Source organism: Vulpes vulpes, chromosome 16, assembly GCF_048418805.1.
Source record: "Vulpes vulpes isolate BD-2025 chromosome 16, VulVul3, whole genome shotgun sequence".
Lineage (NCBI taxonomy): Eukaryota > Metazoa > Chordata > Mammalia > Carnivora > Canidae > Vulpes > Vulpes vulpes.
Window position 1 is genome coordinate 71923994 of NC_132795.1, and position 280334 is coordinate 72204327.

Below are 280334 nucleotides of genomic sequence, written 5' to 3' on the forward strand. Positions count from 1 at the left end.
CTGTGCAGTGGGTGCTTAGGCTGTACATGACTATTTCTGATATTGTCATTCCTTCAGTCCCACCAGGCTGGCTGTAGAGTCCCAGCAATAGCCTTTGCTTGTCTTGCCATATGTCCTTCCTGGTTGAAGTGAAGCTTCACTTGTTACTTCCTGTCCTATAAGTCAACTCTTCATTATGTTTCCTTGTGTCCCATAGACAAATAAACAAACAAATGAATAAATCAACAAGAAGCTAAACCATCAGGATTTGTGTGCAACGCCATCATAGTAATAATTGGGATGTATATGAAGCATTGCAGGTTATAACATGTTTTCACATATGTAATTTATTTTTATCTTCAAAACAGTTGTGGGGCATCATTATCATCTCCATTTTACAGATGAGGCAAACTAAGGCTCAGAGAGGTTAAATCAGTTGCCCATGGTAATCATCCTTGGTTGTTCTTGAGGAAGGAGAGCTGTGACTGGGATTTCCAAATGGCAACATGGTGGAGGCAACCTACTCTTTAAAACCACAGACCAATGCTGGGAGGGAGGTAGATGGGGATGAGGAAGTAAAGGGGACCAAGTCAGCTTGAGATATTGACAGCACCCCAAAGGTGCTGTCCGAGGCTAGCTCAGGGTACAAGGGCAGCTTTTTCTGTGATGTGTTCTGAGGAGTCCCCAAAGGAACTGTCACCAAAACCTACTTCCTGGGCAGCCCCGGTGGCTCAGCGGTTTAGCGCCTCCTGCAGCCGAGGGGTGATCCTGGAGACCCAGGAAGGAGTCCCGTGTCCGGCTCCCTGCATGGAGCCTGCTTCTCCCTCTGTCTCTGTCTCTCCCTCTCTGTGTATTCTTGTGAATAAATAAATAAAATCTTTAAAAAAAAAAACTACTTCCTTGGGCATGCACAGTGTTTCAGATTCCAACATCATTCCTCTCCTTCTATTGTTAGGACAGTACTTCTTAAACTTTTCCACTGAACCTCTCTCTATGGCAGAGACACATAAAGGCTACCCTGGGTAGGTGGTGGTTTGGAACAGAGTTCCAAGTGGGAGTTGAAAGAGAGACCTTTCTGAATTTAGTGTTTTATCTTAAAAATTAATGCAGATTTCACATTTTTCCTCACAATAAAGGTGTGTATCTTAAAAATGCATGTATTTTATTATGAAAATAATGATCCTTTTGCAAAGAGAGACATGTGTGTGTGTGATGGCTGCCCTCTGGTTTCTGTATCCCCTTGGAAGACTGACTCATTTCTTACTCTGAAAAAACAAGACCTCAAGTATTTAAAACCCTGGTTAAAATTTAAAATTAGATTGCACCTGAAAATGATATTCCTTTAAGTTTCTGTTATTAATTAATACAACTCTGTTATCAGATTAACTTAAGGGGGAGCAGGATATTGGCTTAGGAAGTAGAGAGACAGTAAAAAGATTAAAAATCCTGTGGAATTGTTGGAGGATTTGACTCTTGTCTTGGGCCTCAATGTCACAGTGATAGGCATTGTGACAGGAATAATGATTCCCCAGACTGTGATTCTCGCCCAGCTCAAACTATGAGCAACAGCAATCAGAGCCTAGATCTAAGAGTCTCTTGACGATTATGACAAAAAGAATCTTGATTTTTCAATTTACTATACTTTTCAATCATTACATCATTTTGGGCAATTTTGAGGCTACTCTTGACATATGTAAAGTTAAAACTTTCATTAGCTTTGCTCATATCCTCTGCAACTCACCCAGCCTGACAGGGAAATCTGTAACTGTGGCTGAGAGTAGCAAGCAAGCAAGCAAACAAACAACACCTCTTTCTTACTGCTCTTAATATGAATATGGTTGATGATCAGGATCCTGAACTTGATTTCTGGACCTTCATATGATAAAGTTCTACTATATGTCAGTTGCAAGATTGAGAAAAAAATTTACTTTGAAAGTCACCCTAAGACACAGAATGACTTGCAGGGCACTTGTGATTTTGATGAGACCTAATGTGATGCCTGAATGGCTCAGAGGTTGAGCATCTGCCTTGGGTTCATGGTGTGATCCCGAGGACCTGGGGACCAAGTACCGCACTGGGCTCCCCGCGGGGAGCCTGCTTCTCCCTCTACCTGTGTCTCTGCCTCTCTCCCTCTCTGTGTCTCTATAAATAAATAAATTAAATTAAATTAAAAAAAGAACTAAAATGCAGTCTAAGTTTCTCTGAAAACCAGTAAAAAGTGTAATATAGACATAATTCATATTTAAGCCACTCTGCCTGACCTCCCACATTTATTCCCTCTTCTGGATCCAGTAGATTGTTGGAGCCAGAGAAGGGCTTGGAGATCATCTGCTGTCTTCAAGGTTTTTTTACTCTATAAATGGGAAAATGATGTCTAGGTTGGTGACCTACCAAATGATTCTCAGCTTTTGGGAGGCATATCTGAGACTGCAAGCTGGATCTCTAGACTTCCTGGCCAGAGCTCTTCCTGCCACAACGTACTTTGATGGAAACCAGTTGTTTTTGTGGAAACTACATACATTTTGGTTTAAAGTCTCTTGCTGAGGTCATTTCCATGTTCGGGTTGATTGGAGCCCTCACCCCTAAGGCTAGGAACCACAAATATATTACCAGAATATTGCTATATTGAAAAGTCTTAAAGGTAGACAACCGGGAGGTTGCAGGAGGTCAGGGGAATGGTCACAGGGTTCCACATTAAAAAAAAAAAAACCTATTTATTTATTTATTTTGAAAGAAAGAGCAGGAGGGGCAAAGGGAGAGGGAGAGAGAATCTCAAGCAGACTCCCAGCTGAGTGCAGAGCCTGATGTGAGTCTTGATCTCTCTACCCTGAGATCATGACATGAGCTGAAACCAAGAGTGATGCTTAACCGACTCCACCCAGGTGCCCCAAGGACATTTTAAAATAAGATTTTATTTATTCATTTAGAGAGAGAGAGACTATGAGAGGGGTGGTGAGGGGAAGAGAGAGAGAGAGAGAGAGACTCCCAAGCAGACTTCATGTGGAGTGCAGAGTCAAATGCTGGGCTTGGTCCCATGACCTGAGATCATAACCAGAATCAAAATTAAGAGTCAGACACTCAACAGACTGAGCCACCCAGGTGGCCCTAGCAAGGACAGCAAAGACATTTTTTGTAAATGGATGATATTTTTACTTTGGGAAACCGGGGGGCTGGTGGAGATTATAGCAGGTGACTGGTCCCCTCAAGCTCCTCCTGGCATCATTACTACAACTCACATGCATAGTCACTGTTGGCACCCTTGGGAAGAGATGGGGAATCACTTAGTAAATTACTTTTTAATGTCAAAATTTTTTTCAGATAGCACCCATACTTAACCATCTACTGGGTTGTAGATTAAAGTAGTTAAAATCTAGGCCTTAGGGGGCAACAAACCTGAGTGCAGCCCTAGGCCACGCCCCTTACTACTGCTCTGCCAGGACTGCTATAGAGACTCAATGCATGCTATTGGTGGAGAAGATACAAAGAGACAAAAAGTCACTGTGGATTCAGTTGACTCATATTTGTATCTAAAACTTACAACAGCATAGGGGCACCTGGTGGCTCAGTTGGTGAAGCATTCAGCTCTTGATTTTGGCTCAGAGCATGACTTTAGGGTTGAGAGATCAAGCCCTGCCTGGGGTTCTGCTCTGAGGGTGGAGCCTGCTTAAAATTATCTCTCTCTTTCTCTCGCCCTCAGCCCTCCTCACCCTTCCCTTCTCTCTCTTAAAAAAAAAAAAAACAGGGATCCCTGGGTGGCGCAGCGGTTTGGCGCCTGCCTTTGGCCCAGGGCGTGATCCTGGAGATCCGGGATTGAGTCCCACGTCGGGCTCCCAGTGCGTGGAGCCTGCTTCTCCCTCTGCCTGTGTCTCTGCCTCTCTCTCTCTCTCTCTGTATGACTATCATAAATAAATAAAAATTTAAAAAATAAAAAATAAAAAATAAATAAATAAATAAATAAAAAACAAAAACAAAACACCCAAAATTACAACAGCATCTACAAATGACTGCTAAATATCTGCAACTGGAATGATTTATTCAGACCACAGACAATGCTTCGTGTGCCAATTGATTGATTTGAAACTGTTGTAATAATTATTCTGCAGGGTCATTGCTCTACAGCACTAGTACTTCAAACATAGTAGAAGAGTATGGATTTTGTAATCTTATAGATCCGGGCTCAAATCCCAGCTTTGCCATGTCCTGACTATGCCAGTGTTGGCAAGTTGCTTAACTTCTCTGAGTCTCAGTTTCCTCATCCCTAAAATAGGGATAATACCTATCTTACAGGTATTATCATACCTTATAGGTATATTATCCAAACCTTGGAGGATTGGATGATATAATGTACATAGGAACCTAAAGTATCATGGCTGTCAAATAAATGTTTATTTGTATTTTCACACTTTGAGCAAAACTTAATAATCCACCTCAGTTTGAAAGCATTTACTTAAATTTCCAAGGGCCTAGACATTGAGAGTTTCATACCTAGAAGGACTTAAAGCTCCACAATAGGAAAACAGAGAGAGGAATAAAATAGGCTTCACATTTAACTGTACTTTCAATGTATTGTTTTTACTTTTGTTTTCTGGGGGCATCTAGAGACAGCTTCAGCCTCTACCTAGAATCTTTTACCTAACTTTTAATTCTTCCTCCACTTGTTCTTCTTCCTTTCTTCTTTCTTCCACCTTACCCTGCATTGGTGATAGCCCATATGTCCATAAGGGCCATGCTAGAGAAGCTGGACCCATGCAAAACCCCTTATTAAAGAGTAGCCCTGACTGCAAGCATTGATGGTGCTAGTAAAGCTGGTGCCTGCCATGAATCATTTTCATGATAGCCAAGGCAGGAATCATCATTGGTTCAGAATATCCCCGCCCTTCTTCCCTGGAATGGGAGGCTGGAAGCCACTTAAATGGAAGTCTCTTCTACAAACAGGAAGGCAGGGCAGAAGTGAATGCAATGAGGTAGTGCAGAGATCAGCTCTGTGAGGGCATGATCTCCTAAAAGTTGTAGTTTATTCATTGCCAGGGAGCCTGACAAGTTGTTTGACTTGGGGTATTAGCCTTCCCCATCTCCTGTTCAGTCTCCCTCACACCTGTGTTCACCTGGTGGCTTTATGGAAGGATTGTATACAGTCTTAGAAACTTCTCACACTTGGGGAAGATACCTGTGTCAGACTTGCTCCTCTTTGGAAATTGAGCTTTGCCCATTTCAAGAATGTCCCTAACACTTCCTATTCCCGGGGCTGCACAAGTGCTTTATCTCTTCCTTTGGACATAAGTGTGAAGAAAGATACTCTATCCTCAAAAAAATTTTCATTCCTGGCCAAATCTTTTTTTTTTTTTTCCTATTTCCTCATATAGTTTGGAAAATGAACACCCAGGTTGCTACTCTGGTTTTGTACTGATCTCAGAGCAGGTAGCTATTCTTGGCTCTTTTGGTCAGAGAATTGGAGCAAGGAGCCATGTGACATATTGGTATGCAGATCACGTGACAATGGAATGAGGAACAAAGAGCAGGAGGCTCAACCTTCAGGCAAATGACCAATCCAGGAATGAGACCTGCTAGTATCTCTTGTTTATTTATCTTTTTAATGCTAATTATCTGTTTCTTGTTCTCAGATTTAGAAGCTGTTGACCTAGGTCAATTTTAGATACCCAGAAACTATCCACCAAATATATGCCTCCAATATAACTTGGGGGTTCATTAGATTAATTAATTAATAGTGGTTAATAAATGCTTTGAAATCTTTTTATTAAAAGGGCCACCTAAGTCCAAAGTATTATTATAATCAGGTCTAAGGAGGTCAGTGATTTAAAGAGAGGGTTTTAAACCATATATAAAGCTCCCCCAACTATCAGTGGTACAGGATGAAGGTAAGAAGAGACAGGTGAGTCTACATGCTGGCGTTTAGGACCTCCTCCACAGTGGCAGAGTCACAATGAAGTCTACTTGGATTGAAGCCAGGTAATCATATATCTATCAACTAAAGGATTCTAAAATTGTTTAACCTGTCTTTTAGGACAAGGGCCACTGCTTTGTTAAATCCTGGCATACAGGGTAGTGCTGAGGACGGGGGACCTTCCCAAACCAAGAGGAGAGACTTTCTCTGCAAGGTCACAAACCAGGTTAGTGCCTGTCTTCTTGTATCTTGTAGAATACTTAAGCTGTCTTTTGAATGAAACCAAAAATAGAGTTGATGGAGGAAGGTAGGGAGCATAGCAAACCTATTCTGAGTCATGATCTCTAATGCTCCTCTCAGTGGCTTCTTTTGGTTTTCTAAGGAGACTATAATAGAAGAATGGGAACAAAATTATAATATGAGCAAACTTGGAGACGAAATGGGAGTGTTTTGGCGTAACATATTTAAGATATTTGTAGGATCATGTCAAAATGAAATTGGATTAAAATGAGTTGGGGGGATACCTGAGTGGCTCAGAGGTTGAACGCCTGCCTTTGGCTCAGATCGTGATCCTGCATTCCCGGGTTCAAATCCCACATCGGGCTCCTTGCATGGAGCCTGCTTCTTCCTCTGCCTATGTCTCTGTCTCTCTCTCTGTGTCTCTCATGAATAAATAAATAAAATCTTTTTAAAAAATGAGTTGGGAAGTTATACTCATGAAGGGGAGTGATCCAATGACCCATAATACTAAGCCTATGAGAATAATATCTTGGAAGTGGCAAAAAAGTATTATACTGGAAATGATTCTAAACTTGCTTTTAATTAAAACAAATTTCCTTAAGGAAACTTTCAAGTTTTAAAGTTAACCAGTTTCTCTTTCAATCATAATAGGTGTTGTAGGATAAGATTCACCACCATGTTATCCTCTATCCTGCTTTGGGGACTTATTGCCCTCATTGGTAAGTCATTGATTGACATGTAGCATTGTTTGCAGGGTGTCCACAAAAACATTTAGCATAGTTGTGAATCAAAAAAAGCAATGATCACATGTAATGGAGGGGTGGGCTCTTCTTTTAATCAGCTTGGCTGTCAATTAACTGCTTACAACTCTTAATTAAGTGTATTCTGCTTGCCAAGCATGTGAAGTCACTATCAGTGGGAATTCATGGAACAGTACCTTGGGAGGCAAGACATATAAAGATAAAATTATCAATACCAGGTAGTAAATAAGAGTTAAAGGAGTATAGTCAGAAAAAGGACACTAGTCTAGGAGAGGTTTAGAATAGAGTTCACATCTAGTCAGGATGTTGAGACCAGAAAGGTTTTCTTGGAGGATGTGATACTTGAAGAATGTTTGTGTTTTGATAAGAGAAGAAAAGAGTCTATGCCGGATGAGTTGAATGCCTTTAGTATATATAGCAAGGCAGAAATGCATGGAAAGTATTGAGGGTACAGTAAACAGATCAGTGTGACCAGAACAGAAGTGAGGATTTGTGAGGGGACGCCTAGAAAGGTAGGCTGGTGAGATGGTGAGGGACTTTGAATAAGAAAAGATAGAAAATTTGGCTTAGGAAAAATGTAAAGCCCTTGTAAACCATGTTCGAGTTGTCTTTAAGAATAGAGTGAAGTGGGATGCCAGGGTGGCTCAGTGGTTGAACCTTGGTTCAGGGTGTGATTCCGCAGTCTCAGGATGGAGTCCCACATTGCTCTCTGCATGGAGTCTGCTTCTTCCTCTGCCTCTCTCTCATAAATAAATAAATAAATAAAATCTTTAAAAAAAAAAAAAAAAAGAATAGAGTGAAGATTGAGAATTGAGAAAAAAAAGTGTTTCTAAAATGTTTAATTCTAAATGTGAAAAGCGAAGCTACAGAAAAGTGATAATTTCCAATTATTTATATGGTCAAAGGTAGGGGAACATAGTTTTAAATTTTTATTCCTTCTTTAATGTCCAGGTTTAATGTCCAGGAGCAGAGTTCTATAGCCAGTAGACTAATTATGAGCTACTCTACTAGCTATGTTTGACTGAAAGGTGACTATAATTAAGAAGGACCTATATGTTTATGATGTCAAACACAAGTAGTGTTAAGTTTTGGTCATATTCTAATCCTCTTAAAGCAATTTTAGGGATGCATGAGCTTGCTGGGAATCCTGGTTAAAGTGCAGATTCTTTGACCTTAGACCTAAAGACTCAATAGAGTCATACTAGGTTCAATAGACCTAGTATGAGAAGCCCAGAAATAAGCATTTTTTAAAAAAATATTTTATTTCATTATTTATTCATGAGAGACAGAGAGAAAGAGAGAGAGAGAGAGAAAGGCAGAGACACAGGTAGAGGGAGAAGCAGGCTCCATGCTGGGAGCCCGATGTGGGACTCGATCCCAGGACTCCAGGATCAGGCCCTGGGCTGAAGGAGACGCTAAACCGCTGAGCCACCCGGACTGCCCAGAAATATGCATTTTTAATAGGCATCCAGATCGCTTTGATACCTGTGGTCTGTGGGCCACACATCAAGCATAGCAAAGGCTGGCTCTCCAGTCCGAAGAAATTGAAATTTTTGACATATGGACACTTGATCCAGATAATTTAGATAATTCCTTTACTTTTCATTTATTCACTCATTCATCCATTCACCCATCCATTCATGTATCCGTTCACAAATATTTACTGACTGTCCACTTTTGTGCCAGGAATTGTTCTAGGTGCTGAGGAGGATATAGCAGAGGGAAAAAAATGTTCTATGAGAGGAATAGACAGAAAAAAGGAGAGGAAGAAATAAAATAAGGAAAGAAGGAAGACATGTTAGGTGGTGATAACTGATATAAATAAAATAATGTAAGGTAATGGATGATAAGGAATGAGGCATGACTGTGTTGCCTTTTTAATATAAGTAGGAAAAAAAGACTCTTTACTAAGGTAATTTTTAAAAATTTGTTGTAGAATGTTCCAAACACATAAAATGGGGGAGGGAATAATGTAAGTAACTCCCATGTACCCTTCATCAAGCATCTATATGGTTTTCAACACTTTACTATTCTTATTTTATCTATCCCTCATCTTTGCATTTTTTGGGTAGAGGGGGAGGCTAAAATATTGTAAAGCAACCCAAAACATCAAACCATTTTACCTGTAAATGTCTTAGTATGCATTTAAAATGTATAAGGACCAGCTCTGGCAAAATGTTCCTAGCTCACCTTAAACATTTCCTGCCCCAGACCAGGAATGAGCCCTTTTTCTGAGAAGCACTGGTTCCTCTGAGTGGAAAATAGTGTTTGGAGATCACAAGATGAGTAACCAGGGGTTCTCCATCGCTATTAGGCCATTATTCCTTCCAGTTCTTTTCAGTGGAGAGAACTTAGAAAGTATTTTTTTTAAGAGAAAAATAATTATGCATTCATACTGATATTTCATATTAGTATTTATGAATACAAAGTATTTATTAAAAATCCTGGTTCCCGGGATCCCTGGGTGGCCCAGCGGTTTGGCACCTGCCTTTGGCCTAGAGCGCGATCCTGGAGACCCTGGATCAAATCCCACGTTAGGCTCCCTGCATGGAGCCTGCTTCTCCCTCTGCCTGTGTCTCTGCCTCTCTCTCTCTCTGTGACTATCATTAAAAAAAAAAAAAAAAAAATCCTGGTTCCTAAAAACATTAACATGATTACTTATTTATATATAATAGTTTCAAAATAACTATGGCAGTATTACCAAACAACAACAATCCTGTGCATATAGATTAAGATTTTCTTATGATTCTTTATGTTCATAGGCTGTATTTCACTAGTTGTATTTACATACATTGACCTGTTTTTAAGTCACTAGAAATAATTCTTTTCTATGTGTTAATTAAATTTTTAATTTGACATAAAGTTAGATTTATTTGTCTTTCACTTTTAAGGATTTTTTTTTCTATTTGATTTATTTATTTTTAATTGTAGAAACATTTACATGGCTCCAAAATAAAAACTATAAAAAAGGTACATTTAGAGAAGTCTAGCCTCTATCCCTGTCCCTTTTACCTCTCCTTACCTTCCCTGATAACTAACAATTTTTATTAGCTTTTGGTTCATCCTTGTATTGTTTTTTATGATTATATAAGGAAATCACACACACACACAAACACAAAATCATATTTTCTCCCTTTTTCAAACAAAGAATACAATTCTATAAATACTATTCTTTACCTGGAGGTAATGTTATAGAATCATATAGAGTTCTTCCTCTTTCCTTTTTTATAGCTACATAGTAATCTGTTGTGTGGAAATGGCTTAGCTTATTCAATCTCTATATGAATGACACTTGCATTGTTCCCAGATCTTTGCTGTTAAACAACAGCCTATTACAAAATTTCCTTCCACAGCAATGTATAAAACTGCTTATTCCCTCACAGCCTCATCATCAGAATACATTGTCAAGCTTTTGGATTCTTGCCAATTAAATATGTAAAAAATAGTGTCTCAGTGATGTTTTAGTATGGCATTCTCTTTTGAGTGTGTTTGAGCACTTTTTTAATACATTTAAGTATTCTTTTCTTTGTTTATAAACTATTTATTCATATCTTTTGCTGATAAGGTGGTATTTGAACAGTCCTGAAGGCAGTGAAGCAGCAAATCATGTAGATACCTGGAGAAGAGGCATTCTAGGCAAAAGGATCTATATATATAAAGGTCTTTTTTTTTTTTTTTAATATAAAGGTCTTGAGGCAGGAACCTGCCTGGCATGTTGGAGGATAAGCGAGGAGAAGAATGTGACTATAGAAGAGGGAAGGAAGGGAAAGAGAAGTCAGAAAGTGAGCAAAGGCCAGATCAGGTAGGGCTTGAAGGTCACAATCAAATGATTGGAAAGGCACTGGAAGATTAAGAGAAAAGACTGATATGATCCCATGCATGTTTCCACAAACCACTCTGGCTGCTGGGGAATAGACTGCAAGGGCAGAGAAGGGAGGTCAGTTAGGAGGCTCTTAAAATAATCTAGATGAGCACTAGTGGTGGTTTGGACCTGGTGGTGAAGAGTGGTCAGATATGGTATATGTTGTTGGTCTGCACCCTCAGTCACTGCTTCTACACCTCTATCTCACATATGATCTGTGTCATGAAAATTCATCCATTCATTCACTTGTGTTTATTTCCTACACATATTGTAGGCACAAAATTCTATACTGAGGGCCATGGAGAGTGCCAATACCATGCCCTTTGCATCACATGAAAATGCACCACTGCTTAGAGAAGCTTAATGGCTTTACTGGTTTCTACTGGTTTTTATTATCTAAATAGGCTTTCTATGTATTCTGAGTTTACTTGATAGTTTCACTGTCTGACTTTTTGGTACATTTATAATACCTTTTTTTTTTTGTGGCCTGTTTGTAGTTGGGAGAGAGTACATTATGCCTGTATTTTATTTGTTTTGATGAGTATTTGCTTTTTAAAAAGTTAATATTTAGAGCTGCTTTGTTTTCCTTTTAAAATAAATATTTATAAGGAATAGTTCCATTGGTAGTGTGCCTAATTCTAAGAGTCTCTTTATATTATCAAGTTAATCAGAACTAGATCTATAGTGAATGGGTAAAATCCATGTCTCTATTAAAAAACTCCATTTACAACACTAGTGAAACAACAAATATAATTTCTTAGAACAAGTATTCGTAGTCTTAAAATATAAGCCAACAGTCCTAGGAACTATTAAAACAAACTTTTCAACTTAGAGAAAAGCTCTTTATCTCCTTTAGTAAATAGACTTGGACAGGAAGTCACTTCATAATGACAAAATAAAAAAGTATAGGAATAGGATATAACTTAAGTTTCTATGGAAAGTTTAATTTTATTTCCAATTTTACTAATTATACTTAGAAATGCCACAGGAACATGATAGAAAATGAATATTTTAAGTTAATGGTACCCTTCCTTTTTATCTTAAGTGGTATTGGTACCCTTCTTTCTTGTTTTCTTAAACAAAGGTAATTGTTAATCCAGATATTTACATCCCCAGAAGTATTTGTGTCAGAAGTATCTGAAAATTTCTCTCAAAGTTCCTGCTTAAAACTCTAGTGGCAATTTTAATTCTTTTTTTTTTTTTTTTGGCAATTTTAATTCTGATCAAGATTGTAGCAAATATTTTTGAGACCTATAAAAACTGATTTTCATAATACTTTGTACATGTTTAGAATTAAGTACTTCATTAAAATTTGGTAGGGTGGCAGGGAGCACCTGGCTGGCGCAGTTAGTAGAACATGTGATTTTTTATCTCTAGGTTGTGAGTTTAAGCCTCACGTTGGGTATGGACAAAAATTTTTTTAAGGTTAGAGTAAAGTGGAAAGGGGGAATCTTCTGTTTTGTCTGATGAGCCATTCTAGGGGTCTTGGGGAGAGAATTGGGAAAAAGTAAGTCTATGGCTTCCTCTTTGGTTTAGTATGCTCATTATAGTAACTTGAGCAATATTTCTCACAGGTTTCATGAGAATTATCATTCTGTCCCCCAGGCACTTCTAGGGGCTCATACCCTTTCACTCACTCAATGAAGCCCCACCTGCATCCCCGCCTATACCATGGCTGCTATGGTGACATCATGACCATGGAGACCTCTGGTGCTGCCTGTGATATAACCAGGTTGATGAACTGTGGTAAGTGGGAAGCAAGGTAAACATTTGGCTTTCCCCCTTTGGCATTTTCATATTCTTTTTTAGGAAGTAGCTTAATTTTGAAAAAGCATAATCAATGTTATAGCAATAAGATCAAAATTAAAAATTAGAAGAAAGCAGAATCCCAACCAACCTAATAAACTGCTTCTTTTCATTTTCCCCCTATTCCTTCCAAACCTTATCCACATGTTTTTTTCTACATAATGCAATGATTGCTTACATAAAATATTAAATTCTATCTTTGTTTTTTTTGTTATGTGTTTACTTTATATTACAGCATGAGCATTTTAAGCAAGGCTCTTGCTCTTTGTACATCCTCTCTTTTGTAATCCTGTTCCAAAGCCTTCTTCATGTTATCCCAGTATTAGAACACCAGTGCTGGATGTAACTACAAAGTCAATCTAATCCTGCCTCCCCAATTTGTAGATCTGAAAACTGAGGCTCAGCAAGAAGAGACTTCTCATGGGCCTAGAGCTAGGTAGTGGCAGAACCAGACTCAAATTTAGGTTGGCTGACTTCTAGTCCAAGAGTCTTCCCATTGCACCAATGTGGCAGGTAACAGAAGACCAAGAAAGACAGCAGAAGTGGTATCTGCCTGGGCTTGTGGACATTTCAGGGTTTATGCAATTAGAGATTTAAAACAAAAGTCCTAGAATAGTTATTCCTGGGCTGCAGGTTGTGGTCAGGGGCTGTGATTAACTTATTAAACTTGGAAAAGGGTTCTCTTTTGAAGTAAACAGTTTATTTTCTATTGACATAGGGATCCGTGGTTCTGAAATGTTTGCTGAGATGGATTTGAGAGCCTTAAAGACTTACCAGATTCTGATCAAAGAAGTTGGGCTGAGGCATTGTGTAGACCCTGCACTCATTGCTGCCATCATCTCCAGAGAAAGCCATGGTGGAGCCGTCCTGAAAGATGGTTGGGACCACAGGGGACTTAAATTTGGCTTGATGCAGGTACTTGGCAAGATGCTTTCAGTTTTCCTCACTGTATCTTTCTTTATGGAAGCTCGATCCAAACTGGATGGCCATTTGCAGTACTTCTAGGCTTCAACACACCTTGGTATTTCAGCATAATTTGGACTTAGGTATTTCTGTAACACACCTTTGGTATTTCATTCCAGATTTATCAGTTTTGGGGTATCTTTAGAAAAAGGATTTTATGAGTTTTATAACTACAATTTGTAATTAATAATGGGCAATGCACTTCACTTGAGAAAATCTTATAAAGGGCACTATTAGAGGTACCCATTTGGGATTCATAAAGTAGTGAATTTTATCCATGTAGTTCAAAACACTAGGATTAAGCTCTACTTGACCTAAATTGTTCTTTGGGCAAATTGGAGGAAGGGGACCCAAATTATCTGAATGTTTGTATCCAATCTTTATTTTAAATTCTCTATAGAAATCCAAGCTTCAAACTGTCCCAGTTAGAAACAATTTTTTTTTACTGTAAATGTCTAGACATTGAGTACTAATTATTTATTTTGAAACAACTTTTTCATATGTTTATTAATATTTGAGATCTTAACTAAAACTATGCCACATCCACATCTCTCAAATCATACTTTATTTCTCTGACTCTCTTTTCTGTGAGAGAAGGTAGAATGGATTCTGTGGGGATAAAGTAAGTGGGCTGATGGCAGCAGCTGTGTCCTTGAACACAAGGAAGAGATACTGGGAATAGCTGAAAAATGTGTTGCTTCATCCAGATGCTGACATGATTATCTGATTTTTCTAGCTTGATAAAAAAATTCATCACCCTGTTGGTACCTGGGATAGCAAAGAACACCTTCTGCAGGCTGTTGGGATTCTCACAGACAAAATTAAGGCAATCCAGAAAAAATTCCCCACGTGGAATGTGGCTCAACACCTCAAAGGTAGGCCATATTTGTGGAGCTTGTTTAAAAGAGCAGTGAGTGAGACCTCTGAAGGCCATATGTGCCCTGGACCTCTCTGGGAGCATTCTCTTGGAGTCAGCAGTGGGCCTGGGAGGATCTGCCAGAAGGTTTCACTAGTGCTCTCTGAACCACTGAGTTACTTTGAGTAGTCTTTCTTCCCAACTTCCTTTTCCTCTTCTGCCATATGTTGGTGTTCATATTACATGTCTTATTGGTAACTGAGCCATTGAGTGATGCCATAAGGATTAATGCAATAGTTTAAAAGAATATGTTTGCCTTCTTCTGATAGGCTTTTTCTTAATGCAAGAAACTTAACCATTTTCTTTGTTTGAACAAATGTTTACTCTGAGCATTCTCAGTGACATTAGGGCTTAGATACTATATTTAAGTGGAGATCTCTGCTTAGCTGATCCCAGATCTCCTTAAGTTCAGCATCTTCTAGGCTGAATTAAATAACTAGCCTCCCACCAAAAATTTGCTCTTTCTTCTGTTTTTCTGTCTCTCCTCTTTTTTTCTGTCTTCATGAAAGGCCCCATAATATGTCTAGTCATTCCAGCCAGAACATCAGATTGTTTTCTTAGGTTCTCTGGTCCCTTCTGTTTTCACATCCAACCACATCAAGTCCTATTGAGTCTACCTTTTATAGACCTATGGTGTGCATATACCTTTCTCCTCCCATTTTAATGTCCTTATTTTAGAATAAACAATTTCTGTTTTCTATTTCAGGGTCCCTGAAGTCAGGGATCAGGACTGGGGTCTTTTTCTCTACATATCAGAGCAGAGCACAGTTATGTTAAACACATAAATAACTCCTGAAGATTAAAATTCTTGGGTAAAATACCATACACACACATGCATACACACACATATCCCTACAAAGAAATAATTATGTCTTGGGTATCACTGTGCATCCAGCATTCAGTATGGCACCCATCCTGGCACATAGCAGGTGTGTAAAAACATTTATTGAATGACTGAATGAGGGAGTGAATAAATAAGTAAACTTTTAAAAAAATGAATAAGTTAGTGACTGGGAGAATGCTATAAATATTGCCAGACTGAAGATTTGCTGGGGATCAAGTTTTGGACTATGTAGTCCTGGGCTACATAAGAAGCAAATATGGCTTTTGCAACAACAAAAAAAACCAAAGTTTTTTAAAGGACGAGAGAAGGAAAGCAATCTGGAATTTTTCCAGAGATTCTTAGGGTAATTGTTCCTTTCAGGAGGGGAGGAAGGGGGAAAGAGAATCTGGGACTGCCTGCTTTGGAACATTTGCCTAGAGGGCTTACATCCTGGGAATGCTCATATCTTATTTCTGCTGAAAGTTAATATTTCAATCTGAACCTCTGTTTCGTTTCAGGTGGTCTCTCGGCCTATAAGTCAGGAATCGATGCCATTGTCACCCCAGTGGATATAGACAATGACTTGGTCAATGATCTTCTCGCTCGAGCTAAATTCTATAAAAGACATGGCTTCTAGGCAAAGCTCTGTGGGTGGGCTGGGTTGGCAGGTGTTCAGATGGCCCCTCATAGAGAGTTTGATATGGATGTGTTGTACTCAACACAAAGAAATGGTTGCAATTATGACAGAAAATTCATTTCTCAGTTTTCTTAATGCAAATAAGCATTACAAAAGAAAAAGAAAAGGAAACCCACCCAGTTCATAATATAATTCCCATGAAATATGGGAACACAAAGAAATGGTTGCAATTATGACAGAAAATTCATTTCTCAGTTTTCTTAATGCAAATAAGCATTACAAAAGAAAAAGAAAAGGAAACCCACCCAGTTCATAATATAATTCCCATGAAATGTTCACAGACATATATGCATAATTATTTCATAGTAAACTTGATTATCATGGTAAGTGACATCTACATATTTCAGTGAGGCCTTATTTTATTCCATGATTTCAAAGCCCACTGACCCTCTGTTTTACCAGAATTGTTAACAAGAGAGCCTGATCTGAACCTTTCTCCCTTTCCAAGTATCTGTCCAAGCCACTAAGGCTTTGATTGTGAGATATGCTTAACTCAAAAGCCAGTCAACCTGTGGGACAATGGAGAAGCTAGAGATGGAATTCTAGTTTCACAAGTAACTGAGAGCTGACTGTGGTGAAGCTGATCTTCTAAAAGTGATGTATACTATGTCCCTGGCTCACACCAACCTTCTGTGTATTCTTCCTTTTGTTTGCTGAAGATCCAGGGACTGGCTTCTACTTTCAGTAATTCCTGCCACATATATGTTCAAAGAGTCCACTCTCCACAAAACATGGCAGAAGATAAGCATATAGGACCTGAATGAGTTATGGTTCTTCAGTTGCGAGCAAAAGTAACCAATTCTGGAAAAATTTAAGGAACAAAAGCAATTATGAGAAGAAGGCTGTCAAAAGGCTCATAGAAACAACAAGGTCAAGGACATAAAGAGAAACCAGGCAGCTCTGTGCAGCAGGAACCAGTTGACCATTCTTGATAGCATCCCCACTGCATGAATGAATTAGCACTCTCCTTGCATAAATGTACTCCAGATATTTTTTATCCATCCTTTTATCATTCTGCTTCACTTTCATAGTTCCATAAGAGATATTCTGATGAGCTTATCTTGGGTTATATACATTCTTACTCCTTGGCTACTTTGCTCTTTGGTCTGGTTCAGACAACCCATAATGGAAAAGAGATCCCTAGAATGAAAAAACATGGTACAGTTTGTAGCTTTACTGTCATCCTCAGGAGAGAACACAAATAATAATGTCAGAGTATAAAGCCCTCAAAGTCCCTACTGACATGGCTCCTGCTGGGCCTTTAGCTTTTGAGGGGAATATTTGATAAAAGTTTCTACCCATTACTTCTCTTTATGAGAAGGAATCAAAATTAAACACATCTGTCTCTGAGTGCCCCTGGAGAAAGCCAGGTAAACCCTTCTCAGCCCAACAACCCCTTACCCTAGCCTGAAGATTTGACCCAGGCAAAGATTTGACCCTGTGTGGAGCCAATGGTCAGCTATGATGGCAGCCCAGCAGCATACAGTCCAGCATCCTTTATAATTGGTTGAAAACCATACTGTACCAGTTGTTAAATATTTTGATTATCATCCCTGTATGTGGGCAATCCAGAATGTTCTTTAGATGTTTACTTAAGAATGATTTCTTCCGGGCCTTCCCCCAAAAGCATGTACTCCACTTAATTGCCAGCCCCTTCAATGTCACTACATGAAGCAATAAAGTATGTCAGTTAAGATAATTTTCAAGTAATTTGAAAAACAACAAATAGTTTGCTGACTTAGATTCTGAATTGATTCCCCCAGTAGTCTCCTTATGACTGGGATACCAAAGGTGATGTTCTATAGGAAAGTCCATACTTAAGGTGTCTTAGTTTGGTTCCCATAGAAACAGACCCTGAGACAAGGAGTTATTTGAGAGGTACAAGGAACACTGGTATGAACTGGCTTGGTGATACCAGGAAAGGAAGAAAGCCAGCAAAATGTGTGTCATTAAACCAGCTAACATGATGGGCACTGGAGCTCACCCCCGCCCCCCAAGCAAACATTAAGGAATGGTACAAAATGCACAGGTCAGAATTATCTACACATGGGATAAGGAGCTGGGGCATTTATACATCTACTTTAAGAGCCATTAATTGAGGGATCTTCCTGTTGGGGGCTGGGGAGGGCCTATTACTTCTGTGCTCCTCTGCTCTGCCATGCAAATAGGCAGCACACTTTTCTGCAGTTCCAAGGAAAGGAGATTGTAGGCACAGATGCAGATACTGGCAGCTGGAAATCACTTGAGAATCCTGGAATGTCTAGGGATATGGGAAGGGCACTGACAGCATCACTTCACAAAGGTTAGATATACCTGGAGGTTGAGGAAATCTCTCCAATACTGTTTGCTTTCCTCCATGACCCAACAACACAGTAAGAATATGGAAATAAATACAAGCCTCATTATGCCTCATGATTTCCATGCCAAGTTCTTCCATAATCTATTAGAATTACTAATTAGAAATGATAGAACTGTCTCACTCTATTTTTCCAGTTGATATTGAGAACAATGTTAAAGATGTTAGACTCAAATGTGACTCCATTATTCTTTCAATAATCTTCAATTTTCTTTTTCTTTCTTTCTTTCTTTCTTTTTCTTTCTTTCTTTCTTTTTCTTTCTTTCTTTCTTTCTTTCTTTCTTTCTTTCTTTCTCTCTCTCTCTTTCTTCTTTCTTTCTTTCTTTCTTTCTTTCTTTCTTTCTTTCTTTCTTTCTTTCTTTCTTTCTTTCTTTCTTTCTCTTTCTTTTTTTTCTTTGCCTGTGTCCTCTTCAGGGATAATGAATGGCTCCATGTTTACACCCTAGTGTGTACAATGTCACCTCTTTTTGTTGTCTAAAAACTAAGCTCTCTTTGGAAAATGAAGAAAGTTTGTCTTATAAACAGTTTTGAAAGCAACAACAATAAAAAAATCTAAAACTATTTCCCCAGCTGGACTTGTTCATAGCTACATTCTCATCCTTTCTCTTTCTTGGCAATCAATACCTCACAGGACTTTCAGCATCAGTGCTGAGAACATTGTTAGAGGTCACAGATATGGAAGCACTTCATTCCCTTACTTCCTCTGCATAATGCTAAAGAACTACAATGAGAAGACCAATCTTGGGTATTGTAGAGACTAAAGGAAAATGTACTTGAGAAATTACTAAGCAATCATTGGTGGTGGTGTGGTGGCAGGATCTCCAGAGTGAGAGACTGCAAATCTGGGGGCTCACAAGGACACAGGATTCCTGGGAGAGTGAGAGCTCTGAAAGCTAAAAGACTCTAAAGGTAAAGTGACTGAAATACACCTCCTTGCCTGCCCCATTGGGTGCAGCCTTTGAAGCAGCCCTTAGTTTGTCTTCCTGGTGAATACAAAAGGGAGTGGAGTTACCTCTTAGCTTCTTTTTAGTTGCCATCTCAATATTTATTTGCATTGAATTTAAAATACACTGTTTATTTTTTTAAAGATTTATTTATTTTAGAGAGAGCGAGCATAGACACAAGTGGGAGGGGCAGAAGGAGAGGGAGAGAATCTCAAGCAGACTCCACGCTGGGCATAGTGCCCAACACTTGAGCTCAATCTCACAAACCTGAGATCATGACCTGAGCTAAAACCAAGAGTCAAACACTAAACTGTATTATCCAGGTGCCCCTAAAATACCCTCTTTAAATAAGCTTTTTTAAATTGTGAAACAAAACACATACAGAAAAGTACACGTAGTAAGAGAACTGTTTAGCAAAATAAACTATTAACAATGTCAAAAAAGACTAGTCACAGAACAGGAAAAGACATTTCAACAAATAAGTACATATTGTGGTCTAATGCTTTGATCTATTCCCTTTCTTGGGGACCTAACGAGGTATTTTAATTAATTTTTATAAAGTTTTTAATGAAGTTTTATTAATATTTTATTCCAAGTATTATGAAGAAAAAAACCCCCTACAATTTATATTGCTAAGTTATGCATTTATTGTGCTGCATAATTTTTTCCTCGAATTTTTCTTCAATTTTTAAATTTTGGTAAAATACATAACACAAAATTCATCATTGTAACCATTTTTAAGTTTTTAAAAATTTAAATTTAAAAATTTAAATTTTGGTAAAATACATAACACAAAATTTATCATTGTAACCATTTTTAAGTGTACAGCTCAGTGGTATTAATAACATTCATAATGTTGTGCATTCGTTACCACCATCCAATTCCATAATTAATTTCATCTTATAAAATCTATACTCATTAAGTAATAACCCTATTCCTCCCTCCGACCTGCCCAGCCCCTGGCAACTACCATTCTGTTTTCTGTCTCTATAATTTTGACTAATCTAAGTACCTTCTGTAAATATTACCTTATTCTTAATGTTTCTCATGCCTCATTTAAGGAATATTTTCCTTTAAAAAATTTTTTTTTATTGGAGTTCAATTTGCCAACATATACCATAACACCCAGTGCTCATCCCGCCATGTACTCCCCTCAGTGCCCATCACCCAGTTACCCCAACCCCCCGCCCACCTCCCCTTCCACTACCCCTTGTTCATTTCCCAGAGTTAGGTGTCTCTCATGTTTTGTCACCCTCACTGATATATTCACTCATTTTATCTCCTTTCCCTTTATTCCCTTTCACTACTTTTTATATTCCCCAAATGAATGAGATAAGGAATATTTTCCATCATCAGATTATGAAGATATTCTCCTACATTACTTCCAAATGTCTTATTGTTTTGTATTTCACATGTGGGTTGATAAAACACTGGATTTTTGGTGTGGCGTGGTATAGAGATCCAATTAAATGTTTTTCTGTATGGATACCTAAAATTGTCTCAAAAACATTTATTGTAAAGATCATCTTTCCCTCACTGCCCTGCAGTGTCATCTCTATTTCTGATCTCTCTTCTGCTCATTGTTTACTTATTTCTACCAAACCAAACTATCTGATTTAGTATAGCTTTATTGTGAGTCTTCATTCCGGGGAAAGCAAATCCTACAACCTTGTTTTTCTCCTTGCATTTTTTATATAAACTTTCAATTAGTTTGTCAAGTTCCACAAAAAATAGCAGTTAGGATTTTTTTAATTAAAATACTTCAGCTTTCAGAGAACTTTTAGATTCACAACAAAATTGAGCAGAAAAAGTACCAAGAGTTCCCATATACTCCCTATCTCCACATATTCACAGCCTACCCCAGTATCGATATCCAATACCACAGTGGTATATTTGTTATAATCAATGAACCTACATTGACACATCATTTTCATCTGAAGCCCATAGTTTATATTAGGGTTCATTCTTGGTGTTGTACATTTTATGGGTTTTGACAAATGTATAATGACATATATCCATCATTAGAGTATCATACAAAATAGTTTCACTATCCTAAAAACCTTCTGAGCTCAGCCTACTCATCCCTTCCCTCTTCCCCCAGCCACTGATCATTTCACTTTTTCAATAGCTTTGCATTTTCCTGAATGTCACATACTTAGAATCATATAGTGTGTAGTCTTTTCAGATTGGCTTCTTTCACTTAGTAGTATGCATTTAAGTTTCCTCCATACCTTTTCAAGGCTTTATAACTCATTTCTTTTCAGCACTGAATAATACTGCATTATCTGAAAACACCACAATTCATTTTTCAATCAACTGCTGAAGACATCTTGGTGGCTTTCAATTTTTGGCAATTATGAATAGCGCTGTTATAAACATCTGTGTGCAGGTTTTCATGTGGACGTAGTTTTCAATTTATCTGGGTAAATACCAGGAACATGATTGCTGGATCACATAGAAAGAAATGTAAGTTTTGTAAGAAACCACCACACTATCTTCTAAAGTGGCTGTACCATTTTCTCCCCATCAGCAATAAATGAGATTTTTTTGTTGTTGTTGCTCTTTGTCAGCATTTGGAATTGTTAGTGTTCTGGATTTAAGCCATTCTAATATGTATACAGAGACCTTGTCATTTTAACTTGTAATTCCATAATGACACATAATGTTAGATATCTTTTCAGATGTTTACTTGCCATCGTATATCTCCTTTGATCTAGCTTTTAATCAGGTTGTTTATTTTCCTGTTGTTGAGTTTTAAGAATTATTTGTGTATTTTGGATAATAGTTCTTTATCTGACGTGTATCTTGCAAATATTTTCTCCCAGACTGTGCTTTGTCCTCTCATTCTCTTGACACTATCTTTCACAGAGCAGAAGTTTTTAGTTTTAATGAAATCTTTCTTACCATTTGTTTATTTCATGGATTGTGTCTTTGATGTTGTATCTAAAAAGTCACCAACATACCTAAGGTCATGTAGTCTTTTCCTATGTTATTTCTGGGAGTTTTAGTTTTGCACTTTGAATTTAGGTATAGATTCATTTGGACTTAATTTTTATGAAGAGTATAAGGTCTGTGTCTAGATTTATTTATTTATTTATTTATTTATTTATTTATTTATTTTTGGTTGTGGATATCCAGTTGTTCAGCACCAGTTGAAGACGTGATCTTTGCTCCATTGTATTGTCTATGTTTCTTTGTCAAAGATCTAATGACTATTTTTGTATGTGTGAATTTCTGGGCTATTTATACTGTTCCATTGATCTGTTTGTCCATTCTTTCTCAAATACCACACTGTCTTGAGTATCATAGCCAGGTAATACCAGTCCCTCCAACTTTGTTCTTGGTAGTTTGGCCTTTGTTCTTTGTTCAGTTGACCATTCTGTCTGTTTGCCTCTTCATTTAAACTTTAGAATCAATTTGTTGATATCCAATAAATCATTTGCTGGGATTTTGATTGGAATTGCTTTGAATCTATAAATCAAATTGAGAAGAACTGACATCTTGACAAACTGAGTCTTCCCATTGATAGACATGAAATATCTCTTTTCTAATTTAGTTCCTCTCTGTTTTAACCAGATTTTTGTAGTTTTTCTCATAAATATATTATACATATTTTGTTGGATTTAACATTAAGCATGTAGGTTTTTTTTTTTAAGCATGTAGGTTTTTTCGTGGATGTTCTTTATCAAATTGAGAAAGTTTCCCTCTATTCCTAGTTTGCTGAGAATCTTTTTTTTTTTTTTAGGAATAAAATATTTTATTTTATTTTATTTTATTTATTTTTTTTTTTACTGGATCAATTTTATTTTATTTATTTATTTTTTTAATTAATTTTTATTGGTGTTCAATTTACCAACATACAGAAAAACACCCAGTGCTCATCCCGTCATGATGAGTGTTAGATTTTATTGGATGGTTTTTTGTTGTTGTTGTTGTTGGATTTTGTTGCATCTATCAATATGATTGTGTGGTTTTTCTTCTTTAACTTGTGATGTGATGAATTACATCAATCAGTTTTGAAATGTTGAACCAGCCTTGTGTACCTGGATAATCCTACCTGGTTATGGTATACAATTCTTTTTATACATTGTTGGATTTTACTTGCTAATATTTATCATTCTGAAAATCTGAAGTTCTTAAGGGCCCTTAAGAATTATGCTAAATCTACTCTTCCTATGCTCTATAAATGGAGCCACAAAGCCTGAATGAGAGTGCATCTGTTTACAGTACAGTTTACTGAATATACTAAGCCCACTATTGAGACCTACTGGTTGGGAAAAAAAGATTCCTTTCAAAATCTAACTACTGGGGATGCTTCAGTATCCTGCTTCAGTCTGTAGAGCATGCGACTCTTTATCTTGGGGTTGTGAGTTTGAGCCCCACATTGGCTGTAGAGATTATTTAAAAATAAAATCTTTTAAAAATCCCACAAAATATCACTACTCATTGACAATGCACCTTATTACTCAAGAAATGGGAATGTAAATTGTTCAACTACTATGGAAAATGATATGGATGGTCCTAAAAAAGTTAAAAATAAAACTACCATAAATCCCACTTCTGAATATGTATCCAGAGGAACTGGAAGCAGGATATCAAAGATATATGCACTCTTCTGTTTAGTGTAGCATGAATCACAGTAGTCAAGATATGTAAACAACCTAAATGTTTATCAACAGATGAGTGGATAAAGAATTTGTGGTGTGTATATGTGATGGAATATTATTCAGCCATGAGGGGAAAAAAAGGAAATCCTGCCATTTACAACAACAAGGATGGACCCTGAGGGCATTATACTAAGTGAGATAAGTCAGGCAGGAAAGACAAATACTATCTTTTATATGTGAAACCTAAAAAAGCCAAACTCATAAGAACAGAGGGTAGCATGATGGTTACCAGAGACTGGGGGTGGTGGAGGAGTTGGGAATATATTATGTAAGCATACAAACTGGAAACAGATAAGTAAATTCTGAAGAACAAATGCACAGCCTAGGGAATTAGAGTCAACAATATTGTGTTATAAACTTCAAAGTTGCTTAGAGTTCTAGATCTTTATTGTTCTCACCACACACACAAAATGGGGAGCCTGCGTGGCTCAGTGGTTTGGCCCAGGGCATGATCCTGGTGACCTAGGATCGAATCCCATGTTGGGCTCCCTGCATGGAGTCAGCTTCTCCCTCTGCCTGTGTCTCTACCTCTCTGTCTCTCTGTCTCTCATGAATAAATAGATAAAATCTTTTAAAAAAAATGATACTTATGTGACTGACATAGGTGTTAGCTAAGGCTACAGTGGTAATCATATGACAATATATAAATGTATCAAATCAACACATTATACACCTTAAAATTATACAATGTTATATGTTAATTATACTTCAATTTAAAAATATTTAAAAACCTCAAGACAATCAACAAAAATTTTATTCCTTACTCCACAGTAGTACCTAATCCAAATATCCTGTCATCACTTCTGGCTGAAGCTACTTTTTTACAATACTGGATCTTACTCTGCCTCTTTCAGTGTGCCTCTAGATCAGAAAAGCCAGTACGTTCTTGCCTTGACTTGCAGAGATCAACAATATACCTGGACAGTCATGTCCCAGGGGTTCACTGAAACCCCTTCACTTTCTTCAGAGAACAAGGAAGCTTACAAAAAAGATTCCCTTTACTTCCTCTCAGAATTAACAGGAAGGAGGCATAAATTTTCAAAAGATAATTTACATTTTTGTGAAACCACAGTATGTGTGGGGCATGACCTATTAAGGGGAAAAAAAAGTTCTCTCCTGATTCACTAAAGACCATCTAAATGTACCTAGACCACTTACAAAATGACAGTTGAAAGGATTTCTAGCTTTAACTTGGTATTGCCAACAATGGATGCCAAAATTCTCTTATAAGAGGACTCTTCTCTCCCTCTTCCCTACCTATCCCCAACTACAAAAAGTTCTTTTGTTTATATGTGTGTTAGTTATCTGAACAACCCCATGAGATTTTAATTTAGTTTCATGGAAACTATCACATCATCTCTTATTAAAGTCTCACTCTTAGTTTCGAAGGTTTATTTTCTTTATCTTACGGCAATAGCTGTCACTGAAAAACTTGGTGTTTTGCTGAACTAATTCTAAATTGCTTGCTTAAGCTCATGGTTTGCTTGCAGTATAATTACATCTGGCTGAGAAAACACAACACATTCCAGCCAGTTGATCAACTTCTATTGAGATTGTTACTTTCTCCCTCTCACATTACTATTTAGCACTACAACCCCTCTAATGCTGCCACTTTTTTGCCCCAATCAGAAGAGGAATCTCAGATAGTCCTTTTCCAGTTAGGAAACTTCCTGTATCTTACTCCCATTGAGAACATTGACCCATTATGATTTGTTGATTGATCTCACCTCAACCAACAATGGAAGTCATTAAACAAGGTATGTTACAACTAATGTAAGCTCTCCTTCAGAAAATAATCCCTCATCAGGCAAAATCAGCAAAACTTATTATACCAATGAGTGTATCAACTATCCAAAGACAAGGGAGTAAACATATATACAGATAGCAAGTGTGCTTTTAGAGTAGTACATAGCTTTGGAATGCTGTGGAGACAAAGAGTGTTTCTTACCTCTGCTGAAATTTCCATCCAAAATAGACAAGAAGCAGGAAACCTGGGTGGCCTGGCTTTTGGCTCAGGGCATGATCCTGGAGTTCTGGGATCTAGTCCCACATTGGGCTTCCTGCATGGAGCCTGCTTCTCCTTCTGCCTATGTCTCTACCTCTCTCTGTGTCTCTCATAAATGAATAAATAAAATGTTTTTAAAAAATGAACAAGTTATAGAACTTCAAGGAACTCCTACTTCCTAGAGAAGTGGCTATTATAAAGCTTGAGAACCATCCAAAAAGAGGTAATACTAAAGGAAGAAGAGGTTGAGGAAGAAAGGAAGTAAGACTAAAGGAAATGGTCAAACAGGTTATTTTGCTAAACAAGCAACTCCAAGTTGGGGGATGGATCAGAAGGAAAAGAACTGAGGAAAGGAAGAAAAGAAAGATTAAACAGGGGATAAAGTAGAAAAAAACATGCTCTTTTCTCCCCCTTCTCTCTACTCATACTTCAAAACTCAGATTAAGAGCTGCCCTACCAGGACGCCTGGGTGGCTCAGCAGTTGGGCGTCTGCCTTTGGCTCAGGGCGTGATCTTGGAGCCCTGGGATAGAGTCCCACATCAGGCTCCCTGTGAGGAGCCTGCATCTCCCTCTGCTTGTGTCTCTGCCTCTCTCCCTCTGTGTCTCTCATGAATAAATAAATAAAATCTTAAAAAAAAAAAAAAAGAGCTGCTCTACCTTTGAAATCTTCATGGACCTCTTAAGCAGAATTAGTCATTTTTAATGCTGGACTTCACCAACACCAAACAAGGCCTCTGAATGTGGAGTCAGACTGATGTAGGTTAAAATCTTACTTTATCATTAAACAGATCTTTGGTCTTGGGCAAGTTTCTTCTTCACTCTGAACATTAGCTTGCTTTTCTATAAAAAAATGGATAAAATAGTTTATATTAAATCGTAATGTCATGAGAATTAAGTGAGATTTTGAGTGCTATATAAGTAGCACAATGAGATGATGGATGTAATGTACTCAGCAAAGGTACTGAAAGACATTGACTTATAGACTGTAGAAGGTCAATGGACCCCAAATAGCAAAAATATAAAGAAAACCAAAACAGGCATAGAAAAACCTGCTGAAATCCAGAGATACAGCAGATATCAAAGGAACAAGAGAAAAATGAAACATCAGATACAGGAGAACTACTTAAAGATTGTGAACTTTGCACTTCTGGAGGCCAGAAGACAAATTATATGATACCTTTAAAGTGCTTTAGAGGTGACTGGTGGCTCAGTTGGTTGGGCATCTGCATTTGGCTTGGAAGCCCACATCAGGCTCCTTGTTCAGTGGGGACCCTGCTTCTCCTTCCCCTTGGGCCCCCAACTTGTGCTTGCTCTGTCTCTCTATTGCTCTCTCTTTCTCAAATAAATAAATAAATAAATAAGTAAATAAATAAATAAATAAAATATATTTTTAAAAAGTGCTGAAATTTAAAAACCACAAAAAACAATTTAAGATGCTATGTCCAGGAAACTAACTTCCAAAAAATAAGATAAGATAAAATACTAAATAAAAATTATTTTAAGATACACAAAACCTGAGAAAATTGACCTGTACTCAAGAAATCCTAAAGGAACTTCTTCAGGCTGAAGGGAAATGACACTCAGTACTCAAATTTACAGGAAAAAAAATATTATCAGAAATTGTGAATATATGACTATATTTTTTCTTTTAGTTCTTTAAAAGATATATGAATGGTCAAAGCAATATTTATAATAATGTATTGTGGAGTTTACCAGGTATGTTTATTATACATGGCAATAATATCAGAATGAATGTGGGGTGTGAATGGAATTATACTATTGCAATGTTTCTATATTCATTATGAAGTATTAACTCCAAGCAGTTTGGAATAAGTTAAAATGCATTATAATCCTAAGACACCCATTTAAAAATAATGTAAGAAATACAGTCAATAGAAAAATAAAAAACAAAATGCTAAAAAAATTAACCAAAAAAGAAGGCATAAAAAAACTAGAGTTTTAAAAAATTAAACACAGACAAGAAAAATATAAAAGATACATAAAATAGCAGATCTAAATCCAACCACATTAGCAATTATACTAAATGTAAGTGGACAGAACACTATAATTAGAAGACAGAATTATTAGATTGGATTTTTAAAAGCAAGACTCAAATACCAATAATTACTAGTGGTCCTAGCCAAAATAAATTAAAATCTCCAAGGCCCCTCTAGAACAAACAGCTCAGCTGCTTCAGGGTCCAGCTAGCACACAGGATTCTCTGTAAAAGTCTGACACATCCTGTGCCTGGAGTCAGACTTGTTTGAGGTGCCTTGGAGATGTTCCTCTCTGGGCTCTGTCGCTCTGAGTCCCTACTTAGACGCAGGATGCAGAATTTCATTTCTCTCAACCCTCCAAAATATGTCTCTCCCCTCCTTTTAGTCTAATGCCCCTTAATAACTTCACGTTTTCAAAAACAGATGCCTGGAATAGAGGGTGACCTCAATCAAAGGAACACAAAGTCCTGGCCAATAAGGGACAAAACAGAGATTAAAGTCTTAAACAAATTATCATGCCACATGAACATCCATGTTGTTTGGGTTCATTTAATATGTTCCTCAAAAAAGCTAAGTTGTTTACTTTTAAGAAGATAAAAGACTAAAACATGAATGAAGCTTTGAAAAAAGTGAAATAAAAAAAGGGATGAGAGAGGATGTGGTTACTAATTGTGCCTTTGATGGCAGAGAGTTTGAATACTTTATAAGGACCTGCAAGCTCCAGCATCCTAAGAAGAGCTGCACACACACAGAGTTATTGAAATCTGGATAATGATGTATTTGCTCCTCATTTCTCTTCCACTTGTTTTTCTTTCTTTCTTGGTTTTCTGGGAATGAACTCGAATATCCACAAAGAATAACCACCCCAACTAGGGCTTAGCTTTGCCAAATCTACTCCAAATAGCTTTTCTAATTTTTAAAGAATGAAATAAGTCACTGTAGGCTATTTGCTGTAATTTGAAACTAGCAAAATGTATGGAATGTTCTAAGAGTCATGACTGTGAGCATCACATTTTAGCTGTTTGATCATCCCAAGTCAATGCCATGAAAGCTGTGTTTGGCTTCCTCAGTTCTCTGTATATACGCATCCTCTCCTCTCCTGCATAATTCTCTTTCCCACCATGTCCTTCACTCCATATCTCACACACATGGCCTTCCCTCTCCAGGATCTATGCTCTACCATCTGTTCCCCACATCATTGTCCCCTCCTGAATCCTTGGATCTGCACGAACCTCCTCCCTTTGCTAAGGGTCTGTCATGGGTTTGGCATCCCCTTTCCTCCATTTCCCAGCTCTTCTGTCCCTACTTCCTGCTTCTTCCCTGAACTGTAAAACAAAGACTTTTACAAAGTGAACTCAGTGGAGGTATTTTTATCACGTGTTATTTCAAACTTAAGGAATTGGAGTCAGAGAGTCTGGATTAGCACATCTTAGTAAAGAACACATTAATTCTATATCATTTATATCTCTGAGGATTTTTTGGAGTTTTTTTTAAATAAAGAGTTCTATGCTCAGCTGTACTTTGAGCTTTGTGCCCATGTCAAAACAATCAGATAAGAAATTTGTTCCAATATGTGACTTTATACTTTATTAAAAGTCCTAAAAACATAAAAATTAAAGTTATATTTTATGTACACACATTTTTACTTTGATTTTTTGGTAAGAGTATAATTAACTGAACTTGAGATTGTTGTGGATTCTAGAATGTTGGTCAGAGTACCTTAAGGGAAGATACAACTTAAACTCAATACAGTTTGAATGTTGTGTTGTTTATAAGGTGGGGAAATACTACTTTCCTCATAGCTGTTCAATACCATGCTTGCAAACATTTGCTCTATGTGCAGTGCTTATATACTTATAGAATGGTGCTAAGAGATAGGTCCTATTCTCATTTTGTCTCATATTCTCACCATCCTGAGGCTGTGGCTTCTCTGATGTTTCTGGGTCTTGGTGGTTTTCAGCTGAGTCTTCATTGTCCTTACCAGTGAAACCCTCCGTAAGTCCCTGAGGCCAGGTCCCATACCTATAGTGACAGTGGAGCTGGGGCGGGGGGGGAGGTATCTTCAGAATATGGTGGATGGTCTGAGAGAAGTATTCTTATAAAAGAAGACAAAAAAGGTGAAGGTATACCTAAGAGTGAGTGCTCTATGGGAGGTTGCACAGTACTAGAGGGGAAGGTGGTCAGAAGGACATGGATTGAATCAGAGTATGGAGTTCATTATAGAGAATAAGATTAATTTGCCAACATTGATGAAGAGTCAATAAATAGATCTGAGTACCTTTACTAATAAGATCCTTTTGCATACAAAGCTGTTTATTGAAGGGAGAATGATGGAAGATTTCCATAATGTCAAAGTATATTCAATTATTAGAACTCAAGATAATGAAGAAAACTGATCCATAGTCATCGTAGATACAATATGGACCATTTCCCTTAGAAGCTCTTTGTTTCATATGTTGCTTTTTCCTTTTCCAGGCCAGGCCTTAACAGCAGATTTTGCTCATTCCCTCTGGTACAATGTGGGAATGAGCAACTGGGTAGATATGTCCACATGACCACTTTGCCAGAATTTCCAAAAGGCAAGTTCAGCCCTTTGATAATAGCAACTCTGTCCTGGCCAACATTCTCATTTCTCTGCCCTCATACAAACCTCATTTTCAGATCATGTTTTAAGAAGGAGAAAACTGCATGGGTGTTTTGTTGATCTACCTACATTCAAGACTAAGCTTTACTGATAACCTCCCAGAGGCACTGATGATCCCAGGTAAGCATAGTAACTACCATGTCTAAAAAGGGCATACATATTTTAGACACTGGACATCCTCACATCAGCACATAAATATGAATTTACTTTTCAAAAATTTCAAACCAATTCTGTCCTATGAACTCAAATTCTTATGGACATGGCAGGGTTATGGAACTCAATCACATAAACACTTAGGAAATGACCCCTACTCTGGAGACAAGTGCAGTGCTAGCAGGTTCTAATTATCTGGAGAATGAAAAGGCTGACATCCTAAGCTAGAACTTCAAGGAACCTCAAAATTTACCTCCTTCCTTCAAAACTTTGGCCAAAGTAGGGGCCTAAGATTCTCTCTGGTAGGCTGGTGTTCTTGATAGCCTTAGGCCTTAGTATGTTGGGGGACAGAGGTGAAATGATATAAAAAGGATAATGATCATGCTTCTTTCTGAAGGAAACATACTACTACCATACTACTAATAAAAGCAATGATAGTTACTGTGTTCTAGGCACTAGATCAGTTACTTTAGATTTATTTTCTTATTCAATTCCTATGATAAAGGTGCTACTTATCATCATTGTATGGATGAGAAAACTGAAACCCAGAGAGGTTAAATTATTTGCCAAAGTCCCATAGCTAGTAACAGGGCTAGGATTTAGAGCATGTGCCCCTAATCTCTATAATGCCCTGTGTGTGCAATAGTAACATTCTGTCTGCATCTTGAATCTGCCACTTCCTACCTTTTCCCTTGGAATTTCTAGTTGACCTCATAAGGTATATAGTTGATTAAAGGGTCTGCAGCAAGGCAAGGTATCAATCAAATGTTAATTGGAAATTATCTCCTTCTCTGAAGTTTCCCTCCCTTATATGCCCCATACTTTGTATGTTAAAACAAACAAAAAACCCCTACTCATTTTCACACATGTACAATGTTGTAGCTAATTTTGAAATGCAAAATACAACAGCTTAACCAGGTGATGTATGGAATAATTGAATCACTATATGGTACATCTGAAACTAATATAACACTGTATGTTAACTAACTATAATAAAAATTAAAACTTAAAAAACTAGTTTCTATACCTCCAAAAACCTTGTCCTCCAACTTCATTCTGCTACCTTGGAAATTCCCAGCATAATTTAAAACATTCTTCTTTTGGGGTTGTCTGATTAAGTTTGGTAGACAAAAATGTTTATAATTATTTTGAATTAATGTTTGGAGAATTTTTAGACAATCAATCATTCCCATTCCTATGCTTTTATGTGGTGAATAGCAAATCTTTGTTATCTGATAGTCATTTTAGAAAACGCATAGATTAAGAATAAAATATAAATAATTTTACTCTTTCAAATTTGGGTATGATCTTGAGAAAGGCAGTTAAAAATAGTTTTTAGAGAAGACAAGATATGTGATAAGTATGTAACATAGGAAATGAGTCTCTAGGTAAGAATACCTTGGTCTATTCAAATTCTATTTTTACCTTTATTTTACATTACTGATGCACAGATTGTGGTAATTTATTAATATGCCTTTGTATGTATTTAGGCATGATCTATACTTAATGAACTTAAAGCTTATATTCTATAGCACTAAAATAGAATTTATCAGTATATTAGAAGATGTATATATCGTACTAAATTTACCATCTCAATAATCAAAAATCATATTCATTATGCTGTATACATTTTTGTTTCTCTGAAATTATGATATCTGGTTTAAATTGTTAATATATAAATAATGTTAACAGTTAGTAGAACAGTATATAACATTGTGGGGGGGGTTAAAGAATTTATTTATTTATTCATGAGAGACACACAGAGAGAGGCAGAGACGTAGGAAGAGGGAGAAGCAGGCTCCATGCAGAGAGCCTGATGCAGTACTCGATCCCAGGACTCCGGGATCATGCCCTGAGCCAAAGGCAGATGCTCAACTGCTGAGCCATACAGGCGTCCCTGGGTTTGTTTTTTGTTTTAGTTTCAAGTTTTTGCTTAAATCGCAGTTAGTTAATATATAGTGTAATATTAGTACAGTGTAGAATTTAGTGATTTATTGCATACATACCACACCCGGTGCTCATCACAAATGCCCTCCTTAATACCCATCACCCATTTATCCCATTCCCCTGCTCACCTCCCCTTCAGCAACCTTCAGTTTGTTTTCCATAGAGTCTATTTTCTGGTTTGCCTGTCTCTCCTTGCCCCCGCTCCCATGTTCATCTATTTTGTTTCTTAAATACCACATACGAGTGAAACACCATAGTATTTGTCTTCCTCTGATTGACTTATTTTGTTTTGCACAATACTCTCTCGCTCTATCCATGTCATTGCAAATGGGAAGATTTCATACTTCTTTATGGCTGAGTAATATTCCTTTAAATATATATACTACTTATTTTCCTTTCATCTGCCAATGGGTATTTGGGTTCTTCCCATAATTTGGCTTTTGTTGATGATGTTCCTATAAACATTGGGGTCCACATATGCCTTTGAATCAATATTTTTGTATCCTCCAGGTAAATCTAGTAGTACAATTGCTAGATCAGAGGGTAGTTCTATTTTTAATTTTTTGGAGGAACCTCAACACTTTTTCAGAGTGACTGTTCCAGTTTGCATTCTCATCAACAATGCACGAGTGTTCCCCATTCTTTGGATCTTTGCCAACATCTGTTTACTGTATTGTTAATTTTAGCCTTTCTGACTGGTGTGAGGTGATATCTCATTGCAGTTTTGATTTATATTCCCCTGATGATGAGTGATGTTGAGTATCTCTTCATGTGTCTATTAACCATCTGGATGTCATCTTCAGAAAAATGTTTACTCGTGTCTTCTGCCCATTTTTTAACTGGATTATTTATTTTTTGGGGATGTTGAATTTGGTTAAGTTCTTTATACATTTTGGATACCCACCCTCTACCAGATATGTCACTTGCAAATATCTTCTTCTATTCTGAGTGTTGCCTTTCAGTTTTGTTGATTGTTTCCTTCACTGTGGAGAAGCTTTTGACCTTTATCTTCATTTTTGCTTTTGTTTCCCTTGCCTCAGAGGACTTAGTAAGAAGTTGCTATGGCTGATGTCAAAGAGATTATTGCCTGTGTTCTCTTCTAGGATTTTAATGTTTTTTTATGTCACATTTAGGTCTTTCATTCATTTTGAACTTATTTTTGTATATGGTATAAAAAAATGGTCCAGTTTCATTTTTTTTTTGCAGTTGTCCAGTTTTCCCAACACCATTTGTTGAGGAGACTGTCTTTTTTCCGTTGGATATTCTTTCCTACTTTGTCAAAGATTAGCTGATTTTTTTTTTAAGATTGGCTGATTGTATAGTTGTGTGTCTACTTCTGTGTTTTCTATTCTGTTCCATTGATCTATGTGTCTGTTTTTGTGCTGATACCATTCTGTCTTGATAACTGTAGCTTTGTAATATAACTTGAAGTCCAGAACTGTGATGCTTGCAGCTTTGCTTTTCCTTTCTCTGCTGGCTTTAGGCTTCATTTGTTCATTGTTCATTCTTTTTCTAGCTCCTTTAGGTGTAAGGTTGATTACGTATATGAGATTTTTCTTGTTTCTGGAGCTAGGCCTGTATTGCTATATACTCCCTCTTAGGACTGTGTTTGCTGCATCCCAAAGGTTTTGGATTATTGTGTCTCATTCATTTGATTCCATGTATTTTTAAAAATTTCTTCTTTAATTTCCTGGTTGACTCATTTATTTTTTAGTAGGATGTTCTTTAGCCTTCATGTATTTGTGGTCTTTCCAAACTTTTTCTTGCAGTTAACTTCAAGATTCAGTGTTGTGGTTTGGAAAATGCATGGTATGATCTTATATTTTTGTACTTGTTGAGACCTGATTTGTGACCTAATATGTGATCTATTCTGGAGAATGTCCCATGTGCACTTGAAAAGAATGTGTATTCTACTGCTTTAGGATGAAATGATCTGAACAAATCTGTTAAGTCCATCTGGTCTAGTGTGTCATTCAAATCCATTGTTTCCTTGTTGATTTTCTGCTTAGATGATCTGTTCATTGATGTAAATGGGGTGTTAACATCCCCTATTATTGTATCATTATCAATGAATTCCTTTATGTTTGTTCTTGTTTTATATACTTGGCTGCTCCCAAGTTGGGGGCATATTTACAATTATTAGATTTTCTTGTTGGATAGACCCCTTTATTATGATATAGTGCCCTTCTTCATCTCTTGTTACAGTCTTTTTTTTTCCCCCTCAAGTTTCAGATATTTATTATTCAGTGTAAACTCCAACACATACACCAACATGATTTTGTGCATTTAGAGGGTAAATATTTCCTGGATAAGTGGAAAATTGTGCAGATGGCTTCTGGAAGACCTTCATTCTAAGCAGCTTTATAGTGAAACATTTCATTTAGAAGTCTGGACCTTCCTTCTTCAGTTTGCTGTAATCTACATTAACTGAGTAGAACTTGTATTGATCATTGGGACCCAGTTTGTTCCAAGGTTCTGGGTTATTCTTCCTATCCCAATTAACATCTGGATTGAACAATGCCAAGTGCAACACATACAGCGCTGCTCCAGTACCTCCTGCCCCAATAAATATGAAGAGGGGGATCAAGCTTGGATGCTTCTTGGCCTGATGATCTGGCGTAACATGGTTGCGGCAGAGGTCTCCCGTGCAGAAGGAAAAACCGAGTTGCTGCAAGGCCCTGAACTAAGTAATGCCTCTTGTTAGTCTTTGGTTTAAAATCTTGTTTGTCTGATAACAAGTATTCATATCTGGATTTCTTTTGACATCCATCACCATGAAAGATATTTCTCCTTCTCCTCACTTCCAATGTAGAAGTGTCTTTAGGTCTAAGATGAGTCTGTTATAGGCAGCATATAGATGGCTCTTGTTTTTTAATCCATTTCACTCCTTAAGTTTTTTGATCAGAGTATTAGGCCATTTACATTCAGGGTAATTATTAATAGATATGAATTTACTACCATTTTATTGCTTATTTTGTCATTTTTTTCTGTAGATTTTGTTTCTTTCTAGTCTTTTTCCCCTTAATATTTCCTGCAGGGCTTCTTTAGTGCACAAAAACTCCTTTAGTTTTAGTTTGAGAAACTCTTTATCTCTCCCTCAATCGTGAATGACAGCTTCCTGGATAGAGTATTCTTGGCTGTAGATTTTTCCTATACAGCATGTCGAACATATCATGCCACTCCTCTCTGGCCTGCCAAGTTTCTGTGGAGAAATCTGCTGCTACCTTTATTTTTCTTTTTTTAAAAAAACTTTATTTATTCATAGAGAAAGAGACAGAGAGAGGCAGAGACACAGGCAGAGGGAGAAGCAGGCTCCATGCATGGAGCCCAACATGGGACTCGAGCCTGAGGCTCCAGAATCACACCCGGGGCTGAAGGCGGTGCTAAACCACTGGGCCACCAGGGATGCTCTGCTGCTACCTTCGTCCTCCCTTGTAGTGAGGGATTTGTTTTGTCTTGCATCTTTTAGGATTTTTTATCTCTACATTTTGCAAATTGAACTATAATATGTCTTGGCATTGGCTTACTTTTGTTGATTTTGATGGGAGTTCTCTGTGCTTCCTGGATTTGGAAGTCTGTCTCCCTTCTCCTTGCCTCCCCCTCCCTCACACACACACACACACATTAGGGGAAGTTTTCAGCTATAATTTCCCCAAATAAACATTCTGTCCCCTGTTCTCTATTTTCTTTTTCTGGGTCTCCTATGATAGGAATGTTATTATGTTTCATGGAATCATGGAGTTCCCTAATTCTACTTTCTGATCTGAGATTTTTCTTACCGTCTTTTGATCAGCTTCATTATTTTCCATAATTCTATCTTCTATATCATTTATTCATTCTTCTGCTTCTTCCATCCTTGTGATGATTGCATCCAGTCAGTTTTGAATCAAAGATATTGCATTTTTAATTTTGGTCTGATTGGTCTTCAGTTTTTTTTTTTAAATCTTTGTAAGGGACACCTTGATCTTTTGAGGTCTTCTATGCTTTTCTCAAGCTAAGCTAGTATCCTTATGATTGTTGTTTTAGGTTCTGGATCAGGCATATTACTTTTATGTTTCCATTAGATCTCTGGCCATGACCTATTCTTGTTCTTTCTTTTGGGATGAATTCCTCCATCTTGGCATTTTGTCTAGGTCTCTGTCTTCTTTCACCTCTTAACAAGAGGTGTTAGGAAACCTTTTGTTTCCTGCTCCTGGAAGTAATGGTTTTATCAATGAGGTCATATACTGTCCAGGATGTGGTGCTTCAGGAAATGTCTCTGGTATATGCTGTGTGCACTCTGCTGCTGTGTTATGGCTCCTCTCTTCCTCAGGTCAGTCCTCTGCAGGGTTTCTCCTTGCCTGCAGTGGGAGTGTTTAGACTTTGGCCAGAGTGTGGCAAGTTTTAATTAGGTATGCTCTGGTCTGCTTGTTAGAATAGACTTGAAGCAATTTCCACTAGAGCTGAAGCTCTGCAGCACTCTATGGCCGGTAGACTTGGTTATGTGGAGGTTTGTGCTGGTCTTCAGAGGGAGGGGACCACTGTGTTGGTTCTCAGGCACACTTGCTCAAGGAAAGCTGTGCCAGCAGAGCACAGCACAGCAGGTGTTGGTGTAAGCAATTTAAACAGCCAGTGTTGGTGCTGTGTTGTTTACTTAGGAGCAGGGAAGAAAGATGGTACTGGCCAGCTCTTTTGTCCCTGGAGAGGGGAGTTCATGCTTGCTACTGTCAGGGAAGCCCTCATTGAGCAAATAATTTATCCTTATGGGTCATAGGTGTTTTTCAGATTGCTATTTTCACTGTGTCTGAGTTGCTTGCCCACCTGAGTAGGACAGTGCACTTTGGGCTCTATCCCAGCCAGGATGACTGAGTGCTTTAAAACTCCTAACTTTAGGGACCTGGCATGGTGGGGACCCATGCTGATCCTCTGGGGAAGGGTCTCCCTGCACTGGGATGGATACAGGCTTGACTCTGTATGGCAGTTGTACTAGAGTGCAGGAGGGTGGGGTCTGGAGCAAAAAGCACTAAAGAGCCAGTGTCCAGGTTAGCTGTCCTCAGCAGGGATCTGTACCAATGCTGAGGGGTGGGGGAAGATAATGGTGCCCATCAGCTCCTTTGTCCCCAGAGAGGCAATGCTGCTGGTCTCAGATTCGCTCCTGTCTTTCCCAGTGTGTCCCAGGAGAATCCTCAGATTGCCCCATCTACCCCTAGGCCTTTGCCCTCCTTCTCAATAGGAACACTGAAGTACCCTCAGGTCTCCACAGCTGCCATGCTGCAGACATCTAAAACTTCAGTCCTGCTAGTTGTCCCTTGAGTTTTCTCAGCCAGTGGCTTTGGGGAAAGTGTTTTCCTTTTGCCATCTTGACTCCTCCCCTTCAAAGCACCCACAATCCTCTTTTTCCCCAAACCACATCTCTGCACCACCTACCTTCCACAATGTGGCCACCTTTCTCCTAGTTGTGCAGTTTGTTCTGTCAGTCCTTATACTGATTTCCTGGGTATTCAAAATGATTTGGTATCTATCTAGCTGTGTTCAATGGATGAGGCAAGCCTACAGTCCTCCTACTACTCTGTCATCCTAGCTCCTCTATTATGTAACATTGTTAACACTGTTTATATTAGCTTTAACTTTAGTGATCAAAGGAATTTTCTTTTCTCCACACAATAAAGAAAATTAGAGAACAGAAAATGAAATGTTTAGCTATTTTTTCTCCATGAACACTTATTTCATATCATTTCTCTAATTTTGAGGCAAAAATAAACAAGGTAGTGTTTGTTAACTGATTGACATTTTAAGAAATAAAAGTAAAAATTTTAGTGACTAACGCCTTGTATCTGTTTATTTAGAAACTGTCTAGATTTCCAAAGATTCTTTATTAACTTACTTATATAAGATCAAGTTAATTGAGAGAAAAATTTAAATGTAGTTAACAAATTTTGACATGTATACACTTATAAAGAAGGACAGATGATTTAGACAGTAACTTGGAGGCTTTAAAATTTTATCAAGCTATCTAATCAAAAAGCCCATACTTGGGGATCCCTGGGTGGCTCAGCGGTTTGGCGCCTGCCTTTGGCCCAGGGCGCGATCCTGGAGTCCCGGGATCGAGTCCCATGTCAGGCTCCCGGCATGGAGCCTGCTTCTCCCTCCTCCTGTGTCTCTGCCTCTCTCTCTCTCTCTATCATAAATAAATAAATCTTTAAAAAAAAAAAAAAAAAAAGCCCATACTTGCTATTCTTTGAAGTATGGGAAGGAACAACAGGATACCACCTATATTAAGATATTTCTTTTTTAGAAAAACAAGACAAAGAATCTCATAAGATTTCTTCACTTTTTGTTTTAGGTTCTTCCTAAATGCACAACTTTGTTCACGTTAAAAGCCCCCCCCAAAAGGTCAGTGCAATTCCAAATTGTTCTTGGTGAAACTGTGCCAGTTACAGTATTTGTATTGTAGAGAAAAGATACTCCTGGAAAAAGCACAGTTTTAGATTGAGATCTTGTGAGAACTGGTAGGGTCTTTTTTTATTGTATTTTATTTTATCTATCTATCTATCTATCTATCTATCTATCTATCTATCTATTCATGAAGGACACAGAGGGAGAGGCAGAGACATAGGCAGAGGGAGAAGCAGGCTCCATGCAAGGAGCCTGATGTGGCACTTACCCCAGGATTTGATCATGACCTGAGCCAAAGGCAGATGCTCAACCACCAAGCCACCCAGATGCCCCAGAACTGGTATGGTCCTCAAAAGTAGTGGTAGGGGCACCTGGGTAACTCAGTTGGTTGAGTGTCTAGCTCAGGTCATGAGCTCAGAGTCCTAAGATCAAGCCCCATGTCGGGTTCCATGTTCAGCGAGTAGTCTGTTTAAGGATTTTTTCTCTCTGTCTGCTCCTCTCCCAGCCACTGTTCTCTCAAGTAAATACATTAAAAAAAAAAAAGAAGAAGAAGAAGAAGAAGAAGGTAGTGCTAGTGTTTGGGTAACTTCATCTGCCTGAGCCTAATCAAATGCTAATGGTCACCAATGAGAGGTCAGACAAAATCTCCTGAAACAAGGCAGATGAAATTAAACAGCAATTTTCAGAGGCCTAAAGACAAGACTAGGCAAGAAGTCCTTAAAAGGTTTTGAAATGAAATGAGGCAAAGGAATGCCAATATGGGGAACTATTTGGGTCCAGCTTGGGGTGAACTTACCATGCTTGGCAGGTAAACTTTAAGCTCCCAAGATCTTGCCTCCTGACAGTCATAGGTTTGCGTAATTCCCTTCTTTCTTGCGTTTAGCCAGACTTATGACTTGCTTCTAACCAATGGAATACAATAAAGGTGATGGAATATATGTGACTGCATTTGCATGATTATTTAAGAGTGTAGCACCCATCTTGCTAGTTTCTCTCAATACTGGGTTTAAAAAACAACTTGCCATTCATCCTGCAACCATACAACCACAAAGAAATGAACTCTGCCAACAATCTGAGAGCTCTGAAGCAGATCCTTTCCCAGTCAAGGCTCTGACGAAAACTCAGCCTTGTGAGACCCCAGGCTGACTAAGCCCTGCTAAGCCCAAACTTCTTTTTTGTAATTTATTTAGATTTTAGTTAGTTAACTAACATGCAGTGCAATACTGGTTTCTGGAGTAGAATTCAGTGATTTCATCAATTACATACCACACCCAGTGCTCATCACAAGTGCCCCCTTTAATACCCATCACCCATCTAGCCCATCCCCCACCCACACCCCTCCATCAACCCTCAGTTTGTTCTTTGTCATTAAGAATCTCTTAAGGTTTGTTTCCCTCTTTCCTTTTTCTCTTTTCTTCCTTCCCATATGTTCATATTTTCTTTCTTAAATTCCACATATGGAGGAGATCATATGGTATTTGTTTTTCTCTGACTTTTTTCCACTTGGCATAATATACTCTAGCTCCGTCCATGTCACTGCAAACATAAGCCCAAACTTTTGACCCACAGAAACAATGAGGTGGTAAGTGTTTGTTGCTTTATGCAACACAAGTTTGTTGTAATTTGTTACACAGCAATAAAAACCAGTGCACTAGCCTATGCCCATGTTCTAGACAATTTCACTTCTAAATTCAACTTAACATTTAGGTCCTTTTTTCTAGTCATGGGATGCTGAGATTAAAGTTACTTACCAAACTTTATTAGATTCTTTGGGTAAAAATTAACCAATGTTCTTTTCCCCATTTAAACAGCATTAATATCAGCATAGTGAAAGATATGGCAATAAATTACCAGGAACCAGCTTTCATTTACACAGCTATCCTCAACTACAGCAAGGACACATTTTGTTGGAGCACAGGTCTCTCTCTAATTAGAATGAGCTTTCTCAAGTTAGTGTCCTTTGGCTTTACATTCCCTCCAGGACTTACATATTGGATATTCAATAACAGTTGGATTAAAACTGTAATTGCATTTAAGCTTAATAATTAATGTTATCTGGGGTACCTGGGTAGCATAGTTGGTTGAACATCCAACTCTTGATTTTGGCTAGTGTTGTGATCTCAGGGTCCTGGGACTGAGCCCTATATTGGGCTTTGTGCTCAGTAGGAAGTCTGCTTGAGATTCTCTCTCTCCCTCTTCCTCTCTCTCTCTGCTCTCCTCCCTGTTCTATCTCACTCTCTAAAATAAATAAATAAATAAATCTTTAAAAAAAATTAATGATTTCTAGCTCATTTCAGGTGGTACTTCTGCCCCAAAACATCAAGATCTATGACAGGATGAATACTAGGACCAAAATTATACATAGTAAGCCAATGTTATTGCTGCCCAAACTAAATCTCACAAGAGACAAAGGAAAATAACTGGTAACTAGAATTCAGAGATTTTTCACCATCATCTTTAATTAGCTGCCATAAAATTTCCCAGTATTGAATCTCTCCTAAAATCCTTACTTCTCTCAATCCCTCCAGGTATCTCAAATAGGAAAAGAAAGAAATAAAACAATTCTCTCTAAAAGAGTTCTCCCTTCTTTTTCATCTTTCAAATAGCAATCTCAATTGTTGGCAGTTTCTTAGGAATTCAAAGAACATCAATAAAATTTAGGCCACATTAATAATTAGAATACAGATCCCATTTTTGGCACTAAGTTTAAGAATAAAATGCCACCAACTCTATGTATATAGTTATAGACACTAAAGCACAAGGCAGCCAATCTAGCTACATCCAATGCTTGATGACTGTGGCTGAGTCTCTGTTTTCTCTTTTTTTTCTTTTTTAAAAAATATTTTATTTATTCATGAGAGACACACAGAGAGAGAGGCAGAGACACGGGCAGAGGGAGAAGCAGGCTCCATGCAGGGAGCCCGACGTGGGACTTGATCCTGGGTCTCCTGGATCAGGCCCTGGGCCAAAGGCAAGTACTAAATCACTGAGCCACCCAGAGAGCCCCAGCTGTGCATTTCTCTACACATAACAGGCTGCTCACTCAAAAAGACAGTCACAGAATTTGTTGAATTCAATTAAAAGAGAAAACAGTATTTTTAAAAAGTCAATAGTTATTGCTAGGTGACATCTGAACCCAGATGTTCAAATAACACCATCCTTGACCATTTGCAATGAAACTATCAGAGGGAAAAAAGAGAAAGAGAGACCAAATAATAGCACTGAAACCTCCAAGGCTATTTAAGGAAGAATCACACCATGTTTAGACAGTGAAAATGACTACTATTTAAAATATATTTTAATGAGAACACTTTCTCACTACCTTTAAATGATTCATATTTTTTAATATGAAATTGCTCTGCAATTAGGACTTAACAGCTTCCTGATCTACAGGGTTTAGATGCCACCGCACTATTAATTCCCCAGTGCTCTTGAGGCACGTGTTAGACATGTCTTCCTCTGTTGGAAGTCCCTGTGGCAGCTTCAGGGGCTTGATCCTGTGACATAAGAATATGCTTTTAGAATCATACTAGGCAACAAACTGTTAAAAAATAGCTGAAGTAATGAACAACAAACCTTATCAAATGCTTAACCACTTTCAGTTTTGCATTCACTGAGGGGATATTCTTGTGAACTTGAGGAGTATGTGCCTATAAAGAAAGGAAGAAATGTAATGGATCAGTTTCAAAGCAGATGATCCCATGTTGTCTGCAAAATGTTAAGATGAAGGTTTATTCTGTCTAAATCAAAGTTTCAAATAATTACACTTAAATAATACATTTAAACAAAAGAAATAATAAAAATATACCTTTAAGTTTAAAAATTATGAAGTTTAAAGCAAATTTAGGCAACACTTAAGAGGACTTAAATAGTTGCATACTTTTTCTAATCCAAGCATCTTTATTATATCTTTTTCCCAATATGGACGTCTCTTTGTACTTTTTATTCTGGTAACGATATGCAGTTTATGAGGGTGCTGTGGATCCCCACCATATTTTTCATGATCTGCAGGTGAAGGTTGAAATACCTAAGAAAGAAAAATTATAAACAGTAAACTTTCAACTTACACAGTTTCTGCATCTTTTTTCTTAAAAAAAAAAAAAAAAAAAAAAAAACCAAAAAACCAACCAAACAAAAACCCAAACAACTACATTATGATCTCATCTCAAATCTTTCTGTGATCCTCATCCTCAAATTGAACATTTATACCAGTCTGATTACTTAGGCAAACTCTAAAATTCTTACTCTGAAAAATTCTGTACTCTGAAAAAAGTATCACATAGGCAACAGATTGTTTTATTTAAGAGTGAAGCAGGAGCAACCAGAGGACACTAAAGACTTCAAATGCCAGCACAATGTATTAGCACTATATAAGCTGGGTGTGGCTGTATCCCTCCCCTCCACTCAAGCAGGGGAACAAAAATTAGCGTAAAATGAAAATAACACATGAGTATCATAAGAAAATAAGTACAGAGTACTTGAAGAGTACAGACAAATGACTGCCTATGAAGGATTAGAAGCAGCTCCACAGAGCTGCCATTTGAACTGATTCTCTAAGAATCAAAATGTTCTAGTTAGCTATCCCAAGAAAAACTTCCCTAAGAACATAAAATGTACTGAATAAGAATGTACATGGTAACACTATCTGTAATATTGAAAAAACTAAAGGCCACATCCATGTTCCTCATGGAATAACTAAAAGAATTACAATGCATACATTCTAAATACAACGAACAAACTAATGATAACAAATCCAAATAAAATATGATACAACTAATAAATTATGATGTATCCCACGGGATACAATGCTGCCATTAGAACAAAAGGGTATTCTATTTTAGCAGCTACTAATGTTGAAGGATGGTCATAATACATTCTTGAGGAGAAAAAAATTCCACACAACCATGTGTAGTAGGATCTTGTATTTGTTTTATCTGTACCAAAATACATGGGTGTGTATATGTGATACATTACATAAATACCAATTCTAAGAAATCATGTTATACACACACACACATATGTATGTATAAACATCTCAAAGACATTAGATCAATAGTCATACCTCTGGGGAATCAGAACAAGGAAACCCATACAAAATACGGTACTTTAGTCAAAAAGGGTATAATTTAATCATAAAAATAATATTGTAGAAACTTATCCACTGAGAGGGTCCCATTATATTGCTAAATGAAGAAAACAACTAGAGAAGCATTATACATGAGATGATTCACATCTTTAGAAACCTACAACAAATTAGGATGTGGAGGGTAGGGTGTTGACAGTCTCCAGGTAGGTAAGATTAAGGGTGCATTTCAGTTCTTTTTGTTCATTTGTATTTTCTAGGGGTTTTGAAGAGATGCAGGGTGAGAAGAATGGTGGCAGACAGAGAACGGGGCAGGCACACCAAAGAAAAGAAGATACAAAGAACCAGTGATCAAGAAACAGTGTAAAAAGCATCAAATATTTGGGAAAACTAAGTGATTCTGTGTAGCTGGAGTAGGAAAAAACCATGAAAAGGAATGTAGGGGATGAGGTTAAATTATTCAATTGTGCTGAGCCTGGCAGAGATTTTCAGAAGCTACTTAAGCCATTACAGATTTGAAGAAAACATGACTAAAGTTTTGAGAGACTCAGAAAGAATATACTCAGAAGAGGATAAAATGGAGTGGGAGTGGGAGTCTGGTACTAGGAAGCACTTGTAGCCGTGGTTTAAGAGCCTGAACTACAGCAGCTCCAACAGAAAAGGGACTCATCTGGGGACTCTGAGCAATAAAATTATAGATGGGTTTGTACTAGATGAAGGAATAGGAGGGGCTGAGATGGACTCAGGGGTCTCTGGTCTGGGAAATCAGGCAGAGGATGGTAGCATTAATTGGTATAACTAAGATAGACCAAGCATCCTTTTTTGTTTGGTTGTTTAGAGATAAAGTAAGAAGATAAGTTTCATTTTAGATAGGTTTAACCTGAAATACCCGAGTTATCAAAGAACTGGGTCTAGGGATCATTTGAGAATATAGGAATAGATTCAGAATACAGGCAAGTACTAGAGGTACACATCTCAAGAGTCATTTCCATGAAGTTTGAGTTTTCACATTTGCTACAGATGGCAATCAAAATCACTGCTTTGCACATTTTAAAGGAATGGTAATATTTGTATCTATGCTTTTATTCCAGAACTTTACAGACTAAGAAACAGGAAAAGATTTAGGACAATACAGTTATGGGAAGGATAGCAGCTGAAAGGCCATACCTGAAAAACAAAGAGGTTTCTGATAAGAGATCAAGCATATTAAGGGTGTCGAAACAGTCAAAGTAACAGTCAACAGATCAATATTATTTGATCTTTAAGAAAAAGATCGGGGCACTTGGGTGCCTCAGTTGGTTAAGCATCTGCCTTTGGCTCAGGACATGATCCCGGGGTCCTGGGATTGAGTCCCGAGTCTGGCTCCCTGCTCAGTGGGGAACTTGCTTCTCCCTCTGCCTCTTCCCCTGACTCATGTTCTCTCTCTAGCTTGTACTCTCTCTCAAGTAAATAAATAAAATCTTAAAAAAAGAAAAGTTAAATCAATGGAGAATGGTGGTTGTCAGGGGCTGGGGGAAGGAGGGAGTGGGTAGCTATTATTTAATGAGTACAGCGTTTCAGTGTTGTAAGATGATGAATTCTGGAGATGGATGGTGGTGATGGCTCTGCAAGACAATATGACTATATTTAATACCACTGAAACATATACTTACAATGGTTAAGAAAGTACATTTTATATATATTTTGCTGCAGCACAAAAAATTAGGGGGAAAAAACACAAAAAAACCCAAACTTTAAAAACTAAATGTTGTCTTTTCCATATATTCCATCAACTGCATAATTACATTCTTAGGTATTTACCTCAAATGAGTTAAAAACTTATGCCCACACAAAAACCCACATGCAAATGTTTACAGCAGTTTTATTCACTACTGCCAAAAATTGGAAGCAATTAAGATGTCCTTCAGTAGGTGAATGGCTAAACAAACTATGGTATATCCATACAACCAAATGTTATTTGTAGTAAAAAGAAAGGAGCTGCACAGGCATAAAACTCAGGTTATAAAAATATAGTTTTCATTATTTCTATAACCTTGTTTGATTTCTGAGTCTCCAGTCACTTTAATGGAAAATAACTTGATCTAATTCACGTTTTTCCTTAATTCTATCCAGCATTTTTTAGTTAACTCATGATTTATCATTCTTTTGATTAAATATAGTTAACAAATACATAAAAAGCTATCAATCATGGTGGTAAGACATTAAGACATCACATGGCATACTGCTATGTGAACATAGCCAATGTGGAAGAGCTACATACTGTAGGATTCCAACTATATGATATTCTGGGAAACGCAAAACTATAAAGACAGTCATTAAAAATATCAGTAGTTGCTAGGAGTTGAGAGATGAGAGGGAGGGATGAACAGGTGAAGCACAGAGGATTTTTAGGGCAGTGAAACCATTTGTATGATACCCTAATGACACAGGATACTGTGCATTTGTCAAAAGGCATAAAATGTATAGCACTGACAGTAAACTCTGACACAATCTAAGTACTTTGGTTAATAATAATCTGTTAAAAAATAATCTGTTAATACTGGTCCATAAATTCTAATAAATGTACTAGAATGTTAATTATATTAACAATTAAAACATTAATTATAGGGTAAACTATATATGTTGGGGGAAGAAGTACACAGGAATTCTCTGTACTTTCTGTTCAGTTTTTCTAAGAAATAAAAGCTGCTCTAAGAAACTAAGAAATAAAGTCATTTAAAGAAATGAAACAAAATAAAAATCAATAGAATGCTTAGCTAGTGTTTTCTGAAAGAATGATATGTACACATAAATCTAGCAGGAAAAATCAAAGATCCCAAGTTGCAATAGTCAATACAGAAAGTGAACACAGAGCTACAATGACAGTGTCTGAGCAGGAAGAAGGCTCATTGTTTTCTGAGGACAATGGTGATTAAAAACACAAAGTATTAAGGCAAAAAAACCCAAGCAGGAATAAACAAATTCTAAGATGATAAAAACCTACTACTACAAAGGCCAGTGGCACATTTTTTTTAAAAAAGTCATTATTGGCACATTTTTTTAAAAAGTCATTATTTAGATGAATTCTACCGCCAACATCCAGAAATAATTTAACATAAAAGTTTTCAGTATTACAAAAGTAGGTACCTTTTAAACCATCGCATGCTTAAAAAAATAGTAATACTAAAAAAAACCACCCCAAACCCTTCTTACTTTATCCGGAATTCTTGACTTTGTAAATTTGTGACGAATCCAGTCTGTACAAATAAGAGGCTCCACACCTTTTGTCACGGTCTAAAGCATGAAATAAAACAATTTTTTAAGAACTCTGGTTAATGCAGAAATCCATACCCATCAATTTGTAGGTGACAAAAGTCACATTAGAAAGCAAAAAGCATGTAAATACATACTTTTCCATGTTTTTATTTAAATTCCAGTTTCTTTACATACAGTGCAATATTAGTTTCAGATGTGGAATTTAGTGAATTCACCACTTAACACACAACAGTTGGTGCTCATCACAAGTGCCCTCCTTAATCCCCATCACCCATTCAGCCCATGTTTTTCCCTGGCAGCAACCCATATTTTGTTCTCTATAGAGTCTGTTTTCTGGTTTGCCCTCTCTTTTTTCTTTTTGCCCCTATGTTCATCTGTCTTGTTTCTTAAACTCCACATATGAATGAAATACAGACTTACTGAACAGGAGTTTGGAATATTTTTCTGTATAGGGCCAGACAGGAAATATTTCCAGCTTTGGGCTGTCCAGTTTCCATTGCTGACTTTCAACTCTGCCTTGGTAGGGCAAAAGGGGCCCCTGAACAACAAGGATGGGGGTGGCTACATTCCGATGAAACTTGATTTACAAGAAAACAGGTGGTGGACTGAATCGGACCTGCAGATGCTGTTTGCCAACCCCTGCTCTACACATTGTGCAATAAATCACCTTCAACAATACAATGTAAAAGGAAATGAGTTTCTGGTTTTCTTTCTAGTCCCTACAATGCCATCACTCCTTGTTCCTATCTCTTGTACCCTTTCTATAATCTTCCAGTCCCCTTGCTCTCAGTCTGCTACAGAAAAAGGAAATAATACTGACCAACAGAATTAATCTAAGGTTAAGGTAATGCATGTAAAGCATCCATAGCCAGCAGGAGGTCTGTATCTAGACTCTGCCCCTCTGAACAGATTAGGCTGAGCTGCTGCAATTTGTGTAAGAAAGATTAGAAGGAAATATATGAAAACACAAGCATTAATGGTCTCTGGGAGAATGCTTTTCTTCTTTCTGCTCTTTCATAGTGTTTTATTTTTCTATAATTGAAAATATACTTTTTTCAGAATTAAAGACAAAAAAAACCTTAAAACTTTAAAAAATTAAGGGGAATCAACACTGGCCATTTTTACTAGCATGTTCTCTGGGAAAAGATCTTTTGTGATTTCAAATCTTTAGTGATAAAAGAGCAGATAAATCATAAAAGTTGGCTCTTAACATTAAATAAAAACTTAATACACACACAAAAAAGAACTTATGCAGTTTAACTTGCCTGTTTTGTTAATCACAAGAGAAAAAAATAGTTATTAAGGAATTAAAATAAGATAATATTTGAAAAGAAACACTTACTTGGAGTCGGCCTGGGGGCCTCCGAACTATTGAGCGCAAAATCCCTGCCATGATTGTGCTGACCTTTCTCTTCAGGGGCTATGACAAGCAGAAATAGATCTGTGGGTCAAATGTGTCTTGGAAATGGACAGGTGCCCACTTCTGTATTATTAAAAAACTAAACAAGTTAATTATAAAACACAGTTTAACAGTAAAATCTTATTATTTTAATACAATAAAGGTAAGAATTAAGTTATAATAAATGTCTTATTTGGAGTTCAGCAAAACCATAGGTAGTAATCATATATTAACCACAACTTATTTTTGCTAAATGAGTTAGAAGCTAGGTTGACTCAACAAAAATGGGCAAAGGAGGTTACTATTGTTTAAAATTTTTTCTTCAACAATGAGCACAAAGAATGCTTTGTTATAGAATCACAAAAAATGAAAGGGCTAGAAGGACTGAAGAAATCCAGACCCCTCAAACTAGATTTAACAACCTTCTTATCTCATGTATGTGGAGAATGAAAATTCAATCATTTACCTAAGGGCATCCAAGGAATATAGTCTGGAACCCAATTCTCCTAATTCCCAATCCAGCGTATTTTCACTAAATCATAACACCTTTGTCTTAAAAAGTAAGCTGTAACTTTCTTTTTTTGCATGTTTGTATTTTTAAACTATTCTTAACAAATATGCATTGCTTCTAGGATGTAAAAAAATTATGTTTTTTGAGCCGCACAACTACAACCTACTATACTGATGTATACTGAAAACAGAAAGATTAGGTTTATGAACTACATGTTTGTTTTGGGTAGGTCACTTAATTTGTGTGCTTCAGTTTTTTTCCCAAAAGAATGAAAATAATATCTATCTTGCAAATGGGTTATTCTGAAAACACCTAAGACAGTATTTAGCACATAGGAAGCCCTCAATAAATGGTACTTATACTATGATAAAATTATTAAATTATTACAAAGCTATAATAAGAATATCCTAATGCACCAAAATAGGATATAATGCTGTATTTCAGTGAATCCACCAGATTCTGGCTCACTCAAGCTCTTCAAGCCTTTTCTGTGATATGGACAAAGTGATGAAGTTGTCGGAATCAAAGGAGGATATTTCATTAAAAGAGCCAGACTTTAGAAAAATTTTCAGCAACTGAACCACTCTCTCAAAATTAACTATGTATCAGTTTTAGAAGAGTTAACTATTAAATCCTTAGTGCCATGAAAGCCAGAATCTTGTCTTGTTCATTTTTTACTCTCAGCATCTAGCATAGTATCTGATGAATAGTAGGCAACCAGTGTTTGTTTATGAATGTCTGAATTAATTAATGGATTAGATCTATGGTCTGCTCAACTCAGAATTCAGAAGTACATCAAAATTTCACAACTCTCATTCAGACTTCAGACTTCAAACATTACCATACAATTTAACAACTTCTAGTTCAAATCAACATCTAGTCAAATCATCAGCCATTGCTTGGCTGGTTGTTTAAATACATTTTGTATTAAGGCTTCCTTAGAAGAGACACTTATTTAATCCTCTGGCCTCCAATCAAATAGGTAATGATAAAGTATTTTCTCTACCATATTTCTTCCTCCAAGCTAAACATAATAGACTAACACAACTCATTTGGCTTCTCACTTTGTTAGTCTTTTTCTTACCACTTAAATTTCAACAAAAGCCTCCTCATGGCCTTCTGGCTTCCATTCCAACTTCCCTAGAGTCTCTTTTCCGTGACAGCAATCATCTCATTAAAATCCTAAATCTGATCATGTCAACTCTTCTCAAAACCTCCAACTGCTGGAGTGAGAAGTAACATACAAACCAAGAGGAGAAAGCAAGAATAACCCATGTGACCCAATGGCACAGGATTCGAGTTCAAGTTCATGGTTAGCTAAATAGAGAGACTGATGGATGTAGAAAATAATCACAGACACACATGTATACATCGGTTAGCTCTGTTAACTAACAAGAGCAAAAAGCAATGGCGTCCTAATAGCAATGAGCACATCCAACACCTGATCTTAGTATTCTCTAATAAAAGAAACCAGGCCTCTGTGGAGAAATGGCTGATTGTAGGGCTACAGCAGGGAATATACAAAGATGAACTTGGAGCATCTTGTAACACTTGAAAGGAACTACTCAAAAGTCAAAATGATGGGAGAATGTCAAAGGGACATAGGACCATGTCAAAGAGCTCCTAATGGCTAAGGCTAGACCAATATAAGCAACAAAGTAAGTAATAAAGTATTGGCTTATAGTCCAAACCATAAAATACATGATTCCATAGTCATATAAATAAATGAAGAAGTAAATTAATGGTAGAGAAGAAACAAATCTCTCTTACACAAGAATTCCAAATAACTTAGGCAGATACTTCCCTTTCAAAGAGGTGGAGCAAAACCATTCATCTCTCTCTCTCTCTTTTAAGATTTTATTTATTCATGAGAAGCTGAGAGAGAGAGAGAGAGAGAGAGAGAAAGGCAGAGACATAGGCAGAGGGAGAAGCAGGCTCTATGCAAGAAGCCCGATGTGGGACTCGATGTGGGGACTCTGGGATCACGCCCTTGGCCAAAGGCAGACGCTCAATCGCTGAGCCACCTAGGTGTCCCTAAAACCATTCATCTCTTAAGTATGGGCTATGCTTAATAACTTGCTCCCAGAGAACAGCATAGAAAGGAGAAAAAAATAACTGTGTACTAGAGAAACCTCACACTGTGTCAGCCAGATGATTATGGTTTATATCAACTGAGATAAAAGTCAAGTTGATAGCACGTGCCCTTGATATGATGGAATGAGAATGGCACTTCGTGTCTGTGTTCTTTCCCATAACCCCGAACACCAGGCTGAGAGAAAAACATCAAACTCCATTTGATGGACATTGTGGAAAATATCTGACCAGTATCTCTTCAAATAATTGAGTGTCTTTAAACTGTCAAGGTCACCAAAAACAGGGAAAGTGAGAAACTGCCATAGTCAAGAGAAGCCTAAGGAGACATGATGGCTAAATGGGATTCTGAAAGAGTAAAAGGACATTTAGTAAATACTAAGAAATTCAAATGAAGTATGTTAGTTAACAATGTATCAATACTGGTTCATCAATTATAACATATGTACCATACTAATGTAAGATGTTAATAAAAGGGGAAATCAGGTGTGGGGTATATATAGGAACTCTGTACTATCTTCACAACTTTTCTATAAAATCTATATTATTCTGGGCAGCCCCGGTGCAAAAAAGTTTATTGATTAAAATAACTAAAAGCTCTAATGCATTGGAGCGACAGCCAGTCCTCAGCCTCCACTTCTAGGACCTCACCTCCAATCACTCTTAATACACATACTGGTCCCCCTTCCAGGCCCTCCTTTGGACTGGCAGTTCTTTCTCCTGGAATGCTCTTGATATTCACAAAGTTAATTTCTCTTACCTCTTTCAATTTTTGGCTCAAATCTTTTCTCAGTAGGGTCTATCCTTATTCCATTACTTAACAGTTTGACCCACCCCAAAATTGTCAAGACTCCTTCTTACACCACCTGATTTTCTTTCCATAGCACTTAACAGTTTGTTAGGTTTTTGTTTACTGTTTCCACCCCAGTAACTTGTTCATTCTGCAAGAACAATGATTTTTAAATTCTGTTTTTGGTTTGCCCCATCTATTCAGATGTATCCCAAGCATATACCTGTCATGTACTAGGCACTCAATCAGTTTTCATTGAATTTAGTTTAATTTACAGACTTGAGAAGGTGTAACACTCGCTGTGCCTGGGTGGCTCAGTGGTTGAGCGTCTGCCTTTGGCTCAGGTCATGATCCAGGGTCCTGGGATCGAGTCCTGCAACAGGCTCCCCACAAGAAGCCTGCTTCTCCCTGTCTATGTCTCTGCCTCTCTCATGAATAAATAAATAAAATCTTAAAAAAAAAAAAAAAAGAGGTGACAGTCAAAAATTCTAAGTTTAATAAAAAGTAAAGGTTATTGTTAATAAGGCACAAAACTCTTGGATCTTGAAATAACCATACTGTCTCCTACTGTACAACAACTTTTCTTGTACAGGTGCAAAAGAAGGAAAAAAATGCATCATGAGAAGTATGATCTCTTTTCCATTAAAAAAATGTCTGTGGGGGCAGCCCCGGTGGCTCGGGGTTTTAGCACCGCCTTCAGCCCAGGGTGTGATTCTGGAGTCCCGGGATGGAGGATCGAGTCCCACATCGAGCTCCCTGCATGGAGCCTGCTTCTCCCTCTGCCTATGTCTCTGCCTCTCTCTCTCGCTCTGTCTCTCTCATGAATAAATAAATAAAATCTTAAAAAAAAAAAAAAAAAAAGAAACTTGAAATAAAAAGAAAAAAAAAGTCTGTGAATGAATGGTGGCAAGTATTCCATTTTTGCCAGAAGTTTGTCGCTGGGAACGCTGTGGTCTCAGACGTGGGCTGATTTTCCTACTGGATTCTGAGTTTGCGGGTCGCAGTCTCCTAGGTGGTCCTGCGCCCGGGTACCGTCCAGGGGTCGAGGAGATCCTACTTCCCAGCTCCGGAGCCACGCGGCTGATGGAGCCCGACTCTGGGACCCCGAGAGCGGAGCCGCCCAGGCAGGACCCCCCTAGTGGGAGAGGAATGTGTGTGCAAACACAGACAAACTCTGGAAGGCTATTAGTAAAATGCTAACGTACCCCTGGGGGGTAAGGCTATCAAGGTGATTTTCCGCTTTTGGCTCCCAGTTGTCCGAACAGTTTCGTGTATCTATTTAATGACAAAAGGAGGGAAAACATTACTGGAAATGCACAACACAGAATTTCTCTTTCAATAAACCGGTATCTCTGAAGGCAGTAAGTATCTCTTCTTTTAATTCCTAATTTCTAACAAGCCATAGGCAGCCCTCATCCTCATCAGCACGTCTTGGGAAAAATACAAAGCAGAACAGACAGCTTTGGGTAGGTGGCGATCAAGAAACACGGTTGCAAAATTACAGCTTTTGGTGAAACGGTAAATATTTTAACTGCCAACCTCGGAAGATTTTTGCCTTCTAAAATGCAATTAGGAAAGCTTTTATCTTCATTAACCAAAAATTCAGCTTACGCCGATCCGCAGCGGAAAAACGAAAATAATAAAACAGAAGCACAGAAACTAATAGGAACGCGACTTCCCTCTCCCACTGGGGGGTCCTGCCTGGGCGGCTCGGCCCTCGGGCTCCCAGAGTCGGGGCCCACCAGCCGCGTGGCTCGGGAGCTGGGAAGTAGGATCCGCGAGACCCCGGGCTTCTCGCGAGACCCCGGGACGGTACCCGGGCGCAGGCCCACGTAGGAGACTGCGACCCGCAAACTCAGAATCCAGTAGGAAAATCAGCCCGGATCTGAGACCACAGCGTTCCCAGGGACATACTCCTGGCAAAAATGCAATACTTGCCACCATTCGTTCCCCTCTCACCAGCTACGGCTAAAGGTGGCTCAGCCTGAACTTGACTCACCGAGGGAAAGGAGAACAGAGGAAGGACCACCTGGGGCTACCCGCGAACCCAGCCGTCCGTCCCACCGCGCGCCGGCAGCAAAACCGCGCACTTCCGTTCCGGCTACGTCCCGCCCACTCAAGAGGCACCGAAAGAGAGCGCAGGCGCACTGGTATCACGTGATCGCTCCCGGAAGCGCTGCCGGCTGGCTCGGTTCTGGGCGGGCTCCCGGCCGGTGGGATTTCGGAACTATGGCCAAGTACGGGAAGGAGCAGGATGCCCAGAGCGTGGCTGCGTTCACGGTGTTAAAGCGGGCGATGGAACTGGACTCGGATTCCCGGTACCAGCAGGCCCTGGTGTGTTACCAGGAGGGGATTGACCTGCTCATGCAGGTCCTGAGAGGTGAGCAGGGAGCCGTGGAGAGAGGACTAGATGAAAGGAACTGGATCTCGCTGTGCCTGGGGCGGAGTGAAAGTTAAGAATCCTTGTGCACAACGAGAAAGCAAATACGAATACAGAAGGCGGATATTCTACAGAACAAGTGGACTGGTTTCGTTTATACCTTTGATAGGTTGATGTCATCAAAAAAGAGGAACTACTCTAGATTTTTAAGAGACAGAGTAAAATGTAACATATAAGCCTTGATAGGACTAGTTTTGAACGTAAATGTAAAAGACGTTTCTGGATCAGTTTGGAACGTTTGAATAGAGATTGGGTAACACTCAAATTATTGACTTTGTTAAGCGGTATGTTTTTTTCGAAAACTGCCTTTGATTTTTTGAGATGTAGACTTGAGCGTCTTGGAAAGAGTTTGTCACGGTATCTGAGTTTAATTTTAAGGAAGAGAAACAATTGGAGCAAATGTGGCAGAATGCTAACAATCCTTTAATCAATGTGATGAGTAATAAGGGTGTTCGTTACACAATTATCTTTACTTCTCCGTATAGACGTTTTCGTTAGAAGTAAACAATAAAAGCACGTAGCGGTAAAATAAAAATTGGGAGAAAATTCAGTGTGTACTGAAATTCGGTGTGAGAAATCATAGTATTGTGAATGGGGCAGCCAGACTTTATCTGTTGTGTAATTATTCAATGTTGAGAAGTACCCAAATAACCACTAACAAACAGTACAATCCTTGGCACATAGTAGACACTCAGTAATTATATATTATATGTTAAATATATACGTTACATATGTATTATATAAAACTGGTTTAAGACTAGCCCCTGCTCCCCAACCCCTGGAGCTCCCAGTCTGGCCTAAGATCTCTGTGTGCCTTTAACAGAAGCCTTGAAAGGACAGCAGAGGGCGCTCTTCAAGGGTGAGTGCTTTCGTCAGAACTATAAAAACTACCGGGGTGACTGCCTGGGTGGCTCAGGTCATGATCTTGGGGTTCAAGGATAGAGCCATGCATTGGGTTTCACGCTTGCGGGGAGTCTGCTTCTCCCTCCTCACCCCCACTCATGCTCCAGCGCCCACTCTCTCAAATAAAATAAAATCTTAAAAAAAAAGAAAGAACTATAAAACTATCTTGGGAGAGCCCGTTTGGTGATGATAGTGATGATGGTGATAGGAGTAATTAATTATGAGTGCTGAGTGCTGGCACTGTGCAGAGTACATCAAAGTCATAATCTTGGGGTGCCTGGGTGGCCCAGGGGTGAGCATCTGTCTTTGGCTCAGGGCATGATCCTGGGGTCCTGGGATCGAGCCCCACGTCGGGCTCCCCACAGGGAGCTTGCTTCTCCCTCTGCCTATGTCTCTCTCTGCGTGGCTCATGAATAAATAAATACAATCTTTATAAAAAAAACATAATCTTGTTTCACCCCTACAATTGCCCTATGAAGTAGGAGGTAATGTTACCCTCATTTGCAGCATAAAATTAAACTTTTAAGTCTCACTACAATTAGTAGAGTCACAATTGGAACCCAGGGCTTTAAAGACTCTGGTATACTGACTGCCAAAATGAGATAGTGTAAGTGTTGGTCAGATGGAGCATTGTTAAAATTCTGGTGCTCTAGGGTTGTCAAGTGGAGCGCTGCTCAAGTTCTGGCACTCTGGGAATCTGAATCAGGAGAATCCGGTTTTGCTCCAGTGTGCTCCCTGATTCCACAGAGGTTATAGAGACAGTGACATAATCTTACAGATTAAGGTACAAATGCAAATAACGCCATATAGGGAATAAGTGCCAGGAGAGGGTTATAGACAAGTGCAATGAAGATTTAGACAGTTATGGGATCCCTGGGTGGCGCAGCGGTTTGGCGCCTGTCTTTGGCCCAGGGTGCGATCCTGGAGACCCGGGATCGAATCCCACGTCGGGCTCCCGGTGCATGGAGCCTGCTTCTTCCTCTGCCTGTGTCTCTGCCTCTCTCTCTCTCTGTGTGACTATCATAAATAAATAAAAATTAAAAAAATATTAAAGATTTAGACAGTTAAAGGTCATTTGGGGGAGGAAAAGTGGAGGTAGCTTTTGACAGGGGCTTTGGAGGAGTAAGTAGCATTTCAGCAATGAAATTCAGCTAAGTGTTTAAATTCTGTCTGTGCTGTTTTATTAAATAAGTGGTTCAGTTTGGTTCCAGCATGTGTCTATAGAGAAAGAGTGAGAAGTTAAGTTTAAAGATAGAGTGAGTCTTGGAACACAGAGTGGATGGCCTTGACCGCCAGATTTTAACTCATTCCATAGATGAGAAACCATTTAAAGTTTTTACAAAAGATTGGTGTAATTAAAGTTGCATGTCAGGGCTTGTCTCTATAAGGAATATGCTCTTCTCTCAAGTATTTGTATTTGTATAGCATACTCCCTCTTTATACAAATATTACTTTCTCTGTGAGGCCTTCCCTGACCTCCTATGTAAAATTGCAGCCTCCTCCTAGGACTCCCTTATCCTTCTTCCTTGTTTTATTTTATTTAATAACACTTACCACAATCTAACATACATACTTATCCGATTTACTTTTCTTGTTGTCTGTCCTCCAACTTGAATAAGAGAGGACAATTGTGTCTGTACTAGGCTTGAACAAGCCAGTACATATACTGTGGTTAATAAAAGAAGTTACACATAAGGAGAGCAGAAGGGCTAGAATGAAACCTATGGGATCAAAGATACCATCATGAACTCGTGGTTTAAAAAAAAAAAAAAAAAATATATATATATATATATACACACACACACACAGTTGAATAGACAGAAATAAATGCAGATGTATATATATGTTAGTAACCCTACATATATTTTTTAGCCATGTTGATTGAAAGAGTCTAGAAGTAGTGACAGGACTTTCCTAGTGGCGACAAGTACACTTGGCACCCAGAATTGGATTTCTTCATACCATTCTCCAACAAAGGAACCAGGGGTTCTTGGAAACGGTTGATTCCAGGGCTGGGGCAGGGAAAACACAAGATGAGTTGAAAACATTTTGCACCAGAAAGCAAGGAAGTGATCAAAATTTGAGGAGTCTGTTGAAAGGACAGGGGCCAGGGATCCCTGGGTGGCACAGCGGTTTAGCGCCTGCCTTTGGCCCAGGGCATGATCCTGGAGACCCAGGATCGAATCCCACGTCGGGCTCCCGGTGCATGAAGACTGCTTCTCCCTCTGCCTGTGTCTCTGCCTCTCTCTCTCTCTCTCTGTGTGACTATCCTAAATAAATTTTTAAAAATTAAAAAAATAAAGAAAGGACAGGGGCCAACATGAAGGAGCTGTCAAAGCCAAAGCTAATAAAATTAGAACAAGAAAATAATAGTATTGCCATTTGCAATGACATCGATGGTGCTAGAGAGTATTATGCTAAGTGAAATAAGTCAGAGAAATACCATATGATTTCACTCATATGTAGAATTTAAGAAGCAAATGAGCAAAGAGAAAAAGAGAGGCAAACCAAGAAATAGATTCATAACTACAGGGAACAAACTGATGGTTACCAGAGGGGAGGTGGTGGAGGGATGGGTGAAATAGGTGATGGGGAATAAGAAGCGCACTTGTGATGAGTAGTGGGTGATGTATGGAAGTTTTGAATTACTATATTATAACCAGAAAGTAATATTACAATGTATGTTAACTAACTGGAATTTAAATAAAAAATAAATAAATAAATAAATAAATAAATAAATAAACAAACAATAGTATTGGATTACAACCCACAGACTAAAATAAATATGCATGAGTCCATATTGATATAAATTGATCATCGAATAAATAAGTAGATGGGAGGAAGGATAGCTCTTCTTTACAGTAGCATTCCAAGTTTGTTTGTTTGTTTGTTTATTTATTTATTTTTAAGATTTTATTTATTCATGAGAGACACAGAGAGAAGGCAGAGACATAGGTAGAGGGAGAAGCAGGCTCCATGCAGAGAGCCTGATGTGAGACTTGATCCTGGATCTCTGGGATCACGCCCTGAACCAAAGGCAGACACTCAACTGCTGAGCCACTCACGCGTCCCGCATTCCAAATTTATAAATTAAATGATAGAATAGGAAATCTCTGTTTGACAGACACTCTAGTGATAGTTGTTCCAGGCAAGGACCATCAATGGGTGCTAAAATTAGTGGATAAAAGTGATGAGAAACAGGGTATCTTCCCACAAGATACTTATTTAGAAGGGACAAAATAGTGATTTTACAGTGGAGAAATCTTAGATTACCACATGATCAAAGTTAATGTCACCAGTAGTAACACATATTGACATCATGTACCCACTGAGAAGGGCCTGCTTGGATGATGATTTTTGTGCTAAAAATGTGTAACCTCAATCTAATCATGAGAAAACATCAATAGCTCCAAATGAGAGACATCCTACAAAATAACTGAGCACTGTTTTCCTCAAATGTCAAAATCATAAAAGGTGGAGAGAGGCCAAGAACCTATACAGATTGGAGGAGAGGACACTAAGAAGACATGATAAGTATATGCTGTGTAAGATCCTGGACCAGAAAACAAACTTTCTTTAGTGGGACAATTGGTGGAATACAAGGTTTGTAGATAAGTTAGTAGTGTTGTATCAGTGTTAATTTCCTAACTCTGATAATTGTACTATATTTATATATTAGTACTAGGGGAGTCTGGGTGAAAGGATGCTGTACCATTATTGCAATTTTTCTATAAATACAAAATTCTAAATAAAATATATTTTAATGGAGTTTAAAAGTGAAATTATTATGAAAAATATAAGCAATATCAAAAGGGAGGAATGAAGAAACCAGAAGTGATTTGGTGACCAATTGGGTTTGGGGGTTAGGGCATAGGTAAGATTTTACTGATAATGTATATTAAAAAAAATACCTTACATTTTTGAGATGGCTGGGAAAATAATTGAACATAAACTATAACCAGGAAGTCTAGAAGAGAAACTGGTTTTGTGTAAGAAAGATAAGTGTTGGGACAGCCCTGGTGGCTCAGTGGTTTAGCACTGCCTTCGGCCCAGGGCCTGATCCTGGAGACCCGGGATCGAGTCCCACGTCAGGCTTTTTGCATGGAGCCTGCTTCTCCCTCTGCCTGTGTCTCTGCCTGTGTGTGTGTGTGTGTGTGTGTGTGTGTGTGTCATGAATAAATAAATAAAATCTTAAAAAAAATGTAAGTGTTGTTTGCTATGTTTTGATTATGCTAAGATTTCAGATTTGTGGTTGATTACGACAAAACAATTCTTAGACTCAGGTTTGACATGTAATAAGCCACCTTTGTCACCTCACCAAATTTGATGTCCCCAGCTGTGAGACACAGTGGCAGAGTCTTCTCTCAATAAAGCTGTTCCAGATGCTTAGTGTAAAAATGAAGGTCTTGCATGATCAAGCCAAATATGAGCACATTAGTGTATTTTAGGACTGAGGCAAACCATGCTTAAGGATAGGAAATTTGTGGAAAACTTGAGAAACTAGAAATAATGCCTGTACTAAATAGAAAAACTATTTGGAAATTTGAGAATGTATTTTTTAATTTGTAGGTACCAAAGATGATACAAAGAAACGTGATCTCCGAAAACAAATTTCTGGCTACATGGATAAAGCAGAAATAGTAAAGAAATACTTGGACCAAGAAAAAGAAGGTAAAGAGGCTAATTTACAGAATGTGTCCCTAAGCTATTGTGACAAAGCTCATTTCATCCAATGTTTCTGGCTCTGCCTTTTGGAACTCTGTGGTCTGGACCATTTATCCCTGGGAGCCTACTGGTTTATTCTGCATTTCCACTTCCCTATACATAAGTTATTCTTAACCTTTTTGGGGGGGACCCTGCAGTGGGGAGGTGGTTTTCACATATCCTCTTGAGAATCTGATGAAAGCTATACATACTGCAGAACTCTGCATGCTGTTTTAAGTTCACAGATCCCCATGAAGGTAATGTGTGAACTAAAGTTGAGATAATACTGCACAGAAATAGGGAATGTAAATCTTGTATTTTATTTCTATTTTCCTTTAGAAAATGAACACAATGTTGAAGTAGCTAAAGAAACTCCTGGGACTTCTTTAGGATTTTGCTGTGAATCAAAACATTCCAGGAGTTAAGTATTCCTAATGACTGGAGATGCCATAGGTGTCCTTCCCTACTTATTATTAGTTTCTACTCATGAGTATGCAGTTTACAAACATCTATCTATAAATGATCATCACCACTTTTCCCTGGCATACCTGCTTTTGTTAGCCAGAGTTACTACTGCCCTCAAAAAGCCAGTGCCTCCAGGGGCACCTGGGTGGCTCAGTCAGGTAAGTGTCTGACTCTTGGTTTCAGCTCAGGCCATGATCTCATGGATCATGAGATCGAACCTGTATTGGGCTCTGCTCACAGGCAGCACAGTCTGCTTAAGATTGTCTCTCTTCCTCTGCCCCTCCCCACCCCCTACTCTCTTTAAATAAATAAATAAATAAATAAATAATAAAATCTTAAAAAAAAAAAAAAAAATATATATATATAAAACCCCACCAGTGCTTCCAGCCCTCAGCTGCTCTTCCTCACTGTTCTTATATGGCCCTCCCCCACCTCTTCCTAGTATTCTGTATGAGCCCATACCCTGGGTACTCCCCTGCCGGAGCTCCTCTGTTGGGTGGGAATAAAAAGTATTTACTTTACCCTAAATTTAAATGTACAATGAAATTTCCTTTTAAAACCTTGATTAAAAAAAAAAAGAGCCTTGATAAAATATAGTACCATCAGCATTGTGGCTTGAATACATTGGGTTAAATTAACCTATGTGGCTAGCTTGGCTTGAAAACTGATACATAGTTGCTAACATATTTGGGGAAATATTAGGAACAGAATCAAACTACTGGTCTTTAAACAAACTTTAAATATATAACAATCATGTAAATTAGGAACTACCATTAGAGGTCATATTTTTAAAAAACTTAAAGGTCTTTGATAACTAATTCAATAATTATTCATTTCGAATGAACAAAAGCAATGGAACTATCTTACTGATCCTGTGGGATCCTAGTCTTTGGCTTGGGTTGTTAAGAAGTGCTATAAATTTCTGCTTAAAATATTCTATAAGTTCTTCCCTAGAGACTTCAAAATTCCACATAGTACTGAATTTATATGTTTAATACTTTAGCTATTAAATTGCAGGAACATAAAAAGGACTAAAATCTGAAGGGAAGGACAAGGAAGCCCTGGAGTTCTAGCTTATTGTTTTACTCACGGTGACAGAGTATCAGCTATCATTATACATATGGGCTTCTCTTAGATAAACTGCCTGGTCTGTAGGATTTGATCCAAGAACCTGTTCCGAGAAATCTCTGGACTTTCCCACTTGGCCTCCATGAAGATAAAAATCACTTATGGGATTGTTTGCCTTATTTATCTCTGTATGTGTAGCATCTTGCTTTGTGCCTCATATATATGTAGTAGGTATTCAGAAATATTTGCTGAGTGGAGGAGTTAAATTAACTTGTATCAGATCCTGGTTAATCACTGTATGTAAATATGTGTAAAAGGAATATAAATGGTCATTGGTTATATTATTGAAATTGTGTTTTGTAGATGGAAAATATCATAAGCAGATTAAAATAGAAGAGAATGCAACTGGTTTCAGTTATGAGTCACTTTTTCAACAATACCTTAATGAAACAGTTACAGAAGTTTGGATACAAGATCCTTACATCAGACAGATTCATCAGGTAGGTGAAATGTACAAAAATATGATGAAATGTTATTTAAAATGTATTGAGTTAGTAATAACCTATCCTGATGTCTTTCAGCTATATAACTTTCTTCGATTTTGTGAGATGCTTATTAAGAAACCATGTAAAGTAAAAACTATTCATCTTCTCACATCTCTGGATGAAGTAGGTATCTGAAAGCATTTACTGTTTCTGCATTTACTCTTTCTTCATTCACTTTATTCAGATACAAGATGTAGTTTGAGCAAGGAAAATGTGGACACTGCTTCAGCTAGAACTATTTCTTCAGGATTATCTAACTACAGGACTAAAATACCTTCCTTCCAAACAATGCTGTTGATTTTTTTTTTTTTTTTACCTCGCATTGGGCCACTTTGCTAAGCTCTTTGATTCAAATAGTTTGTCAGTTTAGTCTCTTGGATGTTCCAGGATATGATCACATGTTTGCACTATTGACAGTTTTGTCTCTTCTTTACCAATGATTATATAGTATTGGCCTTCTGGTGGATCATAGCATAATAGCATCTCTATCTTGATTTTGACTTAAATAGGAATGCTCCTAAATAAACCAGATTTCTAGGACTAACTTGAAAAGAAAGCAGTTCCATCTGAATAACTAAGTAGCATTACTAGGGGTACCTGGGTGGCTCGGTCATTGAGCATCTGCCTTCTGCTCGGGTCGTGATCCAGGCTTCTGGGATGGAGTCCCGCATCGGGCTCCCCAGAGGGAGCCTGCTTCTCCCTCTGCCTATGTCTCTGCCTCTTTCTGTGTGTCTCTCATGAATAAATAAATGAAATCTTAAAAATAAAAAGCATTACTAAAATACATTTTAGGAGATGGGACAGAGTTGTGTTATGTACACGTTAGAAAAAAATTTTGAGGGATCCCTGGGTGGCACAGCGGTTTGGCACCTGCCTTTGGCCCAGGGCGCGATCCTGGAGACCCGGGATCGAATCCCACATTGGGCTCCCAGTGCATGGAGCCTGCTTCTCCCTCTGCCTATGTCTCTGCCTCTCTCTCTCTCTCTCTCTCTGTGACTATCATAAATAAAAAAAAAATAAAAAATAAAAAAAAATAAAAGTAAGAAAAAAAGAAAAAATTTTGATAAAAACAATTGCTGTTAAACTGCTTTATGCTCTGGTTGCTTCTTTGAGATAATAGACTTTGAAACTAGTATAGAATCTTTTCCATTTTAATTCATTCTATGATATACATTGCATAGCTTAATGATAATTTAAAATATTAGTAACTGAACAGAAAATTGTATCTTTCCTATTTACAGGGTAGTGGGAAACAGCAGCAAAGTAGTGGCCTGCAAGAAATAAAAGAGTCACTCCAAGATCATGGAGTGCTGTTGGAATTAGAATATTCTTCTTCAGTACATGACCGAGAAATTAGGTTAGTGTGTAGCAATATTTTAATTTTTATGCAGTTGAAAATATTTTTCTTTTAATAAGTTTTACATAATTACATATAAATATTCAATTTATTAAAATTTTAAATAAAGATTAATTTTAGTGTCTTTTCACTTTCGAGAAAAAAAATCTGGCTTATTATGTCTGAGTTTCCTAATGGATTAGAGTTTACGTGTTCTGTTGCTTTTCTGTTCAATTATACATATAGTGTTATGGTATTGGGATAATTTTTCTGGTAATAATATTTAATATTTTGATGATTTTAGTTTTTCTTGTTTATTAAATAATCACATAGGTGTGACAATATGCTATAGTGTCTACAAGGAAATAGTATATGCAGGTATCTTAGTAATATGTTTGTGGCTTTTATATGTTTAGAGTACTGCACCCTTAGTTTTAATGAAAACTTAAGCATAACCTAAATGCAGTGCTATTGTTGAAGCAGAGGTTGGGATCCAGAGCTCTTCTTCCTTATGTCCTCCATCTCTAGGTAGGGGAACCACTGCAATACTCCGTAGTCTGCCTGAATACACTTCGTAGAACAGGAAAGTTTTATCAGAAATCTGAAATTCAAGAATAAGATTTATTTTTTTTATTTTATTTATTTATTTTTTATTTTTTTTAAGAATAAGATTTAATTTAATTGTTAAACTTGTTACCAGCTAATCAAATCAACTAATGGTTTCTTTAGATGTTTCATTTCATTGGAAACATAGCCCATGAGTAACCCTCGGTTTGGTTCAACTCGTGCTGCTGCAGAAGGTGATTTTCTTTGTTATGAGGAAATGTTGCTGATACTTGCACTATATCTTTGATAATTGTCTGATTCAACTGTCTAGAATATAATACTGTATACTATTTCAATAGGTTTAACAATGGATGGATGATTAAGATTGGAAGGGGACTCGATTATTTTAAGAAACCACAGGTAGGATATAGTCTTAAGAGTGAGTATGTTGCACTCTTTTTGTATCATTTTAATAAACTGGCTTTGGGTTTTTTTGTTGTTAAAAAAAAAAAAAAAACCTCTTTTCTTCTCTTCTTAGAGTCGATTTTCCCTTGGATATTGTGATTTTGACTTAAGACCATGTCATGAAACCACAGTGGACATTTTTCATAATAAGCACACAAAAAAAATATGATGGGTAGTCACCTAATTTGTATTATATATTTCTATTTTAAGTTAATATTGATTTTGTTGTTTTTACTTTGGACAGATCATTCCTATAATTATGAATTTAACAATAAATTTTTATATTTCTAACTTATGGATCCATTGTTCAGTTATGTAACCAAACCTAAATATTTTTATAAATACATTATTTAGTAGATTTAGGTGTTTCTAGTCACAAGGTTAATTTAAACATTTTACTAGCTTTTCTCTTATTTGACTGTTGGAGAATGGATCAATAAATAATAAGCACCTATTATGAAGATGAATTCAATGTTAATTTTGCCCCTGGGAATTTAGAGTCCAGGAAGAAAAATCATGGATTAGAATATTCTTTTAAGAGACAGATGGGCTTGTGCTTCTAATAACCAGGAGAAAAAAAATGTTAATTTTATAACAAGTGTCCCTGGTAGAAATTTACCAACATTCATTTATCCAGTATTACCTAACTCCATAAAGGTAAACCAACCTGCTTAGTTACACAGGTACATTTTACAGCTTATTCAGTCTTGGTTGGCACATTTGTAAAGCCTTGCAGTTTAAAATCAACTGTTTTGGCATCCATCCAGATGCCAGTTGAGTGGTTGGAGATGAAGACTAGGTTCCATGGAGATAGGTTGGGGTTGGGGATAAAGGTAGAGGTAAGGAGCAGTCTGGAAGCTTAAAGAATAAGCTAAGTCAGTCTGTGGAGGGAAAGAGAAGTATTAGTGTTAGGGAGTACACATAAAACATCACATCTGGAGAAGACTGAAGATTACATTCAAGATTAAATAGTATGAAAGGACCAAAGCCAGGTAGAAGCCATGGGAATAAGATTGGGCAGAGTGGTCCTGGGTGACTTGAACACCAGCTTTATGTTCTACCTCTGGGAGCCAGCAGTCACCTGACTGAATTGGCATAAAAGACCAAGAAGGGATTCCAGAAAAGTTCCTAATGTTTTTCTTTAATGTTTTCAGGTTCAGGTGCTGGTAATGCTGAACCTGAAAAGACTCAAACCAGTGTGCCAAGCTTTATTATATGGAAATTCAGGGTCTCAGGAGAGCAAGTATTGGACCTAATCAGAAGTTAATTTTCTGCAAAGTATTGTAGCTTATTTTGCCAGGTACCTATCAGCATGTGGAAGTAGAGAGGCTTTTCATTCAGGTGATAACATGTATTAGACCTCCATATTTTCATTGTAAAATAACCACTCTGATTTCTTCTAGAGCATATGTATCTATCACTGTAGAGATTCAGCAGTCCACAACCCTGTGAAATTAACTTTTATCCAACCCATATAGGAATCCTGCCTAAGATACATTGATATTTAAGAAAGAGTGCCTATCCATTATTTATAATAATGGATAAAGCAATAATGCTATCCATTATTCTGTATATTTGAAATCTATCCCCAGATCCAATTAGAACATCAGAAGACTACTAGATGAAAGTTATTTATTAAATACATCAAGAAATGTGCAAGAACTCTGTGAATAAACTAAACTTTATGGAGGATTGTAAAAGGAAAGTAGGGAAAGACAAATTATATTCTTGGATGGGAAAGCTTAATAAAATATCATTTCTCCCTAAGTTAATTTTATAAATTAATTGACAGAGACTAATGCTAGGAAACTTGCCTGACCAGCTATAAAGACATAAAGTTACTATATATATATATATATATATATATATATATACACACACACACACACACTATATACTATAGTACTTTATATATATATAGTATATAGTTATACTTGTATATAAATATATTTAGATTTATAGAAATATATATATACAGTATATATAAAAATTTATATAAATATATAGTATATAAATATATACTATAAATATATAGTATAAAGTACTTTTATATATAAAGTTACTATATATACTATATATATAGTAATTTTATATATACACATTTTTTAAATGTATGGGCATAAGAATGGACAGTAGAGTGGGATAGAATAAGGAGTCTGAAAATATCTGAGAGAGTAAGTGAATGTGTGTATGGGTCCTTTTTTTTTTTTTTTTTTTTTTGTATGGGTCCTTAATGCACTACAAAGGTGTGGTTCATATTAGTGGGGAAAGAGTAGATTATTCAATAAATGTTTGGAAAAAACATTAGATTTCTACCCCACATAGTTATTCTGTTAAAGAGCTAATTAAATGAAAAAAAAAATTTTAACTCCACTAAATGTACTGAGTATAACACAAAACCCAGGAATTATCAAGGAAAAGGCAAAAGATCTGATAATGTAAGTATTGAAAATTTGATTAAAAATGATAAAAAGTTCACACGAGATCAAATTTATAGTATATAGAGAAGGGTTAATAGTACTAATATATAAGGAAGATAGCCAAACTTTCAGGAAGTGAACTCAATCTTACTTCTGTTAGCCTCACTCCCTCACCAAGGAATTTGTCCTTTTAGCCATGACTCCCTTTGATGCATTGTTTCTGCCAGTATAGACATTCCTAGCCAGATACCACCCACCCTATTTCTTTGTTTTTCATGAACAAACTAATTGAAGTTCTTTTTTTTTTTTTTGAAGTTCTTTATACAATTTTTTCCAATTACCTCATCTCCCTAATTCATATTTCAACTCACTTCAATCAGACTACCCAGTCACTCCACTGAAATTGCTCTTATCAAAGTCAACAATGACTTCCATCAGTGCGTGCTTCTTACCCTTCATATTACCTGACCTTTCAGAAGTATTTGACCAAGAGGGCCACTCCCTTCTTGAAATTCTCAAATATCATGAAACATATTTTCCTTTTCTTCCATCCTGTCTCTTAAATATTGGTGTTAAGTCATATACTAAGTAGTAACTTTTTTTTTGATTTGCACTCTCCCCCAAGTGATTAGTAATTTCTTAGTGAAAAGCAACAGGAACTGCTCTTACTTGATATAAGCAAAAAAGAGATTATAAAGATAGTGGGTAGTTCAGGCCATCACCACCGAGGTATAGACTTGGCCTTGGAAGTTATGCAGCAAAAAAACCCACATCTAGATCACAACACAGAACTAATCAGATGGTACCACTGCTGATCCCAAGGCAAGACCTGGACTCAGTAGTCTTATTACCACCTCTGTCACTTAAATTATCAGACAGTACACTGCCACTCTCAGTGCCTTGCTACTCCCAGAAATTCAGGCTCCTGGTACTACTGCCAGAGAAGGGTTTTCACCATCCCATGTTCTCTGTCATGATGCATTCAGATTCTGAAGCAAGTACATCTGATTGGCAGAACCTAAGACATATGCCCTTACCCTAGATTCAAGAGAGGCTAGGAAAAGAGTACAGTGGAAATTTCAATTTCCACAGAGGAGAGTGTTGTTGGTTTGCAACCTCTGGAGTTCCCCAGGTGAAATTCAAAACTGGCCTTCATAAACTCAGTGCAAGGAAAGAATGAAAAAAGAGGCAAACCATTCCAGATTGGAGGGTGGGGTTTAATAACCAAGGGAACTTACATATAAGGCTTTTCTTGGGTGACTACAAGATTCTGCACATGCTTGCAGAATCTCAAGAGTTCATAGAGGCTTTGATGGAATTCAAGTCACATGTACAATCCAGATAGTCTCAGGAACATATTAGTCTCTCAAGGCTGAATCTTTGAAGTGGCCCCTAATGTTGGAGCAGTGGGTACACATTCCAAGGGCAGGGGAGGGTGTAAAGAGCCTCCAGTTGCCCATATTCAGTTCAGGGGTCAACTGGCATCACATCCTCTTGATGACCTCTCCAACAAACCAGGTTTGACCTCGCAGCAAAGTTTATAAGGTGGAGGTGACTCAGGTGCTAAACACTTTAAGCTTTAAATGAATTATAAAAGTTCACAGTTATCCATTTTCATGACTTAAAATTCTATGTATATGCTGTCAACTCCTAAATATATAAAATAAGCCAAAACTTTTCCTTGGAGCTGTGATCTCATATATTTAGCTGCCTATTTGGCATTTCCTGTGGCATCTCAGAAGCACACAGGCATTTCAAATATAGGATGCTGCAACTGAACTTTGGAAACACACTCCCCCACTCCTTGTACTTACTCCCATCCATCCAGTTGCTCAAATAAGAAATCTAGGATTCATTTTTGATTCCTCATTCTCCTTGAACCCCATATGGAAACAATCAGAAAATTCTGCGGGCTCCAGCTGCAAAACATACCTTTTCTATTCAGGTGATGCTTGTTAAATTGCCCTTTTGGAACCCAAAGCTCTTAACACCTTTCACCTGATGGTATCCTCGCTCTTGAGAAACAAATGGTATCAGAAAATCAGGAGTGCTTTATTGCCCCAAAGCATATCCTATCAGGATAACTTTCTTGGAAAGTAACTTTCACACAGCAAATGTAATACTTAAAAAATATGTCCATGAGAAATCTCTTCAAATTGTTTATTTGCCATTTAATATTGCTGTAGAAGAACAGAAGGACCTGCCTGTGAATCCTGCCTCAAATGAAGAACAGTTAGACTGTCATTTGTGTTTGTCTCAGGAGTCACTTGAAAAGCAAAATCCCAGGGCGCTTGGGTGGCTCAGTGATTGAGCATCTGCCTTTGGCTCAGGGCATGATCCCGGGTCCTGGGATCCAGTCCTTTATCAGGCTCCCCAGAGGGAACCTGCTTCTCCCTCTGCCTATGTCTCTGCCTGTCTCTGTGTGTCTCTCATGAATAAAGAAATAAAATCTTAAAAAAAAAAAAAAAAAGGTAAAATCCCCTCCACTTACTCCACTTCTGCTTTGAGAAAACCAGTTGCAGGTGAAATCCTGTTTGTCCACTCCTGCCCCTCCCCTTCTTCACAAAAAAAAAGGGGGGGGGATGAGATCTGGATCTACTCAGGTACAAGAAAAGAACTCATAAGAGCTAAATTCACATGTTAAAATCCTAACCTATAGTACCTCAGAATGTAACTGTATTTGGAGACAAGGTCTTCAAAGAGTTATAAAGTTAAAATGATGTCTTTAGAGTGGACCCTAATCCAGTAAGATTGATGTCCTTATAAGAAGTGGACATTTTGAGCAGCCTGGGTGGCTCATCCATTTAGTGCTGCCTTCAGCCCAGGGCGTGATCCTCAAGACCCAGGATCGAGTCCCACGTCAGGTTCCCTGCATGGAGCCTGCTTCTCTCTCACCTGTGTCTCTGCCTCTCTGTTTCTCATGAATAAATAAAATATTTTTTTAAAAAGTGGACATTTTGACACATATGCACACTCAGAGGAAATGTAACAGTACCCTAATTGGTCTTAAGGGTTAACGTGCTTCCAACTTAGGTACTCCTTGCTTGCTGACCTAAATCTCAGTTTATAACAGTACTAACCTACTTCCCTTGAGATTCTGTGAAGTGCTGGCCTTCAGGAACAAAGAACCGGACTTTCCAGAAGATAAGGCCTGATCACACTCAAACAGCCACCACTGGTCATGGCATCCTTGATAAGAGACATCTGGGAGCCTTGATTCCTGGTACAGGGGCACGGGTCCAGACTGCTTTGCCAGGACATGGCTTGTTGGGCTGCAGGGGCATGCTTTACTGAGAGACACCTAGGAGCCTTGATTGTTGGTAGAGCAGAGGATTCTGGAAGATTTTTCGAGAACAGATGATTAATTTCTGAGCACCAAGTTCCGCACATAGACCACTCACCATTCCCTGCGCCTTCCCTTTTAAAAATCTGCTTCCCCTGGACAGGGAAGATGGTCTTTGAGACATTAATCTGCCATTTTCCCAAGTTGCTAACTTCCTGAATAAAGCAACATTTAATTTGCAACCAACACTTGTCTCTTGAATATTGTCTTTCGAGTGGCGAGTTTGGAACTAGTCCTCTTCCCAATAACAAAAAGACCATGTGAGGACACAGGTAGAAGGCAGCTATCTGCATGCCAAGGTGAGAGGCCCCAGGAGACACTAAACACACCAGGCTTGGGTTTGATCTTGGACTTCCTGGCCTCCAGGACTGAGAAAATATATTTTTATTATTTAAGCCACCTAACCTGTGGTATTTTGTTATGACAGCTCTAATAAATTAATACACTGCTTTGTTCCAATAAATCAGAATTGAACGTTGCCCCGAAAATGGAAGTCGTCCTTAATTTTTGACAAGTGCTTAGCATGATGTCAGCATCTTTCCATGGCTACTGCCAGCATTACCTCTGCTGGGGTTCCTGCAGTTATCTCCCAAATGGCTTTCTGCTTCCTGTCTTCTCTCACTCCAATCCATTCTCCACAGAGCAGACAATAGTCTTTATAACAACTGCAGTGGGGCACCTGGGTGGCTCAGTGGTTGAGCGTCTGTCTTTCGCTCAGGTCATGATCCTGGTGTCCTGGGATTGAGTCCCACATCGGGTTTCTTGTGAGGAGCCTGTATCTCCCTCTGCCTATGTCTCTGCCTCTCTCTCATGAATAAATAAAATCTTTAAAAGACAAACTAAAAATGAAAACTGCAGTATCACTGCACTTAAAATAAGATCTTGGGCTATCTGTCCCTACATGATCTGGTCTCTTCATCCTCATCTTGCTCCATTCTCCCCTTGTCCCCACACTTCAGTTTGCCTATACTTCCTTTGACACCATCCATAACCTAGCTTTTACCCACTTGAGAGCTTCCTGTATGCTGTTGTGTGGTAGATTATACTTTACAGAAATGGCTTCAATAAGATCCCCCAGACCCAGTAGTAATTTTTATAATGACTTTGACATACTTCCCATGGAGAGAGGTGCTATCGATGTTCTCTCTTCGATTTGGATGCATGTGTGACTATACAAGTTGTTTCCAAGATAAGGTTTTAAGAGGACATGGTTTCTGTTGGGCTTTCTTGAGTCACTTTTTCTGGGAATCCAGCTACCATACTGTGAGGAAGTTCAGGCAGCCTTGATTAGGCCCAAGTGGAAAGGAATTGAAGCCCTCAACCCATAGTTCCAGCTGAGCTTCCAGCCAACTGCCAGCACGTTTGCCAGCCATGTGAGCCATCCTGTAGCAAGTTATTTCCAGCCCTTTAAGCTGCCCTCGCTAATGCCACTGGATCATATGCGCTATCCCCATCAAAGCTCAAATTGCAGATTTGTGAATAAATGTTGTTTTAAGCCACTAAGTTTTGGAGTGGTTTGTTAAGTGGCAATAGATAACTAATAAAACTGGAAATACTCCCCACTTCGCTCTGCTTGGCTGCTTTCTTCTCGTTCTTCAGGTCTCCATTTCAGTATTGTCTGATAGCTCTAGCTAGGTAGCCCATATTATTGTCTATTATAACTACCTAGGCTTTCCTTGCTTTATAATTACATACTAATTTGTCTACATTTCCTATTAGGCAACTCCAGTCTTGACCTATTAGTGACTGATAATTTTTAAAAGATGAAGTAAAAATCAAGTATGTCAACTAAGTGAATAGTATATGGTAAGTATTCCTTTTAGGTATAGATGATATCTATGCTAGTACACAATATATATATATATATTTTTTTTTACTCTAGTTTTTAAGTTTAAAAGCCAGTAGACCAAACTGTCAGTTCCTGAGGTCAGTAATCATGTCTCACTCACCATGAACATCCGACAATTGCAAAGTACCTGGCACATAGTAGGCACTCATAAAACACACAGTAAATACTGTAGAAATCAGAGGAGTATATGAATGAACTGTGGAGACACAAACTGGTTCCTGTGATGTTACTCTTTGAAGAAGTTTGGCAATTTCTTCTATAAGAGATGTAGAGACACAGCAAAACCTTCAGCAGGGGTTTTGGGGAAAGAAGAGACATGAGCATGTTTGTTCACACTATGCATAAGGATCCATTGAGAGAGAAAAATGTAAGATAAAAAGATATTTATTTTTTTAAGATTTTATTTATTTATTCATGAGAGACACACAGAGGCAGAGACATAGGCAGAGGGAGAAGCAGGCTCCCTGTGGGGAGACTGATGCAGTACTCCATCCCACGACCCCAGGATCATGACCTGAGCCTAAGGCAGATGCTCAACCAGAGCCACCTGGGTGCCCCAAAAAGATAAATATTTAATAGCACAAGGCCCAAACAGGTTGGAAAGGACACAGATACAGGTACAACAAGAGGAGTTAACCTTAAGGAAAAAGTGTTAGAGAATGAGATCTGTTGAGAGGAAATAGGGTGCTGAAGGAGCTCATTTATGAAAGCCTACACTGTCAAATTGAGTCAAGGTTTGTGACAAAAGTGGTGTTCCAAGTTTAAGTGGAAACATTTATGAACAAGGCCCCTGAAGGATGAGGGAGTCAATGGAGAGGGGTTGAATCTAACATCAATAGAGAATAAATATAAATTGAAAACTATAAATATGAAATTGGGTTCATCTGCATGATTATATGAATTTTCTTCCAGCTTTGCCTGTCATCTGGGTATGATAGGAATGATAAATCAATTGATGGAATCATAACAATAAAATATTGGCCATTGTAGGTCAAGAGAGAAAAGCAAATGAGAATGTGGTAAGAAAGAATACTTGAAATAATTCAGGGTTGGGTAGGAAGAGAGGTGCAGCAAGAGATCTGGAGAGTTAAGGGCTTAGAAAAGTGCCATGGGCTTAATTTAACGGGAGAGGATGGAAGTACAGCTGACACCTGAATAACGGGGTCAGAGATGCTAGCCATGGCACAGTTGAAAATCTACATATAACTTTTGACTTCCCAAAAACTTAATTGGTAGCCTACTGACCAGAAGCCTTACTAATAACCGTCAAGACATATTTCGTATGTATTACTGTATTCTTACAATAAAGCTAGAAAAAATGTTATTTAAAAATTTTAAGAGAAAATACATTTATAGCACTATAAAACATCTACATATAATTGAAACAATGCAGTTGAAACCCACTATTCAAGGGTCTACTGTATAATTAAAAGGAAGAACTTTAGAGTTTAAGGTATCAGGGGTGACAAGAAGCCTGGGTTATATTCCTTAGAAGTAAAAAAACAAAAGCAGAAACAAAACTCAGAGATCACAGTGTTGAATATGGTATACATACATACCCACAATGGAAACAGAGAAAGGAGCAGATATATGTGTGCTAGATTTAAAAAAAAAAAAAATCAATGAAGAAAGAAGTAGAGTATCCTGCAGGCCAGTAGAAAATATGGACTAGGTGACAATTTCTAATAGGGAATAGTTACTGAAAGAGACTAGGTCTTTTTTAAGAGATATACAATGAGGGTGCCTAGCTGGCTCAGTTGGTAGAGCATGTGACTCTTGATCTCAGGGTTGTGAGTTCAAGCCCCATGTTGGGTATATAGATTATTAAAGAAAAAAGAAAAGACATACAATGTATATTAAACATTTTATTATAAAATTTGTTATTAAGAAATTTATTTGAAATCACATTATTCCCTTAATTTTTTCACAGAGGATATTCCATTTACTGTGTAGTTCATTATCTCCTGGACAGGTTCTAAGTAACAGATTTGTGAGCATAGTAGTTTCAATTGGGCAAAACTTACTGCCAATAAAACTTGAATTTAATTTGTCACATATTTCCAGTGGCAACCAATGATTAGGTGCTTCAATATTACAGGTTTCAATCCTTCCATTCTTTATGTCTATGAATATTTTAATTTCCAAATGTGACTGTTCATATAATACATTAAATGAAGTGTTTATACTAAACTTTGGAGTTTTGCCATATATCCACTCCCAGGTCTGTAGTTCTTTGGCTTTGTTATTTATTCCAGGAAACAGGGTCTCATCTGTTGGGTTTATTAGGTTAATATGATTATCAATTTGATGGTAAGCAGCATACTCTGCAGCAACAGCATTCATGAGTACTTCACAGGTCAGAGTGGGATCTTTTTCCAAAAGATTTTTTACCATGGAAGGTATGCTAGTAGTGGCATTGCTCCTGATTCCTTGGTAAGGGCTCTTCAGCGAAGATGACAAGAAAGTCCTATTGGTGCTACATAATAAAGTGCAGTGGTGATAAGCAGTAGTCCGGCCAATCTTGGAAGCTGTTCCTGAGATTTTAAATTGCCCGTCAAGTAAAATGTCACATCTTTTGGTGGCCTGTACATCCAGCTGGGGTTGGACAGCATTCAGAGCCCTCACAACTAATTTTAGATTCTGCATTCTATCATACTTTTTTTTGGTTGTAAAAAAAGTCAAATTGATATTACCCATATCATGGTAGACAGCTCCCCCTCCACTTCTTCTCCGAGCTAGTTTTATACCTTCTTCTCTCATAAGATTCAGGTTGCATTCCTGCCAAGGATTCTGATGCCGACCTATTACAACAGAGGGAGAATTTCTCCACAAGAAAAGAACTGGCTTGCCCTCTAGATTCATATGGTCATGGATCCAGTCTTCTACAGCCAGATTTTGATAAACATCATTGGAAATTGATTGTAAAATAAACCCACTTTTTACTTGGTTTTTAAAGCCAGATGTTGGGACCTTGAGGTTACAAAGTAACTGGAAGCAGTTCTTCATTGAAAATGGGATCAGCATGCTTTGAAAAATGGAAGACAAACAAATTAATTGGGAAAAAGAAAATCAAATTGTATTTTATAGCTATTGATTCTTGGTTATTTAATCTAAAATTTTTTAAGTATCCAGTTGTTTTTCTTGTCTTTTAGCTTTATCCTTAGTCTTTAGCAACTCTGTAACAGAGTACTCAATGGAAATAAATGAAGACAAACCTCAGATAATTTCAGTTGAAACGGAACAAGGGCACAGATTTTTCAAGCAATAAATCTCCAAATTCGTATTTAATATGTCTCAAAGCCAAGTAGATTATCTTGAATTCACAGGTAATACATGTTCATTGAGAAAAATGAGAAAATACATATAAGTAAATGAGCAAAATGAAAGAATCCATAATACTACCCCCTGGAGATAACCACAATTAAAATTTTGGTGTTTACCCTTTTTTTTTTTCTGTGCACATGTAACTACACACATCCCTCTCCACCTCCAAATTGGAACCACACTGTCATTTCATTCAATGTTAAATCTATCTTTACATCAGCTTTAATGTGTAATATTCCATTGTCTGATACACTACCATTTACTACCTAATCAGTCTCTTAGTTTGTAACTTTAGGTGGTTTCTAGTTTTTCAGTATTATCAACAATGTATTCGTGAACATCTCTGTGGAAAGCTTTAATTATGACCTTACTATACGTTAAAAATGATTCCTATTTGACTTTGAAACTTCATTTATTATCAATATAATTATTTTATTTATATCAATATTTAATTAGGATAGACCCCCTGAGGTTAGGGGAAGAGGTAATCAGAGTAGTGGGGTTAAATGGAAAGGCTATGAACAATTTCATTATGTTTGAACACTTTACACATTTTTGTTAGCGGTGCTGATGGCAACAGGCTAAAAATATTTGCTATAATAATCAACTATTTTGATTAGTTATGTTTGTAAAGAAACCATTCTGTTCCAATTCTATTTCTTAGGATGCTCATAGTTTTCCTTTAGGTTAAAAGAACTGGGATAAAATGGCTATTAAAGGCCAAAACTAGGACAGAATCTTTTGTAGTGAAGTAATGTCCAACAAGCACAAATAAAGAGGCTTCATCTTTTCATCACTCTTGATACATTTTGATAAATTACATACAGTATAGAAAAGTTAAGCCAATTTATGTTTTCTCTGTCTAGAAAGGTCAGGAGAGGTTTAATAGACGATACTTATATTGAGTCTTGAAATAATGATGGTGTTTACCAAATTGATGGGAGTAGCATATTCCAGAAGACAGTCATCTAATAGGAAAGCCTGTTTTGGAGACTCCCTCCTCAAGGATGGAGTTATATTATTGGTTTTCTAGCTCCATTGAAACCTATGGCTATGCTGTTCTAGGAAGCCTCTGCAGCCTGCCTGGATTTCTTTATACTCTGTTCTTGGTTCTGTTTGACTGACTTTGATGTAGTTCTTTATTCATTGGACAAATATGTATGGAATGCCTACTATGCACAAGATAGCCAGGGAATAGATAAGGGGAAGGAGGCAAATTCATATAATTCTAAGACATTTGCACTTTTTCTAAAAGCAGCTGGGATCTACTGAAGAGTTTAAGCAGACAAGAGTTAAGTCAGCCATTATACAGAACTGCCTCTGTGGGCAGTGTTCAGCATGAACTAAAGAAAAGATAGACTAGGGTCAGGGAGACTGGTTAACAGACTAATGCAGTTGTCCAAGCTGGAGACAATGAGGGCCTGAACTAGGGTAGCAGACATTAATGCAAGAGAACTAAGCACATTCAGATCCTGCTAGTAGTGGGGTGGGGAGGGCAACACCAGTGAAAGGAGGTCTCTGATAAAGTCCTGGTTCTGGGATCCAATTCAGGTAGGGAAGCAGCCTTGACAGCAAATGGGAACCTCTCCCATTGTGGTCTAAGGGAGAAACAATAAGGAATAGAGGTGGTGGGATCCTGATATATGATGTCTGTGGATCTGGAGATTCTCAAAGACCTTGTGATCTATCCTTCCCTAATGTTAGGGCTCTGACCCATCTGCATTTGCAGAGTATGGCAGGATACAAAGTGATTAAGATCTTACAGTTTTCCCCCCCTCATTTTACTGAGAAATAATTGACACATAACATTGTATTAAAGTATACAACACAATGATCTATGTTGCTGAAAAATGATTATCACAGTAACTTTAATTAACATCCATCACTTTGGGCTGTCTGGGTGGCTCAGGTCATGATCCCAGGGTTCTGGGATGGAGCCCTGCATCAGGCTCCGTGCTAAGCCAGGAGGCTGCTTCTCTCTCTGCCTCTCCCAGTCTTCCTGCTTGTGCTGTCTCCCTCTCAAATATTTAATTCTTTAAAAAAATAAATCCAAAAACAAACAAAAACTATCCATCACCTCACAGTTACATTTTTTCCCTTGTGATGAGAATTTTTAAGATCTACTTTCTTAGCAATTTTCAAATATGCAATACAGTATTTTTAATTGCAGTCACTTACAGAACTTAACTATTAATCCTGGCTCTGCCACTTACTAACTGAATAACCTAAGGCAGCTGCTTCAATTGCCTCATTTATAAAATGTTCCTACCTCACAGAATGGTTGAGAGAATTAAATAAGTTAACATTCATAAAGTACTCATGCCTGGCAAACAGAAATGTTCTACATTGTTAACTGTTATAGAGTTCCTATCTTTCCCTCTTTATTCTTCTCATATTTGTCATATGACATGTATTCCCAACAGGAGCTTAAATAGGAAAGTGTACAAATATACCCAACCAAGACACATCAAAGTGCCATTTATCTCGATAAATTAACAATGAAAGATACTGGCTTTGATCAAAAACGCAAATTATTAGACTACCAGAATTGATGGGAGTTTGTCTATTAGTCCACAAAATATAAATATCTTCATTCGTCCAGGCATTGTGTATGCAGTATGAATGTAATACAGCAAAAGTATAAATTCAACAAATCTTGCATCTATTGCATGAGAGGCATTATTCTAGGCACTTAGGATTGATTTATCAATGAGGACTATGTGAAAAAGTAAAGCTAGTTAAGAGGGAATTGGAAATTTTAGTGTGAAAGGAACTACGCTGTGATTCTAAATAGGGTTGTCAGGCTAGGCTTCATTTAAAAGGTGACATCTGAGTAAAAACCAAGAGAGCTCAGTGAGTTACGCTAAGCACCTACTATGTGCTAGAAATTGTTCCAGACACAAACAAAAAAGTCCCTGTGAGGATGTAACATTTCAACTGAGCCCTGAAGAATGAAAAAGAATCGCAAAAAGTGCCAATTTATTAATTTTACAAAGAGAACGGAGGGCTATCAACTGCACGTTCACAGCAGCCTGTCCAAACACTGTGGAGGATACTGATAAGCCAGCATCATAAGTCTGCTTGAATAGAGAACCCGAACAAAAGGACTGAGTTGTAGGATTTCAATATCTGATGGGATGAGCCTTGAAGAAACCACCTACTCAACTTCTGGGCTCTGGAAAGATCCTGTTAAAGCCAGGATACCCTCTCTCTCCTGGAGGAGGCTTGGATCCAGGGGCAGGCGCACCTCTCTTTTATTCAATGCTTCAGTACCAGGTGAGACCTCCAGCTGAATGAGTCTTTCCATAATTGTCAGGATAGAGTCCAGCCTTGACGGCCTGGTGAAATGCTGTGTCTTTAAATCAACTCTGCATGTAACTACTCTCTCATTTCATTTCATTTCATTTCATTTATTTATTTATTTATTTATTTTAATTTTTATTTATTTACGACAGTCACACACAGAGAGAGAGAGAGAGAGAGAGAGAGAGGCAGAGTCACAGGCAGAGGGAGAAGCAGGCTCCATGCACCGGGAGCCTGATGTGGGATTCGATCCGGGGTCTCCAGGACCGCGCCCTGGGCCAAAGGCAGGCGCCAAACCGCTGCGCCACCCAGGGATCCCGACCTTTTATTTTTTATTTTTATTTTTATTTTTTTTACTCTCACCTTTTAATGACTGATTTTATAGTTTTTCCCCAGAGAACAATCCGCGTTCTAGGGGGGAACACTCTGCTACCACCATTCTGCAATGCCAAGCGTGTTTCTTCAACACAGAAAAGAAAGCAAAAAGAAAATAATAACAACAATCCTACCTATCCTCCTAGGCCCCGCAGCTTAAAAGCACCTAAATTATTCGGCCACAACTCTGACAGTGACTTACCCCGAGTCCCACGACGGTCACGCCCATGTTTTATTTCGCCTTCTCGGCTCCCTGTGGGGAACGCACCAGCTGGCACGCAACACCTGTTAGTCTGTCACCCTCCCGTGTTGGGTGGGGCCACGCCGTACCCTAACCGCGGAGAGACGACCGCCCACGTGCTGAGCAAACACGGGCCGCGGCGGCCTGAGGCGCAGCACGCGCGGGGCCCGGCTTCGGGGTCCCAGCTCCCCTCGCCCGTCTCGCGGGGCCGCCCGCCTCAGCGTCCCCCCCCGCCCCGAGCCCCACCTCCAGCTTCGCCCACCTGCCGCCTCCAGTCGCGTCCAGGGCCGCGCGCGGACTCGGGCGGGGGAAGGCCGCGCCAGGCCCCAAGGCCTACGGCTGTGCGCGCGCTTAGCCCCGCCCCCGCGCCGCCTCGGCCGGCCGGAAGCACCAGAGGAGGCGGGGCCGTGCCGGGGCGGGGGGGCGGGGCGGCGCTCCGGCCTCGCTCTGCGCAGCCGCGGGCCCGCGCTGGGTCTGGCCCTGCCCGCGGACCTCCCGAGGGCCTTTGGGAGCCGCCCCCCCTACGCCCAGCCGGAGTGGAGGCGGGGACAGTCCTGGCGCCCTCGGTTCGGACGGAGGTCCCCGCGCGCCAGCGCAGAGCTAGCGGTCACCCGGGGCGGCTCGGCTGTGTCAGGTTGGACGGGGCAGGCACGGAGCGAGGCTGGCGGGAGGGCGCCCGGAAGCCGGAGCAGCGAGCAGCGAGCAGCCAGGCCAGGCCGGAGCGCCAGCAAGCACCTGCTGAACTTGAGACAGGGCGCCAGGTCTTTATGTAGCTCCTCACAGTCCACAGGGCACCCAAGTCCGCTTGGAAGCTGAGAAAACTAGAATCAGTGTTAGAAGACAAATTGCATTTAAAGGAATAAGCTGGTATTCCTCGTAGAGAGATGGTAACTGGTAGGAAGGGGTGGGTCAGAAAATACACACTTAGGCCAATACCCATCTGTGATGTCCTTCATTGGCCCTGGCAAGAAAATCCTTGTGGCTCAGCCAGAAGGGGGCAATTCCTCAGGCAAGTCAAAGTTTCAGTTAACTACTGCTGCGTAATAGACTGCCTCAAATATCAGCGGCTTCAAATGATTTATTTCTAACATTTATAAAATGGTTTCGCCTGGGCTTTCTTCAACCGGGGTTGGCTAAGCTGGAGGGAGGGTCCGGGATGGTCTTAGGCACACCCTTGACAATTGGTGCTTAGGGGCCGCTGGGGCACCTCGGTTTAGGTCTAGCCTTGGAAGAGGCACTGCAGCCACATTCTATTGGCCAAAGCAGCAGCAAAGGCAGGCAAGAGATAAAAGGAGCAATGGGCCCCCACCTCTTGATGAGAGGAGCCCAAATAATTTGAATTGAAATTAATTTTCAGTTTCAGTTTCAGAAATGAAACTTTTCAGTTAGAATAGAAACTGGTGAAATGCTTGGAATAAGAAGCAGCCAGTGATCACAACTTGGTGATGCTGAGCAGGGCTCCAAAGTTACAATTAAAACGCTACAATAGGGCAGCCCGGGTGGCTCAGCGGTTTAGCGCCGCCTTCAGCCCAAGGCATGATCTGAAGACCCGGGATCGAGTCCCACCTTGGGCTTCCTGCATGGAGCCTGCTTCTCCCTCTTGCCTCTCTCTGTTTCTTGAATAAGTAAAATCTTAAAAAAAAAAAAAAAAAAAAAAAAGTTACGATAAAGAGACAATGGCTCATGTATCATTGCTCTTTTGATTGACATCACCTGAGTTCCTTTCTTGTATTATGCAGATGGAATTAATTCTGTATAGGGCTAGCCCCAGTAGGAATTTTCCTAGTTATTAAAGATAGCCACACAAATCTGTTTCCCTTTGTTTATATTCCATCTTCCTAAATTTCATTTCTCTGAAATCTGAGATGGTAGTTTCTTCCCTCTCATTTTCTACTGAGGTTTTTAAAAAATATTTTATTTATTTATTCATGAGAGACACACACACACAGAGGCAGAGACATAAGCAGAGGGAGAAGCAAGTCCCCTGCAGGGAGCCCGATGCAGGACTCGATCCTGGGACCCCTGGATCACGACCTGAGCCAAAGGCACTCAACCACTAAACCATCCAGGTGCCCCTACTGAGGTGGTTTTCAAGAATCCCACTCCTTCCTTCCTGCTCTGAGACTTCTGTCCTCTGGTTATTCAACTCTCTCTTACTTCACCTTCTTTTTTTTTTTTTTCTTTTTTTTAATTTTTATTTATTTATGATAGTCACACAGAGAGAGAGAGAGAGAGAGAGGCAGAGACACAGGCAGAGGGAGAAGCAGGCTCCATGCAGCGGGAGCCTGACGTGGGATTTGATCCCGGGTCTCCAGGATCGCGCCCTGGGCCAAAGGCAGGCGCCAAACCGCTGCGCCACCCAGGGATCCCTCTTACTTCACCTTCACCACTGACACTCAGATATGAACTCTGCCTCATCCTAACAACCATCCAGTGACCTCACTTTTTCCACCTTTCATACCGTCTACTTCCCTCTAAAACAGAGCTCTTTAAGGACTTGCTACACATCCAGTATGTACTTCCTTACTTCCCATTCATAATCCGTCTACTCCAACATTCCATTCCACCAGTTGTGCTTTTTGGTGGGCTGGGGACAAAATGGGTCAAGGTGGTCAATGGAATAAACTTCCTTTTTTTTAAAAAATTTATTTATGATAGTCACACACACACACACACACACACACACACACACACAGAGGCAGAGACACAGGCAGAGGGAGAAGCAGGCTCCATACACCGGGAGCCCGACGTGGGATTCAATCCCAGGTCTCCAAGATCGCGCCCTGGGCTAAAGGCAGGTGCCAAACCGCTGCGCCACCCAGGGTTCCCTAAACTTCCAGTTTTAAGACAGTCCTGGGAGGGCGGCCCCGGTGGTGCAGTGGTTTGGCGCCGCCTGCAGCCTGGGGTGTGATCCTGGAGACCCGGGATCGAGTCCCACATTGGGCTCCCTGCGTGGAGCCTGCATCTCCCTCTGCCTGTGTCTCTGCCTCTCTGTGTGTCTATGAATAAGTAAATAAAAATTAAGAAAAAAAAGACAGTCCTGGGATATAAGTCTTGGGGACCTAATGTACAGCATGGTATATATACCTAACAATATTGTATTATGTATTTAACTTATTTAAATATATTGAATATTTAATTATATATTTAGAAGCTGCTGAGAGTAGATCTTATTTTTTTTAAATATTTCTTTTTTTTAATTTATTTATGATAGTCACAGAGAGAGAGAGAGAGAGAGAGAGGCAGAGACATAGGCAGAGACAGAAGCAGGCTCGATGCACCAGGAGCCCGACGTGGGATTCGATCCTGGGTCTCCAGGATCGCGCCCTGGGCCAAAGGCAGGCGCCAAACCGCTGCGCCACCCAGGGATCCCGAGAGTAGATCTTAAAAGTTCTTATCACAGAAAAAATTTGTAACTGTGTGGTGATGGATGTTAACTTGTGTTATTTTGCAATGTATCCATATATAAAATCATTATGTTGGGCAGCCCGGGTGGCTCAACAGTTTAGCACGGCCTTCAGCCCGGGGCATGATCCTGGAGACCCGGGATCGAGTCCCCTGTCGGGCTCCCTGCATGGAGCCTGCTTCTCCCTCTGCCTGTGTCTCTCCTCTCTCTCTCTCTCTCATGAATAAATAAATAAAATCTTTAAAAAAAATTATGTTGTACACCTGAACCTAATACAATGTCATGTCAATTATATTTCCATTAAAAATAGAAATAAAGAATAAATAAAATTCTTTAAATCATTAAAGTATTCAGAGCTGATGAAGAATGAGATCAGCTACTTATTCTCAAATGGTTGTGGGGAGAGGGGAAGGCCTTTGTTCTAGCAACTTTTCTGTAAATTTGAGATTGTTTCAAAATAAAAGGAAAATAGTAATATGTAATGACACTGTAATGAAGACTGCTAGTGCTCCAGCTGGACAATCCCCTTTATCTTAGTCCATGCATCCATTCTTTAGCTGCTGTGAGTGTAGGAGCTGTCGTGCCCAGAGACACCTGAGTGAGTCATGCCACCTCTCTGCTCCTCTAGCCTCCCTCTTTGGCTTGTGGTGGCAACTAAGGCCTGACTGGTATGGGGTATAGTAGCTGTACCCTTTGCCTCAATGTGAATAATAGGACAACTATGCTGTATGATCCTTCCAGAGCACCCTGTGGATCAGGCCGAAATTTATCTGAGCTTTCATCCTTAGCTGACTCCTCTTATTTCCTTATCTTGCTTCTTTCACTCGCTTATAAGTTTTTCCTAAAGAGCACTCTCTCAAAAGTCATGTGCACCTGAATCCCTCTCAGGCAACTTCTAGGAAGTCCTAATTAAGACAGTCACACATTAGCTTAATAAAATGAAAGCTTTTATTATTAGCATCCATGACAACACCATTGATGTAAAACCAATGCATGTATTATAGGTTTAGATAACTTATTTTATGGATCTGTTGGATTTAAAATCTCCTAACATCCTTATTTCTGTTGAACTGTATACTTTTTTTAATATGGAGAATTTATTAGAAACAACAGAAAAAAAAAGAACAGAACTCTGAAAAGTGCTCACTTTAAGATACCACTCATAGAATTCTCCCAAAACATCTAATTGAGTTGTCCTTATTAAGCTTGTTCCATTGCACCTCTTCCAGGAAGCTCTTTGTGGATTTCCCTTCTGAAGTGTGCTGCTAAAACTATGGCTTAGATTGGATTTGGGGATTACAATTTTCTGTTGCCTTAGCAGCAATGGTTCTCAATGAGGATAATTAATGTTTGCATTTTTTATTGTCTCAATGACTAGAGTGTGCTACCATGTTTGACACCCTGCAGTGCAGGAGGCATCATGCACAATCAAAGATCATCCCAAATTCAGTATCCAACATGACTATCAAAAGTCATGAAGATGAAAAACAAGGCTGTAAATATCTGAGCCAAGCCCCTGTTAAAAAGGGCAGTGGGTTGATAAGCTTACTATGACATCTCATATTGCTAAATCCAATGGACCTTTCCATACTTTCAATTAACACTTACACCTTAACAACTACTGTAGGCAATCTTGACATTACCTTGTATTAGTTTTCTATCATCTTACTAAGAACTCCTCAGTTCCCTTAGCCAGTTCCCCCCATGCTGACCAGCTCCTAAATGTTAAGAGTTCATCAGGACTTAGCTCACACTATACATTCACCTTGAGCAATCTCACTCATTCCCAAGGCTTTAAATACCACTTCTGCATACAACTTCAAAATTTCTATTTTTAGTTCCACACATAAAACTGTCTACTTGCCTTGGAAACTGGGTTAGGTGCCAAAACTGTACTCATGAGCTCAGTTTTTTTCCCCAGGGAACTTCCATGCATAGTCTCTTTAGGAAGAAATCCTTTCTTTTCCTCACTTCTCACTTTCAAACCATCATTCTGTCCTGCTAACCTTCACCTGAACTCTATCCCCTTCTCAAGACCCTGATCATTATCATCATCTTAGACAACTTTGTCACTGCAAAAGCTATAAATGACATGACCTTAGAGAAACCTTCCTAGTTCCAATTAGAAATTAAGTTTATATGTTACATCTCCTGTCCCTCTGAACATTTTACTTTTTCTCCATGGCACATCATAATTTGTATCTTTTTTTTAACATGATCTTACATTCCTTTATTATATATATATATATGTAAATGTTTTATGTACAATAATTAGTTCTATCAAATAATCATACCAAGGCCTTCTACTGGTAATCTTCCTCAAGATAGATTCAGGTGAGATTAGGTATTTGCGCACTTTGTGGACTAAATACACTTGAGACTTCGTGATTGATTTCAGTTTTGAGGCCATGCACACAATTCAAAATATACACAAACTGGATTAAGGCGATAAAGTGGGCTGAAAGAAAGCACAGGACTTGGATCGAATAAACTGTGTATTTTGCTTGCATTGGAGCCACCATGTGACCAGCAAATGCTTTGTTTGTCTCAGAGCTGTTTTACTGTAGTGTGAGGGGCTTCTGAACGCCTACAGTGATCGCTTGGAGGGTGGACAGACACTGCTGGACACTTCATTGAGGGCTCATTTCTTCTCTGCCTCTTCTTTCTTAGGTTCTTGTTTCAGTTTGTAATCAGCAAGGGCAGCCTTGATTGCATCTTTGGCCAGCATAGGGCAGTGCAGTTTCTCACAGAGGGAGGGCAGAGCTCCTTGGTGATGTCGGTGTTCTTGATGGTCAAGGCTTCCTCCACCGTCTTGCCTTTTACCCAGTCAGTGGCTAAGGAGCTGGAGGCAATTGCAGACCCACAGCCAAATGTTTTAAACCTGGCATCCACAATCTTCTCCTTTTCATCCACTTGAATCTGCAATTTCATTAGTCACCACATGCTGGAGCCCCCACCAATCCAGTTCCAACATTTTTTGATGTCTTGTCCAGGGACCCCCATGTTTCTAGGATTTTCATAATGATCAACAACATTCTTGTGATAGAGCCGAGCCGGAGCCGACAGTTCTCGGGCAGGCAGGTGCGGGCTCCGGAGCAGCAAGGCCGACGCTGCTGGCCTCAGACCGCCAGCTCCAGCTGACACCATTTTCCGGGCTTGCGCCTGTGCAGGCCGAGTGCGAGACCCATAATTTGTATCTTATATAATTCTTCTCTACTGTCTGATGTTCTATCTTCCCTGGTAGACAGACAGTAAGCACTATGATGGCAGTGGCTATTTTATTCACCACTGTATCCCCAGCAACAAGCACAGTGCCAGGTTAGGTGAACAAATGAAACATTTGAGGTTTTTTCTCTCACAAAGAATTATGTTCTGTAAATGATAAAAACCATCCTCTTATTGGCTTATGTCCCATTCCACAATTTTATTTAGCTCTAAGCTCAATATTCCCTACAGATATATTTATATTTTTCTTATTTATAAAATATTGCTTCTCCTAAAAGAAGATGCATTTTCCTCTGTTTTTATGAATATTATGCAAACTACTCACAATTGGGCATTAGAGATAACCAATATTAAAGTACAAGAAAATGTTCAAAACATAAATATAATTACAGGTTACTATAGGTCCAGACACAAAATGGTTTTAATTTTATCTCACAATCCTGGGCCAAAATACTGCTGTCTCCAACGGTAAGATTGGCAAACTAATATATAGAAAACAAGAACTTTTTTTAATACTAGGCTGTTTTCTTATATTAAATATTGGTAGCATAAAATGGTAGTATCTAGGGCAGCCCTGGTGGCACAGCGGTTTGGCGCCACCTGCAGCCTGGGGTGTGATCCTGGGGACCCGGGATAGAGTCTCATGTCAGGCTCCCTGCATGGAGCCTGCTTCTCCCTCTGCCTGTGTCTCTGCCTCTCAGTCTCTCTCTGAATAAAATAAATAAATCTTTAAAAAAAATTAAAAATAAAATAAAATAAAATGGTAGTATCTATAAGATAAACTACTATATTTGGAATTAACTATTTAGTAATCCTGAAATAGATTCAATGTGGGGGGAAAACAGTTTTAAAAGGATGATTTAAAATATGAAATGCTTTTCCAGGTATGTAATTTACTGGCCTTTTGCAGAGTTTACCTGAAGTGATCTTTTACAGAACAGAAATGCAAAAATGCTGGAAGAAAAAGTACCCTAAAGCAAAATCCCAAATTGGAAATATTACAAAATCAGTACATCACACATAGTGTGAAATACAGATGTCAAATTGGGCACTGTTTTTTGATCACTTGTTAAAGAAATACATAATTAAAATATTTTGGTACCATTTAAATACTGTTCTTCAAAAATTCTAATTTTTGTGAGAAGGATAGAATACCAGAGAATTTTGCTTTGAATTTTGGAAAGCTTTTCCCCCAAAACAACATTTTTGAGTATGTATTTAAAAAGTCCAGTCTAAGGTGATTCATAAATAGTGAAAAATATGCAATTGTCTTTCTTCATGTTGTTAGGTTTTTCCTAATAAGGTTAAGTTCTCATTCAACATGTTCTCTTAGTCAAAAGCAAATTCTCATTTCTTTGGCAGTAGGTACAAATATTTCATTCCACATCTGTCATTTCTATTCCATCACTTTCTTTAACATATACCACAGAACCCAAGGTTTTCTCTGAAAGACATCCTGAAATCTCTTTGTTTCTTGTAAAGTTTTCTTGGTTTGTGTCTTCTAATCTTATTTTCTTGGTGTTTTGAAATAACACTGGTTCCAACTTGCTTTTCTCAGTTCGTCGCATCAAATGATCATCCACTTTTGAATCCATACACATAGCAGATACCTGAGTAGCAGGTTTACCAAGGGAAAATCCCATTGGGATGGTTGAATAAATATAGTTTGCAGGTACCTTTATAAGTAGCAGAAACGTTTCTTCAACTTGATTGCTTGGAAAAGAAATGATAACAAGTGAATACAGTGGGAATTTCAACTAACCTCATGGCAGTGCTTGTTTTCATGAAATATCATGGTGGTGATGCCAAAAACGAAAGTAAAATTGCCTTCCACCTCTCAATGTTTACATTTCCTTTGTGGGAGGGTGTGCAGGTTCTGCAGATTCTCTGAAAGTGGTTTTAAAAAGGAATTTACCAGATTTTATGCTTTATGACCGTTCAGAAAATAACAGAACTTCTCTAATCTGTTATATCATTTTTGCTATCAAAATCTTTTAACAAATTAATAGATTAAAGAAATAATTATTGAAGGCCAAACACTCTGCTGGGTGTTTGCCAAAAATAAAAGATGCCCAAACAATTGTAAACATTTGCCCACCTACTAACACACCATCAAAATATACAAAGCAGATAGGGAATTGAAGAGAGAAATAGGCAGTTAGTTCTATAATGATAGTTGGAGACTTCAATACTCCACTCTCAATAGTGGATAGAACTAGATAGAAGATAAGGAAAGAGAGGACTTAACAGATTAAACCAAACAGATTTAACAAACATTTCTAAGAACACTCAACAATAGCATACACATTCTCCTGTGCACTTGGGATATTTTCCAGGACAGACTATATGTTAGGACACAAATTAAGTCTCAATTTCTTTTACAGATTTTTTTTTGAGACACACATCCGTGCACACACACACAGAATGTGCAAGGGGAGGGGCAGGAGGAGAGGGAGAGAGAGAGTCCTCAAGCAGACTCCCCACTGAGTGTGGAGCCCTCTGTGGGGCTTGATCCCAGGACCCTGAGATCATGTCCTAATCTGAAATCAAGAGCCAGCTGCTTAATCAACTGAGCCACCCAGGCACCCCAAGTCTCAACTGATTTTAAAAGATAGATATCATACAAGGTATCCTCTCTGACTGCAACAGATTGAAGGTAGAAATCACTAACAGAAGTAAAACATGAAAATTTACACATCTGTGGAAATTAACACACTCTTTAACAACCACTGGACCAGAAGAAATCACAAGGGGAATTAGAAAATACTTAGGGATGAATTTGAACAAAATTACAACTTATCAAAACTTATGGGATGCAGCTAAATCGATGCTAAAGGGGGTAATTCATAGCTTATAAACACATTAAAAAAAAACAAGACATCTTAAATCATCAACCTAACTTTGTAACTTAAGGAACTAGAAAAAGAATAAAAAACTGTACTCATAGCAAAAGGAAGGGAATAATAAAGATTAGAGCAGATGAATAAAAAACAGGAAAACAACAAAACACAATGAAACCAAAGGTGGTTCTTTAAAAGATCAACAAAATTGGCAAAACTTTAACTAGATGGACTAGGGAAAAAAGAGAGAAGATTAAAATTATTAAAATTAGAAATGAAAAGTGGGGCATTACTACTGATTCTACAGAAATAAAAAGAATTATAAGAGAGTGTTCTGAAAAGTTGTATGCCAACAAATTGAATATTCTAGCTGAAATGGACAAATTCCTAGAAACAAAACCTACCAAGATTGTCATGAAGAAACAGAAAATCTGAAAAGACCTACGACTATTAAGGAGATTGAATCGGTAATCAAAAAACTCTTGGCAAAGAAAAGCCCAGGACCAGATGGCATCACTGGCGAATTCTACCAGACATTTAAAGAATTAATACCAAGATTTTTCAAACTTTTCCAAACATTGAAGAGGAGGGAATACTTTCTAACTCATTCTGTGTTACCCTGATATAAAAGCCAGGCAAGGCACTACAAAAAAACAAACCTAGAGACCAACATTCCTAGTGTGCATTAATACAAAAAGTCTCAACAAAATACTAACAAACCCTGACCAAGTGGGTTTATTCCTACAATGCAAGAAAGGCTCAATATATGAAAATTGATCAACGTATCACATTACAGAATGAAGGAAAAGAATCACACAATCATTTCAATTGCAGAAAAATATTTGATAAAAATTCAACAAACTTTCATGATAAAACCAACAAACCAGAAAAAGGAAAATACCTCAACATAATACATGCCATAATATGAAAAACCTACAGCAAATAGCATACTCAATAGTGAAAGCTTTCCTTTTAAAATCAGGAATAAGGCAAGAATGCCCACTTTCACCACTTCTATATAATATAGTACTAGAAGTTCTAGCCAGAGCAAAATGAAATAAAAGGCACACAAATTGGAAAAGAAGAAGTAAAATTACTTCTATTCACAGATGATATGTTTTTATATGATAGAAAACTCTGAAGACTCCACAAAAAAACTGTTGGAGCTAATAAATGAATTTGGCAAAGTTGTAGGATGCAGTCAGCACACAAAAGTCAGCTGCATTTCTAGCCAAGAATGCTTTATCCAGCAAGGCTGTCATTCAGAATAGAGGATAAAGAATTTCCAAGACAAAAACAAAACAAACAACTAAGGGAATTTGTGAACACTAAACCAGCTCTGCAAGAAATATTAAAGAGGACCCTTTGAGCAGAGAGAGAGACCAAAAGTAACAAAGACCAAAAGGAACAGAGGCAATCGGCAGGAATAGAAACTTTACAGGTAACACCATGACACTAAATTCATATCTTTCAATAATCACTCTGAATACTAATGAACTGCTCCAATCAAAAGACATAAACATCAGAATGAGTAAAAGAACAAGACCCATTGACATGGTGCCCCCAGAAGATTCATTTTAGACCCAAAGACACCTCCAGTTGGAAAGTGAGGGGATAGAGAACCATTTATCACGCTACTGAACATCAAAAGAAAGCTGGAGTGGCCATCAGACAAACTAGATTTTAAACCAAAGACTGTAATAAGACATGAAGAGGGACACAAAGAGATCTAACAATTGTAAATATGTAGGCCACAAACTAGGGAGCAACCAAATGTATAAATCAGTCACAAAATTAAACACATTGATAATAATACATAGTAGCAGGGGACTTTTACACCCCACTTAACAGCAAGGGACAGATCATCTGAGGACATCAATAAGGAACAAAGGCTTTTAATGACACTGGACCAGATGGACTTAACAGATATACCCAGAACATTTCATCCTAAAGCAGCAGAATACATACTCATTTTGAGTGCACACGGAACTTTCTCCAGAACAAATCATATACTGGGTCACAAATCAGGACTCCAACAGTACAAAAAGACTGAGATCATACCACGCATATTTTCAGACCACAAATGCTCAATATCACTCGGTTATCAGGGAAATACACATCAAAACCATAATGAGATATCACCTCACACCAGTCAGAATGCTAAAACGAACAATTCAGGAAACAATATATGTTGGTGAGAATGTGGAGAAAGGGGAACCCTTGTGCACTGTTGGTAGGAATGCAAACTGGAGCAGCCAATCTGGGAACAGTGTGGAGGTTCCTCAAAAAGTTTAAAATAGAACTACCCTACAACCCAGCACGTGCATTACTAGGTTTTATCCGAAGGATAAAAAAATAGTAATTGTTAAATTTCTGTATGTTTAAAACTGTGTCAAAATACAAAGTTGAAAAAAGTTAAAAATAATATACAATTAACCCTTGAATAACACAGGTTTGAACTGCATGCAATTTTTTTTTTCAATAAATATGGCATAGTAATGTAAATGTATTTCTTATGATTTTCTTAATAACCTTTTCTCTAGCTTACTTATAAGAATACAGGAGAGAATATATATATATATATATATATATATATATATATATATATATATATATATAACAAACAAAATATGAGTTTTTTTGTATTATTGGTAAGGCTTCCAGTCAGCAGTAGGCTATTAGTAATTCAGTTTTTGGGGAATTGATAGATATATGCAGATTTTTGACTGCATGGGCAGGGAGTTGGTGCCCCTAGCCTCTGCACTGTTGAAGGTTCAACAATAGTAACAAAACTCTGCAAAGCAAAGTACTGAATTTGTATTCAATAGTGGTAAAATAATGGTAACATATAGAGTTCTCAACTGGCAAGTTAAATTTCAGTTTAATAGACGAGCTGAAGAGGAACCAGATACAATAGGGTAGATTTGGCCCTTTGAGTCTCACCTTGTCTGGAATATTGAGGACATGAAGGGAGAACAAGTGTATTTAGGGCCTTTCGGGCCTAGCATTTGGGTTGCCATTCAAGAAGAAATCTTGAATGCATAAGGAAGAATAAAGTTCCATTAGAAATTAATTAAATATGGACATACACAACAGACAGTCTTGCCTTACCATTAAGATATACTACAAAGTCAAAGTAAAAACAAAAAACAATAAACAATAGTTTAGCACAGGTGCAGGAATAAATAAAGGACCAAGAGAACATGACAGAGTTCTAATATGGACCTAGTTATGTGCCAGAAGTTTACATATGGTAAAAGCACCATACAACAAAAGGGATAGAACAGATGAACTTAAGTAGGATAGTACTGTGAATGCTGGCTCATGATGTGGATGAAAATAAAGCAGGATCCCTATCTTACACACAAAAGTGGGCTCCAAATGCAGTAAAGACCCAAATGTGAGTCACAGAACTATAAATGCAATTTTTAAAATGTAGGACAATATATTTGTCAACTTGGGTGGAAAAAGATTTCTTGAAGAAAACATATGGACCAGAGTACCCACAATTAAGAAATTTACTGAAAAAAGAAAATATAAACAAAGTTAAAATGATGGAGAATGGAGGATGTGCGATACAAAGTGGACAAGGGATTTACAACTAGAATATAAAAATAACTACAAATCAACAAGAAAAAAGGAAATCCAATAGAAAAATGGCAAAGGATATAAAGATATAATTCACAGATTGGAGAATCTCAGATAAAGAGTACATAAAGAGATGTTCAAACTTACTAAGAATCACAGAAATGCAAGTTTACTACCATCAGAATGGTACACTAGAAAGGTGGAAACATGGAACATGAAGGAGAATACAGGGTGATGGGAAATCTTGTGCATTGCTGGTGGAATAATTCTTAGCTCCTATTTCATATTCCATATCCCATCCTCCAATGAATTCCGTTTCTGTTTCTATTCTTGCCCAACCCTTTCCATTGCATGTTCTTCAAACTGTATCTGGCATGAGCCTTTTAAACATAAGTCAGATCTCATCAATCCTCTGCTCACCACTCTGCTCTAGGTACTTTCCATGTCAGAGTGAAAGTCAAATTCTCTACATATTGAGTCTCCAATGGTAGGCAGAATAAGGGTATCCAAAGATGTCCACATCATAATTCCCAGAACCTGTGACTATGTTACATGGCAGCAGAAATCAAGGATGCAGATGAGTAATGGTTGCCAGTCAACTGATTTTGAGGTGGGAAGATTATCCTGGACTCATCAGTGATTATCAGTGTAATCACAAAGGTCTTCATAAGTGAAAGAGAGAATGATGCAGTGTGGGAAGGACCTGACTGGCCATTGCTGGCTCTGAATATAGGACACCATGAGCCAAACAGGCATCCTGCAGAAGCTGGAAAGACAAGAAAATGGGTTCTTCCTGAGAGCCTTCAGAAGGAATACACCCCAGCTGACATCCTGATTTTACTCCAGTGAGATCCATCTTGGACTTTTAGCCTCTTAGAACTATAAGATATTAAATTTATGTTGCATAAAGCCACCAAGTTTCTGGTAAATTGTTACAGCAGCAATAGGAGACTAATACAACAGCTAACATTGTGTCATCTAAGCTCCTATCTCTCTCACTCATTCAACCCCATGACCTCATTGTTGTTCCTAAGCATATGCTATGCCAACCCCTTTTCTGCTTTAGGGCTCATGCATTTACAGTTCCCTCAGCCTGAAGCAATTTTTAAATTACAAGTCACTATTAAAAAACAGACAAAACACATGGTTTTTAGGTAATGGGCAAAAGGCAGTGAAGGAGAATGGAAATAAACAAGGTGAGCCCTATAAGCGCTGCCTGGAAATTTCAGGCTGCCACATGAGGATGGGGAACTCAAAGTATGTTTGGTTATTTCAGTGAGTGGAGAAGACAGGCGTTCAGAGCCTGCAGAAGCCAAGTCACTATAACTTGTAGAGAGAGGTTCAGTGAGGGAAAGAGCTCCAGAGATCTGCAGAGGATTCCCCACAATTCTTTGGCTGAATACTAATCAGAAAACACATGCTTAAGGAAAACTACTGAGGCCTGGGAAAGAACCCACCAAAGAGGAAAAGGCCAAATAGTTTGTAGAGCTTCCACAGAGCCAAGAATAGAGTTCCCACAGCCCGAGTATAAAGAACTCCAACACAGGACACTGAACAGAGTCTCCAGAAAGGTACTGGCCTCAGAAAAGGGCCAGATTAGCCCTAAAGAGTATTTGGACCTAATAAAGCTTAAAAGCAAGGTTCTAAAGCAGCGCTGTCCAACAGAACTTTCCTCAATGATAAAAATATTCTCTATTGTCCACTATATTAGCCACTAGCCATATGTGGCTTAAGATTTTGAAATGTACATAGCGCACATGAACTAAATTTTGTTTTATCTAATTTTATTAATATAAATTTAAAAATGCCACATGTAGTTAATGGTTATTACTTTTGAAAGGGCAGATCTAAAGGATACAACTGTTTCCAAGTAACATTACTATACCTCAAAACAAAGCCTAAATATATTTAAAGAAAACAAAAACCTCCAGCACCCAACAATATAAAATCTGCAATGTCTGGCAGCCAATAAAATTAACCAGGCATGAAAACAAGAAGAAAAATATGACCCAAAAGCAGAAGGAAAAGAAAATTAGTTAATAGAAACAAACCCAGAAATGACACAGGTGATATAATTAGCAAACAAGGACTTTAATAGCTATTTTAAATACCTTACAGATTTTCAAGAAGGTAGAGCAAAGCATGAGCATGATAAGATTAGAAATGGAAGATATTAAAGAGATTTAAACTTCCAGAGATGAAAAAACAATCCTGACATTAAAAAAAAAAAAAAAAAAATACTGGGGATGGGATTAGCGCCGCCAAAGGAAAGAAGAGTGAATTTGAAGATGTATCAAAAGATATATTAAAATGAACAGAGTACCAATTAGCTGTGGAACAACATCAAGCAACTTAACATATGTTCAATTGGGGCCCCAATTTTTTTCCTAGGGAACAAAGGAGGTATAGGAAAAAAGAAGATGAAATAGGGACTTTCGGGCAGCCTGGGTGGCTCAGCGGTTTAGCGCCGCCTTCAGCCCAGGGCCTGATCCTGGAGACCCGGGATCAAGTCCCACTTCGGGCTCCCTGCATGGGGCCTGCTTCTCCCTCTGCCTGTGTCTCTGCCTCTCTCTATGTGTCTCTCATGAATAAATCAATAAGATCTTAAAAAAAAAAAAATAGGGGCTTTCATAGTGAAGCTTGTAAAATGAAGGGGAACTAAGGGAATAGAAAACACACACCTTAGAATTACAAAGCAGTGTCTGTCACAGGGAAGAGAGCACAGGTACTATAAAAGGATTAGTTGGGGCAGGAAGGAGCACTTACCATTCTTTGGATTTCCATAGAGGGAAGAAAATGTTCAATTTCTTGGGTTGGGGGATGAAGTCAACAGTCCTTGATAGGGAAAGAAAAGAAAATCTTCATGCCCTGGTTTGACCTTAAAATGTCCTTTTCCTTACAGGGTTTGCAAATAGTCTTCAGTAACATCTAGAGGTGCACGTAAATGCTTAAGCTTTTCTTATTTTTTCCCTAGGGGAAGTAATTTCCTACTTTCCATATTAGTAATCTCCTTCTTTCTCCTAAATCTTTAACTCTGAGAGTTTTGAGGTTCATACATCTTTTATTCACAATCTTAGTATCTGGAGACGAAATGAGATTACATAATGTTCTTCCTAAAATAATTTTTTAGGGTGGTCTTTGAGAGTTCATGCTTCATTTTTTTTTAATTAAAAAATTTTTAAAAAAATATTTTATTTATTTGAGAGAGCAAGAGAGGATGGGGTGGGGGAGGGCAGAAGGAGAGGGATAAGCAGGCTCCTCCTGAGCAGGATCCCAGGACCCTGAGATCATGACCTGAGCCAAAGGCAAATGCTTAACCAACTGAGCCACCCAGGTGCCCCTAATTTTAAAACTTTTAAAATTTTAAATTAAAAATGATTTTTAAAAGTAAGCTCTGTACACAACATGGGGCTTAAACTCACGACCCCAAAAGCAAGTCACACGCTCTACTAGCCAGGCACTCCAGTTCATGTTTGTTTGTAACTTATTTTATCAGGCATAATTATATTTCAGAGGAAATATAGTTATGGCACCTCTGACTTCAGAGGAAATATAATTATGGCACCTCTGACTTCCTTGTTTAAAAGAACACAGACACTCAGATTAATTATTTAGTGACTAGCTATACTTAGCTGAAAGTATATGATAGCTGAAAATAAATGCTACAAACTAGAAGATGTAACGACATAAATAATGAAGAAATCGGAGGTGGGGAAAAATAACGGCACTCATAATTAAACGTACTTTTACAAAGAAGTTTGTTCTAACATGTATTTATGACTGCCAATAACATACTGTGGAGGGAGAGAGAAATGAGTACTCACCTGGCAAAAACAGGAATTGCTAATCTCTTCAAATGTGAAATTACTTTTGAAATACAGAGGTGCAAACTTTATCAAGATCATCAGAGAACAGCTATAAAAATCTAGTTAACTATTTCACCTGTAGGGAAAGATACGGCGATAAAGCCATTAGAATTTAGAAGCCTTTGGGTTAGGACAGGTTAATATCAAGAAATGTTAAAAATAGGATTTCTTTTCAAGCCGGGCTCCAAAAATTTGGCAGAGGAATGCAATCCTCATTCTTTTTCACTAAACAGCCCATTCCTCTACTTTTAGGTAAGGTGATGGATTTTAACATAGTTGGATGGCCGATAATGTTACACTTGGTTAAATTAAAAGAGTGTTCCAAAACTGAAGGCTCCTGCTCGGGAGAAGACAAATGCAGATGGTGTTAAACAGGCAAACGATCGATACAATATTAAATATCAAGTGAGATAGTATATCCTTTCCCCTTTTGTTAACCATCACCAGTTTTTCTGGAAAGAGGTCTTTGGGGAACTGGCACGTGGAGAAGAACACCGGTCAGGGATGTGCGCCTCTTCGCTACGAGTTGTGCCACCTCCCGATTCAGCCATGGCTGACTGGTGCAGGGCTGACCGGGTCGTGGGTCTGCTGGCTCCCCCGGCTGCAGGCGCTTACCCGGACAGAACTGCTCTCTCCGGAGAGGCTGCAGTAGCAGGACCCGACCTAGGAGACTCCCCGAAAACCGGCTCCTGGTTACGGCAGGAGAGCTCAGCAACCTTCCAGCGCCTAAAAGGGAGTAACGACTTCACTGAATGTGGGTCCAGAACGACACCGTATCCCGAGGGGGAAAAAAATGCCACAAAACTGCAACAGCAAAGCAACAGGTGTTCCAAGAGCGGAGGGAAGAAGGCAGGCGGAGATACAGCCCTGCGCATGCGCGTTCCATCCAGGTGCGGCAGCCACAGGCAGGGAGTAAGAATTAAGCTGTGGAGAAGCGGACAGCGGCTGGTTACTAGGAGACGGGACGCTCGGGTGGGACGTCTAGGCCCTGCGTGGTCGTACGCCTGCGCGGCGCGGATGGACCAGGAAGAGGCGTCTGCTCCGCGCCCTGTACGGTGGGGCAGGTGGACATACGCGTCGCTACGTGCGTGGCTGCGCACGCACGGCTGTAGTCCCCGCGAGAGAGAGAGGCGAGCCAGGTACGCGTGCGCACGGGAACTGGGGGCGCGCGGGACGGAAGCGGAGCGAAGGCGCCGGGGAGGTGGAGGACGAGCCCCCCTCAGGTACAGAGCGTGAGGGCGGGGCCGACGGCGGCGCCGACCGGCGCTAACCGCCCCCGCCTCCTTCCCTCCGGGTCCCGCCTTCCTCTGCCTCCGCCGGGGCGGGGCCAGGCCGCAATAGGGGTGGGAAGGGAGGGGAAAGGGGCGGAGGATGGAGACGGGGAGGGACCTGGATCCCTGGCGCCGGCGGTGGCCTGCCAGTCGTCGCGATGAGCTCCGGGGAGGCTGTCGGGCGGAGGAGTCCGGGGAGGGACTCGGAGCTCCAGGTAGAGGCAGCAGGGATGCGCCGGGTTGGGGTAAAGCAGCTCCTGGGTCGGAAGGCCCCGCATCCGGGCGCGTGTGACGGGGATTAGAGGCCGTGGGTGACCTCCGAAGCGGGAGTTCGCTGCTTGACTGGCTGCGAGGGACGGTAGCGGGCAGAGCTGTGGTCCCGGGAAGCCCACTAGGAGCAAACTTTGCCCCTGTTGTTGTCGTTTCTTGGGCGCTTCGGGTTGAGCCCAGTTCCTATGGTGACCGCTTCGCTTCCTGCCGCAGCTCTCCGCCTGGTTGTTGGGGGCACTGTTCTGTTTAGAAACGCTTGGACTGGAGGTGAGGAATTTGGAAGTCAGAGATTTGGGAGTTCAACCTGCTATTCCCGACCCCCAGCCTCTCACTTCTAAGCCTCTTTATAGACTTTGGGAGGTGAAGGGCCGAGATTACGTAGGTGTTTGCATGAAAATCTCATGTAGTTTTCGGTAGAGATTATACACAGGAAAGGCAGGGTAAACTGGGTTTTGTTTGAAAAAAATATTTGAGATTAAAGTTGAATAACTGCGGTGATTATGGACCGGACATCTAATTACACAAAGGAATACATTGTTATTGTTTGTTTGTTTTTTAAAATAAAGTCAAGGATGGAGGCTTCAAGAAAAATGTGCTTAGGTAACATACCCCGTGTTTTCCTTTTTACAGCACAGGGCCTTATATCGCAGGATATTCGTTGTTTTAAGTTTCCTCTACTGGTTTTCAGCATTTAAACTACACTTTTCTTTTTAACCTGTAAGAAAATAAGATAATAATTGGTTTACGAATAGAAGAAACCAGGTTAGAAACCAGAAACTAGAAACATAAATGGAAAGTGACACATTCCAATCTGCCTTCAGGATAAAACTGATTCTTGTTTTTATCTTAATTGCTCAAGGGACTAAACCATTCAATTTTATTTTTATTTTTTTTAATTTTTATTTATTTATGATAGTCACAGAGAGAGAGAGAGAGAGGCAGACACACAGGCAGAGGGAGAAGCAGGCTCCATGCACCAGGAGCCTGATGTGGGATTCGATCCCGGGTCTCCAGGATCGCGCCCTGGGCCAAAGGCAGGCGCCAAACCGCTGCGCCACCCAGGGATCCCCAACCATTCAATTTTAATTAGTGAGAAGTGACTAGGAAGGCGCTATTAATGAAATATTTACTGTAAAATAAACTTTGGTGTGATTTAATGGCAGCTTCCAAAATATACTTTATTTTGTTGACTGGAAAAAAAAATCATTGCTTACAGTCTGGCATATATTGAGATGTAGAGATTCTGTTGGCTCTTTTCCTGTCTTCTTTTTAAGTTGCTTAGATCAGTTTTAGGGTAATTTGTTTTTAGAGTATTACATATACAGAGGCAATTAGAGCAGGTGTTACTATTCATTTTTTTTCCTCATCACATGCTCTCTCTTCTCCCCAGATGTAGCCACCATCCTTACTTCTTATGATAACCAACCACTACCATGATTTTCTTTAGAGTTTCACTGTCTTTGTATAGGAACCCGCATATTCTAGTTTGGCTTGTTTTTTAACTTTATATAAATGGAATTGTAGTAAGTATTCCTTTTCAGTTTGCTTTTTTACTCAATGTGAGGGGTTTTTTTTTTAAGATTTTTTATTTATTTATTCATGACAGAGAGAGAGAGAGAGAGAGAGAGAGAGAGAGAGGTAGAGGGAGAAGCAGGCTCCATGCAAGGAGCCCCATGTGGGACTTGATCCCAGGTCTCCAGGATCACACCCTGGGCTGAAGGCGGCGCTAAACCGCTGAGCCACCCAGGCTGCCCTCAATGTGAGGTTTTTAAGTTTTATCCTTAAAACTGCCGCAGCTCTCCGCCTTGTAATTAGTTTGTTGTTGCTTGTAATTAGTTTGTTGTTTAATGTTTACCTACTCCACTATTAATGTTTTTACAGTTTTTGGTAAACATGAACCATTGGTGTGAACTTTCTCATATATGTGCCTCGTAAGAATCTTTTTAATTGAGCTAGTTAGTAAGGTAGTTCTATTTGTCTTAGTTATGGGATTAACATGTTTATTATTAATATTTTTTAGTTTATGAAAGCCCCTTGAAAACAACTCTTTAACTCCTATGTTTCTTAGAGGTCTTGGTAAATGATACTTCTCCTAAGGCCATTGCTTTATTTTCCTTTAAAAAGACAAGTTATTCCTTTACAGAATAGTCTGGATTAGAAGTAAGGAGCTTAAGTTTGAATGGATAATTAGATTATTTCTTTTTCATAAGAAAGGTTAAACATTATGGCTTTACTGTTTTGTTTGAAGGGAATTCCCAAAATGTTTTTTGACTTATTTTTATAGTACAAAAACCTGTCTCAAAATTACTCAAAGAACTGTGTGATTTTTTTACATTTTTCTTTTAGTGAGGCTATTTCTTCCTACTTCAGTGTCTATCACTGTAAACTTTTGGAGACAGCTTTACAAAAAGAAAACAAGTAGACTTTTTGTGGAACCAGATTTCAGAATTCCATATAAAGTACTCCAGTATTTTTAATTATTCTATCAAAATATTTGATGACATTTGTTGAGCATGTATTATATGCATGATATTTTGCTCAAGATTGATGATTTTTTTTTATTTTTAGCACATGATCTTACCTCCTATTTCATAAAAAATGAAACTTCTACTAGGCAGGCCTTTAAATTTCTACCCCTTCTTCTTCTTTTTTTTTTTTTTTTTTTTTTAAGATTTTATTTATTTATTCATGAGAGACACAGAGAGAGAGAGGCAGAGACATAGGCAGAAGCAGGCTCCAAGCAGGGAGCCTGCTGTTGGACTTGATTCCGGGACTCCAGGATCATGCCCGAGCCTAAGGCAGAAGCCCAACTGCAGAGCCATCCAGGTGTCCCAAATTTCTACCCCTTCTTATCTAAATCTTCACCTGACCTTGCTTTCCTCTTATCTCAAAGGACAGTGCACATACCGTTTATTTGGGTTTCCTTTTATTGGCTCTGTGGCCTTTCTCCATTAGTTAACATTAACCCATTCTTAGGAATCTTCGATGTGTTTATACTGTAGGGCTTCTTAACCTAGTGGACAAGAACTTTAGAGAGTTCTTGAATCCCCTGAAATTGTTTGTAAGTTTTGTGTGTGTTTTTATTTTCTTGAGGAAAGGACTCAGCTTTTGTCTAATTCTGAAGGGAGTCCTTGATAGAAAAGGTTTTCTCCTTTCTAACAACCATTCAACAACTGTAGTCATCTTCTGCCTTTCACTCTACCTCTCATGATCATGCTTCCTAAAAGAACTCTACGTTTTCTGTTTTCTTTTGTTCATTACTCATTTATTAGTCCTCTTCAAATATGCTTCTACCTCATCTGTACCATTGAAACTACCTTTTTGAGTCATCAAAATTTTGTTATTATGAAAATATTCTGTTGACTACCAACTTTGTGCTGAGCACTTCAGTAGCCATTAGAGATATAATAGTGAGCAGACAAAAGCCTAGATCTCTTGGAGTTTACATTCTAGTAGTGGGGAGACAGACAAAAACAAATTAAAAAATAAATGATATAATTTCAAATATCATTAAGTGCAAATAACCTGATGAGAGAGTATTTAGGGGATCCTTGGGTGGCCCAGCAGTTTGGCGCCTGCCTTTGGCCCAGGGTGCGATCCTGGAGACCCGGGATCGAATCCCACGTCGGGCTCCCGGTGCATGGAGCCTGCTTCTCCCTCTGCCTGTGTCTCTGCCTCTCTCTCTCTCTCTCTCTGTGTGACTATCATAAATAAATAAAAATTAAAAAAAAAAAGAGAGAGAGAGAGAGAGTATTTAGGAGAGAGGCTACTGTAGGTAAGAAGGCAGGGAAGACCTGCTCACGTCTGAGCCAGAGAAGGAATCAGCCATGTACAGGGTTGGGAGAGAGAGTGTTCTTAAGAGAGGGAAATCGGGATCCCTGGGTGGCGCAGCGGTTTGGCGCCTGCCTTTGGCCCAGGGCGCGATCCTGGAGACCCGGGATCGAATCCCACGTCAGGCTCCCGATGCATGGAGCCTGCTTCTCCCTCTGCCTGTGTCTCTGCCTCTCTCTCTCTCTCTCTCTGTATGACTCTCATAAATAAATAATAATAAAAAAAATTAAAAAAAAATTTATAAAAAAAAAAAAAAAAGAGAGGGAAATCAAGAACAGAGACCTTGAAGTGGAATGAGATGGGCACAGTGGAGGAACAGAAAGAAAACCAATAAAGCTGATGGGTGAAAAAGAGTACTGGGTCTACTTAGGGAAGTGAAGGCAGGGGCCAAATCATGTAGCATCTTAAAAAGTGTGAATTTTATTCTAATTGCACTGTGAAGCCATTGGAGTGTTTTTGAGCAGGATCTCATTATTTTAATTAAAGTGATTGTTTTGATTTCAGTTCAGAAAAAAAGTTGTAGGGAGCAACAATAGAAGCATGAAGACCATTTAGGGAACTGTTACAGTAATTATGTGGGAGATGAATATGGAGGTAGTAATAAGTATGTTGAGAATGGATTTGGGAAATAATTTTAGAGGTAGAACTAACACAGTTTGTTGTTGGGGGTCAGGGAAAGAGGAAACAAAGACAATCCCTTGGTTTTTGACTTTGGGCATTACACAAATGGTGGTGCATTTAACATGGGAAAAACTGGGAAGGAACATAGTGGAGGCAGGGTTGAGAGCAGGAGTGCAAGTGGGAGACCTAAGAGGTCTGTTTTATGGGCACCTGGGTGGCTCAGTGGTTGAGTGTCTGGCTTTGGCTCGGGGTGTGATCCCATGATCCATGGGTCCTGGGACGGAGTCCTGTATCAGGTTTTTCCCACAAGGAGCCTGCTTCTCTCTCTGCCTATGTCTCTGCCTCTCTTTTTGTCTCTCATGAATGAATAAATAAAATCTTAAAAAAAAAAAAAGTCTGTTTTAGACATGTTAAAGTTATGATGGTTCTGGACATTCAGTAGACACAATACAATGTGTTAAGTGCTCCAATAGGAGTATAGTCATGGTTTTGGAGGAATATGGAAAATATGTCCTAAATCTTTTCTGGGGAAGTTCAAGTCAAAAATACTTTTTTGTAGTCTTTTTCTTTAAATTCCTTAGCATACATGTGCATTCCTCTGATATGGCATTAATCCTATTATACTGTAAATTCTGATTTGTTTGTTCAGGACTTCCCTAGACCCATTGAGGGATGAGGTTGTAGGTTTTTATTTGTTTTCCTTGTTTTTTTTTTTTTTTTGGTTTCCTTTTTAAAGGAGGGGTGGTGCAGAAGGAGAGGGAAAGAAAGAATCTTAAGCAGGCTTCACGCCCCACACAGGGCTCGATCACACAACCCTGAGACCTGACCTGACCCAGAATTAAGAGTTGGATGCTTAAATGACTGAGCCACCCAGGCACCCTACAAATTATTTCCCTAAATCACACAATTTCTGAGCTACATTGTCATGTAAAAAAGCATAGTGTGGAGTAGTATGCATAGTATGCTAAAGTGAAAAATATTTTAACATGTCATTTTGCACATGTGCAAATACATTATGTACCAAAAATTCCTAAAAGTGGAATTATTTATATAGAAGCTATATGTATTTGTAATGTTAGATTTTGTGTAATTGTTCTTCAGAAATATTGTATCAATTTATACTGTCCCCAGTGATGTATAAGAATGGTAAATTATATATACACCTTTCTGATCTTTGCCAATGTGAGGTTAAAAGTGGTATCTTGGTATTTTAATTTGTGAGATTGAATGTTTTTAAATCTGTTTAAAAGGCATTTCTGTGAAATATCCATATTCTTGCTAGTTTTTCTATTAGGGTATTTCTTTTCCTTTTTTATTTACAGAAATTATTCCAATATTAGGGAAGTTAGCCCTTTGCAATATGGGTAGCAAACTTTTTTGTTAATATACAAAAGAAGCAATAAATAGGTAGCTAGTACCTAGTATATTGGACAACACAGGCCTAGAAGTAGTCTACATAATTTGCCTATGATCCATATTTTCTTAGAACAATGATTACCAAAGGGATAGGGTGGGCTATGTCTTTTTTGAAAAGCATGTTTAATATTGTAGTTTTCTGTTGGGAAAACAAAAAGTTTCATAATGTGAGGTTTTTAAAAAGTAAAGCTTGGTGAAAATTCTTTTAGCTGGTGAGGCAAAGTTAAAAATAATTGAAAATGTACCTAAGAATATTGTTAATTTTCAAATGTCATTGATTGTTTTGAAGAATCACAAAACTGTTTTAAACTGAATGTCTTGGTATCATTCCCATTTTTTCTACTAGGTTACCACCAAAGAACATGATTTTGGTCTAGGGGCTCCAGTTTCTGAAGCTGAAAAATACCAGAATACTCTCCAGCTAGAACAAGAAGTGAGAAATCAAGATAAATTCATCTCTGCACTGAAATTACAGGTTACATTTAATTTCTGTATTCCTTTTATTTTGGAATGGGCCTATTTTAAAAAAGAAGATGGAGAATAAATACTAATTCAGTGCTCACTGAAATCTTATGGGTCTAAAATCATTCCATTTTTATCTTACCCATTTTGATACATGCAGATTCAGATACATATGAGTGCAAACTGCATGGCAAGTGTTGTATCCAGTGCTTTTAAGTACGTAATCTTTCTTGATTCCAACCTCGTGAAGTAGTGATGTGATTTTATCTTTTAGACATGGGAGCTGAAGTTCCAAGAGGCTATAGAATTATAATATTTGACTAACAAGTGACAGAGCTAAGTTGGATTTGTCTGAACTCCCAAGTTAGCTAGAATTTGAACCCAGTTGTCTGAACTCCAAGTTCAGTATTGTCTATTCTCCTAGTGGCTGACCTGTGGTAAGGCTCTTAAAAGGAACTTCCTCTTCTCTATGAAGATAGAGTAGACTCCCTTTATGCATCCCACTAAGCACAACTAAAAATGCTGAACGTTTTGTTATAAAACAAACATAAGGACATTCTGAAAGGTGGGCAGAAGAAGGAAGACTGGCTGGGGACCTCAGTATATAGTAAGTGACGTGTTAGTGAATTCCTGGGTTTTCCTTTTGCTTCGTGTATCTCAGACAGTGCTGGAAAAACTGACATCTAGAAACAATGGATGCATGCAAGAAAAGTTCTCAGAGGAGGCATTCCTACAGCTAAAGGACTAGGAAGGGGGCAGCCTAGCAATGTAGACCACTTTTTTTCTTTTTCTGCTTTACGTTTTTATAATTTATATACATTTTTAATTTGGAAACAATCTCAAATTTATCTAAAAGTTGCAATTATGGAAGAAAGAATATCCCCTCACCCTACCATTTGAGAGTAAGTTATAGACCTAATGTCCTGATATCCCTAACATTTGAGTGGCTATTTCTATAAATAAGTACACTCTCCTATAAGATCACAATACAATCTGGTAAAATCAGGAAATGAACTTTAGTACATTGCTGCCAGCTAGTCCTCTGACCCTATTCAAGTTTTTGCCAGTTGTCCCATAATGTCCTCAATCACAAAAAGATCTAGTCCAGCATCACACGTTGTGTTTAGTTATTGTGTCCCTTTATCTCCTTCATTCCGGAACATTCTTCTTTGATTTTTATGACCATGACACTTTGAAGAATACAGGCCAATTATTTTGTAGAATGACCACTGATTTGGGTTTGCTATGATTATCTTTATGTTACAAACCTTTGGCTCATAACATATGTGATAGCCGGCCTTCAAATTGGCGCCACCCTCTTTACTCCCACTTTAATACAGTCTCCCTGCACATGGTACCAAAATTGATCTTTATGACCAAGAGCATAGAGCAGAAGTGATTAAGTGGGAAACAAGCTTCCATGTTGTGAGCAGCTCTGTGGATAATAGGCCCACGTGAAAAGGAACTCAAGTAGTCAGTAACCAGTGAGAAACTGAGGCCTGCCAACTGTGATGATGAGCTTGGAAGTGGATTTGCCAGCCCCACTTAAACCTTGCCAGAATGACTGTCACCCTAACTGACTCCTTTCACCTAGTGAAAGACCTTAAACCAGAATCACCAAATTAAGCCACTCCCAGATCCCTAATCCCATGACACTGTGACATAATAAGTGTTGGCTTAAGGTACAAAATGAATACAGACAGGAATATCACAAAAGTGATGATGGATTCTTTTCATTGCATCCTATCAAGTAGCACACAATTTCATTTTGTCCCATTACAAATGATCTTTATTTGGATCCCTTGATTAAAGAGTTAACTTCTGGGCTTTTCCCTGGTGAAGTTCCTCTTGTTCTTTTTTAATTATTTTTTATTTTTTATTTTTTATATTGAAGTATACTTGACGCACAGTGTTACATTAGTTTCAGGTGTACAGCATAGTGATTTGACAAGTCTATATGTTACACTGTGCTCACCACAAGTATAACTGCCATCTGTTACCATACAGTGCTAATATGATATCATTGAGTATATTCCCTATCTTTTAGCCTTCATCTTCATGATTTACTCATTCTGTAACTGGAAGGCTGTACCTCTCACTCCTCCTCACCCTTTTTTCCCATCCTCCTACCCTCTGGCAACCACCATTTTGTTCTCTGTATTTATGGGTCTGTTTCTAATGCAGACGATTTTTGGACAGTAACTGGCTATTCAGACACCATGAAAAAAGCTATAGCCCCACTCCTGCTGGCAAAGGCTGAGTAAAAAGCCTAGACTTCCACCCTTTTCAGGCTGTGACAGAGAATCCCAACCATACCTCATGCCCCATCCTCTAAGCCCCCTATCCCATCAAGGTTGTATCAAAGAGAAATGCTGGGTGGGAAGTCAAGACCTTAATGCTCACCAGGCAATAAGTATCCCCCAATCCCATAGTGTTGGCAAAGACCACGTGGGGATCCTAGATAACCACCCTCACCCAGAATAAGGAGGTGTCCCCTTTCCTTTTTGTTGAGCTGGTGTCAGAGGGGACCTATTACAGAGTCAGGACTTTTACCACCTCCTAGCAATAACAAGTCCACCCACCCACAGTAGTGGTGAAAGATACATGGGAGCAGAAACAAGGTATCTGTATTCTATCTCCGTGTGGTAGTATTAGCAGAAGCCTGGTGGGGACCTGAACTCCCATCCCTGCCTAGCAGTAACAACGAAACCAGCCCTCCCCAGGTATCAACAGAGGCCTAAGAGAGAAATTGGACTTCCACCTACACCTAGCAATAAGAAGATAGCATCTCCCATTTTTAGTTTGAACTAAAGTCACAGGAAGTGTGACAAGAAGCCTACTAAAACTCAAGAGCATATCTCAATGAAAAAAATCACTTCTTATCTCAAGAAGCAGGAATATCTCCACCTTGATGAGCAAAGACAACCAAGAGATGCCAACACAGAGATGTCTCACAGGATTAGAGATTGTCTCACAAGGATTTTAAATCAGTTACCATATAAATGCTTCAAGCAATTCTGAGTGTGTTTGAAACAAACACAAAACTAGAAAATCTCATCAAAGAAATAAAAGATATAAGGAACCAAGTGAAAATTTGGAAGCAACGAAGTTGTTCTTCAGTAGATGAATAGATAAGCAAATTGTGTTATATCTGTACAATGGAATATTATTTGTTGGTAAAAAGAAATGAGCTATCAGGCCACAAAAAAGATATAAAGGAAACTTGAAAGCAAATTGCTAGGTGAAAAAAAAAATCTGAGGTTACATACTCTGTGATTCCAACTATATGACCTGGAAAAGGCAAAACAAAGACATTAGTAAGATCACTTATTGCCAGGGATTTGGAGGAAGGAAGGGTGAGCCGAGTGAATGGAGAACAGGTTTTTTAGGGCAATGAAACTATTCTATATTGTGTATGTTACAGTAATGGTAGATACATGTTACTATGCATTTGTCAAAACCCACAGAATCTACCACCCAAAGAGTAAACCCTAATATAAACTCCAGACTTAAATTAATGTGTCAGTGATCATTAATGGTAGCGAATGTACTAAAGTAATACCATTCATAACTTAAGATGGGAAACTGTGTGTTGGGTGGGGAAAAAGGGTATTGGGAACTCTGTACTTCCTGATCAATTTTTTTGTAAACTTAAAACTGCTCTAAAATAAAGTCTAGGGGTGCCTGGTGGCTCAATCAGTTAAGCATCTCCCTTCAGTTCAGACTATAATCCCAGGGTCCTAAGATTGAGCCCCACATCTGGCTCCCTGCTCAGCAGGGAGTCTGCTTCTCCCTCTCCCTGCTCATGTGCACATACATGCTCTCTCTCCCTCAAACAAATAAAATCCTTTTAAAAAAGTCAAATCTATTAAAAATGTATGGGAGAAAATATTTCCAAATCATATATCTGATAAGGGATTAATATTGAGAACATATATAAAGAACTTTACAACTCAGCATTCAAAAAGCAAAACAACCCAATTCAAAAGTGGACAAAGGACTTGAATAGGTATTTTTTCAAAGATACACAAATGGAAAATAAGCACATGAAAAGATGGTCAGCATCATCATCCATTGAGGAAATGCAAATCAAAACCACAATGAGGTATCACTTCGTACCTATTAGGATGTCTGTTATCAAAGTAACAAGTCCAGGTGAGGTGGTCTAGAAACTGGAGCCTTTGTGACTTGCTAGTGGGAGTGTAAAATGGTGTAGCCATGGTGAAATAAAGTTTGTCAGTTCCTGTAAAAGTTAAATATAGAATTACCCTATGATCCAGGTATTCCACTCCTAGATATATCTCCAAAAGATTAAAAATAGGAACTTGATACTGACGTTCTAGCAGCATGATTTTTAATGGCCAAAAAAGGTGGAAGCAACCCAAATGTCCATCAATAGGTGCTTAATAAGATGTGGTGGGTACATATGATGGAATATTATTCAGCCTTAAAAAAAGACTAAAATTCTGATATAAACTACAACATGGATGAGACTTGGAAATATTATCCTAAGTGAAATAGGCCAGGAACAGGGACAAATTTTATGTGATTCTGCTTATATTAGGTACCTAGACTAGGCAAATTCATAGAGAGTTATTGTTTCATGGGTACAGACTTTGGGATGATAAAGTTCTGGAAATGGATGTGGGATGGTTGTACAACATTGTGGATGTAGTGGATGTACTTAATGCCACCAAATCGTGTACTTAAAAATGGTTAGAATGATAAATTGTGTTTCACCACAATGAAAAAAAACTTTAAAAATACAATAACTGAAATTAAAAACTCAGTGTTCTCAAACAACAGGTTGGAAAGAAGAGAGAAATGAATTGGTTAACATGAGAATAGGGAAATAGAAATAATGTAAACTGAAAAAGTATAATAAAATGGGAAGAGTCATTCTCTTTGAGTTCAAAGCTTAATGTATAACTACAGTAGTTAAGACTGTATGATATTACTAGAGGGATAGATATAGGTCGGTGATAGAGAATAGAAAATCCAAAAATAGCCTTCTACAAGTACACCCGAAGGTTATTGACAGAAGTGGAAATGAGTTTGATGCAGGAAAGATAGTCTTTTCAACAAATGGTACTGAAACAATTGGATATCTTTTAGGGAAGAGAAATGAACCTAGACCTAAACCTCACACCTTGGGCAGCCCTGGTGGCTCCGCGGTTTGGCGCCGCCTTCAGCCCGGGGCATGATCCTGGAGACCCTGAATCGAGTCCCACGTCGGGCTCCCTGCATAGAGTCTGCTTCTCCCTCTGCCTCTCTCTCTCTCTCTCTCTGTCTCTCATGAATGAATAAATAAAATCTTAAAAAAAAAAAAGGAAAGAAAATAAACCTCACACCTTATACAAAATTTACAAAAATTAATTCAAAATGGATCATAGGTTTAAAATGTAAAACAGAAAACTATGGAACTTTTATAGGGTAACAGAAAATCTTCAGGACTTTGGGCTTGGTGAAGCGTTGTTAGATGTGACACCAAAAGCATGATTCATAAAAGAAAAATTGATAATTTGGACTTCATTAAAATTTAAATCTTTTGCTTTGTGAAAGACTCTATTAACAGGATGAAAAGAATAAGCTATAAACCTTATTTTTGCCAGAAGAATTATGTGTATCATATGTAGGATATATGAAGAAGTCTTAAAACTCAGTAGTAAAAATCAACAACCCAATTAGAAAATGAACAAAAGACATAAGGAAATATTTCATAGAAGGATATATGTTGATAAGCACATAAAAAGATGTTCATTTTTTCTAAACGTTAGGGAAATATAAATTAAGATCAAGATGAAATAACAATGCACACTTATAAGAACAGTTAAGATTAAAAATAGTGACAATATCCATTGCTGGCAAGGATAAGGAGAAACCACATCACTCATACGTTCATGGTAGGAATGGGAAATGGTGCACCGCTCCAGAAAATAGTTCTTATAAACTAAACATACCATACAACCCAGCAATTGCACTCCCAGGTATTTATTCCAGAGAAATGAAAACTTATGTCCACTCAAAACCCTGTATATGATTGTTCATAGGAGCTTTATTTGTCATAAAGAATGGAAACAGGGCAGCCCCGGTGGCCCAGCGGTTTAGTGCCTGCCTTTGGCCCAGGGCCTGATCCTGGAGACCCGGGATTGAGTCCTGTGTTGGGCTCCCTGCATGGAGACTGCTTCTCCCTCTGCCTGTGTCTCTCATGAATAAATAAATAAAATCTTTAAAAAAAAATAAAGAATGGAAACACCTACAATTTCCCTTAATTGGTGAGTGACTAAACAAACTGGTAATCTGTACCATGGAATGTTAACAACAACAAAAAATGAACTATAGATCTGTGTAACTTGGATAGATCTCGTGGCATTATGCTGAGTGAAAAAGCCAATGTCAGAAGATCACATACCCTGATCTTTATCACGTGATTTTATTTATATAATATTCCTGAGAAGACAAAATTATAGAGATTAGTGGTTGCTAAGAGTTAAGGATGGGGAGGGCAGAGGATGTGACTATAAAAGGGTAATAAGAGTGCAATCTTTGTGGTGATAAAATAATTCTGTATCTTAGTTCTACAGCAGTCTATACATGGGATCACATTGTAACAATGCCAAATCTCTGAGTTTGATATTGTACTATAATTATTTAAGATATAACTATTGGGGAAAGTGGGTTAAGGGCCCAGGGGACCTTTTTGTATACTTTGCAACTTCCTGTGAATCTTCTGGTTATTTCAAAATAAATTTTTTTAAAAGCTATTTTTTGAGGACCTGTCATTTGCCAGAAATTTTACTTGAACTTTTTTTATGTGACTACAACCCTGCAAGTTGTAGGTATTCTGTCTACTTAACAGATGAAGGTCAAGAGGCTTCCATTTATTTTTTCTGAAGTTAGAGGCATCTCTTAGGATCAAGAAAATATGGTAAATTGTCCAGGGTTAAGTAATTGGCGAAGAACTACAACAGAATTTGAACCTATCTGCCTAATTCCAAAGCTTACGTCCTTTCTACCACTTGAAACTGCCTCTTCTAAAGTACTTGTGTTTTGGAATTTTGGAGTTCAGTAGAAGTAGGGCTTGCTTGATGTTAGAAGTGAGGAGAGTGTTTCTTTGTTTTATTTATTCATTTAAAAATAATTTGAGCTTTATATGCTAGATACATAGTAAATGATACAGAAATGAGAGGTGTGGGTCGCCTGGGTGGCTCAGTGGTTGGGCGCCTGCCTTCGGCTCAGGTTGCAATCCCTGAGTGCGGGATCAAGTCCTGTATCAGGCTCCCTCTGGGGAGCCTGCTTCTGCCTCTGCCTGTGTCTTTGCCTCTCTCAGTCTGTGTCTCTCATGAATAAATAAATAAAATATTAAAAAAAAATTAGAGGTATGTTAATACTGAAGTTGGAGACAATCCCTTTAAAGCTTAGAATTTAGTGGAAGGGACAGGGAGTTAAATAATATATGTTATAAAATACCAAGATTAAACTGTGTAAGAGGCTTAATGGGACTACAAAGGGGAGGAGCATTTAGCCTCTCCTGGTACAATGGAAGGTTAGCAAACATTTTTAGTATGCTCTTATTGCTCAGAAATGTGGCACTATAGATGCCATAAATAAAGATAAAAAGACATATAGATAGATAAGTTGAAGTTTATGTTTATCCCACATCCTATAGTTTTAAAAAAGATACAAGTAATAAAAATAACTTAGGTAATAAGAATAGGGGAAGATAAACTTTGTGAAAGCATGGGATAAGAATAGCAGACAGGAGATCATTGCACACAGGTTCTGTGCTAGTTGCTAGAGGTAGGTTACAGATAGGCTTTAAAATTCCCTGAGACCAGGGCAAAAAAGGAAATTTTAGTTAATTCACCACAGGGATGCCTGGGTGGCTCAGCAGTTAAGTGACTGCCTTCAGCTCAGGGCGTGATGCTGGAGTTCCCGGATCAAGTCCCACATCGGGCTCCCTGCAAGGAGCCTGCTTCTCCCTCTGTTTGTGTCTGTGTGTCTCTCATGAATGAATAAACAAAATCTTTAAAAAAAGTAATTTATCATAAGTCCTGACACATAATTATGTTCAATGAGTCTAATATATTTTTTTTCCTTTAAAGGCATTTGGATACCTCCATGATAGAAAAGGCCCCTTTCTTCATCCGTTGATGGTTTGATAGTGGGCTGGGAAGGAAAGCTGTGGTCCTCCAATTTAGTCAGCAAATACTTGATTGATTTGGTATTTAGCTTAGTCAAGTAAGTTACTGATATGTTCAAAAGAACTTTTTTTTAAAGAGTTAACATATTTTGGTAACAATTAGAAATTTAATTCTAAAGAACATCTAATTGATATAAATTATTAAAATTAGTAATTTCAAAACTGGTTTATCTTGTGAAGATATAAATATTTGGCTATTTTTCTAATAGTTTTAGTTGAAAATCACAACTTAATAGTAATTAAGTTTATTATAAATTGTCTTAGAAGATGTAGCTATAAACCTTTAAATTTTCTTTTAATATATTTTTTCAGATAGGTATTACATTCACATGGTGCAAATTTTGGAAAGTGAAAAAATGTATATACTTAGGTTTCCTTTCAAGGAAATAAATCTCCCTTCCTGATTCCAGTTATCTAATTGTTCTCCTCAGAGGAAATCAAGGGAAATATTTTAATATGATTTTTTTTTTCTAATTACAACAGATTGAAGATCTCAAACAGACAAATCATGGCTTGGAAGAATATGTTAGGAAACTCTTGGATAGTAAGGAGGTGGTAAGCAGTCAAGTAGATGATTTAACCAGCCACAATGAGCATCTTTGTAAAGAATTGATTAAAATTGACCAACTAGCAGAGCAACTAGAAAAAGAGAAAAATTTTGTGGTGGATACTGCTGACAAAGAACTTGAAGAAGCAAAGGTATTACATATTCCACTAATAGGAATTTTTATTGTTGTAACTGACATAGAGCATTATATTAGCTCGAGGTGTACAACATGATTATTTCTATATATTGTGAAATGATCACTGCAGTAATTCTAGTTAGCATTGGACTACTGATCAGGATTTTAATTCTACTTTAAACATCATGTAAGTGCAAAGGAAAAAGTGACATTCTCGTATCATTTCAGTTTTTGAGGTTTGACATTACATTTAAATGTCTACCTAAGGATTAAAATATATTGTACTGCACATTTTATTTCTTTTAAAAGTTTTTGCTCAAAAAATTTCTTAAGTAAGATGTAGTCATGGTAAAAATTTCAGGCAATAGGAATGTTCTGTAGATGTGGTATATATGTATACAATGGAATATGTTTGATTGCTCAACCATCGAACAGAATGAAATCTAGCCATTTACAAGGACGTGGATAGGGCTCAGAAATGTGGCATTGTGTATTATGCTAAGCAAAATAAGTCAGAGACATATACCATATGATTTCACTAATACATGGAATTTAGGAAATAAAACAAATGAACATATGGGAAGGGTGGGGGGAAAGTAAACCATAAGACGTTCTTAACAATAGAGAATAAACAGGGTTGTTGAGAGATGTGGGTGGGGCATAGGCTAAACGGGTGATGGATGTCAAGGAGGGCACTTGTTATGATGAGCCCTGGGTGTTACATGTGAGTGATGAATCACTAAATTCTAATCCTGAAACCAATAATACACTATATATTAGTTAGCTAACTAGAATTTAATAAAAATTTGGAAGAAAAACAGGAATGTTCTGTATATAGGACATATCTCTCCCTTCCTAATTCTCTCTCTTGCATAGATACCTACCAACAGATAGATAATACATACATTTCCATCCTTTTTTTCTATTTTCACAACACACAGTTTATTTCACATTATATTTTTTATTTAAAAATTTTTTTTTAGATATTATGTATTTATTCATGAAAGAGAGAGAGAGAGGCAGAGACATAGGCAGAGGGAGAAGCAGACTCCCTACAGGGATCCCAATGCAGGACTTCATCCTTGGACCCTGGGATCATACCCTGAGCCAAAGGCAGATGCTCAACCACTGAGCCACCCAGGCATCCCTATTTCACACTTTAAAAGGTTTTTTTTTTTTTTTAAAGGTTTTTTAATCAAAGTTTTACGTTTCTGTGTATTAAAATGTGTTAGTCTCCACTGCCTCTGAGTTTTATTTCTTTTTTTTTATTTTTTTTTATTTATTTATGATAGTCACACACAGAGAGAGAGAGAGGCAGAGGGAGAAGCAGGCTCCATGCACCAGGAGCCCGACGTGGGACTCGATCCCGGGTCTCCAGGATCGCGCCCCGGGCCAAAGGCAGGCGCCTAACCGCTGCGCTACCCAGGGATCCCTGAGTTTTATTTCTTTGAGGTTCTCCCCCTTTTAAAAAATCTGAATAGACTTTAATTTTAGAGCAGTTTTGGCAACATTTTAGCAAAATTAAGCAGTAGGTAAAGAGATTTCCCATTTGCCTCCTGTCCCTGAATATGGACAGCCTTCCTATTAACAAAGTTACAGACCATCACATCCTGTTCACTAGAAGTGAGTACTAAGTCTGTACCACACTTAAGGGGAAGGAAATTAAACTCCATCTTTTGAAGTAAGGGATATCAAATCTTATGGACATATTTTATAACCACCAGAATTATATACCTTCTATTATCTGCTCATCGTAATTTTTTTTATCATGTATATCTTACTAATACAGTATTTCTCAGCTAACTGAACATAAATTTTTGAAAGAAACAGAATTGCTATTTGGCCATTACTAGTTTCTTCATACAATTTATATTTTGAGTAATATAAGGGCTATTATTGGACTGGATCTTTGGTAATTCTTGTCGTTACTGTTACATTTACGTATGATTCATCAATCAAAATATTTCAAAATTTAGCATGTGGAAGATGAAGTGTAAAGGCTATTTAAGTTTTTCATCCTCTCCCACCCCATGCTTATCCCTTTGTCTCCCTTGCTTTATTTTTTCTGTAGCACTTTCCAACTACTGCCTCCTTACTATTTTTTGGAATTTAGCAGAAATTCCTTTGCTTTAGAACATTTGCTATAGCTATATCTTCTGCCTGGAATGTTCTTCCAGATTTTTATATGGTTGACCCCTTTCTCTGTGCCCACAGGTCTCCTTTTAATGAGGACTTATCTGATAACCCTATTTGAAATTCCAGTCTGTTCCTTCATAAACACTTCCAATATCTTAACTCTGTTCTTTTTCCCCCCAATGTACTATAGAATTTGTTAGGTTTTTATTTTTTTAAGATTTTATTTATTGATTCATGAGAGACAGAAAGAGAGCAGAGACATAGGCAGTGGGAAGAGAAGGAGGCTTCATGCCCGATGTGGGACTTGATCCTGGACTCCGAGATCTTGCCCTGAGCTGAAGGGAAGATGCTCAACCACTGAACTACCCAGGCATCCCTGTTAGCTTTATTTTTTACTGTCTGCCCAGCTGGAATGTAAGGTCCCCAAAGGCAGAGATATTTGGTGTTGTTTTTTTTTTTTTTCACTTTTTTATCTCAGTTGCCTAGAACAGATGTGAATGTTCATTATGTATTTTTTTGAATAATGTAGTAACTGTCAGATATATATTTTACCTATTTTATTTTTCTCTTTTCAACTAGAATGTAAATTCTACGAGGTCAGAGGTTTTCTTTTTTTTTTTTTTAAATTTAAATTCATTTAGTTAACATCTATTACTGGTTTCAGAGGTAGAGGTCAGTGATTCATCAGTTTTATATAACACCCAGTGCTTGTTACATCGCATGCCCTCCTTAATGCCCATCACCCTGTTATCCCATCCCCCTACCCCCGTCCCCTCCAGCAACCCTCAGTTTGTTTCCTATGGATAAGAGGGTTAAGAGTCTCTTACAGTTTTTCTCCCTTTCTGATTACATCTTGTTTTATTTTTCCCTCCCTTCCATTATGCTCCTCTGTTTTGTTTCTTAAATTCCACACAAGTGAAATCAAAAGACAGTTGTCTTTCTGATTGACTTATTTCGCTTAGCATAATATCCTCTAGTTCTATCCATGTTGTTGGAAATGGCAAGATTTCATTTTTTGATGGCTTAGTAGTACTCCATTGTGTGTGTATATATGTATACACACACACATTACATCTTTATCCATTCATCTGGACATCTGAGCTCTTTCCGTAGTTTGACTGTTGTGGACATTGCTGCTATAAACATTGGGGTGCAGATGGAGGGCATAGGTTTTTTGTCTGTTTTATTCCCTGCTATCCCCAGCACAATGTCAGGCACACAGTAGGTTCTCATTAATCATTTGTCAAATAAATGAAAACACTGAGTTAGCATCTTTTTATTTGGACCAGTTGTAATTTTGTTTTTCAGAATGAAATTAGCAATGTTTTTTATGTCTGCAAAAGTAATATATGTTTATTTTAAAAATTTCCATGTGGAAGCGTGAAATGAAGAAAATAACATTTATTGTAATCACATCTTGCTATAATTAGGCATAATCTTATCTTCCTCAGTTTACATATTACTGCTTATGTTCCATCTGTATCTAGGATATGTGTGTATAAATTTATTTTTCATAGCAATGTGTCAGATAAAATTTTTGACAGTGTGAGTTTTTATACTATGGGCATCTCTATACATAACTTAATATAGATCCATTTCTTTTTGATGTCTACATAATAGTATAAATTAAAGCATTGAAAATTGTCTGTTGGAAACTGCATTAGCTTTTCCAAAGTGTACATAGGTTTTGTTTCATACCATTAACCCTTAATATTTTATAAACTACAAAAAAATATGACTGCCAGAGAAATCTTAAAAAAGAACTTGGGTCTAAAGAACAAATGAGCAATAATTCCAGAAAAGTCAAATTTAAAATATATCAGGAAACAGTTTAGAATAATGAGGGGAAGGTTTATGAATTAAGAAATAAATTTATTAAACTAATATGCCAACTTATAGATTATATCAAATAGATCTTTGTGTAAAAATATAGTTACTGTCCTCTAGAAATATGCAATCTAGTCATATACTAGATATATGATTATGACTACAGGTAGCTATATTATAAGACTGGGTATGTTTGATTTCCTAAAACTGATACAAAAAATATTTTATGAATTTGGTTGATCTAGAGTTCAGAGGAGAAAGCAAACACTTCTGACTTTGGTGATTGAGGAAAACTTTTATCCTATCCATTCTTTTATCTCTTCCCTATTATCATCTTTAGAATTATAATTAGTATTAACATTTTGTTGCAGTTTGTAGGGAGTAATTTGGTAAAATATAACCAATTACTATTTGGTAATAAACATGGGTTAATTGAAAGGAAATGCTGTATTTCATCCTATGTTCTTTTACCACCCAAAGGTAGGTGAACAGAAAGAATAGATTATCTTTTCTTTTGTAAATTATCCACCACATGTTTTTATTTTTAAGTGACTTCCTTTTTTAAGTTTTTATTTTATTTATTTTTCCTCACTTGGGTGTACTCTTTAATCCCCATCCCATCTTTTACCTATCCCACCCACACCCCACTCTGATAACTCTCAGTTTGTTCTCTGTGGTTAAGAGGCTGTTTCTTGGTTTGTCACTCTCTCTTTTTTTCCTTTGCTCGTTTGTTTTGTTTCTCAAATTCCACCTATGAGTGAAATCACATGGTATTTGTCTTTCTCTGACTTATTTCCCTTAGCATTAGCTTTCTAGCTTCATCTATGTTGCAAATGGCAAGATTTCATTCCTTTTATGACTGAATAATATTCTATTTTGTGTGTGTGTGTATACAACCACATATATATCTATTCATTTTTCAATGGCCACTTTGGCTGTTTCCATAATTTGGCTATTGTAAATAATACTGCAATAGATATAGGGATGCATATATCCCTTTGAATTAGTGTTTTTGTATTTTTTGGGTAAATACCCAATAGTGCAATTATTGGATTGTAAGGTAGTTACAGTTTTAATTTTTGGGGAACCTTCTTATTGTTTTTCAGTTTCTGCACTAGTTTGCATTCCCAACGGTGCATGAAGTTTCCTTTTGCTTCACATCCTTGCCAATACCTGTTGTTTCAAGTGGCTTCCTTCTTTGATGTTCTCTTTTTAGTTCAATTTGTTTAAATATTTTTAATCTAAATAACAATTTTCTAAATAACAATTTAAGTATTTTTAATCTAAATGACAATTTTCAAACTTATTTTTCAGATTGAACTCATTTGCCAGCAAAATAATATAATAGTATTGGAAGATACAATTAAAAGGCTTAGATCTGTAAGTATGTTTTTCATAAATGTAGGTTGAGGAATCATTTTTATTCTGTTAGACTACAAAAAAATGATGTATGTGTTTTAGCTCTCATGCATTTTGTGAACAATGAAAAACGTTTTCTAAAATCAGCACTCTGGTGTACAAGGGCACTTCCTATCTGTAAGAGCCTTGCCGTTCTTGCTCTATTTCATCGTTACACCTTTCTTTCCTAGAGGTGGAAAGAACTTTTGGTTGGTTCTATTGGTGTCCTTAGCTACTACTTGATTGAATGATGACTGTGAATAAGTTAATTCTGAAAATATAAGATGCATTTGTTTACACATTAACTTTTATTCCTCCTAGTAATCAATATTAAGTCAGATGTTGTATGTTAATTCCGAATAATGTGTTTTTTGTTTTTGTTTTATCTAACAATGTAAAAATGAAAAAGTTCTCTGTTCAGATAATTTAATGCTATCATTTAAAATATTTGGAACACCCTCTCTGAAAGCATATCTGTAATTTTCTCCCAATAAAGTATTGGTAAAATAAAGATTGTAAAAGAAAAAATGCTTCTGAGGTGAATGAGAATGTACTTGAAAGTATATACAAGTATAGAATATCCAGCATTCATTTAATTTATTCATTTGTTGAACAATTATTGAATAAAACTTAGATGCAATGAAAGAAGTTTTAATATTAGCATTCTTGTTTTCTAAGTAAATTTATTCAATTTCTAGGACTTGTAACTAGATCTGTGGACATTTCTGGCCTCTCTGAAATTTCTTTACCATTTTTTCTTAAAATTATTGAGTAAATTTGAGGTGCTTTCAGTTAAATAAAAATATAGTACATTCAGAAATGCTAGAAAAAGAAGACATCTAGCTGCTTTCTAAGGAGTATAGATGAATTATTTTTATAATACCAAATTTATTATTTTTTAAGGACCCTGTTTATTCAATTTTCATTTAGAAGATGATACTGTGGTTTAACGTGAAATAATGACCCAATTTTTTCCTTCTTGGCAAGATAATTTTAGAGACTGAAAAAGCACAAAATAAATCTCCTTCCAGACTTGATTCCTTTGTCAAGACTTTAGAAGCAGACAGAGATTACTACAAGAGTGAAGCTCAAAATTTGAGAAAGATGATCAGAAGTAGATCTAAAAGTCCAAGACGCCCATCTCCATCTTCCCGGGTAGGTTTTGGAAACTTACAAATATTTTGGAGTTTGTTCCTTAAACACAAACTTTTGTTCTTTGATTTACGTAATGTGTAAATAATTCATTTTGATTTGGCATGAATTAGTATATCCAAGAATTGGGGAAACAGATCTCTTTGATGGCACAGTGGTCCATTGAATTTGATTCTTTATCACTAGTATTGGTAGTGGTTGGGGGGTAATCAGATAAATGTGGACCAATTTGGGATGAAACTTTTTAAAAGAGAAGTGATTTTTTTAACTTTTTTTTTCATCATTTCCTTTCATTATATAGTCATGTTTGCTTGAGTAGAGATTGTGTACTGCTATTAGTAGCACTGATTTTTAGAACCACATGTCAAAGAAGAATTTCAAATTTCTTATGTAATAACTGTAGGGTACAAACTGTGATGTCGAGCTTTTGAAGACAACAAGAGACCGTGAAGAACTTAAATGCATGCTGGAAAAATATGAGCGTCATTTGGCAGAAATTCAGGGTAATGTCAAGGTTCTTACATCTGAAAGAGACAAGACCTTTCTTCTTTATGAACAGGTAAACTTATTTATAAATGAAATATCTAATTAATAATAATTAATTCCAGAGATAAATAATTTTTTAAGTTCTCTAAGAATGCTTAAATCTCCCAATCAGGGCAGCCTGGGTGGCTCAGCGGTTTAGCGCCACCTTTGGCTCAGGTTGTGATCCTGGAGTCCCAGGATCGAGTCCCGCGTTGGGCTCGCTGCTTGGAGCCTGCTTCTCCCTCTGCCTGTGTCTCTGCTTTTCTCGCTCTCTCATGAGTAAATAAATAAAATCTTTTAAAAAATAAATAAATAAATCTCCCAATCAAATTAACATAACATTTGGGAATTACTTTATTCTTAAGATATTCTTAATGAAACCTATCTTCTTAGAGGTGAGTTTATGGCCTTCAGAGGAGATGAGGTCTCAGAATGAGAAAGCTATAAAGGAATGGAGAAGTCAAGATGTAGTGTTGGGATTTTTTTTTTTTCGATTGGCAGAGGAACCTTTAAAAGAGATAAAGAAGATCAGAAACTAAGGTAGAACAATATTAAGCCCAAGGAAGGAAAGAATCTAAAACCTGGTGTTGGAGACAATGTCAAATGTTACCAAATACCAAAAATGGGAACTGAGAAAAGGCTATATAGTGAGGTCATTTTTTGAAATTCTGCAAAAATGTAGGTATAGGAATCAGGCAGTTTACATTCGGGTGGGAGGGTAGGTGTGAGGAGCAGGCAATGGGTACAAACCATGGTGCTTAAAGAAAAAATTATGTCAAATGCAAAAGAGATATGGGATTGTAAATGGGGCAACAAGGTCAAATGACATTTTTCAAGATAGAGGAGGCATGTATTAGTAGAAAGCAGGGAAGAAAGAGCCAGTGGAGAGGGAGCTATTCAGAGTGAGAGGAAATAATTATACAGTTGAGTCTTGAACAAAGTGGGACTATGGGTGCCAACCCTCTTGCTCAGTTGGAAAATCTATGGATAACTTTCAACTCCCCCCCCCCCCAAAAAAAAAAACTTTTGACTCCCCAGAATTTAATTGTAACTAGTCCATTGACCAGAAACTTTAGCAATAATGTAGTCAATTAACATCTTTCTTATATAGGTATTATACACTTCTCTTCCAATAAAATAAGCTAGAGGACATGTTAGTAAAAAAATCATAAGGAGGAGAAAATACATTTATAGTAATATATTGTATTTATTGAAGACATCTATGTATAAGTGGATCTTATATAAGTTCAAACTCATGTTGTTCAAGGATCAACTGTAATTGAGTCAGGAGTATCCTAGAAGACATTTCAGGAGATGAGGTCCAGGATTCTGGTAAAGGCTTTGCTATGGAAATTGAGAGGTAATATATCTTCCTCTGAGACTTGGAGACCAGCTGAATAGTTAGTGATCAAAATCAAGAGAAAGAAAGATTAGGGACTTTAAAATAGCACAGTAGCATATGAAATCATCTGTAGGTGTCCAGTAGGTTTGGGACTTGAGGGTGGTTTGAACAAGTATGAGAGAGTATATTGGGTTGTCAGTAAGGATTGATAGGCCTTCTGTCAGAGTAAAAGTAGCCAGGACACGGAAATGGCATATATATTTATGTAGAGAAGGATGGGAACAGTATAATATTTATTAAAATAGAATTTTGTTGAACCCAAATTTATATAACAAAATGGGTGGAGTGTATTACATGCATATTTCTTAGTAAGACATTCTCTCTTGCATTGATTGCCTCCAAATTTTAAAAAATTTTTAGCAAAGATATAATAGATCAAACTTTTATTTTTTACACATTCACTTGCATTTTTGGATATCATTTGCATTTATTTATAGAAGCTCACTTAAAAATGTTGCATGCATTTATATATATGGGTTGTATTTAATTGGCTGGATATAAGATAGCTGTATTTATGTCTGTTCTAAAGTTTATTAAATAGAAGTCTATATATTTAAATAATAGGCACAAGAAGAAATTGCCCGACTTCGACGAGAAATGATGAAAAACTGTAAATCTCCTAAATCAACAACAGCACATGCCATCCTCCGGCGGGTGGAGACTGAAAGAGATGTGGCCTTCACTGATTTACGAAGAATGACCACAGAACGAGATAGCCTGAGGGAAAGGCTAAAGGTTTGGGTAAATTTTATCTGTATGACCATTTCTGAAACACAATAGAGTGACATTGAAAACATTTTTTTTTTTTTTTTAAACAGATTGCCCAAGAGACAGCATTTAATGAGAAGGCCCATTTGGAACAAAGGATAGAAGAGCTGGAGTGTACAGTTCATAACGTAAAGAAAAATCACTTTTGTGCTTTCGGCTATAAACTGTCAGTAGCTTCCCCCTTTCCCTTGTTTTCCATGTTCAGAGAAGCTCTTTTATTTTTCTAAGATAGTGTTAATAATCCTAAAATATTTAAGATGGTGTGCATGGTATAAATTATCACTTTTTCATTATTTATTTCCTTCCAAAAAAATATAAGTAAAGTCTTTTTTTCTGTTGGGTTGCAAGTGTGTTCTTTTAAAAAAACCCATTAGGGATACATCTGTAGGATTTTAGCAACTTTCTCATCTCTCTATTTTATTAAAGATAGCATTGTCAGATACAGAGAAACTGGTTTATTCTATCTAAAGGGTAGCTAAAGTAGAAGAAAGTATTATGAAATGAAAATTAATGAGAAGAATGTATTTAAGCTGAATTTAAAAGTGAAGCATCACTTTTTACTAATCAAGAATTTTAGATGCTATGAATATGTATTTTAGATGTTATGACTATATAAACAAAATTAGGGGAATTTGACTTTCTATTACCAAATTTAATTGAATATATTTATAAATTCATCTGTATTACATTATAATGAGAAAAAAAGCATTACTCAGGAGAGAGAAACATTTTTTTCATAATTCTTTTTTATATGTATAATTTGTTAATGTTTAACAACAAATAAATCCTTTTGCAAATAAGTTACATATGCTGCAGTCAAAATGAACCAGATTGAAAAATGTAGATGCATATACTGTGATAGGCTTTATGCATAGGTTGTGCAGTGGCTTGTTCTTGTTCGTCTTCCACAGTACTTTGTCCATACAGCCTCCCACAACATTCAAGTCTAATCTGATCATCTCTTAGTGTAAATCTCGTCATATGCCACAGTTTGCACAAAGAAAGGATGTCTCTTAGGAAGATTTTGTTAGTGGTGGCAATAACCTTGTCATTCTACTTGTGTAGCTTGATGATGAACGTATGGAGCAAATGTCAAATATGACTTTGATGAAGGAAACCATAACTACTGTGGAAAAAGAAATGAAATCACTAGCAAGAAAGGCAATGGACACTGAAAGTGAACTTGGCAGACAAAAGGCAGAGAATAATTCTTTGAGGTAAACTAAATTACCTTTAAACAACTAGTTTACTATAACTACTAGATCTGCTTTTTGTATTTTATAATGATAATATTTGTTGACTTTAATTTCTTAGAGGGTTATTATGAAGCATTTGTAGAAATCTCAGCACACATTAAATGATTTCCCCAAATTCCCTTATGGACTGGTAATGTCATACTTTTTCTTTTTTTTAACGATTTTATTTATTTATTCATGAGAGACACACACAGAGAGAGAAGCAGAGACATAAGCAGAGGGAGAAGCAGGCTCCATCCAGGGAGCCTGATGTGGGACTCTAACCAGGCATTCTGGGATCACGCTTTGAGCCAAAGGCAGACACTCAACCATTGAGCCACCCAGGCGTCCCTAGTAGTGCCATAGTTAACTAGGAATTAAACTTCTGGTAACCTTCATCTTACATTTGCAGAAAGCCTAATGTTTAACTGAAGTAGCTTTTACAAAGTCTGTCTGGGTACCAAGCATATTTCACTTTGGCGTTTGAACACGTAGGACTGTAAAATGGAACCTCTGTTAATTGAATGCCAAGTTGGTACTTAACCCTTCCTACATACTGGTATGGTAGTCAGAGAAATTCCAAATAAAGCAACCTACAGGCAATAAGTATAGGGGAATAAGTTTTTGAAGACCTCCATGTTAGCAGTTTTAGTGTCTGTTGAGGGGAAAGATAGCATTCTACATATTCAGTTATGTTGAATTGCAGTGTATCTGAACATTTGAAAAATAGTAGTTCATATGAGTGTGAAATATATTATTAAGTCTACAGGTAATACTTGGTTCATATGCTCATATGAACTCCCATAGTCCTCTCTTTGATCTTTCAAGGGTCTGTGATACATATGTTGGAATAACTTGTTAGGACAGATAATCACTCAAATATTTTTCCTTCATTTAGTTTTAAATTTCCTGTTTAAAAGGATAATTAAGCTCAGGTAAAATAAAAATAATAATAAAATGCCACAAAAACAACAACAAAGAAAACCCTGGAGAATAGAAAAAAGTGAAGATAATTTAAATCATCCATGATTCCCTAACTCACTGAAAACTATTATTAATATAGATCTCTTTCTAACCAGGAATATTTCTGTCCATGTTACATGAGCTTTCTATGTAATTGACGTCTTTCTATATTAGCTTACATATTTGGCCAGCCTCAGTTAATTGTATATCATAAGCATTGCCAGTGTTATTAGAAGTTCCTTGAAAGCATTTTAGTAGTTTATTAAAATATTCTATCAGATAGTTATATGATACTTGGAAGGTTTTTGCATATATTTGTTTTCTTTTAACAGTATTATTAGAGTCTAATTGACATACATTCAGTAAACTGCACATGTTTAAAGTGTTCAGTTTGGTAAGTATGTGTATATACCTGTAAAACTGTTGGCACAATTATAGTGGCCCTATCCATCATTCCTGAAAGTTTCTTCATTTCTCTCTGTAACCTCTCACCTATCCTGCCAATCCCTAAACAACCACTGATTTGCCTTCTGTCCTGGAGATTTGTTTGGATTTTCTAAAATGTTATATAAATGAAATCATGTATACTATATTTTCTCTCGGCATAATTATTTTGAAATTTATCCATATACTATCATCAATAGTTTATTCTTTTCTATTGCTGAAGTATTCCATTTTATGAATATATGGACATTTCAGTTGTTTCCAGTTTGGAGCTGTAACAAATAAAACATTCTTGTGTCTTCTTACGTGAATCTTTGTTTGGACATAGCTTTTATTTTTCTTGGATGAAGTACATAAGAGTACAGTAACTGAATCATGTGATGGATAAATGTTTAACTTTTGAAGAATATATTAAACTATTTTCCAAGGTGGCTGTACTATTTTATTTTACATTTACACCAGTAGTGTATGAGTATTGCAGGTGTTCTGTAGCCTCATCTCAACACTTGGTATGCCTTATCTTTTAATCTTAACCATTATAATAGGTATGTATTATGGTTTTAATTTGCCTTCCCTAATGACTAATGATTTTGAGCATCTGTGCATGTGGTTATGTACCATACATTTATCTTCTGTAGTGTCAATTCAAATCTTTTGCACACTTCTATTGAATTGTTTATATTGTTATCAAATTGTAAAAGTCCTTTCTATACTCTAAGTCCTATGTCAGGTATATTTTGCAGGTTTTCCCCACTATGTGGCTTACCTTTTTATTAAGTGTGTTTTAAAAAGCAAATGCTTTCCATTTTGATTAAGTGAAATTTATTGATTTTTTAAAAAAAAATTATATTCAGCTTTTTGTATTCTTTTAAAGAAATTGTTGTCAAGCATAAGGTCACTTAATTTTTCTTTTGTGTTTTCTTCTAGCAGTGCTATAGTTCTTTTTTTTTTTTTTAAGATTTTATTTATTTATTCATGAGAAACACAGAGAGGAGAGAGAGGGAGAGAGGCAGAGATGCAGGCAGAGGGAGAAGCAGGCTCCATGCAGGGAGCCTGACATGGAACTCATTCCTGGGTCCCCAGGATCACGCCCTGGGCTGAAGGCGGTGCTAAACCGCTGAGCCACTCGGGCTGCCCTACATTATAATTCTTAACGTTTAAGTCTGCTATCCATTTCAAAGTTTGTATATAGTACAAGATATAGATTATAGTTCACTTTTTTTTTTTGCATAAAGATATCCAGTTCCAATATTTGTTGAAAAACTATCCTTTCTATGCTATATTGTTTTTGTATTTTGTAGAAGGTCAATTGTCCATATATGTATAAGTCTTTTCTTGATGATCTATTTTGTTTGATTGTTTTATGTATATATCTTGATCCCAATATAGCCCAGCCAATTACTTTGTGTGTGTGTGTTTTTAAGGTCTTCAGATTAGATAATGTTAGTCCTCCCAACTTTGTTCTTTCTCAAAGTAGTTTTGGCTATTCTGTTGTATTTTATTTTAATTTTAGAATCAGTTTCACAGTGTATACAAAAAAAAAAAACCTGCTTGAGAATTTGATTGGAATTGGAAAAAGTGACATCTAAGGAATATGAAGAGATCCCACTCGCAGAGTAATATTGCTCCATTGTTTAGATCTTTAATTTTCCTCAAGCAGTGTTTTGTAGTTTTTAGTGTATAGGTCCTGTACTTCTTTTGTCAAATTTATCTCTATTTCCTATTTTTTGATGCTATTGGAAGTGGAATTTTTAAATTTCACTTTCTGATTGCTTATATATGAAAATACAATTGTTTTTAAAAATAAACAATAGGGGATCCCCAGGTGGTGCAGCGGTTTGGCGCCTGCCTTTGGCCCAGGGTGCGATCCTGGAGACCCGGGATTGAATCCCACGTCGGGCTCCCGGTGCATGGAGCCTGCTTCTCCTTCTGCCTGTGTCTCTGCCTCTCTCTCTCTCTCTCTTTCTCTGTGACTATCATAAATTTAAAAAAAATAATAATAATAAATATTTTTCAAAAGTTTTAGATTAACAGAGCAATTGTGAAGATGGTAGAGTTCCTACAATCCTCATACCAATTTCCTCTGTTAACATCTTACACTAGTACATTACATTTGTTACAATTAATGAATCAGTTATCTGATACATTACTAACTGAAGTCCATACTATATTCAGATTTCCTTAGTTTTCCTCTAATGTCCTTTTTCTGTTCAGGATCCTATCCAGGACACAAAATTACATTTAGTTGTCATGTCTCCTTAGGCTTCTCTTGGCTATAACAGCCTCATACTTTCCTTGTTTTTGATGACCTTGACAGTTTTGAGGAATACTGATCAGGTATTTTGTAGAATGTCTCTCAGTTGGGGTTTGTCTGCTGTTTTTGTCATGATTAGACTGGATAATTTCTTTTTGAGAGCGGTCACAGAGGTAAAATGCCATTTTAGGATATATATATATATTTATGTATATATATATATATGGTATTATGAGTACATAATGTTCATAAATTTATTATCATTGATTTTGACCTTGATCACCTGGCTGAGGAAATGTTTGCCTTTTCCAGAACGTCATATAATTGAGATCATACGGTGTACAACCTTTTCAGACTAGCTTCTTTCACTTAGTAATGTGCATTTTAGGTTCATTCATGTTTTTTCATACCTGGATAGCTTATTTCTTTTTATCATTGAATAATAATCTATCATCTGTATGTACTACAGTGTGTTTATCCATGCACATATTAAAGGACGTCTTGGTTGCTTCCACTTTTGGCAATTATGAATAAAGCTGCTGTAAACTTTCTTTTTTTTTCTTTCTTTTTTTCAAGATTTTATTTATTTATTTTGTTAGAGAGACAGAACATAAGCAGGGGAAGCAGCAGGCAGAGGGAGAGGAAGAAGCAGGCTTCCCGTTGAGCAGGGAGCCCAATGTGGGGCTCCATCCCAGGACCCTGGGATCATGACCGGAGACAAAAGCAGACACTTAACCAAATGAGCCACCCAGGTGGCCCATGCTGCAAACTTTCATATGCAGGCTTTTGTATGGACAGAGGTTTTCAGATCAGTTCAGTAAATACCTAGGGGCACAATTGGTGAATCATAGAGTAAAACTGTATTAAGCCTTATAAGAAACTGTTCAACTCTGTCAAAGTGACTATACCATTTTGCATTCCCACCAGCAATGAGTGAGAGTTTCCGTTGCTCCATATCCTTATTAGCATTTGGTATTGTCACATTTTTGTATTTAACCATTATAATAGGTGTATAGCAATATCTCATTGTTTTAATTTGCTAATGACAATTTATGTGCAGTATCTTTTCATATTGTTACTTGCCATCTGTATATTTCCTTTGGTGAGGCATCTGTTTAGATATTTTGCCCATTTTCCAATTTTTTGTTTACTTATTGAGTTTTAAGAATTCTTTGAATATTTTGGATACATGTTGTTATCAAATATGTGGTTTGCAAATATATACTTCCCATCTATGTCTTATCTTTTCAGTCTTTTAATGGTGCCTTTTGCAGAGCAGAAATTTTAAATTTTTTTTTTTAAAGAATTTTTATTTTATTTATGATAGTCACAGAGAGAGAGAGAGAGGCAGAGGGAGGAGAAGCAGGCTCCATGCACCGGGAGCCCGACATGGGATTCGATTCCGGGTCTCCAGGATCGTGCCCTGGGCCAAAGGAAGGCGCCAAACCGCTGCACCACCCAGGGATCCCTTGATGAAGTTCAACTTTACCTTATACTTTCATGGATTGTATTTTTGGTGTTGTATTTAAAAACTCATTACCAAAACCAAGGGTGCATATTTTTCTCCTATGTTTTCTCCTAGAAGTTGTATAGTTTTGCATCTTATGCTTAAGTTCAATGATCTATGTTAATTCTGTGAAAGATGTAAGTTCAGTTCACTTAATTTGCATATGGGTGTCTTGAAATTGTTCTAGCATCATTTGTTGAAATACTAGCCTTTCTGTATTGTCTTTGCTCCTTTATCAAAGATCAATTGCTTATATTTGTGTGGGATCTCTATTTTGTTCCATTGATCTATTTTGAGCATTCTTTTGCCAAACAATGCTGTCTTGATTACTATACCATATAGTAAGTCTTGAAACTAGGTAGTGTGAATCCTCCAACTTTCTCTTCATTGGAAGTGTATTGGCTATTTTCAGTCTTTTGCCTTTCCATATAAAATTTAGAATCCATACCTCTCTAAAATAAATACCTATAAAATAGCTTTCTGAGATTTTAACTGGATTTGCACTGAATCTGTAGATCAGGTTGGGGAGAACGAGTATCTTAATACAGAATGCTTCAATCCATCAACATGGAATATTTCTCCATTTATTCAGATCTTTAATTTCTTTCATCATTGTTTTATAGTTTCCTTCCTGTAGATACTGTGCATTAATTTTGGGAAGTTCTAGGCCATTATTACTTAAAACATTTTTTTAAATTGAAGTATAGTTGATTTATATTTAATTGTAAACATAGTGATTTGACACTATATACCTTATGAAATGTTCACCACAATGAGTGTAGTTACCATAGATCACTGTATAGTTGTTATAATATTGACTATATTCCCTATATTGTACTTTTCATCCTCATGAATTTATTTTATAATTACTTCAAATATTTCTTAGGCTCTTGTTCTCTTCTTTTTTCTCCTTTTGGTATTTCAGTTAATACTCACAGTTCTTGGATGTTCTGTTCTGTTTTTGTTTTTGTTTTTGTTTTTCTTTTTGCGTTTCAGTTTGGGAAATTTTTATTGACCTGTTTTTAAGCTCAATGATTTATGCTTGGCTGTGTCCAAACTACTGACAAGACCATCAAAAGCATTCTTCGTTTTTGTCACATCTTTTGCTTTCTAGCATTTCCTTTTCTTTCAGAGTTTCCATCTCTGTTTATTGTTACCTACCTGTTACTGCATATTGTCTACTTTTTCCATTAGTGCCCTTAACAATTAGTCATAGTTATTTAAAGTTTCCTGTCTGATAATTCCCATGTTTGTACTATATTTGAGTCTGGTTTTATCCTTCAGGTTGTGTTTTTGACTTTTGGCATGGCTCCTAATTTTTTTGTTGAAGCCACACATATTGTATTGGGTGTTAACTGAAGTAAGTAAGCTTTTAGTGTGAATGTTTATGTTAATTTGGCTGGCGATTGAGCTGTGTTCAATGTTTGTGGTAGATGTAGGTGCCAGGGACTTCAAATTCCTCTCTTGTCCTGATTGTTGTTTCTCCTTTTGACTTTAAGCTTCCTTGAGTACCCTTCCTCAGTGTGCATCTTGCAGCTCTGTGGTTGTAATTCACTGTTATTATCATGGAGCCCTGTTAGTGTGGTGTTAAGGTGAGAGGGGGCAACATGTTCTCTAGTCTTACACTTACATTTAAGTCTTTTAGTGGACCTGTGTCTCTGGGCTATGATGTTTACAAGTGTTTTTCCACTGTTGTAACTTTTATTTTATTTTATTTTATTTTTTTATCCACTTATGTAAAACAGGAAGGCTAGAGAGGGTAAGGTGGGAGAAATGTCCTTTTATAGCTTGGATAAGGCTTGGTTAAGTCTTTTTACTTGAAGAGTAAACTCCTATTTATAGAGAATGCTCTGGGCATATTTCGTAATAATTACTTTCCCCCTGTCAGAGCCAGAGGGGATCTTTCTCAGATCCCTACTGTGAGAACCTAGTGGAACTCCTTTAGGTAAACACTGAAGCTATCAGGGACCCCTAAAAAACTGTGACCTCTAGGAGCTTCTCATTCTCATGTTAGTGCAAACTCAGCCTCTAGGAATCTGTCAAAATTGTTATTGAAGTGTTCTTAACCATTTGTGATTCCAGTGGCTACTGCTCCAGATGAACAGATCTTATTCTTTTAAGATTTTGAATAGGCAGTTTACTCTGTAATTCACTATTCTAATGTGCCACAGAAAGTCTGTGATTTTCATTTTGTTCATCTTTTTGTTATAACAATGGAAATGACAGTTTCTAAGCTTTTTACTTGTCAGGGTTAAAACCAGAAGTCCTACAATTGATTTTTATATATTTATTTGGTATTTTACAACTTTGCTAGATTTACCTTTCAGTTCTAAAAGCCTCTTTGTACAATCCATTTAATTTTCTATGTTGATAGTTAAGTCATCTGCAAACAAAGACAGTTTTACATGTTCAGTCTGCATGCTTGTTTTTGTTTTTGTTTTTTCTATTTCTTACTTCACTGCCTGGAACATCCAGTACAACATTGAATAGAAATGGTAAAGTGGACATCCTTGTCCTGTTCCACATCAAAGGTGGAAACATTCAGATTCTCAACAGTTAGTATATAATGCTAGCTGTATGTTTTTCATAGATTTCTTCTTTCAGGTTGAAAAAGTTAAAAGTTTTTATTCCTTTAAAAGATTACTGAGAGGATTTATTTATCCCTAGGGATAGATGTGTTTTGTCAAATCAGTGAGGATAAATTATACTTTTTATAGATTTCTGGTGTCAGTTTATGCTTTAAGATATTTACATGTATTTATATAATTGAGATTGGCCAGTAACTTGCCTTTCTTGGGGCTTCTTAAAATCAGATTTTGGTATCAATATCATGTAAACTTTATAATAATCTCAATTCATTTTTTTCCTTTCATTACCTGGAAGAATTTGCATAATATTAGAGTTTTAGTACTTAACCAATGAAGCCTTTTGGGTCTTACTTTTTTTTTTTTGAAGGAAATTTTTATTTTATTTGTTTAATGGATAAAGGAACAATTAGAAATCTCTTCTTGTGCCATTCAACATATATTCAAAGGCATTTGTATGTTTTCTCTAAATTTTAAAACTTTTTAAAAATAGTGTTTATAATATCCTATGAACATTTTAATGTCTAGAGAATCTGTAATGATTTCCCCTTTTTTAGTATATTATTAGTCTTTTCAAAGGACCAACATTTTGCTTTGGTGATCCTCATTAAGTTTTGTTCTTTATTATTTCCATTTTCTTTAGATTTTAAATTTTTTTCCTAATTTCTTCGCATAAATACTTATGTCATTACTTTTCAGGCCTATTTTCCCCCCCTCATATAAACATTTAAGGTCTTAAATTTTCCTCAAAATACCTATTTAAATGTATCCTACAAGTTTTGTTATGTAGTTACTTCTTATAAAATATTTTCTTGGGCAGCCCAGGTGGCTCAGCAGTTCAGCATCGCCTTCAGCCCAGGGCGTGATCCTGGAGACCCGGGATTGAGTCCCACGTCAGGCTCCCTGCATGGAGCCTGCTTCTCCCTCTGCCTGCGTCTCTGCCTCTCTCTCTCTCTCTCTCTCTCTCTCATGAATAAATCATGAATAATCTGATTTTTGATTTTAAGAAATCAATTTTAAGATTGATTTTTAATCTGAATTTAAAATCTGATTTTAAGAAATAATCATGTTATTCAGATACATTACGTATTTGTACTAAATTTTGTGTCTTATTTACAGAGATTTTATTGAAAGAGTTGTCTAAATTTCTGGCTCCAGCGTCTTGCATTTTGTTCTTTTTTTTTTTTTTTCGGATGTTCTTTTAAACCTACTATAATCTCCCTTTTTCTCTCATCATTCTATGAAAACTTTTTTTTTTTTTTTAAGACTTCATTCATAGAGACACACAGAGAGAGAGAGAGAGGCAGAGACACAGGCAGAGAGAGAAGCAGGCACCATGCAGAGAGCCTGACATGGGACTCCATAGAGGGTCTCCAGTATCACACCCTGGGCTGCAGGCGGCGCTAAACCACTGCGCCACCGGGGCTGCCCCTATGAAAACTTTTTTTCAAGGTAATATTTACTTTCATGTTGCTCAATTCAGTGTCAGACCCCAGTCTTCATTTTATTTAACCTATCAGCAACATTTGACAAAGATGATCAGTTGCATCTTTGCTCTACTCCTTTAAATGCTTTCTTCATTTGGCTTCTGAGGTACCATGCTCATTTGATTTTCTTTTCATCTCGTTGACTGTCCTTTTTCAGTTTCTTTTGCTAGTTCCTTCTCATCTCCATGACCTGCAAATGTTGGGAGTGTCCCTGAGCTCAGTCCTTAAACTATTTCTCTTCTTATATTTATATTCATCCCCCAGTGAACTCATCCAGTCTCATGTATTTACTTTGGATTCTCAAATATATACCTGTAGCATGGTGTTCTCTCTTGAAGTCCAGACTTCAATGTCCAACCACCTCCTTTTTATTTTCACTGGGATGTGTAATAGACACCTCAAGCTTAACATTTTCAAACCTGAGTTGTGCTATACACTACCCTTTACCCTCTGACATTCATAAATCTGCTCTTTCAGTCTTCCCATCTTAGTAAATAGAAAGTCTCTTCATGTAATTCTTGCCCTGAAACCTTGAGTGATCCGTGATTTCATAAATCCATATCCAATCCAATTTGTTTTGTCTTTAAAATATACCCAAAAGCAGAACATTTCTCACCACCTCTGTTGTAACCTTGGTGATATTGAAGGATATTTTCACTAGGTAGAGAATTATAAAGATTGGGAATTATTCTTGTTTTAACACCTTAATAGTATCTTTGCACTCTCTTATAACTTATTTCTGCTGAGACATCAGCTGTCAGTTTAATTTTTATAGGTCAATATCATCCTACTTTTGTAATATATTCACATTATAGGTTTCAAGTTTACATGTACAAAAGGCAAGGAATCACAATCTACTCAGAAGCAATGTAATCCAACTACATTCAATATAGTTAAAATATTGTTGTTCCTGTTTTCTGTTTTGTCAGTTGATGAGAAAATTACAAGTTTTGTCCTGTGTGTGAACACTAACTAGAAATTGAGTCCTGAGCATAGTTGAGCATATGTCTGGATTTCTGTATCTCTAAACTGAGGTTCCGTAGTGTTCCAAGCCAAATCAGCCAAAAAGAAATGAATCAATTTCTATTTGGGGTTCACTGTCGGTGAAGAAGAAAATCCCCAGTGTTTCAGAACCAGTATTCATTATCTATGTATCTATGCTGCTTAAATGAACTTTTCTTTCTAAACCAGTATATTTTAGTAGCAGAAGTTCTTCTGTTTGAGTTTCTATGTCAGACAATAATAGTAAAGAGCTGGAGTATTCTCAGAATATTTCCTAGAAGTAGATTTTTTTTTTCTTAAATCTGTGTGTCTGCATTAGTGTATCAAGTATCTCTAGGCCCAAGAAGATTTTTCCATATAGTTGAATGTTTGATAGAGCTGTTAATAAAAAGTTAGTTTTGGGTCTTTGTGTCCAGTGATTCCAAGACTGATTCAATTTGGGTCTGGGTATTTGAGACTAGTAAGATTTCAGTCTTAAAATCTATTGTAGATGACATGATATTCTATGTAGAAAATCCAACAGTATCAATAAAAATAGTCTAGAATGAGTAAGCAGTAACAATAAGGTTGTAGGAGATGAGGTTAATATATAAAATCAATTGCTTTTTTTTATACTAGCAATGAAGAAGTGGAATTTAAAATGGAAAACATGGTACCATTTGTATTAGTACCAAATAAAATACTGAAGTATAAATCTATCAAATTATGTGTAAGATCTATATGAGAAAAGGTACAAAATTGATGAAAGAAATCAAAGAGGAACTAAATAAACTGAAAAATATTCTAGGGGTGCCAGGGTTATTAGCTCAGTCAGTTACACATCTGACTCTTGATTTTTGTCTCAGGTCCCGGCTCAGGTTATGATCTCAGGGTCACAGATTGGGCCCTGCATTGAGCTCTGCATTCAGCAGGGAGTCTTTTTTAGGATTCCCTCTCTCCTCTGCCCCTCCTCCCCACTCATACACACTCTCTCTCTCGAATAAATCTATCTTTAAAAAAAAAATTCTATGTTCATGGATAGGAAAACTTAATATTTTCAAGATGTCCGTTTTTCCCAGCTTGATCTATAGATTCAGTAAGTTCTAATCAAAATCACAGCAAGTTATTTGTGGGTATCAACAAACATTTTATATGGAGAGGCAAAAGAATAAGCAAGAGAATATTGAAGAAAGACTAAGTTGGAGTACTGATAGTACTTGATTTCAAGACTTACTATAAAGCTACAATGATGAAGACAGTGTTGTATTGGTAAAAGAGTAGACAAATAGGTCAATGGAACAGAATAGAGAGCCCAGAAATAAACCTGCATAAATATAGTCAATTGATCTTTGACAAAGGAGCAAAGGCAATATAATAGAGCAGAGATAGTCTTTTCCACAAACAGTACTGGATCTACTAGATATCCACATGCAAAAAAAAAAAAAATTGCAACACAGATATCACACCCTTCAAATTAACTCAAAATGGGTCATATTCCTAAATGTAGAATGCAAAACTGTAAAACTTCTAGAAGATGACAGAGAAAACTTAAGTGACCTTGAGTATGTTGATGACTTTTTAGATACACCAGCAAAGACATGATCCTCGCAAGAAATAATTGATTAACTATACTTAAATAAATTAAAGACTTATGCTCTGCAAAAGACAATGTCAAGAAAATGAGAAGCCACGCCACAGACCGTGAGAAAATATTTGCCAAAGACACAGCTGATAACTGTTATCCAAAACATACAAACAACCTTTTAAAAACTCTAACAAACAATCCAATTAAAAAATGGGCTGAAGACCTTAGCAGACCTCCACAAAGAAGATATACAAATGGTAAATAAGCATATGAAAAGATACTCCACATCATAGGTCATCAGGGAAATGCAAATTAAAACAATAGTGAGATACCATTACATACTTATTAGAATGGACAAAATCTGGGTCACTGACAACAAATGTTGGTGAGGATGTGGGTCAGCAGGAACTCTTATTGCTGGTGGGAATTCAAAATGGTACAGCCACTTTATTAGACAGTTTGGCAGTTTCTACAAAGCTAAACATACTCTTACCGTACAGCACTCTGTGGCATTTACTCAAAGCAGTTGAAATCTTTTTTTTTTTTTTTTTTTTTGATATTTTCTTTCTTTATTCAGGAGACAAACACAGAGGCAGAGACATAGGCAGAGGGAGAAGCAGGCTCCCTATAGGGAGCCTGATGTGGGACACGATCCCAGGACCCCAGGATCATGACTTGAGCCAAAGACAGACACTCAACCACTGAGCCACCCAGGTGCCCCAAAGTAGTTGAAATCTTTGTGTGCCACAAAAACCTACACAAGATTACAGCAGCTTTAATCATGATTGCCCAAGCTTGGAAGCAACCAAAATCTATTCTGAGACTCTGGGCATTTGGGGAAAAAAAATGTAGGTTGCTTAAGGTTCTAAATATACCTTGGAGTTGTAAAAGTCTTTTTTTTTTTTTTTAAGATTTTATTTATTTATTCATGAGAGACACAGAGAGGGAGAGAGGCAGAGACACACAGGCAGAGGGAGAAGCAGGCTCCATGCAAGGAGCCTGCCATGTGACTTGATCCCTGGTCTCCAGGATCAGGCCCTGAGCTGAAGATGGTGCTAAACCACTGAGCCACCCAGGCTGCCCTGTAAAAGTTTTTTTCTGATACTAGCATTACAAGAGTCTGCCAAAGGTTACCAGCTTTATTTCTGAAGTTTCTATTGCTTAAATGTCTATCTTAGGTGTGAGTTTATTGGTCAGTGATTTAAAGGTTTGATTTGAGAACTTCTGATTATGCATATAGTTTTCCCTTCTGTTTTTCTTAATAGATGGATCCCTGTATTGTACAGGGGAAATGGCTATTTTGGAAAGTATATGGCTGCAGTGTAATTTAATAGCAGAAGAGTAGCTGTGGTGTACACTGGAAGGTTTTGCCACAGTCCGTTTGTTTTTCAGGAGCCATCATTATATAAATTGATAGGCTTGTTACATGTATGCTTCTGATTCTTAACATGCATTTTTTAAAGATTTTTTAAAATTTAATCACTATACCCAATGTGGGACTTGAACCCACAACCTTGATCAAGGGTTGCACGATCCACCGACTGAGCCAGCCAGGCACCCGTTTGCTTGCATTTTTAAATGCTGCTTTACAAGAAAAAAGTTTAGAAGATAATTTGTCAAGGCATTTGAAAAGATTCTTCACTTGGACTACAGTGGAATTTCACTGTATTTTCAAAGTTTTTCTTTTTGTTGATTTACTATACCATCCTGTAGACAGTGTTTTTGCTTTGTTTTTTTTTCCCAGATGCATGTTGAATAAAGGTAATTAGGTAGAATTTCATAATAGGAATTGTGCAGAGAATGTTTTGTCTCCATTGTCCACTGTAGTTAGTTCTTCACTAAAAGCTAAGTAAGCTTTTGTAATAGCACCACTGAAACCCCTTGCTACCTTCTTCCATGAGCCAAGGATACAGTGGTAGCTCCCCTGATGTCTTCCTGGGCAGCCAGAGTGCCCAGGGACAGAGCAGCATAGTAACTCTACCTGTATCAGTTTATTTTTGATCTGATGAGTACAATTTATCTTTTCCCCTCTACTTGTAATATATTCTTTTTATGTTTGCTTTTTATCTACTAAATGTTCCTAGGTGTGGTTTTCTTTTTATTTATCCTTAGGTTTTTAAGATATTTTGACTTTGTTGTTTGATAGCCTTCAATAGTTTTAGAAACTCTCCACTGTTTTCATTTCAGATGGTACTTTTGCCCCTTCATCTTTTAATCCTTTTTCCTGACCTTTCTTCTAGTTCACCCATTTCCTCTTCAATTGTGTTAAACCTGCTGTTAAAGCTATCGGTTGAATTAATTTTGGTTTTTGCATTTTTCATTTCTGGAATTTACATCTGACATTTTTAAAATATATTTTTTCAAGCCCCTCTAGAGATCTTCTATCTTGGGGACACCTGGGTAGCTCAGAGTTTGAGGATCTGCCTTAAGCTCAGGGCACAATCCCAGAGTCCTGGGATCAAGTCCCACATCGGACTCCCTGCATAGAGCCTGCTTTTCCCTCTGCCTGTGTCTCTGCTTTTCTCTCTGTCTCTCATGAATAAATAAAATCTTAAAAAAAAAACCTTCTATCTTGCCTTTTATCTCCTTAGATATATTAAGTATAGTTTTTCTTTTAAATTCTGTTTTTTTTTAAAGATTTTATTTATTCATTCATAGAGACACATAGAGAGAGAGGCAGAGACACAGGCAGAGGGAGAAGCAGGCATCATGCAGCCTGACGTGGGCCTCGATCCAGGGTCCCCAGGATCACGTCCTGGGCTGCAGGTGGCACTAAACCGCTGCGCCACTGGGGCCACCCTAAGTTCTGTTTTTGATAACTCCATTATCTTGATTCCGTATGGCTCTATTTTTATTGGGTCTATTTTTGTTATCTTTTGTTTTTCTTAACTTTTTCCCATTCATATGTATTTTGTGTGTCTGGTTTTTTTTTTTTTTAATATTTTATTTATTTATTTATGAGAAACAGAGAAAGGCAGAGAAAGGGAGCCCGATGTGGGACTCGATCCTGGGACTCCAGGATCATGTCCTGGGCCGAAGGCAGGCATACAACTACCGAGCCACCCAGGCATCCTGTGTCTGGTTATTTTTGATTGAGTGTAGAATACTGAATATGAAAACGTATAGAAATCATTTGAATCTAGGATGTTATTTTCCTCCAGAGAGGATATATATTTGTTTTTGTCTGAACTGAGATAAATTGAAGCTATCCTTAAATATTTTGGTTTAACTATTCAGCATTCCAAACAAATTTGTATGTGTGGGGGAAAGGTGGTTACTCAAGCTTTCACCCTTTGTGAAAGGACTCCTGTTTTTGTACCACCCTTCGTGACTGGACTCCTGTTTTTGTACCCTAACTTCTTGAGATTGTCACAGTTGTTACTCAGCTTTTCAGTCTCTACCTTTAGTTGCCTCAAAGATTTCTTTAAGATTGGAAAACAACTTTCATATTCCAGACCTACCTATTTTTCTTTCTTCTCAAATCTTGATCAAATAATTCTTCACTGCCCACTTACCTCCATGCTGCCACTGCTCCCCAGATTTTCTAGTTTGTTCTCATTGAAAGCATTGGTCTGAACAGTTGAACTGTTACTAAGTGAAGCAGACATTTTAACAGTATTTGTTCTTCCAGTCCATGAGCATGGAACATTTTTCCATTTCTTTTCAATTCCTTTCATGAGTGTTCTATAGTTTTCTGAGTACAGATATTTTGCCTCTTTGGTTAGGTTTATTCCTAGGTATCTTATGTCTTTGGGTGCAATTGTAAATAGGGCTGACTCCTTAATTTCTCTTTTTTCGGTCTCATTGTTAGTGTATAGAAATGCAACTGATTTCTGTGCATTGATTTTATATCCTGCCACTTTGCTGAATTCCTGTATGAGTTCTAGCAATTTTGGAATCATGTCTTTTCAGTTTTCCATATAGACTACCATGTCATCTGCAAAGAGTGATAGTTTGACTACTTCTTTGCTGATTCAGATGCCTTTTATTTCTTTTTGTTGTCTGATTGCTGAGGCTAGGACTTCTAGTACTATTTTGAACAACAGTGGTGAGAGTGGATATCCCAGCTGTGTTCCTGACCTTAGGGAAAAGCTCTCAGTTTTTTCCCATTGAGAATGATATTTGCTGTGGGCTTTTATGATATTGACATATATTCCCTCTGTCCCTGCAAGGTGAAGAGTTTTAATCAAGAAAGAATGCTGTACTTTGTCAAATGCTTTTTCTGAAGCTATTGAGAGGATCATTTGAGTCTTGTCCTTTCTTTTATTAATGTAGTGTATTACATTGATTGATTTGTAGATGTTGAACCACTCTTGCAGCCCTGGAATAAACCCCACTTGGTCATGGTGAATAATCCTTTTTTTTTTTTTAAGATTTTATTTATTTATTAATGGGAGACACAGAGAGGGAGGCAGAGGGAGAAGCAGAGTCCCTGCAGTGAGCCGGATGGAAGACTCCATCCCAGGACCCCAGGATCATGACCTGAGCCAAAGGCAGGCGCTCAAGCACTGAGCCACTCAAGTGTCTGTGAATAATCCTTTTATCATTATTTTTTAAATATTTAATTTATTTATTCATGAGAGACACAGGGGGGATGCACAGACACAGGCAGAGGGAGAAACAGGCTCCATTCTGTGCAGGGAGCCTGATGTGGGACTTGATCCCAGGTCTCCAGGACCACACCCTGGGCCAAAGGCAGCGCTTAACCTCTGAGCCACCTGGGCTGCCCAAATAATTCTTTTGATGTACTGTTTGATTAGCTAGTATTTTGGTGAGAATTTTGGTGTGCATGTTCGTCAGGGATAGTGGTCTGTAATTCTCCTTTTTGGAGGGATCTTTGTCTAGTTTTGGGATCAAGGTGATGCTGACCTCATAGAAAAAGTTTGAAAGTTTTCCTTCCATTTCTGTTTTCTGAAACAGCTTCAGAAGAATAGGTATTAATTATTCTTTAAATGTTTGGTAGAATTCCCCTGGGAAGCTATCTGGCCCTGGACTATTGTTTATTGGGAGGCTTTGATTACTGCTTCAATTTTCTTGCTGGCTGTGGGTCTTTTCAGATTTTTATTTCTTCATGTTTCAGTTTTGGTAGTTTATATATCTCTAGGAATGTGTCTATTTCCAGATTGCCTAATTTGTTGGCATAAATTTGCTCATAATATGTTCTTATTTGTTTGTGTTTCTTCAGTATTGGTTGTGATCTCTCCCCTTTCATTCATGATTTTATTTATTTAGGTCATTTCTCTTTTCTTTTTGATAAGTCTAGCCAGGGGATTATCATTCTTATTAATTCTTTCAAAGAACCAGCTCTTAGTTTTGTTGATCCATTCTACTGTTCATTTGGTTTCTATTTCATTGATTTCTTCTCTACTCTTCTCGTGCTGAGTTTAGGTTTTATTTGCTGTTCTTTCTCCAGCTCCATTAGGTATAAGTTTAGGTCTAGTGTTTGAGACTTTTGTTTTTTGAGAAAGGCCTGTGTTGCTATATACTTCCCTTTTAGGACTGCCTTTGCTGCATCCCAAAGGTTTTGAACAGTTGTGCTTTCGTTTTCATTTGTTTCCATGAATTTTAAAAATTCTTCTTTTATTTCCTGGTTGACCCATTTATTTTTTAGTAGGATGCTTTTTAACCTCCATGTATTTGAGTTGAAGACAGTCTCTTCAACAAATATTGTTGGAAAAATTGGACAGCTACATGCAGAAGAATAAAACTGGATCACTTCTTCACATCATATATAAAAACAGACTCAAAATGGATGAAAAACCTAAATGTGAGGCATCTCACATCAAAATCCTAGAGGAATTCATCAAAATCCTAGAGGAGAACACAGGCAGCAACCTCTTTGACTTCGGTAGAAGCAACTTCTTGCTCAACATGTCTCCAAAAGCAAGGGAAACAAAGGCAAAAATGAACTATTGGGACTTCATCAAGATAAAAAGCTTCTGCACAGTAAACAGTCAATGAAACCAAAAGGTAACCTACAGAATGAGAGAAGATATTTGCAAATGGTACATCAGATAAAGGGCCAGTATCCAAAATCTATAAAGAACTTATCAAGCTCAACAACTCAGAGAGTAATCCAATCAAGAAATGGGCAGAAGACCTGAACAGACATTTCTCCAAAAAAGGCATACAGATGGCCACCAGACACATGAAAAAATGCTCATTATCACTTAGCATCAGGGAAATACAAATCAAAACCACAATAAGATACTAAATAACTAAAATTACAAGTCAGGAAATGACAGATGTTGGTGAGGATGTGGAGAAAGGGGAAGCCTCTTACAGTGCTGGTGGGAATGCAAGCTGGTGCAGCCACTCTAGAAAACAGTATAGAGGTTCCTCAAAAAGTTGAAAATAGAGTTACCCAATGACCCAGCAATTGCACTACTGGGTATATACCCCAAAGATACAAATGTAGTGATCTGAAGGAGTCCCTACACACCCCATGTTTATAGCAGCAGTGTCCATAATAGACTATGGAAAGAGCCCAGATATCCGTCGGCAGATGAGTGGATAAAAGATGTGTTATATATGTATATACAGTAGACTCTACTATTCATCTATCAAAAAAAAAATTAAATCTTGCCATTTGCAATGAGGTGGATGGAACTAGAGGATGTTACACCAAGTGAAATAAGTCAATCATAGAAAGACAATTATCTCACTCATATGTGGTATTTGAGAAATAAAACAGAGGGGATGCCTTGGTGGCTCAGCAGTTGAGTGACTGTCTGCCTTCAGCCCAGGGCGTGATCCCACAGTCCTGGGATCGAGTCCCACATCAGGCTTCCTGCATGGAGTCTGCTTCTCTCTCTGCCTCTGTTTATGCCTCTTTCTGTGTCTCTCATGAGTAAGTAAATAAAATCTTAAAAAAAAAAAACAAAACAGTATAGTAGGGGAGGAGAGTAAAACATAAAACAAGACATAGAGGAAGACAAAGCATAAAAGACTCTTAAGCATAGGAATCAAACTGAGAGTCACTGGAGGGGATTGGGTAGGGGGACAGGGTAACTGGGTGATGTACATTAAGAAGGGCACATGATGTAATGAGCACTGGGTATTATATGAGACTGATGAGTCACTGACCTCTGTCTCTGAAACCAATAATACATTATATGTTAATTGAATTTAAATAAAATTTTAAAAATACAAAAAAGAAAAACTAAGTGAAACAAATCTTCTAATTTTAATAATCTTAACATTCACTTTAATGTGTTAAATTGGAGCTTTTTATGATTTATCTTCTGTGTACTTCATCAGTATGAGTACTTTAATCTTTTTTTAATTCAAATCCAGTCTTTCAATATGTCAGTCTCCCTATTTTTGCATTATTTGGGGATACATATTATCGAGATAATAGCATTTCTACTTATACACACACTTCTACCTTTTAGCTTTATTGCTTTTTTTCAATTTTATTATACTATAATTGACATACAATATGTGAGTTAACCTGCGCATACTTAAGAGTTACAATTTAATAAACTTTGACATATATATATACATGTATTAAATTATCCTCATACTCAATATAATGAATATATCTCTCATCCTCAAAAGTTTCCTTGTATTTCTTTTTCTTCCCTGATGCTTCTTCCCACCTGCCATTCCCTCCTCAAGGAACTATTGATCCTTCTGTCATTATTCTATTAGTTCAAGTGTGGGGATCCCTGGGTGGCTCAGCAGTTTGGCGCCTGCCTTTGGCCCGGGGCGTGATGCTAGAGTCCCGGGATTGAGTCCCACATCAGGCTTCTTGCATGAACCTGCTTCTCCCTCTGCTTATGTCCCTGCCCCTCTCTGTCTCTCTGTCTCTCATGAATAAATGAATAAAATCTTTAAAAAAATTAATTCAAGTGTTCTAGAATTTTATCTAAATGGAATATACTATGTACTCTTCATTGAGCTGCTTTCACTGGACATAATTACTTTGAGATTTATATTATATCTGAAGTTAATTTGTTTTTATTGTTGAATAGTATTCTGTTATATTGATATGTCAAATAGATATTTGATTTGTTTCCACTTTTTGGCTCTAACAAGTACAGCTACAAATACAAGTCTGTGTGTGTGTATGAATATATGTATGTGTGTGTGTATATATGTATGTATATAGTAAATACCAAGGATTAAGATGGTTGAATCATATGATAGATATGTTTAACTCTGGAGAAATTTTCAAACAGTTTTCCAATATGGTTTTAACATTTTGTATTCCCACTAGCGGTGCTTTATATCTTCCAGTTGCTTTATATCTTTGCCCACACTTTTTCTGTCTTTTTAATTTTAGTAATATGGGTAGATGTATAGTATCTTACTGTGGTTTTAACTACTTTTCCCTAATGATTAGTGATGTTGATCATCTGGTCATTTACTTATTTGCCATTCTTCTATCCTCTTTAGTGAAATGTCTCTTCAAATATTTGCCCATATTTAATTGGTTGTTTATCTTTTTATTATTAGCTTATGAAAGTCCTTTATATGGTCTAGCTACAAATTCTTTTGGCTCAGTAGTTAAGTGTCTGCCTTTGGCTCGGGTTGTGATCCCAGGCTCTGGGGATTGAGTCCTGCATGGGCCCACTGTGGGGAGCCTGCTTTTCCCTCTGCCTATGTCTCTCCCTCTCTCTGTGTGTCTCGAATGAATGAATGAATAAATAAATAAAATCTTAAAAAATTTTTTTAAATAAAAAAAAAAGAATTCTCAAGAAAGACTTTTAGTTGTTATTGTTACAATGGTTAATGAGCTGATTTTCTCTAGTTTGACATTTCTATTAGTGGAAATGATATAGCTTTCCATTATTTCTACTAATGGTATAGGTTTCACTGGCTTTCATTGGAGGATCATAGTTCTCATTCTTGTGGGGTTTTTTAAAGGTTTTATTTATTTATTGGAGATAGTGGGAGAGTGAGAGAGAAGGACAGAGAGAGGGACAGAAGGAGAGGGAGAAGCAGGCTCTTCACTGAGCAGTGAGCCCAATGTGGGGCTTGATCCTAGGACTCCAGGACTTGACCTGACCTGAAGGCAGATGTTTAACCAACTGAGCCACCCAGGTACCTGAGGTCTCATGCTTGTATTGCAGACATCTCTATGTCCTCATCTTCTGTTTCTGAGTTAAAACACAAGACCTTAGGCTACTGAGACAGGGAAATCTCAGCCACGTATGATACTAGTTCATAGTCTTACGGCTCTGATTTCTCTTACAAATTCTTATAAGTTTTCTATACATTTAAAATGATGCTTCATGGGCGCCTAGGTGGCTCAGTGGTTGAGTGTCTGCTTTCTGCTCAGGTCATGATTGCGGGGTCCTGGGATTGAGCCCTGCATCGGTTCCCTGCAGGGAGGGAGCCTGCTTCTCCCTCTGCCTGTGTCTCTGCCTCTCTGTCCCTCTCATGAATAAATAAAATCTTTAAAAAAAATGATGCTTTATACATCTTATTTAGTGTGTCTAAGCGTTTTTGCAGACGACTTTCTGATTATCTTATTTCCATATTGCCAGAAATTACAGTCTGTTAAATTGTTTATTGACTATGCCTACCTACTTCACCATAGCTTCCTCAGCACCCAGTGCCTGGTACATACTAGGCACCTAACAAATGTTTGTGGAATGAAGTTCTGTTCATTAGAAATTTGTTAATAATAGCAAAAAAACAAAATGAACTTAAATGTCCAATAATAGGGGAGGACTTAAATAAATGATTGTATTTACTTAAAGTAATAGCTATTGCTCATATAATACTTCTCAGCCAGAAAATGGTGATTTGGAGGGCTGTATTATAGGACTGAAAAATATTAAAGATTAAGTATAAATGATAAAAAATAATAAAAATAAAAAAATTGATTAAAAATGATAAAGGATTCAATTTTGAATTTATAGTATAGTAACTTTAAAATACATATTGTGAGAAAAAAATACTGAATAGTGAACACCAAAATGCTAATAGTAGCTTTTTATGGAGTGGTGGATTAAGGATCCCTTTTTACTCTTGATTCTCCAAACTTTCTATAATTTACTTTTATAAAGAAAATATTAGAAAAAATGTATATTACTGTTATTACCAGTTTTTAGATTTAAATACCCTAAAAAGTTGATAAAGCATAAAAATTTCAGAATTAGTATTATTATTAAAATGTTTACAGACTTTTATATGAAAATACAGAAAAAGATCTCTCTGATACTCAGCGACATCTTGCTAAGAAAAAGTATGAGCTACAGCTTACTCAGGAGAAAATTATGTGCTTGGATGAAAAAATTGGTGAGTTTTTTCCCCTGAAATACCTATATCTATATATGTATATATTTTAAAGTCTGGTAGAAAAATATGTTTTCTTCTCTTCAGTTGTTATATAGATAAACTTGGAAATAGGTCCATAAATTAAAAGTTTATCAACCACAAATCATGGAAAAATGGTTTTAAGTAAAATTTTTTACTTAGATAAAATAAATACTTAGACCATAAATACTTAGACATGGCTTCCTATTTTTCAGTGAAGAAATAGCTTAACAAAGCAGTGACACTTTGTGAATTTATCATGATCCCTTGTAAATATACATTTTCATGCTACATTGTAGTTTGTCCATAGTGTTGTAATGAAACATGGTACATATCTGTATATTACTTTTCATGGAAAGTATACATGTATTTGACTATATCCATGCTATCACTTAGATTCATAGAGAAAATTGTTTTTATGTCCTATTTATGTTTCTTACCAGTGATCTCTGAAAACGCGGCCATAGCTTAATCTTTATAGCTAGAAAGAAAATTTTGGCCAGGACTATTAAAAAGCCCATTTTAAAATGGGGAATTTTTTTTTTAACATTTTCTATTTTGTAATTCAAAATCTCTGGCATAAACAATTAGCTGAGTAGAGGTGCTTTTTATTAAGATAGGAAATACTGCAAGAGAACTATAGAAGGGGAATATTAACTCATTTTTGGATTTTTTAAGTTAAGTAAAAATATAAGGTAAGCAGTAAAATAGATAAGGTCTTATCTCAGAAGAGAAATCTCTAAGCTAAAGATATACATTTGAGACACATTAGCGTGTAAATGGTATTTTAAAACCATGAGATTACCTAGGGAAAATAATAGAAAATGAGGAGAAAAGGATCCAGGACTGAGTAAGAAGAAGCCAAAGAAGTAGAAAGAAAACCCAGAAGTAAGTGTTATTTTGGGAGGCAAGAGAGCAAAATACGTTAAAAGGAGGGTATGATCAATTGTCAGATCCTTTTGAGAGGCAAAATAACATGAGGATGAAAAAATACTGATTGAATCTGACATACTGGAAGTTTTGGTAACATTGACCAAAAAAGTGTGAATGGAGTGTTGGATGTGGAAGATGGAGGAGGTTGAGGAGTGATTGGGAATTGAGGAAGTAGGGACAGGAGGAATAGAAGTCTTAAACTTAGTTATTAACAGAAGCAGAAATATGGTGTGGTAGCTTGAGTGAGCTATGAGGTTGAGGATGTTTTTTTAAGCTAGGAAATACTACAGCTGTTGTAGAGTGTTAAAATTTATTTATTTTATGCCAATGGAAATGAACTCAAATTCAGAATACCTAAAAGGGGTGGTTTGCCTTAAAGACAGTACTCTCTGTAAAAGGGACATGATGTATTTTTAAGTACTATATAGATTTCCTCTTAGCATATGGTGTTACCTTTCTTAACACTTCTCTGGACGACTGTTGACAAGGATATACCTAGAGGTCTGGTCTAACAGAGCTTCCCATGTAGTTTTAGACCAGGGGTTCTCAAACTTTAGTGTGTATCTGAATCACTTGGAGAGCTAATAAACATCACTGGAGCTAGGCTCCTTGAAGTAAGATATGGCCAAGGCTTTTTGTATCTTTACTAATTTCCTCAGGTGGTTCTCAAACTTTGTCATGCATTAGAATCACACGGGTGGGTGGGGTGCTTGTGAAAACCTAAATTGCTCTGCCTACTCAGAATTTCTGATTCAGTAGGTGTGGTATGGGACCTAAAAATTTAAAATTTATATTTCTGACAAGTTCCCAGATGATGCTGATGGTGCTGGATGAAAAACCACAATTTGAAAACCACTATTCTATACCAGTCAGTCAGACCTTCAACATTGACATTGGCATGCCAGTGTTATCACAAATTAGACTTCCTGGAATGTTTAATTTTTTCCCCTAGGAATTTTTATAACCCTGCTTTAGCAAAATCAGAATATCAGGAGATATTTGACTCTGAAAATGACCTAAAAAATATTTTATCACGATCCTTTAATTACCAACTTAAATGCAGTGGTGATTCTAGGCTAGAGGGTGGGGAAATTAGAAGAAGAAAGATCACAGGTTGTTTTAATATTCCACTCAGTTTGACCACTCACCCTCTCCTCCCCTACCACACATGTAAATCGACTTTGAGAACTTGTCATACGGGGTTTTCCTTTGCTTTTCTAATTTAAACGTATTAATTGTGCTTTTATGTTTACGAGTCATTTAGAACTTTGTGATTCATCTTAGTTTTTAATCACTAACAACAAAAGCCATTTTTTATTTAGGATACAGTACTTACTTTTAGTCATTGGACACAATATAGGAGAAAAGTATTTTAGTCTGCTTGAATTGGAAAAAAATTATCTTGATTAAAATAATGCATTTATGATTACATATTTAGATAATTTTACCAGGCAAAGTATTGCCCAGAGAGAAGAAATCAGCATTCTTGGTGCAACCCTCAACGATCTGGCTAAAGAAAAGGAATGCCTGCAAGCATGTTTGGATAAAAAATCTGAGAATATTGCATCCCTTGGAGAGAGTTTGGCAATGAAAGTATGTTCTGAGAACTGTGGTTTAAAAGAAATGTTTGAACTTGAATCTGAATAAAATGATAGGATTTTCTCCATTTTTTTTCTAGAGAGTTAAAACTATAAAATCTGATTTTGAAATATTTCAAGATAATGTTAGGAACTGTGTGCTCAATTCCACCAGCTAATATTTTAAAATTTATTTTCTCAAAGTTGTGATTAATATTCACTGACCATAACTAATTCAAATATCAAAATTATAAAGCAGTGAGACTGATTTCTTTTTAAAAGAACACCAGAACTTATATCTTCAGATAGTCACCTTAGGAAGCAATATGTTCATTAAAACTACCGTTGCATTTGTGCTCAAAACTAGGAACATATTTTTATATCATCCTCAGCCTTTGAGAGTAAATCATATGTAACTGGTAAATAAAGCTGGATGATAGTCTCTATCTCACATTTTTTATTGTTCAATAATAACAACAGTGTTGCCAAAAAGGCAGGGAAATATTGATACCCTTTTCTATTTCATAAGCCAATTCTAAAGACAATTCCCAAACTGTTTTCCACAAATAATTTAAGCAAAGGCAGCATCATTGGAATAAGGTCTTTTTCCTCTCAAAGGATCTAATTCATTCATTTTTTCCATCCATCCATTCATTCAACATTTATTGACATGTACCTTATATAATGTTAGAAACTGAGAATGAGTAAGTACATCTTCCAGAAGCCTATAGTATAATTGGAAGGAAGATAAATTAAGATGCTATCATGATGGAATGTGCTAAGTGCCATAGCAATGTGGCACAATGTGCGAATGGAGTTAGGCAGAAACACATCTAATTCAGCCTAGGGATTGGATTAGGGGAGGAGAAAGATCTAGAGAGACTTCCAGGATGTGACGATGCCTGGACTGCCTTGTGATCACTAGGAATAGACAGGGCAAGACTTAGAGGAAGACGGCAGTGAGAGAAAGGGTGATCCAGACAGGTAAAGCAGCTTCTATGATAGTCCAGAGGCTTTCATAAGAGAATTTCAGGAGACATCAGTATAGGAACAGGGCTGGGGAACAAAAGATGAGATGAGAGGGTTAAGCAACAAATCATGGAAATATGTATGATATTGAGTTTAGACTTTATCATTGTGGATATGGAGGATCATTGAAATAGTGCAAATGAAGCGACACAATTAGATCTTTATTTTGAAAGAAATATTCTGGCACTTCTTAGTCCATGTAAAGGATGGATTATAAGGAAATGAGAATACCATAATACCAGCTACAAGTAAAATGATAGGAATTGTATTAGAGTAGTGACAGTATTTGCAAGAGAAATAGTTCTTTTAAGGAAGATTGATTGACAAGATATGTTTTCTGGCTAAGGAACTACATGAATAGTTTCCATGCATTAATCAGGAAACAAATAGAATAGGCTTGGGAAGATTATTAACATGTCTTTGGCACATAGTTGAAATATTCATAGGCTCTTGGATTTTTAAGTTCGGAGAGAAAGTTGAAGTGAAGTTAATTTGGGAATCATGAACACAACTGAAATCTTGCTATCCAAGTCCATGAGATAGTAAATTTTGGCTTATTTTTTGAAAAAGCCCACTCATTACTTAACATGGGTTAAGTTACTTAACATGGGTTACTTAACACGGGTTTTGTGAGGAGTAGAGTTTTGCCTCTCATTTTATTCAGAACACTTTTTGAATAACCCAACACAATTTTCTTTAAAAACACTAATATTTAGAAACAAATATTTAGAATATTCTGAATCATTTTCCTCTGCTATATCTAATATTTCAGTTTCTTCAATTCTGCTAACTTTACTGACATTTTTTTCTTCCCAAGGAATATTGAGTTGTAAGTCCATTTTAAAAAACAAGAGCTTTATATAAGATCATGAATGTAAATACATCCATCCTCTGAAGGGGAAATAGCATTTTAAAACAGTGTTAGACATTCAAAAGAGGAAATGTTCTCACAATATTTCAGAGCTGAATTTACAAATAAAAAAGCAGTACTTTTAGAGTCTAATCTGGTGATTACAGAAATAAATTACTGTGGGAAAAGTACATTTTAGTGAATAAGGGGAAATTTTTTTCTGGTAATCCTAGTTTTATTTTATTTTATTTTTTATTTTTATTTTTTTTTGTAATCCTAGTTTTTTTTTTGTAATCCTAGTTTTATTTTTTTTATTTTTTATTTTTTGTAATCCTAATTTTAAAAGAAGTTTTACTACTTGCTACCAATTAAAGTTAGAAAACTTGATAACAAGTTTACATATTTTTGAATAATAAAACAACTATTTGTATAACATTTTAGTTTGTTCCTTTTTTCTAAGTAGATTTATGACTATCCTTTACACATTGAATTTTTTTTTAAAGATTTTATTTATTTATTCATGAGAGACGCAGAGAGAGAGGCAGAGACATAGGCAGAGAGAGAGAGAAGTAGGCTCCATGCAGGGAGCCTGATGTGGGACTCGATCCCGGGACTCTAGGATCAGGCCCTGGGCCAAAGGCAGGCATTAAACCACTGAGCCATCCAGGGATCCCATACACGTTGAATTTTTAATAATTAACTTGAGCCTCTGTCTCTGGACAAGCCTATTGAGGTTGTACAAGGAATATTAAATTGATAATGATGGAATAGATTTCAACAGTTTGGAAAGTGGTAATTTTAGGGTCATATTAAGAGAAAAATAGGCTGAGGATATGTTATTAGATTCTACCCAGTAATTTTGTTATCCTGGATGCTTTACAATGTTCGCAGAAAATTTTACTTTCAATATAAATTTCTATTGATACAGTAAAGTCCTGTATATACTTATAAATCGTATTTAAAGCTTAGCCAAGTAATGGCTTTCAGAAACCCTAGAAGTCCAGTTAGTTTTTATAATTTATTTATGAATGTATTGTTATATTTCAAAACCTTGTATAAATATTTCATTTTAAGCAGTATTTTCTTTTTATTGGCTTGTGCTTTTTAAAGGGGTTTAACTGCTTTGCTAATAGTATTTTAATGGATATGCTCTCATATGCATTATTGCCTAATGTGGACTCTGCACCATTCTACCACAAAGCAACTGGAAGCTAAAAATACCCTGGAGAGGAGTACATGAATAAAGGCAGATAACACACATACACGAATAAAGGAAAATAACACACACTCACACACATGCAACTAACTGTCTCTCGAAAGAAGAGAAACAGAGCTGGTTGAAAATATAGGTTTAGTTTTTCATCTTGCTGTTTTGTTACTAAGGATTTGAAAATTCAAAAGGCAAAACGAATTGTAGTTATTTAGTGAAACAATAATTTTCCTACTTTTTTTAGGTCTAATGTTAGCCCTAAGTATCTATGTACAGTTATCTGTAACTAGTTCAGGATCATTGAGATGTTTTTTTTTATTATTTTAAAAAAAACTCTTTTTAAAGCTTTATTTTATTTATTTATTCATGAGAGAGAGAGAGGGGCAGAGACACAGGAGGAGGGAGAAGCAGGCTCTATGCTGGGACCCCAACGTGGGACTTGATTCTGGGACTCCAGGATCGCGCCCTGGGCCAAAGGCAGGCGCTAAACCTGAGCCACCCAGGGATTCCCTTATTGAGAGTTTTAAAGGCAGGTATAGGGATGATATTGATGGCATTAAGATATTCACACCCACTTCAATCTTAAATGACCCCATTAATTCTACTCCCTCACCACACCCTTGTAAAGGGAGAATGTCAGTAGTTGATTTTTTTATACCTTTGCTGTAGGCTTAATGCTTACCTTTTTATTAGTTACACCTAAAATTAATAGTATTTTTTTAATAAATAATTCAGTTGGAATGGCTTTTTGAAGGTGTTGTTGATGACTAATATAAATAACTTAATTGATCAAAGTTATTCCTCAGAACTAAAATTAGTGTTATATGATTCACTTCCCTTGGTTTTACAACTTGGAGAAGTGAGGAGGTGAATCAGTCTTGTTCCCAGTATACAACACTCCGATGCCAAACCACTGGTTTGCCAACAAAAACAGGGTCCTTATGGGGTCCTTGTGTTGCTGGGTGACTACACAAAACATTTTAACCAAGTATTTGCTACATTGATCTCATATCAGTGCACCAAAATGTAGTCTTTAATAAGCACAATCTTGTTTTTATCCATTACAAATACACCAGTACATCAGGCTTTAGTTTTAAAGTGTAAAAAAGAAGAATAGAATGTAAATGTTTAAAACCAAATGGGAATCAAAAAGGGAGAGGAGCATTTCTCTTTGTTCATTCAATTTTAAAAGAAATAGTTTAAAATAATTTTTTATTTAATACTTATATTACTTTTCAAGGAAAAGACCATTTCAGGCATGAAGAATATCATTGCTGAGATGGAACAGGCATCAAGGTAAGTCATCACTCAACAAAAATTTGAGCACTTATTTGTGGCAAAGTACTATGTTAGGTACAGATAGTAGGAGACAAGGGGCTTTGTGATACATATAAGGTTATAACTTTCTAATGTTGAAAGGAGGCATAGTCTGTGTAGCGAAATAAAGAAAATATGGTGTTAACAACAACAAAAAAAGAATAGAAAAGAACCACAGATAATGTTTAAGAGCCTCTTGAATGACAAGTAGGTGAGTGTGTTAGAACCCAAAGTATAAGTGAGTGATGGAAGGAAAGGCTAAATGTCAGAGGCCAGTGGTATAGACAAATGAGTCTTGATTGTATCTTTTGGACAGTAAGAAATCATTAAAGAACATTGGGGAGATTTTTGTGTTAGAAAGATTACCTAGGCAGAAGAGATGATAGATTGGGGTGGATGAGTTGGGAGACAGGAGTAACGTGCTTGTGAGGGGGAGAATCTAGGAGAATGCCAATTTTTTGACTGGGGATGAATACTGAACATTATGAAAGTATGTGGAAACATCTGATTTTCCTCTGAATTTGAAGAGCCTTTGAGAATTTCTTGTAGATATGTCTAATAATCAGTTAAATATGAGTTTGGAGTGAAAGAGGCTGAGATTGGAGATAAGATTTCAGAGTCATCTGAAGATGGAGCTGGGAGCCATGGCTATGAATAGGATTTTCTGAGAGAAGGGGTAGAGTGAGAAGAATTAGGAGGCTGAGAGTTAAGCCCTGAGAACCATTAATTTTTAAGAGGCGAGAGGACAAGGAAACTGCAAAGAAGACTAAGCTATAGCAGCTACAGGTAGGGTGAAGGCTTTCTTATAGTTGAACATCAGAAGTTTTCTAAATACTTAGCAAATCATTGACATGTATATTTAGCATCCCCCCCTTTCTTTAAAGATTTATTTTTTATTTATTTTTTATTTTTTTATTTATTCTTGAGAGACAGAGAGAGAGAAGGAGAGAGAGAGAGGCAGAGACACAAGCAGGCTCCATGCAGGGAGCCCAACATGGAGCCCGACATGGGACTCGATCCCAGGTCTCCAGGATCAGGCCCTGGGCTGAAGGCGGCGCTAAACCGCTGAGCCACCCGGGCTGCCCTCTTTTAAAGATTTTATTTATTCATGAGAGGCAGAGACAAAGGCAGAGGGAGAAGCAGGCTCCACACAGGGAGCCCGATGCAGGACTCAATCCCAGGATTCTGGGATCACGCCCTGAGCTGACGTCAGACAACCACCCAGGCGTCCCTAGCATCCCTTTTTATAGTGAAATGTGGGTAACATAGAGAAATTCCAATCAACTACATTTAAATTTTAAATGTGTTTACAATGTCAAATGTTCTCATGCGAACTGTCCATCTTCTTTCTTACGAGAATTAGTTATTCTGTTTTTGGTAAAATGTTTCTTCTTATGTACTATCTGATTTGTGGAATAGACAGTCTACTGAAGCCCTAATTATGTGTGAACAAGACATTTCCAGAATGCGTCGGCAATTGGATGAAACAAATGATGAGCTGGCTCAGATTGCCAGGGAAAGAGATATCTTGGCTCATGAGAATGATAATCTCCAAGAACAGTTTTCTAAAGCTAAACAAGAAAACCAGGTACACTTTTTCCTAGAATCTTGTTTTGTTCTGAGACACAGTCCTCATTTCATTTCGTAGAAAAGTTCAGCTTTGGAATCAGCCACTTTTTAAACCTTTATTACATAGAATATACCACATAATTTCTAAATGAAATTCTCAGACATAAAGTATTAAAGGAGAGAGAGGGAGTGATGATAAAATAGATTTATATTAAACTTTAGGAAGTACTTCTTTTTTTGTATATTTTTTATTGGAGTTTGATTTGCCAACATATAACACCCAGTGCTCATCACCCAGTGACCCCATCACCCCGTCCCAACTCCCCTTCCACTACCCCCTATTCATTTTCCAGAGTTAGGTGTCTCTCATACTTTGTCACCCTCTCTGATTTTTCCCACTCATTTTCTCTCCTTTCCCCTATAATCCCTTTCACTATTTCTTATATTCCCCGTATAAGTGAAACCATATAATGATTGTCCTTCTCCGATTGATTTACTTCACTCAGCATAATACCCCCCCAGTTCCATCCACATTGAAGCAAATGGTGGGTATTCGTTGTTTCTAATGGCTGAGTAATATTCCATTATATATATATATATATATAAAATATCTACTTTATCCATTCATCTTTCTATGGACACTGAGGCTCCTTCCACAGTTTGGTCACCGTGGACATTGCTGCTATAAACATTGGGGTGCAGGTGTCCTGGCGTTTCACTGCATTTGTATCTTTGGGGTAAATACCCAGTAGTGCAATTGCTGCACTACTTTTTATTTTTAAAAAATTAATGAATAGCAGTAATAACAAAGGTATGAATTTATAGGACTTACTTATAGCTAGAGCAAATAGGCTAAAGGTAAATATATTTATGAAAAACTAGATTAAACACTCTTTTTGCCACCCAGAAATAGTCACCATTAACATATATTTTTACTGTTTTCAATGTACTTTAAAAAATTTTTTTACTTTTATTTACATGAACTTTTTCATGTAACTGGTATAAAACCTCATTCCACTTTATATCATGCTTTTTTCTACATGATAAGATAGTCAAGCAGCATATTTGCCTTTCCTGTTTTTATGAGCATTTAAAAATGTTTCTTGAAAGAAAAAAGTTTCTTGAAATAGATTATAGATAGTAGATAGTAGATCACAGATTTACTTTTTACAAATTTAAGTTTACTCCAAGATACATGGAAATGCTCATTCTTTGCTATAATGGAATAAGTTTAATTCTTTGCTGATTTGGAGGGCAAAATAGTATTTAAAAATTATTTAAATTTAGAATTAAAATGTAAACATTTAAAAGTTTAAAAAATTAAAAATTTTTTGATTAACTTTTTTCAAGTATTACCTACTTGTGCTTCATTTTTGTGAATTGTCTGTTTGAGTTATTTGCTCATTTACTATTTTGATTCTTGTATTTTCCGTTTTGTTTTTTCCCTAGTGGGATGATAGGCCTCATGTCTCCTATTATCCCACAACCTCATCCAGATTTATTCACATGGTAATGGTTGTAGTATTCCCAAAAGCAGCAACAGAAAGTCCCAATAAATAAAAATTTTTCAAGCCTGTATTTGTGTCCTGTTGTTTATTGCCCCATTAGCCAAACAAATTGTGAAGGCAAGTTTAGATAGAGGTTTGGTTAAATGAACTTCGACTCACTGGAAGGAGTTTGCAAGGTTTTAAGGCAAGGAATGTGGTATTAAAAGGCAGGAAGATTTGAAGTGTTTTTGGTTTTTATGAGTTTTATATATGAGATATTTTTATCATTATTATAAATATTTAAGATTTATGGTGGTTTTGACATAAAGCAATTGTTATTACTTTTTTTGTAGTCAAATCTAGCTATCTTTTTCTTATAGGCCCTGTCTAAAAAATTGAATGATACGCACAATGAACTAAATGACATAAAACAGAAGGTCCAAGATACTAATTTGGAGGTTAACAAGCTGAAGAATATATTAAAGTCTGAAGTATGTATATAGTTTTTTCCTCTTTGCTCATGATTTCTAAGAGATTTTGCTGAAGTTATTGATCATAGGGATAGCTGAACCAAGTCTTTCTTTAATATATAGAATATTTTTGTATTGACAATGATGGATTTAGTATATATTTAGAATATCACCAATGTCCAGAAAGGTAACTCAAGAATATGTCACTTTTAGTATGCCATTTAGCCATTCTAGATAAGTGGATTCCTCCTAACTGAATGAAGGACAAGGGACCAGAATCAACTTGGGCTCACTTATATTTGAGACATGATAGTTTTAAGTTTACAGACCTTTGACAAAAGAGGCTCCACCTGATTGTGTAGTAGATCAGAATTGATCACCTTGTTGTAGGGCCATCTGTTTCTTAGGATCAGAGAGTAGATGGCTCTGCTCTGTACTTCTCTGTTAGTAACCATATGACCAGGCACCTGTATTAGCAACAGCTAATACCAAATAAATCTGGATATAGGTGTGCCAACTCTGGAATAAACAGACAGCTTGACCAAGGATGTTAGGTATGTGCATTTGGTAAAATATTATCTAAATACTGTAGCTGGATTGATTACTATAATATAGTGTTCCTTATATACCACTCAAACCATTAATAGGAACTTTCTACCCCCAAACTGTTTTCCTTGTTCTATTTAACATCTCATTTAATATTAGTCTACGAATATTTCTTGAGCATTTTTGGTGTATATAAGATTGTTTAAGACCTTGAGAGAGAAGAGATTCTGAGGACTCCGTAAGCAAGTAAGGCAGTAAGGCAGCAGCCTTATGTTGGCAAAGCAGATGGTTTTCTACATGTCTCGATTTTAAGGTGCCAGCAACATAATACCATAAACACATGGAAGTTTCAAAGTCAGAGGTCTGACCCCTCTTCTCACTATTAACATGGACTTATGTGGGCTGTTCAACCTCTCTGAGTCCCAGTGGCCCATTTGCAATTGGGAAGAAGGCCCAAGTAAGATAGACCTAGGACAGTGAACCATTAGGTATATATAAGGTAGAATGTAAATCAATGAGTATCTGAACATTTGATGTACTAAGCTTTCATTCAGTGTTAGACACTTCCCTTTTTCTCCCTAGCTTGTCAGATTTCCTGAAATTCCACTATTAGTGACTGGGGCTTTTAGATTGTGGAATTGTATTTTCAGACATCACACATCAAGGTTCTCTCAGCTGGTAGCATCCTAGTATGAGATTTTTGATTTGTTTTTAACAGATTTCATTTTACAACAAAGCTAGATGGATCTAGGCAGTTCCTTGAGAGAATAAACCATGGGTCCATTAAAAATTGTTGAATACTTGATTCATTCAGCATTGTAGTATGCTAGTTGCTGAGGTGCCAGAGATGAAAAACAGGAAACAGAATGGCACCCCAAGCAGTGGAGACAAAATGAGCAAAGGTGTAAGGGGAAAAAAAAGTAGGTTCTATAGCTAGAGGGGAGTGTATAAGTGGGTGATAATAGGGAGATCATTTAGGAGAGGCTGTACCCATAATTCAGTCAAGTAGCACAAAGGATTTTAGTCAGAAAGCTAATATTTTAAAAATGGTTTCTATCTTCAAGGAATTCAGAATATTATTGGGGAGACTGGACATCCACACCTAATAGTGTAAAGCTATAAAGTAGTGTTAAGAGAATGGTGTAGACAGTGAGTGCTATAGAAAGGTAGAGGGTGAAGATTGATGGGGTAAAATTCAATTTATGTATACTATTACTATGTACTCCCAGGTACACACTGTGTACACAACTGTTATTTTTAGTGTAATAGTGGAAAACACATCAGATTTCTAGTGGCATATTCTGAATATCTGAATCTTGAAAGCCAGTGCAGTAGTTTAGTATGTTAACTTATTAGTAACTAACAGACTTGGCAAAAATCTTTCACGTTAGTCATAAATAACCAAACCACAAGGTGGCGATATTAACTGAATTTCAGTTCATCAGTCTCATAATTAATCATACTGGTGAGAACTTAAATCTGATTTGAAAGCCTTATTACAGTGAGGCATTGCTTATTGCAATTTGGTCACTTTATGGTTCTGAGAGAGATATTCACTGCATATTAACAGGAGAGAAAGAGATCTAATGCCTTTTAATTAATTCCCAAAATTATAAATGACATTTTAAGAATGAGTTGACCAAACCATTATTATTAAAATATGCTTTTTAAAAATAGCCTCATAATGATTACTCAATATAGTATATCATTTGTGGAGCTGATTGTTTTCCTTCAGAAATAAGATCCCCTGGGGGCACTTAGTTGGCTCAATCAGTTAAATGACTGACTGACTGTTTCTGCTCAGGTAGGTCATGATCTCAGGATCATGAGATACAGCCCAGAGTCAGGCTTAAGATTTTCTCTTTCCCTATCCCTCTGCTGCTGCCCTCACTTGTGCACTCTCTCTCTCTCTCAAATTAATAAATAAAAATTAAAAAAAAATAACATCCCTTTAAGGTTTTAAAAATTAGTTCTATATCATATTCCCATTATGACTATGTATTTATGAATATTGTTTATTGGCATAGATTTGATATTTTACTTCTTAGTAATATTAAGCAAGGTACTAGAACAGTGAGCAGAAGTGAATCATAGTATAGTCCATGATGGAGAAAATTAAGGTTGGGGTTATGAATGAATGGCAGGAGCTAGCCAGGAAATGTGCCCAACCAACAGAATTATCAGAAGTTGATGTTTGGGATATGCAAACAGTTAGAAGTTCTGTAGCTAGTACAACCTAGAAAAGCGATCAAGAACAAGGGAATACACAGATACAAAAGGTTAGGCTAAGGCAGAAACTCAAAGTAAGTAGTAAGTAGTAAGTAACCAGCAAGTAGTAAGTAAACAGATACATAGGGAAAGAAGGCAATGAAGACAATGAAGGATTTTGGTTGAACAAAAGCAATAAAACAACATACTCATCCAGATTCTGAAGGTAGGAGTAAACAGCTTAACTTTACTAGATCAGTGAGTGTGACTCAGGAGCCAGGGCAGATTCTGGTCCCACTCCCTTTTGTTAATTACAGAATGACCAATTTTCTAAATTGAGTGTAGATGTGATTCCTCGAGTTTATGTTACAAATGATCCTGTAGCAAATAAATTTCCAATGACCTGACAAATAATGTTTACATTGCATTGTATGTTGACCATTGTATATCTTTTAAAGTAATACCTAAGATTTGCTTTCTAGGAATCTGAGAACCGGCAAATGATGGACCAACTCCGAAAAGCCAATGAAGATGCTGAAAACTGGGAAAATAAGGCCCGTCAAGCAGAGGCAGATAACAATACCCTCAAATTAGAACTCATCACTGCTGAGGCAGAGGGTAACAGATTGAAAGAAAAAGTAGATTCTCTCAACAGAGAGGTTGAGCAGGTAAGTTTGGAAAAATATACTTGTAGGGCATCCTGCATCATCCTTGAAAGAGTTTTGTTTGGCATTCCATAAATTAAATGTATAAACATTTAAATTATTTAAATATATTGTGAATTGTAGCCTAATTGTCCTCCTATATCTGATCTGGTTCTGCTTTAACCTATTACCTGCCCTACAACCAGGGCATTTTAATCTTCAGCATTTTAATCTTCAGCATTTTAAAAAATTAGGAATTGTTTCATATATACCAAAAAAGTGCAAAAAAACAAGTAATATAAATAACACACATGTGCCAATCTCCCCAGTTGAAGGATGCTAACATTTTTCATATTGTGTCAAGATTCTCTTTTTATAAAGAAACAAATTATTACAGATACAACTCTTCATCCTTCCCGCTCCTCCCTCCCTAATGGTTGGCATGGATAACTTTCATGTCAGTTATGTAACTATTTTGCATATGTTTATACTTTTTCTATATATCTATCACCCATACATTATGTATAATATTGTTTTGTGGCTTTTTTAAGTGATACTCTAGATATCCATTTGCAGTTTGCCTTTTTTGCTCCATATCATAATTTTGAAATTCATCTATTTTGATACATACAGTATACATCCAAACAGTTGCATCTGTAGTCATTGTATAAATATTTTATTTTAAAAATTCATTCCCATATTAAAGGAAATTTAATTGTCTTCACTTTTTCTATAATAAAATGCTACAATGAACATTCTTTTAGTATTCTCCTTGGGTATGTATTTCTCTGATTTTATGCCCGAAAGTGGAATAACTGGATAGATTTGAGCAGTTTTAACTCTTCGAAGTATTGTCAAAGTGCTCTCTACAGTTTTACCCTTTAACCAGGAATTATGGATTTTTATTTTCTCAGGTACTAATCAGTACTTGATATGGTCAGACTTTTACATTTTTCTATACTTTTTTGTTTTCTATTTCCTTGATTACAGTGAAATTGAGGATCTTTTCATGTTTCCTGGCCATTCCTGTGTTCTTCTCTAAGATTTTTATGGTTTTAGGTCTCATATTTAGATCTTTAATCCATTTTTAATTTATTTTTGTGTTTGGTGTAAGAGTGTGCCCCGGTTTCATTCTTTTGCATGCTGCTGTCCACTTTTCCCAACACCGTTTGTTGAAGAGACTGTTTTTTTTTCCCTTCAGATATTCTTTCCTGCTTTGATGAGTATTAATTGATCATAAAGGTATGCTTCATTTCTAGGTGTTCTGTTCTATTGATTTATGACTCTGTTTTTGTGCCAGTGCCATCTTGTTTTGTTCACTAGACCTTTGTAGTATAACTTGAAATCTGGAATTGTGATGCCTCCAGCTTTGCTTTTCTTTTTCAAGGTTACTTTGGCTATTCAGGGTCTTTTGTGGTTCCATACAAATTTTAGGATTGTTCTAGTTCTGTGAAAAATGCTGGTGGTATTTTGATAGGGATTGCATTAAATGTGTAGATTGCTTTGGGTAGTATAGATATTTTAACAATATTTATTCTTCTAATCCATGAGGATGAAGTATCTTTCTATTTCTTTGTGTCATCTTCAATTTCTTTCATTAGTGTTTTATACTTTTCAGAGTACAGGTCTTTCACCTCTTTGGTTAGGTGCATTTCCTAGGTATCTTATGGTTTTTGGTGCAATTATAACCAGGATTGATTGCTTCATTTCTCTTTCTGCTGCTTCATTTTGTTGAGATATGGAAATATAACGGAGTTCTGTAGGTTGGTTTTGTGTCCTGTGACCTTACTGAATTTGTGTATCAGTTCTAGCAGTCTTTTGGTGGACTTTTTCAAGTTTTCTTTTTTTTTTTTAAGATTGTATTTATTTATTTGACAGAGCAAGAGTACAAGCAGGGAAAGCAGCAGGCAGAGGGAGAGGGAGAAGCACACAGTGCTCTGTCTGAGGACCCTGAGATCATGACCGGAGCTGAAGGCTGACGCTTAACCGACTGAGCCACCCAGGCACTCCTATATAGAGTATCATGTCATCTGCAAATAGTGAAAGTTTGACTTCTTCCTTGCCAATTTGGATGCTTTTTATTTCTTTTTGTTGCTGTGGTTAGGACTTCTGTTATGTTAAATGACAGTGGTGTGAGTGGACATCCTTATCTTTTTCTCTGACCATAGAGGAAAAGCTCTCAGTTTTTCCCCATTGAGGACATTAGCTGTGGATTTTTTGTATATGGCTTTTATTATATTGAGATATGTTCTGTCTAAACCTACTTTGTTGAGTTTTTTTTTAAGATTTTATTTATTTATTCATAAGAGACACAGAGAGAGAGGCAAAAAGTAGGCTCTCTGCAAGGAGCCTAATGAGGGACTCGATCCCAGGATCTCAGGATCATGACCTGAACCGAAGGCAGATGCTCAACCACTGAGCAACCCAAGTGCCCCTGTTGAGGGTTTTTATCATGATTGAATGCTGTACCTTGTCAATGTTTTTTTTCTGCATCTACTAAATGATCATACGGTTCTTATGCCTTCTTTTATTATTGTGGTATATAATAGCACATTGATAGATTTGCAAATATTGAACCACCTTGGCAACCCAGGAATAAATCCCATTTGATTGTGGTGAATGATTTTTTAAAATATATTATTGGATTCAGTTTGCTGTTTTGTTTTTTTTTTTTGAGAATTTTTGCATCCATGTTCATCAGGGATATTGGCCTGTAGGTCTCTCTTTTTCTAAGTTTTTAATTTATTTTTTAGTAATCTCTATACCCAATTCAGGACTTGAATTCATGACCCTGATCAAGAGTCTCACACTCCCCTGACTGAGCCAGATGCCCCTGTATTTCTCTTTTTTTAGTCTTTATCTGATTTTGGTATCAGGGTAATGCTGGCCTTATAGAATGAATTTGGAAGCTTTTTCCCTTTTCTTTCTTTCTTTTTTTGTTTTGGAATAGTTTGAGAATAGGTATTAACTCTTCTTTAAATGTTTGGTAGAGGGATGCCTGGGTGGTGCAGCAGTTAGATGTCTGCCTTTGGCTCAGGTCGTGACCCTGGAGTCCTGGGATTGAGTCCCACATCGGGCTCCCTGTATGGAGCTTGCTTCTCCCTCTGCCTGTCTCTGCCTGTGTCTCTGTCTCTCTCTCTCTGTGTGTGTCTCTAATGAATAAATAAATAAAATCTTTAAAAAAATGTTTGGTAGATTTCTGTGAAGCCATTTGGCCCTAGACCTTGTTGGAAGTTTTTTGATTACTGATCCAATTTTTTTGTGGGGTTTTTTTTTTTTTTTTTGGTTTGTCCAAGTTTTCTATTTCTTCCTGTTTGAGTTTTGTTAGTTTATATATTTCTAGGAATTTATCCATTTCTTCTAGGTTGTCCAATTTGTTTGCATATAGTTTTTATATTCTCTTATAATTGTATTTCTGTGATATTGGCTATTATTTCTTCTCTCTCCTTGTGATTTTATTTATTTGGATCCTTTGTCTTTTTTTGTTGTTGTTTTTTGGCTTTTTTTTTTTTTTTGTAAGTCTGGCCAAAGATTTATCAATTTTATCAATTTTTTCAAAGAACAAGCTCCTGATTTCATTGATCTGTTCTATTGTTGTTGACGTTTTTAGTTTCTACATCATTAACTTCTGCTGTAATCTTTATTATTTCCTTCCTTCTGTTGCTTCTGCTTCATTTGTTGTTCTTTTTCTAGGTCCTTTAGGTGTAAGGTTTGGTTGTATATTTGAGATTTTTCTTGCTTCTTGAGGTAGGCCTGTATTGCCATATACTTCCCTCTTAGGACCACTTTTGCTGCATCCCAAAGGTTTTGGACTTTTGTGTTTTCATTTTCATTTGTTTGCATGTATTTTAAAAATTTTCTTTGCTTTGATGGTTGACTCATTAATTGTTTAGTAGCATGTTGTTTAACATTAATGTATTTGTGGGTTTTCCAAATGGTTTCTTGTGGTTGACTTCTAGTTTCATAGTGCTGTGGTCAGAAAAGATGCATGGTATGATTTCAATTTCGTATTTGTTGAGGCCTGTTTTATGCACTAATATGTAATCGGTTCTAGAGAATGTTCCATTTGCACTTGAAAAGAATGTGTATTCTGCTGCTTTAGGATGAAATGCTCTCAATATTTCTGTTAAGTCCATCTGCCAGTGTATTTTTCAAAGCTGTTCTTTTCTTATTTATTTTCTGTTTAAATTATCTGTCCATTGATGTAAGTGAGGTGTTAAAGTCCCCTATTATTATTGTTATTATCAATTAGATCCTTTATGTTTGTTATTAATTGTTTTACATATTTGGGTGCTCTCATGTTGAGTGTATAAATATTTTACATTGTTATATCTTCATGTTGGATTGTCCCCTTTATGATAACATAATGGTCTTCTATGTCTCTTTTTATAGTCTTTGTTTTAAAGTCTAGTTTGTCTAATATAAGTATTGCTACTCCAGCTTTCTTTTGACATCCATTTATGTGATAAATGTTTCTCCACTTCCTCACTTTCATTCTGCAGGTATCTTTAGGTCTAAAATGAGTCTCTTATAGGCAGCACATTGATGGATCTTGATGTTTTTTCCATTTTGACACCCTGTCTTTTGACTGGGGTGTTTAGTGTGTTTAGTCCATTTATTTATTTATTTATTTATTTATTTATTTATTTATTTTTAATTTTTTAAAAGATTTATTTATTTATGAGAGAGAGAGAGAGAGAGAGGCAGAGACACAGGAGGAAGGAGAAGCAGGCTCCATGCCGGGAGCCCAACGTGGGACTCGATCCCGGGACTCCAGGATCGCGCCCTGGGCCAAAGGCAGGCGCCAAACCACTGAGCCACCCAGGGATCCCCTGTTTAGTCCATTTACATTCAAAATAATTATGTTCACTGAAGTTATTTTAAAAATTGCCAATGCACAGGGAACTTAAGGTTATTTTATTTTGTTTCTAGTTTTGTTGTACCTTATGATGAAATAAAATGGTTTATATGATATTCATTCTTTGGTATTTGTTAAGACTTGCTTAGTGCCAGAGTACACAATTAATATTTGATAATATTCTAAATAAGCTTGAAAAGCTTGTGTATGAACTTATTTTGGGGAGATGCATATTGTATGAATTTGTATATAGTATATTTATATGCATATGTGATTAGATTTGTTAATAGTATCATTCGATTCTTACAAATCCTTACCAAATTTGTATTCTTGATCTTCCAGTTACTGAAAGAAATGTATTAAGATCCTCCTCTATAATTGTGGATTTGTTTGCCTTTCTTTGAATGATACTCTCAGTTTTCACTTTATTTTTAAGACTGCTATTTGTTCAGCATTTTTTATATTTATGATGAAAATGTAAATGTGTTGTGAGTCACCAGAATAACACTCTCTGCTTAAAAGTCTGTTTTATATATTAATGTAACTATCTAGTTTGTTTATTGTTCACAAACTGCTGGATATCTAAATTTTAATCAGCTATGTTGAAGTTGGGGTGCCTGAGTGGCTCAGTTGGTTTAGTGTCTGCCTTTAGTTTGGATCATGATCCCAGGGTTCTGGGATTCATCCCACATTGGGCTTCCTTCTCAGCATGATCCCAGGGTTCTGGGATTCATCCCACATTGGGCTTCCTTTCTCTCCCTCCACCCCTCCCTACCATTTGTGCTGTCTCTCAGATAAATAAATTTTTTTAAAAATTGAAGTATAATTTACATGCAATAAAGAGCACTCAGTGTGATCTGATGATTTTTGACAAATGAATACATTTTCACAATCATCACAATAATCATGTTATAGAACATTTCATTACCTCCCTAATGTTCCTTCAAGCCCTTTTGCAGTCAATCCATCCTAACCCCTAGGCAATTACTGATTTGCTTTCTGTCACTATTACTGATTTACTGTCTCTAGAATTTTATATAAATGGAATCAGACAGTATTCATTTGCATCTTGACTTTTTTCATTCAGCATAATGATTTTTGAAGTTCATGTATGTTGTATGTTAGTTCATTTTAGTTCATATTGGTGAGTAGTATTCCATAATATAGCTATATCACAATTTGTTTATTCATCTGTTGATGGACATTTAATTTGTGCATTAGTCTGCTAGGGCTGCCATAACAAAATACCACAAATTGGGTGGCTTAAACAATGCAAATTTATATTCTCCTAGCTCTGGAGTCTGAAAGTCCAAGAACTTTTAGCAAAAATAAATTGATTCTATATGAATGGATCTGTTTCTGAACTCTTCTGTCTCATGGATATACATATCCATTCTTAGCCAGTATCATAGAATCTTCTTTAATGTAGCTTTATACTAAGTCTTGAAATGAGTTAGTATGAGTCCTCCAAATGTGTTCTTTTTCAGAATATTGGTTGTTATGAGTCTTCATTTTCATGTAAATTTTAGAATGAGTTATTTTCTGTAGAAAAAACTTACTTTGGACTTGAATAGCATGGTATTGAATGTACAAATCAACATGGGGAGAGTCGAGATCTTAACAATACTGAGTCTTCCAGTACATAAATATAGTGTATCCACATGCTTTATACTTTTAAGTTATAGATATTATGTATATTTTGTTATCATCCTTTATTATCTCGTGAGTCTTTAAAGTATCATTGTAAATTATATTTTATTCCTTAATTTTGTATTGCAGTTTTTGATTGCCTATACATAGAAATAGAGAATTTTGTTATCTTTTATTCTGTAGTATTGCTTAAATTTAATTTTTTAGTTTGTAGGTTTTTTAGGTAGATTTTAAAGGATTTTCTACATCAGCAATCATGACCTTTGCATATAAAGATAGCTTTACTTCTTCTTTTCCAATCTGAAAGCTTTTTATTTCTCTGGCATTGAATAAAAGTGGTGAGAGTGGACATCTTTGTGTCATTCATCATCTTAAGGGAAAAGGATTCAGTGTTTCTTTTTTAAATATGATATTAGCTGTATATTCTTGTAGAAACATTTGATCAGTTTGAAGACCTTCTAAGTGTACATAGAGTTTTTATCATGAATGGGTGTAGAATTTCATCAAATGCCTTTTCGCAGCTGTTGAGATGGTCATATCTTTTTATTTTTATTTTTTGGCTTGTTAAGATGGTTAATACATTGATTGATATTTAAACATGTATTCCTGGGGCAGCCCGGGTGGCTCAGTGGCTTAGAACTGCCTACAACCCAGGGTGTGATCCTGGAGACCTGGGATCGGGTCCCATGTCAGGCTCCCTGCATTGGAGCCTGCTTCTCCCATGCCTGTGTTTCTGCCTCTCTCTCTCTCTGTCTCTCATGAATGAGTAAATAAAATCTAAAAAAAAAAATTAAAAATATATTCCTGGAATAAATCCCAGTTGATCATGATATATTATCTTTTTAGACAAATTGTTAGATTGCTAATATTTTAAATAAATTGTTAAATTGTAATATTTTGTTGTGGATCTTTGCATTGGTTTCATGAAGATATTTGCCTGTAATTGTGATGTCATTTTCAGATTTTGCTTAATCTGCCTTATAAACTAATGAGGTATATTAACCAGGTTAATACTGTCTCACAGAATGAATATGGATATATTCCCTTGTCTCTATTCTAGTTTGTATATTGATATTATTTCCTCTTTAATTGTTGGTGGAATTCACAAGTAAAACCATATAGGCCTGGAAATTATGCCAGGAAGATTTTAAATTATTATTTTAATTTTTTAATTGGTTGAAAACTATTCAGAATTTCTGTTTCTCCTTAAATCAATTTTGGCAATCTGTGTTTTTCTAAGATTTGTCCATTTCATCAAAGTTGCCAAATTTGTTGTCAAAAGTTTATTTATAATTTTTAGTGGCATCCTTTATGCATTCTTGTTATTGGTAATTCATGACTTTTCTCTATTTTCATCAGTTTAGTTGGAAATTTGTTATTTATGTTGATCTTTTCAAAGTAGCAGTGTTAATTTCATTCATTTTTTATTCATTGTTGGTTTTATATTTTATTGATTTTTTTCTCTTTATTATTCCTTTACTTCTACATAATTTGTGTTTAATTTACTCTCATTTTTAAAATTTTAAGATGGACACTTACATGATTAGTTTTAGACCATTTTTCTTTTTCATATAATAACTTAAAGTTTTACATTTTCCTCTATACATTGTTTTAGTGCATCCTACACATTTTTGTTACTTTTTAGCAGCTTTACTCAGATACAGTTTGCATGCCATAAAACTCATCCATTGAAAGTATACAGGTCAAATGTATTTAGTATATTCACAGAGTTGTGCAGCCTTCACCACAGTTTTAGATTTTTATGACTACAAAAAGCAACCTTTTAGCTATAGGCTCCTAGTCCCCCGTTTTAGGTCTTTGATTCGTTTTGAGTTAATTTTTTGTGTATGGTGTGAAGTAAGGATCCAACTTCATTCTTTTGCATCTGGCTATCTAGTTGTCTAACCAGCATCTGCTCTTAACACCTTTATTGCAAATCAATAGACTATAGGCACATGGCTTTATTTCTGGTTCTATTCCATTGATCTGTGTATCTATCTTTATGCCAGTACCACACTGTATTAATTACTGTTGCTTTGTAGTAAGTTTTGAAGTGAGAAAGTGTGAGGCTTCCTGTTTTTGTTTTTGTTTTTTTTAAATTCAAGATTGTTTTGGCTATTTCGAGCCCTTTGAATATCCATATGAATTTTAGGATCAACCTGGCAATTTCTACAGAGAAGCCACCTGGGATTCTGATAGGGATTATGTTGAATCTGTAAATAATGTGGGAAATACAGCCATCCTAATAATATTAAGTCTTGTGATGAGTGAACATTGGCTGTAGTTTCACTGTTAAATCTTCTTTAATTTATTTCAATAATATTTTTGTTTCAGAGTATAAGTTATGCCTCCCTTTGTTAAATTTTTATTCCTAAGTATTTTATTCTTTTGTGTGTTATTGTAAATGGAAGTGTTATTTTCATTTTTGAATTATTCATTGTAAATGAACAAAAATGCAGTTGATTTTTACGTATTGATCTTTTATCCTACAACCTGGCTGACTTTGTTTATTAATTCTCATCATTTTTTAGTGGATTCATTAGGATTTTCTGCATCCAAGACCGTGTCATTTGCAAATAGAGATAGTTTGTACTTTCTTTCCAAATTGAATGCCTTTTTTTTTTGTTTTGCCTAACTGCACTAGCTAGAACTTCTGATGCAATGTTGAATAGAGGTGGCAAGAGGAGAGGGACATCCTTGTGTTTTTCCTGATTTTAGGAGGAAAACATTTGGTGTTTCACCATTAGGTGTGATGCTAGCTGAGGGTTTTTTCTCAGATGCTTTTTCTATGTCTGTTGAGATGATCATGTGGGTTTTTTGTTGTTGTTTTACAAATAGTGTATTACATTGATTTTCAGATGTTAAACCAACTTTGCATTCCTAAGTAAAATCCTGCTTGGTAATGGTATATAATTATTTTTTGTGCTGCTGGATTTTGTTTTCTGGTATGTTGTTGAGGATTTTTTGTCTATATTTCTAAGAGACAATGGTCTATACTTTTATTGTGACGTCTGGTTTTGGTATCAGAATAATTCTGGCATCATAGAATGAGTTGGGAAGTGTTTATACTTAAATATAAATCTAGCTATAGATCTTGTACATATTTATATATATATATATGGAAAACTATAAATATTTGATGAAGGAAGTCAAAGATCTAAATGAAGAACTAGGGATACCTGGGTGGCTCAGCGGTTGGCTGTCTGCCTTTGGCTCAGAGTATGATCCTGGAGTTTCGGGATCGAGTCCCATATCGGCCCCACTTGGAGCCTGCTTCTCCCTCTGCCTATGTCTTTGCCTCTCTCTGTGTGTCTCTCATGAGTAAATAAATAAAATCTTAAAAAAAAAAAAAAGGAGAAATATCCCATGTTCATGGATTGGAAGGTTTCTTATTGTCAAGATGTTAGTTTTTCCTAAACAGACGTATAGATTCAATTCAGTCTCAGCCAAAATTCTAGCAAGTTGTTTTGTGGATATTAACAAACTGATTGTAAAGTTTATATGGAAAGGGAAAAGATTCGGAATACCAATTTCAATAAGGAGAATACCAGCTGACTTGAAGATTGACTGTAATGCTACAATATTCAAGACAGCACAGGATTGGTGAAAGAATAGACAAATAGATCAATGAAGTAGAACAGAGAGCCCAGAAATCAACTCACACAAAGTCAAGACAGAAGAACAAAGGAAATTCAGTTGAGAAAAGAGCTTTCTTAACAAATGGTTCTAGAACAACTGGATATCTATATGCAAGGAAAAAAATAGCATGTAGATCAAGATCTTACTACTTTCACAAAAATTAACTCAAAATGGACCTTAGACCAAAATGTAAAATGCCAAACTATAGAACTTCTAGAAGATAACATGGGGAAAAATCTGGGTGACCTTGAGTTTAATGGTGACTTTTTATATATAATAACAAAGGCATTATCTATGAAAGAAAAAATTGATAACGTGGATTTCATTAAACTTAAAAACTTCTCTGTGAAAGACATTGTTAAGAGAATGAAAAGATAAGCCAAAAATTGCAGAAAATATTTATAAAATACATATCTGATAAAGCTCTTATATCCAGAACATATAAATAAGCAAATAACAACCCCTAGAGGGCAGAGAAAACCGTAGCCAGAGTTACTGCAATATATTATCTGACAGTAATAGCAGCAACAACAACAAAAATGAGACACATAAAGAAAACAAGAGAGTATTACCAATACACTGGAAGGGGAAGTGGAGGATGGAGGTAACAGGCAAACAAAAATTACTATGAGAGCCACCAGATGCCAAATTTTAACAGGCAAAATTTCAAAGTATCCATTATAAATATGTTTAAAGAACTAAATGAGACATGTTTAATTAAGTGAAGAAAGGTATGATGACAGTATCTTTTTAAACAAAGAATATCAATATATTCTTATGGAGAATATGAGAAATTATTTTTTAAAAAATAAAAATATGGAGAAATTATTTTTAAAAAAGAACAAAATGGAATGACTGGGAGTGAAAATTATAGTAACCAGAATGAAAAATGAGAGGGGCTCAGCAGTAGATTTGAACTGGCTGAGGCAGGAATTGGTGGTTTAGAGATAGATTGAAATAGATTATGCAATCCAAGGAACAAAGAAGATAGTGAAGAAAAATGAACAGAGCCTCAGAGAAATGTAGGACACCATTAAGCACACCAACATACATGTAATGAGAGTAACAGAAGGAGAAGAGAGAAAGGAGCAGAGGAAATATTTGAAGAAATAATAGCTGAAGATATTGCAAATTTAAAAAATTAATCTTAACATTTAGGATGCTCAACAAAAACCAGACATATTATAATAAAATTGCTAAAGGCCAGGGCCACCTTGGTGGTTCAGTTGGTTAAGCATCTGACTCTTGATTTCAGCTCAGGTCATGATAACAGGGTTGTGAGATCAAGCCCTAAGTGGGGTTCCATACTCTCTCAGAGTCTGCTTGAGATTCCTTCTCTCCCTCTTCCTCTACTATTCCTTCTTCTCCTGTCTTTCTCTTTTAAATAAATAAAATCTTTTTAAAAATGCTAAAGGCCGTGGACAAGGAGAAACTCTTAGAAGCAGCAAGAGAAAAATGAGTTGTTACTTGCAAGCGAACCCCAGTAAGATTAACAGTTGACTTCTCAGCACAAACTAGAATTCAGAAGGCAGTGGAATTACATATTCACAGTTATTAAAGGAAAAAAAAAAAACAAACCAGCCTGCCAGCCATGAGTCTTATATCCAGCAAAACTGTATTAAAAAAAAAAGACAATAGAGATATTACCAGATAAATAAAACATTGTTAGCAGATCCACTTCACAAAAACATTAAATGAAATTCTCCAGTCTGAAAGTAATTGACACCAGATGGTAATTCAAATCAACACACACAGAAAGGATGACTATAAAGGTAATTATGTAATTATGAAAACCATTATAAATGCATACTTTCCATTTTGAACTGATTTAAAAGTCAGTTGTATAAAACAGTATTATATAATTATATATATATCCGATATATTCACCAATAACAGCACAAAGAAGTTGGGTGGAATCAAAACTATATTGAGCTAAGGAAATGAGTACAGATGGTAACTAAAAGCCAGGTAATAATAGAGGACTCCTAGAAATGGGGGGAAATAGAGCTAATATAACAAAAAGCTATAACTATGTACACTTCCTGATTATATGGTAGTTCAATTATTAATTGTTGAAGAAACCTTCATATTATTTTCCATGGTGGCTGTACCAACTTATATTCCCACCAACAGTGAACAAGGGTTACCTTTTCTTTACATTTTTGCAACACTTTTTATCTCTTGTCTTTTTTATAACACCAGTCTAACAGGTATGAGGTGATATCTCACTGTGGTTTTGATATGCACGTCCCTGATGATTAGTCATGTTGAGCATTGTTTCATTTACCTATTGGCCATTTGTATGTCTTCTTAAAAAAAAAATCTATTCGGGTCCTCTGTCCAGTTTTAAAAATTGGATTTTTTTCTTGCTATTGAATTTTATGAGTTCCTTATATATTTTGGATTTTAACTCCTTATCTGATAGATGGTTTGCAAATATTTTCTTTCATTTTGTCGTATACTGCTTTTGCTGTGCAGAGAGGCTTTTTAGTTTGATATAGTCTCTCTTATTTTTGCTTTTATTCCTTCTACTTTTGATGTCATATTAAAAAAAAAAAAACCTGCCTTTTTCATTGGATATTCTTTTCTGCCTTGTCAAAGATTGGCCATAGAGTTAAGGGTCCATTTCTGGGTTCTTTATTCTGTTCCACTCACCTACATGTCTGTTTTTGTGTCAGTACCATACTGTCTTGATGATTACAGCTTTGTAATAGAGCTTGAAGTCAGGCATTGTGATTCCACCAGCTTTGGTTTTCTTTTTCAACATTCCTTTGGCTATTCAGGGTCTTTACATAGCCAACATTCCTTTGGCTATTCAGGGTTTCCATAGAAATTTTACGATTATTTGTTCCAGCTCCGTGAAAAATATCGATAGGATTGCATTGAGTATGTTGATTGCTCTGGGTAGCATAGACATTTTCACAATATTTTTTTTCCAATCATGAGCATGGAGTGTTTTTCCATTTCTTTGTGTTCCTCAATTTCTTTTGTAAATATTCTGTAGTTTTTTGAGTACAGGTCCTTTACCTCTTTGGTTAGGTTTATTCCTAGATATCATATGGGGTTTGGTGCAATTGTAGATGGGATTGATTCCTTAATTTCTCTTTCTTCAGTCTCATTGTTAGTATATAGAAATGCAGCTGATTTTTGTGCATTGATTTTGCACTGGGTATTATACACAACTGATAAATTGTTGAACACTACATCTGAAACTAATGATGTACTGTATGATGGCTAATTGAATTTAAATAACTACCAAGAGCAATGTCAAGGAGCATTTTTCCTGTTGGTTTTTTTTTATGGATTTAAGTTTATATTTAAGTCTTTAACCCATTTAGATTTTTGTGAGTGGTATATGATACCACTTTGCATGTGATTATCTAGTTTTCCAAGCACCATTTGTTAAAGAGATTCTCCTTTCCTCATTGAGTGTTCCTGGTTTCCTTGTCAAATATTAGTTGGCTATATATGTGAGGGTTTGGGGGCTCTTAATCCTGTTCCATTGTTTTATGTCTATCAATTCTTTAACAAATTATTTCAGCTATAGTTGTTTTAATAATCTTGTCCTTTAATCTTTATACTAGAGTTAAGTGGCTAACAGATTACTATAATGCAGTATTAGAGTATTCTGAATCTGATTATGTATTTATCTTTACCGCAATATTGTATATTTTCATATATTTTTACATTACTTGGTATCCTTTCATTTTAGTTTGAAGAACTCCTTTCAGTGTTTCTTTTAAGGCAGATCTAATGGTGATGAAATTCTTCAGCTTTTGTTTGGGAAAGTCTTACCTCTCCTTCATTTCTGCAGAACTTTTGTTGGGTAGCGTATTTTTAGTTGACATTTTCTTCAGCACTTTGAATATTGACCATACCACTCTTTCCTGGCTTATAAGGTTTCTTCTGAGAAATCTGCTGATATCCTTATGTCCCTTGTGTTACAAGCTTCTTTTTTACTTAGTTTTAAGATTTTATTTTTCTTTTATTTTTAGCCATTTTATTTTAATGAGTCTTGGAGTTTATTTGGAGACCTGTGAGTTTCATGAAATTAAATGTCCAAACCCTCCCTTAATTGGGAATTTCTTAGACTTTTTTGTTTTTTTTTTTTTGTATATTTTTTTATTGGAGTTCGATTTGCCAACACATAGCGTAACACCCAGTGCTCATCCCGTCAAGTGCCCCTCTCACTGCCTGTCACCCAGTCACCCAATAGACTTTATTTTTTTAAATAAACTTTCTGTCCCTTTCTCCCTCTCCTCCTTTTCCGTGACTCTCATAATTTGCAGATTGTTCCTTTTGATGATATCTCTGTATCATGTAGGCTTTTTCATTCTTTTTTCCCTCTGGATCATTTCATAGGTCTTTTCTTTTAAAACACAAATTCTCTCATCTGTTTCATATATTCAGCTATTGATGCTCTCTATTGCAGCTTTCATTATATTCATCATATTCTTTAGCTCCCGAATTTCTTTTTCCTTTAATGATTTCTTTTTGTTAACACTCCTCATTTTGTTTATGTATTGTTTTCATGATTTACCTGATTTGTATTTCTATGTTTGCTTGTATATTACTGAGCTTCCATAAAACAACTATTTTGATTTTTTATGGGGTGAATCTTCATGTCCTTGTTGTCAGTTACTGGAGGATTATTGTGATCATTCTGTAATGTCATGTTTTCTTTATTTTTTGTGTCCTTTGAACTCTTGCACTGCTTTCTTTGCATGTGAGGTAGCAGTTTCCTCCTTTAGTCTTTACTGACCCACTTTAGGTGAGAAATGCCTTCTATCAGCCCTGCTAGGGATTCTGAGGCTTTCTCAGACCTTCTACAGATATACTTACTCCATACCTCTCTTATGGCAGAAGTCTTCAGTTTATAAGCCTTCTCTTGATCTTGCAAAGTCAGGTTATGTTCCACCAATATCCCTTTTGCTTTCCCAAGGACATTCTCTCCCAGAGCTGGAAATTTGGACTGACTTTCTGCACTTCTTACTAGCAATCTTTGAAAATTCACTCTTGCTATTGTTGGGAGCCAGTATAGGGAGTCAACTATGGAGTAGGGGATGAATGTGGGTAACACATGGAATACTGGGGATGCCCTTGGGCCAGCTGAGGGACCCAAGTAGAAGTTCACTAGTGGCTTTTGAACAGTTTCCCAATGGAGTACCTAATGTTAGTTAGTATGATTTACATCTCCTTAATACATTCAGTTCCAGGCCCTGGACTTTGCTTTCCCAGCTGCTTAATGCAAGTAATGCAGCTCAAGCCTCAATACACTGGATGAGGTGAGAGAGAAATGGGTTTTTTGGGGCAGCATACCATACAGTTAGGGAAGCCAGTTGCTCACTCACACACTTTTACATTTCTTCTGTGGGAGAAAAAGCCAAGAATAGTTCTCCTGACTGTGAGCTGTGTTGCTTTGGGGGTAGGGTGATGCAGATAAAGTTAAACTTTTCCTCTTACTCTCTCCAATGTGTCCAATCTTGCATTTTTCTTTTCTTTTTAGTCAAATATAATTAACAGAGTGGTTTTTTTTTTTTTTTAGTTTCAAGTGTACAATATGATGATTCAACAATTCCATATATTACTCAGTGCTCATCTTGGAAAATGTGCTCTTAATCCCTTTCACCTGTTTCACCCATTTCCCTACCGTACCTCTCTTCTGGAAACCATTGGTTTGTTCTCTGTATTTGAGTCTTTTTTGTTGTCTCTTTTTTCCTTTGTTCATTTGTTTTGTTTCTTAAATTCCACATATGAGTGAAATTATACAGTATTTGTCTTTCTCTGACTGGCTTATGTCACTTAGCATTATACTTTATAGCCCCATGTTGTTGCAAATGGCAAGATTTCATTCTTTTTTAAGGCTAATATTCTATTGTGTTTATACATATACACACCACATCTTCTTTATCCATTTATCTATGGATGGATACTTGGGTTGCTTCCATAATTTGGCTGTTGTAAATAATGCTACAGTAAACATAGTGGTGCATGTATTTTTTTGAATTAGTATTTTCATTTTCTTTGGGTAAATACCCAGTGGTGGAATTATGGGATTGTATGATAATTCTATTTTTTATTTTTTGAGGAGCCTACATATTATTTTCCACAGTGGCTGTACCAATTTCATTCCCACCAATAGTTGCAGGAGGGCTCCTTTTTCCTCCACATCATCACTAACACTTGTTATTTCTTATTGTTTTGATTTTAGCCATTCTGACATATGATGTAATATCTCACTGTGTTTTTTTATTTTAATTGCAGTGTAATTAACATATAGTAATATTAGTTTCAGGTGTATAGTATAGTGCTTTGACAATTCCATATATTACTCAGTACTCATCATAAGTGTACTTTTAATCCCTTCGTGTATTTCACCTGTCCTCTCACTCACCTTCCCTCTGGTAACCATCACTTTGTTCTCTATAGTTATGTCTATTTTTTTGGTTTGTCTCTTTTTTTATTCTTTTGCTCATTTATTGTGTTTCATAAACTCCACATATGAATGAATTATATGGTATTTGTCTTTCTCTGACTGATTTTGCTTAACATTATATGGCACTAGGTCTATCCATGTTGTTGCAAATAGCAAGATCTCAGTCTTTTTTATTGCTGAATAATATTCCATTGTGTATATATATATATATATATATATATATATACACACACACACACACACACACATCCATACACACACACACACACACACACACACACCCCACATCTTTATCCATTTATCTATTAGTGGACACTTGGATTGTGTCCATAATTTGGCTATTGTCAGTAATGCCGCAATAAATACAGAGGTGTGTATATCCCTTTGAATTAGTGTTTTTTGTATTCTTAGGGTAAATATCCAGTAGTGTGATTACTGGATCATAGGGTAGTTCTATTTTTAATTTATGAGGAACCTCCATACTGTCTTCCACCATGGTTATACTAGTTTGCATTCCCACCAACAGTGTATGAAGATTTCTTTTTCTTTACATCCTTGTCAACCCTTGTTTCCTGAGTTTTTTATTTTAGCCATTCTGACAGGTGTCAGGGGATAACTCATTGTGGTTTTGATGTGCATTTCCCTGTTGACTAGTGATGTTGAGCATCTTTCATGTGTGTCTTGGCCAGAAGTATGTCTTCTTTGGAAAAATACCTATTCATATCCTCTGCCCACTTTCAATTGGATTATTTGGTTTTTTGGTGTTGAGTTGTGTAAGTTCTCTATATATTTTGGATATTAATCCGTTATCAGATATATTATTTGCAAATATCTTCTCCTATTCAGTAGGCTGCCTTTTCATTTTGTTGATGGTTTCCTTTGCCATACAAAAGCTTTTCACTTTGGTGTAGTCCCAATACTTTAATTTTGCTTTTGTTTTCGTTGCTAGAGGAGACATATCTAAAAAATGTTTCTATGATTGAGGTCAAAGAAATTACTGCCTATGTTTTCTTCTGGAAATTTTTATGGTATGCGGTCTCACATTTAAGTTTTCTATGTATACTATTATGTGATCTGCAAATAGTAAAAGTTTTACCTCCTCCTTACCAATTCGATTGCCTCTTTTTTTCCTTGTCTGATCTCTGTAGCTAGGACAATCAATACTATGTTGAGTAAAATTGGTGAAACTGGATATCCTTGTCTTGTTCCTGATGGTAGAGGAAAAGCTCAGTTTTCCACCATTGGTTATGATGCTAGCTATGCATTTCTTATATATAGCCTTTATTATGTTGAAGTATGCTCCCTCTAAACCTACCTTGTTGAGGGTTTTTTTTTAATGATGAATGAATGTTGTACTTTGTCAGATGCCTTTTCTGTATTTCTTAAGATCATATGGTTTTTATCCTTTCCTTTATTAATACACTATTTCATAGTGATTTAGGAATATGAACCACCTTTGCATCACTGGGATAAATCCCACATGATTGTAATGAGTGATTTTTTAAAATGTACTATTGGATGGAGTTGGTTTGTTAATATTTTGCTGAGGACTTTTACATGTATGCTCATCAGAGATATTGGCCTAGACTTCTTTTTTCATATGTCTGCTTTTGGTGTGAAAATAATGCTGGCCTCATAGAATGAATTTGGAAGTGTTTCTTTCTTTTCTGTTTTATGGAATAGCTTGAGGAGAATAGGTAATAACCCTTCTTTAAATGTTTGGTAGAATTTACCTGTGAAGCCATCTGGTCCTGGACCTTTGTTTGTTGGGACATTCTTGATTACTGTTTTAATTTCATGGCTATTAATTAGTGTGTTCAAATTTTCTTTTTCTTTTGAATTCTGTTTTGGCAGCTTGTATGTTTCTGGGAATGTACCTATTTCTTCTAGGTGGTCCAATTTGTCATATAATTTTTCATAATATTTTCTCATAATCCGTTCTTATTTTTGTGGTGGTGGTTCTTATTTCTCCTCTTTCATTTTTGGGTTTATTTATTTGAGTTCTCTATCTCTCTCTTTCATTTTCTCTGATGGGTCTGGTGAAACCCAGGGTTAGCAATTTTGTTGGTGAAAGGGTTAGCAGTTTTGTTGATCTTTTCAAAGAACATCTCCTGGTTTCATTGGTATATTCTATTATTATTTTTTTTTAGTCTCTATTTCATTGATTTTTGCTCTAATCTTTATTATTTGCTTTTATCTACTGGTGTTGGGTTTATTCTTTTTCTAGCTCCTTTATGTGTAGGATTCAGTTGTATATTTGAGATTTTTCTTGCTTCTTGAGGTAGGCCTGTATTGCTGTAATCTTCTCTCTTATAGTGTTTGCTGCAATCAAAAATTGGGGGGGGGGGGCTGTTGTGTTTTCATTTTCATATGTCTGAATGTGTTTTTTAGTTTCCTCTTTGATTTCTTGGTTGACCCATTCATTATTTTGTATCACGTTATACTTGTGTTCTTTCCAGTTTTTTTCTCATGTTTGATTTCTAATTTAATACCATTGTGGTTGGAAAAGATACAGGATATGATTTCAGTCTTTTTAAATTTATTGAGATTTGTTTTGTGGCCTAATGTGATCAATTCTGGAGAATATTCCATGTGCACTTGAAAAGTGTATTCTGCTGTTTTCGGATGGAGTGTTCTGAATAAATCTGTTAGATCCATATGGTCCAATGTATCATTCAAAGTGACTGTTTCCTTGTTGATTTTCTGGCTGATATATCCATTGATATAAGTGGGATATTAAAGTCTCCTATTGTTCTATTACTGTCAATTTCTTCCTTTTGTGTCTGTTAACAGTTGCTTTGTGTATGCACTGAAGTCCCTTTTTGGGTGCATAAATATTTATAATTGTTATATCTTCATGTTGGATTGTTCCCTTTATGATTATGTAGTGTCCTTCTTTGTCTCCTTTTTACAGTCTTTGTTTGAAAAAGTCTTTTTTTTTTTTTTTATAAGTATTGCTATACCAGCTTTCTTTTCACTTACATTTAAATGGAAATGTTTTCCCATCCTTTTGCTTCCAATCTGCATGTGTTTTTACATCTGAAGTGAGTCTCTTGAAGGCATCATATAAGCGGGTCTTGCTTTTTTAATCTATTCAATCACCTTGTATATTTTGATTGAAGTGTTTAGTCCATTTGCAATGAAAGTAATTATTGGGGATCCCTGGGTGGTTTAGCGCCTGCCTTTGGCCCAGGGCGCGATCCTGGAGACCTGGGATCAAATCCCACGTTGGGCTCCCGGTGCATGGAGCCTGCTTCTCCCTCTGCCTCTCTCTCTCTCTCTCTCTCTCTCTCTCTCTGACTATCATAAATAAATAAAAATTTTTAAAAAAGAAAGTAATTATTGAATAAGTATGTACTTCTTGCCATGTTGTTTCTTGTTTTATAGTTATTTTTCGCTTGTTTTCTTTTTTCTTTCTTTCTTTTCTTTTCTTTTCTTTTCTTTTCTTTTCTTTTCTTTTCTTTTCTTTTCTTTTCTGGTTCTTTCTTCTTTTCCTCTATCCACTTGTGGTTTGATGGTTTTCTTTAATGATATGCTTGGATTTCTCTCTTTTTATTTTTTGCATATCTTTACAGGTTTTGATTTATGGTTACCATTAGGTTCATATGTAACATCTTAGGCATATAGCAGTTTATATTAAATTGATGATTGCGGGATCCCTGGGTGGCGCAGCGGTTTAGTGCTTGCCTTTGGCCCGGGGCGTGATCCTGGAGACCCGGGATCGAGTCCCACATCAGGCTCCCGGTGTATGGAGCCTGCTTCTCCCTCTGCCTGTGTCTCTGCCTCTCTCTCTCTCTGTGTGTCTCTCATGAATAAATAAATAAAAATTCTTTAAAAAAAATAAAAAAAATAAATTGATGGTTGCTTAAGTTTGAACCGATTCCAGAAACACTAAATTTTTACTCTCCTCCCATATTTTATGTATATGTTGTCATACTTTACATCCTTTTATTTTGTGACTCCCTTGACCAATTTTTACAGATATTTGATTTTACTGCTTTTGTGCTTTTTCCTTCATACGGGTTTTATAAGTGATCAATTTACTTTTATTATGATTGGCCCTTTTCTACATTTTCTATCTTTTTAAAAAATCTCACTAAGATCCTTCATTCTTTTCTAAAGTACAGTGACTCTGTGAACATTACTTTGAAGTTTTTACCAGGCACATTGATAATCTCTGTTTCATTTAGTTCTTTTGCTTTGATTTTGTCCTATTCTTTCATTTGAAGATGTTTTCTATCTTTTTATTTTATCTAACTCCCTGTTTGCTTCCGTGGGAAGGGAAAGTCAATTACATCTCCAGCTCTTGAAAGTAGTGGCCTTATGAAGAAGAGGTCCTATGGTGCCTTGTAGCACAGTGTTCCCTGATCACTAGAACCATGTGCTTCAGGGTGTCTCCTTTATGGGTTCTGTATGCTCTACTCTTGTGGCTGAACCACATTTGTCTTCAGTATATTCAATTGCAATGGCCTACTTTGTCTCTTGTGGGCAGAGTTTGGTCTCTGTGCTATCAGGGGGCCAGTCTGGCACCTCTTTGGTCTTGTAGTTAGGCAGTGTGTCACGTTTATCAGTCAAACCAGATGCCTGCCCTCAGCCCATTTACCGGGGCTGCAGTTGCACCAGACTGCAGAGTGGTCTCCCTGTGTTGTCTCCTGAGAGTTGGTGGGTGTGGCCTACACTCAAACTGTATGTTTGCCCCCAGTCTATCTTCTGCGGCTGCAGTGGGACTGGTGTGTGTGGTTATTTTCCTTTTTCCTCAAGGCAGGAGTCCCTTTGGAGTGGTGCCAATCCCTGCACGGGCTGCTTGTATGATATGCAGCAGGAGCTGGTTTGGAAAGGACTCCTGTTCAAGGTAGGTTGGATAGGACCATCCACAGGACAGCTGGGGGAGGGGGATTGGGGGCGAGGAGTGGCACCCACCAGTTTTTTTGCTCTTAGAGAAGTCTGAAGAGATCCCTTCCCCTCCGGCACATGGAATAATCCTCTTTTAGGTATACTCTAGATGCTTTTCAAACTGCTTCTTCAATGTTGTATTTCTGTGGGATTGTTTGTTATGCTCTTTTTTTAAGGGTGGGGACTCTGTTTCCTATTGCCCTCTGGCTCTTCCAGTCCCACTGATTTTTAAAGTACCCAGAGTTAAGACCTTTTGATTGTAAAAACTTGCAAAGTTAAGCCTGACTGACCTTCAAAGCCAAATGTTATCAGGATTTTTTTAGAGATTTATTTATTTAGTTACTTCCAAGAGACAGTGCAAGTGGGGGGAAGGGACAGAGGGAGAGGGAATGAGAAACTCAAGCAGACTCCATGCTGAGCACAGAGTCCAATGTGGGGCAACCGGTTGAGCCCATTGATTTCAATCCTGAAATCAGACCTGAGCCAAAACCAAGAGTTGAACACTTTAACCAACTGCATCGCCCAGGTGCCCTGATTCCATCTAGTGTATTTTTGTTTAAATATTTTTAAAATTTATTTATGAGAGGCACAGAGTGAACTAGGCAGAAACATAGGGAGAGGGAAAAGCAGGCTCCTTGTGGTGAGCCCGATGCCAGACCCTATCCTGGGATCCCGGATCATGCCCTGAGTGGAAGGCAGACACTCAACCACTGAGCCACCCAGGCATCCCCATCTGGTGTATTTTTTAATTTTAGTTATTGAGTTCTTAATCTCTACTTGGTTCTTTTTGTTGAGGGTCTCACTGAGCTCCTCCATTCTTTTCTCAAATCTAGGAAGTATCTTTATAACTATTGATTTTAATTTTCAATCAGGCATATTACTTATCTGTTTTGCTTAGGTATCTTGCTGTGATTTTGTCCTGTTTCATTTTTCTCTGTCTCCTCACTGTGGCTAACTCTTTGTGTCTGTTTCTTTGTGTTAGTAAAGTCAGCTATGTCTCTTGCCCCTGAAAGTAGTGGCCTTATGAAGAAGAGGTTCTGTAGTGCCTTACAGTGTACACTGTTCACCAGAACCTAATGCTCCAAGGGTGTCTCCAATGTGTGTTGCATTTGGTCTGCTATTGTGGCTGAGCCATTTTTGCCTTCAGTCCTATTATCTGCAATGGCCTACTTTGTGTACTGTGGGTGGAGGATAACCCTTGGGTTGTTAGTGGGCCAGTTGAGCCACCTTAGATTTATATTGAGTCAGAGTAGGCATTTGACAGAAACGTAGTAGAACCAAACTGCAGGATGCTTTCCCTATCTTGTCCCCTGAGAAACTTTTGTTGGTGGGTGGGGCCTGCATTCAGACTAGTCTGTCTCTAGCCTACTGCTGGGGCCACAGTCAGACTGGTGTGTTTGGTTATCTTCCCCTCTCTCCTGGACAGCAGTCACTTTGGAGTGGTGCTGACCCATCAGGGCTGGTTGCATACTGCCAGGCTTGTGGCACTGCTTTGGATTGGCTCCAGCCCAGAGCATATCAGAGTTGTCAGGACCATAGGAGGACAAGAGTCAGGGCAGGTGGTATTAGCTAGGTTCAGATTGGAGGGGGTGGACTCAGAAGTGCTGAGGGTCGGGAGCATGGTATGGTGTTATTAGCAAGGTTTGCACCGGTCTGCTATGGGTGAGGACTTGGAGCCAAGTCCTGGCTGGAGGGGGCTTGTCCATAGACTGTGGGAGCAGGGGCACTGTTAGCAAACTAGGTAGTGAGTGTTGGTGCAGCACTGGCTTCCACAGATGTCTGTGTGTCTAGGTGAAGGGCAGGGGAGGGATAGGATGCCTACCAGCTTCTTTGTTCCTAGAGAAGTCTCCCACGGATCCCGATCCCTAATCCTCCATCACATACTCTGAGCAAATCACCCTTCCATATACTCCAGGTGTTTTTCAAATTGCTGCTTCAATGCTGTATCTCTAATGGGCTGTTGCACTATGTCTTTAAGGGTGGGAACTCAGTTTTTTAATTGCCTTCCCAGCTTTCCCAGAGCCAAGCCTGTTGATTTTTAAAGTTTCAGATGCTAAGCCCCACTGATTGTAAGAACTTGCAAAACTCAGCCCCTCTGGTTTTCAAAGCCAAATGTTATGGGGATTCCTCTCTTCCGTATAGGTTCCTCATTTTGAGAGTCTGTTTCTCTCTCCTCTCTGCACCCACAGCATTCCTCCTTCCCACAGAAAGTCCCACAGGTCTGTTTAGCTTCCAATCACATCTCTGCCCTTCCTACCTTCTTCCTTGCAGCCTTTTCTCTACCTTTAGCTGTGAGGAGAGTCTGTTCTGCCAATCTTCGGGTCATTTTCTGGATTATTTAAATTGAAGTATGTGTCACCTAGTTGTATCCATGGGATAAGGTGTGCTTAGGGTCCTCCTACTCCTTTATCTTTCATGGAAGTTACAGGTTGTTATGCGTTGGTAAATTAAGTTTTATAGTTCTATAATGTTTCCATTTTATCCCTGATAAATTTTCTTTCTCTGAAATATCTTTGTTTGAAATTTATATAGTTCTTCTAGCCTTCCTTTGATTTGTGTTTCATATTTATATTAAAGTGAGTTTCTTATAAATATATATAGTTGGGCCTTTTCCTCCCCATCGCTCTGACATTCTGTATTTTAATTGTATATAACTTCATTTACATGTAGAGGGTGTTATGCTAAGTGAAATAAGTCCAAGAAAGACAAGTACTGTATGATTTCACTCATAGGTGGAATTTAAGAAACAAAAGATGTAGGGAAAGGAAAGGAAAAATAAGATGAAAACAGGGCAGCCCCCGTGGTGCAGCGGTTTGGCGCCACCTGCAGCCTGGGGTATGATCCTAGAGACCCGGGATCGAGTCCCACATTGGGCTCTCTGCATGGAGCCTGCTTCTCCCTCTCCCCCTCCTTCTCCCTCTGCCTGTCTCTGCCTCTCTCTGTGTGTCTATGAATAAATAAATAAAATCTTTTTTTTTTTAAAGATGAAAACAGAGAGGAAGGAAAACCATAAGAGACTCTTAACTATAGGGGATAAACTGAGGGTTGTTGGAAGGGGTGTGTATAGAGGGGGATGGGGTAACTGGGTGATAGCATTAAGGAGGGCACTTGATGTAATGAGCACTGGGTATTATATGCAACTGATGAATCACTGATTCTATCCCTGAAATTGGTAATACACTATATGTTAATTTATTTGAACTTAAATAAAACATTAAAAAAATTTTTTTAAATAAAATGATTATTGATAGGGGTACCTGGGTGGCTCAGTCAGTGGGATAGCTGACTCTTGATTTTGGCTCAGGTCATGAACTTGAAGTCATGAGATCAAACCCCATGTTGGGCTCTATGCTGAGCATGGAGCCTACTTAGGACTTTCTCTCTCTCCCCCTCCCCTGCACACGTGCACAGGCACTTTCTCTCTCTCTTTCTCAAATAAATAAGTGATTATCAATATAGTTGGATTAATATTTACCATATCTGTAACTATTTTCTATTCATTGTCCTCTTCTTTGTTTCTTTTTTTTTTGTATTCCACTCATTTATTGCTTTTTCTGGTTTTAGTATTTTATATGATTCTGTTATATCTCATGTTAGCATATCAGTATACTCCTTTAAAAAAACTTTTTAGTGGTTGCCATAGAATTTTCAATATACACTTTCAACTAAGTCCACATTTAAACAACACTATACAACAGCAGGAATGGTGCAGATATCTTATAATAGTGTTTTCCCTCTTATCCTTGATAACATTGCTGTCAATCATTTTATTTATCCATAAGGTATAATCATCTAATATATTGTTATTATTATGTTGAACAAACTGTTTCTGCTGGGTCAGTTAAAAGTAAGAAAGATAAAAGATTTTATTTTACCTTTACTTATTTTTTTCTATCTTCCTTTATTGACATAGATCTGAGTTTCTGACATATATCCTTTTCTTTCTCTGTGAAGAATTTGACATTTCTTCTAAGGCAGATCTACTGGCAACAAATTTGTTTAGTTTTTGTTTGTCTGAAAAGGTCTCTTTCTTCTTCACTTTAGAAGCATATTTTCTCCAGATATAGAATTCTAGTTTGGAGGGTTTTTTTCCTTCTATACTTTGAATATTTTAGTCTATTCTCTTCTTGTGTGCATGATTTCTGAAGAGAAGTCTTATATAATTCTTATCCGTACTCCTCTATAGGTGATGTGAATTTTTCCCTTTGGCTTCTTCAGGATTTTATCTTTGTACTTTATTTTCAGCAATGTGAATGCTATATGCTTACATGTAGTTTTCTGTCACTTGGTGTTCTCCGTGTTTCCTGAATTGTTGGGTTGGTCTCACTAATTTTGGCAATTTCTTATTATTATTACTTCAAATATTTCTTTTCTTCATTTTTGTCTTTTTATATTTCTGATAGTTATATTATGCATATGTTACATCTTTTTAAATTGTCTTACAATTTTTGGATGTTTTGTTTCCATTTTTCCATTATATTTTCTCTTTGCATTTCAGTTTGGGAAGTTGTATTGAATTTTAAAGTTTACCAATATATTTATAGGTTGTGTCTGATCTGATGATGATCCCATCAAAGGCCTTCTTTATTTCTGTCACATGCTTTTGATTACTAGCATTTCCAACTCTCTGCTTACTTTACCTATCTGTTCTTGTATGTTGTCCAGTTTTTCTGTTGGAGCCCATAGAATACTAATAATAGTTATCTCATATCTAGACAATATCTTTATTGTCTAATAAAGTCCGAATCTCTGTATATACAAGTCTGGTTCTCTTGCTTTCTTTACCTCTTTAGACTGTACTTTTTGCCTTTTGGTATGTCCTGAAACTTTTTTTTAAAATTTTTTTAAATTATTATTTATTTATGATAGTCATACAGAGAGAGAGAGAGAGAGGCAGAGACACAGGCAGAGGGAGAAGCAGGCTCCATGCACCGGGAGCCCGACGTGGGATTCGATCCCGGGTCTCCAGGATCGCGCCCTGGGCCAAAGGCAGGGGCCAAACCGCTGCGCCACCCAGGGATCCCTGAAACTTTTTTTTTAATCCGAATGTGTTTTGTTGGGTAAAATTCATTGAAGTAAATATAGGCCTTTAGTGTGAAGTTATGTGTTTATCTATGAGTAAGGTTTGATTGCTTTTTGCTGTAGCTCTATATTGCAAAGGCTAAAATTTTTTCTATTCTTTTTCTCTTTTGTCTTTGAGTTCACTTAGGGAGTCCTCCTTAATAGAGCCTGAGCCTTGTAGTTCTTTCAACTGTAATCCCTTGTTAATACATGGTAGCCTTGTTGATGTAGTAGTAAGTTGTGGCAGAGAGAAGCTGTCTATTATCCTTGATTAGGTCTTAGTCTTTTAGTGAGCTTGTGCCTCTGAAATGTGACCATCACAAGTGTTTCTCAGATTTTTTTTTTCCTCCTTAGATGAGACAGGAAGAATGGAGAGTATCTGAATTAGGGATTCCATTCTTCCATGTTGATTAGTCTTTGTTCAAATCATGGTTATGCTCCATCAAAATTGTCTCCCTTGAGGGCAGACCTTTGTCAAGGAGAGCAAGATGCTCTAGGATTATTTCAAAATAGTTACTTTTCTCCTCACTTGGCGGAAAGCATGAGAGGACTTTTCTCTGAAAAACTGCTGTGTTCTTGGAGGGGAAAATAATGATAATGTGGGGGCCTTCCTAAGGCTGGGACCCCAGGAATTTTTTTTCTCTCAAGCTAGTTCATGTTCATTCTCCCAACAAATAGTCAGTAGTGTTACTGCACATGGCTGGTTTCAATGATAGTTTCTGTTCCTGGTAAGTGTGATTCTCTGTATTTACCTTTATTGATATTTTGGGGGGGTAGAGGTTTGTTCTATGTTCTTAATTCTCTGATGGAGAGTTTTTTATTGTCAGATTTACAGTTGTTTTATGTTGTGAGGTTGGAAATAATGATTTACAAGCTCTATACATGCTGGAACAGAAACCAAAAGTCTATTTGTTTGTATCTTTAGTGACTGGTTGGATTATTTTAGTGAAGTCTTTCTTCCCCTTCCCCCTTCCAATGTGAAGATGTTTCTCAAAGTGTGCGGACTTGAATATGTTCACAGTTACCCTGGAATGACAGTGGTTTTGGCAGGGCCATGTTGTACATTATGTCCCTAGTACTTATTTATAACTAGAAGTTTGTACCTTTTGACCACCTTCCTTCAGTTTCCTTTCTCCCTCTCCTCTGCGTCTGGTAACTACAACTCTAATTGTTTTTCTGTGAGTTTGTTTTTGTTGTTGTTGTTTATTTGTGTTTAGGTTCCATATATAAGTGAGTATTTGTCTTTATCTGTCTGACTTAATTCACTTAGCATAATTCCTACAAGTTTCATCCATGTAGTTAGTTGCAAATGATAAGATTTTCTCATTTTATTATGGCTGAACAATATTCCTCTGTGTGTGTGTGTGTGTGTGTGTGTGTGTATACCACATTTGAACATAGGAGTATAGACATCTCTTCAGGATAGTGATTTCATTTCCTTCATATATATGCCCAGAAGTGGGATTGCTGCATGGTATGGTAGTTCTGATTTTCTGAAGAACCTCCAATTGTTTTCCATGGTGGCTGCACCAATTTTCATTCCTACTAACAGTGCATAAGGGTTCCCTATATGTATATCACAACTTGTTTTCCATTTATCCACTAATGAACATGTGTTAGGTGTAGTAAATACTACTATAAACATGGAGGTACAGGTATCTTTTTTAGTTAGTGTTTTCATTTCCTTTGGATATATTTTCAGAAGTGGTATTTCTGGATCATATGGTAGTTTTATTTTTAATTCTCCATTTAAAAAATTGAAGTATAGTTGACACACAATGTTACATTAGTTTTAGGTGTACAACATAGTGATTTGACAACTCTGTATGTTTTGCTATGCTCACCACAAATGTAGCTACCCCCTGTCACCATCCAATGGTTATTACAATTCCATTGACTATATTCCCTATGTTTTACTTGTGCATTCCATAACTGGAAACTTGTATCTTGCAGTCTCCTTCTTCCATTTGCCCATCCCTCCATCTCCTCCCCCACCATGACATATTTAAGGGACTGTTTCTGCTTTGTTCCATTTGTTTTGTTTTTTCTAGATTCCACATATGAGTAAAATCATATGCTGTTTGTCTTTTTCTGTCTGACTTATTCCACTTAGCATAATACCTTCTAGGTCCATCCATGTTGTTGCAAATGTCAAGATCATATTCCATTGTATTTATCTACTATATCTTCTTTATCCATTCATCTTTTGGTGGATTTATGGATTGCATCTGTATTTTGTCTATTGTGAGTAATGCTGCAGTAAACATAGGAGTGCATATATCTTTCCAAATTAGTGTTTTTCTTTTATTTGGGTAAATACCTAGTAGTGGAATTACTGGATCATATGGTATTTCTATTTTTAATTTTTTTGAGAAAACTTCATACTGTTTTCCTTAGTGGCTGTACCAATTTACATTCCTACTAGCAGTGCAGTTCCTTTTTCCTCTCATCCTCAGCAACATTTTGTTGTTTTATGAGTTTTTGATTTTACCCATTATGACTGGTGTGAGGTGATATATCATTATGGTTTTGGTTTGTATTTCCCTGATGATTAGTGATGTGCATATTTTCATGTGTTTGTTGGCCATCGATACGTCTTTGGAAAAATACCTTCAAATCCTCTGGCAATTTATTTTTCTTTTTTTATATTTTTAAAAATTTAATTTCAATTAGCTAACATATAGTACATCATTAGTTTCAGATGTAGTTTTCAATAATTCATCAGTTGCATATAACACCCAGTGCTCATCACATCACATGCTCTCCTTAACGTCCATCACTTAGTTACCCCAACTCCTGACCCACGTCCCCTTCAGCAACCTTCAGTTTGTTTTCCAGAGTTAAGAATCTCTTATGGTTTTTCTCCCTTTCTGATGACTTCCCATTTAGTTTTCCCTCCCTTCCCTTATGGTCCTCCAAACTATTTCTTATATTCCACATATGAGTGCAACCATATAATTCTCTTTTTCTGATAGACTTATTTCATTTAGCATAATACCCTCCAGTTTCATCACGTTGATCTAAATTGCAGGTATTCATCTTTTCTGATGACTGAGTGTGTGTGTGTGTGTGTGTGTGTGTGTGTGTGTGTGTGTGTGTAAATCACATCTTCTTTATCCATTCACCTGTCAATGAACTCTTGGTCTTTCCACAGTTTGGCTATTGTGGACATTGCTGCTATGAACATTCGGGTGCAGGTGCCCGTTTGTTTCACTATATCTGTATCTTTGGGGTAAATAGTAGTGCAATTGCTAGGTCATAGGGTAGCTCTATTTTTAACTTCTTGAGGAACCTCCATACTGTTTTCCAGCATGGCAGTACCAGCTTGTATTCTTACCAACAGTCTAAGAGTGTTCCCCTTTCTCTACATCCTCGTCAACATTTGTTGTTTCCTATCTTGTTAATTTTACCCATTCTAATTGGTGTAAAGTAGTATCTCATTGTGGTTGTGATTTTTATTTCCCTGATTAAAAGTGATGTTGAGCATTTTTTCATATGTATGTTGGCCATTTGTATGTCTTTTTTAGAGAAATATCTGCCCATTTTTAAATTGGATTACTTGGGGGTTTTGTTGTTGTTACTGTTGAATTGTATAGGTTCTTTATATATTTTGGACATTAATCCGTTATTGTATATATCATTTTTAACTATCTTCATAGACAGGTTGCCTTTTTAGTTTGTTGATGATTCCTTCACTGTGCAAAACCTTTTTATTTTACTGTAGCATCAATAGTTTATTATTGCTTTTGTTTCTTTTGCCTAGGGAAACAAATATAGAAAATATTGCTAAGGCCAATATCAAAGAAATCACTGCCTGTTTTCTTCTTGCAGTTGTATGGTTTCAGGTCTCTCATTTGGCTTTTTAATCCATTCTGGGTTTGTGTGTGTCTATATGGTGTAAGAAAGTGGTCCAGCTTCATTCTTTTGCATGTAGTTTTTTAGGTTTTCCTTATACCATTTACTGAAGATGTTGTCTTTTCCCCATTGTATTTTCTGGCCCCTTTTCAATGATTAATTATATTATTAATATATTAATTATTATTAATTACATTATCGTTCTTCCTCAAGATTACTTTGTCTACTTGGGTCTTTTGTTATTCTCTACAAACTTTAGGATTATGTGCTCCAGTTCTGTGAAAAATGCTGTTAGTAAAAAAAAAAATGCTGTTAGTATTTTGATAGTAATTGCATTGAATCTGAGATAGCTCTGGTTAGGATGGACATTTTAACAATATTAATTCTTCAGTTCTTCCAGTGAGCATGGTATATCTTTTCATGTTTTTGTCCTCTTCAATTTCTTTCATCTGTGTTTCATAGTTTTCAGAGTACAGGTCTTTCACCTCCCGGTGAAAAGTAGGTTTTTTTATTCTTTTTGGTGCAGTTGTAAATGGAATTGTTTTTTAATTTCTCTTTTTGTCGCTTCATTATCAGTGTACAGAAATACAGCAGATTTCCATATATTAATTTTGTGTCTTTCATCTTTACTGAATTCATCTATTACTTCTAAGGCTTCTTTTAGTTTTCTATGTATAGTGTCATGCTATCTGCAAATAGTGAAAGTTTTTCTTCTTCCTTACCAGTTTGCTTGCTTTTATTTCCTCTCCTTGTCTGATTACTGTTTCCAGTACTATGTTCAATAACGTGGTGAGAGTGAAATCCTTTTCTTGTTACTGATCTTAGAGGAAAAGCTCTCAACCATTTGCCATTGAATATGATAATAGCTGGGGTTTGTCATATATGGCTTTATTATGTTGAGATATGTTCCCTCTTGATCCACTTTGTTGGGAGTTTTTATCATGAACAGATGTTGAATTTGTCAAATGCTTTTTCTGTATCTATTGAGACGATCATGTGGTTTTTATCCTTCATTTTGTTAACATTGTATGTTAAATTTATTGATTGCTAAATATTGAACCATTCTGACATCCTCAGAGTAAGTCATAATTGATCATTGTGAATGAGCCTTTTTAATCTTAAATGTGTTTTGCTAATGTTTTGTTGAGGATTTTGGATCTATGTTTATCAGGATGTTGACCTTTAGTTTTATTTTGTTTTGTAGTATCTTTGTCTGGTTTTCATATGAGAGTAATGCTGGCTTTGTAAAATGTATTTGGAAGTTTTCCTTTCTCTTCTATTTTTTTCAATAGTTGGAAGAGAATAGGTATTAACTGTCCATTAAATATTTGGTAAGTTTCACTTGTGAAGTCCTCTGGTCCTGGAATTTTGTTTGTTGGAGTATTCTGATTACCAGTTCAATTTTGTCACTAGTAATTGGTCTGTTTAGATTTTCTACTTTCTGATTCAATTTTGGAAAATTGTGTATTTCTAGGAATTTATACATTTCTTCTAGGTAGTCTAATTTGTTGACATAAAATTTTTCATAACTGACTCATAATCCTTTGTATTTCTGAGGTGTCAGTTATTACTTTTCCCTTTCATTTCTCATCATATTTACTTGGGTCTTCTTTATTTCTTGATGAATCTGACTAAAGGCTTATCAATTTTACCTTTTCAAAATATCAGCTCTTAGTTTTATTGATCTTTTTATTGTTTTTTAGTTTTTATTTAATTCATTTTTGCTTTGATCTTTATTATTTCCTTCCTTCTAGTAACTTTGGCTTTGTTCTTTTTCTAGTGACTGTGGATAAAAGATTAGGTTGTTTATGTAGATTTTTCTTGTTTCTTGAGGTAGGCCTGTATTGCTATAAATTTTCCTCTTAGAGCTGATTTTCTTGTGTCCCAAAGATTTTGAAGTGTTATTTTTTGTCTTGGGGTGTTTTAAAATTTCCTCTTTGATTTTTTTTTGTTGTTATTGACTCATTTGTTGTTTAATAGGATGTTGGTTAGGATTCGTATGTTTGTGGTTTTTTGTTTTGTTTCTTTGTTTTGTATTTTTAGGGGTTTTGTTGTTTTCTTCTTGTAGTTCTAGTTTCTTACCACTGTCATCAGAAAAGATATGTTTTCAATCTTCTCAAATTCATGTGTTTTGTAGCCTAACATATGATCTGTCCTCAAGAATGTTCCATGTACACTTGAATGTGTATTCTATCGTTTTTGGATGGAATATTCTCTATATATGTTGAGTCCATCTAGTCTAATATGTCGTTCAAAGACAGTTTCCTTAATGATTTTCTGTCTGGATGATCTACCCATTGTTCTAAGTGAAATGTTCAAGTCCCTTCCAATTATTGTCAGTCACTACCTTTATATGTTAAAATTTGCTAGGTGGGGATCCCTGGGTGGCGCAGCGGTTTGGCGCCTGCCTTTGGCCCAGGGCGCGATCCTGGAGATCCGGGATCGAATCCCACGTCGGGCTCCCAGTGCATGGAGCCTGCTTCTCCCTCTGCCTATGTCTCTGCCTCTTTCTCTCTCTCTCTGTGTGTGACTATCATAAATAAATAAAAATTAAAAAAAATTTGCTATGTGTTTCAATATTGGGTGCATAGATATTTGTAATTGTTATATCCTCTTGTTGGATTGATCCCTTTATAGTTATGTAATGCACCTCTTTGTTTCACATCACAGTCTTTGTTTAAAAGTCTATTTTGGGGCAGCCCGCATGGCTCAGCGGTTTAACACTGCCTTGGCCCACGGCCTGATCCTGGAGACCTGGGATCAAGTCCCACATTGGTCTCCCTGCATGGAGCCTGCTTCTCCCTCTGCCTGTGTCTCTGCTCTTCTCTCTATGTATCTCTCATGAATAAATAAACAAAATAAAAAAAATAAAAGTCTATTTTGTCTGATATAAGTATTGCTAGTCCAGCTTTTTTTTTCCACTTAATTTTCATGGAACATATTTTTCCAGCCCTTCACTTTCAGTCTGTATGTGTGTTTATGTTTGAATTGAGTCTCTTATAGGCAGCATATAGGTGGGTCTTATTTATTTTTTCCGTTCTATCACCCTATGTCTTGATTGGAGCATTCAGACCATTTATCTTTAGAGTAATTATTGGTAGGTATGTACTTATTGCCATTTAGTGGATTGTTTTCTTGTTGTTTTATAGTTCCTGTCTGTTTCTCCTCTTGTTCTCTTTCCTTGTAACTGGTGTTATTCTTGTCTTTCCTTTTCTTTATTTTTTTGTGTATCTATTATGGGTTTTTGGTTTTGGGTTAAGGTTCATATATAACATCAGAAGTATTTAGCAGTTTATATTAAGTTGATGGTCACTTAAGCTCTAATGCATTCTAGTCACTCCTTCCCTCCATAGTCATATTTTATGAATAAGTTGTCATGTTTTACATATTTTTATTTTGTGAATTTCCCTCTAACTTTTTAGTTATATCTAACTATAACTAAATAAATAACTAGATATAAACTAAAAGCTAGTTTATATATATAAACTAAAAGCTAGTTTATATCTAAATTTCTTAGATATAATTGATTTTATTTCTTTGCCTTTTAACTTTCATACTAGTTTTATAAGTGGCTGCTCTATTAACTTTACTGTATATTTGCTTTTCTGCATGACATTTTTCCCTTTCATAATTTTCTCATAATTATGGACTTTTCTACTTAACAAAGTCCCTTTAACATTTCTCACAAGGCTAATTTAGTGGTGACAAACTACCTTACCTTTTGTATGTCTCAGAAGTTCTTTATCCGTCCTTCAATTCTGAATAATAACCTTGCTGGGTAGAGAATTTTTGGTTTTTCTTTTTGGCACTTTATATCATGCCACTCTCTTCTGCCCTGAAAAGTTTCTGCTGAAAAATCAGCTGATAACCTTATGGAGTTTGCCTTTTATATAACTAGTTGCTTCTTTCTTGCTGCTTTTAAAATTCTCTATCTTTAAACTCTTTGGGTTCATCTCATTTGGAACTCTCTGTGATTGGAGCATTCAGATCATTTATCTTTAAAGTAATTATTGATAGTTATGTACTTATTGCCATTTTCTATGCTTTTCTTTTTCTCTTTCCCACTGGAATCCCTATAATAGGAATATTTGTTCACTTGATGTTGTCTAAGAGATCCTTTGACCTATCCTCATTTTTGTTTTTATTTTATTTTTTGCTGTTTTGCTTGGGTGCTGTCCATTACTCTGTCTTCCACGTTGCTGATTCATTCTTCTGTGTCCTCCAATCTATTGTTGATTCCCATTAGAAGGAATCAACTAACAACTAAATAATATTTTTTTTGTATTGGTTACTGTATTTTTCAACTCTGATTGTTTTTTTGTTTTGTTTTGTTTTTTTGTATTTTCTGTTTCTTTGCTGAAGTTCTCACTGAGTTCATCCAGTCTTCTCTCCATTCCAGTGAGCATGTTTGTGGTCTTACTTTGATCCTTTTTATCAGAGAGATTAGTTACCTCCCATTTCATTTCATTCTTTTTCTAAAGTTTTGTCTTTTTATTTTATTTGGAGCATATTCCTCTGTCTTAATTTTTCTTGCCTTTCTGTGTTTGTTTCTATGAGTTAGGAAGAAGAGCTAATTTTCATAAACTTGAAGGAATATTCCTGTATGTTATCATTCTCTGTATAGACTGTGCCTGGTAAATTTTGCTAGCTGGCTGAAAATGTGGCTGAATGGGCTGGGGGATCTGGGACATTCAGTGCTGAGGCTGTCTTGGTGGGATGGCTGGAGCTAAAGTGGCCATGGATTGGGGCTGTCCTGGGATTCTGTGCACAGAAGGCATCTTGGTTGGACCCAACTTTCCCTTGGGTGGAAGGTTGAGCTGTCCTGGGACTCCTTGCACAGAGGACACTCTAACAGGACAACTGAAGCTGAAGTGGCTTCAAGTCTGAAGGAGGCTCAGAGCTCTCTGCATAAGAGGCAGTGTGATATGATGGATCAACCTGAAATGGTGCAAGTTGGAGCATTCTTGGGCACTCCACAGGTGGGGCACTTTGGCAATGTTAATGGAAAAGGTGTGGCCCTGGAGTGTTCTAGCATGCTTTGTGCCTGAATCACCTTGCCTGCCTTTTTTTTTAAATTTTTATTTATTTATGGTAGTCACAGAGAGAGAGAGAGAGAGGCAGAGACATAGGCAGAGGGAGAAGCAGGCTCCATGCACCGGGAGCCTGATGTGGGATTCGATCCCGGGTCTCCAGGATCGCGCCCTGGGCCAAAGGCAAGCGCCAAACCACTGCGCCACCCAGGGATCCCACCTTGCCTGCCTTTTATAGAGAGCTTTAAATATTCCATTCTATCTCTATTATGGTCATATAAGCTGTACACCATTTTGGATTTACTTTTCACTCTAAGAGTATATACTTTGCACTTTTAATTGTCATAGTCTACCTTCAAATAATATATTACTACATAGTACACTTTAATTTCTTCCTTCTCACCATTTATCCTAATGTTCTTACATTTTACTTCTTCATGTATTGTGTACCTCATAGTGCATTATTATTATTTTCACTTTAAAGAAATTAAAATAATGTGGTAAATGAAAGGCTTTTTTTAATTCACCCACATATTTACTATTTCTTATGCTCTTCATTCCTTTGGTTGGATCCAAGTTTTAATCTACTGTCATTTTCTTTTTGCTAGAAGAATTTCCTTTAAATATTTCTTGCAGTCTGTTGGCATCAAACTCAGGTTTTGTTTGTGTTAAAATATGTTTATTTTACCTTCATTCTTGAAGAACATATTTGTTGGATAGAAAATTCTAAGTTGGTAGGCATTTTTTTAGCATTGTTCTTTCTTCTTAAGGTTTTCATTAAATTCCAGTTAGTTAACATACTGTGCAATGTTAGTTTCAGGTGTATGGTATAGTGATTCAGTTCTATACACCTGATGCTCATCATAAGTACACTCCTTAATCCTCATTTAACCCATCTATTTAACCCATATCCCCCACCTCTCTTCTGGTAACCTTTAGTTTTCTATAGGTAAATTCCTCTCTTTTTTGGTTTGCCCCTCTCTTTTTCCTTCCCTTTTATTCTGTGTTATCTGCCTTATGTAGTCTCTGGAGAGAAAGCTGAAGTCAAGTTTATCTTTATTTCTCTACACATGTTTTGTTTTATTTGTTTTTTTTACTCTGGCTGTTTTTATTTTTTTAAGATTTTATTTATTTGTTAGAGAGCATACAAGCAAGGGAGAGAAGCAGAGCAGAGAGGAAGAAGAAAGGGGAAAGAACCTCAAGCAGACTCCACACTGAGTGTGAAGCTGTATGCAGGGCTCAATCTCATGACCCGGAGATCATGACCTGAGTTACTTGGGCTATATTAATTTTTTTTCTCTTTATCACTGATTTTCAGAATACAACTTTCCACAGTTGGAATTATGTTGTTTTCCTTGTGTTTGTAACACTCCATTATAAGTTTCATCAAATTCAGAAAATATTTGGCCATTATTTTTTTTTCATTATTTCTTCAAATATTTTTTGTTTCTCTCTCTCTCTCTCTCTCTCTCTCTCTCTCTCTCAACACACACACACACACACACACACACACACATTTTCCTGAAACTCCAATTCAGAGTACATTAGATATTTGATATTGTTCCACAGATCATTAACACTCTACATTTTTCCTGATTTTTTCTCGTTTTGCTTCATTTTATATTGTTGTCATTCTTTTGTCTTCAAATTTAGTGACCTTTTCTTCTTACATGTCTAATATGTTAATTCCATTCAATGAAAATTTTATTTCAGAGATTATATTTTCATCTTCAAGAAGTCCATTTGGTTCTTTTGAATGTATTTTACTTTTTTCCTCATTATTTTTTCCCTTTAAATCCTTGAGCCTATTGGGTGCATTTATAAGAGCTGTTTCAATGTCCTTGTTTGCTAATTTCATTATGTCTGCCACATTTGCTTCTATATTGATTAACTGACTTTTCTCTTGATTATGGATCTCATCTTCCTACTTCTGGCCCCATTTAGTAAATTCTGATTGTATTCTGGATATTGTTAATTTTACATCGTTGAGAACTAGATTTTAAAATTGTTAGATTTATCTTGCCAAACTAAGTTATTTGACATTTACCTGTATTTTTTCAAGGATTATTTATATGTTCTTCAGAATAGCTCTAGAATAGACTTTATTCTAGGTGTAACTTATCCCCACTATTAAGGTGTGACCTTCTTGCATTTTCTATTGAGTTCCTAGTTTCTGTTGAATACCTTGTATAGTCAGTGATGTATCAATGTCTCCTGTCTGGATGATGAGATTTTTTTTTGTTTTTGTTATTAAAGATTTTATTTATATATTCATTAGAGACACACAGAGAGAGGCAGAGACATGGGCAGAGGGAGAAGCAGGCTTCCTTGTGGAGAGGCTGATGTGGGACTCTATCTAGGACCCCGGGATCATGCCCTGAGCCAAAGGCAGACGCTCAACCATTGAGCTACCCAGGCATCCCTGGATAATGAGATTTTGAATGCTCAGTGGTCCTATATCAGATGTGGGAATTGCCTGACTCAGTTTTCCTGGTGATTGTTATTTCCTAGAAAGTTCTTTGCCTAGCTGCGCAGTATCACCTATGTGCAGATTAAAATTATAAAAAAAATTATATCACCTCCCTCTTTTTTCAGTGGGTATAGAGCTAAATTGTAACCCAGCTTATCAGGCTTCGTCTTGTGAGGTTTTTTTAAAATACCTTTTCAAATGTATGTCCTATCACTCTTCCCTGTGGTCTCTGAACTACAACTATACTAGTCTTCTCTCTGTTGTTGGAGCATGTCATTTTCCCTCCCTCGACACACTTCCTTTGGGGCCTTTGCAACTAGCATTCCTTCAATTTGAAAAGCCACCTTCTACAACAAACACTGTTTATCTACATACAATTCAGATCTCAGGTCATGTGTCATTTTTACTCAGGGAAATCTTTCCTGACTTCTCTGACCCTCTTAGTCTAGATCACTTTACTTTGTTATATGCTTTTTTTCCTCTAGAAATATTTGCTTAATATGTATTTATATAGTTATTTGTGTGATTATTTGATTGATGTTTGGCTCTCCCATAGTCTGGAAGTGTCGTGAGAACACAGACTATTTTGCTTGTCATGGGATAGACATCTAGGCACATTGACTGAATATACTAAAAAAATATGGAATGGATGGATAGTGGATGGGTAGATGGATGAGTAGAAAGTTGTTTGAAGAATGAGTGAGAAACTGAGGAAGGAAGGGAAGGAAAATTGTGGCCAAATAACTTATTCTAGGAGCAATTTTTTTGTGCTTTGTACTTCTAAAAGCAGAAAAATTTCTTTATTTGTCTCTCAGTTCTGTCAGCTTCACATAATACCAAAAACTTCTCTGTAGGTGGCAGTGCACTTACATAAGATATTTCTCTGAAACAAAAAAAGGGGGTGGCATTATCTTGAACTTTTAAAAGCATTTATATAACTTGAGTCTCATCTTGCAGTTTTTAAAACATGCCCTTATTTCCTATAAATGTGGATTTATCCTGAATTTATACTTGCTTAGTGTCTTTTCCCCTCAGACTTACTAGTAAGTGCTAGAGAACTAACAGTCCTCATTTTATGATACGGTTATGTAGATCAGCATGCCACTTAAGAATTGGAAAATGGGTATTGTGAGTGAAACAGTGGTAGCTATTGTTTTGCCTTTACAACAATAATATTTATCTTCTAGAATAATTGAAACTGGCAAAAATAGAAGTATAGACCAAACATATATGTATCGTAACTAGCGTTGGGTTTGATACTTTTAAGTCAGAAAAGTTGTTTTCTAAACACATTAAAAATAATAACCAGTTCATCATCTTACTCGTGGATTTTATGTATAGTCATTTAAAGGCTGAATCCATATTCCCCAGTGTGTTTTGTACATATTTTTACCACTTTTATTGTAAAAATTATTTATAATCTAAGTATACTGTCAAAAGATTTTCCCCACTTTGTTGTCCATGTTGTAGCCTTTTCAAATTAAAAAATATGTGTATATATAATAATAATTTTGTCTTTGCAGCACTTAAATGCAGAAAGGTCTTACAAGTCCCAGATTTCTACCTTACACAAGTCAGTTGTAAAGATGGAAGAAGAACTTCAGAAGGTTCAGTTTGAAAAAGTGTCTGCCCTTGCAGATTTATCTTCCACAAGGGAACTTTGTATTAAACTTGACTCAAGCAAAGAACTTCTTAATCGACAGCTGATTGCCAAAGATCAAGAAATAGAAATGGTATGTGATCATTTTTAAATGGTTATTTTAATATTATTGTTACTATAAAATTACTACAATTTTAGAACAAATTCTTTTTTATAAAATATTATGTCAAGCCATATCTATCACCTTCAGATTTCTAAAGTCCAAGAGATATTAAAAAAACTAAAGTCCAAGAGATAAATTTATGACACCTGTATCCCAACAATTCAAGAAGGTAACAAAAACTTTCCTTTTGAGTATGTAATTTGCATTTACTTTTAGCCAGAAGAATTATAAAACACATAGCAATCAGCAAAGAACTATGAAGTTGGGGTTTACTCAGCTAAATTATAACTTTAATGATATTCTTTTAAGCTATATTTATTTAATGGTTGGGTTCTTTTAAGCTGTAATTCATTTGATTGTACCTACTGACATTGCACTTGCCACCATGAAATGAGTTTCAAAACATGAATGGACCTAGAGGATATTATGCTAAGTGAAATACATCAGAGAAAGACAAATACCACATGATTTCACTTATATATTCTACTATATGTAGAATCTATAAAACAAATGAATATTACAACCCATAGGTACAGAGAACAAAATGATGTTTACACAGGTGGGCAAAATGGGTGAAGGAGAGTGGGAGATACAGGTTTCCAGTTATGGAATGAATAAGTCATTACCTATACTATTAAAGATATAGTGTAGGGAATATAGCTGATGGTATTGTAATAGCATTGGATGATGACAGATGGTAGCTACACTTGTGGTAAGCATAGCCTAACATACGGATTTGTTGAACCATTATGTTGTACACCTGAAACTAATGGAACATCATGCACCATTTATACTCAAAAGAAGTAGAAGGAGAAGAAGGAGAAGGAGGAGGAGAAGAAAAGAAGAAGAAGAAAGAAATAAGAAAAGAAGAAGAAAAAGAAGAAGGAGGAGGAGGAGGAGAGGAGGAGGAGGAGGAGGAAAGAAAAAGAAAAAGAAGGAAGAAGAAGAAGAAGAAAAAGAAGAAGAAGAAGGAAGAAGAAGAAGAAGAAGAAGAAGAAGAAGAAAGAAAAAGAAAGAAAGAAAGAAAGAAAGAAAGAAAGAAAGAAAGAAGAAAGAGAGAGATAGGTCCTTGCCCTCAAGGACCTCACTGTATTGAGATGAGTGTTATACTAATAAAAAATAGTCAAGGCTTTAGAGAGGGAATTCCTAATTGGCCTGTGGGTGTCAGGGAGGGGTCCACATTGATGTGGTACTGAGCTCAAAAGGGAGAAGGCATCCTATTCAGAGAGAACAAGTAGACAATGATATGGAATTATAAATGAATTCTCGAGTGAATAGTAAGTGATTTACAATGGCCATTGTAGCATGCACAAGTGAAAGTGGCTGGAGATATTTGGAGAGATAATTGGAGCCTGGATCCTAAAGGGATACACACACACACACACACACACACACACACACAGTATAATTGAATTTACCCAAAGAATACAAAAATATTAATTCAAAGGGATATATAACACCCCCATGTTTGTAGCAGAATTACCTACAGTAGCCAAATTATGAAAACATCTCAAGTGTCCATTGATGGATGAATGGATAAAGAAGATGTAGAATAAATGAATATTACTCAGCCATTAAAAAGGAATGAAATCTTGCCATTGTAATGACATGGATGGAGCTAGAGAGTATTATACTAAATGAAATAAATTAGAAAAAGACAAATACAATATGATTTCACTCATGTGAAATTTAAGAAACAAAACAGTTGAGAAAAAGGAAAAAAAAGAGAGAGAAAGGCAAACTAAGAAACAGACAGACTTGTATAGAAAACAAACTGATGGCTACCCAAAGGAAGGTGGGTAGGGGGATGGATTAAATAAATAATGGGGATTAAGGAGTGCATTTATTGTGATGAGCACCGGGTGTTATATGGAAGTGTTGAATCACTATATCACACACCTGAAACTAATATTACACTATATCTTAACTAACTGGAATTTAAATAAAAACTGTGTAAAAAGTCAATAAATTTTGGTCATCTTTACAGTTCCAGTTTTTTTATTTTGTTAGTCTGTTGTTTTTTAGGAGGATATGATGCATTTGAGAATCATGTGTCTATTGGTTTCTGTAAGAATCCACTGTTAATATTTTATTAATGAAGTGTTATATGCAAGAATTTTCTGACTCTTCCTTAAAATTTTATTTTATTTCAGCAGGAACTTTTTAATGATGGAAGTAACCCATGAATAGATCCTCACTGTAGAAATTTTTTTTAAAGTCCTTAATTTTTTCCTTTTTTTTTTTTTTTAAATAAGACTATTTGAGAGAAAGAACGAGTAGGGAGGAGGGGCAGAGGGAGAGAGAGAAGCAGACTCCCCACTGAGCAGGGATCATGATGCAGGGCTCCATCTCAGGACCCAGAGATCATGACCTGAGCTGAAGGCAGATACTTAACTGACTAAGCCACCCAGGCAACCCCTTCAATTTTTCTTTAAAAATGTTTTTTATGTGATGAGCACATGCACTTGATGGGATGAGCACTGGGTGTTATTCTATATGTTGGCAAATTGAACACCAATAAAAAATAAATTTATAAAAAATATTTTTTACGTTTTTTCAAATTGGAAAAGTAATAAATGCCATTGTAAATGAAATATTATTAAAAGGAAATGCTAGAAAATATTATCCCAAAGCTTATTAAAATAATAATACACCATGACCAAGTTGGGTATATTCCAGTAAATTTTTTTAAGCTTTAAAATCATTACCCTTAAAAGTACAATATAAAAAGTTAAAAGTGATTTATATTAATTTTTAAACATTTTAAGGATGTTTACTTCAAGTTTTGTAGCTTCTTCACTATTCTCATAGTATTTTTTCTATTTTTTCTTTTATGTTAAAATACACATAATATAACCTTTTCTATCTTAACCATTTTTAAGTGTACGGTTCAGTAATAATAAATACATTCACATTGCTGTGCAGGCATCATCACCACCACCTGTGCCCAAAACTCTTCATCTTGTAAATCTGAAACTCTATACCTATTAACAGTAACTCCTTATTATCCCCTTTCTCCAGCCCATGGCACCCATCATTATACTTTCTCTCTTTATGATTTTTACTACTGTAAGTACCTCATGTAAGTGGATTCATATAGTATTTGTCTTTTTGTGGCTGGCTTATTTCACTTAGCATAATGCCTGCAAGGTTCATGGGTGTTGTAGCATATTACAGAATTTCTATCATTTTTAAGGCTAAATAATATTCCATCATATGAATATACTGCATTTTGCTTATCCATCATTCATTAGATGCTTGGGTTGCTTCCATATTTTAGTTATTGTGAATAATGCTGCTGTGAACATAAGTGTACACCTATCTCTTCAAGACTTTTCTTTCAATTCTTTTGGATTTATACCCAGAGGCTGAATTTCTGGATCATGTGACAATTCTACTTTTGATTTTTTGAGGGAATTTTGTACTGTTTTCTACAGTGACTGTACTATTTTTCATTCCCAGCAACAGTGCACACAGGTTCCAGTTTCTCTACACCCTTGTCAGAGGGTTGATGTGTTTCAGCTTTGTTTTTTTCTCTTCTTGATAATAGTGATCCTAGTGATAGTGAAGTGGTCCAGGCTAAGTATAAATGTATTTTAAAATACTCCTGACATAATTTTTTGTCTTTCTATATATATATGTATAATTAATTAATTAATTAATTAATGTTTATCCCCATAATAAACTGTAATTTCAAGTGCAAGGGCTGTCTTATTTACATTTGTATTTCTTCAGCTATACTGTGCATATAGGGTACACTCAAATAATTTTGTCTAAATTAAATTTTGATTTTGAGATAATTGTAGATTCACATGCAATTGTAAGAAATAATACAAAGTATCATTTACCTGTGTTCCCCCAGTGGTAACCTCCTGCAAAACTATTGTTTAATATCACAGCCAGGATGTTGACATTTAATCAGGCAAGGTATGAAACATTTCCATCACAGGATCCATCATGTTGCCCTTCTATAGCCCTGTTTACTTCCCTCCTATCTCCACCTGCTGTTTAACCCATAGCAACCACTAATCTAGTCTCCATTTCTGTAATATTATTACTTCAAAAAATTATATAAATGGAATCATATGGTATGTAACTTCTGGAGATTGGATTTTTTGACTCAGCATAATTCTCTGGAGAGTCATCTATGTTGTTGCATGTATTAATAGTTCATTCCTTTTCATTGTTAAGCAGTATTCTATGCTTTGGGTGTAACACAGTTTGTTTAACCATTCATGGATTGAAGATCACCTAGGTTATTTCCAGTTTTAAGATCTTAAATATAAAACTATTGTAAATTATATGTTTTTGTGTGAAACTAAGTCTTCATTTCTATAAATGCCCAGGAATGCAGCTTTTGGATCAAATGGTAGTTGCATAATTATTTTTTAAGAAAGTGCCAAACTATTTTCCCAAGAATCTATACCATAGTGCATTCCCACCAACAATGTGTGAGTGATCAGTTTTTCCACCTCTTTGTCCACACTTAATGGTGTCACTATTTTTTATTTTAACCATTCTGATATGTGTATAGTGTGATATCAGTGTCTAGTTGCATTTCCCTAAATTAATGAAATAGAACATATTTTTATATGATTATTTGCCATATATATTTCTTTGGTGAAACATGTCCTTGTATCTTTTGCCCATGTTCTCATTGAATTGTTTTCTTTTTTAATCTTGAGTATTATGCATTCTTTATGTATCTTAGATACTGGTCCTTTATCAGATATGTGGTTTGCAGGTATTTTCTCCCACTATGTAATTTGTGTTTTCATCTTCTTATCAGGATCTTTCTCAGAGCAAAAGTTTAAGTTTAGATGATTTGCAGTTTCTCAGTTTCTTTTATGGCTTGTGTTTTTGGCTTTAAGTCTAAAAATTCTTTGCATAACTCTCAGTCCCAAAGATTTTCCTAGGTTTTATTCTAAAAATATTATAGTTTTATGTTTCACATTTAATGCCATGATCCATTTTGAATCAGTTGCTACATAAGGTATGACGTTTACATCAAGCTTCATTTTTTTGCCTATGGGTCTCCAATTGTTTCAGTACCATTTGTTGAAAAAGTGCTCCCATCTCCTTCAAATTGATTCTTTACATTTGTGAAAAATCATTTGGACATATATGAGAGGGTCCGTTTCTTGGTTTTATATTCTTTTACATTTGTTTATATGTCTATCTTTGCCCTCATACCACACAGTTTTTATTACCATAGCCATATATAATAAGTCTTTAACTCAGACTGATTTTATTCACTTTAGCCTGCCTTTTCAAAATTGTCTTACCTATTTAGTCTCCGTGCCTTTCCATATACATTTTAGAATAGTCTACTTATTTTCACAAAAAGTTTTGCTGGGGTTTTGATAGGAATGACATTAAACCTGGGAAGAATTGACATCCTTACTATATTGAGGCTTCCAATCCATGAATATGGTATGTCTTATTTAGATCTTCTTTGATTTCTTTTATCAGCATTTTGTAGTTTTCAGCATGTAGGTTCTGTACCTGTTTTATCAGATTTACAACTGCAAAATACAAAATATTTCCCCTTCTTTTTTTTAGTTACTGTAAATGATTTTGTAGTTTTAATTTTGCCATAAATATGTTCATTGCAAGTATATAGAATTATTGATTTTTGAATGTTTATCATATCTGTGACCTTGCCGAACTCACTTACCAGTTCTAGAAGTTTTTCTGCAGATTCCATGAAATTTTCTATGTAGACAAACATGTTATTTGAAGATAAGGATTGACAAGCATGTTATTTGAAGATAAGGATTTTATTTCTTCATGATCGATCTGTATGCCATTTCTTGCCTTATTACACCAGTTAGTACTTCAGTGTTATGTTGAATAAGAATGGTGAAAGTTCTTTCTTTATTCCAATCTTAGGGGAAAAGCAGTCAATCTACCACCATTTAGCATACTGTTATCTGTAGAATTTTTTGGATGCTTTTTATCAAGTTGGGGAAGTTTCTCTCTCTTCTTATATTTCTGAGAGTTTTTATGATGAATGAAAATTAAATTTTTGTCAAATGCTTTTTCTGCATCAATTAATGTAAAGGTTCTTTTTCCTTTAGCCTGTTATTATGATTGATTATACTGATTGATTTTTTAATATGACCCAGCCTTGCATTCCTGGAATCACTCAGATAATTTTAAATGAGAAAGTAGAGGTTAAGGGGTAAGATCTATATTTCCATTTTCATTCTCCAGTGAAATTATTTAAAGCACTACAATAAGGAATTTTAGAATCTTTTACAGCCTTAGTTTTCTTCATTAAAAAATTTTTGCTTACTGAATGTTGGTTCACAATCCTCCTGGGAGCTACCTGGGTGTAATTTGAAATAGTCCTTGTACTCAGAGGGCAAGAAGAGACAAAAAAGAAAGATAAGCCACTCCAAGTTGGTAAGTGGAGGTTTTATTAGGCAAAGGGAACTTACATATGAGACTTGTCTTGGACAGCAGCAATATAAGCCACTCCAAGTTGGTAAGTGGAGGTTACTGGAGTGCAAAGGCTAAAAGATAAAATTCCACTAGGATCAGTCCAATGAGGCATATAAAAGTGTGTAGCACAGATTCACATGGATTCCATGAAGGAGCAAGAGGATGGCTGTTGTATTATCCAATTTATCCTAAATATTTCAACAATTAGTTATGCAATACATTTTTTTTAAAAAAGGAAACTAGTAACTTCATGATAAAAAGAAGCAAAACAATAGGCTACTTAGATGTTTAATAAAGAACCATGGAAAGTGATAGTTAAGAGGCCCCTTCTGGAGTCAGAGAAAGCCTTAAAGACATCCCAAATGCCTTGCAAAGGAGTCCAAATTTAATTCGATCAGACTGTAATAAAATTTATAACCCTAGGCCATTGTCAAATCAATAGAGGAGTTAGCAAATAATGGAGGCTAACATGTAGATGATGCCAACAGAGACAGACCAACTAGAAACTTAACAAGAAGATCAGGGACAGAGACAGTTAAAGATAGCCTGGCTAAATCCATTGTCATCCCAAGAGAATGATTTAGAGAGATTATGAACATGCTGATGGTAAATGAGTCAGTGTAATCATGCATATACCCTGAGGAATAATATCAGAGGCTATACACTGCAAGGGAAATAGATTTCATGGAAACTGTCCAGAGGAAGGAAGGGAGGAAGGAAAGATGGAAGAAGACAAGGAAGGAAGAATGAAAAAGAGAGAAAGAGAAGGGAAGGGAAGGGGAAGGAAAAGGAAAGGAAGACCACAATAAGCCCTAATGTGGGGAGGATCAGTATTATGAGTTGTTATAATATAGTATCTTAAATGTCCAGTTTTCAACAACAAGAATTTGACTCTCAAAGAAATAAGAAAGTGTGACTCATCTGTAGGTAAATATAGCAAGCAAAAGAAGCCTTTAAGAACAGTTTATAATTTCTCTATTCTTATTATTAATCTCTATTGATGAGACATTGTCATTATACATTCCTTTACTTCTTTAGACATAGTTTCCTTTAGAGTTAAGATGGTAGAGGAGTAGAGGGACCTTATGCTTGCCTCATCTCTTGAACACAGCTAGATAAATATCAAATCATTCTGATCACCCAAGAAATTGATCTGAGGACTGGGAGAACAAACTGCATATCTAGAGGTAGAAAAACGGCCACATTGTGGCAGGTAGGAGTTGCAGAGAATTGATTTGGGGAGAAAAAACTGCAGGTGCTGCAGAAGGGTGGGAGCCCTAATCATGGAGAAAGGAGTAAGAGAGAAAGAGTGAAAGCAGCACACAGGGAATTGCACAAGAAAAACTATTCCTCAAAATTATTGACTAGGAAAAGGAGAGGGGCTGCCTACCACAAGTTTTTGTCAAGCAGTGGAGCTCAAAGTCTGAAGTTTTAGAAGTCCATGCCATTGCCACAGTCATGACTGGTGGGCTTAGTGGTGCTCCAGTGAGGAAGGAGGGCAGAGGCCTGGGAGCAGGCAGTGTGGTCTGAGGATCCCCTGGGTCCCACAGGGAGAAACAGTTCCTCTTCTTGGAATGCATTTGGGAGTGGTGGCATGGCCTCTCCAGGAACAAAAGGGCTGGCAGGCACCAACGTGCTGCCCTGTTTACTAGCAAAGAAACTGGCTTAGGACAGCAAACGTTGGTGCTAGCTTTTTTTTTTTTTTAAAGATTTTATTTATTTATTCATGAGAGAGAGAGAGAGAGAGAGGCAGAGACAGAGAGAGAGAGAGAGAGAGAGAGAGGCAGAGACATAGGCAGAGGGAGATCCCAGGACCTCGGGATCATGACCTGAGCCAAAGGCAGATGCTCAACCACTGAGCCACCCAGGTGCCCTGGTGCTAGCTTTTTGCTCTGATTTACCATAAACTCCAAACCACTGCATGGTCATGCTACTGTGTAGTCATGTGAATCTTTTCTGTGGCAAACCAGCACCAGCCACAGCATGACAAGACCCTCCCCCAGAGGATCAGTGAGGGGCCATGCCACAGGGGTCCCTAAAATTTGGAGTTTTGATACCCAGCTGTTCTTCTGAGATAAAACACAGGAGTACTGTGTTGCTTGGAAGGCAGATACATTGGACACAGGCTGAAGGCAGTGATCTGATGAAAGCTGGGGACACAAGAGGGGAGATTGTTTGCTCTTCTGTAAGAGCTTCCTGAAAGAATGATAGGTGCAAACTACCCCCTCCAGGGAGAAGAGTGGGTGAGCCATGCCACTTTGCCCCCCCCTCCCCCCCCCCTCCGCCATCAGCACTGACCAGCTTCAGTGAGCAACACAGTACTCCCCAGTGGAGGCTGGAGACGCTTACACCAAGCCCCACCCCTCTGTGCCCTGCAGGTGCATCTCCACCAGGGGAATCAGCAGAGCAGGCCTCTCCTCCAAAAGACCAGCACAAACTCCTTGCACATACCAAGTCTACTGATGATAGAGTGCTGAAAAGCGGGATCCCTGGGTGGCGCAGCGGTTTAGTGCCTGCCTTAGGCCCAGGGCGCGATTCTGGAGACCCGGGATTGAATCCCACGTCGGGCTTCTGGTGCATGGAGCCTGCTTCTCCCTCTGCCTATGTCTCTGCCTCTCTCTCTGTGTGTGTGTGTGACTATCATGAATAAATAAAAATTTTTTTAAAAGGGGTGCTGAAAAGCATCAGTTCTAGGGAAAATAGTATCTAGCGTTTTTTAACAAAAAGACCAAAACACACCCAGTTAAAACTTCCCACATAGTGGACAAGGTCCGAACACCCTCCACTGTAGGCAAGAAGAAACTGCAGAGGACTTACCTGAGAGAAAGAATAGCCAACATGCACCAGTCCTAAGACATATAGGACCTCTTCTTAATATAGCCGTATTCTCAGGAGCAGGAATATAGCAGTCTTTCCTAACAAACACACATGCAAAAAAAACAGTGATCTAGACAAAATGACAGGATGGAGGAATTCACCCCCAAAAGAAAGAACAAGAAGTAATGTCCAGGGATTTAATCAAAACAGATATAAGATGCCTGAACCAGGATTTAAAACAACAATCATAAGGGTATTAGCTTGGCTTGAGAAAAGCATAGAAGACACTAGAGAATCCCTTACTGTGGAGATAAAAGAATTAAAAACTATTCAAGCCAAAGTTTTAAAAAATTCTATAATTGGGATACAAAACCAACTGGATACAGTGACAATGAGGATTGAAGCAGAGGAATGAATCAGTGATATAGAAGATAAAATTACAGAAAATAATAAAGCTGAAAAGAAGAGGGAAAGAATCGTGAATGTAGACTTAGAGAACTCAGTGACTCCTTAAAGCATAATATTTGTGTCATAGGAATCTCAGAAAAAGAAGAAAGGGAAAAGGGGGCAGAAAGTTTGTGAGTAAATTATAGCTGATCTGGGGAAGTAAACAGACATCAAAATCCAGGAGGCACGGAGAACTCGCATCAAATTCAACAAAAGCTGGCCCACATATCATAGTCAAATTCACAAAATACACAAACAAGGAAAGAATCTTGGAGGCAGCAAGGTGGGGCGGGGGGAAGTTCTTAATTTACAAGGGAAGACAGATTAGCTTTGTAGCAGATCTGACCACAGAAACTTGGCGCACCAGAAGAGAGTGCATGATATATATTCAACATGCTAATGGGAAAAATATGTAGCCAAAAATATTTTATCCAGCAAGCTATCATTCAGAACAGAAGGGGAGATAAAGAGTTTCCCAGACAAATAAAAGGTAAAGGAGTTTGTGACCATTAAACCAGCCCTGCAAGAAATATTAAAGGGGCCTCTTTGAGTGGAAAAGAAAGCCAAAACAACAAAGACTAGAAAGGAACAGAGAATTTTCACCAGAAACATTAACTTTACAGAATTTAAGTAAAAATTTGATGGGAACCAAACTAAACCCCCCAAAAGTGGATTTCTTTACTTCTTTGAACTAAAATATGTACTTATATTTTTTAAAATATGTACCATAAATACTTGAACTAAAATGTTTAGAATAGCTCCTTTAATTCCTTTATCTGCTATGTTGGTCTATATATACTTGCTGGGTTTTTTCCTATCATATTATTTAAAAGATAATTAAAAGGTGATAATTATAACAATATATAATTGTACTTGTGATGTATAGATGTAACATGTAAAATGCTTATAGCACTAAAGAGAGAAGGAAATAGAACTATATAGGAATAATATTTCTGTATTTATCTGGAAATAAGCAGTTCAACAATAGTAGTTGGAAACTTTGATACATCACTCTCAATAAGGAAGAAAGCAAATAGAACATCAACAAAGAAATAGAAAACTCCAACAAAACAAAAATCAAACTAAGGTTAACAGGTATCTATAAAGCACTCTACCAAACAACAGTAGAATACATAGTTTTCTCAATTGTACATGAATTATCCTCTAGGATAGACCATATGTTAGGCCATAAAACAAGTCTTAATACATTTAAAAGGATTCAAATCACACAGAGTATATTCTCCCACCAGAATGCAATTGTTAGGAATCAATAAAAGAAGAAAATTTGGGAAATTCACAAGTATATGGAAAATGAACAACACACTCCCCAATACCAGTGCGTCAAAGAAGAAGAGAATACTCTGAGGTTAAGGAAAATGAAAACACAATGTGCCAAAATTTATAAGATGCCAGTTCAATCAGTAGTTACATGGAAATAATAGCTGTAAATGTCTATATATATATTTTTTAAAAAGATCTTAAATCACTAACCTAATCTTTCACTTATGACACTGAAAAAAGAGAAGCAAACTAAACCTAAAGTAAGAGGAAAGAAAGAAATTACAAAGCTTAGTACAGGAATTAATAAAAACAAAATGGGAAAACAATAGAGAACATCCAAAAAAAAAAAACCCCCAAAAGGTTGGTCTTTCACAATATCAACAAAATCGGTAAAACTTTAGCTACTCAGAGAGAGAAAGAGAAGTCAAATTACTAAAAACAGGAATGAAAGGGGGGATGCTACTACCAATCTTACAAAAAATAAAAGATTCTGAAGGAATATTATGAGAAACTAAATGTCAAAAATTATATAACTTGGGTAAAGTCAGTAAATTCCCAGAAAGAAAATAGTGAAACTAACAAGGAAAAATAGAAAATATATCTTTAATGAGTAAAGAGATTGAGTTAGTGATTTTAAAACTCTCATACAGATAAGTTGAGGCCCAGGTGGCTTTAGTTGTAAATATTTCCAATGTTTAAAGATAAATTGATACACATTTTCACAAGCTCTTTCAAAAACAAAAGAGAATGTTCCCCAGTGAAACCAGATTACCCTGATGCCCAAAGATAGCATGAGAAAACTGTAGATCAATATCTCTTATGTATTTAGATGAAAAATCCTCAAGGAAATATTAGAAAAGTGAATCTAACAATATAAAATGAATTTTTACCATGATCAAGTGGATGTATCCCCAGAATGCAAGGTTGTTCTAATGCCTGAAATCCAATTATGAAATATATCGTATCATTAGAATAAGGAATAAAAACCAATGATCACCTCAATAGATGCAGAAAAAGGATTTGACAAAATCCAGCACCATTTTGTGATAAAAACAATATAAACTAGGAATAGACGGGAACTTTACTGGGACTCCTGGGTGGCTCAGTGGTTGAGCGTTTACCTTCGGCTCAGGGAGTGATCCCAGGTCCAGGGATTGAGTACCACATCGGGCATTCTGTAGGGAGCCTGCTCTCCCTCTGCCTCTCTCTGTGTGTCTCTCATGGATAAATAAGTAAAGTCTTAAAAAAAAAAAAGATGGGAACTTTACCATCTATGAAAATCCCTGAGTTAACATCATACTTAATGTTGAAATACTGATTGAATGTTTTCCCCCTTTCTTATCAGTAACAAGATAAAAATGCCCTCCTCCTCTCTTCTGTTCAACATTTTTACTAGAGGTTCTCACCTGAGCAATTTAAAGTAAAAAAGAAATAAAAGACATTCAGATCGATAAAGAAGAAAAACTATCTTTATTCATAGATGACATTATCTTGGATATGGAAAATCCTAAGGGATATGCTAAAAAAAAACCCCTAAATTAATACATAAGTTCATTAAGGTTACAGCACAAGATCAATATACAATAATTAGTTATATCTCTATGTATTAGCAATGAACAATCCAAAGATGAAAATAAAACAATTCCATCAAATGGGATTGCATCCAAAGGGATTGCACCAAGAGGAGGTAAAATACTTAGGTATAAATTTAACAAAAGAAGTGCGCTCGGTGTTATACTATATGTTGGCAAATTGAATTTAAATAAAATAAATAAAAAATATTCATTGTTTCTAATGCTTGAGTAATATTCTATTGTATGTATATATATATATACATACACCACATCTTCTTTATCCATTCATCTTTCAATGGACACCAAAGCTCCTTCCACAGTTTGGCCACTGTGGACATTGCTGCTATAAACATGGGGGTGCAGGTGTCTTGGTCTTTCAAGCATCTGTATCTTTGGGGTAACTCCCCAGGAGTGCAATTGCTGGGTCATAGGGTAGCTCTAATTTTTATTTATTTTTATTTTTATTTTTTGTATATTTTTTTATTGGAGTTCAAATTTGCCAACATAGAGTATAACACCCAGTGCTCATCCCATCAAGTGCCCCCCTCAGTGCCCGTCACCAAGTCACCCCATCCCCCCACGCACCTCTCCTTCCACTACCCCTTGTTCATTTTACAGAGTTAGGAGTCTCTCATGTTCTGTCACCCTTTCTGATATTTCCTACTCATTTTCTCTCCTTTCCCTGTATGGATGTAATAATAATAATAATAATAATAATAAAATATGAAATAAGGAAAAATTAAATAAATAAAAAGGAAGTGCAAAACTAGTGCTTTACAAAACTAGAAAACATTGTTAAAAAAATTTTTAAAAGACCTAAGTAAATAGAAAGACATCCTGTATTCATGGATTAGAAGACTGAACATTGTTAAAGGGCAACACAACCCCAAATTGATCTATAGATCCAATACAATGCCTATCAGAAGTTGGTTTCTTTGTGGAAATTGCCAAGATGATGTAAAATTAATATGCAAGCTCAAGTGACCTAGAGTAGCCAAAACAATCTTGAAAAAGAACAAAATCAGAACTAACAACACTTCCCAATTTCAAAACTGGCTATAGAAGTACAGTAATCCATATAGTGTAATATCAGCATGAAAAAAAGACATACAAGCCAGTGGAACATAATTGAGAATCCAGAAATAAACTCTTAAATTTGTAGTCAAATGGTTTTCAAAAAATCGATGCCAATACAATACATCTACATGGAAAAGAATGAAGTTGGATTCTTATCACATACCATATGCAGTAATTAAAGTGGGTTATAGGCCTGTATATAAGAGCTAAAATGACAAAACTCTTAATGAGAAAACATAGAAGTAAATCTTTGTGACCTTGGGTTAGATAATGCTTTCTTTTTTTGTTTTAAAGATTTTATTTATTTATTCATGAAAGAGAGGCAGAGACACAGGCAGAGGGAGAAGCAGGCTCCATGCAGGGAGCCTGACGTGGGACTCGATCCTGGGTCTCCAGGATCATGCCCTGGGCTGAAGGCAGCGCTAAACCACTGAGCCACCCAGGCTGCCCAGGTAATGCTTTCTTAGATCTACATCAAAAGCATAAGCCACAGAAGAAAAAATAGATTAAGAAGATTTCCTCAATTTTTCCAACACCATTTGTTGAAGAGACTTTTTTCCATTGGGTAGTCTTTCCTGCTTTGTCAACGATTAGTTAACCATGTAGTTGTGGATCCATTTCTGGGTTTCCTATCCTGTTCCATTGATCTATGGGTCTTTGTGCCAGTACCATTCTGTCTTGATGACCACAGCTTTGTAATATAGCTTAAAGTCTAGAACTGTGATGGCTCTAGCTTTACTTTTCTTTTTCAAGATTGCTTTGCTCTTCGGGATATTTTGTGGTTTCATGCAAATTTTAGGATTGTTAGCTCTAGCTCTGTGAAAAATGCTGGTGGTATTTTGATAGAGATTGCATGAAATGTGTAGATTGTTTTGGATAGTTAGACATTTTAACAAAATTTGCTCTTCCAATCCATGAGCATGGGATGTTCTTCTATTTCTTTGTGTCGTCTTCAATTTTTTTCATAAGTTTTCTATAGTTTTCAGAGTACAGATCTTTTACTTTTGGTTAGGTTTATTCCTAGGTATCTTATGGCTTTGGGTGCAGTGGTAAATGGGATCGCTTCCTTGATTTCTCTTCCTGATGCTTTGTTGTTGATTTATAGAAATGCAACAGATTTTTATATCCTATGACTTTAGTGAATTCCTGTATTAGTTATAGCAATTTTTTGGTGGAGTCTTTTGGGTTTTCTATATAGATATCATGTCTTCTGCAAAGAGCAAAAGTTTGACTTCCTCTTTGCTGATTTGGATGCCTTTTATTTCTTTGTTGTCTGATTGCTGAGGCAAGGATTTCCAGTACTATATTGAACAACAGTGGTGAGCGTGGACATCCCTGTCGTGTTCCTGACCTTAGGGGGAAAGCTCTGTTTTTCCCCATGGAGGATGATATTAGCTGTGGGTCTTTCATATATGGCCTTTATGGTGTTGAGGTATGTTTCCTCTATCCCTGCTTTGTGGAGGGTGTTTATCAAGAAAGGATGTTGTGTTTTGTCAAATACTTTTTCTGCATCATTATTTCTCAGCCATAAAAGAGAACAAAATCTTGCCATTTGTAATGATGTGGATGGAGCTAGAGTGTATTATGCTAAGCTAAATATAAGTCAATTTGAAAAGAACAAATATGATATGATTTTACTCCTATGTGGAATTTAAGAAACAAAACAGATGAACAAGGGAAAAGAAAAAGAAGAGAGGGAGTAAACCATAGAAGAGACTCTTAACTACAGAGAACAAACTAAGGGTTGCTGGAGAGCAGGTGGACAGGAGATGGTATAAATGAGTGCTGGGTATTAAGGAGGGCACTTGTGATGAGTACTGGGTGTTGTATGTAAGTGATGTATCACTAAATTCTACTCTTGAAACTAATATTCACTATGTGTTAACTAACTGGAATTTAAATAAAAAGAAACAAAAAAAACAGTTGAATTGTACCTTTAAGTGGGTGAGTTGTGTGGTATGTAAATTATAATCCAATAAAGCTATTGCCAAAAAAAGTGATGCTCCATTTTGTATTCCTGCTGGCAGAGTGTATGAAATTACTTTGCTTATTTTAATGTTAATATGCCCTAAGAAATTTGCCAATCTGATAAACTATAACCATGGTTCAGGTGAAAGAGATTTTGCTTCCATGTGGCCATTTAGCAATGCCTAGAGACTTGTTTTTTAGAAGATTATTTATTTATTTGAGAGAGAGAGAGCATGCATAAGTGGGGGGAGGGGCAGAAGAGAGAGAGAGAGAGAGAAGCTGACTCCCTGCTGAGCACGGAGCATGACACAGGGCTCTGATCCCAGAACCCTAAAATGGTGACCTGAGATGAAATCAGACACTTAACCGACTAAGCCACCAAGGCACCCTGGAGACATTTTTGATTGTCCCAAATGGGGTAGGAGGATGCTGTTGATCTCTAATGAGTAGAGCATATATCCTATAATGCATAAGACACATCCCTTGACCAAATAATTATCCAACCCAAAAGGTCAGTAGTGTCAAGATAAAGAAATCCTGGACTAAAAGAACATCTTGTTTCATTTATATTCATTTAAGTATTAGTAGGGGTAATTTTTTTCCCTGTATGTTTACTAATGAGTTGTATTTTGTAAATCTTCTGTTTGTACCATTAGTTCATATTTCTCATCAATTCATATGAGTTCCTTTTGATAGCAAGATTTAACCATTGTATTTATTGAGTTTCTTTAAAAATTTATTTTTAGGGCAGCATGGGTGGCTGAGCAGTTTAGCACCGCCAAGGTGTGATCCTGAAGACCCGGGATTGATGTTGGGCTCCCTGCATAAAGCCTGCTTCTCCCTCTGCCTTTGTCTCTGCCATTCTCTCTCTGTGTGTCTCTCATGAATAAATAAATAAAATCTTTAAGAATAAATAAATAATTTTTAAAAACTTGAGTATGGTTTACACACAATGTTGCATTAGTTTCAAGTGTACAATGTATTGATTCAACAAGGTTCTACATGAGGCTGTGCTCACCACAAGTGTAATTACTACTTGTCATCATACAAACTGAGTTTATATTCTTTCAGTTGTTTCCTTGTAAGTTTAGGTTTACATTGACTATTGATAAGTTTATTTGGTTATATATCATTTTTAACTATCTAGTCTAGACAGTTCTTCCCCTATGTGCTCACTCCTACCCCAGTAATTTCATTTTTATTAAATTCTCTTTTCTTAGAATTTTATTTTTTTCATGTCTAACTTTTTAAATACATGTAGAACTTATTATAATGTGTAATTATGATATAAAGAATACTTTTTTTTCCTAAATAGCAATATCCTCCTTTTGAAAAAACATTTGGCTTAGAGAGCATTTTTGAGGCTAAGATAACTTTCAAAAAATTAAGCTTACCACAGGTTTATGCAAGAGGGGGAATATGATTTTATTCCTTATCTTCCTTAACTATGAAGTACAATAATATTCTATAAGGTAGTTAGGTGTTTGTAACTCACCTAACTCAGGACAAAGCAGAAGTCATGTCAGTCTTGCAGAAATATATAAAGAAATATTAATGATAGAAATGGAAGTTGTTTGCAGTTTGGAATTATTAATAAATTATGAATTTTTGATATGATTAGAGAGTTGGAGAAAGTGATACTGTGTGTATATGTGTGTTTGGTAAGAAGGACATAATTTCTAATTAAGAAATTAAAAGAGGTTGTTGGTTTATAACATAATACAGAAATTCATGAGTCTCTGATAATAGATCAGTTAAATAAATGGGAATAAATATAGATATCTTCCTATTATCGTACAGATGGAGAATGAGTTAGATTCTGCTCGCTCTGAAATAGAACTCCTCAGGAGTCAGATGACAAATGAGAGAATCTCCATGCAGAATCTAGAAGCTTTGCTGGTGGCCAATCGAGACAAAGAATATCAGTCTCAGATAGCGCTTCAAGAAAAAGAATCTGAAATTCAGCTTCTTAAAGAACACCTTTGTTTGGCAGAAAATAAAATGTGAGTTGATTAGCAATATAATAGCATAAAGTCATATTTTTAAAATTGTTGATAGGTTAGTAGAATTTTATAGGTTAGTAGAATTTTAAAGCTGGAATTTAGACAATTTAGTGCCCATCTTTTGCCATTCATTAAACTGAGGACCAGAAATATTGGGATTTGCCCAAGATATAGTACTCATTTCTATTATATGTTTATCTAAATTTACCTAAACTTAAATTTAACCATCAACAAAGATGATAGTTAAATTTAAGTTAACCAAAAAAAAATTTTTTAAGTTAACCATCTTTGTTGATGGTTAAATTTAACCATCAGAGCTTTGGATATAATAGAATATCTGACCTTAAATATTACCTTTTAGAAATATTACAGCAAGTTTTTGGAAAAAAAATAAGCACTTCCGAAACCAGAATAATTTTTGTTTATGGACCCACCTGGTATTGCTGCCTAGACTTTAGACTTGTCTCAGTATTTCCTTATATACCTGTTAAGTATATATTGGGTACCTGGAAGAACTCCCATAGAATACTAAAGACCCTTAGGACACTGATTTTGGTTTTGTTTTTTTAAAGCATCCCTAGCACCATTAGCATCTTACTATAAGACCATTGGCTAGAAGGTTGGGCAGAAATGCCTGCCTGGATAGTGAATGTTTTATTATTAAATTTGGTGACCTCTCACAAAAACTGATGGGGACTATTAGTCTCTGTTGTTATGTGTCCCATCTATAACACCAGCTTCAACTCTGCCCTCCCATCTGATCACGGGACCTGGGGAAGGATAGGAATCATGGTCTCAGGAATTAGTCATTCCTGGGAGCACCTGACTGAGCAAAGGCTACAAAGCCAAGGCCAGTTTCCTTGAGAAACTGTTTTCAGGTTATGGCAGCTGTGAGTCATTCTTTTTAGTCACTGTAGCTGGGATTTTGTAATATTTTCAACTGGTTTTGCAGGATCACTTGCTCAAGCTGTTAGGTGGAAATCTACCCTAATGAGATATGCCCAACCTCCCCGCCCCCCACCTTTAGGGGTACATTGTGTTTTAGACTGGTTGGTAAGTACAATCATTTAGAACTGGTAAGCATAATAAACTTTTGTGTTCTTAATCTCTATAAAGTTTAGATTTCAGCAGTCAACAGTACTGTCCTGAAGGCAAGCAAAGAGGATAGAATGTTCTGTGCAAGCAGCATTCATTGCTTTCATCATCCTCCTTATGATAATGTGCCTTATCACAGGATTTTTGAGGCATTGTTTGTCCCTAAGGAGGATCCTGTTAAATTGAAGACATATTACATTTTTAACAGTTTGTATATCAAATTTCATTATAAATTGCATGAATCAAATTTCATTATAAGTATATACAAAACACTTGGTTTGGGACGCCTGGGTGGCTCAGCGATTGAGTGTTTGCCTTCAGCCCAGCTCATGATCCTGGAGTCCCGGGATCGAGTCCTGTGTCAGGCTCCCTGCATAGAGCCTGCTTCTCCTTCTGTCTGCCTATGTCTCTACCTCTCTCTCTCTGTGTCTCTCATGAATAAAACACACACACACACACACACACACTTGGTTGATTTCATAAATATATATAATAGGACTAATCATAATGTTGATTATTTGGTTATAATACTACTTTGCATATAATACCTTAGAGTACTTTAAAAATAGATAATATAGATAGATAATAGGTAATATTATCCCATCTAAACATAGGGAAACAGATAAGGTTTAACTAATTGGATGGGACTGGGACAGCTTAGTCTTTTCAAGCAGACTACTTTCATATTTACTACACCTAAAATTGGCATATTTTAGATGTACTAATACAACCATAAAAATCACAGTTTGGCTTTGTTCCAGCTGAGGAACCATGGCCAACATGGTTTAATGTACTCTAGAAGTCCTAGCCATATTTTAAATTTAATCAACTGTCACACTTTTTTATACAGGGCCATCCAGAGTAGAGACGTGGCCCAGTTCAGAAATGTTGTAACACAATTGGAAGCCGATTTAGACATTACCAAACGACAGCTAGGGACGGAACGCTTTGAAAGGTAAATTTGTCTTTATGCAATGTTTGGAAATCTGGAAGACATTGTTTTTTAGATAACAACAACAGATTCTGGTAATTTCATGATGCTTAGCTTTTAAAGTATGAACCGAACTACAGTTTTATGACAGTATTAATAATATCACTGGATATAAAGTTTAAAAGCCTCACTATTTTGCTTCAGAGAGAGGGCTGTACAAGAACTTCGCCGCCAGAATTACTCAAGTACTGCTTATCATATGAGTTCTACAATAAAGCCAAATACAAAATGTCATTCACCAGAACGTACTCACCATCGATCTCCTGACCGAGGCCTAGATCGATCATTAGAAGAGTAAGTAGTTCAAAGATCCATTCTCTGGGGACCATATAGCAATGTACATATTTGAGGGAGTAAGTTCAAATTAATTTATCATTAATAGTGCTATTTAAACACAATTACATGGTAAGGTACGTAGACATAAAAATATTTTAATCATTGGTTTTATATAAATTTTCTAAAATGAAAGATCTTTATTCTATCTAATATTTATATAAATTATATTTTTAAAATCTGACTTTATTCTAAAACTTAAATTATCCATATGCTTTCATTAGTAAAATATTAATTATTATAGTACCATAATATGCTTTAGGGACATAGTTTATTTTTCAGAGGAAAATATTTTAGATGTAGTCCTATATGTCACAAATTTTGTAAAAGCATTTATATTTGGAAATAAATTCAAACTTAAAAGAAGTTATAAAAATAAACTAATGCAGAAAACGACTGTATACCTTTTACCCATACTCACTGTTGTTAAAGTTTTACCCCATTTGTTTTCTCTCTGTTAGAGACAACTGCTGTCTTATGTACTCACATTTTTGCATATGTTCCCTCTCTCTCCTTGCACACAGGTGCATTCACACACATGCATATACACATTTTAAAAACATAACCAGTATCTCCAGTTCCTAACTATCCTCCCAGATTTGCTCCTTCCCTTTTTCCATTTTGTATTTGTGTGTTCTTTCTTCTACAGTTGAGAACCCTGGTTCAACATCAACATGTTTATCAACAGTATGCACATAGTTACCCAGAATACATTTAAAATAGCTTCAAAATTTCTCCACCTATGTCACTACATTAAACAGACCACTTAAAAGTTCATGATCCATTTGTAATTCCTGTGCACTACTTTGCCCAAATCTTGAGGGTATATAGTCAAATACTAAGTTTATAAATTACTTGGATTAATTTCTTTTTTCCCCTTTTGCTGTGATTATGATATGCATTTAAAATAACATTGGATTCCTTTACTTCAATTTGCTTTCATTTTTATTTTCCCCCTTCCTAGTTTTTTCCTTGATTTAGTTGTATTTTTGAATATGTAGATTCATATACTTTTAAAGTCAAAACTCTGCAAAAAGTAATAGACAATTGTTACTTTCTCCTGAATGCCTTCCATCTCATGTCCCCCATATTCCTTTACATTACAAAGGCTCCATATTTTTTATTTTTTAGGACTATTCTGATGGCTGGTTAACTGGCTCTTCAAAGAAGGGGAGGGAAAAGCCCTTATTTGTAGCATTTATCAATTTCATTGGTGTAAACTGTCCACTGTGGCCAGTTTCCTGGCCAGTTAGTTTACTTGTTCCTTTCTTCTTTATTGAAGTGTAGTTGACATACATTGTTATCCTAGTCTCAGGTATATAATACAGTGATTACACGATTCTATAATTCTATACATACATTGCACAGTTTCAAAGTACCATGCAGGTTTAACCACCAGGTCACAAAATTCCTGAATATTTACAATCAGCTGTGAGCCAGTTCCAGCATACCAATAGACTAGTGCCTATAAGAGCTCTTACTTTTAAGTATTTGCTTAATTTCATGTGAGTTTATTTTCCACATAAAATTTAGGTTCAGCTTGTCTAGCTCCATCTTAAAAAGCCTGTTGGAATTTTTATTAGCATCACATTCAATTTATAAATTAACTTGGGGATAACTGACATCTTAGTAATGTTGAGCTGTCCTAACCCAAAAAAGAGAGATGTCTTTCCATTTTTTCAGTCACTTTGTGTCATTCAAGAATGAGTTGTAGTTTTCTTTTTATCAGTTTTGAACATTCTTAAGTTTATTCCTAAATATTTTATCTTTAGGTTATTCTCCCCATTTTATCTTAAAAAATACTCTTTTTGCATGTTAATTTATCATCATGTTATCTTGCTAAAATTTTTTTTTAAGATTTTATTTATTTATTCATGAGAGACAGAGAGAGAGAGAGAGAGGCAGAGACATAGGCAGAGGGAGAAGCAGGCTACATGCAGGGAGCCCGATGTGGGACTCCATCCCGGTCTCCAGGATCACGCCCTGGACTGAAGGTGGCGCTAAACCGCTGAGCCACCAGGGCTGCCCTTGCTAAAAATTTTTTATTCTTTCATTAAGTTTTGGCATAGATTCTTTAGGGGAGTCCAGATATATTATCATGTCACCTGCAAAAAAGAGATCATTTTATTTCTTCTTCTCCTTTTTTTTTATCTCTCAAATTGCATTGTCTAGTTAATTGCAATAGCTGATATCTTCAGAATAATGATAAATAGTAGTGGAGAAAATAGGCATCCTTGTTTTGATTCTGACCTTAAGTGGAATGCCTCTAGGGTTTGTCAAATAAAAGTAAGATGCTGGCTTTAGGACTGAGATATAAATGTTTTATTATATCTATCCATTTTTATACTATCAAGATTTATTAGGAATGAGTGTTTAATTTTTTTCAAGGGCTTTTTCAGCATCTATAGAGATAAGGTTTTTCCCTTTAGAACTATTAATCTAAAAAAAGAACTATTAATATGTGAATTATATGAAAAGGTTTTCAGATATTGAACCATCTTTGAATTTATGGTATAAACCTTGGTCTTAGTGTATTCTATTCTTAATGTTCACTTATATTTTATTTTAGATTTGTGTATCAATATTCACAATGATATTGGCCTATAATTTTTTTCTTTGTACTCTCTTAGCAAGTTTAGATATCAATGTTATATATGCTGCAAAAAAAGGAATTTGAGAGTTTTTAATATACTGTGCTTTGAAACAATTTATGTAGTTTGTGATTATCTAATCTCTAAGGGTTTGGTTGGGTTCACCTGTGAAGCCACACAGCCTTGGTTCTTCTTTTTTGTGAGGTATACTTCCTTGTTAAATTTTTCTGGTTTTTTAAAAATTGTTTTAGGCTTTCTATCTCTATTTGTCTAAAAATTATTTCTTTTAGAGTTTTTTTAAAAAGATTTTATTTATTTATTTGAGAAAGAGAGAAAGCATGTACTAGCAGGGGAGAGGAAGAGGGAGAAGCAGACTCCTTGTTGAGCAGGGAGCCCAGTGTGGGGCTCTATCCCAGGACCCTGGAATCTTGACCTGAGCCGAAGGCAGACACTTAACCAACTAAGCCACAAGACACTTAACCGCCTCTTTCTAAGTTTTTAAATTTCTTTGCACAGAAGTAACCAACGCTCTATCTTATGAATTTTTAAATTTCCTCTACATCAATAGTCATATCCCGTAGTCATTTTTAAATTGTGTATATGTGCTTTCCTCTTCTGTTTCTTGGTTACCTTAGCCAGTGAATTGTTTACTTTGTTCATTGCTACAAAGAACAAGCATTTTGACTTATTGATTTATTTTTCTTTATCTTATTAGTTTCTGGTTTTGTTTATATTATTTCCTTCCTATGCTTTATTTACTTTGTTATTTTTCCCCTTAGTATATTAAGTTAGGAATTTAACTCATTTATTGCCATTCTTTAATTTTTATTGATGTAAGTATTTATTTCTATGAATTTTCCAGTGATCATTGCTCTAAATGTATCCCACATATTCTGATATGTAGTGTTTTCATTATCATGATTTTTTAGAAATTCTGTAATTTCTATTTATGTTTTCACTTTTACCTAAGAGTTATTTGATGTAAAAGTCTTATAATTTTCAGTAAGAAGAACTTTTTGTGTTTCCATTTCATTTTTAAATTTATAGTGTTATTGCATTGTGTTTAGAGAGTATTGTTTATAATATTTTTTGTGGAAAATACCTATGTTTTCTTTGTACTTCAACACATGTTCAGTTTTTGTGGATAGTTTATGTGCATCAGAGAAGATATATTCTCTCTTATCAGAAATATATGTATAAAAAAAGAAATATATGTATAGATTTCTAAAAGATTTACCTTTTTGCTTTCATTTAGTTTTTTATGTCATTGCTTAATTTTTAAAAAAATGTTTTATTTGTTTATTCATGAGAGATACACAGAGAGAGGCAGAGACATAGGAAGAGGGAGAAGTAGGCTCCCCCTAGGGAGCCCTATATGGGACTCAATACAGGAACTGCAGAATCATGCCCTGAGCCAAAGGCAGAAGCTCAACCACTGAGCCATCCAGGGGTCCTTGTCGTTGCTTAAGTTTTGTTCACTTGACCTGATTTACTAAGAATGATGCTTAAAAATCTCCTATTATTATTTTTTTATTTCTTTTTATATCTCCTATAAATTTTATGTAGGTGGTTTAGTGTTTTATTTGTTGCATGGATATTCTGAACTGTTGTATTTTCATTGTGGGATGTGGATTTTATGAAGTGTGCTTTACTGATGCATTTAATTTTTTGAAGGTGGGAAGGGCTGGGTGTCTATGTCTACTTTGTTTAGTATTAGAGTTGCATGTACTTATTGTCTCCATCTGCCTTGCAAATCTTTGTCCATCTGTTTATCTTTAGCTTTTCTGAGTCACTGCATTTTAAGTATCTTTCTCATTTATAGTATGGATTTAAGTTTTGCTTTATGAGCCATTTTGAAATAATGAATGATTCAAATTTTTTCACATTATTGATATGACTGTGAAATTTGGTTTCAACTCTGTTATATTATGTTAACTGTGTTTATCATGTGACATTGTATCTCTCAGTTTGGCTATTTGCTTTTGGTCATTTCTTTTGATATTCAGGAAGGTCTGCATTTATTATACTAGTCACATTTCTATTAATAATTTTAATAGTGCCATTAATTCCCTTTTTCTTACTTAACCTTTTGCTGTTAGTTTTAAATGGTATATTTTGATTGCCACCTATTATCTAGACAATAATCAATGTACTTTAATTTATTTTCCCTAACTACTGATCTGTTCACTGCCCCTATAGTTTTACCTTTTCAAGGTTGCTATATAAATGGAATCATGCATATAGCCTCTAGTGGCTGACTCTCATGCAGCACAATATATTTGAGATATATCCAGGTTGTTGTATGGATCAGATGTTGCATGTTCCTTTTAACTGCTGAGCAGTATTTCCTTGTATGTCTGTACCACGGTTTTGTTTGCTTTGTTATACTTTTTATTTTGGGATTACTACAGTCTCATAGGTGGTTGCAAAAATAGTACAGACAATCCCAGATATCCTTACCCCAACTTCCCAATGGCAATATCTTACAAACCAGGAAATTGATATCACTACAATATGATTAACTAGGCCATAGGCCTTATTCAGATTTCATTCATTTTTATATGCACCCATATGTATGTGTGTGCAGTTTTCTACACAACACACATATACCACAATTACAAGAAAGATGCTATACTATATTGTTCATCAGCACCAAGAAACTTCTCCCCTCATATGATACCTTTTTATAGTTACAGCCCTCCCTTCCCTCCTTCTCCCTAGCAAACACTAATTTGTTCTCCATATCTTTAATTCTGTCATTTTAGAATGTTATAAAAATGGAATCACACATAGCATGTAACATTTTGAGACTGGCTTTTTAAATTTAGCACAATGCCCATGAGATCCATCCAAGTTGTTGTATGTATCAATCATAAGGGACTCTTAACTATAGGGAACAAACTGAGGGTTGCTGGAGGGGCAGTGCATGGGGGGATGGGGTCACTGGGTAGTGGGCATTAAGAAGGGCTTGATAGAATGAGCACTGGGTGTTATATGCAGCTGATCAATCACTAAATTGCACCCCTGAAACTAATACTACACTATATGTTAACTAAATTGAATTTAAATAAAAATTTTTAAAGAAAAAAATAATTCATTCATTTTTATTGTTGAATATTATTTCATGTTATGGGTGTATCAAATTTTGCGAAAGCTGAATGAAAAAGATATATTGTATATATTTTCCTTCACAGAGGCTGGGAAAAAATTTTAAGTATTGCCAAAGTAATGTTAAAATACATTTTTTAATATTGGTGAAATCTTTGCATTAAATATATTAATCTGCAGTTTTTTTCTCTCTCATAGGAATCTTTGCTATAGAGATTTCTGACACATGAAAAGATTCTTCACATCCTTGGGAAAGGTCAAAGTTACAAACTGATTTTTTTTTTTGCTATATGATTGCATTTATCTTTTGAATGCTTGACAATGTTAAATGTATTTATTAACTTTGTGCCTCTGAATCTCTGTTCTCATGTGCCATATCGCAGTGATCTGAGATGACTTATAGAAACAAAATGCATATGGCTCTTTCTACCCATGCAGTAATAGTGAGTGTAAAATCTGCTTACTTCACTATTGAACACTGTTATGTTAACTATCCCGAGTAAATAAAGAAGCTTATAAAAAGAGGGAAAAGTGTTTTTACAAAACTGATTTCCTTTCCTTTCTTGATATCTCAAATAATTGGTTGGTTAAATTTTTTCTTTGTGATTTATGCTTTCATTGCTGGAGAAGTTGTGCCAAAATAGGCACAGTTTACCATTACTGGCCTGGGACCCAATATTCCATTTTGGAACCAACCTGACATAATTTCCAGGCCATAATCCGATTTTAAACAGCAGATAGTAGGAGTCTGTCAGAGTTTTTAAACCCATAGTATTGTACCACTAATTAATATACATTTTCTGCAATTGTGTTTACCCCTACCATATTTAGAAAGGTAGGTGATGCTATATTTGTTAAGAATGTAAGATTTTTTTAAAAAAAAATCTGTATTTTAATAAGTTTTCTTTAAAATATTAAAGTACTGCAATCAACTTAATTGCCATTTTATTTTTTTTGCCCGTGACAGGTGTCTGTAATGTAGAGTAACAAGTTTAGTGATGTTTTCTTATTCCTCCTAAAATTTCCTAAATCTTTTACCTTTTCTTTCCATAGGCTTTGATTTAATGTTGATATTAAAGCCTGTACACTACTGTATTTTACTGATTGATATGAGGTATTTGTATTCTTGCCATTTTAATTAAAAAGAAAGTCCTGTCATTAATAATATTCATATGAAGTTTAGACAGTTTCTCATCTTATATAGTTACTATGCAGTATCACTACAGTAGGAGAGTCCTCTGTTTGAAGTCTTGTGTAATCATTAGCACTCTGATATTGTATAATGAATTCATGCTATATATTCACTTTAGTTTGATTTTTAAAAACCTTGAGGTTTACTCAACTAGTTCAAGACAGTTATTATAGATTCATTTTAAAAATAGAATAATTTAGTTTTTTAATATTTTTTTAAGATTTTATTTATTCATAGAGACAGAGAGAGAGAGAGAGAGAGAGGCAGAAACACAGGCAGAGAGAGAAGCAGGCATCATACAGAGAGCCTGACATGGGACTTGATCCAGGGTCTCCAGGATCACGCCCTGGGCTGCAGGCAGCGCTAAACCGCTGCGCCACCGGGGCTGCCCTAAAAATAGAATAATTTAAAATAAGATGTCCTTTTATAAACATTTTAGAGAATAGTATACAAAAAAGTTGTTCTTGCTAACACTAAGTAATATACTGATAAATATGCAAAATTACCCTTTGGTAGGTAATGCAATGACCTAAGCACTAGGTCACCACAGCATTCCATTTTAGTCTATGTACCTCCTAGAAGAGCTGACAAAGAGCTGAGTGTCACCTGTCATTTGCATTTAACATACGTTGTATGTGGAGGGCTGTATGTGGGGGAGAGGAGCATGAGAGAATAGGAATGAAGTATGCGAGAAAATATTTCCATACTTGATTACAAGTATACTGTGCTTGACTTGTGCTGTTAATTATAGAATATTTAAAGGAAAATTATATGCAAAAGTATGAATGGGTCAACATTATCCAAAGGCTGGGAAACTGCAACTGTATTCTATGTTAAGACTCAAAGAAAGGATTTTTTTCTTATGGTAATATTTAAGAACACATATCCTTTTAAGTGAGATTCTAATCACTTGAGATAAATATATAATAGCCTATTGATATGGTAGAAACTGCCTGAAGCAATAAAATATACAATGCAAAAACTATACAAACATATTATTTTCTTGATGACAAAAAAAATCTGAAAAGGGGCTCTCAGCTTTGAAATGTCATATTTAATACAGCATCCACTCTTGCGGAAGTAAGGGTGTTTTAAAAGAAGATTGTTAACTCTCCAAGTTAAATATCTCATAGGTGCTGGGTCTCATTCAATACACCTAAACTAAATTCCACAATGTCTGCCCCTTGCATTCTCTGCCTCTGTTCTCTATGGTAGTGTCACCGGCTACCATGTTTGATGCCTGAGCCCTGTGCCCACATGCGATCTCAGGTCACTTCCTTCCCCTCTCACTTCATACATTAAGTCAACATAAGTGTCATTTCCTACCATGCAATATTGCTGAAATAAATTAAAGAAAACCTAAATAAGTAAAAATATTTCCCACATTCATGGATTAGAAAGCTTAATATTGTTAAGATGGCAATATTCCCCCACACCATCTTCAGTTTAAATATAATTCTTATCAAAATCCAATGGTGGGGTTTTTTTTCCTTTTTCAGAAATGGAAAAGGCAATCTTAAAATTTATATCGAATTGCAAGGGACTCAGAATAGCCTAAACAATCTTGAACAAGAACAAAGTTGGAGGATCCACATTTCCCAATTTCAAAAGTTACTGCAAAGCTGCAGTAATCAAAATAGTGTAGTACTGCCATAAGGATAGACATATGGATGAATGGAATAGAAGTGAAAGTCCAGAAATAAACTCATACATCTATAGTCAATTGATTTTTGACAAAGGTGCCAAGACCACTCAATGGAGAAAGAACACTCTCTTCAGCAGTGATGCTGAGACACTTGGATAACCATAGGCAAAAGAGTGTAGCTGGACCCTTACACACCACATACAAAAATTAACTCAAAAGGGATCATATACCCAAATTTAAGTGCTAACTTATAAAATTCTTTGAAGAAAACATAGAGACAAATCTTCATAATCTTGGATTTTTACAATGATTTCTTACATATGAAATAACAAATAGCAACACAAATAGATAAATTGGACTTCAGAATTAATATCTTTGCACATTAAAAGACACAAATAATAGGAGAAAGTGAAAGATAACCCAAATAATAGGAGAAAATATTTGCAAATCATGTATCTGATGAGTGTTAGTATCTAGAAAAATAAAGAATTTTCAGAACCTGACAACAAAAAACAACTCAGTTTAAAAATGGGCACTTGAATTGGCATTTCTCCAAAGAAGGTATACCAGTGGTCAATAAGGACATGAAAAGATACTCATCCTCAGTTATTAGGGAAATGGAAACAAAAACTATAATAGCAATCACTTCACATGCACTAGGATTGCTATCATAGAAAAGATAGACAATAATAAATACCAATGAAAACATGGAGAAATTGAAACCCATTGCTGGTGGAAATATAGAATGGTACAGCCACTGTGGGAAACAGTTTGGTGGTTCCTCAATAAATTAAACATAGAACTACCATATGACCCAGCAATTTGACCCCTAGATATAATCCAAAGAACTGAAAAAGTATTAATAAAAATATTTGGGCATGAATATTCATAGCAGCTCTAATTCAAAATAAGCAAAAGATAGAAAGAACCCAAATGTCCAACAACTGATGAATGAATAAACAGAATGTGATATAACCCTACAATGGAATATTACTCAGTTATATTCATATAAAATGAATGAATTACTGATATATGAATACCCCTTGAAAACTAAATAAAAGAATCCAAGCATAAAACACATATTTTAAGATTCCATTCGTATGAAATATCCACAACAGGCAAATCCAGACTGAAAGCAGATTAGTGGCTGCCAGAAGGTGATGGGGAAGGACTGCTCAGTGGGGACAGGATTTCTGTTTAGGGTGATAAACAAGCTTTAGAACAAGATAATGGTAATGATTATACAACATTACAAATGCACTTAATGCCACTGAATTGTATAATTTTAAGTGGTTAAAATTGTAAATGTTATGTGTATTTACCACAATAAAAAAGTCATTTCCTCAAGATTTCTATGATTCCTAACATTGGTCAAACTGGATCATATTCTCCTGTAAAAGCACTCAGTATTTCTCCTTTAAAAGACAGTTGTAATAATTATTTGTGTAATTATTTTTCTCATATCTGTCTTTCCTTCTGTACTGTAAGATATATCAAGGCAAGGGATGATATCTACATCATTGTATCTGCTAGAATTTAGCACAATACTTGACACATACTAGGTATTTTATAAATTCTTCTGGAATAAATGAATAAATATCCCCAATTCCTGGCAAGTCTATCTCATAAATATCTTTGGGACGAATTTACTTTTCTTTCTTCTCACTGTAATCCAGACCATAATAACCTTTAATCTAGAATAATGCAACAGCCTCCTATTTATCTTCTTTCAGTCATACTTCCATTTAATCCATTCTTTACACTATAATCAAAGAAGTAGTTTTAAAACACAAATACAGTCATATCCCTGTCCACATACATACTCTGTGAGTACCAAACTTGCCATTATACGAAAGTCCAAGCTCTTTAACATTGCCATCTCAGGCCTTTCTGATTTGTTTCTTTTTTTTTATGTCTTGAGTGTCATAACTCATCCCTCCTACATTTCAATTATATATTATAGTTATTTTTAATTACTTCCAGCACTTGGAACAGTTTACGCTCTTTTATCTCTTGGCCTTTGCACATGCTCTTTCCTCTGCCTGGATCACTTGTTTTTGTTTCTCCTATTCTCCCTCCTAGCCTGGAAAATTCTTGTTTGGCTTAACATTGTATCCTCAGTTCCTGTCATAGTGCCTGGCACATAGTATGTGCTCAACAAATATTTCCTTTAAAAAATGAAAGTCTAACTAGATTTCTTGTCTAAGTTCTATGTATTCTTCTATTATTGAGTTTACTTATCTTTTGTGCTTCATTGGATTCTAATTGTATGATCTTGTTTGCATGTCATACCTGCTAGACTGTTGTCTCCATGAAGACAGAGAATAGTCTGATTTACTTATCATGGTACAAACTATAATAGACTTACAGTGGTTTCCAGTTGATGCATATTCATTGAAAGAATAAAGAATATAGGTGATTAAGATTATAGGTTCTAGAGTCCCACTGTTTGACTTTAAATCATGTCTCTACACTTAGTAGCTGTGTACTTGATTAAGTTAAACTTTCTAAACTTTTTTTTCCTTATTTGTAAACGTTGTATCTATAATAGTACCCAACTCCAAATAGTATCATGTAGATTGACAGAGATAATATATCTAGAGTGTTTAATTTCAGTACAATGTCAGACTATACTAGGTGGTCAATAGATGTTTTTATTATTTGTTGAATTAATAAATATATAGGTTTGAGACTCGAGAGAAAACTTGGCTGAGAAAAAGATTTGGTAGTCCTCAGCAGGTATGGGATAGGAGATAAAAAAAAAAAAAAGGAAAAACAAGATAGGGAAAATAAAAGGTAGTTCAGGAAGAGAAAGATTAACTGTGGTTTACCAGATGGCTTCAGTCATAAATAGTACTTCATAGTCATAATAATGTGAACACAATATAAACCTAAGCAAAATTATAAAATTAATTAATGAGAAGATGAAGGAAGGGGAAAGAAGCAATGTGTGATAAAAGCCCAAGAAGGCACAAAAGCTAAATTTTCTTTCATACATGGAAGTCAATAGGTAATGTCTAAAACTGAAAAATCAAGAAATAACAATATAAGTATGTTAAGTACAAGGATACCTAGACAATCAGCAAAAGAGGTAAAAATGGTTGCCTTTGGGAGAAGGTAATGAAAAGCGGAGAATGAGGCTGGCTGAAGACTGTTGTCTTAATAACCTTGAAGAACTATTTGAATGTTTCATAATATTGGTTAAAGTCAAAACAAAAATGCATAAATATTAAGTTTTTATATTCTTTTAAGAGAAGATGAGAGATAGGTCATTAGCTAGAAGGCTTTTGAAGTCTAACTCCATCATTTCTAAATTATTTTACCCTTCTCTGACTTCCCATTAAAATGCTTAACCTTGTAAGGGGTATATCATGTAAATGCCTTATATTACACCTATTTATCTTCATGTTTTCATTTTCTAATAGACTTTGGATATTTTGAGGTGAAAGAATATATTTTTACTTATTTATATCTTTATCCCCAGCCTTCTCCTACTCAAAGTGGTGCTTTGTACATGACAGGTAGTCTTTAAAAGTATGTTGAATGGGTGAAAGTATATTTAACTATGTCCCCACTTCATTTGTTTTTGCTTTGTTTTATCAGATATACTTGGACCCATTGTTTAAGTTTTTCCATCTCTCACCATGCTGAAAATGTAAGTAGTTTAATAAATGTTAGGATGATTAACAGATGCAATATCAGATCTCTAAATTATGAACTAGATAATGAAATTTATCAACATGGCAAAACTAGTTTTCTAAAACAACATACACTGTTTTAATTTCTAGAGAAATAAAGTACAATACATTTATACCTTTTATGTCTCTACCGTACTCTATCTTCATTGACTTAATAAGTGTTCTGTTATTTGTATACATCAGGGCTTATTTATGACATTCCCTGGTACTGGGAATATATAGACTTTGTTTCTGTTCCTCAAAACATTTCCTTTGAGTCAGAACTCATTCTTCCCTCTCCCACTGTTCTTCCTTTTAATGACTTTATTGAGATATAATTCATATACCATATAATTTACCTGTTTAAAGTATATAACTCAGTTGTTTTTAGCATATTCAGAGTTTTGCAACCTTCACTACGATCTAATTTTGGAATATTTTCTGTCATCCCAAAAGAAACACCATACCCATTAGCCATCACTCACTCCTTATTCCCTTCCACACACTCAACCCCCTAGACAACCACTAAGCATCTTATAGTTTCTCTTATTTGCCTATTCTGGACATTTCACATTAAAGGAAACATATGACATGTGGTGTTTTGTGACTGGCTTCTGTCATAAAGCATAATGTTTTCAAGGGTTTTCTATATTATAACAGGTATTGGTACTTCATTTTTATTGCCAAATTGTATTGTATTGCATTATATGGATATACTGTATCTTATTTATTCGTTTAGTTACTGATGAACATTTGTACTGTTTATACCTTTTGGCTGTTACAAATAGCGGTTCATGTACAAGTCTTTGTATGGGCTTATGTTTTCTAAATGTACCTAGGAGTGAACTTTCTGGGTCATATAGTAATATTTTTAGGAATCTCCAATCTGTTTTTCAAAAAAGTTGTACTATTTTACATACCCATCAGCAATGTTTTGGGGTCCAATTTCTGCACATCCTCACCAGTATTTGTTATTATTTGTCTTTTTAAAAAAGTAGCCATTTTAGTGGGTATAAAGTGGTATTATTTTGATTTATATATTTCCCTAATAGCTATTGGTAATTAATATCTTGTCATGTGCTTATTTGTCATATATATATTATCTTTGGAGAAATGTCTATTTAGATTCACTGCCTATTTATTAATTGGGTTATTTTTATTGTTGAGTTGTAGGTTTTTGTTATATATTCTGGATACTAGACTCTTATCAGATACAGAACTACAGATTTTAATCCCATTTGGTTGGTTATCTTTTTACTTTTTCAGTGGTATCACTTACAATACATAGATTTTAATTATTAAAGACTCTTATCAGATACAGAACTACAGATTTTAATCCCATTTGGTTGGTTATCTTTTTACTTTTTCAGTGGTATCACTTACAATACATAGATTTTAATTATTAAAGTTCAATATGTATTTTTTTCTTTTATTGTACTTTTGGTGTTGTATCTAAGAAACCATTGCCTAACTCAAAATTATGAATACAGATTTCTTATGTGTTCTTTTTTGGTATAGTCCCAATAGTTTATTTTTACTTTTGTTTCCCTTGCCTGAGGAAACATATCCATAAATATGTTACTAAGGCCAGTATCCAAATGATTACTGCCTATGTTTTCTTTTAGGAGTTTTATGGTGTCAGGTCTCACATTTTGGTATTTAAACCTCTTTGAGTTTGTTTTTGTGTACAGTATAAGAAAGTGGTTCATTTTCATTCTTTTGCATATAGTTGTCCAATTTCCCCAACACCATTTACTTAATTGATTTTTTATTTTTTTAATTATTTTGGGTTTTATTTAAATTCAAGTTAGTTAACATATGTTATTAATTTTGGGGTAGAATTTAGTGATTCATCAGTTGCGTATTACACCTAGTGCTCATTATGTCAAGTGCCCTCCTTAATGCCCACTACCTAATTACCCCATCCTCCCACCCAGCTTCTTTCCAGGAATCCTCAGTTTTTTCTCTATGGTTTGTCTCCCTCTGTTTTTGTCTTTTATTTTTCCTTCCCTTCCCATATGTTCAATCTGTTTAGTTTTAAATCCCACATATGAGCAAAATCATATAGTAATTGTCTTTCTCTGACTGAATTCACTTAACATATATCTTCTAGTTCCATCCATGTTGTTGCAAATGACAAGATTTCATTCTTTTGATGGCTGACTAATCTTCCATTATACACAGACACACACACACACACATGCCACATCTTCTTTATCCATTCATTCATCAATGGACATCTAAGCTCTTTCTGTAGTTTGGCTGTTGTGGACATTGCTGCTATAAACATTGGGGTGCAGTGCCCCTTTGAATCACTATGTTTGTATCCTTTGGATAAATACCTAGTAGTGCAATTGCTGGGTGGTAGGGTAGCTCTATTTTTAACTTTCTGAAGAGCCTCCATACTGTTTTACAGAGTGGCTACATCAGTTTGCATTCCCATCAACAGAGTGAGAGGATTCCCCTTTCTCTGCATCCTCACCACATCTGTTGTTTCCTGAGTTGTTTATTTTAGCCATTCTGACTGGTGTGAGGTGCATCTTATTGTGGTGTTGATTTATATTTTCCTGATGGTAAGTGTTGATGAGCAATATTTCATGTGTCTGTTAACTATTTGTATGTCTTCTCTGGAGAAATGTCTGTTCATGTCTTCTGCCCATTTCTTGACTGGATTTTTTTGGGGGTTGGGTGTTGAGTTAGGTGAGTTCTTTGTAGATTTTAGATACTGGCCCTTTATCTGATATGTCATTTGTGAATGTCTTCTCCCATTCTGTGAGTTGCCATTCAATTTTGTTGATTGCTTCCTTTGCTGTGCAAAAGTTTTTTAATCCTTATGAAGTCCCAGTAGTTCATTTTCACTTTGTTTCCCCTTGGCTTTGGAGATGTGTCTAGCAAGAAGTTGTTCCAGCCGAGGTCAAAGAGCCTTGCAGCCTGTGTTCCCTAGGATTTTGATGGATTCCTTTCTCACATTTAGGTCTTTCATCCCCTTTGAATTTATTTTTGTGTACGGTGTAAGAAAGTGGACCAGTTTCATTCTTCTGCATGTGGCTATCTAATTTTCCCAATGCCATTTGTTGAAGAGGCTATCCCTTTTCCATTGGATATTCTTTCCTGCTTTGTCAAAGATTAGTTGACCATAGAGTTGAGAGTTTATTTCTGGATTCTCTATTCTATTCCATTGAGATATGTGTCTGTTTTTATGTCAGTACCATACTTTTTTTTTTTCACGTTCTAGTTTTTTATTTATTTGTTTATTTATTTATATTTTTATTGGAATTCAATTTGCCAACATATAGCATAACACCCAGTGCTCATCCCATCTAGTGCCCCCTCGGTGCCCGTCACCCAGTCACCCCCACCCCCCGGCCACCGCCCTTTCCACCACCCCTTGTTCGTTTCCTAGAGTTAGGAGTCTTTCATGTTCTGTCTCCCTTTCTGATATTTCCCACTCATTTTTTCTCCTTTCCCCTTTATTCCCTTTCACTATTTTTTATATTCCCCAAATGAATGAGACCATATAATGTTTGTCCAACTCCGACTGACTTATTTCACTCAGCATAATACCCTCCAGTTCCATCCATGTCGAAGCAAATGGTGGGTATTTGTCGTTTCTAATGGCTGAGTAATATTCCATTGTATACATAGACCACATCTTCTTTATCCATTCATCTTTCGATGGACACTGAGGCTCCTTCCACAGTTTGGCTATTGTGGACATTGCTGCTATAAACATCGGGGTGCAGGTGTCCCGGCGTTTCACTGCATCTGTCTGTTTGGGGTAAATCCCCAGCAGTGCAATTGCTGGGTCGTAGGGCAGATCTATTTTTAACTCTTTGGGGAACCTCCACTCAGTTCTCCAGAGTGGCTGCACCAGTTCACATTCACACCACCAGTGCAAGATGGTTCCCCTTTCTTCACATCCTCTCCAACATTTGTTGTTTCCTGCCTTGTTAATTTTCCCCATTCTCACTGGTGTGAGGTGGTATCTTATTGTGGTTTTGATTTGTATTTCCCTGATGGCAAGTGATGCGGAACATTTTCTCATGTGCTTGTTGGCCATGTCTATGTCTTCCTCTGTGAGATTTCTGTTCATGTCTTTTGCCCATTTCATGATTGGATTGTTTGTTTCTTTGCAGTTGAGCTTAATAAGTTCTTTATAGATCTCGGATACTAGTCCTTTATCTGATAGGTCATTTGCAAATATCCTCTCCCATTCTGTAGGTTGTCTTTTAGTTTTGTTGACTGTTTCTTTTGCTGTGCAAAAGCTTCTTATCTTGATGAAGTCCCAATAGTTCATTTTTGCTTTTGTTTCTCTTGCCTTCATGGATGTATCTTGCAAGAAGTTACTGTGGCCAAGTTCAAAAAGGGTGTTGCCTGTGTTCTCCTCTAGGATTTTGATGGAATCTTGTCTCACATTTAGATATTTCATCCATTTTGAGTTTATCTTTGTGTATGGTGTAAGAGAATGGTCCAGTTTCATTCTTCTGCATGTGGATGTCCAATTTTCCCAACACCATTTATTGAAGAGACTTTTTTTCAGTGGATAGTCTTTCCTGCTTTGTTGAATATTAGTTGACCATAAAGTTGAGGGTCCACTTCTGGATTCTCTATTCTGTTCCATTGATCTATGTGTCTGTTTTTGTGCCAGTACCACACTGTCTTGATGACACAGCTTTGTAGTATAACCTGAAATCTGGCAGTGTGATGCCCCCAGATACGGTTTTCTTTTTTAATATTCCCCTGGCTATTCGGGGTCTTTTCTTATTCCACACAAATCTTAAAATGTTTTCTTCCAACTCTCTGAAGAAAGTCCATGGTATTTTGATAGAGATTGCATTAAATGTGTAAATTGCCCTGGGTAGCATTGACATTTTCACAATATTAATTCTTCCAATTATGAGCATGGAATATCTATCTCTTTATGTCTTCTTTATCTCTTTATGTCTTCCTCAATTTCTTCCAGAAGTGTTCTGTAGTTTTTAGGGTATAGATCCTTTACCTCTTTGGTTAGGTTTATTCCTAGGTATCTTATGCTTTCGGGTGCAATTGTAAATGGGATTGATTCCTTAATTTCTCTTTCTTCAGTCTCATTGTTAGTGTATAGAAATGCCACTGACTTCTGGGCATTAATTTTGTATCCTGCCACACTGCCAATTGCTGTATGAATTCTAGTAATCTTGGGGTGGAGGCTTTTGGGTTTTCTATGTAGAGTATCATGTCATCTGTGAAGAGGGAGAATTTGACTTCTTCTTTGCCCATTTGAAAGCCTTTTATTTCTTTTTGTTGCCTGATTGCTGAGGCTAGGACTTCTAGTACTATGTTGAATAGCAGTGGTGAGAGTGGACGTCCCTGTCTCGTTCTTGATCTTAGGGGAAAGGCTCCCAGTATTTCCCCATTGAGAATTATATTTGCTGTGGGCTTTTTGTAGATGGCTTTTAAGATGCTGAGGAATGTTCCCTCTATCCCTACACTCTGAAGAGTTTTGATCAGGAATGGATGCTGTATTTTGTCGAATGCTTTCTCTGCATCTATTGAGAGGATCATATGGTTCTTGTTTTTCCTCTTGCTGATATGATCAATCACATTGATTGCTTTACAGAGTGTTGAACCAGCCTTGCATCCCGGGGATAAATCCCACTTGGTCATGGTGAATAATCTTTTTAATGTATTGTTGGATCCTATTGGCTAGTATCTTGTTGAGAATTTTTGCATCCATGTTCATCAGGGATATTGGTCTGTAATTCTCCTTTTTGGTGGGGTCTTTGTCTAGTTTTGGAATTAAGGTGATGCTGGCCTCATAGAACGAGTTTGGAAGTATTCCATCTCTTTCTATCTTTCTGAACAGCTTTAGTAGAATAGGTATGGTTTCTTCTTTAAATGTTTGATAGAATTCCCCTGGGAAGCCATCTGACCCTGGACTTTTGTGTCTTGGGAGGTTTTTGATGACTGCTTCAATTTCCTCCCTGGTTATTGGCCTGTTCAGGTTTTCTATTTCTTCCTGTTCCAGTTTTGGTAGTTTGTGTTTTTCCAGAAATGCATCCATTTCTTCTAGTTTGCCTAATTTATTGGCATAGAGCTGCTTATAATATGTTTTTAAAATCGTTTGTATTTCCTTGGTGTTGGTGGTGATCTTTCTTATTCATGATTTTATTAATTTGAGTCTTCTTTCTCTTCTTTTTAATAAGGCTGGTTAATGGTTTATCTATCTTATTAATTCTTTCAAAGAATCAACTCCTGGTTTTGTTAATCTGTTCCACAGTTCTTCTGGTCTCTATTTCATTGAGTTCTGCTCGAATCTTTATTAACTCTCTTCTTCTGCTGGGTGTAGGATCTATTTGCTGTTTTTTCTCCAGCTCCTTTAGGTGTAAGGTTAGCTTTTGTATTTGAGTCCTTTCCAGTTTTTGGATGGATGCTTGTATTGCGATGTATTTCCCCCTCAGGACTGCTTTTGCTGTATCCCAAAGATTTTGAACGGTTTTATCTTCATTCTCATTAGTTTCCTGAATCTTTTTAATTCTTCTCTAATTTCCTGGTTGACCCTTTCATCTTTTAGCAAGATGGTCCTTAATCTCCATGTGTTTGAAATCCTTCCAAACTTCTTGTGATTTAGTTCTAATTTCAAAGCATTATGGTCTGAGAATATGCAGGGGACGATCCCAATCTTTTGCTATCGGTTAAGTCCTGATTTGTGAGCCAGTATGTGGTCTATTCTGGAGAAAGTTCCATGTGCACTTGAGAAGAATGTGTATTCAGTTGCATTTGGATGCAAAGTTCTGAATACATCTGTGAAATCCATCTGGTCCAGTGTATCATTTAAAGCTCTTGTTTCTTGGAGATGTTGTGCTTAGAAGATCTGTCAATTGTAGAAAGCGCTACATTCAAGTCACCAAGTATAAGTGTATTATTATCTATGTCTTAACTTTGGTTATTAATTGATATACTTGGCAGCTCCCACATTCGGAGCATAAATATTGATGATTGTTAGGTCCTCTTATTGGATAGATCCTTTAACTGATACAGTGTCCCTCTTCATCTCTTACTACAGTCTTTGGGATAAACTTTAGTTTATCTGATATAAGGATGGCTACCCCTGCTTTCTTTTGAGGACCATTTGAATGGTAAATGGTTCTCCACCCTTTTATTTTCAGGCTGTTAGGTGTCCTTATGTCTAAAATGAGTCTCTTGTAAACAGCAAATAGATGGGTCTTGCTTTTTTATCCAGTCTGAAACCCTGCGCCTTTTGATGGGGTCATTAAGCCCATTCACGTTCAGAGTTACTATTGAAAGATATGAATTTAGTGTCATCATGATACCTATTCAGTCCCTGTTTTTGTGGGTTGTTCCCTTGGACTTCCTCTTTCTATTACAGAATCCAACTTAGTATTTCTTGCAGAGCTGGTTTGGAGGTCACATATTCTTTCAGTTTCTGCCTATCTTGGAAGCTTTTTATCTCTCCTTCTATTCTGAATGAGAGCCTTGCTGGATAAAGTTTTCTTTGCTGCATGTTCTTCTCATTTAGGACCCTGAATATATCCCTTCCAGCCCTTTCTGGCCTGCCAGGTCTCTATGGAGAGGTCTGCTGTTAATCTAATATTTCTCCCCATAAAAGTTAGAGATTTCTTGTCTCTTGCTGCTTTAAGGATCTTCTCTTTATCTTTGGAATTTGCAAGCTTCAGTATTAAATGTCGAGGTGTTGAGCGGTTTTTATTGATTTTAGTGGGGGAATCTCTCTATTTCCTGGATCTGAATGCCTGTTTCCCTTCCCAGGTTAGGAAAGTTCTCAGCTATGATTTGTTCAAATACATATTCTGGCCCTCTGTCCCTTTCGGCGCCCTCGGGAACCCCAATTAAACGTAGGTTTTTCTTCCTCAGGCTGTCGTTAATTTCCCTTAATCTGTCTTCATGGTCTCTTAATTGTCTGTCTCTTTTTTCCTCAGTTTCCCTCCTTGCCATCAACTTGTCTTCTATGTTACTCATTCGTTCTTCTACCTCGGTAACCCTCATCATTAGGACCTCCAATTTGGATTGCATCTCATTTAATTGATTTTTAATTTCTGCCTGATTAAATCTAAATTCTGCAGTCATGAAGTCTCTTGAATCCTTTATGCTTTTTTCTAGAGCCACCAGTAGCTTTATAATTGTGCTTTTGAATTGGCTTTCTGACATTGAATTGTAATCCAAATTTTGTAACTCTGTGGGAGAGAGGATTGTTTCTGATTCTTTCTTTTGAGGTGAGTTTTTCCTTCTAGTCATTTTGCTCAGTGCAGAGTGGCCAAAAACAAGTTGTACTGGGAAAAGGTGAAAAAGAGAAAAGAGAAAAAAGAAAAAAGAAAGAAAGAAAGAAAGAAAGAAAGAAAGAAAGAAAGAAAGAAAAGGGGGGGGGAAGCAAACAAAAAAAAATCAGAGGAGTATCCTCTGATTCTATATACTGTAAATCCCTCGATTTCCCCTGGAACTTTCCAGTGCTGCTTGGTCAATAATTTGCTTTTCCCCTGTCCGTCTAGCTCGTCTTCTGGGGGAGGGGCCTGCTGTGCTGATTCTCAGGTGTGAGCACCTGGGGGAGCTACTCAGCTCCCTGCCTGGTGCTCGGCTCAGTGGGAGCTGTTTATCCTGCTTATCCTGTGAGGCCACTGTTAGGCTCAGTGGAGGTTGTTTATCCTGTGAGGCCCCAGGAGAAACAACAACAGTGGCGTTGGCCAGCTCTCCAGCCCTGGAGTTAGCTCCCACAGTAACGACCGCAGCTCCCAGTGCAGCTCTCAGTCCGCAAGGGCCTGGATGCTCCAGGGGTGGGGGCCCGGATCTGCACAGCTTGGGGCCGCCCAGCGGCAGGAGTGTCCTTGCTCTCCTGGGCCCTCCTGGCCTCCACCTGTCCCAGGGGGAGCACCGGATCTTGGGCTGCGTCCCCCGGCGCCCTGGCGGCAGTGTGTGGCGCGCTTTCCCCTGGGGCGGAGGTCCTCTGTTAGTGTCCCCGGGATCCTGAGGGCATCCCGGCTCCTCCTGGGTTCCTGCTCCAACTGGGAAGATTGGTGAAGCTCCTGCTTCTCCGGATGGGGTTTTCCTGTCCTGGGGGCACCTTAGCCCGGCTCCTCGTGGGGCCCCTCCCCCTTGGATGCTTTTTATTTCTTTATTTTTTTTTTCCATCTTCCTACCTTGATAGAAGCCCGAACTCTTCTCACTGTAGCATTCCAGCAGTTCTCTCTTTAAATCTCAGGCCGAATTCGTAGGTTTCCAGGATGATTTGAAAGTTATCTAGGTAATTTGGTGGGGACAGGTGACTTGGGGACCCTACTCTTCCGCCATCTTGCCCCGTCCCCTCAGTACTATACTGTCTTGATGATTACAGCTTTGTAATACAGTTTGAAGTCTGTAATTGTGATGCTTCCGACTTTGGTTTTCTTTTTCAACATTATTTTGGCTATTCAGGATCTTTTCTGGTTCCATAGGAATTTTAGAATTATTTGTTCTAGCTCTTTGAAAAATGCTGGTGGTATTTTGATGGGGATTCCATTAAGTATATAGATTGCTTTGGGCAGTAAAAATATTTTAACAATATTTTCTCTCCTGATTCATGAGCATAACATATTCCCCTATTTGTGTCTTCCTCAATTTCTTTCATAAGTGTTTTATAAGTTTTCAGAGTACAGATACTTTACTTCTTTGGTTAGGTTTATTCCTAGGCATCTTATGGGTTTTGGTGTGATTGTAAATGAGACTGATTCCTTGATTTCTCTTTCTGCTGCTTTGTTGTTGGTGTATAGAAATGCAGCAGGTTTCTGTGTGTTGATTTTATATCCTATGGCTTTGCTGAATTCCTGTATTAGCTCTAGCAATTTTTTGGTGGAGTCTTTTGGGTTTTCTAAACTATCATGTCTTCTGCGAAAAGTGAAAATTTAACTACTTCTTTGCCAATTTGATTGCCTTTTATTTATTTTTGGTGTCTAATTGCTGAGGCTAGGACTTCCAGTACTGTGTTGAACAACAGTGATGTGAGCAGATATCCTTGTCATGTTCTTGACTTTAGGGGAAAAGCTGTTTTTCCCCATGTGGGATGATGCTAGCTGTGGGTCTTTCATTTATGGCCTTTATGATGGTGAGGTATGTTTCCTTTATCCCTATTTTGTGGAGAGTTTTTATCAAGAAAGGATGCTGAATTTTGTCAAATGCTTTTTCTGCATCTATTGAGAAGATCATATGGTTATCTTCTCTTTTATTAATGTTGGTATAATCATGTTGATTGATTTGCAGATGTTGAACCGCCCCTGCAGTTCAAGAATAAATCCCACTTGGTTGTGGTGAATAACCTTTTTAATGTACTGTTGGATCTGATTAGCTAGAATCTTGTTGATAATTTTTGCATCCATATTTATCAGAGATATTGGTCTGTAATTCTCCTTTTTAGTGGGATCTTTGTCTGGTTTTGCAATCAAGATAATTGTGGCCTCTTAGAATCCGAGTTTAGAAATTTTCTTTCCATTTTTATTTTTTGGAATAGTTTCAAAAGAATTGGTATTAATTCTTCTTTAAATGTTTGGTAGAATTCCCTTGGGAAGCTGTTCGGCCCTGGATTCTGATTTGTTGGGAGATTTTTGGTTATTGATTTTAATTTCTTTGCTGGTAATGGGTCTGTTCAGGTTTTTTGTTTCTTCCTATTTCACTTTTGGTAATTTATATGTTTCTAGGAATTCATCCATTTCTTCCAGATTGCCTAATTTGTTGACATATAATTTCTCATGCTATTCTCTTATACTTGTTGATATTTCTTCAGTATTGGTTGTGGTCTCTCCTCTTTCATTCATGATTTTATTTATTTGAGTCCTTTCTCTTTTCCTTTTGATAGGTCTGACTAGGAGCTTATCAATCTTGTGAATTCTTTCAAAGAACCAGCTCCTTATTTCCTTGATTTGTTCTACTGTTTCTTTGATTTCTATATCATTGTTATTTCCCTTCTCCTGCTAGGTATAGACTTTATTTGCTGTCCTTTTCTAGCTCCTTTAGGTGTAAGGTTTTGTTGCATATTTGAGACTTTCTTGCTTCTTGAGGAAGGCCTGTATTGCTGTGTACTTCCCTTTTAGGATGCCTTTGCTACTTCCCAAAGGTTTTGAACTGTCATGTTTTCATTTTCATTTGCTTCCATGTATTTTTTAAATATTTCTTTAATTTCCTAGTTAACTCATTGATTCCTTAGCAGGATGTTCTTTAACCTCTATGTATTTGTAATTCTCCCAAATTTTTCTTGTGGTTGACTTTAGGTTTCATAACATTGTGGTCTCAAACTATGCATGGTTTGATCTGTCTTTTTGTATCAGTTGAGATCTGACTTGTGACCCAATATGTGATCTGTTCCAGAGAATGTTCCATGTATACTTGAAAAGAATGTATATTCTGCTGCTTTAGGTTTAAATGCTCTAGATATCCCTTTTGAGTCCATCTGGTCCAGTGTGTCATTCAAAGCTCTTGTTTCCTTGTTAATTTTCTGCTTAGATGATGTATACATAGCTGTGAGTGGAGTGTTAAAGTCCCCTACTATTATTGTATTATTATCAGTAAGTTTGTTTAAGTTTGTTATTAATTGATTTATATATTTGGCAGGTCCCAAGTTAGCGGTCTAAATTTTTGCAATTGTTAGATCTTCTTGTTGGATAAATGCCTTTTTATGATATAGTGTCCTTTATCCCTTATTGCAGTCTTTGGTTTAAATTCTAGTTTCTCTGCTATAAGGATGGCTATTCCAGCTTTCTTTTCATGTTCAGTAGTATGATAAATGGTTCTCTACCCCCTCACTTTCCATCTGAAGGTGTCTTTGGGTCTAAAATGAGTCTTATATAGGCAACATATCAATGGCTATTGTTTTTTTTTTTTATCCATTCTGATACCCTGTGTCTTCTAATTGGAGTTTTTGGTCCATTTATATTCTGATTAATTATTGAAAGATATGAATTTAGTGCCATTGAATTACCTATAAAGTTGAGGTCCTGCAGATTGTCTCTGTCCCTTATTAGTCTTTGTTACTTTTGGTCTCTCTTTCCCACTCAAAGGTCCCCTTTAATATTTCTTGTGGGGCTAGTTTAGTGTTTACAAACTCCCTTAATTTTTGTTTATCTTGGAAACTTTATCTCTTCTTCTAGTTCTGAACTACAGCCTTGCTGGATAAAGTATTCTTGGCTGCATATTTTTCCCTTTTAGCATGTTTAATATATCATGCCAAGCTATAATATCTTGCTTGACCTTTCTTTTCCTCTGTCTTGTCATATTAGCTAAGCTTCTGTCTTTTGTGTGTTATGAAAGCTTGTTGTGTTTCCTGCACCTTTGAGTAATGCTATTAAAAAGAGGTCATACGGGGATCCCTGGGTGGCGCAGTGGTTTGGCGCTTGCCTTTGGCCCAGGGCGCGATCCTGGAGACCCAGGATCGAATCCCACATCGGGCTCCCGGTGCATGGAGCCTGCTTCTCCCTCTGCCTGTGTCTCTGCCTCTCTCTCTCTCTCTCTCTCTCTCTCTGTGACTATAATAAATAAAAAATTAAAAAAAAAAAAGAGGTCATACAGTGTCCAGGGCCTGGCACTTAAGGAAGTGTTTTTGGTGTATGCTGTGTGCACTCTGCTGTTGCATTTTGGCTGCTCTTTCCTATGGCCCATCCTCTGCAGAGTTCCTCCTTGCTTGTAGTAGGGAGTATTTAGAACTTTAACTTTCTGTGCTTTGATTTGTTTGTTAAGATAAGCCTGGGGGGAAAAAACCTGTCCAAGACAAGAGAAAAGGAAAAGGAACAAAAAAGCAAACAAACAAGAAACCATAAGCCTGATTCCAAAGAATAAGAAAGAAAGAAGGAAAAAAGAGTAAGGAAAGAAGAAAGGAAAAAAAAGAAGCCTGATCCAAAAAATAAGAGAAGGAAACAAATGAACAAAAAATTATAAGGCTGATACTAAAAAATATGAAGAAAAAATATATATAATGAAAGATTAAAAATAAATTTAAAAAATTAAAAGAAAAAAAAAGTCTGGTCCTATTTCCACCAGAATTAAAGCTGACACTTTGGAGTACTCATTAATCAGTAGACTTGGTACATGCAAGGGGCCTGTGTAGGTCTTCTCTGGGAGAGGCTTGTTGGGCTAGCTCACAAGCCAACTTGCCCTTGTAAAGATGCTCCTGCCAGGCTCTGGGGGGCAGGGTTTGGTGTAAGGAACTCCATTCTCCACTGGAAGAAGCACTGTGTTTCTCTCTGAAGTCCTGCTCTACAGGTCTACAGGTGGGCAAGAGGGAGGGGTGGTGGAGAAGGAAGATGGTATCATCCTGCGGTCTCCTCCATGGGGAGGGGAACTCCCAGTGGCCACTGTTCAGGAAGCCCTCACAGTAAATTGAACAATTTCCTGTCCCAGGCTTTTATCAGTTCCCTGCTTTTAACCTGTCCATTGCTTGGGCCCTCTGCCACAGATGTGTGTTTTATGTCTGGCCAGCGGCTGGGATTCAAAACCTCAAATTTCAAAGGTCCTGGCAAGGTGCAGGTGGCCCCACTCCCCTTCCCTGGAGAGCCTGGTGGTGTGCCTGGCACCATGTTGCTCAGAAAAGCAGTTGCATATTGTGCAAATGGTGAGTCTAGAGTCTTTTGTGATGCACTGTGAAAAGCTGTGACCGGATTATCTGCTGTCTGTATGTTTCTCAGTCCCCTACTCCATTCTGTCCCAGAAAAGCAGTCCCACAGTGGCTTGAGTCTATGGTAGCAGACAGTGAAGAGCAGTGACCAAGTTATCTGCTCCTGTCTGCTCTCTGCTTAGTTCTGTCCGGGAAAAACAGCCACTGGGCAAGGTGGCTGCAATCTATTGTGGCTCACAGTGAAAAGCTGCTACTAGGTTATCTGGCTCTGTGTGTACCTCTCTCCCTGCTATTGAGTTCCACTCAATGACTCCCATCTGGCCTTTTGTCTTTAGAAAGACAAAATATAGTCTTCCAAATTTACTCCAGGAAAGGTCTCTCTCAGTGTGACTCAGGGGATCTCCTCATTGCTTCATCCTGGATTATTGTGCAAAATTTACCTGATGCACTCTCTCCCTTTCCTTGACTACTCTTAAGGAAAATGTTCCCTACTCTTTCCTCTTCCCAATTCATGGCTCCGAACCTCATATCTGCCACATTCTTTCCCTCCAGTTATGCAGATTGTTTTCTTAATCCTCAGATTGTATTCTTAGTTGGTCAAAATAGTTTGATGTTGATCCACCTGTATTGGAGGGATGAGGCAAGCTCAGAGTCCCCCTACTATACCATCTAACTCCTACTTCGTATGTTTTCTTATAAAAATTTTGTAGCTTTAACTCTTACATTTAGGGCTGCGATTTAGTTCAAGTTACTTTTATGTGCAGCATAAGGAAACGGTTCAGACTCATTTTTCTTTTTCTTTTCTTTCCTTTTTTTTTAAGATTTTATTTATTTATTCATGAGAGACACAGAAAGAGGGAGAGAGGCAGAGACACAGGCAGGGGAGAAGCAGACTCCATGCAGGGATCCCGACGTGGGACTTGATTCCAGGACTCCAGGATCACGCCCTGAGCTGAAGGCAGGCGCTAAACCTCTAAGCCACCCAGGGATCCCACCTCCTTTTTTTAATTTTTTTTTTTTTTTTTTTTTTTTGCAGATGGATAACCAGTTATCTAAGCACCAGGGGTTTTTTCTTTCCTTTCTCACGTTTATGGTCAATTTATTTTCAATAAGGATGCAAAGGCAATCTGATGGGAAGATAATGGTCTTACTACAAATGGTGCTTAGTTAGTGGGATTCCTCTAACTTTGTTTTTCTTTTTCAATAGAAATGAAAACATTTAGCTACTCTGAGTGACTTGCATTGCTATATGAATTCTAAGATCAGTTTGTCAACATCTGCAAAAAAGGGCAGCTAATTTTGATCAGAAGTGCTTTGAGTGTAAATAGACCAATTTGGAGAATATTGCCTTTGTCACAGTATTAAGCTTTCTGACCCATGAATGTGTGATATGGGTTATCTTTCATTCATTCATTCATTCATTCATTTATTTCATTTATTTAGGGGTTCTTTGATTTCTTTTGACATTGTTTTATAGTTTTCAGTGTACCTCTTTTGATAAATTTATTTCAAAGTGTTTTATTATCTTATATGCTACCGTTCAATTATTTCTTAACCTCATTTTCAGATTATTGCTATTATATAGAAATGCAATTGATACTTTTATAATTTTTTTAAAGATTTATTTATTTATTTATGATAGAGAGAGAGAGAGAGAGAGAGAGGCAGAGACACAGGCAGAGGGAGAAGCAGGCTCCATGCTGGGAGCCCGACGAGGGACTCGATCCCGGGACTCCAGAATCGCTCCCTGGGCCAAAGGCAGGTGCTAAACCGCTGAGCCACCCAGGGATCCCCTTTTATAGTATTTTTAAATCTTGCAGTCTTGCTGAATTTTTTATCTAATATGTTTTTAGTGGACTCCTTAGGATTCTCTGGATACAATATCGTGCCATCTGTAAATAGAAATAGTTTTTTCTTCCTTTTCAAAATGGAAGATTTTTCTTTCTTGTCTATTTCCCTTGTTAGGATCTTCAGTAAGGTGTTGAATAGAAGTGATGAGAGAAGATATCCTTGTCTTGTTCCTGATTTAAGCGTCCAGCTAAGGGTCACAGTACTTAGCTGTGGGTTTGTAACAAATGCCCTTTGTCACAATGAGAAAGTTCCCTTTTATTCCTATTTTGCTGACCTTTTTCTCATGAAAAAGTGCTAGATTTTGTCAAATACTTTTTTCTGCATCCAGTAAGATGTTTATATAGTTTTTGTTCTTTATCCTGTTGATATGGTATATTAGAATCTATTTTTGGATATTAGACCACACTTGCATTTCTGAAGTAAATGCATTTCCACTTGGTCATGACATATAATCTTTTTTATGTATTGCTGGATTTGATTTGCTAGTTGAATATTTTTTGAATATTGGTTAGAAGGAAATTTATACTTGTAAGCACTTTTATTAAAAAAAAAAGCTCAAATCAGTAACCTAAATATTCCAGCATAAGAAACTGTTATTGTTTCATATTCTGTTGAATATTTTTTTGCATCCACCTTCATAAAAAAACATTGACCTACATTTTTATTTTATTGTGATATCTTTGTCTGGTTTTGATATCAAGGTAATACTAATCTCATAGAATTAGATGATTAGTGTTTGTTTTCTCCATGTTTGTTAAGGATTGACATTAATTCTTTAAATGTTTGGTAGAATTCACCAGTGAGGCCATATTGTCCTGGGTAGCTTTTAAATTCATTCAATCTCTTGTCATAAATCTTATTAGATTTTCCATTTCTTCTTGAGTCAGTCTTGAAAGTTTATGTTCTAGGAATTTGTCCATTTCATCTAAATTATTTAATTTGTTGCCATACAGTTGTTCATAGTATTCCCCTATAATCTTTTAATTTTTTTGTAAGGGTATTAGCAATGCCTCGTCTTATATTCTTGATTTTGGAAATTTGAGTTTTATCTACCTCCCTTCTTTTGTAAGGCTAGCTAAAGTTATGACATCTTTGCTTACATTTTGTAAGAATTAACTTTTGGTTTTGTTTATTTTCTTTGTTATATTCTCTGTTTCATTCATTACCACTGTAATCCTTATTAGTTCACTTTGAGTTTGTTTTATCTTTTCTTTTTACTGTTTCTTATATTGGAATATTAGATTATTGATTTGAGATCCTTTTTAAATAAAGTGCTTACAAGTATAAATTCCCCTCTAACCAATGCTTGGACTGCATCACATAAATTTTGTATGTTGTGTTTTCTTTCTCATTTATCTTGAAACATTTTCTAAATCCCCTTGTGACTTCTTTTTTTTTTAATTTTTTTAAATTTTTATTTATTTATGATAGTCAAAGAGAGAGAGAGAGAGAGAGGCAGAGACACAGGCAGAGGGAGAAGCAGGCTCCATGCACCGGGAGCCCGATGTGGGATTCGATCCCGGGTCTCCAGGATCGCGCCCTGGGCCAAAGGCAGGCGCCAAACCGCTGCGCCACCCAGGGATCCCCGCTTGTGACTTCTTCATTGACTCATTGGTTATTTAGGAATATCTTATTTAATCTCCATATATTTTTGAATTTGCCAAATTTCCTTTTATTATTGATTTCTAATTTTTTTCTGTTATGGTCATAGAACATACGTCAATGATTTCAAACTTCATAAATATTTGGGGCTTATTCTGTGGATTAACATATGATCTATTTTGTATAATCTTCCATCTGCACTTGAGAAGACTGTATTGTACCATTTTGAAGTAGAGTTCTACAAGTATTTATTATGTCTTATTGGTTTCTAATGTTATTCAAATATTGTTTTCTGTTGATCTTCTGCCAAATGTTCTATCATTACTGAAAATGGAGGATTGAAGTCTTCAATTATTATTGTTGAATTTTCTATTTCTCACTCAGAATCTGTCAGTTTTTGCCTCATGTATTTTGGGACTCTGTTGTTAGGTACATATGCTTATAATTGTTCTATCTTCTAAGTGTATTGATTCATTTATAATTACAAAATCTCTTCATGTACCTCCAGTAGTGTTTTTTGTTTTAAAGTCTATTTTATCTAATATTTTTATATAGTCATTCGACTTGTGTCATTGTTCCTACCTGCAATACTGTATATTTTCAATACTTTTATTTTCAACTCATTCTACCTTTGAATCTAAAATGTGTATTTTGTATATGACATATGGTTGAATCTTGGTTTGTTTGGTTTTTTTCCCCAGTCTGACTATCACTGCCTTTTGTTTGGATTATTTAACATTAAAATTTAATGTGATTATTGGTATGGTTAGATTTTTTTAAAATGTTATTTATTTGAGAGAGACACACACCCAGAGCACAAGCAGAGGGAGGAGCAAAGGGGGAGGGAGAGAGACAAGCAGACTGCAATGAGCATGGAGCCCTATGTGGGGCTCAATTCCAGGACCCCAATATCATGAGCTGAAGCCAAGAGTCAGACACTTAACCGACTGAGCTACGCAGGTGCCCCTGGTATTGCTAGATTTACCTCTATTGTTTAACATTTTGTTGTCTATATATGTCATGTCTTCTTTCCCTGTGTTGCTACATTACTGTCTTCTATTACATCAAATAAATATTTTCTAGTATAACATTTTAATTTATGTAATGACTTTTTAAGCATATTTTTAAGTTATTTCCTTAGTGATTATTCTACACATTATAACATATATCTTACTAGAAACTATTTCATATTTTGATTAAAGGAATTATAGTTAAATATGGAAATGTTACTCCTATATAGCTCTATTCTCTCCCTTTTTGTCTGTGTGTATATGCATATACACACATTTCATATATAAAGTATAAGATATAGATTTTTAGTTCTTTATGTATTACAAACCCAATTGTATACAAACATTGTTATATTTACTTCTTATAATTTTGTGTTTTTAAGGAAGCTTAGAGAAGAGAGAACAATATATTTATAGAGTTAAAAAATATATTAAATTTCTTATTATGTTTTTATTTCTTTCTGTGAGTTTGAATTTGAATTTGAAAGTGTTATTTTCTTATGCCAGTACAGTCTATCACCACAAATCTCCTTTGTGATGTTATTGTCAAATGTATTACATTTCTATATAGGCCCTCTAGTTATAAACCCATTAGTACAGTTATATACATATTATTTTATATAATTTATTATAAAAAATTATTTTTTCAGTTGTAAGAAAATACACACATAACTTAAAATTTACCATCTTTACCATTTTAAATGTAGTTCAGTGGTATTAAATACATTCATATTGTTAAACAACCTCACCACCATCTCTAGAACTCTTTTCATCTTGCAAAACTGAAACTCTATACACAGTAAATTCCCCATTCCCCCCTTCCTCCAGCCCCTGATGACCACAAGTAAATTTTTTGTCTGTCTGGATTTGACTACTTTAGATACTTCATATAAGCAGAATTTTACAATAGTTGTCCTTTTGCAGCTGGCTTATTTCACTTAGCATACTGTCCTGAAGATTCATCTATGTTGTAGCATTTGTCAGAATTTCCTTCTTTTGAAGGCTGGATAATATTCCATTATACATATATATCAAATTTTGTTTGTTTCCATTTATCCATCGATGGACATTTGCATTTCTTCTGTCTTTTGGCTATTGGGAATAATGTTCCTTGACCATGGGTATACAAATATCTCTTTGAGACCCTGTTTTCAATTCTTTGGGGGTACATATGCAAAAGTGGAATTGCTGGATCATACAATATTCTACTTTTTTCTAATGGTTGAGTCATTTTACATTCCCACCAATAACAAAAGTTTCCAATTTCCCCATGTCCTTACCAACACTTGTTATATTCTGGGGCTAACTAGACTGTGTTCATTTCATTTTTGTTTCTGAGATTTGAGTTTTGCTTAATGTGGAAATCTTATTGGTAAGTTATTTTCCCTAGCACTTTGCATATGTCATCCTACTGTTTCTGTCCTGTATTGTTTCTAATGATAAATCAGCTGTTAGTCTTTCAGAATTCTCTTAGGACAGTTGAGCAGTCAGCTGCTAATCTTATTAGGGTATATACTGAGTGGTTTTTCTCTTGCTGCTTTCAAATTTTCCTTTTTGTTTTTAGTTTCAATATCTTGAGTATGATATTTCTGGGTATTGATATATTTGTGTTTATCCTACTTTTAATTTGTTGTGCTTATTGGAGGTGTAGGTTAATATTTATATCAAATTTGTAACTTTTCAGCCATTATTTCTTGAAATATATTTTATGCTTCTTCTTTCTCTCCTGTTTTCTGTTAGTCCCAGTACATATATATTGCTGAGTTTAATAGTGTCTTACATTTTTTCTGAGCCTCTGTTCATTTTTCTTCATTTTTTTTTTTCTCTTTAGCCTTCAGATTGTATACCCAGATTCATGGATAATAGGAGTTCCTTTCTTTGGAATATAGTTAGAGAATATATCTTTATTACTCTCAGTTGGAGTGGGCAGAAGGTTTTGGCATGGAGAATCAAGCAAAGGGCCTTTGAAGCTGAGTAGAGCAATTCTTGAGGCCCCTGATACAGGGGAAAGCTCTTCTTATGAGAAAAGCCAGCTTTTCAGCTGGAAACATGTTCCTGGTGTCTTTTCTGAGCCCCTTCTCTTTCTGACTCCATGACTTAATATTGAGGAAAAGCCCACTTCCCTTTAATTGTGGTATAATTAATACAACTTTATATTAATTTCATATTGATTTGTTATTTGTATACATTGTGAAATGATCATAGTAAGTCTAGGTAACACCTGTCACTATACAGTTACAATTTTTCTTTCTTAAAATAAGAATTTTTAAGATGTACTCTCCTGGCAGCTTTCAAATACACAATACAATATTACTAACTATAGTTGCCATGCTGTATATTATATCCCCATGGCTGATTTACTTTATAACTGGAAATTTGTATTCTTTAACCTCTTTTAGCCATTTTGCCCACACTCCACCCCTCACCTCAGAAAACCACTAATCTTTTCTTATATCTTTGAACTTATTCTTCTTAAAAAAAGATTCCTCATATAAGTATTTATCCTTTATCTAACTTATTTTATTTATTATACTGTCCTTGAAGTTCATTTGTGTTGTAGCAAATGGCAAAATATTCTTTGTTATGGCTAAATAATATTCTAACATATATATACATATTCAAACATACACATACACACACACACCATATTTTCTTTATCCAGTCATCCATTAGTGCACATTTTGGTTGTTTCCATATCTTGACTATTGTAAATAATGTTGTAATGAACATGGGGGTGCTTATATCTTTTTGAATTAGTGTCTTTATTTTCTTTGAGTGAAAACCAGGAAGTAGAATTGATGGATCATATGATAGTGCTAGTTTTAATTTTTTTGAGGAACCTCTGTACTATTCTCCATAGTGGCTGCACCAGTTTACATCCTTACCAACAGTACATAGGTTTTCCTTTTCTCCACATCCTCACCAACACTTGTTATTTCTTGTCTTTTTTATAGCCATCCATTCAAGGTGTGAGCGAGTATCTCATTTTGGTTTTGGTTTGCATTTTCCTTGATGATTGGTGACATTGAACGCTTTTTTATGTAGCTATTGGCCATGTGTATGTCTTCTATTCAGATCCTCTGCCCATTTTTTAATTGGATTGTTTGAGAGGTTTTGGCTATTTTGTGAGTTTTTTTATATATTTTGGATACTAACCCCTTATCAGTTATGTTTTACAAATCTTTTCTTCCATTTGGTAGACTACCTTTTCATTTTGTTAATGATTAGCTTTGCTGTGCAGGAGTTTTTTGTGCTTTAAATTTTTGTTTCTGTACTTGAGGAAATTTTGCATCTTATACATATACATTTAATAAAATGAAGACCAAATTTCATAAAGCTTCAACAAATAAGAAACGATGAAATTTATAAATATCTCTTTTGTCCCTCAGGAAATGAAGAATTAATATTTTATGTTTATTTCACTATTTTGAGGTAATGTTAACTAAGTATATGGTCACTGAGCTGGTATCTGGGTATGACAAATATGGTGGCCTGTTTCAGTGATTTAAGGAAAAACACCATCATCTCCTTGCTACCTGTTTATATAATTTTGTTGCACTGGATTTTTTTTGTATTTATTTTATTTTATTTTATTTTTAATAAATTAATTTTTATTGGTGTTCAATTTACCAACATACAGAATAACACCCAGTGCTCATCCCGTCAAGCGTCCCCCTCAGTGCCCGTCACCAATTCCCCCCCACCTCCCGCCCTCCTCCCCTTCCACCACCCCTAGTTCGTTTCCCAGAGTTAGGAGTCTTTATGTTCTGTCTCCCTTCCTGATATTTCCCACACATTTCTTCTCCCTTCCTTTATATTCCCTTTCACTATTATTTATATTCCCCAAATGAATGAGAACATACACTGTTTGTCCTTCTCCAATTGACTTACTTCACTCAGCCTAATACCCTCCAGTTCCATCCACGTTGAAGCAAATGGTGGGTATTTGTCGTTTCTAATGGCTGAGTAATATTCCATTGTATACATACACCACATCTTCTTTATCCATTCATCTTTCGATGGACACTGAGGCTCCTTCCACAGTTTGGCTATTGTGGACATTGCTGCTATAAACATCGGGGTGCAGGTGTCCCGGCGTTTCACTGCATCTGAATCTTTGGGGTAAATCCCCAACAGTGCAATTGCTGGGTCATAGGGCAGGTCTATTTTTAACTCTTTGAGGAACCTCCACTCAGTTCTCCAGAGTGGCTGCACCAGTTCACATTCCCACCAACAGTGTAAGAAGATTCCCTTTTCTCCGCATCCTCTCCAACATTTGTGGTTTCCTGCCTTGTTAATTTTCCCCATTCTCACTGGTGTGAAGTGGTATCTCATTGTGGTTTTGATTTGTATTTCCCCGATGGCAAGTGACGCAGAGCATTTTCTCATGTGCATGTTGGCCATGTCCATGTCTTCCTCTGTGAGATTTCTGTTCATGTCTTTTGCCCATTTCATGATTGGATTGTTTGTTTCTTTGGTGTTGAGTTTAATAAGTTCTCTATAGATTTTGGAAACTAGCCCTTTATCTGATATGTCATTTGCAAATATCTTCTCCCATTCTGTAGGTTGTCTTTTAGTTTTGTTGACTGTATCCTTTGCTGTGCAAAAGCTTCTTATCTTGATGAAGTCCCAATAGTTCATTTTTGCTTTTGTTTCTTTTGCCTTTGTGGATGTATCTTGCAAGAAGTTACTGTGGCCAAGTTCAAAAAGGGTGTTGCCTGTGTTCTCCTCTAGGATTTTGATGGAATCTTGTCTCACATTTAGATCTCTCATCCATTTTGAGTTTATCTTTGTTTATGGTGAAAGAGAGTGGTCTAGTTTCATTCTTCTGCATGTGGATGTCCAATTTTCCCAACACCATTTATTGAAGAGACTGTCTTTCTTCCAAAGGATAGTCTTTCCTGCTTTGTTGAATATTAGTTGACCATAAAGTTGAGGGTCCACTTCTGGATTCTCTATTCTGTTCCATTGATCTATGTGTCTGTTTTTGTGCCAGTACCACACTGTATTGATGACCACAGCTTTGTAGTACAACCTGAAATCTGGCATTGTGATGCCCCCAGCTATGGTTTTCTTTTTTAAAATTCCCCTGGCTATTCGGGGTCTTTTCTGATTCCATACAAATCTTAAAATAATTTGTTCTAACTCTCTGAAGAAAGTCCATGGTATTTTGATAGGGATTGCATTAAACGTGTAAATTGCCCTGGGTAACATTGACATTTTCACAATATTAATTCTGCCAATCCATGAGCATGGAATATTTTTCCATCTCTTTGTGTCTTCCTCAATTTCTTTCAGAAGTGTTCTATAGTTTTTAGGGTATAGATCCTTTACCTCTTTGGTTAGGTTTATTCCTAGGTATCTATGCTTTTGGGTGCAATTGTAAATGGGATTGACTCCTTAATTTCTCTTTCTTCAGTCTCATTGTTAGTGTATAGAAATGCCATTGATTTCTGGGCATTGGTTTTGTATCCTGCCACGCTACCAAATTGCTGTATGAGTTCTAGCAATCTTGGGGTGGAGGCTTTTGGGTTTTCTATGTAGAGTATCATGTCATCGGCGAAGAGGGAGAGTTTGACTTCTTCTTTGCCAATTTGAATGCTTTTAATGTCTTTTTGTTGTCTGATTGCTGAGGCGAGGACTTCCAGTACTATGTTGAATAGCAGTGGTGAGAGTGGACATCCCTGTCTTGTTCCTGATCTTAGGGGAAAGGCTCCCAGTGCTTCCCCATTGAGAATGATATTTGCTGTGGGCTTTTTGTAGATGGCTTTTAAGATGTCAAGGAAAGTTCCCTCTATCCCAACACTCTGAAGTGTTTTGATCAGGAATGGATGCTGTATTTTGTCAAATGCTTTCTCTTCATCTAATGAGAGGATCATATGGTTCTTGGTTTTCTCTTGCTGATATGATGAATCACATTGATTGTTTTACGAGTGTTGAACCAGCCTTGTGTCCCGGGGATAAATCCTACTTGGTCATGGTGAATAATTTTCTTAATGTGTTGTTGGATCCGATTGGCTAGTATCTTGTTGAGAATTTTTGCATCCATGTTCATCAGGGATATTGGTCTGTAATTCTCCTTTTTGGTGGAGTCTTTGTCTGGTTTCGGAATTAAGGTGATGCTGGCCTCCTAGAACGAATTTGGAAGTACTTCATCTCTTTCTATCTTTCCAAACAGCTTTAGTAGAATAGGTATGATTTCTTCTTTAAACGTTTGATAGAATTCTCCTGGGAAGCCATCTGGCCCTGGACTCTTGTGTCTTGGGAGGTTTTTGATGACTGCTTCAATTTCCTCCCTGGTTATTGGCCTGTTCAGGTTTTCTATTTCTTCCTGCTCCAGTTTTGGTAGTTTGTGGCTTTCCAGGAATGCGTCCATTTCTTCTAGATTTCCTAATTTATTGGCGTACAGCTGTTCATAATATGTTTTTAAAATCGTTTGTATTTCCTTGGTGTTGGTAGTGATCTCTCCTTTCTCATTCATGATTTTATTAATTTGAGTCTTCTCTCTCTTCTTTTTAATAAGGTTGGCTAATGGTTTATCTATCTTATTAATTCTTTCAAAGAACCAACTCCTGGTTCTGTTGATCTGTTCCACAGTTCTTTTGGTCTTGATTTCATTAGTTCTGCTCGATTTTTAATTAACTCTCTTTTTCTGCTGGGGGTGGGGTCCATTTGCTGCTTTTTCTCTAGCTCCTTTATGTGTAAGGTGAGCTTTTGTATTTGAGTTCTTTCCAGTTTTTGAATGGATGCTTGTATTGCGATGTATTTCCCACTCAGGACTGCTTTTGCTGCATCCCAAAGATTTTGAATGGTTGTATCTTCATTCTCATTAGTTTCCATGAATCTTTTTAATTCTTCCTTAATTTCCTGGTTGACCTTTTCATCTTTTAGCAGGATGGTCCTTAACCTCCACGTGTTTGTGGTCCTTCCAAACTTCTTGTTGTGGTTTAGTTCTAATTTCAAGGCATTATGGTCTGAGAATATACAGGGGACTATCCCGATCTTTTGGTATCGGTTCAGACCCGATTTGTGACCCAGTATGTGGTCTATTCTGGAGAAAGTTCCATGTACACTTGAGAAGAATGTGTATTCAATTGAGTTTGGATGTAAAGTTCTGTAGATATCTGTGAAATCCATCTGGTCCAGTGTATCATTTAAAGCTCTCGTTTCTTTGGAGATGTTGTGCTTAGAAGATCTATCGAGGGTAGAAAGAGCTAGATTGAAGTCACCAAGTATAAGTGTATTATTATCTAAGTATTTCTTCAGTTTGGTTGTAATTGGTTTAAATATTTGGCAGCTCCCACATTCGGGGCATATATATTGAGGATTGTTAAGTCCTCTTGTTGGATAGATCCTTTGAGTATGAGATAGTGTCTCTCTTCATCTCTCACTATAGTCTTCAGGGTAAATTTTAATTTATCTGATATGAGGATGGCTACCCCTGCTTTCTTTTGAGGACCATTTGAATGGTAAATGGTTCTCCACCCTTTTATTTTCAGGTTGTAGGTGTCCTTCTGTCTAAAATGAGTCTCTTGTAGACAGCAAATAGATGGGTCCTGCTTTTTTATCCAGTCTGAAACCCTGCGCCTTTTGATGGGGTCATTAAGCCCATTCACGTTCAGAGTTACTATTGACAGATAAGAGTTTAGTGTCATCATGATATCTATTCAGTCCCTGTTTTTGTGGATTGTTCCACTGAACTTCTTCTTAAAGGGGAATTTTAAGAGACCACTTAAAATTTCTTGCAGAGCTGGTTTGGAGGTCACATATTCTTTCAGTTCCTGCCTGTCTTGGAAGCTCTTTATCTCTCCTTCCATTTTGTTTGAGAGCCTTGCTGGATAAAGTATTCTTGGTTGCATGTTCTTCTCATTTAGGACCCTGAATATATCCTGCCAGCCCTTTCTGGCCTGCCAGGTCTCTGCGGAGAGGTCTGCTGTTACCCTAATATTCCTCCACATAAAAGTCAGGGACTTTTTTTCTCTTGCTGCTTTAAGGATCTTCTCTTTATCTTTGGAATTTGCAAGCTTCACTATTAAATGTAGAGGTGTTGAACGGTTTTTATTGATTTGGGGGGGGGGGAATCTCTCTATTTCCTGGATCTGAATGCCTGTTTCCCTTCCCAGATTAGGAAAGTTTTCAGCTAGGATTTGTTCAAATACATATCTGGCCCTCTGTCCCTTTCGGCGCCCTCGGGAACCCCAATTAAACGTAGGTTTTTCTTCCTCAGGCTGTCGTTAATTTCCCTTAATCTGTCTTCATGGTCTCTTAATTGTCTGTCTCTTTTTTCCTGAGTTTCCCTCTTTGCCATCAACTTGTCTTCTATGTCACTCACTCGTTCTTCCACCTCGTCAAGCCTCGTCGTTAGGACTTCTAGCTTGGATTGCATCTCATTTAATTGGTTTTTAATTTCTGCCTGATTGGATCTAAATTCTGCAGTCATGAAGTCTCTTGAGTCCTTTATGCTTTTTTCTAGAGCCACCAGTAGCTGTATAATAGTGCTTCTGAATTGGCTTTCTGACATTGAATTGTAATCCAGATTTTGTAACTCTGTGGGAGAGAGGGCTGTTTCTGATTCTTTCTTTTGAGGTGAGGTTTTCCTTCTAGTCATTTTGCTCAGTGCAGAGTGGCCAAAAACAAGTTGTATTGGGAAAAGGAGAAAAAGAGAGAGAGAGAAAAAAAAAAGGAAAGAAAAGAGAAAGAGAAAAAGAAAAAAGAAAAAAGGAAGAAAAAAAGGAAAAAAGAGAAGAAAAAAAGGGGGTGGGGGAAGCAAACAAATCAAAAAGCAAAAAACAAAACAAAACACGTGGGAGTATCTTCTGATTCTGTATACTTTAAGTCCCTTGACTTCCCCTGGAACTTGTCCGTCTCGCTGGTCTTCTGGGGGAGGGGCCTGCTGTGCTGATTCTCAGGTGTTAGCACTTGGGGGCGCTGCTCTGCCCCTGCCTGGCGCAGGGCTCAGTGGGGGTTGTTTACCCCGTGAGGCCCCAGGAGGAACAACCAGAGGCCAGCTCTGGAGCCCTGGCTTCAGCTTCTGCAGTCTGCAGGGCCTGGAGGCTCCGGGGCGGGGCCGCTGATCTGCTCAGCTCAGGACCGGAGCGTCCTTGTGGTCCTGGGCGCTCCCGGCCTCTGCCTGTCCCTGGGGGAGGCCGGATCCTGGGCTGTGGCCCTGTGCCCTGTGCCCCGGGGCCTGCGCTGTTGGATTCGCGCTCCCGCCCCGCAGCCCCCTCCGCGGAGCCGCCGCCCGAGCCTCTCCGAGCTGCTCCGGGTCCGCCGAGCGCTGCAGCCCTTAGGGAGCTCGGCGCACTCTCCGGGGGCGCAGTTGCTCTGTTACTGCCCCAGGGAGCCCGAGGGCATCCCCGCCCTCCTGGGTCCTGCTCTAACTCCCTGCGGGCTCCTTTCCGCCCGGGAAGGTTGGTGCAGCTCCTGCTCCTCCGGGATGGGGCTCTCCTGTCCTGGGGACACTCGCCCCGGCCTCAGCCCGGCTCCTCGCGGGGCCCCTCCCCCTTGGAGGCCTTTTGTTTCTTTATTTCTTTTTCCCCGTCTTCCTACCTTGATAGAAGCGCGAACTCTTCTCACTGGAGCGTTCCAGCTGGTCTCTCTTTAAATCTCAGGCCGAATTCGTAGATTTTCAGGATGATTTGAAGGTTATCTAGGTAATTTGTTGGGGACAGGTGATTTGGGGACCCTACTCTTCCGCCATCTTGCCTCTCCTCCCCTGTTGCGCTGGATTTAAACCAGTTTTATCTTAGTATAATACAGACATTATAGTAATTATTAATGCATTTGCATAATCTCAGGCTTTAGCATCTGACATAATAGAGATGCTATTTTTCAGCATCTGAAATAGAACCCTTTGACTCTTCAATGTGATAGAAATGTCTTCTGCTTCCTTAGTTTTCTTAAAAGGCTATGGAAGGGCAGCCCAGGTGGCTCAGTGGTTTAGTGCCGCCTTCGGCCCAGGGTGTGATCCTGAAAACCCGGGATCGAGTCCCACATTGGGCTCCCTGTGTGGAGCCTGGTTCTCCCTCTGCCTGTGTCTCTACATCTCTCTCTCTCTCTGTGTCTGTGTCTCATGAATAAATAAATAAAATCTTTTTTAAAAAAGGCTATGGAAACTCAGGAATTGTATTTAAGAACCACCAGTTTCTTTAATGATGTTAAAGAAGGGCAGCTAATTAACTTCATCTGTGCTTGTTTATACTTCAGGATAATGGCCTCTAGACAGTCCTATAGTTTGATTTACTTTTGATGACTATAATAGAATCAAGAATGTGTCTCATGGTTATCTTGTTTCTGATGGTTTTCAAAGGACAATTTTTTTAAGGCACAATTGACATAACATTAGTTTCAGGTATACAACATTATGATTTGATATTTGTATATATTGTATACATTATTATATTTATACAATTGTATATTATATTGTGTATTGTATATATACAGTATATAGAATTGTATATATTGCATACAACAGTATAATTTGATATTTGTATAATTGCAAAGAAAAATATTATCTATATTTAAGGGCAAGCTTGAATATAGCTTAGATATAATAAGCTTAACTTGGTATTTAATTTCATATAGTTCTTCCTGTTTTTCTTTCATTGAACTATTGCAACATTTTTTTCCAGTTTAGCTTTAAGCACCAGTGACTTTCATGTAATAGATGTCCAACAAATATTTATTAAATGAACACATGAGTGAAACCTATTTTTTACATTTATCAGGGCAAGGAGTTTCTCTCAGTACTTTTCTGTAAATCCAGGAACTCACTGAACTTGCACTACAGTGCAGCCTGTCTTAACATGTTTCTCATATATCTGCCAAGTGGCTGGTAAAGTACATGCCTCTCCATTGGCAATATAGACTTTGCTCCACTGAGAGGTTCTCTTCAATTGCATTTAAGTTCTTGAAACATGGCGCACCTATCCCTACCTTCTAAACATTTCTAGCTGAACAAAACATAGCTTTAATAAGTCTTTGTAATGATTTGTATGATCATTTCTTCAGAAAAAAAGCAGGCAGCAGGTCTTAGCAAAAGTGAGTGAAAGGAAAATCTGAAAAAGGTAGTCATAAGCAGGAAACAATTCAAGAACACTTCTTCAGCAACATAGAGTTTTAAAATTCAATAATGAAGTTAACCTATGATGAAAAAGTTACTTTATTTTTATTTTTATTTTTTGAACAAGTTACTTGGACCATTTTCAAGACTTCTCTTTTGAAGATGGCAGCTAATTCTGGGTTTTGTAGGCATTAATATAAGGCCTGATTACCTCTATTAGATGAATGTCATATTGAATGCCTTAAAGAAAAACACCCCCTAATAACAACTATACAGACTGGTAAAAAAATTTTTATAATAGGTGACTAAGTGTATATTTATATATAATATATCCACAGAAACCCAGAACTTTTAATGTCCTACTGCAAAAAGTTTCTAAGTGTTAAAAGTTCTAAACCGTATTTGTGATCAAAATTTTACACTTGCTCTAGAAAAAAGAGAAAAGTTTTTTTTCTTCCAGTTCTATACCTTAATTGAATTATGCCTACTGCTGTAACTGATCTACATTTGACTATTGCAGCCCCATTTCCAGTCCCTCTGCTTATCTGCAAACCTCAGTTATTTGTGAAATTTGAGTTGTTCAGAGAGAAGGATTTTCAGCAAGTAGACCCAAATATAAATAACTTTAGATTTTCAACAAGTTCCCATCTAGCAGTAGGTTAGCCTTCAAAGGTTTTGAAATAAACATCTTCACTGGGTAAGTGGGTAGTTCACACATGACATAATAGAAAATTATCTCCCTTTATAGCAATGGATGGCAGATTTATATAGGGTAATTCTTGATGAGACAGAATGAATAGAAATGATCTATTTGAGGAATTTCCAGAGATCATCAAAACTAAACAGGGTGGACTATTGTCCCTCTGGGTACTTCTTTGTCCTATTCTCCTTGTGTACCATTACTCATTGTTTTGAAGCTATCTGGACAGAATAAAACCGACATCTCTGGATTCTTCAATGGGAAGTAGGAATTTTTCTTTTTCTGGCAAACAATGATATGATAGGATCACAGATTTGACACCTAATATGCCAGATACTTTGAAAAAGGCTAGGAAAGTCACCTGTAGGGATGAGAAAATAAGTTTTTGATCTCAATTTTCTGTATTTTATTATAAGAAAAATCTAATCATGAAATAATAATACTTAACAATACTTGATAGAATGCACTTTTTGTTGTAAAGTATCGTAATGATATACAGAAAAGTACACAATACAAATGTTTAGTGAACTAAATTAACACAAATCGCCATAGAACCACTAGGTGAAGATATGGAGCACATCATGTATCTCAGCAGTTATCTTGACACCCCATTTCAATCACTATTCCTGCCACCCCAGATAACCAGTGTCCTGATTATTTTATTTTCTTATAATTACTTTTTCTTATAATTTTGTCTCCCATCTAGAGACTTATACATGCAATCACAGTATATGTATTCTTCTTTTCTTTTTATTTTCATTCAATATTTTGTTTTTGACATTTATCTCTGTTGCTAAATTTACCCCTGTAGCTATAGTTTCAGTCTGTTCATTTTTATTGTCTTGTATTACTCCATTGTACAAATATGACACAAGTTCTTCATTCTTCTAGTGGGCATTTGGGTTGTTTCCTGATTTGGGTTCTTAAGAATGATGCTGCTATAAACACTTGTGTGCATATCTCTTGGTGCACATGATACATCTAGAAATGGAATTACTATGTTAAAGAGTATGCATATGTTCACCTTCATAAATAATACCAAACTGTTTTCCAAAGTACTTATGTTAATTTACACACACCCACCAGCACAGTGGGAGTCTAAGGGAGTTCACCAGCTTGGTATGGTCGGTCTTTTCATTTTTTGTCATTGTGGTAGGTGTAAAATGTTATCTCACTGTGGCTATAATTTACATTTCCTTAATGTCTTAATGTGATTGAACACCTTTTCAGATGCATATTTCTATATTTGTGTATTTGTGAAGTTCCTATTCAAGTTTTTAACCTAATTTTTGTTAGGTTTTCTGTCTTATTAATTTATAGTTCTTTATGTATTCTAGATAGAAACCCAAAACTTCCTGCTGAGGCTTGCTTTTTCATTGATTTAAAGGTGTCTTTTAATAAATTCTTAGTTTTAATAATGTCCAGTTTATCAGTAATTTTCTTTGTGAATAAGCATTTTTTCTGTCCTGCTTAAGAAGTTTTCCCCTACCTTAAGATGATAAAGATGTCTCGTATTCTCTTTTTTTGTGTGTAGAGTTGAGGTAGGCAATGAGATTTTTAAAAATTCCATTTAAGGCTCCCAACTAATGGGTTTTCAACACCATTTGTTGAAAAGGTGGTCTTTTTCCCATTGACATGCATTACTACTTATCCTATCAACTGTCCAAATATATGTGGCTTTGTTCTGGGGCTCTGTACTATTCCACTGGTCCATTTTTCCATATGACAAATAAACTTCATTGTTTTAATTGCTGTAGCTTTTTGATGAAGTTTTGCTATCCTTCATATTACTGTTCTTCAAAAGTATCTTGGCTATTTTTGCTTTTGCATTCCTATATAATTTAAAAATCGCTTTTAAATTCCATTTAAAAACTGTTATTATTTTTAATGTACTGAGTGAAATCTATGGATGCATTTGGAGAGAATTGACATCTTTCTAATATTGAGTCTTCTAGTCCATGAACATATGTTCTTCTATTTATTTTACTTTTTCAGTAATAGTCATATTTTCTGTGTTAAAGTATTCATCCACAAATTTTAAAATATTAAAATATTTGTTACTAGGTATTTGAATTTTTGATGCCTTTGTAAATGAGTACATGTCATCTTAAATTTTTTATTTTTTGATTCTTGCTGATATATAAAATAATATTCATTTGTACTTGTACTCTATACAGTAAACTTGCTGAAAGTCACTGATTCATTCTAGTAATTTTTAATGATAAATTCTTTTCGATTTCCTACATGTTTAATCATAACATCCATGGAAAATCATATTTTTATTTTGTCACAATTTTTATACTTTTTATTTTTTTCTTGATTTAGTGCACTGGCTAGGACTACCCATTTGAAGCTGAATAATTCAGAAGTGATAAAAATGGACACTCTTACCTTCTTTATCATTATACAGGGAAAGATTTCAACATTGCACCATTAAGTATGATATGTGCCATAGGCTACTGTTCTTTTTTTTAAGATACTATTTATCTTATGCTATATGTTGGCAAATCGAACTCCAATAAAAAATAAATAAATAAATGCCACAAAAAGATACTATTTATCAAATCAGCAAAGTTAACTTTAATTTCTAATTCAAGAGATTTAATCTTGGATGTTGAAATTTATCAAATGGTTTTCTGCATCTAGTTTGATCATATTACTTTCTCCATTATCATGTTGATGGAGTTAATTTGTGTTGATTGATTTTCAAATGTTAGTTAACCTTGTACTTCTGGAATAAAGCCAAGGTAGGTTTTACATTTTAAGCTTTTTTTTTTTTTTTTTTAGAGAGAGAGTGCACTCGTGTGCAACTAGGAAGGGGCAGAATGAAAGAGAGAATCTTAAGCAGGCTCCATGCCAAGCACAGACTTGAAGTGGGGTTCAACCCCTTGATCCTGAGATCATTAGCAGAGACAAAATCAAGTGTCACTTAACTCATTGAGCCACCCAGGCACCCCTATATGTTAACCTTCTTATATGTTTGCAAAATTGATTGATATTTTTGCTCACAAATGAAATTGAGCTGTGCGAATTTTCATTCTTATAATGATCTTATATTGGAGGCCTTATCAGCCTATCTATTTGGAGGCCTATCTATTTTCTGGGAGACTATTAATAAGAGTGATGAAGCCACTGGAGCCTATAGTTTTAATTGTGGGAAAGTTTTCAATTACAAATTCATTTTCTTTAATAGTAATAGGTCTAAAAAATAGTAATAGTCTATTCAAATATAATTCTACTTAAGAATTTGTCCATTTCATTTAAACAATTTTAGACATTTTCATAAAATCATGGAATTATCTCTTTAATGTAGCAGTGTCTGTAATGATGTCCCTTTTTTCATTCCTCATATTGACTATTTTGCCTTCCTTCTCATATTTTTTCACAGTCAATCTCAACAGAAATATATCAATTTTATTAGTTTTTTCAAAGAATCAATTTCTGGCTTTGTTGATCCTTTTCACTGTGCCTTTTGTTCTCTATTTTACCAATTTCTTCTCTTTTATATTGTCATTTGAAGGATAATTTGTTGTTATTTTGTCTAAATTCTTGAGTATGGGTGCTTACATCAGATTTTTCAGTCTTCTTTTCTAATACATGCGTTTTGAACAGAATAAATTTTCCACTAAGGCAAAGTATTTAGGTGCATCTCACAAGTTTCGTGAGATGATATTTTCATTTATGGCTGGTTAAAAATATTTTATAATCTCTATTATAATTCCCTTTTACTCTTAAGTTATTTTTAAATTATATTTCTTGAGAGCTTGTTTGGAGGTTCTAGCAGGGGAGCACAGCTACTCATATACCCTTGACTGAAGAATGGTCCTCCTCTAATAGGGATGGTCGTCCTCTTCCACCGAGCACACAGCTTCGGGAGAGACGCACATGGAGCGGCGCATTATACCCATTCTTGTGGGTGTGTAGTGGCTTTGATTTGCATTTCCTTAATGAGTAATGATGTTGAACATCTTTTAATTTATTTATTAGCCATTCATATGTCTTTAGAGAGATGCCTGTTCAATATTTTGCTGACTTTTGATGGGGTTATTTTTTATTATTGAGTTGTAAGAATTCTTAATATATTCTACATACAAGTGCCTTATCAACATATAATTTGCAAATGTGTTGGTTTTCTTATTATTATCTTTTTCTTTAAAATAGTTTATGGTGGTTCTAATGTCAGTTTGCTGAACAAAGGTTCTGGTAACATCTATGATATGCTATGAAATTCTCACATGAGTAGATAGTTATGGAGGCAAAAAAACACTGGTCTAGCTGCTTAGCTACCAACACTTCCAGAAAATTCATTTACGCTGTTATTTATGTAACATTTTGTCATACTTTATATGCCTTCATACAGATCTATTCAAAAGTATCTGCTAAAATGATTTCTGTATAAAGAATTAAAATGTATTTTAAAAGAAGACCAAAGTTGTACCATTCATTACTCTTTTTACTCTCTTGGGAGTGTATTTTGAAACACAAAAAGTTATGATTTTGGTGAATTACAAGGTATATTGTTTTTTTTATCACTTGTGTCTTCAGGTGTCATATATAAGAAATCAGTGCCTAACTCGAGATCACAAAGATTTACTCTTGTGTTTTCTTCTAAGAGATTTATATTTTAGCTCTTACATTTATGTCTGTGATCCACTGTGAGTTAATTTTCATGTATGACATAAGGAGAAGATATAAATTCATTCTTTTACATGTGGATATCCAGTTGTTCCAGTAACATTTGTTGAAAAGACTATTCTTTCCCCATTAAATCATCTTATCATTGTCAAAAAATCAATTAACTATAAATATGAGTGTTATTTCTGTTCTACCAATTCTATTCCCTTAACATATGTCTATCCTGTGCCAGTACAATGAAATACTGTCTTGATTTCTGTAGCTTTTCAGTAACTTTTTTTTTAAGATTTTATTTATTTATTCATAGACAGAGAGAGAGGCAGAGACACAGGCAGAGGGAGAAGCAGGCATCATACAGAGAGCCTGACGTGGGACTCAATCCAGGGTCTCCAGGATCACGCCCTGGGCTGCAGGCGGCGCTAAACCGCTGCGCCACCGGGGCTGCCCTCAGTAACTTTTGAAACTAAGAAATAGGAGTTCTCCATCTTTGTTTTTCTATTTCAAGATTATTTTGGCCAGTATGAGTTTCTTGTATTTCCATGTGAATTTTAACATCAGCTTGTCACTGGCTGATGAAAAAAAAAGTGAGCTGAGTTTCTGATCAGCATTGCCTGAAATCCTTAAGTCAGTTTGGGAAGTACTGCCATATTAACAATATTAAGTCTTCTGATCCATGATTATGGGATATCTTTCTATTTACTTCGGTCTTCATTAATTTCTCTCAATAATATTATCCAGTTTTCAGTGTACAAGTCTTAGGCTTATTTTGTTAAATTTATTTTCACATATTTTATTATTTTTGATGCTATTATAAAAGGGATTGCTTTCTTAATGTCATTTCAGATTGTTTATTGCTAGTCTGTGGAAGCATAATAATTTTTGTATGTTGATCTTGTATTCTTTAACCTATCCTGAACTTTTGCTTATTAGTTCCAACAGTCTTTAATGAATTCCTTAGGATTTTCTGTCTACAGAATCTACAGAATCATGTCATCTGCAAATGTAAATTGTCTTACTCTTCCTTTCAGGTCTGGATGTGCTTTAACTTGCCAACTGCCTTAACTAGTACTTCTAGTGCAATGTTGACTAGAAGTGGTGGGAGTAGATATTTTTGTCTGTTCCTGTTCTTAGGAGGAAAGCATTTAGCTTTTCATCATTTAATTTGTTAGCTGTGGGTCTGTAATAGATTTCCTTTATCAGGTTTATGAAGTTCCCTTCAATGCCTAGCTTGTTGAGTGTTTTATCTTGAAAAAGTGTTGGATTTGTCAAATAATTTTTTTCGTCTATTTAGATGCTCATGTGGTATTTGTCCTTTATTAATATGATTTATTTTATTGATTGATTTTTCTATGTTGAACCAACCTTGCATTTCTGGATAAATCCCACTTACTCATGGTGTATAATTCTTTTTATATGTTGTTGGAATAATTTTAATAGTATTTCATTGAGAATTTTTGCATTATTCTAAGGGATATTTATCTTTAGTTATCTTTTCTTTTGTCATTTCTATTTCTGGTAACATACTACCTGCTTCATTGATAGAGTTGGGAAGTGTATATCTAGGAATTTTCTTTCATTTAGGATTTAGTTTGTTGGCATATAGTTGTTAATAGTATTCCTTTATTTTTTTAAAGATTTTATTTATTTATTCATGAGAGACAGAGAGAGAGAGAGAGAGAGGCAGAGACACAGACAGAGGGAGAAGCAGGTTCCCTATAGGGAGCCCGACATGAGACTCGATCCCAGGCCTCCAGGATCACGCCCTGGACTGAAGGCAGTGCTAAACCACTGAGCCACCCGGGCTGCCCATATAGTATTCCTTGGTTGATCATGATGCCTTTTTTTATCCTGATTTTAGTTTATTTGAGTCTTCTTTTCTCTTGGCCAGTATAGCTAAAGATTTGTCAGTTGTGTTGATCTTTTCAAAGAACCAACTTTTGGTCTATAATTTTTATCAAATTGAGAAATTTTGAATAAATTAGTCCTTCAAATATTTTTAAATTTCTTTTCTTCTCTCTACTGTCTACCGGGAGTCTAATAATATGTATCTTAGAGCACTTGGTATGGCCTACAGATCACGAAGGTTCTGCTCAATTTTATTTTTAATATAATTTCTCTGGCTTTATTTTAGATAAATTATATAGGTAGGTCTTCAAATTCACTCATTTTCCCCCACAATGTTTAATCTGCTGTTAAGCCCATCTAGTGATTTTTTTATTTCACATATTATATTTTTCACTTTTAAAAGCTCTATACACACACCCACAAGGAAAAAACAAACAGATGGGATAAATAGAAAACAAATAACAAGATGGTAGATCAGTCTCTCATCTAGCAAGAAGGAATGAAAGCTAGCCTATTCATCTTCTGCCAGAACCATTGGATATCTGAATATGAAATTAAATACATTCTAAATGGTTCCGCCTTTTCATTTTACTGATAGGACAATTAAAGTTTAGAAAGTTTTAGAAACTTGCCTGCAGATAGACAACTACTTCAGGCTGAGCCAACTTTAGGACTAGAGCTCTTTTTTAAAATACTAACACCACTTACATTTATTTTACCCTTCACAATTTAGGTAGCATCTTCTTATGCTTTTTGACCTTGTATATTATGTTTTGCCATTCATCCTACAGAGATGGCATTTTCCTCTGTTTTTCTTTGGGAAAGAATCTTGGGAGATTTTTGAATGTTTGTTTCTCAGAACACTTGTGGTTCTGTAGCTGATTCTACACAACATAAAGTAAAAAGATTACAGGAAGAAAGCCATAGCATGTCTCCTTATATTATCCTACTGCAGGCCACCCATTGGTAGTCACAAGAGGAATGGTTTTCTGTTTGAGAATTCCCATTCTGCCCTTGTCACTTCAATACTAAAGGGCTCAGAAATGGTCTCATACTTTCAAAGAGGCCTGGAATTGTTGGTGGTTTATTCTTTAATAAGTCTCATTTTTATAAGGAACAGCAAGTTGGGTTGCCTTTCTGCATGTAAGTTTTTGCAGTAGGTCCTTCAGAGTATGAAGAGTAAAACCAGTTCATATCATTCCTAAGACTTTTTCCTTCTTTTTATTTCTCTTTTTTGGTGAGGTTACTGTCTTAAAGTATATGCATATTTGTAGATATGATAAAATATAAGGAAGATTGTATGAGGAAATCAAAGTATCATTAGATATTAAAAACTAAAACTCAGGGATGTAATGGAAAAGGATATATTCTTTTCAACCTAATATAAAAGCTGTTACATGCAGTCCAACTGTCTACAGAAATGGTAATGGAAAAGATTAAGGCACCAATTCAATTGCAGGACAAAGCTGTAGTCTTAGATTTACAGCTTTTAAATTGTTTAAAAATAGGCTGGTGATCTAATACCTTTTCCTGAATAGCCCAAGAAGGATAATTTTAATTTGATTATTAATTCATTAAACTGTTGTCTGGCCAGTGGTTCATAGAGAGACACACTGTCATGTGAGTACATCCAGTTTTTTCCAGTCCAATCATAACATTTGAACCCACTGAAAGGATTTGCTTTTGGGTGTCTGCCTGTTGATCATGTAGGTTCCTAAACAAATAACCACTGCATGAATATCTAATTAAAATTCCCAAATGAGGTATGGTCTTCAAATGTGTGAAGTTTGTCTGCAAAGTCTTTAAAGAACTCTAACTGCAAAATCTAACATTTTTTCTGCCAGTCCTTTGCTGGAGTCTCCCTTAGACTTGATATCCCTAAGTTTCTGTTCTTCTCAAATTCATCAAATGGTCATTTGGCTTTTTGATGTTTAGTGTCTGGTTGAGGCAGTGCAGGTACCAACTGGAATAGCTGAGGCACAGCCTGTGGAGGCTGGTAAGCATGCAGCAACCCCTGCTGACCATGTCACCTCCTCACCTGCTTTCAGTTTTTATGTATTAGTTCACTAGGGCTACTGTAACAAAGTACCACGAAATGAGTGGCTTTAAACTGCATGAATCTATTATCTCACAGTTTTGGAGGCTAGACATCTGAGGTCAAACGTGAGTGGGGCTGGTTTCTTCTGAGGGCTGTAGGCAAGAAACTATTCTGTGTGTCTTGCTTAGCTTCTGGTGGTTTGCTGTATTCCTTGGTTGATAGAAGCATCACTCTGATCTCTGCCTTCATATTCACATGGTGTTCTCCCTGTGTACATATGTCTGTGTTCAAATGTCCTCTTTGTACAAAGACACCCAGTCATATTGGACTGGAGCCCCACCCTATTCCAATATGATCTCATCCAGTATGCAGTTACATCTGCAATGACCCTTTTCCAGATAAGGTCATTTTCTGAGATTTGTAGTGATGAGGATTTCAACACATGAATTTTGGTGGGGACACAAGTCAGTGCATAACTCTGCTGGGGTAGGTCTACAGGATAGTTAATCCAGGGAAAGTTCAGCCCCACTACTAAAGGTGACCTCTGGGGTCTTCACTGAATAAGCTGTATGATCCCCAAAGACTCTCCCCTCTGCTGGTCAAAGCTCACCTGTACCCTTGAGATGTATGAGTACTGGGAATTACTCAGCTTTTAACCTGGATTGTCCTTTGCTCAGCATTTTGGAGCTTTCACTCTCTGCACATATAGCCTACTAGTCAGAAGACACTAGGTTTCTGGAGCTCTTCCCCCTATGGCTCTCTCCTTTCCAGAGCTCTGCTCGCAAATTCCAGCTTCTTCAGCCCCCATTAATTCTAATCACCATTTCCTTTTTCAGCAAGCCTGCTGGAGTCAGTCCAGTCACCTCTGTCTGGAGTCTTTCTCTCTGCCTATGCAGTACAGAAATCACTTTCAGGCAAGAAGCCAAGGTGATCAAGGATCCTGTGCTACCTATATTTAAATGTCTGAATATAATTGTTTTATATCTTTGTTCCAATTTTTTAGTTATTAAATCTGGTCCTTTTTATAGCATACTCAAGAGCAGAAATTCAGGGTGTGCTTTTAAAAACTTTTACTTTTAAAACTGAGCTATAAAGTCATCTGTGTTGATGTAAAATTCACAACTTGTAGATATCTTTGGAGCATTGAATACTGAGATGTGCTACTTACACATCATGGCTTAACTAAAAGGACTGCAGAGCCATCTTCTAAGAGGCTCACAAAAGCTCATTAGTGACGTTAATCACAGATCTTCTCTCAGCCATAGCCTGTTTGTGTACGAGTAAGCAGAAATATCTTAGTTTAGCTAAATCTGTTCTCAGGCCACAGGAGGAAGACAAGTGGGGTTGCATCTCTAGGCTTCAGGCAATCCCGAGAAGCTTCAGCATGTGAAGTTCACACAGCTGACTGGTTTTAATGTTATGCCCCATAGGCTGGAAAGAAATACATTTAAGTTTCTACCAAACATTTGAATTCAGAACCACCAAATTATCTTATCCCAATTATCAGAATTTCTTCAAAGATGTTACAATGGAGAGGAGAGGCAGGCCCCATACTAAGTGCTTTAGAGTCAGACCAGGTTGGGTCTGAGTCCTGACTTCTCCAATCACTTTGGCAATCCCCTCTGAGTTTCCTAATTACTAAAATGGAGATGTTTATTTTATAGGTGGGTTGTGAGTATTAAATAGGAGCATGTGTCTGTCACTACAGCCTCATGTACAACTGGCTCATGGAAAAGCAGATTTGGCTTGGTGTTGTGGTGGAAAGTTAATCGGAGACCTGCACCCTAGCATCTGCGCCCCATTGCCCTGCCTTATGTTTTTTGCCAATAGGCATGCATTTCCTAGGACTTTTTCTTCATGATTTAAAAAAAAATTACACATACCCTTATTAAGTGAAGATAGAGGCAGGAAAATGGTAAGTCAGTACTTGTCATTTACATCTTTGAAGGCATTGGTTTACTAGCATGTTGGTTTAAGGCAGGTGTAGGACACCTGCAGAGTAAGTCTCTGCACTGCAAGAGGACTACGTGCATCAAAAACAAGCTTCTCCTACATCATAACTTCGCATAGGGTCAGCACCTCCTGTGCAATTTTGCATAGAATCAATGTGGATCAGACAATAATAAACTTTTCTATAAAAATACAACCAATAAAAACTTCCATATATACATGAAATAAATCAGACTCACAGACATTTTGAATGGGAAGAGATCATAGAGGTGCAGTGAAATGATTAGCAGCTGTTTAGAGAGTTATTATGTCAGTAGATGCCATTCTATTTCTTGTAAGGAAGTCTCCAAATCTACCTAAGGCGTCATAGGCACAGTCAGTGGATACATCATTGCCACTTTCCTATTTTTCCATGGAAACAATGAAGAAATTATTCCCCATCCTACTTTCACTCCAAACACTATTTTTAGTATTAGCATTTGCTATGGAAACATTCACTTAGTTCTTTCACCTTAATGTCATATCATTTCACTGATAGAGACAAGAGGGGGAGCTGCTCCAGCAGTTTGCAGGAGAGAGCATATGTTTTGGGTACCAAACAACTGCCTTATGAGAATGTTTTTGTTCATAACTCAGTCAAAAATAAGAAACTGCCCAAATAGTGACAACTTTCTGTGATTAAAAAAAAAACTCCTACATTTCCTTTTTTATATTTGTTTATATTTTATTTTTTATTTATAATCCATCAAATGAATAAGATGTTGCATTCCTATCAAATGTTGCTAATTTGTTCTAAGAAGGTCAGCTTTCTGTCAAAATTTTACTGGTGATTATCAGAGACTCAGGAAGCTACAGAGTAAGAGGTGGGCAGGTACATAATACAGGCTCCTTTAGAGGCAGGTGTGAGGTGTAGCTCAATGATCAATGTATAACCTGCAGCCAGTTGCCCAACGTGGTCCCCCATACAATGAGGCTGAAGAACATGAGCTGTAAGATCTAACCTTCCAAATATGAATTTCAGTCACGTAGCACATCGTGCTGGGGAGGCAAGACAAGCTCCAGGAAGCTCCATCTAAATGAAAATCGTGAACTGCATTGGGTACTCAGAAACACAGCAGTGTGTTCATTGGCAGAGATTATCACTCTTATTCAGTGCCTTACATTTATACTCCCACATTTGTTCTCCTTGCTTCTAAATTAGTCAGTGTAAAGACTTTTAAAAGATTAGCTGGTTTAAAGCCACATTTGCAAAAGGAGCTATGTGGGCCAGCACATAAATCAGATATATGCTTGTTTTATCTCTCTTTCCAAGAGAAAAATAGTGGTTTAGACTTTTTCTTCATAAGCTTTAATTAAAGATCTCTTTTCTCTCATTTCAAATATTATCCCATATAAACATAAAATGGAGACTGTTATAGGTATTGTTCCAAAATAATCTTTGACTCATCCCCAGTCCAGGAAGCTGATATCTTTGGACAAACAAATATTTGTTAGGTTAGAGCAGGAGTTTTAAATAGTGTTTAAAATAGCATCATTAATGTTAAAAACTAGCAAAACTATGATTCTTAGATGGCATAATGGGAACAGTTTAAGCGGGAAGAACTAAAAATAAATCTTACAACACTTGAGCGAGCTAAAGTTGACTTTAGTTACCAGAAGATGCTGTTATGAACATTCCTGGAAAGGTCTATAGGTTGCCGAAAGGTACTTAAATGGATGCCTAAGGATCCAAAATTTCAGACTATCAGTTTTGGTATTTGTCAAAAAAGAAAGTGGGAATGTCTAGAAGAGTCTCAGCTAAGGGTCTGAATTCCATTAGAGCAGTTTACATGACAACCTCCACTGAAAACATTAAGGTTAGGGGTACCTGTGTGGTGCAGTCAGTTAAGTGTCCAACTCTTGGTTTGGGCTCAGTTTGTGATCTCGGGCTGGTGGGATGGAGCCTTGCATTGGGCTCTGTGCTCAGTACGGAGTCTGCTGGAGATTCTCTCCTCCTCTCCCTCTGCCCTTCCTGCTCATGTGTGTGTGTGTTCTCTCGCTCTCATATAAATAAGTCTTTAAAAAAATAAAATAAAATGTTAGAGTTATTAATGGAATTCAGCCAAGGCATGTTTAATGAGACCTCGCCTATAGATTGCCAGTGAGTAGGGACAGAGAAGTGGGAGTTTCCAACAGTAAGAGTAGGGAGTTCTAAAATACATTTTGTATTAGTTTCCTATTGTTGCAGTAACAAATTACCATAAATTTAGTGGCTTAAAACAACACAAATTAATTAAAGTTCTGGAGGTCAGAACTCTGATATGTATCTCATTAAGCTAGAATCAAGGTGTTGGCAGGATTGTGAATCCATTTCCTTGCCTTTTTGAGCTTCTAAAGGCTGCCCGCTTTCTTTGACTTGTGGCCACACCCTGTACCTTCAAACTGAGCAATACTCAGTTGAATACTGTTCAATGCTCAGCTGAGCAATGCTCAGTTGAATACTGACCTGAGTCCTCACACTACCACCTCTTTGGTCCCTGTTTCCTTTTCAAGCACCTCTGTGATTACATTGGGCCCCCCTGAATACTCCAGGAAAATCTCCCTATTTTAAGATCAGCTGGTTAATAAAATTATTTCAATGCCTGGTAACTTTAATTTTCTCTGAAGAAGGAAGAAAACCTGTCTGTTCAAAAGAGTAGAATGGGAACTGAGAACACACACCACATGAGAGCAGTTAGGACTAGCTGCTGTGGGGAACCAGAGGAGAAGCTGCCCAGAGACAAATGAAGTAGTGTCCAGTTATGTCCTTTGGGTCTTCTTCTACCCTCTGGCTCAATCAGTCTCTTGGACCCACTCATAGCCATTGACTCAGGAATTCCTCCTCTGGATCTCTCCTAAGGATATAATTATAAATGCAGACAAATTTTGTGCACAGATATTTGTCAAAGAATGTTTTAGAATACCTTCAAATTGAAAACAATGCAGTAGGGAAATGGTAAAATAAATGGTTATATCCACATGATGGACTATTAGCCAGTTACTAAAATTTATATTTATGGGGACTTGGTTATCACATGGAAGATACTTGTATTATAATGTAGTTGAAAAAAATCCGGACTCAAAATTATGTATTTGGCTTCCTCTCAGCTCTGTAGAAGACATTTGAATTTGCAGACTGACTCCAGTGCCTTTTTTATAAAAGAAAAACCGGAAGGAAAAACAATAAAATAGCAACAGTGATTCCTCTGGGGTTGGACTCTTTCCTTCTTTCTTATTTTATGTATTGTCCCACTTGTTTTTTCAGAGAATGTTTAAAGGTAGTAAGGCCCAAGTAAGGCTGGAGACTATAAATTTTTGTGGTTTTGGTCTACATGATTCTATGATTTTCCTTGGCAGCATGGAAAGTTCTGGCCATAGGAAGAGAGGAGGTTGATGCTGAAAAGGCAAGGCAGGCCACAGACTAGGTGAAGATATTTGGATATTTGTGCTTCATCACTCTTGTGTTTATATATATATATATATATATATATATATATATATATATACACACACACACACATTTGCATATATGTACACACATATATGCATAAATATGTACATGCAAATATACATCTATTTTTAATACAGGAGTTATATCTAGACTATATAAGGAATTCCTACCAACATACAAGTAGAAGATAGCTCAATAGAGGAATAAAGGCCATGAATAGGCACTTCACAAAAGAGAATATCAAAATAGCCAATAAAAAGACACTCTCATTAGGTATCAGAGAAATGAATATTAAAACCAAAATGAGCTATCACTACAACACCCACAGGAATGACTAAAATTAAAAGACTGACAATACCACAAATGAGGTATTGAAATGATCTGAGCAACTGAAACTTTACATTAACGATGGTAATGTGAATCAGTCCAACCACAACAGAAAAGTGTTTGATAGTACTAACTAAAGTTAAATGTGAATATGCTCTATGACTCAGGATTCTACCCTTGGCTAATACCCAATAAATTAAGTGCTTATGCCTACCAAAAACATGGGTGGGAATGTTCATAGCAGATTTATCATAATAGCCCAATCTTGGAAACAATCCAAATGCCCAAGCAGAGTAGAATGAGTAAAATGTAGTATATCCAAACAATGGAATACAACACAGCAATGAAAAGTAATGAACTGATACAACAAAGATGACTCTCACAGAGATAATATTGAATAATAGAAGTCAGACACAAAAGAGATACCATATCATCTATATATGCCTATTTATGAGGCTTAACAATATAGATCACTAATCTATGATGATAGAGTCTGGCATAATGGTTAACTTGAGGGTGTGCACTGACAGCAAACAGTAAGAAAGCTTTCTGAGGTGCTAGGAATGTTCTAGATCTTGATTGTGGATAATGGTTGCATGGGAGTGATGGCATGTAATTAAAAATTCAAGCTAAACACATAAGAAGTGTGCCCTTTAGCTCAGTTATATCTCGGAAAACAAAAACCAAATCAAACCACAACAAAAAACACTACCAAAATTTAGCCCATCCTGAAACAATAAGATTTCATGAAACTTAGCATCTGTGATAAATTTCTAACAACTAAAAAAAAAAAATTTTTTTTCCTAACTGTAACTTTCTAGCCCCAGCCAACACTAAACCAGAATTATTGAGAATTACTACCTCACTAAACCTAAAACACCTTCCTACAGATCAATAAACTGGCCCGAAAGGATGAAAAGTATCTAAGGAAATGCATCCTATCAGAGAAAATATAGAATGTCCTGAACCTGTACTAAACATAAGCTCATCTGGTTTTATAATCTACCACCTATTTTCCAAAAAAAAAAAAAAAAGTAAAGATTTATGAGAAAACATTCAGAATCACTGAAATAAAGGTGTGATCTAAATGCAGAGCCTCATGACTGTTAGAATTGTCTTGAAAAGAGTTAATCACTAGTTAGAGCTGAAATGCACACTATTGTTTGATTGTGTGAACAAAAATGTACCTGCCTGGATGTGTGGTGACAGATGATGCCATGTAAATAAAAGGCAAGGAAGTAGGAAATATAAAAGAAAGCAAATGTGCTTAATGCCTGCCGACAATTTCTTAGAACAAAGCATCAATATCAGATGATGTAGATGAGAATCTATAATCTCTAGACCACATTTCCAGACTCATGTGAAAAATGGGATTATGCTAGACCACCTTTCAAATTTGGAAAAATTCAGCCCCATATGTAGGAAATACTTAGAAATACCATATAAAAGTCAAGAGTTTGGAGTCCTATTAGTGGTCTGACACTCAGGGTGGTCTTGGGCATATTGCACAACAGAAATTCAAATGAGAATCATTGAAAGCAACTAAGATGGTACAATGTATAATAGGTACTCAATAAATGATAGGTATCATGATCATAGTTACATATTAGATCCATCTTCCTAGGTGGTAATCTTGGAGGAAGAGGGTCCAAGCCAATCTTATCTAAAATTTAAGAGTTAGGGAGATACCATCTTACATCTTGGTAGATCAGTGTTGTGGGGGTGGGGCATTGAGCGAGTTCATGCCTGGTAACTTTAATTTTCTCTGAAGAAGGAAGAAAACCTGTCTGTTCAAAAGAGTAGGATGGGAACTGAGAACACACACCACATGAGAGCAGTTAGGACTAGCTGCTGTGGGGAACCAGAGGAGAAGCTGCCCAGAGACAAATGAAGTAGTGTCCAGTTATGTCCTTTGGGTCTTCTTCTACCCTCTGGCTCAATCAGTCTCTTGGACCCACTCATAGCCATTGACTCAGGAATTCCTCCTCTGGATCTCTCCTAAGGATATAATTATAAATGCAGACAAATTTTGTGCACAGATATTTGTCAAAGAATGTTTTAGAATACCTTCAAATTGAAAACAATGCAGTAGGGAAATGGTAAAATAAATGGTTATATCCACATGATGGACTATTAGCCAGTTACTAAAATTTATATTTATGGGGACTTGGTTATCACATGGAAGATACTTGTATTATAATGTAGTTGAAAAAAATCCGGACTCAAAATTATGTATTTGGCTTCCTCTCAGCTCTGTAGAAGACATTTGAATTTGCAGACTGACTCCAGTGCCTTTTTTATAAAAGAAAAACCGGAAGGAAAAACAATAAAATAGCAACAGTGATTCCTCTGGGGTGGACTCTTTCCTTCTTTCTTATTTTATGTATTGTCCCACTTGTTTTTTCAGAGAATGTTTAAAGGTAGTAAGGCCCAAGTAAGGCTGGAGACTATAAATTTTTGTGGTTTTGGTCTGCATGATTCTGTGATTTTCCTTGGCAGCATGGAAAGGCCTGACTGTAGGAACAGAGGAGCCTGATGTAGAGGTGAAGTTTCAACCAGGAAGGCAGAGCAGGAGGACCAAGAGGTGAAGGCACTGGGAGTATAGAGGAGCAGTTGGGGTGATGTCCATGAGGATCAGGACTGCGAAGGATGGATGCTATGGAGGGATGACTCTTAGGGCAAGAGAGCAAAGAGCAGAAGTTTGGGGGAGCAAGACCAGGGTAGGAAAGAGTTGGAAAGAGAGAGTAGGTAGATTAATACATTTGAGGGAGATAGAGCAATCCAAGTCTGTGACAAGTCATGGTCAGAGCTGATGGATTAAAAGATATTTATCAAGCAACTACTATGTAGCAGCACTCTGCTAAGTGCTGGATATGCAACAATAATGCTCAAAACAGATACCGACTCTGCCCTCTTGGAGTCATGCTCTGATGGGGGGATTCAGTATGAAACCAAAATTAGCCCCCTACCAAGAGTGATACACACTCTAAAAAAGAGGTACAAGTGGGAAACACAGGCCAGGAAAAAAGACCAAAGGAAATGACACTTAAGCTAAAACCTGAAGAATAAGAAGGAGTTAGCAAGGTGCAGGGCGAGGGTAAGGTGAAGGGCAGAAGCAAAGTAATTCAGGACAGGGAGCTGCTCAGGTGAGGGCACCAGGGCAGGAAAGAAGTTGAGGTGTTTAGTAACTGGAAGAAGGCCAGTTTGGTGTGCAGTAAGTAGATGGTGGTACTGAAAGGAAGCCCGTGAAGGAAATTGGCAAGGAACAGATCAGGCCCCCTTAAGGGATTTGGATTTTCTCCTAATTGCATGGAAACCAGTGGAAGGGTTTTGAGAGAGGAAATGGCATGGTCATATGACTGGAGGAGGTTGAGAGGGACAGTGGCTGGCATCTGGATACTGCCAGATAGTCAACCTATGGAGAAAATTCCTTAGGAATAGGGTTCATGTGGCCTCTTGACTGTGAGGCTCTTTAGTTTGATCTCCGTCACCAAGGCTCACCTGGGCATAAGACGGGTGGCACTTTTTCCTAGATGGCTCCTGGCTGATCCTTCAATTCTCTACCTGGGTAGGGATGCCTATGCCTGGGGTCTATTTTTGGAACCCAAAGAAAGACAGGCAATTTGTGTGTCTTATGAAGACCCAAGAGCAGAATCCTGGGATGAAACACTAGACGTAAATACTCTCGTTTTCTGATATCCCAAAGGATTCCTCTTCCTGAGTGTGAAAAGGGCTACTTCTTTCTTTTTGAAGCTGAAAGGTGGTTTTGAGCTTGCAGAAATTAGTTGCCACTTTTTAGAAAGGCAGCATGTTCAGTGCTGAGGGTGCAGACTGGGGGATCTGCTGCTACTTCCTGTATGACTATGCACGTATTACTTACCATTTTCATGCCTGAGTCTCCCCATCCACAGCATAGAGATAATAACAGTACCTCATCTGGAGAATGGGAGTAATGGCTGATCTTAGCTCAGGGTTCTTCTGGGGACTGAATGATTTAAGTGAGCAATTATTGTAAATGGCTTAGAACATTTGATAAAGATGTGTTCCCAGATGAGGTGCAATATACTTAGAAATAGCATAGTCTTCTTTCTTTTGCCATATCAGTGAGGTTCTTAGGGATAGCTGTGAGGTTTTCTGGAACCCTGGAGAGGGAGACAGGGAAGGGTGGAAAAAAGAAACCCCTGCTCTTAGTGTTATGGTTCTCTGTGCAGGCTTCCAGAAACTACATGGTTCTCGACTTCCTTTGAACCTTTAGCAAAGCCTTGCTAACATTTTAGCCTTTTCTTAATCCAGTTTCAAGGTTTTGTCCAAGAAGCATTAAGAAGGGAAAGCGCTCTCTTGAACCCACGGCAGGGCCCTGGAGACCAGAGTATTCAGCAAGAAGGTGGAAGTGACTGGGAGGTGGGAGGGGGACATTTTTAAAGGATGAAGGTGCTTGCTCTACCAGATGCCAGATAATCTCCCATTTTTCCTAACCTATTCACATAGTTCCCTACCGCTTTCTATTTTGGGTGTTGACACCATGTTCTTTCTCAGCTAATCACCAAGAACTTTGGTTTTTGTTCTCTCAAAACCGCCAGTAACTTCAAAAGCCTCCCACAGCACACACAAATAAAGCCAGAGGCATAAGATATTCTGGAACAAATAAAATCCTTAGGTGAAAAGATGACTTATAGAGTCAATAAATATTTAGTAGTTACAACTAAAAGCGTGATTTTGAATAGCAAGGAGCAGAGAGAGGCTCAAGGTGAGAGAAGGGTGTGTAGATTCGCTTGTAGTTAGGTTAGTTTGAGGATTTTGAAAAGAGGAAACACACCTAACAGAGT

General features: G+C 36.7%; 6 protein-coding genes, 1 non-coding gene and 1 pseudogene across 31 annotated transcripts; 4 read left to right on the plus strand and 4 right to left on the minus strand.

The window, feature by feature from the left end:
• Positions 1-4913: 4913 nt before the first annotated feature.
• LYG2 (lysozyme g2) lies at positions 4914-18864 on the plus strand. The gene is made up of 7 exons (XM_025992465.2): positions 4914-5869; positions 6002-6107; positions 6773-6840; positions 12350-12490; positions 13269-13465; positions 14250-14388; positions 15771-18864. Exons 3-7 carry the CDS (start codon positions 6798-6800, stop codon positions 15887-15889), a joined length of 639 nt encoding a protein of 212 aa, XP_025848250.1. The 5' UTR covers positions 4914-5869; positions 6002-6107; positions 6773-6797; the 3' UTR covers positions 15890-18864.
• Positions 18865-40612: 21748 nt separating this feature from the next.
• MRPL30 (mitochondrial ribosomal protein L30) lies at positions 40613-54278 on the minus strand. Of its 3 annotated transcripts, none has more exons than XM_025992470.2 (7): positions 54166-54276; positions 53372-53441; positions 48718-48795; positions 47313-47393; positions 42918-43064; positions 42614-42687; positions 40613-42534 (listed from the first exon to the last, which is right to left on the minus strand). In XM_025992470.2, exons 3-7 carry the CDS (start codon positions 48766-48768, stop codon positions 42402-42404), a joined length of 486 nt encoding a protein of 161 aa, XP_025848255.1. In that variant the 5' UTR covers positions 48769-48795; positions 53372-53441; positions 54166-54276; the 3' UTR covers positions 40613-42401. The 3 variants fall into 3 exon arrangements, with proteins under 3 accessions (XP_025848255.1, XP_025848256.1, XP_072597438.1); XM_072741337.1 differs by having other exon boundaries at positions 40775-42534; positions 48718-48816; XM_025992471.2 differs by lacking the exon at positions 53372-53441 and having other exon boundaries at positions 54166-54278.
• Positions 54239-66402, plus strand: MITD1 (microtubule interacting and trafficking domain containing 1). Of its 4 annotated transcripts, none has more exons than XM_025992466.2 (7): positions 54239-54546; positions 60079-60180; positions 62110-62246; positions 62328-62414; positions 63533-63648; positions 64533-64593; positions 65793-66402. In XM_025992466.2, exons 1-7 carry the CDS (start codon positions 54396-54398, stop codon positions 65892-65894), a joined length of 756 nt encoding a protein of 251 aa, XP_025848251.1. In that variant the 5' UTR covers positions 54239-54395; the 3' UTR covers positions 65895-66402. The 4 variants fall into 4 exon arrangements, with proteins under 4 accessions (XP_025848251.1, XP_025848252.1, XP_025848253.1 ...); XM_025992467.2 differs by lacking the exon at positions 65793-66402 and adding an exon at positions 64712-64933; XM_025992468.2 differs by lacking the exon at positions 62328-62414 and having other exon boundaries at positions 54313-54546; positions 65793-66012.
• Positions 66403-73992: 7590 nt separating this feature from the next.
• TRNAK-CUU (transfer RNA lysine (anticodon CUU)) lies at positions 73993-74065 on the plus strand. The gene has a single exon. It is a non-coding gene; the product is annotated as a tRNA-Lys (tRNA).
• Positions 74066-74100: 35 nt separating this feature from the next.
• LIPT1 (lipoyltransferase 1) lies at positions 74101-79866 on the minus strand. Of its 10 annotated transcripts, none has more exons than XM_072741331.1 (5): positions 79756-79863; positions 79455-79583; positions 79241-79337; positions 75466-75563; positions 74101-75275 (listed from the first exon to the last, which is right to left on the minus strand). In XM_072741331.1, exon 5 carries the CDS (start codon positions 75272-75274, stop codon positions 74153-74155), a length of 1122 nt encoding a protein of 373 aa, XP_072597432.1. In that variant the 5' UTR covers position 75275; positions 75466-75563; positions 79241-79337; positions 79455-79583; positions 79756-79863; the 3' UTR covers positions 74101-74152. The 10 variants fall into 10 exon arrangements, with proteins under 10 accessions (XP_072597432.1, XP_072597433.1, XP_072597435.1 ...); XM_072741332.1 differs by having other exon boundaries at positions 79740-79838; XM_072741334.1 differs by lacking the exon at positions 79455-79583 and having other exon boundaries at positions 79756-79860.
• A 3963-nt stretch (positions 79867-83829) lies between these two features.
• On the minus strand, positions 83830-97608 carry C16H2orf15 (chromosome 16 C2orf15 homolog). 5 transcript variants are annotated; one of them, XM_072741340.1, is made up of 4 exons: positions 97493-97608; positions 97034-97144; positions 95319-95387; positions 83830-87837 (listed from the first exon to the last, which is right to left on the minus strand). In XM_072741340.1, the coding sequence occupies exon 4, from the start codon at positions 87765-87767 to the stop codon at positions 87501-87503; it is 267 nt and encodes an 88-aa protein (XP_072597441.1). In that variant the 5' UTR covers positions 87768-87837; positions 95319-95387; positions 97034-97144; positions 97493-97608; the 3' UTR covers positions 83830-87500. The 5 variants fall into 5 exon arrangements, 4 of the variants coding, with proteins under 4 accessions (XP_072597441.1, XP_072597440.1, XP_025848554.2 ...); XM_025992769.2 differs by lacking the exon at positions 97493-97608 and adding an exon at positions 96377-96494 and having other exon boundaries at positions 87199-87837; positions 97034-97168; XR_011997796.1 differs by lacking the exons at positions 83830-87837; positions 97493-97608 and adding exons at positions 87887-88011; positions 96377-96494 and having other exon boundaries at positions 97034-97416.
• Positions 85541-86046, minus strand: LOC140595865 (iron-sulfur cluster assembly enzyme ISCU pseudogene; annotated as a pseudogene).
• TSGA10 (testis specific 10) lies at positions 97457-226085 on the plus strand. 7 transcript variants are annotated; one of them, XM_072741328.1, is made up of 21 exons: positions 97597-97641; positions 104174-104302; positions 112395-112530; positions 112976-113191; positions 118453-118518; positions 119524-119691; positions 120092-120247; positions 122180-122350; positions 122434-122511; positions 123449-123600; positions 145560-145675; positions 148065-148219; positions 152533-152588; positions 154029-154197; positions 156046-156156; positions 159372-159557; positions 198949-199158; positions 216600-216802; positions 218748-218852; positions 219033-219182; positions 225119-226085. In XM_072741328.1, exons 6-21 carry the CDS (start codon positions 119641-119643, stop codon positions 225141-225143), a joined length of 2094 nt encoding a protein of 697 aa, XP_072597429.1. In that variant the 5' UTR covers positions 97597-97641; positions 104174-104302; positions 112395-112530; positions 112976-113191; positions 118453-118518; positions 119524-119640; the 3' UTR covers positions 225144-226085. The 7 variants fall into 7 exon arrangements, with proteins under 7 accessions (XP_072597427.1, XP_072597426.1, XP_072597430.1 ...); XM_072741326.1 differs by lacking the exons at positions 97597-97641; positions 112395-112530 and adding an exon at positions 97457-97557; XM_072741325.1 differs by lacking the exon at positions 112395-112530 and having other exon boundaries at positions 97521-97641.
• The last annotated feature ends 54249 nt before the right edge of the window (positions 226086-280334 follow it).

Bases quoted from the DNA above. Each gene is read 5' to 3' on its own strand.
- LYG2 (XM_025992465.2), top strand. From the start codon at position 6,798: ATGTTATCCTCTATCCTGCTTTGGGGACTTATTGCCCTCATTG. The intron at 6,841-12,349 runs GTAAGTCATTGA...TCTGTCCCCCAG, and splicing joins GGGACTTATTGCCCTCATTG to GCACTTCTAGGGGCTCATAC. The intron at 14,389-15,770 runs GTAGGCCATATT...GTTTCGTTTCAG, and splicing joins TGTGGCTCAACACCTCAAAG to GTGGTCTCTCGGCCTATAAG.
- MRPL30 (XM_025992471.2), bottom strand. From the start codon at position 48,768: ATGGCAGGGATTTTGCGCTCAATAGTTCGGAGGCCCCCAGGCCGACTC. The intron at 47,394-48,717 runs GTAAGTGTTTCT...TTCATGCTTTAG, and splicing joins GGCCCCCAGGCCGACTCCAA to ACCGTGACAAAAGGTGTGGA. The intron at 42,535-42,613 runs GTTTGTTGTTCA...CTTATGTCACAG, and splicing joins GTGGTTAAGCATTTGATAAG to GATCAAGCCCCTGAAGCTGC.
- MITD1 (XM_025992466.2), top strand. From the start codon at position 54,396: ATGGCCAAGTACGGGAAGGAGCAGGATGCCCAGAGCGTGGCTGCGTTC. The intron at 62,247-62,327 runs GTAGGTGAAATG...GATGTCTTTCAG, and splicing joins ACATCAGACAGATTCATCAG to CTATATAACTTTCTTCGATT. The intron at 62,415-63,532 runs GTAGGTATCTGA...TCCTATTTACAG, and splicing joins TTCTCACATCTCTGGATGAA to GGTAGTGGGAAACAGCAGCA.
- LIPT1 (XM_025992482.2), bottom strand. From the start codon at position 75,274: ATGCTGATCCCATTTTCAATGAAGAACTGCTTCCAGTTACTTTGTAAC.
- C16H2orf15 (XM_072741339.1), bottom strand. From the start codon at position 97,293: ATGCGCAGGGCTGTATCTCCGCCTGCCTTCTTCCCTCCGCTCTTGGAA. The intron at 95,388-97,033 runs GTAAGCGCCTGC...TTCCCTATCAAG, and splicing joins GAGAGAGCAGTTCTGTCCGG to GACTGTTGACTTCATCCCCC. The intron at 87,838-95,318 runs GTAAGTGCTCCT...TTCTTTTCCAAG, and splicing joins CTATGGAAATCCAAAGAATG to CAATCAAGTTGAAGAAACGT.
- TSGA10 (XM_025992483.2), top strand. From the start codon at position 97,848: ATGAGCTCCGGGGAGGCTGTCGGGCGGAGGAGTCCGGGGAGGGACTCG. The intron at 113,192-118,452 runs GTATTACATATT...CTTATTTTTCAG, and splicing joins AAGAACTTGAAGAAGCAAAG to ATTGAACTCATTTGCCAGCA. The intron at 148,220-152,532 runs GTATGTTCTGAG...TTACTTTTCAAG, and splicing joins GAGAGAGTTTGGCAATGAAA to GAAAAGACCATTTCAGGCAT.